Below are 288,358 nucleotides of genomic sequence, written 5' to 3' on the forward strand. Positions count from 1 at the left end.
TTTCTGATGTGCACCTAGACACTTAAAAAAGGTATTTTATGAAATTCTTACAATATTGCACATGATGATTTATTTTATATAATCAGCAATTAAGTAGGACTAAGGTAATGTTCCTTTCTCCTTAAAGTCACCATACAAACCCAGACTAGCTGCTACTGTTCATTGAAAATAAAACGTGCTATTAACTGTAAACTGTCAGCACTTTCAAATAAAGAAAGTCTTTAATTTAAAAATCCTAGATCCATGACCTCATCAAAACAAAAGCTTTAAAGCTTCTGGATAATTTCCTATCTGTGTCCTAATTTTAAATAACCAAGCCCTGCCTTTTAGATTAAGCTTTTTTCTAGTATGCTTTAATTTGAAATGGGTCAGAAGGTTACTGGAAGAAGCCCTCAGTGCTTTGTTGGTGACGGTGGTGAACACGAGTCTACGATTACATTCAGAACCAGAGATGATTGAGGCCATTAGATTCAACATTTTTTCCCTAAAGGCTGCGTGAGGATCAGGGAGCGAGACCAACAACGCATCAACTTCCAGCAGTGGAGATTGGGAGTTCAAGTCCTGCCTGGTTTCTCACAAAGTTTGGGTGCTGCACATTCCCATTGAGCCAGAGCCCAGTGTTCCTATCTGACATTTGGACAACTCTTAAGATTATAAATACTCAGTTTGATCTGTGGACAGCGAGTGTGCCAAGGTTGTGCTTTATGGGCACTACGACAAGACTAAAGAATTAGGTTAGAAAAACAGTTTATGTACTGTAGGTCTGTGTACTTGCTAAAATGTCCAGATCCAGATTTTCAGGCTCCTCAGCATTAGTCTTTAACTGTGTTGTACAAATAATCATTATTTAGTAAATACTATCTTTCAAAATGCAAAACCCTCCTCAAATGTTTTGCTCAGTGAATATTTGAAAATGCAACTACACAGTTTCTAAATGCATCAGTTAATGTATTAAGGCCTTAATAATATTCTAAGTGGCATAACCCTTGAACTTTTTGTTTTACATTTTCTCACTTTCCAGCCACACAATTCAGAGTATTTTTTACTACTTTATGTGATAGACCAACACAAAGAAGTGCATAACTGTCAAGTTAAAATCTGAAAAGTGTGGCATGCAATTGAATTGAACCCCCTTTTGCTCTGAAACCCCTTAATAAACCCAGGCGTAACCAATTGCCTGCAGAGTATTATAAACAGAGTCCTGTAGTTAGTATATACTAGTCACAAAACATTAGGGATATTTGGGTTTTGGGTGAAATGTATGGAAAGCGGGCTGCACGGTGGCGCAGTTGGTAGCACTGTTGCCTTGCAGCAAGAAGGTCCTGGGTTTGATTCCCGGCCGGGGGAGTTTGCATGTTCTCCCCGTGCATGTGTGGGTTTTCACCGGGTACTCCAGCTTCCTCCCACAGTCCAAAGACATGCCTGTTAGGTTAGCTGGTCTCTCTAAATTGCCCTTAGGTGTATGAATGAGTGTGTGTGTGGTTGTATGTGTGTTGCCCTGCGATGGACTGGCAACCTGTCCAGGGTGTACCCTGCCTCTCGCCCATAGACTGCTGGAGATAGACACCAGCTTCCCCGTGACCCACTATGGAATAAGCAGTAGAAAATGACTGACTGTATGGAAAGCATAAAACATTCATGCTCAGCGATATCATAAAAGTTGGGCATTTAAGTAGAAAACTCCAGCAGTGATTTCCTCATCTAACAAAAGCCAAAAACAGTGGTGGGTAAACCACAACAAAAAATGTTGATGTCTCAATGTGTCATGTGCCCTTGAGCATCAATTACAGCTTGACAACAACATCTCATGCTGTTCACAAGTTGACTTATTTTCTGCTGAGGCATGGCATCCCACTCTTCTTGAAGGGTGGCCTTTAGGTCATTGAGGTTCTGGGCTACAGAGTTATGAGCCTCTAGATGGCAACTCAGCTGTTCTGATTAGAGAACGGCTGCCAATCAACTGGAGCATTGTTGTCCATGAAGATGAAATTAGGCCTGTATTGTTCATGCAGGGGCACAATGATTGGAATAATGATGTTATTCGGGTAGTATGGGCTTAACACTGGACCATCCACAAAGTGTGGGGCAGTTCTGTATTGACATGACACACATGCCCACACTGCAGCACCATCCGTCAAGGATGTTGGAGGCCATAATTTCTATTCAACATGAATCGACTTTCATCAGAGAACAGCACTGAGACCCACTGGTCTCTCATCCAGCGTAAATGCTCTCTGGCCAATGCAAGAAGATGATGTCTGTGCCTGGTGGTGTGGTCAGGTACACTTGCAGGTTGTCCAGCATGCTGACCACGCTGATGTAAAAAGTTTCGAATGGTCTGAGATGACACTTGGGTGCCCCCCTAAATGTGCCTGAAATTGAGTGCCTTTTATCATCCGGTTCAGCAGGGCACCGTTTAAAATTCAGCAGTCATCAGTGTGGGATGTGGCCAAAGGACGTCCACATCTTTGCCTTTCTGTGACTCTTCCAGTCTCTCTGTATCTCTGTGGCAACCCACTGCTGAAACTCTGTAACACTTATTGCTCAGTGACTGTTTCCGTCTGATAACATCCTTTTTGAAGCCTTGCAAAGGTGAGGTACTGTTGATCAATTGTTTGGTCTCATGATGTCAAAATGTGAACAGCAGGATGAGGACGACTGTTTAAATACCAATTCTGATTGAAGCAGGAAATATATTGGTCGATTTATGAATCAAACACCTGTTGTGAATTATGCTGTTAAGCTCCTTATTAGAGAACATCAATTTGTGCAAAAAGTACCGAAACACTGAGTAGCTGGATGTGAACATTCAAAAGTTAGGGAAGGTCACATTAGTTTCACCTGTAAAAGTTATAGTGCATTTTAGGTTCATCCTGAAATTTCACCTGAAAGCCGAATATCCATAACTTTTACGAGTATTGTATATGCAGCTGTTCTCTGAAGGCCTCAGAGGTTTGTTAGAGAGCATTAGTGAACAAACAGCATCATGAAGACCACCAAATACAGCACACAGGTCAGGGAGAAAGTTATGGAGAAGTTTAAAGCAGGGTTGGGATATAAACCATTTACAAAGCATTAAAAACAGAAGCCTGTAAACACCTATGATAGCTCTGGGGGAGCTGCAGAGATCCAAGGCTCAGCTGGGAGAATCTGTCAACAGAAAAACTATTAGTCTCACATCCCACAAATCTGTCCTTTATAGAAAACTTTGTAGAAGAAAGCCATCGATGAAACAAAGCCACACGCAGTCCAGTTTAAAGTTTCCTATGAATTGTGCAGCCCAGCAAACATATGAAAGGAATTGCTTTTCTCAGATGAAACCAAAACGTTTTGCCTAAAAACTAACTACTATGTGTGAAGTACATGACTCTGAGCACAACATCCCCAGGGCGATCTGCAGTGGGGGCAGCATCATGCTGTGGCCATGCTTTCCCCCAGCATGGACAGGAAAGCTGGTGAGAGTTGATGGGAAGATGAATGAAGCTAATTACAGTCCTGGGTGCAAAGAAAATACATGTCACGTTTCAGGTTTGTATTTGAAAAGTAAATGTCCCATGTGCCATTTTCCTTCCACTTCACAATTATTTACTCCTATGTGTTGAGTCTATCCCATAAACATCAAACAAAACAGTTTGTAGTTGTAGTGTGACAGTATGAGGAAGTGCTCGATGGGTATGAAAACGTTAGTAAGACACTATCACCAACATGCTGATTCAAGATTTTAGCTTCTGCCTAAAAGCCATAAGACAGCAATTTTCCTTTTATTTCTTGGCTTGAATATTTGGCAGGAACATGTTTTTAATGGCTTGAGGTATTTTTAGATTTGGATCCCATTCCGGACTTATTTTCATCAGGGAAACCAGGTAGTGAAACAAGCTTCTGCATGCATGATGATTGGCTGCCGGAACGTGGTGCAAACCTTTGGGTGTGAAGAATACCTTCGCTCTGTGAGAACTGTGTATATAGGATGGGTATGAAGGAAATCATACTGTGCCCGGATGCAGGTACTGTACCTCTTGACGGCGTGGTGTCAGCAGGGGGAGCACCTAACAGCATTGTAGTAACAGCACAGAACCTCATGTTCCTTGACCAGAGGTATTACTCACTTTGAGCAGAAAAAGAGCACCCTCATGCTTCATTAGGTTAGATAGAATCTATCTATCTATCTATCTATCTATCTATCTATCTATCTATCTATCTATCTATCTATCTATCTATCTATCTATCTATCTATCTATCTATCTATCTATCTATCTATCTATCTATCTATCTATCTATCTATCTATCTATCTATCTATCTATCTATCTATCTATCTATCTATCTATCTATCTATCTATCTATCTATCTATCTATCTATCTAATTTACATGGGTTTATTTTAGATATACTGCTCTTATAATTTGTTTTAATGTGCCTGATAAATTGTACACTTAGTTTAAAAAAAATATAATGTCAGGTATGAATATATTTTTCACAATCTAAAAACAATCCTAGTTATATAGCGGTTTATGTATGAAATGTAGGTAAATTTCCCTCTGATGAATAATGCGATGTTCACTCAGTGACATACTAATAACAGTATTGATAATGCAGCCTTTTTCAATTTACCTCACTGTCTCTTAACTGTAACGTTTCCGCGGAATCCTGTAATAAACACGCGAAAAAAAGGGGGAAAAGTAGGCTTGGCTATTTCCCTAGAACTTAACTTATGTACACATCTACTCTTTCTCTTTTCCAGACCAAATTGATCAACCCCGGGCTTTACGGCAGTATTGATCACTTTGATAAAGCAAAAATAAAGAGCGATTGTCCGTTTAATATTGCGGACGAAGAGAAGGATTCACTTTGCTTTTTATAATTTTCATAGAAGCGGAAAAATATAGCTTACGCCCCCCCCCCCCTTTTTTTTTTGGTGCTAAAAAAGAAAACAAGCATGCTGGCAGACTTGTCAAACACATCTGTGGACTCTAGTATTGAGTACTTTTCTTAAAAAAAATAGAAAAAAAGTGGGACCGGTGATCGTAAACGTTGTTTAACGAGGGGAAATCCAGCCCACATATTTATTGCAGCCGCTGAAAAAAAATCTCCTCAATATCCCCCAAGATGGCCGCCGATGTAGGATCGATGTTTCAATATTGGAAGAAATTTGATCTACGGCGGCTTCAGGTTAGTGCTATTCCCACCTTTATCTGAGTATTTCTGCAGCGGTATGCCTTCTAACAGCACCCCGACGCGCGTTAACTGGATCCGGGTGAAAATAAGCGAAGAGTCGGCGCTGTTTGCATTGATAGTTATTAGAAATTGATCCCTGTTCTGCCTTTGTTCAGTTCAATCATTGATCAGCGGTGGAGAGACCGCGGAGCAGCACAGGCTCAGTGTTAGCCACACCGATCTGGGATCAGCACCGCGGACAGCACTGCTGTTTTACAAGCGTTATCCTTTCTGCTGTTTTTGCTCTTCATCATCCCCGACCAGCTCGGCCATACTTAGGTGTAGGGAAACTTTTAATGCGCCTCTGAATCGCTGTTCCTGGACGTAGCTGCAACTTTTCTCAGGCTTCGTGTTTTATGCGGCTTGTGTCGACGGCCGCTGCGTTGCTGCTCGCTTCTCTCAGCGAGCTACGGGGAATTAAGTTTTAATTGTTACGTTTTTGGACCGCGGAGAAAGTTTTTTATTTGTGAATTGGAAAGTTGTTTTTTTTTTTTTTTTTTGACATTAGTCGTAACGCTCGGACATTTTATTGGGGATGTATCTAGAATAAATGAATTTAGACCGCGTCATGGTCGCTGATAGTGTTTTAATTTGAGCCTTTTAGGTGTTTAGAGGCAGGGCCGCCGGACTGTGTTGTAGCGGCCAGCAGAATGTCTCTGAATAATGGCGTGGAGACTGAGGCAGGTGAGCAGTTTGTTTGTATCACAGCCTTCATTTAGGCTCCTCTGTGTTACAGCATCATGTCAGCCCCGTGTGTAGCCTGCTGTAACTGCAGCCACTCAGCTGAAAGTTGGATTTATAAACCACGGTGCTGACAGGATGGATGGTTGTATCCGCTGTTGTCAGGGTCCACCTCTCTTCTGTCCTCCAGCCGCATAGGGCTGCTCGGTCCGGGTAGGGTGGTGCTGGAGGTGGTTGGCGGTGGGGGCTGTGTAATTGTATTCCCCGCTAATGTTTGTAAATCAGCCTCAGCCGGCGCAAGGGCACCGTCTCTACCGGTTGATTGATGTTCTGTAACATGAGAAATGACAACAGCGCGGCAGTCCCGCCCGGCTCCCGCGGAAGAACCAGACCGTGGAGCAGAAATGAGACCCGGTGGCTCTCTGTCCTCGGTGGGTCGTGTTGTTGGCTGGACCTTCCTCTCCTCCGGCCTGAGATAGATCCACGGGGCCGGGGGCGGGGATGGAGGAGCTGCTATTGTTGCGATGTGCACCGATAAAACTAACTGTTAGAGATGAACCATTCAAATTTATGCAACAATTTGCGTATATTATATTTTAGAACATTTGACAATATTTCTGATTAGAATGTGTGTAACATTAACAGCTCAAAGGCATGCTGAAAACATTACTTACACTGATCAAATTTGAACAAATTACTAGGAATATTTGGGTTATCTGGTTTGTTCTCCCATATTAAAAAGAAACAACATAAGAAATAAGTCAAGATGAAGTCATGCAACACTAAACACTATAATGGTTAAATCTATTTTACCAAGGTGACATATAAACCGTTCCACTGATGAGGCATTATATTGCAACCAGTCGTTTTCAAGTGAGCTTAAATTTTTAGCAATAGTTGTTGCTAGAAAAAGATGGAAAGGAACTTAAACTGCAGGTCCAACAAAAAAACTTTCTCAACCTAAAGTATTATGACAAATCTCAACTTTTCCTATAGGTTGATAATGTTTATTCATATTACAACAGATATGAACATGTTAGCCTTACTGCCTCCTAACCACAAGGCTTGAACTAGAATAACAGATTGACTGAACGAACCTGTTCAGCTAAATTCTGACTAAAATATTTAGGTTAGATCTGTGATCAAAATGAAAATAATGTTAGAATTTAATCATTTACACACAAATATGCCTAAATAAAATTTCAATATTATAATAATGACTAATATTTAATACCCTCCAAAATTCCTTTTTATAGTGCCTCTCTGCTGGTTGTAATGTCTCTTTCACCTGACTTCACAGGACTGTGGTCCAGTCATGGGAGTTTAAAGATGTTAGTAAGATGAAATCTTCCTCAGCAGCCTTGGAGCTAGATCTAAACTACCGTTCCAAGAAATCTGAGCCAGTGTCATCAGCTGGATCATGGGAAAAGAAATAGTCCTAATACCTAGAGTTTGTTTTCAAAGCATTTACTGTAAATTCTGATTTAATAAATCATTTTAATATCAGTTAAAGAAGTAAACCTTTTCCTGATTGATGAATAGGCACAAGGTGGATAGCTATTTCTGGTTGATACTGATTTCCAGTTCTCTTTCAGGTCTAACTAGCCAATTTACATATTTTTTAAAGGACTAAAATGCATAGCAAAGAAAATGTCCTGCAGGTCATTTAATGGGGGAAGTAGTTTTGAATTTAACGGAAAATGAAGAAATTGCAAGATTATTCCAATCTATGCACTTAAGCCGGTGTCCCTAACTTTTATTTGATTGTTATTAAACTTACAAAAGTGCATCAAAGAATGTGCCGTTGGTTGATGTGTCTATAATCTGAAAATGGTGGGTTGATGCATCGAATGGATACAGGAAAAATATCAGATTTTTTTCATATTTGACCTAATGAGAGCTGGTCAGAGGAAAAATTGTCAGATTCAGATCTCTGGGCCATTAATTGCTGTGTCTCTAGTTTTTGGATTATAATTATGAAGCACTTAGCTGAAGGCAGATTGAAATCTTAATTAGTAAACTGCATATGTTTGGAAACAGGTGACTTGAAAGCAGAAGAATAGATTTAATGAAAGCTAATGTATAAAAACAGACTAAACACGTGCCTAAAAAAGATATGTTTTGTTCATCTAAATTGAAGCTATTTGTGCAATAGTTGGATGGTCTGGAACAAAGCTTGCTGTGTGTGTTTGGTGACTGTCTGATCTTTTATTTTAGAATTCCTGTTTTTGCCAGTAACTGATTATAGAGATTTATAGTATATGAATGCATCCACTCTTCATCTTTTCATATTGCATAGCTCATATCATGGTTTACAGAGTTATTCCTAACTCTAGTTTACGCCACTTCTTCTACACTAATCTATACTGGTCATCCTTCATGCTCACCACCTCAGTCACTGGATGTTTTCATATACCAAGCAGTTCGGGGTAGACTTTCTTCTTTCTGTTGACCCATTTTGATTTGGACACCAGGAAATAAGTCTGTCTAGTGGGGATAAAACAAAAAAAACAGTGGTTTCTGAGAGTCAGAACTGAGCTGGGAAAGACAGTAGGTGGGTTGCTGTCTCATGTGATGCCTGAAACAATCATCCATCTGAACTTTATCTGCAAACAAATCTATCCCTCAATATATTTAAAGCTATAAAGAAAACTCCAAAGTCTAGACTAACTGTGTACAAATGTTTCTGGGTATCTTTGGTGATGTATTGCACTACTGTGCTGTGTGATTTAACACTGTACCTTGTTGTATATATTTGAACTGTGCTTCTGTTACCTTGGTCAGGTCTCCCTTGCAAAAGAGACCTAAACGGGAGGTGTTGAACTGCAGTCATTGATAGCCAGTGTCCTGCACCTGCTAGATGTATCCAACACCTCTGAATCAAATGTCTGGATTACTTCCTCATGCACTCAAGTTCTACAGAGTCCTGCTAATGACTAAGTTATGTGATTCAGGTGCGCTGATGCAGAGAAGCGTCTGAAAGTTGCAAGACACCAGCCCTTGTGGACTGGAGTTTGACACCTGTAATCTAAGGAAATGTTGCACTGAAGCCTTTACCTTCTCTCTGCAACTCTTTTAAAAGTGAACTTGCAGGCTTCTGGTTGTAAGCATGCCTGTAGCTTAAATGTGACACCTTCTGCAACACGTGTCAGAAATCAATTAAAGCACTTATTTCTCATTCAGTCATGGTCGGAGCCAGTTGTCACCACACCTGTTTCACCCTCTCTGTCCATATTTTCAGCGGCATTCTCACTTTATCTGAGGCCATCTGTGAGCTATTTATTCTCGGAGTTCACACTGGAGCATTTATTTTCTCATTACAAGTTATTATATCAGCAAACTGAGTGTGCACTTTTTTAGCATTTGTTCAGTGGATTTGTGCCCCTGAGTTCCACAGGATGAATAATTCACCTGCAGGCTCAGGAAAAGAGGGCAGGGAAAGTGTGAAGCGCTGAGGTGGAGTGACCTTGGTTCCTGCTGGCTGCAGGTCACCCGGCCGTTGCTGTGGTAATCATTCACACCAGCCAGATGGCATTTCTGTGGGCGGGCATGAAAAGGACGGGTCAGGGTCTGTCCTGCCAGGTCCTGCCTGGCCCAGAGACAACTCACAGACCAGTGATGTACCTGGAGAGAGGTTAGAACTGCAGGAAGAGTTTGGACTGTGAGGTCATGACAAGGAGTGGTGAAAAAAAGTGTAAATAGTGTTTGATGTGTGTGCTTTACAGCAATTTACCCCTTTATAAAGTCGAACATCAAGGATGTTCAAGGATATTGTCAAAGGAGACTTGATTATTCCCTGTTAAAACTTTGGCTTGGTACTTTTACTGCAATTTCCTCTAATCCCTCTTTTGTTTTTGTCCATGTCGCAATGCTGCGCTCATATGGCGAAATAATGCTCCACTTGTTTGTTACCATCTTTTGCGCCCAGTTTCCAGCCTCTTTTTCATGAATCTCCGAGGCAGTGTGGGGTTTTTAGATCAGGAATAAAAGCTTGTGATTGTACTACATTTAGCATGACTCAGTTGCTCTGGTGTCAGCTCTAATCCACACACAGAGACAACAGTATTGCCAAACAGTGAAATTGCTTTGCAGCCTGTGAGCTTCGCTGCCTCCGCTGCCAGCCTGTTCTGTGTGCTGTTTGCCAGAATCTCCTACACACACACACACACACACACGCACACATGCACACACACACACACACACACACACACACACACAACAATGTTGTCAAATTGGCTGTGAAAATCGCTCTTTCTCTTTCATTCATGCTTTCATATTTGTTTGCTGATATTGTTAATGTCACATGCATCAGTCTAATCTCATTCTGCTGGAGAGCAAAGAAGTCCACAGTGTCTCAGATCTTGCTTTATTAATTCTAATAACTGTGTCATTTTATTTGTATGCTGTGATAGATTATTATAGAAAAGCTTTAAAGATGACCTGCATGTATTAGCTCATTATCTATTTGTTTTAGATATTTGTTGTTGGCTTCTTCAAATCCGACAAACCAGGGGATGGATTTAAGGTAGAAGCTACAATAAGAGTATGGAAACTTTACGATTTGATGCATTGCAACCATGAGCTTTGATGTATTTCAGGTGTAAGACCAAAGCAAAGTAGTGCATACTTGTGAATGGAAGTTGTTTTTTTTTTTTCATTTTTTACAAATAGAAATCTAAAATGTGTTTCTACCAGCTTTGCACATCCACAGACTGAAATTTGCAAAGGAGACTATCAGAATTGAAGCAAGGCATCCTCATATAATTATGCTGCCAGCACTACAATTCACTGTAGGGATGTGCTGTTAGTGTTCCTAGGCCAAACTGTAACAAAATGTGAGAAAGTTTAAGCAGTGTGAATAGTTTTGCAAGGCTCAAATCTAATCATTACGGTGGGGCATGTTACTCATGATTCCCTATTTGCTTAGTTTTCCCTTCTGCGATGGTGACAACTGAGCAAATAGAGAAAAAACAAGCTCTTGCTGGACTGTCTGAGGCAAATTGAGACGTGAAATCCAGGAGCTATAACATGGATGCATGAAACGGATGGAACATTAGAGAGTGAGAGGAGTGAAATAGAGTCGAGCATTAAGCTGTTTAACCTCTCTGTGTAGCATTAGTGGTAGAGACTTCAAAGCAGATGGTTTGGCGTTGGAAACAGAATGACAAATGGGTTTAGAGACAGCCACGGTGAGCATTCTCACAGGAAGACTAGGCCTGTCATTAATGTCAGCTTAATCACTTTGACCTTCCTTCAACTAGATTTCCATACCTATCCTATCGTTTTGCTGTGCTGTGCTCCTGGTTGGTGGCTACAGTATGCATTGCAGTTCGATAAGGCTGGGTGCGATGAAGCTACTGTTTATATCAGAGATCGTTGGTCCAACACATCCTTTAAAAGTTTTTAAAGTTTGATTCCTTCGTATCACAAAAGTTGATTTTCTTTTAACATACTTTTGATATGATCTGACTTCAGTTTGCTTTCAAGGGATTAAAAAAAGTTTCCAGCTTTAACAAATACCTCAACTGAAAACCACGACCTGTTGTTTACAATGTTTTAATAAAAAAAAAGTAAATTTCATTAACTGAACAGATGAGGCACATTTTTCATAAAAGACTGCTAATACTTGAAACTATAGAAACCAAAACGCAGTTTTTTAGCAGTACTCGGTAAAGACTCGTATCCAGAAATAGCAGTACTGAGTTCACCTCTAATCAAGCAAAAAAAGAAGCCTTGAGCTAATTTTGACTAAATTAACACAAAGTTTAAATTTGCCACATTTTGACCAAACCTACTTGTAACCTAAGAGCCTGGAGGCTTTTCTTTCAAAGGACTGTAGGAATCTTTCTTTTCTCTATTTCCTTCAAGCTTTAAAGCACAGAATACAGTCATATTCAAGAAATTAAGATATTATTGAGAAGTTTATTTATTTCAGTAAGTCAGTTCACTAAGTGAAACACATTATATAAATTAATTACCCAGACTGATGTTTTCAAGCCTTTATTTCTGTTAATTATGATGATTTTCTGCTCGCAGCTATTGAAATACACCATTTAAGATTAGAATATTACTTTAGAACATTTTTAATACAGAAATGGGGGCTTGAAAAGTATGTTTATTACCCACCTAAAAGTTATTTTCAAAAGGTACTTTTAATCTGAGAAACGAGCTTCATTGAAACACATTTTCCACATTTGACTAATATTACAGTCATTGACTCTGACTGTATTATTAGACAATTATTTTGTTGAATTTTAGGAACTATTTTCTTCTTAGTTGGGACTTTCACAGTGGGGTCAAAATATCTTCCCTGGAAGTTTTAGTTCCTGGTTCCTACTGGGGAAATAGAGGGGGTTCAGGAAGGGAATCCAGTGAAAGGTTTTCATTTTCTGAAAGAAACCAAACCAGTGACTGTGATGGATTAAACTTTTTCAGTTGGAATATTGTTTTTTGCTTTTAGATTTGCTTTCCCTCTTCAGAGCAAATTTGTTCTTTCCCAGTTTGCTCTACTGTCCACCTATCCGCTAAATGTGTCACGTTTGTCGTAACCTGAGAAGGAACTTCTGTGGATGTCCGTTCGATGTCCAGTTTTTTGTGACTGCGCTGACTGTGTGTACTGATAGCAGTAATACTCCCACTTAAGGAGTGGGACCAAGCAGGCAACGCTAAAAAAAAAAAAGTTAGTCTGATCAGAAGCAGAAGGAAAAAGGGCTATGCTTGATTTTAAGAAATGCAGCATGGGAAGAACGGTTTATCTCACAGGGACCTCAATGAAATTGCATTAAAGCTGCTTCCGTAATAAGAAACCACCTTAGTCTTTGAGTTCAGTTCTTTTCTTCTTCTCTTCTCTGCCCCCCCACCTTTGAGGCTGTTATGAAAACTGAACATCTCTGAGTGGAAGGCTGTTGTCAGCTATGTCAACATGTCAGCAAGGTCAGCAGTAGGATGTGGAGACCATCAAGCATGTTTTATTCACCTTAGTTATAAAAGAAGATGGGCTTCTTCATTGCATTGTGTCTTCATTGTAGATCTGGATCAATTCTTGAGAAAAACCCACAGTAATTTCATTGGAAAACAAATGGTGATTCTAGTAGAGAATCAGAATCAGTTTTATTGCCAAGTTTGTGCACACAAGCAATGAATTTAACTCTGGTACACTTCGCTCTCAGTGAAGATTTTTATTTGTTTTTATAAAATAATGGAAATAAAATATATCTTTATAAATGTAGATATATACACAATTGACTTTACGATAGAATATAATGTGAGATCAGCCCAAGTAGGAATGGCGTTCTTCTGAAACTCTGACTGTCAAGTGTTCATCAGAGAAACATCCTGGGGGAAGAAACTGTCTCTGTGGCGGCTGGTTTTAGTAGACAGTGCTCTGTAGCGCCAACCTGAAGGTAAAAGTCTAAACAGTTTGTGTTCAGGATGTGTGGTGTCTGCAGAGATTTTAGCTGCACTTTCCCTGATCCTAGACCTATATAAGTAGAGGTGAGTAAGAATCCAATACAGAAGAGCTGGAAATGTTGCCATGATTTGGACCAAAGTTTTTCTGAATATTGATCCCAGCCTGCTTTGGCTATGGATTACTAAAAATATTGTCAGTAACCTTTGTTATACTTCACATTAACACTCTAGCTCCTTCCATAATGTAGCTTTGTTGAGAAGGGGGGAAAAAGCTATGCTTTCCATGTTTTAACAGGCAACCCCCCCGATTGTTGACAGTGCTTCATAGCAAGAGATGCCACGTTTTTCATAATGTTGTGTTCTTCATCCTGCTGCCCCAAGGCTGGAGCCATTGCTTTGCAGGAGTAAATAACCGGCTTTAACAAAACTTCAGGGACACATTAGTGTGCTGGAGGATGGCTCCGTGGCGGCAGGGCAGCCTCTTCTACGCTCGCAGTGAGCCAGGCGGAGTTATCAGGAGGTGCGAGGTAATAGCTCTTTGGCATGGGTGTAAAGTTGTGTCCTTTCTCCCTGCTGACAGCCAGTCCCCTGCCCAGTAAGACCATATTGAGCTGCATTCTCCACCGTCTAAAGCCACAGCAGATATATTGAGCACACCGTTATTTTCTTGTTCAGTTTGCTAGTCTTATGAATTCTATAGTGTTCACTTGGATTTGGCACAGGTTCACTGTATTTTACTCAAATGTAGTTTTGTTCTTAATAATAAGGCTTTTTGGGAGGATAACAGTTCAGATTTTTGAGAAAAATGCAACCTCCATTTTTTGGTTTCTTTAAAATGACTTTTTGTCATCATACAGGGATTGTACAGTGGAATTTCAAATAATACATTTAGTGGTGCATTAAGGTAACATAAAAACATTAAAACATAATATAGAAGTAAAAGTAAAGGTTTCACAATTAAGTCAAAAATTGTTTTAAAAATCAGCACAGCGGTAATGAAGGGGCAAAACCGTCACCCATATTCAGAGGCTTCAGTCTTGCCCCTCTCTCGACTCCGTTCCGGTCTGCTTACTGTCTAAAAGATTAAGAAAAATAATGGCCACTAGTGGCACATAAAAACATATATATATATATATCTAGTCGGTCAGTCATTTTCTATCGCTTATTCCATAGTGGGTCGCGGGGAAGCTGGTGCCTATCTCCAGCAGTCTATGGGCGAGAGGCGGGGTACACCCTGGACAGGTCACCAGTCCATCGCAGGGCAACACACAAACAACCAAGCACACACTCATTCATACACCTAAGGTCAATTTAGAGTGACCAATTAACCTAACAGACATGTCTTTGGACTGTGGGAGGAAGCCGGAGTACCCGGTGAGAACCCACGCATGCACGGGGAGAACATGCAAACTCCATGCAGAAAGACCCCCGGATGGGAATCAAACCCAGGACCTTCTTGCTGCAATGCAACAGTGCTATCAACTGCGCCACCGTGCAGCCCTATATATATATCTATATATATAAAAACTGTAATTGGTGTAGAAAATTCTGTCCAGGTTTGAAAAGTCCCTGTTTTGCAGTTTGGCTTAGCCTACACTGGTTTTAATGCTAAAAAAGGAATAACATTGAAAATGCTTGTTGTGTTTTCATAAATATATTAAAAGCTTCACAAGAGCTTTTTCAGCCAAGTTGTTGAGCTATACTAGAGGTCTTTAATAGTCAACTCTATCGCCACAACAGGGCAAATTCAGTGTCGCCAACTCCTCAGTAAGGGAGGTAACTATTAACTAGGGGTGGGCGTATTGATCTAAATATTGGTAGTATCAATACCAAGGTATCGGATCAAAACTAGCGTGATGAGATTGATAGTTGCAGGTTTTCTTCTATGCAGGGGCATGTCTAGAATTTATTTCTCGGGGGGCAGGTAGGGGAACAGATTTTAGACCGGTGGCACACTGAAACTGTACTCTAAGATCTAAAGTGTAAGCTATTATGTCTTTGTTCTCTGTTTTCATTCGGTTATGTTTCTGTTTATCAATACAGGTTAAAAAAAAAAACTAAAAAAGTCCACAATCCAAAAGCTGTCAAAATTATATCTGATGGTAAAAACCTTTAACCCTGCAGCACCAAATAAATTTTAACCTAATAGTTGTTTTTGTTCATTGCATGTTGCAAGTTATTAATTAATATTACATTTTTGCATGTTCTCCCTGTGCATGCGTGGGTTCTCACCGGGTACTCCGGCTTCCTCCCACAGTCCAAAGACATGCCTGTTAGGTTAATTGGTCTCTCTAAATTGCCCTTAGGTGTATGAATGAGTGTGTGCATGGTTGTTTGTGTGTTGCCCTGCGATGGACTGGCGACCTGTCCAGGGTGTACCCCGCCTCTCGCCCATTGCCTGCTGGAGATAGGCACCAGCTCCCCCGCGACCCACTATGGAATAAGCGGTAGAAAATGACTGACTGACTGATTTTTCTGTATACAGTCTGTTTTGCTATGTTATGTTTTGTTCCTAATACAACTAAAAATATAATTCATACCATCACCAGAATAAACAAAAATTCTTTGAGTTAACCCAGAAATGAAAAAAGCGGGAAGACAAAGTTCAATGCAATTTTTAGTTATACATCTTTTTTTTTGGATCAAAGTGAATTAGGGGTCTAAAAATGCACTATATCTAGTGAAAAAAGTGCTAATTTGGCAACACTGATAACCTCTCTGCAAACTCCTATATAAAACCTGATGTGTTTTATCATAATCATGATCATAATCAACTAAAGGCAGAATAAGATAATTATTCAGTGATCATGACATTTCAAATAAAAGGTATTGGTATTGCCAATACCAGCCCTGGATTTATGTGGTATTGGATCGATACCAAAATTTCCAGTATCGCCCACCACTACTAGTAACTGTCCTGAGGCTGCGTTCGGTTGAGTTGTAGCTCAGAGCTAGAAATGACATCAACGTTGAGTTGAGAGGACTCTAGTTGCAAGTCGGAAAACAGTTGGATTTCCTATTGTGTTGGTGCTAAATATTTCTATTTATTTTGTTTAATGAGTTTAAACAAAAAAGCATGTTCACAAATAAACCTGGTACAAATGGTAAAGATTATTTTCCTTTGTTCTAGCAATGCTTCCTTGTAATAAATCTTCCGCTGCTTAACCCGCAAATGCATTTTCCCCTCAGATCTGGCACCATTTAAGTGGGAATAAACAGGGTTTCCAACGTTATAAGACTCATAGCAAAGGAGCATGGTTACCGGTATTATAAAAAAACTGTTTTGTTCCAATCGAGAACTCAGAAAACCCAACTTCAGAGTACAAATAGAACACACCACAAGAAGTAACTAAATGATGTTGTTGCCTAGTTTGCATGACTGGTCACATGCAGCTAATTGTAATGAATGCTGTAGGGGAGAGGAATAATGGTGTGGGAGAAATAAAAGGTGAGTATGAAAACACCATAAATATCTTTAGAACTACCAATAAAATTTCTTCAGTTGATTATTTTTTGTCACAATTACAAGCCCCCTACTTTATCTGGGCTTTGGACCTGCCGAAATGACCCAGTTTATTTATGTATTTATTTTTTTAGTTCGGTTTTCTTCAGTTTGATTTAATTTGCAATAATTTAACATTGTCTTCCACTTTTGTAAAAACACATACAGTATATATACATATTTACAAAAAAACATTTTATTTCCCAACATGTGTATTTAAAATGTCTTTACTGGGAGCAAAGTAGAACCGAAATCTGATTCTTTGTTTGTGTGCACAAGCTTGACAAATAAAGCTTATTCTGGTTCTGGTTTTTAACCTTACTGTCCACTATGGAGCATGCAACAACCCAGGCACTGGTCACTTTGCAAATTGTGACTGTGCTGCGCAAAGACTAGGCAGTCTGTGAGTGCTTTTGGACAGGGGAGGATCCCACAGCATCTCTTGCTGTCACTAGTTGCGTTTTCGAAAAAGAGTTGCCAGAGTCTGATTACTCTTATTAAATATAGCTAGAAAGTCATTCAGTGGACAACAAAGGACAAATCAAGAACCACCTCTGAGTCTGAAAAAAAGGGTGAGAAAAAACCTTCATAAAAATATCTTCTACCCATTTCATCAGACACTTCACTGTGACAAGGAATATTGTGGTGTTTAACTTCGTGAGATCTCATTCCACCACTAATATTTTTTCCTCCCTATTGTGCAGGTGCTAGGCTTTTGTAGACTGCATGTTCAGTTTCTGGTTGTCATGTGGGGTTAGCACGGCGTACAAGGTGCTCACGAGATCAATGCTTCACTAACCTTCTCCAGGTTGTCTTTGGGGATTTCCGCTGTTCTCATTATGTGCCTCTGCACAGAGTGTTTATCAGACAAGAGGAATATAGAAATCTTGTGCATGTCGCTGATTTGTAAGGCCCATTTGTCCTCATTTAAGGTGGATGAGGGAAGACTCCAGAAACTGGGCCTCTTGGTGGTCTTTTGAGTGTTAAACTAGCATTTGTTATTACAAAGCAGATACGCTCTTATTTATCAAAATAATACGAAAAGGTGGGTTATAGCAAAGGTAGATGGATCAGGGTTATTCCTTGTGCAGCTGCTACCCACACACACTCTTAATTACTCTCTTATTCATCCCCAACAATGGGAGGGGGTAGAATCTTGCTTCTTCACCAGGAAGATGCAGACTGCGAACCCTGAAGCAAGCAGAGTTCCTTCAAGAGGTACAGTTTATCATTTTTAATGGAGAGGTACAGGAAGTGGAGACATGAAGCTGGGCCCTGTGATTCATACATCGCTACAGTCGGGGGGAGATAAGAGCAAGTCTGTCTCGCTGTCCTCACCTCTGGTTTGCAGTAGTTCCTGCTCAAATCGTCCCCCCCACCTTTGAGTCTTCTGGGCTCATCTTGAACACCATGAAAATATACTTTACCTGACCCTCTCCAGGGAAATAAGGCAAATAATTTACCTAACCATCTTATTATATATAACAAAGGCCTGTTTATGTATTTAGTCTCCAATTACATATTTCTCCTGTTGTTGCTTTTCTATCACTGCTAGATGTTTCAGATCATTAGACAATTTAAATATCAGATAAAGATGATGCGAATAAATATTAAAAGCAGTTTTTAAATGTTTTCATTGACCAAAGGAAAAAGACTATCCAAACCAACCTGGCCCCATTTAAAAAAGCAACTGCCTCCTAAACCTAACAACTGGTTGTGCCAGCCCTGGTGGCAACAACTGCTGTCAGGCTTTTTTTTTTTTTTACATTGCTGTGACGAAAGTGCGGCCCACTCTGCTTTGTAGAAATGTTTTAATTCACGAACACTGGAGAGTTTTTGAGCATGAACACTGAATTGGACTTAAGTCCTAACTTTTACTAGGCCACTTTAATACATTAATTTAATGGGTGTTTGTTAGCTTTTCAGAGGTGGACTTGCTGGTGTGCTGTGGGTCATTGTTCTGCTGCATAACCCAATGACCAGACGTTCTGCTTTAGGAGATTCCAAGCAGAACATTCATGGTTAAAAGTTGTCCATGCGCTGAAGCAGCAAATAAGCCCCAGACCATCACACTACCGCCATCCTGTTTGTATGTGTATACGATGTATTTATTTTTGTTTTGAAAGCTGTTTTACGCCAGATGTAATCGGACTCCCACCTTACAAAAACTTTCACTTTTCTCTTATTGGTCGACAGAATATTTTCCCAAAATTCCAATGTGAGATGGGTCTAAGTGTTTCGGCCTTGGAACTCTCCCATCGATGCCATTTTTTGCCCAGTCTGTCTGTCTTATTGTTGAATCATGAAAAACTGATATTAAATGAGGCCAGTGGAGCCTGCAGTGCTTTTGATGTTGTTCTGGGTTCTATTTATGACCTTCTACATGAGTCGTCAACTTGTATTTTACTACCTTTTTTAGACTCTTTTAGCCTACATCATGTTGTCACACAGGTTCTACTTAAGTGATTTCTTGGTTTGTCAGGTCTACTAGTAATCAGGCCTGGGTGTGGCTGGCGAAACTTTCCAAAAAATATGGGTTATCACAGTGAATGTTATTTAACAAGGTGGGCAACTACTTTTTCACATATGGACAGATTGATTTGGATAGCTTTAATGAAATAATCATATTTATATAAATATAATAATCAAAGGTTTCTTTTTGTATTTAATGAGGTTATCTTTGTCTAATACCAAAATAGGTTTGATCTGAAACATTTGAGTTTGACATCAAGACAAACACTGAAGAAATCTGTAAGGGTGAAAATACAATTTCACAGCATATTCTAGCATATTGGACACCTAGTAAGCCTCTAAATCAGATGTAGTTTTCCATTGTCCCCTGGAGCCTAGTTTATTGTGCTCTGTTGTACACTGAAAAAAGCCCAGTGATGTCATGCCACCATTGTCACCTGTTCATTTACTTTCGTAAAGGAATCGGGGTATTGATCAGGATTTGCAACTGTGTTAACAGCTCGGCTGGTGTGTAAAATAGGCCTTGAGGCTATTCAGTTTTTTACGCTCAGCCTCCAGAGTGCTTTCCGGACCTTGTAATCGTAATTAAATATGCAAATTTTGATCGCATCAGGGTCACTATTTTTGAATTGAAATGTGGTCATGCTCACCCTATCTTGTCAGCTGAGAGCAGAGAGAGGCTTTTCAAACGTTAATGGGAGGGAAAAATACTGAAGAACAAAGAAGTAAATTGAGATCCTTCCTTTTTCAATTTCCCTTGTTAGGCTTCTGCTGCATTCCCTCCTATAGTTTTTTTTTCAGATGGGTTTTATGATATTTTTCTCCCCTCCCCACAGCATCTCTGCCTCTTTTCTTGCTCTCTCTCTCACTTCTCGGCAGTTTTCCCCAGACAGGTTCCACAGTGTTTTAGAGGGGATGGATTTAATTGCTCTGTGGGGATTGGTTGGCTGTGCTGGGCTCGGCTGTTTAATTAGTGTACCCTGCCGGGATTGGTTTAATGCTTCATGATCTTGAAATTGTCTGATTGTTCAGCCCTCTGGGGAATCTCACTGCCTACGTAGGACAGCAGGTTTAGCTAAACATTGCTCTAGGCTTTTGCTGTATGCAGCAGGAACAAGATATGCCTAAAGGAGTGGAATTTGGCTTACCTGGGGTGGGGGGGTCAACTAATATGACAAAACATTATTGTTCTCGGTTGCTTGACTGTATAAATTCTATAAAGACCTGGTATAGATGTGGGCATTTAAAATACTTGATCTTGCATAACTCTGACTGGAAATGATCAAACTGACTATTAATGCAGAGCCAATATTTGTAATATGCAAACACATGAGTTTTAGCTGCGGAATTTCCTTTTCATGTGGTTCTTGTATATTTTTCACATTTATTTTCTGAATGGTTGACATAGTTTTTTTGTTTTATGTAACTTTGCTGTCTTGTTTTACATTTCTTCTTCAACAAGACGTCCAGAATCCTCCGACATGGACCCTGGAATTTTGTTCTTGATCACTTTGTCTGAGTGTATAAGAGGAAATTACATTTTTGAACGGGTGCTGGGAGGGTCTATGTCCCTTCTCTACTCCTCTGCCAGGTGCCCTTGGTTTGGTACAATCAGGGCTGCTGCGTTGAACTTGGCAGGAAACGTGCTCAGCACAAGATCCTGTAAAAGGGAAACGCTTCTGTTGTAGCGGCGCAGCCTAGTACATGCAGCGTCAACTGAAGGCTAAACTCATTCCGCTTCATAAGGCTGATCAAGCCCACTCTGTCAAAGAACTCAACCTTGAAGCGCATAAATCTCTAGTGGAGGATAATAGGAATACCATTCCCTGCCTCTCTGCCTGGACTTGCTTGTCCTTACAGAGAATGATGACTAAGTGCTCCATTGCAGAAATTATTACTTTTTGTCTGAGAGCTTTCTCTATTAGGAATCCTCCAGGTAGATGGAACACAAATGTTGCACTCTGATGTTGTTGATCAGATTATCTTTGTAACACCTATGGATGGGGTTGGTGCTCTGTTTAGGACTGTGTTTACACCCTCTGAGTTACCAAGTGGATGCATATGATCATGAAGGTGACAGACCACATAGCAACAAAGTTACTCCCATATGAGAGTTGCACCCATTTGCTATCTCTCTGGGGGGTGATGCCCTGATTACTGAGTGACATAGTGCTGAGGTTGAGGGCCCTCTCCAGCTCTAAGTATTGTTTGTGTGGCGATGACTGGTTGAGAATAATGAGAGTTAGGTGATGCAGACACATTTTTAGAGATGCACTAATAAGAATTGTTTTCAGCCAAGATTTATGTTTGGTTTTTGAGGAGCTTTAACCTGCCAATACCGATTATAGGTGATTTTGATTTCTCTTCCAGGACTATTAGCTATTATTTTTAGTCTTTCTACCATAAATAGACTACAAGACTAGTTAATAGTTTGTATTGGCAGCAGAGGCGCTGTCATTCTGCTTATGTAAGACTATAGTTGGTATAAAATGGGGTTTTACGACATTTCAAACTTAGGCAAAATGATTACAGAACTGACATTTAAAATTTTCTTAAGCATCTTATGTTTGCGATTAGCACTGCCACATCATTAGCATCACAAAAACAGCAGTTTCAGTGTGCAATCCTTGGAAAATGTAGGTCCTTACCTAGAGTTGCCACCGTCCCTTGAAAAACGGAATCGTCCCGTATTTAGAATAAAAAGTACGCGTCCCGTATTGAGCTGAAACGGGACGCACATAGTCCCGTATTATTAGGTGGATCAAAAATCTTCACTAAAATGTCATTAGAATTAATAAATGATGGGGTGCTTCATATTTAACATTACGGTAAATTCATTACCAGCCATATCCTGCTCTGTGACCAATGAGCTGACATAATATTTCGGCTCATCTCATTGGCCAGCAGGTACCGTTGCTAAGGATAGATACAGGTGTTACGTTGATTCGCGTTTTCCCATCAGATACGGTTTCCCCAGTGTCTCCTCGCCGCTTATGCGACAAAAAAGGCCCGTGTTTGTTCAGCGCTCGTAACCAGCGCGCCGTGCTTCCACTGCAAGAGATCTACGGACACCGTGAAAGTTCAAACAACGTGTTTAGATAGATAGATAGATAGATAGATAGATAGATAGATAGGAACAGCAGAGAGGTAGATGCAAGTTCCTCAGGCAGCTGACATCCCCAACATCCAGGCTATTGTACCCTTTGTCCTCAGCATCCCTTCTTCTAGTGCGTTTGTGGAAAATATTTTCTCCATCATGAAAAATAAGTGGACTGATGTGAGGAACAAATGTTCTACAGAATTAATGAGAAGTGAGCTAATTGTCAGTCTAATTAATGAAATGTCCTGCTCAGAGTTTTACTCGGTAGTCCTGAAAAGCAAACAACTCCTTGCAGCAGCAAGAGCTCAAATGAAATATAAATGGAAAAAATAGGTTGTTTCCACATAATTCAGCACTGCAGTTTTTAGTTCACTAGTTAAATATTTTTTTCCCTACACCTGACTAACCGTAGTCATGGCCTTTAAGGCACAAGTGTTTATGTTTACAACTTTTCTACAGACTTTTTGTTTGCACTAAATGCACTATTACGAAAATGTTCTGCATTATACTGTTATGCTTTTTTATATTGTTTTAAGTTAAGCAGGACGGAGGTCTTTTCAATAGTGGTTTATTTATTTTAGAAGGATATTTGTTTTTGTCTAGTAATTTTATTTTGCAAAAAGAATAAATTATTTTATAAATTGCTGAATAATTATTTTTCCACGGATATTTGTATCAGTCGAAAACATGCATCGAATTAAACTTGGGTTCGAGTCCAATGTTTCCAAAGTCATTTCACACAAAGAAAAAGGGTGAAAAAAATCACCAGGCCGGTAGAGGTGCAGACAGTGGGGTTGGATAGCCCTACCAGGAGGTGTCCCTTATTTATTTATCAAGGGGTTGGCAACCCTATCCTTACCTTACCCATTTTCCAGAAGGGTTCCCAATGTTTCCAGATCCTGCATGTTCCATGACGGGTTGAAAGCTCAAAAGGATAAAATAGAAAAGTTATAAGCACACAGTCTGGCTCTCTTTCACTTTCTTGCAGCCTGAATAAATGGCAAACTTGTCTCAGCATGGCACAGAAAATGTAGTTTTCTTTCAAACTGACTTGGTTTTAAACACTTAGCTGACACTGAAAATAGCTATCCTTGAGTCTATTCTTTCTCTTCTTTTTAAAGCTGCTGTTCTGCTGTGTTGCTACATTTTGATCAGTAGAACTTGTGCATTTGATTTTTATTTTGCACCAGTATGAATGCTAAATGAAAATGACTTCTAGTTATATCTGTGGCTTTGGAGATGCTCAATGTTCTGTTTTTAAAGAGGGGGGAATCTCAGGCCAGCGGAGGATCATGGTCAAAGTCAACAATGCTGCTCTTATATAAATAAGCCCCAAGACTTAATATTGCAGGCTTGGCTCCCTTCAAAGATAAAAAAATATTATTGCATCTCAACTCCATCCCCCTCCGCCTTTTGGGCAGGGCGTGAGTTCAGCGTCCGTCTAGACGTGCAGCATCATTAACCCACCATGACCTCGGTCCCTGATGAATTCCCTCTAACATCCCCTGCACCCTGGCGTTAGCAGCCATTTTCCTGTCCACTGGGAGTCAGGGTTCCTCTGGACTGGCCATTAGAGCCACTAGCCTCTGCTGGCAGGCATTAATAGGCCAAGTGGCCGGAGCCTCTTTCAGACTGCTGAATAATTCAGACCGTCTGGGCTGCGTCCCAGGGTGCAGGGAAATGTGAACTGGGGATCGGGGTGCAGGGGGCTTCATGGAGGTGCAGGGGTTAATAAAAGGTCTGCCTCTGTATCAGCAGCTGCTGTCACCCCCCTTCCTCAAACCCGTAACAAACACGCCCGACCCCACCTCACATATGAAAGAATCCTATTCAGCTGATTAGATTTTTCAAAATGGATCAATTTTTAATCAGCGGAGCATCTGACAACGGTCAATAGCTCTGTCGCTGGGAAGACAGTTGCTGGACAGCCGTCTTTATTTACAGGAATGTTTATTTGTTTTTAAATGTATGCAGATGGGTAGGCAGTAAATGGCTAACTCAGGTCATTGCAGTGTCTGACTTATCCAGATAGAGTATTGCCCTTCTGATGTAAATCTGCAACAACACCATCCTGCCTTTGGATAAAGCAGCTGTGAATCTCTTCCTGCATTACTGTGGGCCTATCCAAAGAGATCCTTGTTAGCCATTTGATCTGGATGAGTAGGAGTGAGGAGTCGACTCACTGGATGTGATACTGCCATCAAAATTTCATTGGACTGTGGGGAGATCCTAACGTTAAATAATGAGGATCCCATAAACCTAATGTTGAGAACCTCTCTGGAACTGCTGACGGTGCCTAGTTATGATGTGGTATGTAGGCTGAATTATGAGGAGATAATCCTTCTTTGGAGTGCTCCTCACTGTAGCCCAGCTGGTTTTTAAACATCCAACTCTCAAATATTATTTGTGTGATAGCTTCAAGGACCTCTTGTTAAATTTACACGTTTACAATAGAAGGAATGTTTTCATGCTTTGGTTAAAATTTGAGATTTAGAAAAATAAGTTTACTTGCATGTTTTCTGGAACAATATTAAAGGCCTCTCAAAAGATTAAGCAGCGATGTTGCATTTCTCAAATAAAGTGCGTAGTGCCTTGCAATAGTATTTTAATGTTTTGTCATGTTATAGCCACAAGCTTCACTGCATTTTTAATGGGTTTTTATGAGATAGACAAACACAAATAGTGTATAATTGTGAAGTGGATGGTGAATAATACGTTGTTTGCACCATTTTCCTCTTTTTGTATGTTTTACAAATAGAGGATATCTCCCAGCTTTGCAAATGTACTGACTGAAATGACTGAAATCTCTAAAGGTTGGAATTGAGGTATTGGTCAGGGTTGAAGAAAAATATTGCCACAACATGATACTGCCACCATTGTGTTTAATAAGCAAGACCAGACAAGTTTATTTGTATAGCACATTTCAGCAACAAGACAATTCAAAGTGCTTTATCTGATGACAAAAAACATTTAAAAAAAGTACATTTCAGTGGCATGATAAAGGAAAGTAAAGAAAAGTTGGACTATAGACCTTAACTTACCCTCTGCAGAAAAACTTTAATCGTTAACAAATTTATTGAAAGTGGGAATAGTGTGTCCAGGGGTGTCGTGTAGTTTTCCTTTGCACATGGTGTATTGCATAAAGGCCAAAAAAGGTCAGTTTTAGTCTAATCTGACCAAATAACCTACTTCTACATGTTTGCTTGGTCCCCTACATGGCTAATTTCAACAATGGTCTTATTCTTGCCACTATTCTACAAAGCACAGATTGGTGGAGTGCACAAATTATAGTAATCATCATATTCCTTATCTGAGCTGTGTATCTCCGCAGCTGCTCCAGAATCACCAAGAACCTTTCAATTACTTCTTCAATGCTCTCCTTGTCCGGCCTGTTGGTTTATGTGGATGGGCATGTCTGTAGTAGGTTTACTGTTGTGTCATGCTATTTCTATTTTCAAAAGAAGGCTTAAATCATGCTCTGTGAGATGTTTGAAGCTTGAGATATTTAAACAACATAACCATGTTTTCAGTTGCTCCACAGCTTCCTTCCTGAGCTGCGTGCTATGTTCTTGGGTCTTGACGACACTGTTTGTTCTTGAATGTTCTCTAACAAATCTCTGAGGCCTCCGCAGAGCAGCTGAGAGCAAATTACATACAGGTTTATTTTAGGATATTTGAGTAAATGGGGTTTAATACAAATGCAAGCCACACTTTTCAGATTTTTATTAGTGAAAAATTTATAAATCCTTCTATCATTTTCCCTGCATTTCACAATTATGTGCTAGTCTTTGTTTGTATTACCTTAGGTACCACCATAAAATATATTGAAGTTTTGTGTTTGTAACAAAATGTGAGACATTTCAAGGGATATGAATGTGTTTGTACTGCACTGTATTTCATTTCTAAATTCCATTCATTTGAGTTATTATAGAGGTTGAAATGAAATCTTGCATAAAGGAAGTTGGCTTCATATGTACAGAAAACAGAATAGCTCTCACCGTGTTCCCCTTCCAACAGCAAAATGTTTTAGTAAACAAGGTCAAATGGTGCAATGTAGTCTAAAATCAATAAGCCTCTCTCCTGGTGCAGCCAAATCAATTTATCAAAGATAGAAAACATAGATTAATCAATGTTATGACAATACAAACACTTTTAAAAATATCAGTTTGTAATGTGCTTTGCTCTTTTCCATTTAAATGTTTCAGTAGTTTTTATAGGCCAAATACATTACACAAAAAAGAACAGCTGAAGATGAAAGCGGAGGTTTCATATAACTAAAATACAAAATGTCATTTTCTGTATTAGTTCATTTTCTAAAGGAGATTAAACTTTTACTTCATTGTTCTATACCTAATAGAGCAAATAAAAAAATCTATACTTGTGACATTAAAATGTTTTATGAAAAAAGTATATCTTATCCTATTAGTGTCAAATAAATCAGGGCACCAATTATGATATGTAGCATTTTGACATTCCAGAAGAACTCATACTAATAAAATACTTTACAAGTGTCACAAATGAATAATTTGTGTAACTGTGTGTATTTCATTCCTACAGGCACATTTAGAACTACATGATATATTACCCCAGGACTTCGCAGAACAGTTAAAAAATGCGGGAAGAGCAATCTGTTTCTATTCACTAATATTCTCTGTGCAGTATATTGTATATTGTCTTTACGTATTGACATAGTGACTTAATAACCTGACGTCATGCCTCACTTTCGTATTGATTTCACACCATATCAGCAAAATCGCATATTGACGTGGTGCTCTGATTAGACCTTGACATGCCATCCAATGCCATGATGTGAGCCATCAATTTGCGTTACAGTGCATTACGTTTAATATCACTGCAGGGACTTATTTATATACTGTTTCAGTCACCAAATGACATAGTGCTTTACTAACTTAATTATTGACATTTTTGGCTGTTGATTATAATAAGTATTATGTTATTTTGTATATATTAAATCACACAATGAAACTGAGTGTACTGATCAGTCAGTGTAACTATTTGATCAGCAATAATGTCCGTCCACCTGTCTCTGTTCAGTCTCCATGGTAACTGTTGTACTGGCTAATGGATGGTGGTAGTATCCACTACTTTTATTACCGCATCAGGTTCCAATTTAGACACTCTCCACAGCATCAGGATCTTACAGCACACCCACCTCTTTGAGGTCCGAGTGGAAATATGTTAGCTGCTAGCCTGGAAGTACATCCCGCTTCATTCAGAAACTTTGCTGTGGAGACAGTCAAAAACAAATGTCAGTGTTTTAGTGGTGGGATTACATTCAATGTGAGTACTTAAAGCTATAAATAAGAAATTCTTTTGAGCAGGTCAACTCTTTGCCATGTTCGCTAACAGCAAATATATCATCAAATCACATGCAAAGATATTTTGACATGTAGATCTAACAAATATAATAAAACCTTTTTGCTATATATTAATACATTAACAAGTATGGTAAATGATGCAATGCATGAAACAAAGTTGATTCAAACACATTGCAAATGACACAGATCACATGGTGTCATGTTTGCTCATTAACATGATGGAGTCAGTCAGTCTTATAAGGAATTGCTTGGTGCTAAAGCACAGACTTAATACTGGGATCCTGTTGCTTGAAGCCAGTGTCATTGTGCTTCCTTGTGTCAGCGCTTGCTGCTCATCTTCTATAAGATTTTAGAAGACATTCAGAGATTACTTCATTGCTGTGTTAAAGTACTGTTTTTTTATATTTTATACTGTCTATAGTGTTATACGAAATAATTCAGGACAGAGGCAGATCAACAGAAATCCATTAAAGTACACGTTTGTGTGCCTACAGGTCCTTCTCAAAATATTAGCATATTGTGATAAAGTTCATTATTTTCCATAATGTCATGATGAAAATTTAACATTCATATATTTTAGATTCATTGCACACTAACTGAAATATGTCAGGTCATTTATTGTCTTAATACGGATGATTTTGGCATACAGCTCATGAAAACCCAAAATTCCTATCTCACAAAATTAGCATATCATTAAAAGGGTCTCTAAACGAGCTATGAACCTAATCATCTGAATCAACGAGTTAACTCTAAACACCTGCAAAAGATTCCTGAGGCCTTTAAAACTCCCAGCCTGGTTCATCACTCAAAACCCCAATCATGGGTAAGACTGCCGACCTGACTGCTGTCCAGAAGGCCACTATTGACACCCTCAAGCAAGAGGGTAAGACACAGAAAGAAATTTCAGAACGAATAGGCTGTTCCCATTGTGCTGTATCAAGGCACCTCAGTGGGAAGTCTGTGGGAAGGAAAAAGTGTGGCAGAAAACGCTGCACAACGAGAAGAGGTGACCGGACCCTGAGGAAGATTGTGGAGAAGGGCCAATTCCAGACCTTGGGGAACCTGCGGAAGCAGTGGACTGAGTCTGGAGTAGAAACATCCAGAGCTACCGTGCACAGGCGTGTGCAGGAAATGGGCTACAGGTGCCACATTTTGGATGAAAGCAAATTCTGCATGTCATTCGGAAATCAAGGTGCCAGAGTCTGGAGGAAGACTAGGGAAAAGGAAATGCCAAAATGCCAGAAGTCCAGTGTCAAGTACCCAAAGTCAGTGATGGTCTGGGTTGCCGTGTCAGCTGCTGGTGTTGGTCCACTGTGTTTTATCAAGGGCAGGGTCAATGCAGCTAGCTATCAGGAGATTTTGGAGCACTTCATGCTTCCATCTGCTGAAAAGCTTTATGGAGATGAAGATTTCATTTTCAGCATGACCTGGCACCTGCTCACAGTGCCAAAACCACTGGTAAATGGTTTACTGACCATGGTATCACTGTGCTCAATTGGCCTGCCAACTCTCTTGACCTGAACCCCATAGAGAATCTGTGGGATATTGTGAAGAGAATGTTGAGAGACTCAAGACCCAACACTCTGGATGAGCTAAAGGCCGCTATCGAAGCACCCTGGGCCTCCATAAGACCTCAGCAGTGCCACAGGCTGATTGCCTCCATGCCACGCCGCATTGAAGCAGTCATTTCTGCAAAAGGATTCCCGACCAAGTATTGAGTGCATAACTGTACATGATTATTTGAAGGTTGACGTTTTTTGTATTAAAAACACTTTTCTTTTATTGGTCGGATGAAATATGCTAATTTTGTGAGATAGGAATTTTGGGTTTTCATGAGCTGTATGCCAAAATCATCCGTATTAAGACAATAAAATACCTGAAATATTTCAGTTAGTGTGCAATGAATCTAAAATATATGAATGTTAAATTTTCATCATGACATTATGGAAAATAATGAACTTTATCACAATATGCTAATATTTTGAGAAGGACCTGTATAGTTTAGATGCTCCAGTTTTTGACTATAGTTAAACATGAGAGAAATATCACTGGGATGGTGTAATTTATAAGTAAGACCTTGCACTCCATCTAATCTTCCCTCTTAACATCAAACTTATGCAAAAAGCAGCAATGCTTTCACTAAGAAGTCCTTTTTTTTTTTGTTCAGTAATGAAAATGTTTTTAATTTTTGCTTTGCCAATTGCGTTTTTCTCTTTTTACTCTCTGATAATAGAACTGTATAAACTGGGTGAGATGTTGAATTCTTGACTGACTGAGTGCCTGCAGCCGTGCACTTTCTTTGCCTTCCTTTACCTACATCTTCTGATGGCCTCTTCTTTCTGTTTCTGTAGAAATAAGGTTTGATTTATGCTTTTATGCAGACTTGATGCTGATATAAGTTGAAAAATGCATGGTGCAGTTACTGGTACCAAGATTTGTAAAAGCTAAGGTTTCAAAACTGTTTAAAGTCATCTGAGAAAGATCCCATAGAAGGTACAGGAGTGACCAGAAATTTACTTGGCTGTAGCACAGAATGGCACGTTGCTTTATTTTGGAAGTTTTCTCACGTATTGTATGTTTTGTGGATGAGGATGGTCTCTAAGACACTGTTTTATTAGGGTTTTTTGTACTATGATTATGCTTTTACACTTTGCCTTTACTGGTGCTTCTTAGCCAGCCCATTGTTGTAAAGGAGGATCTTCTCAATCCACTTACAAGGTTAAATGTAGATTAAATAAAGAAAACGCTAAAGAATAATCAGTCAGATCATGAACAGAAGTAAAAACAGCCACATTTGCCTTTACAAACACTTAACCTGATTGACACTGAAGTCTTAATCCACAGAGGGTTATTTATGTGAATTATTTTTTACCACTCTTCCAGAGGTGCATTTGTGAGGTCAGACACTGATGTTGGACAAGAAGGCTTAACTCTGAGTCTCTGCTCAAATCATCCCAATGATGTTTGTTCCTGGTCTGGTCTCTCTGCAAAGCCCAGACACCCCCTGATGGCCAGACAGAGAAGCATGATTCATCACTCTGGAAAACTCCATTGAGTGTCAGATGTGTAAAACTCTGCGCTGCACTTGGAGTTCCAAGGCTTAGATGCAGCTGGTCGGCCATGGAAACCATGTCCATGAAGTGCTCTGCATGCTGTTCTATAGCGAATCTGAAGGTTAGATGAAGTATATAGGACTGGAGCTATTAACTCTGTGGGCAGTTGGTGTCATGTGTGCACTAGGTCCATTTGTGATTTTACTTTTGGCCTACCTCTTTTAGGCTGAGTTGCTTTATGGTAACCACTAAAAGTTGACACTGAAAATTTTTATTTATTTTAACTTAAAATTTTAATAAAATTGAACTAATTGCAGAGATGGCATCCCATCACGGAACAACACTGGAATTCACTAAGCTGCTTAGAGTGACCCCTTCCTTGACAAATGTTCGTAGAAGCAGCCTGTATGCCGGGGTGTTGCACTTTGTACCTCTGTGACCAAAGAGGTGATTGGAACACCTGAAATGAATGATTTGCAGGGCTGCTCAGTCCTTTACCCAATAGACAGCAAAATAGCCAAAAGGTTTAATATTCTATGCAGTAAGGGCTTAAAAACTAGTACAAAATTAAGCAGATTATTAATCAAAATGTATGCTTCAGTAACTTTAAATGTCAGATAACAATAACTGTGGTAATCAATAAATCATCTAATTTTTAGAATGGCTATTATTACTGCTTTTTAAAATGAAAAGTTATAATTTTTAAGATTTTTGTCTTTATACTTTGATACTTAATGTAATCTTGTCTAGTATCAGCCTATGCCTAATCATCTGTAATACAATTATGTTTAATATGCTCCTGGTGAACTCGTCAAATCCCTTCTGTACATACAGTGTTATTAGAGTCCTCTGTTCCCCAGACCATCAACACTGCTGGTGTTCAGCTGATCTCTTGTCCTTCAACACTGTCCCTGTTGTCTGTTTGCCTGTTTAATATGCGAAGGCGGTCATTTAGGGAGTCATTTTGGACCAGTGTAAACAAGTTGGCAACAATGATTAGCTGGAGTTGCAGAGGAAGTGTCCATCATTGTGTTAGTGCATTTGGAGATCATCATTCCTCCCATAGGTCATCCTGCTTGAGTCTGGTGGAAGATGCATTCTGGAAAAACCCCCAAACAGCACCAGAGGAAATACACTGTAAGTGGAGTTACTTAATGGGAGATTTTGCATGGCTAATTGCAAGTATGGATTGAAGGTCCATTAAGAGACATCAGAGTCCAACATACAGTTTGAATAAACTCGAGATGGATTGATCCATTGACTTCCTGGCTTTTCTATCTGAAGAAGTAATTAGAAACAAGGAGCGAATACTGTTTTGAGCATGATGAAACAAAGCATTATCAATGTCCAGACATTCCTGATGCTGGACATTTTTGTTTGTGCAGCGTATGCAAGCATGTTTCAGGTTGGCACCATGGAGGTCCCGTGGGAAATATCAGCCTTATTTATTGGAGCCTTTTTAGCCCCAGCTCAATAGCGGTGGTCTGATGGCTTGGGTACAGAGGGACTATCTGGCAGAATGAGGAGGGTGGAGGAGGAGCTGGAGCCTGGCGTCAGCCCCACTGACAAGCTCTTATTTACTGTCCAGATCTATGACTCATTTTATGTACCTAATCGTAAAGCACTGAGATTTATCGGAGGTAACGGGACAGTGGGGAATACCCCAAGAGACTGGCAGATTCAGCCCAGACCTCCCCCCACCCCCTACCTCTCACTCATGCTTTTCTGGCTAGGCTTCAGGATCACTCTACCTGCCCCAGCACGGCAGCGTCTTCTGGGAAAACAGGGAGTGTTGCAGACCACATAAGGAAACCCATAATACAGTCAGATATAGACAGCTGATGGCTCATCAAATAAAGAACAGGGTCATAAACATTGGATAGCCTAATGGATGACTGTGAGGATCAAGAACAGCTTATTGGTCAGGTAGAGTGACCTCTGACCAGCTCCACATGCAGAGTAGCATCATGACCATCACCAATAAACAGAAGGCGGACGTTTGGGGAGTTAAAAGGCAACATAAGTAATTTGTGTTTTGGTTTACGAATCTTGGTTTGTGAATTGCAATCACTTTTTTCTGGGTTATTAATAATGCATGCAGGGGGTGAGAAAAAAATCTAAAGGTTGACATCTTTAATTAGCATCTTTTTTTTTTTTTTTCATCATGTCTGGCGATATAGTGCCGGCAAAGGGGAAGCAAGTACAAGAAGTTATTCTAAAGCTGTCTTTGTTCTTATGGGCGGCTGTTTTTGTATTCCTGCCGAAATGAAAATTAAACTTTCATTGTTGTGCATGCTGTTTAATCCAATAACGATCTGATGTAACAAACTGCTGCAATATCTGCCGCCATGCTTAATCGGAGCAGACTTAGCCCTGTCGCTTTATATTAACCTCTGCTGCAACAAGAGAAGGGCCTCGCTAATCTGCCATTGTGGGCTTTGGCAGGGTGTAGCTGGTGCAAAACAGATTTGGCAGCGAATGCGAAAGTAAAGGCTTTATAATGACAGCAGGGCCTCTCTGCTATTTGAGCTAATAATGTCAGAATCTAATAATGCTGTGGCCCTTGGAATTAGATGGGAGGTGAATGGCTGGGCGTAGTGTTGATGTAAAGGGTTTTAGGGAGGTGGTGGTGGTGGGTGGGGGCTCAGCCAAATCCACCTTCTCTCATTATGTCATTCACTTTTTAGAATGCAAATTGGCAAATAATTTAATCCCTAATAATCTTTAAATACCCCATCCAGGATCCAAGAATGTGCCCACACAAGACAAGCCAGCAGCCACTGGTTGTTTTTATGTTCTGTGAAAGATGTATAGATCTGCTGCATTTCATATTCCCTCTGGTTTAATAATTGTCCTAACTAGAGATTCACAGAGAAATTGATTGGTAAACAGAATCAGTATTTTCAGTTTTACTTATCCTGGGTGCTGACAACCTGGTCCCAAACTCAAAAATTCAATCTTCTTCCAATCCACTGAACCCACCATACCTGAAAGCAGATGCTGGAACTAAAACCACCCTCGCTGTGGAAGTTACTGAGGGAGGAAGATTGAAACTTACTTCTTTTCAATATCAATAAGGTGTTTGAAAACAAAGTCAGAAGACCACCAAAAGCAGTTAGACGCTACTAAAAATGAAACTGTATTTTCCATACCAGCATGTCAGCTGTTCATTTAGGCTGCTACAACAGAGAGCTGAACTTTGGCAGGTGCTGGTCATTTCGCTCCTTCGCCATTTTGGACTTGTTAAGTTTTCGTCATTTGATATCTGATTTTTCTTTCAGGAATTAAGAGAAGTCTGCCGCGGGATGTGAATTCCTACCCACCTTAGGGACATTTTGTTGATCTGGCAAGGAAGCGAGTTCACCCTGAGCTGATTACAGCGGATAACAGGAAGGCTGAACTTATAGTAAAGTTGCTCTGTTTTACATGATATAAGCTTTCTGTCTGAACATGTTGGATTTGAAAATGTTGCCAAAACACTGCCTTTCAGAGTTAAGGTGACGGTCTAATTCTCTTGAAAAAACACAGACTGTTTACACCTGATTGTGCTAAACACTCAAAGTGCTAAACCCAAATGTCACCTCAGTAATGGTTTTGTCTTTGTTTTAAAATGATAAAACCATAATTTGCAGCGGCTGCTCTCTCTCACACAAGCTACAACGTTTCCTCGGCCTCAATATAAATGACTACATGGCAGGAAGACACAAAGATTATATTTTGAACATTGGTAATTATAGTTCTTGAAGAGAAATCAGAATCGGCTGAAATGTGTTTCGGCACGTCAAAGCTTTACAGCATCCACCTGATTAAACTAATATTGGCATGCACAGTGTGAATGCATGTTCTATTTTCGCTGTCCATTTTTTGCATGCTTAAATATTTTAGCCTACCAAATATCGCATCAAAACTCATGATGACAGCTGTTCGATATATAATACAGCCTTAGAAATCGGCCACAAAACAGCAATTGGTGCATTATCTAGTTTGAACAGGATGTTTTTTTTTTTTTTTTTGCAACGGACAACAGTAGCTTAGAGTACCAGAGTGACCTCACACTCCACAGCAAGGCTCCATCTGCAGCGTCATCACTTGCCTCCTGCCTCCTCCCTTTAAGCAGCCTTGTAAATTAAAACAAAAATCTGATTGGCTACTTCCTCAGCCTCCCTTCATCCCCTCAGCTGTGAATGAGACCTCAGCACGGGAGTTAAAATAGCAGTTGTTTCTCATGTGCTATGCCATTTTGTCAGTTTGACTCTTCCACTTATTCAATGTTTTTTTTTCTTTTGACTCGCTGAGCTTGAGGGGATGAGGGTGCCATTTCGCAGCCAGATCTGACTTGTGTTGATTGAATTAGACAAAGTCGGGAGATAATTAAGAACCGCAAGGCGCTGCAAAACTGTCTGCTTCTAAACTGGCGAAAATGAGACGCTGCCACATCAATGAGCTTCCTGGCTCTGCTTGATGTCAGTGCTGGGTTATATCAGTTGACACCCTTACCTCCTAGTGCTGGAGCCCGTTTCCTCCTTTCCCTTTAATGTTTCTCCAAATATGATTAATCACAAGCCATAAAACCGTTGCATCTGACAGTTCTCCGCGTTTGCACAGCTTTGTTTGTTTCTTTCATGGTGGTAACATGATCCTCGCCTGCCAAGTTGAGTTTATGGCATTAACGCAACCCCAACAAAGTGTCTCTGAAACTCAGTTGGCCTGCAGCATCTCTCATAGCTACCTAACCTGTGATGTAGTACATCTGCAAGCTTGTTTGCATTTACCCAGCTGTCTTATGGAACAGGTTTCCCTTGTTGGTCAAAATGAACACTAACAGAAACATTGATTTTGGGAATTTCTTCTGTTGAAATTTTATCTGATAAACCCCTTTTCATGCACAACTGAAACAAAACCAATACATGGCTGTCCACCTAAACTAACAGGCTGGGTAAGAACAGTATTTATCAGAGAAGCAGCCACGAGGCCCATGGTAACTCTGGAGGAGCTGCAGAGATCTACAGCTCAGGTAGGAAAATCTGGCAACAGGGCAACTAATATTTGTTGACTCCACAAATCTGGATAAGTTAGAAGAAGAAGCAGTCCTGTTTGCGGTTAGCTACCATGTCGTGAGGAAGACACGGAAAACATTTGGAGGAATGTGTCATCTGAATGGGCCTGAGCTATTTTGCAAAGAAGGATGGGCAAAACCTTTAGCCTTTAGATGAGTCGAACTCCTAAAGCTGCTTTATCGTGAAAAAAATTGAAAAAGTTCAAGACGGAGAGAATGCTTCAGCAAGAGATTGTACATTCAGCTCTCTAATCGGTTTTCATCTTGCAGTGTTAACTTTGAATGTAAAAAGCAGTGGCTTCCAACATCTTGAGTACTGCTTCAACTTTTTTAAAAGTATTTTCTTTTATTCAATGGCAACTTTTGCAGAAAATTCTTTATAAAATAAGGTTTGAAAGTTCAGGAAGCTGCGTCCCTTGTGTGCATTCAGGCACCTCTCCACTTCGCTTTTCCCCCATTATATTTTTACCAGATTTTATGGTGCTCGCCAGGTTGCTGCTTCTCTTCCATTTCCATCCCTGAACTTTTGAAGTAGCTGCGAGGTTAATGTTGGGAATCGTATAGCTCGAGCATAATAAAACTCACAACCAGGGATGTGTGTTTATAGCTGCGACTAGCTGTGTGCCCCTTTTTTTTATTTGGCATGAAGCTGAATTTAGGAAAGGCTCTGGACTTGTTGGAGACCCCCTGCCCTATCAAAAAGGGGCTGGACTTCATTCTAGAAGGGTGGGAGCATAGTGGAACATGGGGTGTCAAAGGCTAATTTTCAAAGCCACTCACGGGCGCTCATCTCTCACTGTGAAGTGGCAAACGTGGCAAGTGGCTTGCTGGTTGTCATGGATACTAAAGCATGGGACCCCAGAGATGGGGAGCAGGGGATGAATTGCTGCCCTGTCTATAGGATTTCTGTCAGGTCTGGCCTGATAGATGGCATTGATGGATCATTTGTCATACTGTAATTGTTCTCAGCAAACACAGAAAACACACCAGTATAAACAGTAGTGTGCCGCAGGGCTAATAAAGCGGGGAAATGGAAGGGGATTCACTGATCCGCTGCCTCTTTCACTTTAAGAGACAATGGCTCTGTTGTCCAGGCAAGGCGGTCTGATTAGAGCGCTGAAGGCTGAGAAAAAGCAACGGCCGCAAGAATAACACAAGGCAATCATAAAGCAAACGGCAGTCACTTCTCTGTATCGATGTGGCTAGGCGGGGGTGAAGTCTGTGAGAAGTGTTGACAGCTGAGGGAACAACAGGAGTAGGTCTGAGAGTGATTCATTTTCTCCCCCCTCTCTATTTGGCTGGAGAAACGGTGAGGGAGAATGCTTGTCCAAGATAACAAATACAGCACAAGTGTGGATGCATTGCATGGACTTGGAGCTCTATCTCCACCGTACTCTAAGATAGCCATGTGCCTGAGCTGGGTATAAATTACTCTGGGTCCGAAGGTACCATTTGTTCAGCCTTGTTTTTGTACAGGCTGTTTGCTGTTACTGTTTGGGATTAACCTACTGCCATCTTCCTCCTTTGTGGTTTAGTCTTCTTTTAAGGCAGCTCAGGCACATGCAGCTGTCATGCGACGACCTGGGATTTTTTATATCAACATATATTACCTAAGGTCTAACTAAACTTGATTAGTTGTAATTTTAAAGGATGAAAAATTAAGTAAATCTTTCAAAGTAATAGACAAAAAGTTACAAATGGTAGAAAGTGAATGGACAGCATGGTTAAGGTAACGATTCTCTACATAATATACACAGAGGCTGTTTGAAGTTATCAATGCTAACTTTGCTAATTGATAATGTAAGTTTCTAAAGACAGTGTAAAGCGGCAGCTCTACAATCATGTTGTTTTGTTTTTAATCACTGAAATCCTGTTTTACATTGAAATCTCTCTGACACACGATGGGATGTCACCACTGCTCCTAATATGGATCATTAATGACGCTCATGGTAGCTAAGCTGGAAGAAGAGATTTTGAATGCTGTTGATCACAGTTCTGAAAGGGAATTTGGAATCAGCTGAAATTAATATCAGCAGGTCAAAGCTTTACAAAATATTGAAATTTGGAAATTACCCACAAATCCCTGATCTGTGCCTCTCTAAATAAAGGTTCTGGCAGAGAGCCAAGGCACCAGCTGGACGCAGTAGTCACAGAGCACAGAGTTTGACATCAGTCATCCTATCCTTCATTATTAGGATTTTGCTAAATTAGATCAAACTTGTCAGGTGCCCACACTGTTTTTCTCTCATCTGCTCACTCTATACTTGCCCCTGCTGCACGGCTTTGCTGTAAGCGTTTTTCTGCAAGAGGAGGTCAGTAGGTGGATGATGTGTTGACTAATATGCATGCTGGGGGGAGGCCCGTGTCTCTGTGTGGTGTGCTGAAGCGAGCGGTCCTGGCACTCCTCGTGGAGTACCTCGCCCCTCACTGACTGTACCTGACACGCTGTGACGCCTGGAGCACTTTAGGCTGACCCGGCTGCTCACCTCCCGCCTGATGGACAGATTAAAGGGCCATTAAACATAATTACTGTTTCAGTTGGAGAGGCCGACTCATCCCGTCTGAAATGGTTGCAAGTTACTGCACCTCTGCCCTCTGTTAAATTCAGAATTTCACTTTGAATGTCTACTTTCTCATTATCAACAAGTGAGGGCTTTGAAAATGGAAAAGTGTTTGGTCAGGACATTAAAAATACAAAACTGTCAAAAATGCAAATTAGACTTCATCGGGGGTCAGATTTTTTTAATTAAGTTTGGTTTTAAACAAGTTTATTTCACCTTTTGTCAATCAGTGGATTACGCATGGGCCAATGTGAGAATCTAGAGGAAAAATAACATGGTTTTACACACAGACGCACGCACGCACACACACACATATACACACACACCCATATAAAGCTTAATTGTACTGCACCTTGACCCAGGTAACTGGTACTTTTGTTCAGTGCATCGGAGCATTCAAATCAAATCTGATCTCTGGAGAGGAGCAATGTCAGTGTGTGGTCTGTGGCGCTGTCTGCGTGATTATGTAAAATCTGGTGAGGTGGTGTTACTCTGGCTGTCTGTTTTAGGGGGTTGCCAGCTTCAGAGCGGCCCATCGCCAGTTTTGCGACAGAATGTGTGACGTTGCCTCCCCCGTCTACCCATAGTTTAACCCATGCTGCAGCCTCGGGAAACGGGTCGATACCATCATCACAGCTGGAGACTGTGGCAGCAGACAGAATTTCCCCATTTTTACATCAACACTGGTGTTTATTTTGAAGTCTACTTTTATTCCTAACCTGGCCCGCTTTCGCCCCTTCTCTTTCTCATTTGGCCGCTTATTACACCCATGGCGAGAACAAACAGTTTCCCTGCTTAATAATTCACATCACTTTCATCTGATACTAAGTTACCATGGGCAATTTAGTAGTTGAATAATTTTGTGAAAAATTCATTTATTATCGCTGCGCATTATGAATCTGGAGAGATGGAGAGTGGAGTAGTAGAGGATTTTAAATTGTGCCCGCGGAGCGAGGGATCCGAGGGTAGGTAATGTGTTCTAATGTTCTCAGCCATATGCATTGTTTTCAGGGCTCATCGGTTTTACATCGATTCCCACTGAAGTGTTTAATTGCATCATGAATATGATCTAATTCTGTCCTTTTCACTGAAACTGGAGCACTCTCTGCAAATGATGTACGGTCTTGACAGCACCACATCAGGATGTATTTTATATGGAATGTAAATTATAATGTTAAATTAGCCTGGAAAGATAACTAGCTGGCACGGGGGAATGGACTTAACAGTTTAATTTAGTGTCAAAAGGCCGTGAAGGAATAAATCACCGCTCCCTCCCCTCTCTACTATTCCATATTAGGCCTTAATCTTTCTCCTTTTACTTGTAATATCATTTGTTTCTCACTTCTAGGACCTCTTGAGGACTTTACTCACAGCATCAGCAGCCTGGTTATAAATGTTTTGGTTGACGCATTTGAAAAAAGGTATTTTGCTGCAGTTAATTTGCCCTCGTACAGTTTTCTTCTTTTTTGCCCCAATCACATGTCTTTTACCATCTAACTGTCCAAGACAACCTTAATAAATATAAAAAACAGTTTCCAAATGATGATTTCATTTATCAAGGGAAGAAAAGCTGTCTAAAGAAATTTAAGGATAGATGAGATACACAAATCTGCAATTTTTCAGTCTGGAATTCGATATAGAGCAAATTTTAAGGGATTAGGACTCCGGCAAACCACGGTGAGAGGAATTATTCACAAATAGAGAAACATGGAACAGTGGTAAACCTTCCAAAGAGTGGCAGGTCTACCAAAATTACTTCAAGAGCGCATCGACAACTCATCCAGGAGGTCACAAAACAACTCACAACATCTAAAGCATTGCAGGCCTTATTTGTCTTAGTTAAGGTTAAAGTTCACAATTTAACAAGGAAGGGACAGGGCACAAATCATTGCAGCTTTGGCCAAAAAGTGCCTTGATGATCCCCAAGACTTTTGGGAACATATTCAGTGGTGTTTTTTTTTGTAAAACTAACGCAGCCTTTTCGAAGAAAGATCATCAGAATTACAGCACAACGTGGTGGTGGTGGTGGTGATCTGGGTCTGCTTTGTTACTTCATAATGTTGACAATTTGTCATAATTGACAGAACCTTGAATTCTGCTCTCTACGAGAAAGTCTGAAGAATGTCCAGCCATCATTTTTTAATCCTAAACTCAAGCCCACTGGCTTAAACAGCAGGACAGTGATCCTCAAAAAACAACATGGTATTGGAGTGGCATAGTATTAAAATCCAACTGAGATGCTGTGGCTTGGCATTAAACAGGATCTTCACACTCTTCATTCTCCAATATGGCTGAATTAAATAATTCTGCTAAGAAGAGTGGGACAAATTTTTCCACACAAGCAAAAAAATTAAAATAAATAAAATATCTTTTACATTTGTTTTGTTGCCCCTTAGGAAGGCCCAGCACTTTAGGCTTTTCAACACAGGACCAGGGTTGATTTAGGTATCTTTTTTTCCTTAAAATGAAATCATATGAAAACAGCATTGAGTATTGAGTGTGACTAAAAAGAAACACAGAAGATATCTGTAAGAGCGCAACCACTTTTTCGGACTCTGTAACCCTAATGTAACATTCCACTGTTAGAAAAAAGCAAGTGAAAATCACCTTGCTTTCTTATTACCAGCAGCAGCAGCATGTTCTATAATGGCAACTTTGTAAAAGGACATAAGCGTTTAAATGACTCTGCAGTACAGGTCATTATTGCAGAGACTGGTAGGTGGGGTAACCAATGAAAGACTTTAGGTAAAGTCTGGTTTAGAAGAAGGACCTCTCCATATTTCCTGTCCTCAAGGCTGGAGTGTTTGTCTGAGTGGCTCAGCCATTATACAGGGTGACCCAAGTAGGCTGCTGTGCCTGGGAGTAGTGCTCTCGCAGCCTGGCCTGTGCAGGATGATTGTGTATGAGAAGAAACCACCTGGCCAAAACCTGTTTGTCTTCATGTGAGAACGTACATAGCTTTGTGTTCCCAGGGTCCTCACTGTGAATTGCCATTCAGTCTGATTCACTTCTTGTCTTCTTGGTCTCATGGAGGGGGCATGGAAGAGCTGAGAGCCCAGATACCAGTAGGTGATGCAACCACCTTTAGCCTTTCTACAGTGTCATATACAGTGGAGGTGTGTAAAAAGCTTAAAAAATAAATGATCTTTTATTGCAGTGGCATTATCTCACAATGATAGAAAAAAAATCCAACCTTTAATTTAAGAACATGTATTTAGTTAGGGGAAAATCTGAAATTTAGAAATAATTGTTTTTGACAAAATCATCAGTTTGACCATTTTTGGCACCCCTAACATAACGGTATCTGTTCCATAAGTAAAACTTATATTAAGAACCAATGTTTATTTTCATCTTGTTACCATTTGTGTATGTTTTTCAGGTGGGGGGTTGGCCATTTGGTATTTGTTTGGGCATGTGACACTGATGCAGCACAGGATTGTGGGGTGTTTTACTGAAGCAGAGAAGCAATGTTAGCAATATTGTCGTTCTTTTTCAGGGTGTTGAAAGGGTAGAAAAATCTATATGATTATCAGTAAATACTGGTTATTGGCACAAATCTTCAGAATGGTGCATCCCTAATATAAACAGAGCAATTTTTGACTACCACTCTGGGCACAATAAGTCTAAATCAATGAACCATTTTTTGTGTTGATTTGGCCATATGTTCTGGATCATTATCCTGTTAAAAGAACCTATAATGACCCATTTTTGGTTTACTGGTGAAGTCCAGCAGTGGTATTTACGTTCATGATGACATTCTTCTAATAATTATTTTACAGACCTTGGAAAAGTCATGTCCAAATGGATTTTGAGTTTTAGAGTTCTCTGTTCTGGTTCTTTTATTTCGTAATTTTGTGTGTTCGATGTTTAGCTCTGTTTCCTTAGTGTTAATTTTTGCTTAGACGTAGTCCTGTGTTCTGTTGCTCAAGTATTTAAGTTATAATTAAGCTTGTAATCTTTGGTTCCTCCTTTCTGGTTTTTGTTTGTGTTCTTCAGATCTCTGTGCATTCATTCTGTGTTCACAGCTCCGCAGTTCATGCGTCGCCTTCTGTCGATAAGACTTACCAGTTCCAATGTTACCGCCCTCTCGTTTCTCAGCCTTTTTTGCTGTTTGCTGTCCTCCTGTAGCCATGCCTCATTTCTGTTGGTCGACCTGAATCTTTGTGGTTCCTCTATGTACTCCTTGTAGTCCAGACCCTCTTGCATCACCTTCCGTAGTTGTCTCTGTGGTTGTCTCTTTCTGCAGTAGATTATCTCCTCAAAATGATACTGCTAACTTCCTGTTTGCACTTGGGTCTAACTCAACAACATCATGACAGGAGCAAGCTCACACCTTCACACATCTTCCACTTTACATAAAAATGGCTTCGATCTTCTCTTTAAATGTTTACTATAGGAAAAACTTGATCTTAAAGAGCCCAGTTCCAGTTATTGTCCCAGTAGAGTTTCAGCGAACTCAACTATAACGTTTGTGAATGTAGTTTTTTTTCACAACTTGTTAACAGCCTAACAACCAGCTACTGCTTGGCATGTTGACGGATCCTATTGTTTATGGAGACATGGTGACCCCAAGATATGTCTCGTTTCAAGTGCTCTCTAACAGAGAACCTTTGAGATTTTTTTTTACTCTGTACAACCTAAAGAGCATATACAGGTCCTTCTCAAAATATTGGCATATTGTGATAAAGTTCATTATTTTCCATAATGTCATGATGAAAATCTAACATTCATATATTTTAGATTCATTGCACACTAACTGAAATATTTCAGGTCTTTTATTGTCTTAATACGGATGATTTTGGCATACAGCTAATGAAAACCAAAAATTCCTATCTCACAAAATTAGCATATCATTAAAAGGGTCTCTAAACGAGCTATGAACCTAATCATCTGAATCAACGAGTTAACTCTAAACACCTGCAAAAGATTCCTGAGGCCTTTAAAACTCCCAGCCTGGTTCATCACTCAAAACCCCAATCATGGGTAAGACTGCCGACCTGACTGCTGTCCAGAAGGCCACTATTGACACCCTCAAGCAAGAGGGTAAGACACAGAAAGAAATTTCTGAACGAATAGGCTGTTCCCAGAGTGCTGTATCAAGGCACCTCAGTGGGAAGTCTGTGGGAAGGAAAAAGTGTGGCAGAAAACGCTGCACAACGAGAAGAGGTGACCGGACCCTGAGGAAGATTGTGGAGAAGGGCCGATTCCAGACCTTGGGGGACCTGCGGAAGCAGTGGACTGAGTCTGGAGTAGAAACATCCAGAGCCACCGTGCACAGGTGTGTGCAGGAAATGGGCTACAGGTGCCGCATTCCCCAGGTCAAGCCACGTTTGAACCAGAAACAGCGGCAGAAGCGCCTGACCTGGGCTACAAAGAAGCAGCACTGGACTGTTGCTCAGTGGTCCAAAGTACTTTTTTCAGATGAAAGCAAATTTTGCATGTCATTCGGAAATCAAGGTACCAGAGTCTGGAGGAAGACTGGGGAGAAGGAAATGCCAAAATGCCAGAAGTCCAGTGTCAAGTACCCACAGTCAGTGATGGTCTGGGGTGCCGTGTCAGCTGCTGGTGTTGGTCCACTGTGTTTTATCAAGGGCAGGGTCAATGCAGCTAGCTATCAGGAGATTTTGGAGCACTTCATGCTTCCATCTGCTGAAAAGCTTTATGGAGATGAAGATTTCATTTTTCAGCACGACCTGGCACCTGCTTACAGTGCCAAAACCACTGGTAAATGGTTTACTGACCATGGTATCACTGTGCTCAATTGGCCTGCCAACTCTCCTGACCTGAACCCCATAGAGAATCTGTGGGATATTGTGAAGAGAACGTTGAGAGACTCAAGACCCAACACTCTGGATGAGCTAAAGGCCGCTATCGAAGCATCCTGGGCCTCCATAAGACCTCAGCAGTGCCACAGGCTGATTGCCTCCATGCCACGCCGCATTGAAGCAGTCATTTCTGCAAAAGGATTCCCGACCAAGTATTGAGTGCATAACTGTACATGATTATTTGAAAGTTGACGTTTTTTGTATTAAAAACACTTTTCTTTTATTGGTCGGATGAAATATGCAAATTTTGTGAAATAGGAATTTTGGGTTTTCATGAGCTGTATGCCAAAATCATCCGTATTAAGACAACAAAAGACCTGAAATATTTCAGTTAGTGTGCAATGAATCTAAAATATATGAATGTTAAATTTTTATCATGACATTATGGAAAATAATGAACTTTATCACAATATGCTAATATTTTGAGAAGGACCTGTATTGAAAAAGTGTTCTGATTACTAGAATTGTTTGGAGTACCAAAATTTTTTATTGTAGAGATTTTGTAAAAAAAAAACAGTATCTCTTCCATGGTATTTTTTCCACACTCCAATAAAGGAGTAGTTGATTTTTGTTTATTTTACATATCTTTACCACGAAGGAAGCAAATTTGTCCACCTTCTATGTTCCTGTGAAAACTAAACACTGTGGTTCTGATAATGAAAGGTCTCTGGAGAAAAAATCCCTTGAATCAAGTGGGGTTCCTGTTGTTTTGCCTGTTTTTATCTCCTATTATAAGTGACGGGTGAAGGGGGGCAGTGTGGGCTTTAAGGGGGGGATTGGTATGTTAAATGAGCTATGGGAGGTCTGCTTCGTTTTTTTCAGAACGGGGGAGTTCAGTCAGACGAGAATTGCTGCGTTGGGCGTTTGAGGCAGCTGTGTGAAGTCATTTTCCGGGAGTGCAAGCGGGAGAGAGGTGCGGATTAGGCAGCGCCTCTGAGCCGGAACAAGTCTGTCTGGGAAGGGATGAAGGGCTACAAACCATAGATCTAATTCCTGCTCACACTGCTAGACAGCCGCAGACACTTGCACATAGCCAGTGTGAATTAAGCCCATTTGCTCCTCTCAGTCTGAAGTGAGCGAAAACAGGAGCCGACAAGGAGAAGTTGACAGACTCCTCTCACCCTGCCCTCTTTCCCAGCTCCCTGCGAGGTTTCCAGCCCACCTCATTTTTTATTGTTTCTTCTGCTGCAGGTCTTTATTATTGCTGACATTAACATGAAAACGTGGAGAAACAAGCCCCCTTGTACTCATGTGAGGAAGGGCATTCCACTGGCAGTGCAGGAAATATTTGCACCTGTGGCCCCATTGATTGCATGCTTGAAACTCCAGTGCTCACAAGTTCATTTCTTTTTAATGTGTGTAATGCTTTGCCTCAGGTCATCGGATTGCCTTGAGGTTATGGAAGGTCCATAAGGAAATGTATGGTTGGGAGATTTGCCGACTCGCTGTGGTCTCTTTTTCCTTAAAGCGCCATTTTCCGCCATCTGCCTCAAAGAGCAGCCAACCATACCACGTTTCAGCACACAAAACCTGATCCCAGAACCACGCAGGGTAAGGACTAAGATCAGTACGGCTGAGCCCACATATACTATTCCCCCATTTATGTGCAATTAGACTGTTTGAGGATAAAGTCCACAATGGTAGCAGAGGCAGGATTGGAAGTTGCAAGCTAGAGTCAAACTGAGGTCCGAGTTTTGTCCATCATGTTAGAGATGTCCAGGATTTGTTGCCTCTGTATTAGTTTTACCCAAACAGCATTTTTGCTTTTCCTCTCTTTTCCACCACCATTATAACCCTTACTTTTTTCAACCTGCAAAAATCAATGGAATTGCTTTTGTTATTGAAGCTGGTTTTAGAGCACTGTTACTTGTAAAGAAAGATGGAGATGCTGGCATAAAGGGTCTCCCCCTTGTTCTCTCGCTACTGTACTTGTCTCTTTCCCATCACAGCCCTCTACACCCTGTGTGCCCAGTAATGAGCTGTATTACATGCTCTGTGGTAGGCATGTCTTGTGTTAGAGGGGCTGCATTCAATCTTTGCGCCGTGAGTGCAGGGGAAGGCTCTTTGTGTTTCTTTCAGATGCACTCGGTTGAAACGGTGTGCACCGAGTGAAGCTGATGAGGAAAGAGCGAGTCCTGAGAGGAGCATGTGGATGCCTGGCAGGCAGTGAACACTCTTCTATGCTTGTGTGCACTCATACACAGACATGCATCTTACTGCACTATAAAAAGGAGTTTTGGAGGAGATTAAATATTAGCTATTAAACTTTTTTTGCATATTAGTGTGTTATAGACATAGGCCAGTTACATGGATCAAAGTATAGAAAGAGTTTAAATAGATATGACTTTAAAGTTGCTAAAATCTTCCATCATATAATTTCCTTTGTTAAAAGGAAGCCAGAAAGTGCAGGAGGGATTTTTGTTTCTAATATCATAGTTCTATCCCATCTCATCCCAATGTTGCTGCACACTGCTGGTAAGCTGGCTGAAAGAGGGCTACTTTCTCTTGGACTTGCATGAAAGTCTAATTCAGCAATTAGGAAATTATCCTGTTTGTGAAAAGTACAGATTGTAATGACATGGAAGCTAAAGGGCTCACCTACTACTCTTAAGATGTCTTAAAACTACAACAAATGGGAAGCCCCCACTGTGGCTCCCTTCAGTCATTTCCATCAGAGAGTTGTGATTTCTGTTAAAGGCTTCCCCCAGCCAAATGTTAGCCTTCTCCCTGGGCAAGATACAGAATAAGATAAGATGTAACGATCACATCGTTAATGTGTGCAAAATGTAAGTACTTCAGTTGACTTGGTACGTTTTAAAATTTTGTTTGCAATTTAACTGATTTATTGAAGTATCTTTTATTTAAACTTGCATACTTTCTGCTAAGAAATTTAATTTAAAATCTATCCAAATAAAAGGCATGTTGTTACATTTACTTTTATTCTTGAATACATCAAAAAGAATGTTGTGGCCAATTTCCAGTCTACGTTTTGACCTACCAATAATGATTTTATCCCAATCTGATTTCTTCTTAATATGTAGATACAAGAACAGTATTTAAAATATTTTTTCCAGCCATTCTTCCAAGAGCAGTCATTAATGATAATACAAGCAATGCCCATGCTTACAGTGTGTGTTCCTGAAAAATCAGGCTTTGTTGATTTTAAAACAAAGACAAAAATAGTTTATATTTTTAACTATCTTTAGCATTTATTATAGTAATTAGTGTGGCTAGCAATGCTAGATAGCTTGTTGGCTGCTAGTATTAACTGGAGTCTTTGTGTTCATCCCCTAAAGAATGTACATCCTTACCTTAACCGCTGCCAACATTTCTAAAACCAGCATGTTTTATGGCAGACAGAGGTTGAAAGCTGAAAACAATAAAAAAGAGCAACTTTCTTGTAACACGATCAGCCTTCCTGTTATCTACTGGAAGTCTTGCTATCTCGCTCTCTCCCAGCCTGGATGAAATGCAGAACATACAGTTTCTTTTCTTTGGCTTATTGCATCTCTGTGCCTCCACTGACCTAATTTCATAGGTAACTTTGTGTGTTCTTCATTCACTAAGACACTTCAGGTTGTCGTGTGTCTACACAACCTGGTTGGACTTACTGATTGTGGACTCACTGTTTGGATTTTAGAGTTTCTGACATACAGGTTAACAATAAAGGCCAATCAAGCTAAAAATCGGATGAGCCCAGGAACAGCCAGTGTTGTGGTGCATCTCTAATTCCAACGGTTTGTTTTATCAGTGTGTGTCTGCATTTTTGAGGAAGCTGAGCTGGTTGAGAGTTGTATTAGCTTTAGTTATTTGGTTTACTCATTCCACAATTTCAAACAGCATTTCAAGAAGTACCCTAGCTTACATTATATGAATGGAGCTCTACTCCAGTGGGCTCATTCATCACTTGAGCCTCTCATTGTGACCTGTTCTGAGGACCGAGGAAGGACCTAGCTTTGGGCTAAGTGATTTTTATGAAGCAGCATCATGGGGCTCAGGTCTTATTCCTTTTCATGGGAATGCATTTTCTACTTAGGTGGCAACAAACTGCATTTGCACTTAAAACATATTCTGTAATCTTCTGTTATTTTACATACAAATTGCATCCAGGGCGATGCATTCATCATTGCTCATATTCAGCCCACTCTTAAATGAAAAATGTATCTGAGATGAATAATGGATCTCTCTGTAGTATAATTTTGTGTTTCTTGAATATGGTCGAGAGTTCCTCCTCGACTATATCCTCTAATAGTTTTTTTCCTTGCATGAATGAAGTTTTGTAAATGAAGAAAAATTACTTATTTACCCCTCTTATTGTATACCTGAAAGTTTCTACAAAACAAGCCACTTCAATGCCAATAATATGAGGAAAAATATGTGGCAAAAAGCACAGTGTCACTTTGGATGTTGGTGTTGTAACTTGGGGACACTTCATATTTGAGCCCTTGTCGATCATGATCATGTATTGTACCTTGTAGTGTGTTTAATCTGTGGTAGACCAGTTAGTTGGGAGATGAGTGGCTTGGAACAGGCTGGTATAAACAGGTGTCAATGTAGTGACCATGTTGTAGTGTTTCCTCGGGGATCTGTGTGGGCAGCCTTGTGTGAAACTGGAAGAATTGAGGTTGAGTAGCTGAGCCCTCTGTGTTTATCTCTAATTACATGGTGAGGCATGGGGAGATTGGGCAGAACTGTAAAGCCCCCGCACATAGCTCCAGGGCCGCCTGGCTGAATCACAGCAGGGTCTGAGGTTGTGAAGCAGAACCAGGTCTGTTGGGGCCTCTAATCCCAGCACAGATTTTCTCCCCAGGGAGCCCCCTGTGTTGTTTTTTCTTCACGTCAGCTTCCCAACCCACCGCCATGGGAGAAGCACGCCGAGCCTCCAAGCAGCCCACTCTGTCGTGCTCCACTTGCTCCTGTCGCTTTTCTGCCGTCCCCAAAGTTTTCCAGGCCGTCCTGGGAGACATCCTGACATGGAGTTGCAGATGGGCGGCATTGGACCGAAGCAGCTGGTGTCACAATGTGGATTGGAATTCACTGCTGGGATGAAATATGAAACAAATATGTCATTACACATATGTTTTCTGCAGTTTGTTCACCCAGCTGTTTCCTCCCTCTTTCTGTGTCATGAAAACCTTGCTAGGATGCCTAGTAATAATCCATAATATGTCCCGTTGTACCCCATTTTTCTTTGAGTGGGTGTTGCAGCTCATAAGCATTACCTTCAGTAGGTTTTGCTTCAGGATTGCAGTGTTTACGCTTTATTGTTTTGATGGAATGAGGCAATACCATCATAAGTCGGCAAAGGCGATACTCCCCTAAGAATAGAAGGTGAATTTCTCCCAGTCAGATAACTGTCCTTTTGATTCTTTTGCAAGTTTAATCTGCAGGAATCAATAGAAGGATGCACGTTGGGTTTGGGGAGTCAACAGGAGCTGTGTTTGATGGGTAAACAGACAACCGAATGGATGATGTGAGGGAGCATTCATCTTTCTTTAGGCAAATTGGGCTGCTACGGCCCGGCTAATTGATTGATTGCATGACTTGCTGATACAATCAAAGCCTGGCCTGATTTATGGCGATAAATCGATTGATTAATAAGGTTTTGTGTGATGAGGTTGATTCGTGGCGGCTGTGCAGAGTGGGGCGAAGACACCTCCAAATCGCACATCTGTCTAGGTGCAGCCAGCCTTGTTGGTTTAGTGCCGTAATAAGCGAGGCCTGGATCTCCCAGCTGACATTTACAAAGAGCCGAAGGGCTCCGACCTGCTTCCCAGATTAACCTCCACTTGTTCTCATAAGCGCCTCTGATATTAAAAAATGGGAAGCTGCATCAGACAAGAATAAAACTAAATATGGACTTCTGTCACTTTGCCATATGCATGTGGGGAAACTACAGAAATCAATTAGGTAATCCAGAATCCATAAACTAATGTCAGGGTCTTTGGATTACATTTGGTCGAATATTGAAATTCTGATTTACATCAAGATAGAGTCTGTTCCCTCTAGTCGCCTGCATGCCTGTCTGCTTGCCTGTTCGGAATATGAAATGGAAGTTAAACACTGTGAATCTCCAGTGTGAGGAGGAGGGCTCGGGACGTGTGGGCAGTGTAGCATCAAATAGATTGTGTTTCCTCCCGTGTAAATGTCTAATGTGTGCCGAGCGCTCTGACACAGATGAATGTAAGGAATTTGCTGTAAGGACTTTACGGCCCTTTTGAGAGACATGGCTAGAAACTGGTAGTGCTTTTTGCCCCCAAACCTATCCCCCACCCCTCTTGCCCCCCAATCCCATGTCTGCACACATGCACATACACACGTTCTGTCACAAATGCTTACACATGCACACATGTCAGGGAACACAGCCCTCTGAGGACAGCGACTGCATCAAGCTGGCGAGGCTTGTGCAGACATCAGGGAAACTTTTTATTTGCTTTGGGTCAGAAATGGGGGCGCTGATGATGTGATGAGAATCATCTTGCAGACCTACTCAACAACATGAGCTCTTTTATGGCAAGGAATAATCCCGGTGATCCTCTTCACCTGACTCGTCATTACATCTATGGGAGCACACTGCCTTCAGGTGCACAACAGGGCAGATTATAACAAAATTCATGTATAACTGATTCTACCGGTTGCTAGTTTGTGTTCACTGGCATTGAAATAAATCTTCTGGATCTTCAAGGCTTTTTAATGCCATTAAAAAAATTTTCTGAAAGGGATAATTCAGGATTTTCTAAGTGTGCCTATGTTAATTCAATTCAGTATTTTTATATAATGCCAATTCACAACAATTGTTGTGTCAAAGCCCTTAACAAACTGATCCAATTTATATACAGAAATATAAAGTTAACTCAATCATATAGACAAATTGAGTTACAAAGTCAGTTACTTATATTCCAATTCGACCCTGGTTATATGTTGTTAAGTTTGGTGTATTATTCCAATTCAGAAAGTTTTATTTTTAGAGAAACCAGACCAATTGCATCAAGTCTCTGACTTGCAGCAATCCCTCTTCTTGAATGAGGATGTAGCAACACCAGACAGTCGATTGCATCAAGACATTAACTAAGTAGCAATCCCTCATAATGAGCATGCATGTGGCAACAATGTAAATAAGAACTCCCCTTTAGCGGGAAGAAACCTTCAGCAGAACATGGGTCAGTGTGAGCAGCCATCTGCAGCGACTAACTGAGAGTTTAAGAAGAAAGAGCATACACACAAAAAAACACAGTACAAGTATTTGTACAGGAGTACTTCATATGTTAAAGAAAAAGTAGATAGTTAATAGCAACAGCAGTGGCTTCATCTAGGAGAGAAACACAGCTAAACATGTACGTCCTGAGTCAGTAGTAAAATCTTTTAAATGAAAAACAGACTACATATACTTAGTCACAGCAATCGCTCCATCAGTTGCATTGTCTAAGACAAAAGCTGTATTGAGAGAGAACATGAAATCGTTGGTAGCAATGTCTGCCAACAACGCCCTCCAGGAAAGTGTCGAAGCTATGCAAAAATGCTGGACCAGGTGTAACGTCTATGGTAAGAAAAAACAGAAAAAGGACATAAACTTAATGGGAGCGAAAACTGCACATAATGCATAATTGGAGACTAGTAGGAAAAAGTACACTAAAAATAATTGGATTTACTTAATTCAATTGTGGAGATTGGTTGCACACAAACCTTTTGCTTTGGCAGCAATCTCAAGTGTTGAGTGAACACAAATTTCGTGTGCTAAGTTAACTCAGATATTAAGTTCTGTTGCAAAATGATTAAAATTATTTTAAATAAAGTAAATTAAGCTCTGCAATCATTTCACTCCTGTGCAATTTGGTCACTTTTACTTCAACAGAACTCAATCCCTTTCCTCTAATTGGTTCCCATTTTGCTTTGAGAGACTCTAGGAACCACCAGTGAACCTGTAGTCTGAAAAAGAAGTGCAAAGTTGGGATTGTAAGGCACAATCAGATCACTGACATAGGAAGGAGCTTGATTATTAGAGGCTTTATATGTATAAGGGGAATTTTAATTCAATTGTGGATCTAGCAGGGAGCAGATGAAGGGACGCCAAAATTAGAGCAATAATTTAAATTCTCATCAGAGCTCACGCTGCAGCCCTGCAGCATCAGCTGAAAACTATGTACTAAATGTTTTTTTGACCTCCTTGGAGTAAAAAATTACTATAGTCCAGCCTTAATGCAAAAATATATAGGCTGGTCTGCATCACTCTTGGACAGGATAAAAGAGGTTATACACCATTAATATCTTACCTGCTGTTTCTTGACATATTCATTTAGTATAAATGCAGATTAGTTGGTCCTGCAGGCTGAAGATAATAGCTAGACCATGAGGGGCCAAAACCAAACTAGTCTTCTACTGTCTTTAAACAACTTCTAAGTGCAATGGCTAGAGCAGTCGCCCACACATCTGGGTGTCTTCCAAATAGCCTTCTGTCCCCATTCCTCTAAATCTAAACTGTCAAAGAAAGGCCACTAGTGCCTCAAAAATCCTAAAAATATTTGTTTGATAGTTAGGATTAGTTAGACTGTATGTACCTGAATTGAAAGCTGTATGATTTGCTTCAATTGACTTTGTAAAGTGTCGTGAGACGACATGTATTGTGAATTGGCGCTATATAAAGTAACTGAATTGAACTGAATTGAAACGAGTTTTAAAAACAGCAAGAGTATGGAGCCTGCCTGACTTCCAGAGGCAGCTCATTTCACATTTTAGGAGCTAAATCTGCAAAGGCTCTGTATACTCTGGATTTATAAAATGTCTTCAGGACAGTCAAGGCATCTGGTCAGACAATGTGAGAGCATGGTTTGGCACTTACGGGTGAAACTGTTTATTCAAATAAGAAGGGGCTAGACCATTAAGAGACTTAACCACAAATAAAAGAATTAAAGTTCTGTGCTCTCGTTTACTCGTACCAGTTAAAAATTGTGCCGCAGCATTTTGTATAAGCTGCAGACTGGAGAGGGAGGTTTGCCTAACTCCAATCAAAAGAGAGTTACAATAATAAATAAGATGATAAAAGCATGGATCACTGTTTCTAGGAGGTTTCTAGACAGGAGAGGACGATGTTTGACAGGCGCCTCAACCAAAAGAAAGAGGACTTTACCACAGCGCTGATATGCTGGTCAAATTTTAGGCTGGGATCCATGATGAGGTTGGAGTCGGTGTGCAACTAGCTAGCTTCCTCTTTGAAACATATTGGAACATGTAAAGTATTTGCAATGAGAGCAACTGTCTAATATAAAAGGAGTGGAAGACTACTTTGGTCTTGACCCGTCTTGAGCTAGCTTTTATCTTCAGCCTGCAAGACCAGCTAATCTGCAAATAAAACTAAATGAATATGTCAAGAGACAGCATGTAAGGTATTAACTGTTTATAAGCTCCTATATCTTGTCCAAAAGTGTTTCAGTATGGGCTATAGTAATTCTTTACTATCAGGCGTAAAATGCAAAAAATATTGACGTGGATTTAACTGAACATAATTTTATAGATCTTTCTTCAACCTTACTGTTTTTCAGGTAGTTACTCTGTCTGGAATTGCTTTACATGTTTCAATTTTTCAACGTATTTCACACAAAAGATTATTAGTGGCCGTTTCCTACCTCCATATTTTCGTTTAAATAATCATCAACTTCTGGGTTATTATCTATCAACTGCCAACCTAACAAATGGTTTAAAGGATCATAACATAGCCTTCATGTAAACTGGTGTTGTTTTAAGGCAATAGAAGTCTAATTTTAGTTTCATCGTTCGGGATCCACTAATCTGGATTTACCGGTGCATCTCTTTTAATAGACATGGAGAAGTTAATTTATTTTTATACTTCAATTAACCAAGTGAAACCTGTATATTATTTAAATTCACTACATAGTGTGATATATACAGCTCAACTGTTTCTGTTCATTTTAATGAATTTGTCATACTGTGCTGATTCTGGACTTGATAAAACACAATACAGCAGATACCATGGTCCCTGAACTCATCACTGAGTTTGTGAACTTCACACTGGACCTCAAACAGCCTTGATTTTATGCCTCTTTGCTCTTCCTACAGACTCCTTTTAATTTCCAAATTAAATCCAAGCTTTGTATTTATCTGAAAAGAGGACTTTGTACCACTAGACAACAGTCCAATATTTCTCTTTAGCCTGGGTAAGATACTTCTGATATCTCTGGTTTAGGATTTGTTTTAACAAGGAACGTGAGTGATGTAGACCATGTTTTGGTTACATTTGCATGTGGTAGTTGTTGAAGCCCTGACTCCAGCTGTCCTCCACACCCTTCGATTCTTTACAAACCGAATTTGTGCCTCAAGGCTGTGGTTTTCACTGTTGCTCATGAATCTTCTTTAACGCACTTTCTCCTTCAACTTAACTGCATGGGTAAAGCCCTCTGAACAGACATCAACCTTACCAATGACATTTGGCCTATCCTCCTTGTGGAGGGTCTCTATGACTCTAGTGGACTCTAGTGGACTGCTGTCCAGTCAGCAGTCTTCCCCATGATTGTGCCATAACATGGCCTTTAAAATGAAATTACTGTTTTACAAATACATTTTTCAATGATATTCTAATTTATTGAAATATACCTGAATATCAAATGAAAGTTATGTACTGCAGGTGAGACATTAACTATTAACAGAACCTCACTTGAAAAATCCTGAACTATCCCTTTAATGTAAGCAGTGGTTTTATTCCCTCTCTCCTCGCTCTATTTAGATTCATTTATTTTTGGTTCAAATGCTGTAAAATAAGAGTGTGGTGAGGAGAGGGAGGGTAAAAGAGCACTCTCTCTCTCAGACAGGTGGCCCCGGTTTATGTCGCCAGGCCCCCAGGGGCCCAGCAAAGTGAGCCTGAGCAAGAGGAGGGACCAGTTTGTGCGTGCTACACAGGTGGTGTGAAATGCAGTCCTCTCCCTGCACCTGAAATATTCAGATTCTTCCAGCGGCATCGCTTTGATCTCTCTGCAATCGACAAGGGAAATCGGGGAGCGTAGGGGGGAGTAAACAACAAAAACAAGAGGAAGAGCAGCGCACCTGAGAGCGAACAGATTGACATTTCTTAAGAGAGAATAAACAATCGCAGGTTAGCTGTGTTCAAGTGCTGCAGCTCATCGTTCCAGGTGAAAGTGGGCCATCACGGGGATGGCTGCATCTTTGGAGCCTTTCTCTCCTCCCACTAGCTGACCTCGATGGAGCTTCACAGGAAAATGTCCCCTGCAGTGCACTACTACCATTTTCCCCCCACTCTGATAGCTTTACAAAACAGGAAAACAAACCCCGTCTCCAATTTAGTATTTGTTCATCTTGACAGTGTTGCTGCTGTTTCAAATTTTAATGTGTCCCTTTGTAAAAAAAAATCACTTTGGAGACATGAATGTGTATTCCGACTAAAGTTAGCGTTTCTCCCAGGTTGTAATCCACCAGTCTGCTAATGAATCACAGGACTGTGTAATTAGTCACCCTGGATGTACCACACAGTGACAATAGACACCCTGATTGTAACCACAGTTTGAAAGCAGCAGAACAATGGTGGGACTTAATGATGATGTAAGGTGCTGTAATTGGGCTTCGTTTGGAGCATTCAGTCATAGATTGTAATTTGAAGATTTTAATGGGGGACATTAAAAGTTATTCATGGGATTCAGCATGGATACAGGATTGTTTCAAAGTGCCACAATAAGATGCTTTCCTGAGATCTCCTGATACTATTTAAAAAAGGAAAATTAAATTAGAGCCTCCCTGACCATACCAAGATGCGTTGGCATTGCATTTGTGAGAAGTAAAAAAAAAACGAAAAAAAAAAACGGCGTGTGCCCATGTCTTGAAGTGCTCATGTTAGAATTAAAGAGAGAGAAGTGTTGACAAGTAGGCTGTGCTCCAGTGCATCAGGCGCTAAAAACTCTCTGAATGAAGCAGGGTATGACGAATAATGGCTGACAACACCAGTCACACCTTTCGCTGATGATTTTAACGCTCACGCGCTTCTCCTTCCTTTTGTAAGATTTAGCATGCTGTTTGAAGACAGCCTGACTGACTGGGGATTAATTATTTTGGGTGATTTATCAAACTTTCAAGTCCAGAGTTTAGAAATGTGTCAAAATGAAATGTGATTTATTTCTTTTTGGCTTTGTCGGTAATTCCTGGTCTACATGGTGTCTACATGTTTCGGCGCATTGTAGCCAGCAGTAACTGTTATAGGGTGGACAGGTGCAGACTCTACAGTATATCTATCGGAAGACGTGGGGCAACAAATATTTGTGTCACAATGTAGAAAATATTTGTACCTTGATTTTTCTTTTTTGCTTTTGACATTTTTCAGTTTTTTTCTATTTAGCTTTTTCAATTTTGAATTGATGGCTGAGTCACTCAGAGTAGCAACACCAGTATGAGTGGTGTAGGGCTGATTTTTTTTTTTTCAGGTGGAGGGATGATTATTTGCACTTGGTTTACAGCCGCATGACGTGCACCCTAAATACTTGGTTTGACCATGATTTCACATTTTAAACTGGCTTTAGCTTCTCATGTTGGTGATTAGCACAGCAAGCATTGAGAAATTATCAGTTTCTGTGTGTTTATTCTTGAGAATGTGGATCCTCATCTTAACTGTAAGATTTTAAAGGTTGTCAACATTTCTAAATCCAGCTTGTTTCTTGGCATACAGAGCATGAAATCTCAAAAATATTAAACAAAGTGGCTTAACTGTTCTGTGGTCAGCCTTCCTTTTATCTGTTTTAACTCTTGCTCTCTTAATGCTAAACCACAGAGACAGACATGAATATAAAACATCCTTTGAAATGTGTTAAATATATATACTTTTTTATTTTATTGTTGAACACCTAACAGTTACAAAAATGACTGACTTTGAGTTTTCTTCACTCCATAACAGCCTCTAACTTGAAGTATTATTATCAGCTCAACTTTGTTGCAATTACATGTGGTACATTAACCAATTAAAAAAAAATGGGATATGTGAGTTTGGAATTAGCTGGTTACATATCAGGTCCATTGAAATTAAAAAGAATTAAATTAAAAGAATCTACAAAAGCAGCTTATGATCTCATGTAATACATTAGACCTGAATGTGCACTTTTTCCCCAATGACTGTATACATTGACATTATTGGCAATATGATGAAAATTCTCAACATGGTTTCCACAGAATGACACAGTGATCATAATGAATACATGTATTATGTTCTTTATCTGAGCAGTACCTAGCATCTTGGTGGTTGCTTTAGTGGTAAGACATTTCTGTATTCTTTCTCAGTGTTTCTGTGTGTCACAGTATTAGCTGAGCTCCATTCTTTTATGACTTGCAGCAATTTGAAGCAAAATCTTGGGATGATATGCACTCCGGATTTGACCTGCATGTGGTCTGACTGTATTATAATGCTGTTGTGAGTTGGAACAGCTTTCGCTAGTCTAATGGAGAGTAGAGAAGTGGCACTTTTTTGTAAACAGATGGAGAGAGATGCCAGGTGACTGCAGCCCCCCAAGAGTTTGCCTGTCAAAAGCCGCTTGCTCCGATTGAGTTCACAGTGCTGGGTCACACAGGTCAAAGGCTCCTCCCCCCCTTTTCTCTCCGGACGGTCCAATACACGCATGTGCCCACACACACACACACACACACACACACACACACACACACACACACACACACACACACACACACACACACACACACACACACACACATGCCATTGAAATAGTCTGTTTGTTGTGCCTTCAACGGCTGCTCAGTCGAAACAGGCCAGATAAGAATCCATTTTGGATCTTTACTATGGATAGACGCCAATATACGCCTTTCCTGCTCTCTCCCCCCTCTCCAAACCACTGCCAGTAATAATGTTGAGGCCAGACCAGACTGCAGTGATTGGGACTATTGATTGTGGTGCTTTGATTTATTGATCAGCGCACCCGCTCAAATGTGGTGTCTGAGATGTGGGGCTAATCTGAGGCAGCTATAGACAATCTTATGTCTTACAGAGAATGGGAGGCAATAAAGACTGTATGAAAGTAAGTACACTTATCTTAATCACAGAGCGGTCCCTGCTCTGCCTTGCTGCAGACCCCCAGCGTACAGATGTCAGAGCACATGTCTACCGAACCGCTCTTTTGTTGCGAGACCTAGCGTGCAAGACTGTGCGCTTTTGAATGGGTGTTCATGTGTGGTGGGGGGTTGTGAGGCAGTACAGTCACCAGGCAGAACAGAGTGGATCTATAAATTGATGGAATTCAAAGCCTCCAGCATCGATTACCATTATAACAAACAGCAGCACACAGAATGTCTGATTATTTTTAGACAAAGATTTTGTGCTCTCAGCAGCAATTTTGCTGATGCTGTCACACTTTCAGACATCTGCCTATGATTGCAATTAAATGGGATACAAAAAGAAAAATAATACCCCATCTGCATTTTCCCCTCTCTCCTCCTCTTTCCTGTGTTTTTCTTCTCTTTTAATTTGTGCTGTCCATGCCTATTCCACACAAAAGAGACTCACTCTACCTCATTTTTGCAGTACTTTGAAAGTTTTTTCCCCTCCAGTTGTCAACATTTTCCTCTATGGTTTGTCTTTGAGAAAGGCCAGAAAATAGCTTACGCGTAGAGATGTTATCAAGATGCATGAGGTTTAATGAATCAGTGTCAAATCTGCTCAGACACTATATGAGTTGCATTTAGCTAAAACCTAACTGCTCTTAGCACAGATTATCACATTATTTCTTAGAGAGATATAGTTTTGCTTCCATCAATGTAAAGTGTTTAAATGTCTCACATTTGTTGGTATTATATTTCTCTACATTTGTTGGCGATGTTGACATCTAAGTGTATAATGAATTTATTCAACACAGAAGATGAAAATATAAATGGCATTGGGTTCAAACAATGATCTTTTAGCAGTATTTTTGGGAAAACTGAAGAATCACAATTTCTGAAAAAGAAAGTGAATGTTTGACAAATAACTCAGTTTTATCAAATCTGCTATCAGTATGAATAATTCAGTCCACATCTCACTTGTCCATGGGTGCACTTTAGAGTTCAACTTTGGTTGATAGCATAAGGTCAGAACCTGTTTTTTTTAACAAAACCAAATAACTCACGGAGTAACAGCATATTCCTTCTGCTGCTGACATGTCATTCAGTTGCAAGTCCCATTTAGCCTGTTGGTCCTTTTAAAACCAATAAGATTGTTTTCTTGGTCTTTGTTTTCGAGTAAGAAGTCTCTAAAATTGCCATCCCCTGGCTTATTGACTCAAGCGCAACAGGACTGGTTCCATGCTCGTAATCTTTCGTTCCTGCCCCTCTAGTGCCTATGACAGCTCCACCCTCCCCAGAGGAAACTCATCAATTATGGCTGGATGTTTGACTGGCAGAGGCTTAATGACAGGCACTCTGTATTGACCAGACTGCCACACACTTAAAATCTGGTCCCAGTCTTTCTTCTTAAAACCTGTCAAATGATTTCTGAGAAGCCCCTTTTTGCACAGCAAGCTGTAACTCACCTCGTTTTGGAGTTGAGGAAAGCATCTGCACATTAATGAAGATTATTTCATGAAAGATGAAGCTCTCCATAATGAAGGCAGATAAGTGAATTATTTCAGAGGTCTCAAAGGTGCCCTAGTTGTAGGTTGAAATGGATCACATCTGATTAAGAGAAGGGGAAAAATCTTCTTTAGTACTTTTCCCTCCTGAGACGACAGTACTATTTCAGCAACACTATATTGCAGAGTTCCTCCCATCATCAGTCTGGAAAAGACAACCAAAGTAGCAAACAGTCTGTTCTGCCTCACTTCTTTCCAGAAGGACAGGCAGGAAGTTTCATTTGATGGGCTGTTGCCCAGGCTCCCCTCCCTCATAATGGTCTAGAAACTGTGGGGATGCTTTCAAAATAACCATGCTACAATGATTGCACTGTTTGACTTGCATACTGCATGAGTATCCAGCATTCTTATCATCCAAGCTGCAATAAAAGTGAACCCAGCTCTACACACAGGCCACAGAAGCACAAGCAGACTTAGAATCACCATACCGTTATATCTTAAGCAGTTTAAAAATCCACTCAACATCATTTCTAGAGGAATTTTCTATTGGCAAGATTAGCTGGTCTGGTGCCATTTGAATCTAACAGAGGTTGCCCACTTCTCTGAAAGCCCTCTCTAATCTCTAGCAAGGCTCATCCCAGATGGACTGTGAAAGGGAAAACAGAGATTTATAAAGTTCCGTCGCCTTATCCTGTACTGTAAAGTCCTTTTTCAGTGACAGCACTATTCACAAGGAATGCCACACTAGCCAACCCTATTCTAGATATTTGGATACTTTATTAGGAGTTTAATTAAATGATAGGGGTATGGAAACCAGCAATTTTGAACTTTTTTTTATTTCTAAAGAGAATAAGACCTGCGGTTTCTGAGGTAGTGAAGTTCAGTTTTGTGTTTTATGGACAAAGCAGTTTGCCTTCAGTTCCAGTATGAGAATCTATTAACATTTGTCAGAAGGGTTAAGCTTCTGGGATAGTTTCTTATCTTGCCACATTAGCTGGTATATGTTAAAACATGCATTACAGGAATCAATATGTGAAGAAATGAAGTGCATTTGGTGGAATATAAAATCCCGTTACATCTATGTGGTATGTGTGTCGCTATACAATACTGTTTTATATAGTGACTGTGAATTGGGTGGAAGGGTTAGGAATTCAGAGTTCTACTGCATCAGAATGGGGCATGTTACTTTTGTCATGACCTTACTGTCTTGTTATATATTTTTTTCCAAACATGGATCTGAAGATGAACATTCAATGCATTTTACACAGAAAATGAGTGCCTCCAACTGGTAAATAATTTTTAACTACATTATTCAGGTTATAGGCCAGGCTGTGGTCAGTTGGAGCTGCTCCGATCAGACATCAGTGCAGACAGTGGCTTCATAGTAAAGCATAGAATGAGGTTAAGTGAGGTTATTCTTGCATCATTGCTGCGTCACATGTACCATACATCTGGCATCTTGGAGGTGTTATGATTGTGCCACAAAATATTTCAACATGTCAAAAAAACTGTGGCAGCTTGGCTTAGATAGTGATAAAGATTTTTATGCTACAATATTCAATGCTTAAGAAAGCGATGCTGAAGCTTTATTTATGTAAGGCATCTTATCTTTCTACACCATCGAAATGCAGTGAAAAAATTGCAGTAGTGTGATGGAGTATTAGTCTCTGTGGTTAATTGGTAATACATCTGAGCATTTGGGATTTCCTGAGGATTGCAAGTATCGCATAATTTAGAGTTTCAGTTTCATGTTCCAGGCCATTAGTCAAATACAGTGGAAAGGCGAATGTAATGCCAAATTACCATGAGATGATATTTAAGTTGTTTTACGAACTTATTTTATTTTTTTGCATATGTAATCTAGCTGCATACAGTTGCAACCCATCCAAACAGTTCTTACTTTCAGTTCTCAGTATTATCATTTCATTCACACTTTTACAGTTTTATGGCAGAGAAACAGAATGCAACACATTAATCAAAGATGTTTTAACATATGTTAATATGTCAAAAATCTGTTCTGTTATGAGATAATTCAGGTAGTCAGGTATTCTTGATTTTTCTTATGTCAGTAAAATTAAGTGAAACCCAAATCCTTAGCTGACTGATCCTGTAGGTACCTATGTCATCCTGAATATCACTTCAGGAGCATCAAAAACTTTATAAGTGCCTGAATGCAATTACCTAAATTGTTGAACTACTCTTGTGAATTTTCTATTTCTGTATATGTCCAGTTCTAGCACTCAAATTGTTCAAACAATTTGAGTGCTAGATTTAGTGTTCAAATGCACTTTTGGTTTTGACGCGTTGAATACCAGGGAGGACATTTCTTTGTGGAGCTAGCCAATGGAACCACCATTATATTTTCTCAGCTCAGGTTGTGTGTTTTTGTTTTCTTTTTTTGTCTTGTGATGTACAGAAAAGATGAGAGCATAGGGAACAAAAAGGAAAGGTGAAGATTAAAGATATCCTATAAAGTGGGATTAGTGGCCTATTAGGACATAATGTCAGAGTTTTAGTGTCACATGTGGTTGGTATAAATCTTTTAATCAGGCTGGTACCTGGAACCATAGTACCTGATCCTTGATTAGGACTCTGATTGGATACTTGGACTTCAGTCAGGATGTAGAGGATTTATGGGTAGCAAAGATAAAGGGCACTGCTTGCTATCGCTTACTTGAGTTTAGGGTTAGTTTGAGTCAGTTAATATAAAAGCCTGGTTTTATTTAGCTTAATTTGCAGGATATCCAGCCAACTACCATCCTTTTGTTCCTTAATTTAACCAATCAAAGGCCACAACTAAATTTAAGTCTCAAGTGTTGTGTTCAAAATCTAAATCCTGATCTTTGTTAGTCCTCCTTGCCTAGGTCGTAAACACAAAAGGCCCATAAATATCTACCATTAACAAAAAAAGGTTGTAGAAAATTACCCAGTCTGTTGAAATGTGAAGAATAATTTTTTTGCATCTCTTACTTTTATCTCCTTACTCATCTCTACTTTAAGCGTCGTCTGTATCGCCTGTCCAGGGACCTGAACCAGCAGCCCTTCAATTAACAGCTGCTTCTCTGACCGACAGTCTTCCACCATCCCACGAGGCTGCCCCCGTTAAAGTTTCATCTTTCCATTTCCTTCTCTTGTCTTGCTTTGTGAGATGATTTATTAAACTGCCTTTAACTAAGACTGCAGATTAATTAAAACACAGTCAATTTAATTTCCCAGCGTCATATATGAATTTGCAGTGATAATTGAATCCCCTACTCTATTTTTTATATTTTAACCAAAAGAGGCTCCTCATCAATTACTGATAATCACAGTCAGAACGAAGTGGGGCCTAACAGCCAGTTGTCTATGCTAGTCCGGCTCAGCACAGAGAAGCAGAGTTGGAATCAGTTTTCCTTTTTTTTCTGTTTGCTGAAAGGGTTGGGAATTGGATGACTGATCAATAATATTGGATTTGTGGATGGCATGCAGAGCAGCTGAGTCCAGCATGAATGCAAGGTTCTAATGAAGCACATACTACGCAGACAACTTTGAATAGTGGATCAGACATGTTGCTGGGGAGGAACTTGGATTTGGCATAACATAGATATGTAAACAAGCAATGTGCAGCAGCATTAATGGAATAGCAATAGGGGCTGTTGCTGCGGCAGAAGGGTCATTTGGTTAAATCTATGAAGGCTGCTGTCGTGTATTGACAATCTATGCAGAATCAATATAAGGATTGGTACAGGTCGAAGGGATATGGATTGAAAAGAGGCTGAAAATAGATCAGAGCTGTGGTAATTACGGCAGAAAGCAAGGCCATTGTGTGCCAGAATCAGGTCTCGGCCAAGCTCATAAAACAACGCTTCATTTTAGAAGGAAGCTCTGTGTGTTGGTAAGAGTGTTTGTCAGGTTATTGGGTCTTTACACGTGACTCCTCCTCACCTCCTCCCCTCCTCCTCCTCACTCTCTCCATGTCTCTGCCCCCTTCCTCTCGTCCCACTTGCTCGCTGGTGCTCTATAGCTGTTGCAAGTGTATTGATTATTTCAAATACTGATTATCTAAAAGGCCTTCTGCTACTGTAGGCATTGGATTTATTTTGGCTTAATTATTTATGGGCCAGGGCTAGCTGTAAGTATTGCTGCTGTGAGATCATGAAGGATTAGATTGTTAATATTCAGCAGTGTATTTTTATTTATGTTCACTCGAAGCTATACCGGATGAGCTTTGGCAGGCCACATAAAAAGAAAAAAAACCTGTGTGCCTTTTCTTTACTCTCCCCACCCCCCCTTAACATTTCTCTCTCTTTCTCTCTTCCATTTTTGTGTTTTTGCAGAGGGAGCTAAACTCTGTTGCCTCTGAGCTGGCCGGTCGACAGGAGGAGAGCGAACATTCCCACAAGCACCTGGTAGAGCTAAGCAGGGAGTTCAAGAGAAATGTCCCAGAGGTGAGTCTAGCACCCTGCCCCCCATTATCTCAGCCGTATGTGTCATTTTCCTCATCTTCACCTCAGCAGGTACCGGCTGCCTAAAACAGTGGTGCAGCTTGAGCCCCCGTGTGTACTTATCAATGGGGAATTATATACAGCTTTTGGAAAATCTGCATCAAAGGACTGTTTGCTACAAGTTCAGGTACTTCATGAATAGTCACAGATAACTCCCCTCTGTTGTAGCTGAGTTAATATTTAAATGCTAAGGGATTGTATTAGCCTCTGGCTTGGACTGATGAGAGTCCAGGGGGCCCATTTACAAACACAAAGCCCAACTTTGAGAAAAAGTTACTTAGCTGTCTGAACTGGTAGCCATTTAGAAATTCCTGCAACAGGAACTAATATGAACCTGCGTTGAGAGGCACTCTTGAAACAAGCTATCCTGAATACAACTAAGGCTGAGTGCCCTTCTGCACTCACCATTGCACATATTACATTAAATTTCATCTTTTTGTTCTGTGCCTTAACATTGAGAAAAAATTTATACAACTGCTGTTATGAAAAGTAGTGTGTTTTTAGGCATTAAAAATTAATCAGTAACTCTGGTCAAGTTAAAACAAATAGGGCATTATTTTAAGAATTTGGCTAATTTCTGGAAGGAATAGAGATTTCAGTTAAACTTTTTATTTTTATTTTTCTGCCCATAAAAGATGCTATAGATTTGACTTCACTTACCCTTAATTCGCAAAAAATATGTTATTGAGGCTAGTGTGAGCAGACTTTTATTGTAAATGCTTATGTTATTAATATTGTACCTGTGGTACATGACATACAACTGTCTCCTCCTAGTCAACATTCTTTGTTTTCAGATTGAGCCTTACAAAAGAGGAATCTTGGCGGACATGAATTCTCTGCACAAATAAACTTGATTGTATGAATAAGGGCTGCACAATATATTGCAAAAGTATCTTTATCATAGTATCACCATATGCATTATCAATATAACAAAGAACTCCTTGGACAGCAATAAATATCATCTAATTAAATAAGTACCATACATTTAGGTTCTCTATAACAGTAATGTATTTGGTGATGATTATTGTTTAATGCAGCAGAAACTACAGCCAAGCTGCTTCAAAGCCAAAATTGCAGATGATGCAGATGTAACTTGTTCAATAAAACCATGTTGTTGACATTGAAATAATGAATTTCTTTGGAGAGAGTTATCTGTCTGGGCTCTATGTTTGTAATGTACCAAAAGTAGAAAGACATGCACATTAAGTATTTGTTTATCACAAGTCATTGTATAATTCCCAAACATTCACACATACCACATACCACTTGTTTACACAATATTGTTCTAGCTTATGAGGGCTGTAAGGATAAATCAAGCTTATGACAGAACCCTATATAAAATAGTCAGTTCACCAGAATAATTAGATTTTATGTATATTTGTAGAAAATGAAGACTCTGCTATAGGGATAGGCAGATCTCTAATGGCTTCCTGGACCTCCCTTTCCACCTCCACTCGGGACACAGACAACTTGACGGTTTCAGGAAGGATAAACTCCTCTTCACCCGCAGACTGAGATTCTTCAGGCTCTTGAATTCGGGATAGGGCATCAGGTTTGCCATTTTCATTCCTGGCCTGTAAGATAGGAAGAAATTAAAACGACCAAAAAACAAAGCCCACCTAACCTGTCTGGGGTTTAGCCATTTTGCTAATTTCAGGTACTCCAAGTTCTTATGGTCAGTCCACACCATAAACGGCTCCTTAGTCCCTTCCAGCCAATGTCTCCACTCAGTCAACGCCAATTTGACAGCCAATAATTCTGTCTCCCACGTCGTAATTCCGCTCAGTCTGTGACAGAGTCCTTGAAAAGAAGGCACATGGGTGAACACAATCATCCTCACCTCTTTGGCTTAATACAGCTCCGACCCCAGTGCTTGAGGCATCCACCTCCACGATAAACTGTCTCTCTGGGTCAGGAGACCGTAACACTGGAGCTGACGTGAAGAGTTCCTTTAACCTATTGAAGGCCTTCTCTGCATCCTTATTCCACAAAATGTCACCTTGGAAGAGGTAAGAGCGTTTAGGGGAGTAGCAACCAGGCTGTAATTTCTAATAAACCTCCTATAGAAATTAGCGAAGCCCAGAAATCTTTGAAGCTGCTTGAGATCAGTTGGAACAGGCCATTCCAATACGGCCTTAACCTTGGAGGGGTCGACAAGCACTTGATCTGGGGAAATGATGAAGCCCAAAAAGGAAGTGGTAGTTATGTGGAACTCACATTTCTCTGCCTTGACGAACAACTGGTTTTGGAGAAGACGCAGGAGAACAGCTCTGACATGTTTTCTGTGGGTTTCCAGATCTTGAGAATAAATCAGTATGTCATCAAGATAAACAAATACGAATTGACCCACCATGTCTCTTAGAACGTCATTGACCAATGACTGAAAAACTGCAGGAGTGTTAGTAAGTCCACATGGCATGACCTTGTATTCATAATGGCCCGTAGGCGTGTTGAAAAACATTTTCCACTCATCTCCTTCTCTGATTCGGACTAGATGATATGCATTCCTTAGATCCAGCTTGGAAAATATCTTGGGTCCCTGGATCTGATCAAAAGCTGTGTTCATGAGTGGTAAAGGGTATCTATTTTTAATTGTTATCTCATTAAGGCCATGGTCTCAATGAACCATCCTTCTTCCCAACAAAAAAGAAACTGGCTTTAATGCCTCATCAACATAACTCTTCATGGCCCTGTGCTCTGGACCAGACAATGAATAGGTTCTGCCTTTAGGGGGTGATGTGCCAGGAAGCAAATCAATAGCACAATCATAAGGTCTATGGGGTGGCAGAGCTGTGGCCTTGATTTTATTAAAAACCTCCTTTAAATCATGGTATTCTCGCGGTACCTTGGATAAATCCGGATAGGTCTCCTCAACCTCATTCTCCACACTGACCTCCGTAGCAGCAGACAAAAGACAGTCAGCGAAACATGACTCAGACCAACCCAAAACTTCTTTTTTCTTCCAGTCGATGTGAGGGTGTGTTTCTGCAACCAGGAGGCCCCTAGGACTACAGGAAGTTCAGGGGAATTAATGATCATGAAAGTTACTTTTTCTTGATGATTACCTCCAACTGTTAAGGTAATCTCTGTCCTGAGATGTGAACTGTTCATGGTTTGACTATCCAAAGCTAGCACGTTTCTTGTTTCTGCTGACTGAATAAGATTTATGCAGTTCTTATTTGCAAATGTTTCGTCCATGAATTCAGTATCTGCCCCTGAATCAATAAACATGGCCCCCTGGAGAGACAAAGAAGAGGTTTGAAAATGGGCAGGAAACAAGAAGGAGGAGGCAGGTAGTTGACTTCGGCTCAGTAGAGACCTCCCTTCCTCTGCTGAGCCTGTCCTCTTAGTGGACACCTGAGTGCTAAAAGTCCCTTGTCTCCACAATAAAAACAGAGCTTGAATCTTCTCCGACGATCTTTCTCCTCAGGGGTAATCTTGGTTCTGCCCAATTGCATGGGCTCACAATTATCATTTTCCTCAGTGAGAGGTGACCAACTCCTTCTCTCATACCGGTGTGCAGAAACCTGAGTTAATGATGAGCGACCCTTCTCATGGCGGTTCTCCTTCCTTCTCTCTGCCATCCGAATATCAATGCGAGCAGCCAAATCCTTGAGTTGTTTCAGGGAAGAAGGATAGTCACGGGTCGCTAGCTCATCCTTGATGTCTTCGTTTAATCCTTTCATGAATGTATCCATTTGTGCTGCCTCATTCCAACGGCTCTCTGCAGCCAACAAATGAAAGTCAATTATATAGGTCGAGACAGGTTGATCACCCTGTTTGAGGGACAATAATCCTCTTGCGGCCTCACGACTTGGAATTACCGGGTCAAAAACTCGAATGAGTTCCTTGGAAAAAGTTTCATAAAGATCACAAGATGCAGACCTGTTATGCCATTCAGCAGTTCACTGTTTTGCCTTTCCTGCCAGCAGAGATATAACAAACGCCACCTTGGAACGTTCAGTGGGAAAGGATGACGGCTGAAACTCAAAATGAATTTCACACTGAGTTAGAAAAGCTCGACATTGGTCTGAGTCTCCCCTGAACATCTCAGGCGGAGAGAGGCGTGGCTCCCTTATCTCTGCTGTAGTCCGTGTTACTTGGGCGTGGTTTCTTTGTGACGGTGGCGGCTCAGAGACAAGATTGCCAGAACGTAATGTGGAAATTATTTCCTCCATGCCGGAATCCAACCAGGAAAGGGTCTCATCAACGTGGGTACGCCACTGTTGTGCTGGCGATGGGTCCATTTTTGGCCAGATTTTTCTGCTATGAATCAGAAAAAGGCGGACCCAAGATTCAGCCAGACACAGTACTGAAAGTTTAAAAGGTTTACTCAGCCACAGGAAAACGTCACACTGGTAACACTCCTCACAGCTTCCAGAAATCACTGAGGCAGAAAGATGGATTAGTGACTTGTAGTCTCTCCAGATTTTGCAGGGATCAGAAAAGCCACTAACCTGCTTTTGTCTTGAGTGGAACTTGAAACCCAGAGGGGAAACCTCAGTGGGTGGCAGGCGGTGATCTCCACAGCACAGGTAAGAAGTGACTCCAGGCTGAATAATTCGAGGGCTAGGCTGGCTCAATAATCCAAGGACAGAAACAGGGTCAACGATCGGAACAAGAGGTGTCAGGCAAGGGGCAGGCAGAGGCATAAACCAGATGCAGGAAACAAGGTCGACAACCAACATCCAAATAGTCTGACAGGGAGCAGGCAGAGGCATAAATCCAAAAGGCAAGGCAAGGTCAAGAACAATGATCAGACAGGAAGGAACGCTGGATATCTACTCACACGGTGGCTTTCAAAAATCTGGCACCGTCTGCTTGTCAGAGTCAGTATATATCAGGGAAGACACAGGTGCTTGGCATTCCATAGATTGCACTACACTGCAGCAGCCACCAGGTGCATCTAATCTGCTGATTGCAGCCAGGGAGACAGGGTAGAGCAGACGTGCCAGAATCATAACAGACTCCCCGTGGTGTCACAAATTAAAACTTCAATCTGTAATCAGTGTAGAATTCCAATCCAGATCTACCTGGTTTATATATTTGGCTTCTTTCTAGGTATTTAAAAATGGTGGAGACTTCTCCAAAACATTTGTAACTGAGCCCAGATAGCTCAGTTAACCAGCTCTGTCAAAACAACATGGCATAACTAAAAATGTACTTTATTTCTTACTTCAAAATAAAAGTCTCAACCATAGATAAACCAGGGTGGCAAGCTTGAAGCAATCACCATTATACCCAGGGCTCATTTTAGCTTAGACCTACAGGAATGATAATGTCATATGCTGACAGCAAGTTCAGAAAGTTAAAATATCGTGATGTTCCATAAGATCTCATTCCACCGTTACTTGATACTGAAATTAAAGTTGTTTTGCATTTATTGACATCTTGTGGTCAAACTGAAGATAGCAAACCCCTTTCACTTCTATCTGGCAACGAATTTTACCAGTACTGGTAGTCTATACATGTTGAGGATAATGCAATAATCTTTATGCATAACTGATCAGAAAAAAATAGTAGGATTAGTTTTTTTTAATTTTTTTATTTCTCTTATCACATTTTAACTTTGCTTATTTGTGTTTTTGCTGTTTTGCTGCCCCATGTTTTTATTTGGGCCCCAAACCTAGGGGATCTAAATGGTTTGTTTGAAGTAAATAAAAAATAATTTTGGCTAAGGGATCATATACTGAATTGAGCATCTACAATTTGATGCTAGTAATGTTACTACACAGCTTTACTTTAAGCAGGAGGTTCTGTTAAACACTAAATTGCGTCAGACAGTTTTGTCCCTTTAAATCATAAGCTGGTAACCCATCTTACTGTAATGTCAGTTTGCATTAGGCAAACCAAAATGTCATTATTGTTTTGCATACAGTGCTAATACCTGCTGAGATGCCATCTGTGCATCACTGTGCGTCAACTTTTCTTTTCTTCTCCGTTACAGTAAGACTCTGTCCCTTTGCTCCATCTTACTTTTAAAGGTGGATTGAACTAAATGCAACAAGAGATAAATCTATGAAAGAAATAGATATGATTTTGTCCCTTTTTATAATTTTCTGTGATTTAGTCATCTATTGACTTTTGGCTGAAGTCAAAGAGAATATTTTTATGTTTTATAAATGAACCCTGAGGCTATTTGCTGTGCTGCCTCCCTATCTTAGTTGGAGTGTTTGGTGTCGTGCTGGAATCTTGTCAGCATAATGCAGGCGTTTAAGACAGGATCAGGCTGTCACCGCTGGCAGCACAATCCCCTTACCTGTAAATGGGAGAGCTTGCACAAGTCAGGTTTTCTGAGCTCTACAGCAAGCTATTGGAAAGCCCTATTTTCTAGCATCCCCACTCAAACCCTATGAATTTAATATCCTCGCCCTACAAAACTATAGACATCACTGGAACCTTAAAGATGTTTTAGTCGACTTTCTTCCAGAGTTGTTTGTGCCTCCCAGGGGCCAATCTGATTTGCTGAGCAGGTGTAGCATGTATGCAATAAAATATGCTGAGACAGATTACTTTTTTATGTGTGCATAGGAAGTCCGGGAGTTGGTGGCACCTGTTCTCAAGAGTTTCCAGGCGCAGGTGAGTCGCATGTATCTGCATCTTCTATCTTACAGGCTCTGCAGAGTCAGGAAACCACTAAATGCTTTTTATTGATGATTTCCTTTATTTCTATTCCACAAATATTACATAAAGCAGACTCTCCTGTTGGATACTATATGAACATTGACCAGAACAGATTGCTGTGCTTCTTGAATGAATGATTTGGTAGAGAAATCCATGGCGTACTTTTCGTGTTACTGCTCATCTAGTGCTTATTGACTGATGCCTTTTCTGTCAAAGGGAAGTAGCATCTATCTGCCATTAGATGATCAGATATCTTCTCATATTTTCTTGGCTGAGACAAGCCCTCATTTCCTGTTGTGATGGTACATTCACTGTGCCCTCTCTGACGTCGCCATATTGAAAAAGTCATCTGATACCTACAAAGATTCTGCTCCAGCCATTAAACCAAGGTCATAAATCACATTTGTGAGCTGCGTTATGGTCCGCAAAGCAAAGGCTTATGGAAATGATACCGCAAATATGTTTCCAGTCTTGTTCTCCCCCCCACTATACTCCCTCTCAGCACGAACCTGAAAGCCCTATCATCTGTAAACATGAGAACACTCAGCATGGATTGTTCAGATCTCTTGGAAGTGATTATTGGCAGCTCCATTTTAATGCTTTCTAATTGGCTATGCCAAAGCAGCCATGTTCCCGAGCAGGGGCTATTGTGCTCCGTGCTACACTCTCCAGTGTTCTGTGGTTGATTTCTATGCTAATTGAATTACTCCTACTGAAAAGTTGCAGAAATATCTGAATCACCCGTCCATATCTTTATTGTGTAAACAGGAACCCAAAGGATTAATTTAAACACCATTGATGTCTGACAACTGGGATTTGAAAGCTGCCTTATAGTAGATAAAATAGATGGCTGATAAAGAGTGATGATTTAAAAGAAAATCTCCATCTTCTTTTTAGCTGCAGGCCTCTCTGGGTACCTCCTGGTCTCTCTTGTGTAACTTGATAAGTGCACTTGCTGACTGAGGAAGCAGACTCATGTACAGATAAGAAGTTCCTGTACAAATATCATTGGGACTGATTAATGTCTGTTTTTAAACCTGCATTTAAAATGTTCTATTTTCATTGTAGACTGATAATAAAACATCAACAGTTTTTTAAAATAAGAATCGATTGCATAAGTTTGAATTTATGATGGATTTTCTTTTATTCACAAAGCATCAAAATCATACATTATGTTAAATGCCTATTAGCAAACTGCATTGAAACCACACACCACTTATAGTTAAAATTCTAGCAGGTTTGATTGAGGTAGAGGTAATCAAAATTCAGTGGTTTCCGGGCAGGACCCCACTTTAAAGTATCGTCCATACATTTTCAGTCTGGCCTAGCTCAGGCTTACGCTTGATGTAACCCAGCTATCTCCACCAGTACTGATGTGACTGGGATTACAGGTCCTTCTCAAAATATTAGCATATTGTGATAAAGTTCATTATTTTCCATAATGTCTTGATGAAAATTTAACATTCATATATTTTAGATTCATTGCACACTAACTGAAATATTTCAGGTCTTTTATTGTCTTAATACGGATGATTTTGGCATACAGCTCATGAAAACCCAAAATTCCTATCTCACAAAATTAGCATATCATTAAAAGGGTCTCTAAACGAGCTATAAACCTAATCATCTGAATCAACGAGTTAACTCTAAACACCTGCAAAAGATTCCTGAGGCCTTTAAAACTCCCAGCCTGGTTCATCACTCAAAACCCCAATCATGGGTAAGACTGCCGACCTGACTGCTGTCCAGAAGGCCACTATTGACACCCTCAAGCAAGAGGGTAAGACACAGAAAGACATTTCTGAACGAATAGGCTGTTCCCAGAGTGCTGTATCACGGCACCTCAGTGGGAAGTCTGTGGGAAGGAAAAAGTGTGGCAGAAAACGCTGCACAACGAGAAGAGGTGACCGGACCCTGAGGAAGATTGTGGAGAAGGGCCGATTCCAGACCTTGGGGGACCTGCGGAAGCAGTGGACTGAGTCTGGAGTAGAAACATCCAGAGCCACAGTGCACAGGCGTGTGCAGGAAATGGGCTACAGGTGCCGCATTCCCCAGGTCAAGCCACGTTTGAACCAGAAACAGCGGCAGAAGCGCCTGACCTGGGCTACAGAGAAGCAGCACTGGACTGTTGCTCAGTGGTCCAAAGTACTTTTTTCAGATGAAAGCAAATTTTGCATGTCATTCGGAAATCAAGGTGCCAGAGTCTGGAGGAAGACTGGGGAGAAGGAAATGCCAAAATGCCAGAAGTCCAGTGTCAAGTACCCACAGTCAGTGATGGTCTGGGGTGCCGTGTCAGCTGCTGGTGTTGGTCCACTGTGTTTTATCAAGGGCAGGGTCAATGCAGCTAGCTATCAGGAGATTTTGGAGCACTTCATGCTTCCATCTGCTGAAAAGCTTTATGGAGAGGAAGATTTCATTTTTCAGCACGACCTGGCACCTGCTCACAGTGCCAAAACCACTGGTAAATGGTTTACTGACCATGGTATCACTGTGCTCAATTGGCCTGCCAACTCTCCTGACCTGAACCCCATAGAGAATCTGTGGGATATTGTGAAGAGAACGTTGAGAGACTCAAGACCCAACACTCTGGATGAGCTAAAGGCCGCTATCGAAGCATCCTGGGCCTCCATAAGACACATAAAACACTTTTTTGTTTTTGGTCGGATGAAATATGCTAATTTTGTGAGATAGGAATTTTGGGTTTTCATGAGCTGTATGCCAAAATCATCCGTATTAAGACAATAAAAGACCTGAAATATTTCAGTTAGTGTGCAATGAATCTAAAATATATGAATGTTAAATTTTCATCAAGACATTATGGAAAATAATGAACTTTATCACAATATGCTAATATTTTGAGAAGGACCTGTATATTCCTGTTGCAACAACCGATTGTGTCCAAGTTTCAACCAACTAACTGTTGATTTGAGGTCAAGCTGAAGTATTTGAAGCTAGTTCTCCATCTGGATTTGTCCACCCAACTTGCACAATGCACCAGCACCCCTGGCAATGAAACAGAAGCTTGAAGCCACTGTTCAGCCATTCTCCAAATTGCTTCAAATGAACTACCATTTTTAATATGAAGAGTGAGCATATATCCAGCCAGAACTATGCCAGGACTTTGGTCATAACTATAGAAATCATGTAGTTTCTTAATATATTTAAGCCTGTATCTATAATGATGGCTATACGTAGATAATAGAAAATGCAGGATAAATTCAAAATTGTTCATCCAATTCTAGATGATGAAAATCATGGAAGTTGCTTGTTGTATATTCATCATTCCAAAATGGAGAAAGAACAGTTTTATGTGCAGATTTATTGACATTCATATCCATCAGTGTGTGAAAACTTCTCACTGACACTGTGTAGTTTTTCATTTTGGTTGGGGAGGTGAAGCGTGCAGCTCCGCGCAGCACAACACTGTAATCCTCTGGTGTTTTCTGATACACTTTGACCTTATTGGTAATGTCAAATAGCTTGCAGAGGCTCGTGAACTTTACCAGCAGTAGTCTGCACGACCTCAGCGTGAGATGTGGGACCTCGACCTGCTGCTGCTGTGGTGTTGTGGGGGGGTTTGGGGTTGTAAGTGTAAAGAGGAGGCTGGAGTTGGACAGGCTGTGTGGTTCGGATTAGACTAAGGCTTCCCTGCAGCTGTGCCGTACAGGTGGCAAATGACAGAGAAGACCTGCCATGTGTGTGTGTGTGTGTGTGTTTGTTTGGATACATACGTGTGAGAACAAACTGGGTCCTTGCTTCCCCATCAACCCCTCCCCCTCAACCTCAGTTCGGAGGCCCAGAGGAGTGCCTCGTGGTATTTGGACCCTCATCATGCCACTTCTAAAGGAGAAGTCGGCTCCTTTGAAGTGTTTGCAACATGACAGGTTCCCTTTCTTTTCTTTTTTCATTTCAGTGTTCCCCACCCACTTTCTCTCTCTTCTCCCGTTCAATCTTGCCTTCTAATTATCACTAACCAGGCGACTGATTAGAAACATGTTGCCGACCTAGTTTTTCTGCAGAGCTGGAGGAGGAGAAAGGGTTAATCCCAGAGCTGGTGGCTGTCATTGGTCGCTTCCCTCCTTCTTCTCCTCTTTTCGTTCCGCTCTCCTCTTTCGCTGGAAGTTTGCTAATGAGGTCCCGTCAGAGCTGAGGAGAGGTGTTAATTTGGCCTTGTGAAGTAGGAAGGAGATTAAGGACTGTGAGGAGTTGAGTTTACGGCTTAAAATACACCGCTGTCCTTATTAATCCACAGGGCCCCTGAGAGACCAGCGTTTTTGGTTTTATAATGAACACTGTCTTATAATGAAGGTAATTTTAATAAAAATTTACAGGGAGGAAGCAGACATGGTACATGTCTCTGTGGTCTTGGGCACACCTTTGGGGCTGAGGGATATGACGGTGATTTCTCAAATAACCGATCGCAGGAGAGTCGGGCCCATTGGACCTCGCTCTTCGCAGAACTTTCACTCAGACTTCTCTCTGCCCTCTGAACATACACTAAACAGTCTCACCAAGACTTTGTGGGCTTCTCAATGCAATTTACACCTCCCTTTCACTTTAGTGTGTAAACTCCCCTCAGGATAAACCTTTGTGAGGCAGAGAGAAGAGAAAGAAAGAACAGTGACTGATTTCTTTTGCATCTCTTCCAGAGAGGCAGATTCCTCCTAGCATCCGAAGCATCGGGCCAAAATTAACAAGTCATTCTATTTTTCTCCTCTCTTTTTGATGTCGTTTTGTGCTCTCAGAATAAGAAAACAGCAGTATGGTTCCCTAATTACTGAATCTTGCTTTACAATGATAATCCGTGGAGTAATTTAGCGTGCACAATGAGAGCTGTGGTGGTTGCGCAGATGGAGATTCTGATAAATAGTTTGTAACGTGTAATTAGCAGCTCTGCCGGTTACATACCATTAACCCCTCAAGCCCAGGAATCATTATTGGGCCTCATTATCAAGCAGCAAGGTACGATCGAGCTGACTAGACATCAAAAACATCAAACAGCTATTAAAGCACAGCGAACCGGGGGCCGGTGGACACCTGTTTATGAGTCTAACAGTGCCATTCCTTCCCCTGAGGTTCGAGAGGGATAGTGTGAGGTTAGACAATGTTTTTTATGCTGTTTATGTTTTTGCGGTTGTTGCTTGTTGTTTTTGAGCAGCTTTTGGGAGGTATTTTGAAGACACAGCAGTTTTCTTTCTCCTCAAAACTATTATTGGCGAATGGCTGCAGTTTTATCTGTGTTCCTAAGATTTCACACTCTAAAAAAAGTTATACTTGTATGATCTGTATGATGAATGACAGCAGCAATACAACAAATGCAATAAATAGAGATACACCAGTCATGAATTTGTTGCCAATTTGTGGTCTCTGACCTTTGGAAAGATTTGACTTGCTGATACCAACTTTAGCAGATTCTGAATTTTCTTTCAGAACTATCAATTTGATGGCCACTTTTTTAGATACACCAGGCTGCTACAAGGATGGAATAGATAAAAAAAAAATCTGTTGGAAGGACTCCTTAGAGATTTTGATTGCATCATGCAATTACTGCACATCCATGATGCAAATCTTCTGTTAAACTACTTTTCTAAGGAGCTCATTTGGACTAAAGTCGTGTGACTGGAAGCCGTTGGAGTAGAGTGAACGTGTTTTCATGTTCAAGAAACTAGTTGGAGATGATTTGAGCTTTATGACATTGTGCATTATCTTGCTGGAAATAACATTCAGAAGATGGGTAGATGGTTGGTCACAAAGGGAAAAACATCTATAATTAGTTAGGCTGCAGCATTTAGACAATGTTTAGTTGGTACTAAGGGGCCCAGAGTATACAGAAAATATATTTCCCACACCATTACACCAGCAGCAGCCTAAACCATTGATACAAGGCCAGTTGGATTCATGCTGTCAAGTTGCTAATGTCAAATCCTAATCCTATCATCTTGATGTTTCCTTTGACAAAGAGTTAATTTTTCTACCTCCAAGCTGGATAAACTTGAATGCTTAATGGATTCGAGGCATAGCAGGTGATGTGTATCTGTGTAATGAGGGAGGGTGTGGCCTATAGAGGTCAACACTCTGTGTCAAAGTGTGCATAATTATTAGGCAACTTCTTTTCTTTTGGCAAAATGGACCATAAAATATTTAGCTGTCTCTGAAAAGTCAAAAATTACCAAAAGTCTTTCAGAGGGATGCAGCACTCTTGAAATTGCTAAGATATTGGGGCATGATCACAGAACCATCAAATGTTTTGTTGCAAATAGTCAACAGGTTCGTAAGAAGTTCGCAAGAAAAAAGCTGCAAATTAATTAAGGATTTTAGAAGAATCTAGCGTAAAACTACCAGGAACCCATTCTCTTCCAGTACTGTCATATTCCATAACTGCAACCTACTTGGAGTGAAGGTGTTAAGGATGAAAAACATGGCCTGTTCAAGTGATCAGGCAAGGACAGAGGCCAGGTTTTTCATCCGTCTGAACAGTGTCTGGGAGGCTGTGGTTGCTGCTGTAGAAAAAGTTGATCATCAACAGATCAAGAAACTGACAGACTCCATGAATGGAAGGCTTACCACTGTCATTGAAAAGAAGGGTGGCTATATTGGTCACTGATTTTTTAATTTTTAATTTTATTTTATGTCACAAATGTTTATTAGAACATTTTTGAAGTTGTTTGTTTATTATTCTCACCTAAATAAATGACAATAAAAAAGTGAGACGGGAAATTTGTTCTTCATTTAGTTGCATAACAATTCTGCACAATAATAGTTGCCAGACACACGCAAACACCATGAGGGGGGGTTGTGCTTACGGGGCACAGCATGTTCCCCGGGCTTCTGCCATATTGGGTGGGGACTGGGTCGAGGGATTGCCATGGGGTCTCTGACGGCTGCAGGGGCTGCGCTGGGCTGTGGTGGGTGTTTCACCCTCTAGACCTCTCGGGGAATACAGTGTGCCCCTCCTACCTTCATCCCTCCGTGTTCTGGCTGCTGTGGTGCACTGGTGCTTGTCCAACATGTTGGGTGCTCTTGGGGCCACTACTTCTTGATGCCAGGCGGTCTTTATGCTGAGGCTTGCACATGATTATTCAAAATGGTTAAAGTTCATACATACATAGGTTACTAAAATATACCTACCTTGATGCTGGATTTAATTTGGAATTAATAGTTAATCAGGCAATTTAGGATAAAGATATTCTTTTTGTAGAGCAAAAGTGCCCTGGCACATGTAGGCAGCCATCTGCTTCATATGATATGCTTGAAACGGACACGTAAAAAAAAAGAAGACCAATGATGAAAATTATATCTGTACTGCTGAGTTTGTTTGTGGTGTGCTTACAATAAAATTGGGGACGTGGGGGGGCCCAACTAACACACTCTATGTATGATAACAAAACACATGTAACTTGACCCGCTTAACATATTACAATGTGCTGACAGAACATAAACACACAAAGAGATGGCCACACCGTCACTGAATATAATGGCTATCGTTACAGAAGCCAAGTGGATTATTCATTTAGTCACACGGGGAACAGTAACAGGTCTGAAATGCTGCATTTCCCTCCATGTGTCAGAGTCACTCAAACATGGGTCAAAAATCCCTGCATGGTCTAAGACATAACAGTAACATAGTTAAGCCGATAAACTGACAGTAGCGCAACCAAGCTAAGTTTTGACCGAAGTTAGCAGCCTATTTGTTATGTGGAAGTATGTGGAGTTATGTGGAAAACTTTAAGCCTACTATTAAATTTATCACAAGCAGATTCTCGAGTAACATTGTATGTATATGATAGATTAACAGGACTTATTGTAACTTACCTTTAAAAGAATATCAGTGTGGTGAGTCTTAATATTTGTGGTATTTTCCTATTTTCCTACCTAGTTTGTAGCATTTACCGCCTTCTCTCTCTGCAATATATTTGTTTTTTCTTTTGGATGGATCATATCTAAAGCCTTTCGTGGTTTTCTTTGCAAAATGTGTCGCGGTCGCCATGGTACATCATTAAATTAATAAACTGGGTGTGACCAGACAAGGCTAGAGTGGAGCAGCATTGCTGATAGTTTTTAGCTTTTGACTGACAGATTACATGCACAACAGGCAGGAAAGTCATGCATGTTGAACGTCTGACTGATCACCCACTAACATTTTCGTCAAGTCTCATCTAGTCAATGAAAACTCACACGTCTTGCCATGTTTTAGTCATCAAAAAGCCATGTTCAGCTTGTCATCGTCTCTCTATTGTCGTGAAATAAAGGGGAGTCTAAAAAATAATTTAATCATTGTCATTGTTGAAGAAAACAACACTGCCTGATAGCCCTTAGGTACGTTGCATTCACAGATTTATTCTTTTGTTTTTCAGCTGGTGTGTCACCGGTTAGGGTTTAGCAAAGTAAAAATCATCCAGTTATGGTTAGGAGCTGATCCCATGGTTCATCTCTTGCCAAATATTTATGTGCGTTTCTTCCTTAATTATCAGAGACAAATACAGAGCATTACAAACTTCTGTGAACCTTTTATAAAGAGGATCTGGCCGATGTGGAGGAGTTGATGTTGAAGTGCTAAAGATCTTTCTCACAGTGACTTACCCAAAGCTTGCCTTCCATGCTTCCAAGCAAGGAGGTAGACAAACTATTTTTGATGATCCATCGAGAGGCGAGAAGTTCTTCCTCCTTTTTGACTAATCCCTGAAGGAAATAATTTCTCTTGAATGTATGAATATGTTATGAATAGTTGAATGAATCAAAGAATCAAGGATGATAATTAATTACAGCGTGATGATAAAAGGCTGTGGGTGTTATGACGCAAGCTTCCTCTGTGACATTATGAGAGGCTCCGTAATTACCTTTCTGCACGAGCCAGCGCTCCTGGCAGTGCTGGTGGTGAGAGTGCCGCTCATTGAGTGAGTCTAACGGTCATAAAGCTTTTCCCTGCCTAATTGTCTGAGGGACTCTATGGCACTTTCATAGATGAGGGACTGCACCGTTAGGAAAAATGCTTGGCGACACTACAGCTTTTCCAGCTCAATGAAGACAGATCTTCATCACGGGCTAAACCTTGGGCTTATTAGGTACAGATTGCCTGAGCGGATGGCTAACTTGGGAAGGTGGTGTCAGAATGAGTGAGCAGCACTTTCATACAGTCTGATACAGTTTTAAAAGGCAGGCTAGTGCGGATTTCTGTGTACATCATATATTATGGACTCATAATTCTGTACCAGTAAACTAGATCCCTGCCTTCGAGTTGGCTCTGAATATACCCTTTGCGTTATTATTCATGCTCTACCTTATGTAAGGGGCATTTACGACACCGTCAACACTCTTACTCCCACTCTCCCATCTTCTCTCACCTGCCCCCTGGCTGTGACCAGACTGCTCCACACTGGGCTGACGAGGTTTCTCTAATGTCTGTCTGCTGCTTGACTGTCAGGCTCATTGAGCAGCGGTCTAGGTCCAGGATCTCAAGGCCATTACCAATTCACAGCACGTCTGGGTCTCCAGCCTATTGTGGGGGGAACATAATGGGCTCTGGGGCCATGTAAACCACTGGCTTTCTGCTCCAAGTTTATCACTTGTGTCCTCTTCATACTAAGAGCAGTGAATGAAGGTGGGAGGCAGGAAGGTAGAAGTGAGGAGCGGGAAAGAGAGAGAAAGGCATAGCTGAGGGGGAGAGATGTAAGGGGTTTGTAGGAGTGCAAGTGAATATTAGATAATACCTTCCTGAAGTCTCCTGTGTCTCCTGCCACTCTAGAGGTTTTTCACTTCAGTGCAGCAACGTTCACCCATACTTAAAGCACTTCTTTTTATATACTGTTTACATACCTTTATTACTTTAAGGTTTATAATCTATTCATTAACATTAATCAAATATAATATTCAGCATATACTGGACCAAGTTGTTTCCATCTTCCCACTGCATCATGAAGCCTAGGCTCATAGGATGCAAATGAATAAACTGCAAGACATTTCAGTCTGTTTTCTTAATAGCAGTCTAGTTTACACACACACACACACACACACACACACACACACACACACACACACACACACACACACACACACACACACACACACACACACACACACACACATATATGTTGTTCCATCAGGGATTGATCCACACAAGGTTAGACGGACATGTGCACAAACATGCGCATATTCACTTTACATCCACGGACCGTTCTGAGGATGGTTTTCAGTTAGCTTCTGTTTTTCTATTAAAGTTAAATAAAAAATGTTAGCTACTGTGGACTTAGTTGTTACCATTTCAAATTCCAAGTAACAATAAATACTTAAAAGAAAATTAAAGTAAGTTATTAATAACTAAAAAGTTATTTAATTTATAGTTACAGGTCCTTCTCAAAATATTAGCATATTGTGATAAAGTTCATTATTTTCCATAATGTCATGATGAAAATTTAACATTCATATATTTTAGATTCATTGCACACTAACTGAAATATTTCAGGTCTTTTATTGTCTTAATACGGATGATTGTGGCATACAGCTCATGAAAACCCCAAATTCCTATCTCACAAAATTAGCATATCATTAAAAGGGTCTCTAAACGAGCTATGAACCTAATCATCTGAATCAACGAGTTAACTCTAAACACCTGCAAAAGATTCCTGAGGCCTTTAAAACTCCCAGCCTGGTTCATCACTCAAAACCCCAATCATGGGTAAGACTGCCGACCTGACTGCTGTCCAGAAGGCCACTATTGACACCCTCAAGCAAGAGGGTAAGACACAGAAAGACATTTCTGAACGAATAGGCTGTTCCCAGAGTGCTGTATCACGGCACCTCAGTGGGAAGTCTGTGGGAAGGAAAAAGTGTGGCAGAAAACACTGCACAACAAGAAGAGGTGACCGGACCCTGAGGAAGATTGTGGAAAAGGGCCGATTCCAGACCTTGGGGGACCTGCGGAAGCAGTGGACTGAGTCTGGAGTAGAAACATCCAGAGCCACCGTGCACAGGCGTGTGCAGGAAATGGGCTACAGGTGCCGCATTCCCCAGGTCAAGCCACTTTTGAACCAGAAACAGCGGCAGAAGCGCCTGACCTGGGCTACAGAGAAGCAGCACTGGACTGTTGCTCAGTGGTCCAAAGTATTTTTTTCGGATGAAAGCAAATTCTGCATGTCATTCGGAAATCAAGGTGCCAGAATCTGGAGGAAGACTGGGGAGAAGGAAATGCCAAAATGCCAGAAGTCCAGTGTCAAGTACCCACAATCAGTGATGGTCTGGGGTGCCGTGTCAGCTGCTGGTGTTGGTCCACTGTGTTTTATCAAGGGCAGGGTCAATGCAGCTAGCTATCAGGAGATTTTGGAGCACTTCATGCTTCCATCTGCTGAAAAGGTTTATGGAGATGAAGATTTCATTTTTCAGCACAACCTGGCACCTGCTCACAGTGCCAAAACCACTGGTAAATGGTTTACTGACCATGGTATCACTGTGCTCAATTGGCCTGCCAACTCTCCTGACCTGAACCCCATAGAGAATCTGTGGGATATTGTGAAGAGAACGTTGAGAGACTCAAGACCCAACACTCTGGATGAGCTAAAGGCCGCTATCGAAGCATCCTGGGCCTCCATAAGACCTCAGCAGTGCCACAGGCTGATTGCCTCCATGCCACGCCGCATTGAAGCAGTAATTTCTGCCAAAGGATTCCCGACCAAGTATTGAGTGCATAACTGTACATGATTATTTGAAGGTTGACGTTTTTTGTATTAAAAACACTTTTCTTTTATTGGTCGGATGAAATATGCTAATATTGTGAGATAGGGATTTTGGGTTTTCATGAGCTGTATGCCAAAATCATCCGTATTAAGACAATAAAAGACCTGAAATATTTCAGTTAGTGTGCAATGAATCTAAAATATATGAATGTTAAATTTTCATCATGACATTATGGAAAATAATGAACTTTATCACAATATGCTAATATTTTGAGAAGGACCTGTATTTAATTTCCTCTGTTGGGAAAATACTCATAAAGTAGTGTCTTTGCACCGTGCAGGTAACCAGTGCTTTTCACATCTCTTAATACTTAAGCAGTTGCCCAACAAATGAATGTACTTCCATGGTGAGCGATTATGTCTGTCCACCTGTCCATGTTTAGTCACCATGGTAACCAACTGTTGTACCACCTAGTGGGTGGTGGTAGTCTCCACTATTTCCATTCCTGTATTAAGGCTTAATTCTGATATTCACCACAGCATCAGGCCCTTCAAGTTGTTGCCTGGATGGAAGGATGTTGCTGTAATCCTTTCTGATCAGAACCAGGCCTGTTTATTGGAAAAGGAAAACTGTTTTGTAGATTTTTCCTAGGGATCTGCTCTAAGCTGTGCTTATCTATAATGTCTGCTGCTCAGCCTCTGTTTCAAGCACACCACATTCCATGTGTTCTCACTCACTGGACCCCCTAAGCCAACTGCTGAGGGGGCACACTGTTTGTCTAAACCACACTGTTTGTCTAAATAAAGCAATTCTTAGTGTTTTCTGAGAATGATCATCTGTAATCAATGATTTACAGGTCAAATACCAAAAACGCTTCATTCCTTTTTCCCTGTGCATTTAGTGCATCAAAACTGGAAACTACATTTGGTCTTTAAATAATCATAAAAACAGCATGATCTTCTAAACTGTTTGATAGTGCTTAGAAAAAAATGGAAATTGGCAGGTCAGATCTCAAATACATCCAGAAATCAGAACGAGGCAATAAAAGCCTCATAGGTGAATCTTTATCTATTTTATTACCTGAGGTACTTGAACTGAACTCGGCTGACTGGTTCCATTTAACATAATTCTACTTCCCAGTTAACATCAAAACTCCATTTACACTCATCTTCCTTCTGTTGTTCAAAAGTTTTTTTCCCCTTGACAAGTGTACATGTAAATATAAACACATCACTTCTACAAAAAAAAATACAATTTTAGTAACTGTGTGCACAAAATGACCAAGATTTTAAAAATAACTCTTTAATAGTAAAATTTTCAGTATGAATTAGTAGTGTTCTTTTGCCTTCTGATAACAACAGCAACAGAAATGTGTAAATGAGAGTAGCTTTATTATAAATTTGTCAATAATAACTGTATAAAACAAATGTCTAAGTAAACTCACTGATGTTACTTTCCAAAATGAACAACTTCATGTGGAGGTCTATATCTAAAACAAATAAAAATGAATTAACAGAATATGAGTTAATTAGTAGTTAATTATGAACACCATCTCAATTAGGAACTTCTTTTTTGTTCCCGTGTCATTGAAGATGAGACATGTATACCAAGGATCAATAACGGGTCACGGTCCCTCTACCCTATCTCAATATTAACTCGCTCATCATTAATGTTCTGAGTGCTGGGGCGGGCCTATATATTTTCTTTACAGTGACATTTTTGGTTCAACAGGAAAAACAAATACCCAGTTTGCACCTGTGTGACAAGTGCTAAGCTAACATTAGCATGTTTCCTCTCAATTTTGATAAGTCTTGTTGATACTTCAACTTGTAATATATTTCAGTGCGGCTCCAGTTCATTATGATGTCCCAGTTAAGAATGTGTTAATCACAAACAAAATTAGCAGAAACATGTGTTCTCCTGCCTTAAACATGTGTCCCTGTGCCTTGAACATGATTAGAAGTTTAGTAGTGTTTCAGCTGTGCAAAGCAGGGCTCATGACCTAGACAGGTTAGGAGTTTCAGCAGCCAATACAGACTCTTTTTCACTGGAGAGTCATTGTAAAAGTTAAGGAAAACCTTGACATAATAGAATAGAACAAAATAAACTGCGTGGTGTAAGACACAGTTTTGCAAGCTCTGCACATGGAAATAGGCTGTGACTTTTAATGGGTGGCAAAGCAAATTACTGCCGCTTGGCGGAGGGTGCAGCAGACAAAAAACATACAAAGTACATCTACAGCAAGAATCCAGAGTTGATTGTAGTCAAAGATTCTAAGAACCATAATTTAGCAAGGCTTTGATCGGGACCTCTGTCTCACGCTTTGCTTTGGTTTTAGTGTTTTAGGAGCTTGACTTGGAACTTGTTCTTGTAAAGGGTGAACTTGCAAAAAACTTTCTGTCTATTCAGTGAAAATAAGTCAAAACATATTTTCTTCTTTCTCTTTCACAAACAGATTTAGCTTTTTTGCACCTGCAGTATTTGAATGCTTCCTAACAGTACAAAATATGACCTAAGAATTTCTGGAAAAAGCCATTAGTCATTTTTATGTAGGCTCTCCTGGTAAAAAAAATAAAATGCCATAAATTCAGTAAATGACAGCATAAACAAACTTAGAAGATGGGTGGCAGTGTTTTACCAGTGGGGCTCCATATTTCAGCTCCATGTTGGGCCTTTTGTAAAAGTTGAATCTATCTGACTGCTCCTGTTTGTTTCCTGTGAGGTGACTGATGGCTGCGATCCTACTGTGTGCTTTTATGGCGAGACGCCTCAACCCGTCCATCAGCCTTCTCTGTGTCGGTCTTATCCCTCCTCTGCTGTGCACTGATCTGATGGCGCGTGTGCGTGTTTGTTTTCCTGTCCTGACTGATGCCCTGTCGGAACATCCCGGGCGGGCGTATTCATCATTACGGATGCATGTTTAGAGCCAGGGATGTGCACCAGGTAAAGACGAAGAAGGGGGGTGGTGTGTGTTATAAATAGGCACTTGGCTCTCTAGCCATGTGGAATTGATGAGTTTCAGCATATTCTGCTCTGCAATGCCAGGTTTAATTTCTACTGCCCTGACAGCACAAACCTCAGAGCCCAGAGACGTCAAGCCTGACCTCCACTGCTGTGCAAATGTTAGCCATGTTTGAGGATGGACACATGCATTGCACTGCCTGCCCTGGTGCTGTTGGACATCTGACTAAATGTAGACCCCCTTCTTTTAGCCCCCTGGCACTATAAGAGACAAGCAATCAGATTCACCCCCTAACCTCTGACCAGACAGCGTTTTCGAAGACGTTTTTAGGACCTAGTCATACTTCCCCTGGTACCCTTTAGTCTGAGAACAGCAACATTAGCAGAGAGGCTGTAGCACCATCTCCGAAATTCTCCAACCCCTGGCTCAGTCTGAGCTGCTGGCAAGAGCACAGTCAAATTAGCCAATAAAAATGTGTGAAATCGGTGGCTCTGTGCCAGCGTGGACATGCCAGGAGAAATAAACATCAGCCCTCGCTCAACCAGCAAAAGCTTGTGTGAGGAGGAAAAGGCAGAACGAGGGGGGCCGCCTCACCGTGATTCTCTGATTTCAGGCGCGGAATCGGAACTGAGCGCAGAAACGGCTTTGCAGAGAGTAAAACTGTTCCTCTGCTCCACTGAACACAGAGACGCAGCCTCCGATCAAGACAGTGGCAGCACGAGTCGAAGGAACATGAGCTTCTGTCAGAGGCTACACAGCCCTCACATGCTGAACTGATTTAATTCCCTCTGTTCATCTGCAGTGTGTTTCCCCCCTGCTGCTGGCCTGGGAATACCAGTCTTCATTTCACTTGATGCTTGGCTGTGAAGTTTAATTCCAGCAAAATCTAAACACACTAATTAAATATCATAACTTTCCTAAGAAGGCTGTGGTAAAGGTACCTGAAATTTTAATTTAGACTTCAAAAGAGCGAAGACTTTAAAGCAAATCTATTGTTTTTCATTTAGACTTGCAATTTTCTTTTCTCTGCAGTACCACAGTACGTAGGTTATGATTGATCTGGTAATTAAAATATGCAGAGAGTGGAAAAATATTAGCTGCTCCCTTTTTTTACGCTTTCTTTTTGTTTTAGAAAACAGCCGACACATTTTCCTTCTCTTTCCAGCGCAGATAATTAAATTTTGCACATTGATGTTCTTTACACAGCATTCATGGGCCTCATTATTTTTCCATTTTCATCTTTCTGCCGAGAGATCGATAGATTGATAAAATGATGGAGCCTATCTTAAATAATGCAAGCCAGAGAAAAGTTACACTCGTTTTGCTGCTGGCTAAGTGTTTGAACTTTTATTCTTTCAAATTGTTTTTAATATCCCATGAAGGTAGATCTTGCAGTATTACTTGCTGGTATAAAACATTCATTCCCATTTTTTTTGCTGTCCCTCTGCAAAAAAAAAAAAAAAAAGCTCATCTCCACTTTTAGTGCGTCTGCACTATATGGGATGATGCTTGTCAAGGCTAATATCCCAAATGATAAAGAAAGTGGCAATTCAAAGAAAGACAGCATAAAGTAGGCCAATTAGTACCTAGGGAACATTTTGCTAGAAGAGATAGCAGCTCGAAATGTCACATGCACGAACATTAGGACCGATTGTTTATAATATGACCTGACAGTTTGGGTCTCTTTAATATGGGATTAACTACAATACTAATTAACATGTGGCTCTATTAAAGCAAGCGGCTGCAAGGGAAGGAACTCTGCTGCCTGAGAGAGAAGCGACTCTTCTGATGTCCACCCCGCATTAAAGGGCTGCTTCTTCTTCCCAACAAATCAAATGTTTTCACACATGTAAGAGACCTATTTGTTTTATTCGTGTTATTTTAGAGATGTGACATTTGTGAACCCCCCTTCAACCCTATTAAAGCCCCTAGATCAGAGTGTTCTTCTCCTTTGTCACACACAGAAATATGTTTTGAAGGCCCTCTGCAAGGGCTCGCTGTTTCATCAGACTCGTAATGTGGCCACAGTGGCCCCTGGAGAGTGTTAAACACATCCTCAATTAAAGCAAAGTAACTTTGCATCTTCTTGTGATTTTGCCCACAGTCACTGTAATTGGGTCTCTGTGGATTTAGAGGGAGAGCTGTGGCTCTTGTTTTGGAGTGGGGGGCCCAGCCTGAAGAGGGGTTAAGGGGCAGATCAGTGTGGAGATGGTGGCTGGGTGGGTGGTTGTCTGAGCGGTGAGCTGTCTGGTGAGGGTGGGGAATTTCAGCTTCTGGGAAGAAGCAGTAAAAGCTGGCTGTGGTCGAACAGGAATACAGGTGAGGGAGCTCAATAGTGTTTCACCCAGAAGGTGTGGACTTGGTTGAACTCACATTAGTAGCTGAACGTAGCTAAGGTTTTAACCTGACAATATTGATTAAAGCCAATGCCCATTATTTCCCTCTAAGTACTGTAATTAACAGTATTCGTAATTTTGTTTTTCTTTTTATATAATTGCGTATTGACGTTTTTTTGTGTGCAATATTTGTGTTCTTTTTTTAGTTCGCATGACACCAATATAAACATACTAGAATATGTATATATTATTTCCAATCTTTCTTTGTTCCCCATATATGTGTATTTTTGTTTGCATGCTTTCTTTGTCTGTTTCCCGTATTTGACACAATCTGTTCTGATTGGTTTGTGTGTTTGTTATTGAAAATGAATAAAATATAATTTCAAATTTATTTTTTTCTAGCCTTCATTCACATTTATATTAAAAGCAGAGGCATCAGTCAAGGAGAGCAATCACTGTAAAACAAAGTTTTACGATTTTAAAACAAGAACAGTGATAACAGCATTAGCAATCTGCCCAGTTAGCATTACTAACTGCAATCATAAGCCTCTGTCTCTGGAGAAACTGTTAAATTAACCCTAGTTTTATCAACTAAGTGTATTGCAGCAGGTTTGATGTAATACACCCAGCTTTTCTTTGTATATGCTAAAATGGCTTTAGATCAATTTGTCCCCATACTCATTTGATAAAATTTTATCAACCTGGGTATGAATTGATGTGCCGCAGCTTCTTTCCATAGTCAACAATGTTTGATACGACATGACCAAAACCTGTAAAAGTACAAAATAGCATCGTGGCAAAATGAGCAGCAGCTGCTGAAGTCTAGCGATCCATTTTAGCTGCCTAAATTAACAGCCTCCTTATAGGAGGCAGTTTTAGAGTTTTTGTGTGTTTACTGATGGGAAAAGATTAATTGGATTTTGGAATTTGCATCCAATCTGTCAAGTGAAGTCTGAGGGCACCATTAACTACATCTACTGGCACAGTAGATCCTTTAGGTACTGCGTGAGCCAGGTCTTACTGTAAATGCCATCAAACTAATTAAACTGGATCTGGGGAGTTTGAAGACCTCGGATCCCTTGTTAAAAGTTGCAAAGTACCTTGCGGTGTTAGCACAACTTCTATTATATTCTATTTAAGGTTCGTCACTTGTGGTTTGTCAAAGACACTGTTCTAATATACAGTTAGCAGGTTTTAATATTACCTGTAAGTCATTCTGTGTGCTTCGTAAACAAATCAGTAGCTGTAGAGAAAGAAAACCGTACATACTATGGAGTACTTTAATAACTTTAGGCTGAGTGTCTCATATAGTTCTGTGGGACCAGTGAAGAAAGGAGCTTTGAAGTTTTTTCTTAAAATCTCATAAGCCCGGCACACACTGTGCAATTTTGAAAATTGTACTGGGCTAGAACCTGTCACAGTGTAGCTCGATGTGACAGTAACTCCTATCAAACTGCACCATGGAAGATGACAGACTGCACGACTTGTTGCTGCAGCAGAATCTCATCAAACGGGTCCGACAGGCTCAGGCCATCAGCAAACAAAAAGCAAGGTACAGGTGTTTAATGTGCTTATTGGTAAAGAGGGATGCTGAAAAGAGGGAGAGGAAAAGGAGGGAAAGGAGACAGCAGTCACAGCGCTTATAGCTAGGTTAAAGAGGACAAAAACAGTCTAGGTCATCTTTGGTCTAGAGAGAGCTATATCAAATATCCAGTTGAATGACCACAGACAACTGATTCAAGCTCACAACTTCGATTTACATATTTTACCCCAACAGCAGATTATCTTCATGTGTGTCCAGTTTGCTGATGGACAACTGATTCACTGGCAAACATTTTCTTAGAAATTAGTTTACCCGCACCCGCTCTGCTCAGGCTCACCTGAACAGAGCGGGTGCTGCACAGGCTGGCTGGCTTCCACACTAGAGGAATGCTTTATCCATTCTTGCCAGTTTATTTTTTTATCTCTTCTATTATGTATTTCCTGTGTCTTAGATTATTTCAGATTACTTCCTTTATGTTTTGACATTTTCTTTGCTTTACTCGGATACTTTCCGATTTTCTTTATACTGTTTAGACCGAGCTCTTTGAGAACAACCAACGTTGTTCCACCATAAATGCAGAATTACTTTCTGTCAGTCAGATTCAACAGCTTGATACGGTCTGCAGACACTTATTTGCTGAAGTCTTATTTACATATTTAGACGTATGCAGCTGTGTTTTAGAAATGTAAATTACAAGGTCCTTCTGATTTTCTTTTCTGCAATTTTGAAAGAATCTTGTGAAGGCGATAATGGCGAGCGGTTAAAATATATGCTTATTGTTTTATTTAAAAAATAAATTAATATATAAAGATTGTTTTTTGTCGAATAATCAAACCTTTATAAACCTTCAGAGATATGGACACACACACACCCACAGTCACTGGAACTGTGTGTGTCAGCATGTGTGAGTATGTTTGCCAGCATGTGTCTTCTCGCGGCAAGACATGTGAAGGACAGCCGAAGGTGCGGAGAGATCCAGTGATGGGCCTGTTTTATTACATCTCATATTGAGACCAATCTTTGTCCATTCACCTGAAGGACAGCCAGCTATTCCCTAACAAAATTAGTCCGCAGCTGTGGTGTGAGAGGGCCTCCACAGGCATGCACAACCACTCTCTGAAACAGAGATGCATGCAGTCACAGAGGCAGACACAGGCAGACATCCAATAATGTGCAGTTTTTTTTCCCACCCCATCTTGTTCCATCCAAAAAATTCAGACAGATATTTTAAATTGTGTGTTCTGTCACTCACTTAAACTTATACACACAATTCTCCTCACACATTCCCCTGTTGGGGCCAGTGGATGAGGGGAAATTGCAGTCATCTAGGGAGGTTGTGTGTATCCCTGTCAACAAGGACCCCAAACCGCCTCATTTTGGTACCATGTGGCACAGATCACGGTATTGTAGCAAACCTGGTTATCACAAGTGCACCTCCGCGATAGATCTGCCCTTAATGTAGCAAATGTTTTAGCTTAGTCTGCACAATTGCTGAGAGACAGAACATTCTCTTTGTGCTTTTTCTTCCCTAATGAAATGTCTTTTGTACACCCTGTTATATATATATTTTTTTGTTCACTCACTGTGGATGTTCTAATGAGGCAAAGCCTGAAATAGCGGTGGGCCTAACACTGCAGAACTATGAGATCCCATGTGAGAACTTGCCCAAATCACAGTGGCTGCAGCCGTGCGTCAGGTACTTTATTTATAACCCACACTGAATTGTCCTACACTCTGAGCATATGGAGGCTTATGTAACTCAGCATTCAGTAGGTAACTGCTAAAGTCAGAACCTATATGCTTATATAAATCTTGCTGAGGACTTGTTTTGAGGCTGCACAAGATCGATTTATCACTCCTGAATGTCTGCTTTACAGAGATTGTGTTTTTTTTGCTGCCTCTCTTGCAATAATGTAAAAAAAAGGGTTATTTTAAAGTACGAAACCAAATGACTGTGTGAACTGAAAGAAGAACTGCAGTGATTTTGCAGCATCTCTTTCAAGGTGCTTAGAACACGTAAGTCTGTCAAGTGCATTAACAAGTGTACTGAGAAGATCTGCGACTGCTTTTAAAGGGCGAGCTGGGGAACATCAAGGCTGATTTCATTGGAGCTTTTAACTCTGTACTTGGTGTGACATTGAGTGATTCAGATCAAAACTATTTGTCTCTATTTTTCGCAGCATTTCAAAAAACATCTTTATTAAAGTCTAAAGCTTTTTCAAAGCGTTTAAGAAATGTCTGCCTCTTTCCTGCATGGGAAAGATTTAGTGGATAGTAGTCATATTAATCAAAAGTTACAAAACGTTTAGCTGTTGTTTTATTTAAAATTGGTATCAAATACATGCCTAATACATATGCATGGCTCACAAAATTATAATAAGTACAAATCGTCAAACCATGTATCAGTTTTTTTTCATTTTACAATCTAGCACTACTTTGTTGGTCTAATATCCCATTGCGACCTACTGAATTTTGTGGTTGTAACATGACAGAATGTGAAAAATTCCTAGGTTTCTGAATATTTTTGTAAGGTTTTAAAGGTTAAAATTAAACGCACTGATTTCATCAGTTGTTGCCAGGATATGCATTTGAAAAACAACATCGGTGCCACTGCTATTAGAATTGTCTTCTAATTAGGCCTCATTCAGTCAAATTGAAATGCCACCTCGTGCCTGTCACATTGTATATGAGTGATCAGGCTGAAAGCTGGTCATTACAATCATGACATCAAATGCCTGGCAGCAGAGGTCAATTAGTGTACATTAACCAAACAGAGCTCATTTGTTTTACAGCTTTTAGTGGCGTGTTGGCTCTTGCGTACATGAGCTTTAGGCTGGCATCCAGCGGGCACGGGTGGGCCTCCCAGCAGAGCAGGAGCAGAAGCAGGATGGGTCTTGGCCAGCCCTCTAACACGCAAATGTGAAGGAGACAGAGCGGGGGATGTATGTGTGCCCCCCTTACCCCAACTCTTCAAGCACTCTGCTGATTTATGTGAGCAGAATGAACTCCTTCACACCGGACATTCATAAAAACCTAAATGGTGTAAAAACGATCGTCAGGTCACCGTCAGAAAGGTGCCCTATCTTTGTCCGTCCTCTTTTTAACTTTCTCCTTTTGAAGCCAACACTTTTTAATCTCTGGATGCTGGAAATGACACTGCACTGATGCATTAGTGTGGCTTGGTTTAATGGCAAATCCACACACACCTGGCCTACAGATCCCTCTTAACCCTCACCTGGTCCTAATTATAACCGCTGAAGCCATATTTTAGTGGCACGCTGGTGATCCGTCATCGACAGGCCCACTCCAGCCTGGCTGGGAGTGATATCTCTCTGTAAAATATGTATGACATCAAAAAGCCTTAAAGGTTATTACAAATTAATAATGAGTAGTGGGGCTGAGAGTAGTAAAAAATAGCCTTCCCTTGGTGTCATGTTTAAATGTTTAATTTAACATGCCCTACTATAAATGTGGACTGCCTCCCAGCAATGTCTACATGGGCCCTGGGGCCCCAGCAGGCTGGTAGCTGTGTGAAGCATACAAACCCTAACCACCAAGCTCACTGGTATTAAGATCGACATTTAGATTAGACTGTTTCATGCAGACGTGAATGATCATGTCTGGAGATGCTGCATATTCTCTTTTTAAAAAGGCGCCTCTCCAGCTCCACGTCTCTTAACAGCACACAGACACACAGAATTATAAAGAAAAAAAAAAACACTAAAGGAGGCAGTTTTACTTGCATCAAGCTCAAATTCTCTGTAGACTCTGAGACATAGAAAAGCTCTCTCTGAGCTCTTCTCTGAAGTGAGTCGAATTATTGGCCCTGAACCTCTCTCACAGTAATGTCAGAAGACACTGTACAAAATTGCCTTATTTATGCCTGTAATGTAAGCTGTCTGTTCTAGTGTCGCTCATTCTCCGTGGAACCAACGACGGTGGCAGCCGAGTCTGAAGTGAATTTGCTGGGCGACTACCTGGGAAACATCAACAGTCATTAATTATGTAAAACCCTTGTCACAGTGGGAGCAGAAAGAGCTGCATAGAGCTGCAGCGCCCGCTCCTATTAGACTCAATGTACTCTACAATGAGCCCCCACTGCCTGGGGGCGTGGAGGGATTAGCAGCCTACCGCCACGACCCCCCATAGGAAGACACACACACTGCAATATACAGTAAGCACGCACACACACGCTTACACATTAAATGTGACGTTCTATTAAGTTCTGCATCAATGTATGCATGTGTTAGGCTGAGAGGAAGAATAACACAAATCTGTGCTGTCTCTCCTCACCAGTCACCCCATCATTCACTTCTCTACTTCACAGGTTCTGTTTCTTTCTCCCTGGCAATTGTGTGTTGTTCCGGCTTCCCTGCTGCAATAAGTGAAATTGGCAAATCTGACGGGTCGAATGATATGCTGTGTTTGTCAGGAATGCCGGCGAAAGGTTTGGTTGTAGATGGTGCTGGTACAAACATCACAGCAGTGTGTCCTGGTTGGAGTGATATATACTCACTGGGCACTTTATTAGATACACCTGTTCAATTGGTTCTTAACACAAACAGCAGCACATGGCAGCAAGTTCTTGCATTTAGACATATAGACGTGATGAAAATCACTTGCTGAAGTTCAAACCAAGCATCAGAATAGAGAAGAATGGAGATTTGAGTGACTTTGAATGCTGTATGGTCATATTACACTACTCTACATTGCCAAAAAGATTTGCTCATCTGTGTAAATACAGGCACACTTTTCTTAATCTATAGGATATAATATGATGTCGGCTCAACCTTTGCACCTAGACACACTTTAACTTTTCAGGAAAGCTTTCCACAAGGTTTTGAAGTGTTTTAAGGGAATTCTTGTCCATACCTACAAAATCACATTTGTGAGGTCAGACACTAATGTTTGATGAGAAAGCCTGTACACTGTTGGACTGTTTGAACAGAAAGACTCCATCTCCAGTCAGTCAGTCAAAAACAAAAACATAGAAATAACCAAAAGACACAAACACCAACAATACCACAAATAATCAAGAAGAAAAGAACAGCAAAATACAGTAAAACTGTAAATAAAACAAAACATAAGACAAATAATTTAAAAATCAGCCGGATATTTTTGCTCAACTGAAATTAAAACCAAAGTTAAAAAGATGGTTTTTTAAAAGGGACTTAAAATCATTTAAGGTATTAGCCATCCTTACAGCAAGAGGAAGATTGTCTCCAAATTGCTCCTGCAAAGTTGTCTTGGTATGGTGAAACATTAAGAGTTTCTGTCATTACAACTAATGGATGAGGTTCATCTCCTAAAAAATCAGCTCACAATGCAGCCAGGCAAATGTGCTCTGTTGACGACTACCAACCCATGACTGATGCATTGGACAGAGAAGCATGATTCAGCTCTCCAGAGGACATGGCTCCACTGCTCTAGAGTTCAGTGGTGCTTTACACTACTGCATCTGACACCCTACATTGCACCTTAAGATTTAAGGTTTGGATGCTCCTGTTTGGTCATGGAAACCCATTCAATGAAGCTCTCTAGGCAGTGTTCTTGAGCTAAGCTGAAGGCTATATGAGGTTTGGAGGCCTCTAGCTATCTACTCTACAGAAAGTTGGTGACCCATGCGCACTTTGCTATCCAGTCTGTGATTTTACGTGGCCTCCTACTTCATGGCTAAGTTGCTTTCATTCCTAATCGCACAAAAAACACAGAAGAACTGGTTCTTTTCATGTTACAGAAAAAGTAAGTTAATGCTAACAGTGTCTCTTTAAGTGGCTTCGGCTGGGAGAGAAACACAGCTAAACAGGCTTGGAGCCTTAAATAAAAGTAAAAGAAGAATATGGGCTAAAGCAGTGGAAGACATTGCTGGGTACCACTCCTGTCACCTTAGAATAACAACTGAGGCTCCAATTCAGAAAGGCTCACCAAAATAGCTAATTGCAAAATGTCCATCCTTCCTTGTATTAATATATTAATGTATTAATATTCAGACTGCTGGTGATGGAGATATGGTATGGGGCATATTTTCTGAGCTCTTGTGGCTCTTAGTGTCAACCTGCTTCTACCAACTTTCAGTTTTTTTTAATATTTTTTTTCTGGCACTAGTCGCCTTTATCATTTGCACTTTTAGAAAGTTGGCAGACAGGCAGCGGGATTCTAGAGAGAGGGTGAGGACATACAGAACAGGCTTGCAGACTGGGGATGACACTTGAACCCGGGACAGCTGCATCGCGGTGCTGAGGAATCCGTATATGGGTCGCACGCTCTACCCCCATGCGCTTCGCCCCTGTTTCTACCAATTTTCCTGACATGACAACGAGTTCATTGCACTCCAAAGGCCTCCAAAATCCTAAAGTCTCAATCAAACAAAGCGCCTTTGGAATGTCATAGAACGGGAGATTCTATGACAGCGGGAGGTGCAGGTGACAAACCAGCAGCAACTACGTCATGCTATCATGTCAACATGAACCAAAATCTCTGAGGAGAGTTTACGACACCTTGCTGACTCTATGCCAAGAAAAATTAAAGAGGTTCTGAAGGCAAAAGGAGGTCAAACATGATACTAGCATGGTGTACCTAATAAAGTGTCAGGTGAGTGTGCAATGCCTTCCTGAGATGCTCCTGCACACACTGGCACTGACAATGTCAGATTCATCAGGCAAATATTGGAGCTAATTTCTAGACCATGTGTTTTCAAACCATCTTCTGTTCACAACAAGACTATTGGGCAGACTTCGACTCATGTCCACGACATTCATTCCTCTATCAGCTGCGCACCTCCAGCCGGTGTGCAGGGATCGTTGATCATTGCTGTTCTTTTTGGCGGATGCAGCTATGGCATGATGTTCCTCCATGCTTAAACAAAGGCAGCGTTGACACCTGTAATTAATTAGGCTATTATGCATTCTGCAATGATAATTGCCTCACTGGAAAGTCACCAGCCTTCTAAGAGGGAGAGAGAATAGAAGTGGATAGAGAGCACTATCCATCATAGCGGAGTGCTCTCTCTGCCTCTTTCACTCGTCTCTCTTCCCCCAGTGTCACGCTGTCTCACCTTGACTAGTGCGGGCAGGACTTGAGAAATGCTGTCAACATGTGTCTGAGGGTGAGATATGCAGCTGTGGTTCTCCAGTGCCAGAACCGCTCCAACAGCAGCCTCCCAGGGTCTGTCCACTCCAGGGCTTTGGCTCACATTGGCACAGTTACCCATAACACCCCATCTGTTGTGGCTTTGTTCACTCTTGCAATACAGCACTGAGATAATGGGGGCGCTTCATTTTTATAATTAGTCCTTACCTGCACTTCTCCCCTCCTCTCACCTCTTATCAGCCCTCCCAGCTCTGAAATCTGGACCAGGAGCACTCAGTACTGCTTTTCACAGCCTTCTCTTTCAACACGTCAAGCTTGTGCCTTCATCTCGTTCTTAGCACGCCTGCACTCCTTCCCATCAAGCGCTGATAGATCAATTTTCAACAGGCACACTTTCCTCAAGGCTTAGGTCATTCGCTGCATGAAAGGTTTGAAAAAGCAAGCTGAAAGAAAATGACAACTCCTGTCTTTTGAAGTACAAAGACACTGAGAAAAGATTTGTTTTCTTCTTTGCGTCTGTCTCTCGACTTTGACTTTGCGGTGACTTTGAGGCTGGTGCTTTGTGAATTTTATTGAGAGAGCTGGTAACACAGTGGTTCTGCCGCCTGTCGATGGAGAGGAGGACCCAGAAGCCACCTGCTGCGTGCTGGAGACAGCGGGCCCTTTGATCTCAGTTTAATGTAGTGCCATGTTCTGCCTCTCAGGCAGCTCCGTATGCCATGTCCTCTGGGATTACGTCAGCTCCACCTTGATCTGCCATCTTTCCAAGCCTGGGTCATTGTCATCATTCTCCTAAGGATGTTGACCCAAAGTTTCTATAGTACCTTATATCAAATATCCTAATGTCTTACAGCTGTGGGTATGGAAATGTCAGTCGGCCTCTTTACACTTTGATCCAAACTGAAATATTTTTATGGGCTGCACTAGTGGAGAGGGGTTGGTCCAAAGGTCTGTAAAAGAGGAGCATAAAATCTAGCTCTCCATGTCAAATAGAACCTAATGAAATGTTCAAAAAAGATGCAGTGAGGGCACATCAGATGCAACCCAAGAGGATTCGCTGGATATTCAGCTCTCAGGCACGGCTCTACATACAGGTCCTTCTCAAAATATTAGCATATTGTGATAAAGTTCATTATTTTCCATAATGTCATGATGAAAATTTAACATTCATATATTTTAGATTCATTGCACACTAACTGAAATATTTCAGGTTTTTATTGTCTTAATACGGATGATTTTGGCATACAGTTCATGAAAACCCAAAATTCCTATCTCACAAAATTAGCATATCATTAAAAGGGTCTCTAAACGAGCTATGAACCTAATCATCTGAATCAACGAGTTAACTCTAAACACCTGCAAAAGATTCCTGAGGCCTTTAAAACTCCCAGCCTGGTTCATCACTCAAACCCCAATCATGGGTAAGACTGCCGACCTGACTGCTGTCCAGAAGGCCACTATTGACACCCTCAAGCAAGAGGGTAAGACACAGAAAGAAATTTCTGAACGAATAGGTTGTTCCCAGAGTGCTGTATCACGGCACCTCAGTGGCAAGTCTGTGGGGAGGAAAAAGTGTGGCAGAAAACGCTGCACAACGAGAAGAGGTGACCGGACCCTGAGGAAGATTGTGGAGAAGGGCCGATTCCAGACCTTGGGGGACCTGCGGAAGCAGTGGACTGAGTCTGGAGTAGAAACATCCAGAACCACCGTGCACAGGCGTGTGCAGGAAATGGGCTACAGGTGCCGCATTCCCCAGGTCAAGCCACTTTTGAACCAGAAACAGCGGCAGAAGCGCCTGACCTGGGCTACAGAGAAGCAGCACTGGACTGTTGCTCAGTGGTCCAAAGTACTTTTTTCGGATGAAAGCAAATTCTGCATGTCATTCGGAAATCAAGGTGCCAGAGTCTGGAGGAAGACTGGGGAGAAGGAAATGCCCAAATGCCAGAAGTCCAGTGTCAAGTACCCACAGTCAGTGATGGTCTGGGGTGCCGTGTCAGCTGCTGGTGTTGGTCCACTGTGTTTTATCAAGGGCAGGGTCAATGCAGCTAGCTATCAGGAGATTTTGGAGCACTTCATGCTTCCATCTGCTGAAAAGCTTTATGGAGATGAAGATTTCATTTTTCAGCACGACCTGGCACCTGCTCACAGTGCCAAAACCACTGGTAAATGGTTTACTGACCATGGTATCACTGTGCTCAATTGGCCTGCCAACTCTCCTGACCTGAACCCCATAGAGAATCTGTGGGATATTGTGAAGAGAACGTTGAGAGACTCAAGACCCAACACTCTAGATGAGCTAAAGGCCGCTATCGAAGCATCCTGGGCCTCCATAAGACCTCAGCAGTGCCACAGGCTGATTGCCTCCATGCCACGCCGCATTGAAGCAGTCATTTCTGCAAAAGGATTCCCGACCAAGTATTGAGTGCATAACTGTACATGATTATTTGAAGGTTGATGTTTTTTGTATTAAAAACACTTTTCTTTTATTGGTCGGATGAAATATGCTAATTTTGTGAGATAGGAATTTTGGGTTTTCATGAGCTGTATGCCAAAATCATCCGTATTAAGACAATAAAAGACCTGAAATATTTCAGTTAGTGTGCAATGAATCTAAAATATATGAATGTTAAATTTTCATCATGACATTATGGAAAATAATGAACTTTATCACAATATGCTAATATTTTGAGAAGGACCTGTATAGCCAGAGTTTAAATGCATTTTATGTGTTACATTGATTATGTTGTCATTATTATGAAAATACGGTTCTGGTCAGAAGTGTTCATCCACTTATCATTGGCATGAATGCTATATTAATTTTCAGCTTTTATAGTTTTATTTGAACGGTTCTTTTTTAGGCAATGTCGATAATGCAACATACAATTTAAATTATTTTTTTTCTTTAATTTGGTTCTGAAGTTTGAATTCATTGTGGAATTATTTGGATATGTGACCTCTCTCCTTATCAGAAATGGCAGGGGTAGTTTAAAAGTGTTGGATTATTTGCTGGCAAGAGTTTAAGCATAGTGCGTGGTTTCAAAAGTTTCACCCCTATTGAATACCCCCATCCCTTATCATATTGCAGAGGGTTTAGACCAGAGAAATTCCAGAATCTTAATATGTCCAAAACTAGTTCTGATCCCAGGTGTGTTTCGAATCATTGTGTTGTTGGAACATCCTATTCAGGTTTACCTGGCTGACTGGTGACTTGAAATGAATGAATTGAAGAATTCGGAAGAATTTCTCTGTCATCATTATTTTACCAAGTTTGTGTGATCTGCCAGTAACACCAGCAGTAAAACAGGACCTCAGCATGATGCTTTCTCCACCTTGCTGGACAGTTGGTGTTTTTAGGATTGAAAGCCTAACTCTGATTCCTAACATTCTTCTTGTCTTTGTGGCCCACCAGTTCAATATTTCACTTCTGCATATAAAACATTTTGTCCAGAAGGCATTTGGCTTGTCCATGTGGACAGCTGCAAATTTTAGTCAAGCTTAAAGGTTTTGACTTTGGAGCAGGATCTTCTTATTTCCATTATGTTGATGCTAAACTTGAGCAGTATCACTGGCATTCCAGTGTGCCTGTGTCTGACAGACATTAGTTGTGTCAGGCGTTTAGAAGTCAGTTTGGTCAGTTTTGTGTTTTATGTACAATTTTAACCCCAATACTTTTTGTAGGGTTGTTCTATTGAGGCTAAATAACAGCAAATCCCCAAACCTGCTTAGTAATCAAAGCTTTTTTTCTCTGTGCTTATTGCATTCTGGCAGATTTTATTCAAATTCTGAACATGGTCACCCTAAATAACTCTTGATCGTGTTTGTCAATGGTGGTCAGGTTTTGTACATAAATATCTTTCAGACCTTTGAACTGCACTGCTCAGTGGATCTTAAAAGCTTGTTAAATTCTACACTCTATAAGCCTTAGCTTCACGATATCACGGTACCTTGAAGATAGTCATACTCCCTGAACGTTTCACACATTTTGTCATGTTACAACCAAAGATCATGCATTTTATTTGGATTATATGTGACCAAATCAAAGTAATCAATAACTGTCAAGCAGAAGGAAAATGATACATTGTTTAAAGGCTTTAACAAATTAAAATCTGAAAAATACACCTTGCATTTGTATTCACCCCACCCTGACTCGGTACTTTGTTGAGACAGTCTTTTGTTGAGAAAGTCCATTGCGCTATGTATCCACAAGCATTACACAGCCATAAACTAAATGATTCGCTCATTCTTCTTTGGGGAATAGCTCAATTTGTCATGAACATCAATTCTCAAGTCAGGCCACAGATTCTTAGTTGGATTTAGGGCTTGACCATTACTGGGGTAATTTAAGATATGAAAATGATTTTATCTAAACCATTCCGTTGTAGCTCTGGCTGTAGGTTTAGGGTCGTTTTCCGGTTGTAAGATGAACCTTCGCCCTAGACTCCAGTCTTCTGCAGCCTCTAGCAGGGTTTCTTCCACAATTGACCAGTAATTAGCTCCATCAGTCTTCCCATCAACTCTGACCAGCTTCCCTGTCCCTGCTCCTCATTCCCCACAGCATGATGCTGCTGCCACCATGTTTTACAGTAAGAAAGGTCAGTTCAGGGTGATGTGGAATGTTAGCCTGCAGCCACACATGGTGGTTTGCAATTAGGCCACAAAGTTAAGTTTTGGTTTTTGTTGGCCCACATGTTTGCTGTGTCTTCCTGCATGGCTTGTAACAAACTGCAAGTGGGATGTCTTATGTCAACATTGGTTCCTTCTTGCCTCTCTGCCAGAAAGACTACATTTGTGGAGTTCACTACTCATAGTTGCCTTATTAACAGATCCTCACACCTGAGCTGTGGATCTCTGTGGCTCCTCCAGACTATGGGCCTAGACATTTGTGATATATATATATTTTTCATTAATAAGTTCATTAATGTTTTCTAACAATCCTCAGTCTTCACAGAATAGTGTGATGTAGACCTAAATTACTCACAGGTGGGCTACTAATTAGAGGTATTTGGGCAATTAGTTGCCCTGAATTTTATTCAGGGGTGTTGTGGGAAAGGGGTGTGAATACAAAGGCAGGTGACATATTTATGATTTTTATATGAAAGATATTTTGAAAATCATGCATCATTGCCCTTCTACTTGACTGTTAATGTGTGACCTTGTGTTGCTCTATCTTATAAAATACCACTAAAATCCATAGAATTTGCAGTTGTAACTAAAACACATGATAGCGTTTAAGGATAATGAGTCCTTTCTTAAGGCTCTGTAATTTTACTACATTTCAGTATGTAGACACATGAAGATAACTTGTTGCAAACAAATATCAGCGTGGTCAGCATCAGCCATCTTTGTTGGCTGAGCCGGCAGCTCAATGAAGACAGAGCGGCTGCGGCGTCAGTGTGCTTTGACTGACAGGCACCACTGATTGGAATTGACAGGGCGACGAGACGTGTGTCAGTGCTCTGACTGCTCATCTCATCGGGCATCCAAAGATGGCCGCAGCCACCGCCATGCTGCCACCACAGCTCCGAGACGGGTGTCACCATGATTAAATCTGCCCTCAAACACACGCAGTGTGCAGGGTACGTGTGTGCGACAACAATTTGCTGTGTGTGTTTGCATGCCTCCAAGTTCAAGTGTGTGTGTGTATATGTGTCTGGGTGTGGGTGTATGCAGGTCTCTCACCAGTTCTAGACTGTATTGCAATAGTGTTTACCTCTGCCCCTCTCCTCCATCCACTCATCAGTCACTCCTCACCAACTCATCTCTCTGCTCCCGCCTCTTCTATGAACCTACACTCAAAGCAGGAACAAAATAAAAAATTGCTGGCAGAAGTGCTGGGTGGCAGAACCAATATATGATCTTTTCCCTTCTTCTGGATTGAAAATTACTGTTGTGCATTTTTTTACTAAAAGAAGTTGTTTATTTTAACATGACACAATTGTGGTGACCACATTTTGACTTGTTTTCTCAGCCAGCTTGCCAGTGGATTACTTTAGAGGGACTGATTTTGAATGGTGGTGTGGTGGTGGGCTTTCTCATGGTTTTGTTCTAATAAGCATGGAGGGCGCCTGGGTTGTTGTGACATCCTGTCAGCCTGTGGGCTGGACTGCTGTTCAACGAACAGCTCTGTAGGATGGAGTCCCTATGATTGTGCACTGACCTTTGCATCATGAGGAAGATGACAGGTAATTTAGAGGCCTCAGGGACTGTGAAACCATACATTTGCTGTCCCCAAGCCATGCACAACGCCAACCACATTCACTATAAAATGGAAGTAACGCATCCATTAGCACTGCATATGCACACACACACACACACACACACACACACACACACACACACACACACACACACACACACACACACACACACACACACACACAAAGACACACACTCTCTTGTACAAGGAAAAAGTGAAGAATTAAAGTACTGTGTTCAGGATTCATAGACTGCCCTAAAAGGTATGGAATTTGATTTGAATATGTTCCAGGTCTGCATACAGAAAAAGAAAATCTACAATGGGAAATATAGTTTCTAGATTTTCCTTAGATTTTCCTGTCCCATTGTGTTAAAGTCATCCATCCATCCATCCATCCATCCATCCGTCCATCCATCCATCCATCCATTATCCATCCATCACTACAGCTAGAACTATAATGCTCTGCTTGATATTTATGAAAAACCTTTTATTAGAAACTGCTTTGTGATTATTTCAATTGCAATGGACACAGAGACTGAAACAAAAAGGGTTAAAAAAGGGGCAAGAAAGAGAGAGAGGTTGGGCAAAAAGGAAAAAGGGAGAGAAGAAGAAAAGAATATAGAGAAAAAATGATGAGAGAATACAAGATAACACCCTAGAAGACTGCTTCTACACCTGCTAAAACATATATAACAACACCAATGTTACCAAAAACTGCACGGTACTAATGAATGCAAGATGTATTTAGTGGTAACTGCCGCTCAATATAAAACATTTGTGTATCTGTTAACACCTTAATCCAAACACCTGTGAGTGTAAGTGGGAGTGCACTTGTGTATAAAAGGTTTCTCTATAAAAACATGCAATAGCGAGTGTTAGACCTGCCACCTTGGACACAAGACAGATACGGAGGAGATCTGAGCCACAGACATCTAAAGCCCCCTCCAGAGCAAGAGAACCCTAGAAGAACCACCGCCGGACTGCCACAACCCCGCCCAGAGAAGAGCAGAGGAGAGCCTTAGGGGAACCACGCAGCAGCCATGCAGAAGCCCCAGGGAGGTGCAGCAACGAGCCCACAGGCCATGCTGGCAGCCGTCTATGCCGGAGCAGATCCATCCATTGACCCAGGGACCAAGACCCACCGCACCCCCCAAGCAGAGGCCTGACAGAGCCAGGGGGCCCAGGCCTGGCAAGCAGTCACCAGGAGTAAGCTGGCACACACTAAAGCACCCAGCCCTGGATACCAAGAACCATCAATACACCAGGCAGTGACAAATGAGGGGTCTACCTGGTCCAAATGAACCCGCCAACCAGAGCCATCCCAGGATGAAACGGTCCCAGCCCCTCAATAAATTCCGATCTCAACCCCATGAGCCCTCCACCCCCGATGAACCCCAACATGAATTTTCCCAAAGGGCCACTCAGACAGGGCCCAGAGCCACAAAAGGAATCATTGGCGGGTTCCATACTTAAAACCTGAACCCTGTAGAACTATCTGCAAAAAAATTATAGTGAACTTTTGTTCTTTTTTAAGATGGTCTAATAAAGGACTGTGAAAGTTGGTTCTGGAGAGGTCTGGAATTTTATTGTAGATCTCTTCGACCCCTCTGTGTTTAGACACAAGCAAGCACAGATGCACATGCAGGCATGCTTCAAGCATTCACGATTTTATTTGCACACACGCAGTGCAACCTCAACACGCTCCCAACACCCCAGTCATTGTCACATACTCTAATCACCTACATCGTCACAACTCGTCCTCAAACAACCAAATCACAAGGGGTGGCAAACTGGTAATGCAGAGGGGGGAAAACGATGATTTAGAGTGATAATTGCATAATCACCAGTTGTGATAATTGTAATTGATGACTGCATAATTGCTAATTGCGCTCTTTATGGGAGCCTCTCTTTTCCGTTGTCTCTTGTCTCTCTCTGCACGTCGCTTTGTAGCCCTCGACTCTCCTCCCTCTTATTCACTACAGATTTGTTCTCCCTTCCTTCATTTGTTTTGCACTCCCCTTGTTCAAATACACACACGGACACACTCACTAGTAGGTACAGTAAGTATTCTCAAAGGCTTATCAGTAAGTATTTCCCAGCAGCCCTGTCCCAGAGGCTGTGCTCTGCCCACTCTTTCTGCCTGAAGAGTTATGGAAGAGCCCTAACAGGTTTCCTTTGTGTCTCTTTTGCTGCTGTGCCCCAGGCTTTACTCCTGCTTGTAAAATCATCCCGAGGCCAAGCCCATTCCCTTGATAGCCATATCCTTTTATCCCAAACGGGTGAAAACAAAGAAAGCACTGTAAGCCAGAGCAAGAGAAACAGTCATATTTTCCAGCCAAGGAGGAGAGGAGATTTCCCAGTCATAGTCCTACATCAAGCTGCAACTCTTTGTGCAACAGACCTGTCTGTCATGACATAGGAGCTCAAAAATGCCAGCTGTTTTACTAGTGGTGACTTATGCTGGATGTGACAATGACTCTCAATCAGCCTTTTTTATGCATGACAACTGTGATTGCTTTGATGATAGCAAAGGCACAGTTGTGTTGGTGGTGGTGGGCTGGGGGGCTGGGGTGGGGACGTTGGTCATATGTGTACTCATAGTAGGACCAACATTAGAAGGCATCAGGCAGGTATGTGATTGATGTCTTTGCTAGCATCTGTGGGCAGGTTAATGGTGTGATTTTGGAGGTGTTCTCTCGTTAAAAGATGATGGAGGACCAGCATGTCTCTAGAAAATGGAGTCCTAGTTGCTGTCTCTGCAGGACTTCTAGTTTATTCGTGTATTTCTTTAAATATGGAACTGGGGACCCTATTTGATGAATATGCTTCAGGGGAAGAATGAGAAGTCGGCCAGCCAACTGTCAGTGAAAGTCTGATTACCAAGGGCTGGTGCAACCACTCCGCTGCAGTGGTCATGTATTTCAGGTGTAATCTGAGATTGGAAGTAGTTTGTCTTGGTGTCACAAAGTGCTCTTGATGGTTAATGTGCTGTTGCACTGAGGAGCTGGCTAGAATTCAAACGTGATCCTGGGCTGCACAAAATAAAAAGAGTTTGAATACTGGTGGGAATCTTTGCCTAAACAATTCAGTTTGTTTATGTGCTCTACTGTGAAAAATGTCCCAGTTTCTGTTATCAAATCACAATAAATCCCAGTGAAATACATTGAATTTTAGGGTTTTAATGTGACAAAATGTTAAAATGTTTAAGGCAAAGCACTGGTTGCATCTCCCAGCACATGAAGTTGGAAAAGGTATTTTTAATAGTTACATGATTTATGAACCTTTTCTGTTTATTGCCACCACATAGTTTCATGAAGTCCTGCCGGGATGAAAGGTGATGGGAGGCAGATGAGGGCAGGTGTGTGGGTGGTGGAAGGTTAAACTGGGGTATGGCTTAGTGAAACAACAGCCCTGTGTATCAGGGAGCCTAAGAGCTGCAGACTATTGCATCTGTATTGATTAGGCTCCAGCCTTTTCCATTTTCCATGAACTCCTCTGAGTTGCTACGAGTGGGAGTGATGGGGGGAGAGATTTGCTTGATCTTTATGACATTTCTTTAAACATGATGCTGTTGTTATGCCTCCCTGGGGAATGCGCCAGCCATTTCCAGTAAATCAAAGGCTTTCCGTCTCATGCTATTTTCCACACACCTTATTTATAACCCCACTAAACAGCTCCAGCGCACTGCCACCATTCTCATAAGTGTTTTCAGCTTTTTCGAAATGAATGCTTTTTTTAAGTGCAGTTATGCTACCCAGGAGCAGCCCAGCTCCCACATGCCGCCCACTTGGCCCTTTGCTGGCCCCACTGAACTGATGAGACTGGGGCTGTAATCAACAGTGACAGAAAGGACATGGACAATAGATGACAATAATTTGAATCCAGCCGGTTCTTGCTGAGCTGTGGGTCATTCAGAAGAGCCTGGTCTGGTTTTACTGTTGTAGAGTGGAAGGGCATCAAGAAGAAGGTACTGCATGTCCTCTTATTCACAAACAGACCTGAAGTCTTAGTGTGAGCTGAGAGCGGCTAACCCACATACCCACTAGTGCAGGTGCCCTCTCCATGGGGCCAGGTGGTGGCTAATTTGCTTTCTTTGTCCCTCCTAATGAATCGTTAATTGGTTTGCGTCACCCGCCGAGTGGCGGATAGTAGGTGCTGAGTGCTGCTGGTGATGGAGGCCACTGGCGAGTGTCCTCGCACATACCGGCACCTACATTTACCAGGCCAAATGTCACCTCGCAACATGCAACAGCTTGGGAGTTAAACAGGAGAAATATTGCCACAGTTTCTCAAGATGTCACTGATTACTGTTGAAAACTCTGCCCTCTGCAGTCTTTCTCATTGAAGTGACATTAGAAAAGATCACTATTTATATTGTGTTCCTATGTAAATCTTTCCATGGCAACACCTAAGCTGGTAATGATCAGTGAATTTATAGTAGGGCTGCGCAATATATTGAATAACAATTGTCTTTGCAAATCATTGTGTGCAGTCAGCATTGAAGACAACTGCTTGGGTGCAACATTTATAGAGTCTTACATTTCAAGTGCCATGCATTCATTCTTTACATGCTAATAATTTTTGACGTCAATATGCAAAGGTTCAGAGTGATGGGAAGATCGTGGTGATAACACAGAACACAAAGAGGGAGCAAAATCCGGGTTAATAGCGAGAAAAATGTGCACTGTTATTTTCAGTAATACTAGTGCAATTAGAAATTTTATTTTAGTTACAACTATTGTGCATATCTAAATGTGAGTTAGATGAATGCAGAGTTTTGGCAACTCTGGCAAAGTTTTCATTATGGTGTAACTAAAGTGAAAAGATGAAAGAAGGCCCAGCAGAGACTGTACGTCCTGAGGCAACTCAAGAAGTTCAACCTTCCACAGGAGCTGCTGGTCATCTTCTACACTGCCATCATTCAGTCTGTCCTGTCTTCATCCATCTCAGTGTGGTTTGGTTCATCCACAAAACAGGACAGGTCCAGACTGCAACGAATAATCAGGAATGCAGAGAGAATAATCAGAGCTGACCTTCGCTCCATCCAGGACTTATACAGGTCTAGGGTCAAGAAAAGAGCTGCTAAAATCTCTGCAGACCCCACACACCCTGCACATAAACTGTTTAGAGTTTTACCTTCAGGCCGCCACTACAGAGCACTGTTCACTAAAACCAGCCGCCACAGAGACAGTTTCTTCCCCCAGAATGTTTCTCTGATGAACATTCAATAGAGTACAGAACAACAGCATACAGATGTTGCAAATGCACCTTTTTTATTAGATATGTGTATATTGAACATTGTAAATTGTAAATTTGTATATTCTGTAATGCAAAAACAGAACAAAAGAGCAAAGTGTACTGGAGGCAAATTCCTTGTTTGTATGTACGAACTTGGCAATAAAGCTGATTCTGATTCTGATTCTGAGTATTCAGTACATGTCTTTATTTCGATTTTAGTACAGTTACCATTGAAATTCCTTCACTTGGGCTTCAAAGTGACCAAATGGGAAAGAGTTCACCCCCCCCCCCCCCCCCATTCTTTTTATTTGAAATATCTTTTCCCATTCTTTATAAAATGCTTATTGCAAAAACTGTTGGGTTCTCTTGAAGGAGTAGCTGCTGAAATGAGAGGTAACTTTTCCTGCTGCAGCAGCTATCCATGTTTGAAATTAGTCCTTTAAGACATTTTGTTATTCAAATTTTATTCATAATAATAATTCATAGGAAACTGGCTGCAGCTTGAACCTTTGATTATGATCACTCCTTCATTCCTTTCAGCTTTTATTTCTAATGACATCGTGTTTCATAAATCTTCTGGAGCATTTTTGCACATAAGCAGGAATTTGTGAAAATCTTTTATTTTGTTTTCAGACTTCATCTAACGTATAGAAATAAATTAAAAAAAGATGTTCGACCTAAATGAAAAGTAAAACTAAGATAATATGATGGCACATTAAATGCAACACACGAGGCAGCATTTCAAATTTAGATGGATGGGAGACATAAAGGCATCATTGTATTTTGTGTGCCTCATATAATAACATACTGTATGTTGTGGTTAGTATAAACTATACACAGTTTTGTCCTGTCCCAGCATGTATGCAGGGGGTTACTATTAGACCAGATGTGTTTGATAGTTTCACAGCTTGCTTCATCAGACACCAATCTTCAAGAACATCACTGAACATAAACAGGGATTTGTGGAAACGGTTTTTTTTTGTCTTTTAGATCCCAGCTGTAATTTAAACATATCTGAACTACATTATAGGAGTTATCAATAATGTTCAATCTTACACGTGATGTTCTTGGGAGATCAGATAATCTTCACTTCACTTAATAATTCATACCGCCAAAAATGTACTCTGTACCTCGGTTATGCAAGTCCATGTTTACCTTAATGGCATCTTCTTCCTTGCAGGTGGTAGCTCTGAACAAGCGCAGTAAGGAGGCAGAGTCTGCATTCTTGGGAATCTACAAACAGCTTATTGAGGCCCCAGGTGAGTCTCCCACTAAGACCAGAGAAGTGCATCTTCACAAACAACACCACTACACTCGACATCATTACTTCTAGAATTACCTTTCTGCCTTTGAAGATCAATCTCTAAAGATCAATTCCCTGTCAAATGTTACATCTATGTGTGGACCAGTTTTCTCTGCGTTCTTGCAGAGACGTTTCACATTAAGAATCGCCCGCGCAAACCAAAAAGTAATTTTCTCACCATGGATACGGTGGATATGGTGCAGTAACACATGGATATAAGATACATAAAACCCTATACCCTGTGGCTCTTATCTATTTTTCAAAGTCTATGCTCTAAGAGTGGTTTCCAAAACTCTGCATGAAGCCACTTCAAAACCCAGCACTGGTCCTTGAGTGTAGCCTGACTGAGGAGCAAACACGTTCTTAAGGAGCTTTGCTGTTGATTGTGGAGGACCAATTAAAATACCAACTGAAGGTTTGTGTTGAACCTGATGAGGCCAAAGGGGGAAAAGGGATAGTGGTGCAAAAGGCAGAAAATTAGGGTGAAGGAAAAGCAGATTCTGTGTTTATTCAGTTTTTTTTTTCAGTGCCAGGGAACATGTAGTTTATTGCTCTCTGTTGCAGGAGACAGCAGCAGGATGCAGCCCAATCTCAGTCTAGATCAGAGAAGCACTTGTGACAGGGCTAGAGAATGCTGTTTACAGATTCAATGAATACAAGATAAAAGCCCACGTCAGAGAAATAGCGGCGGTGGCAACTGACTTTTAAAGGTCTCCATTTTTCCTTGAAGTCCCCTGCTTGATATTGCGCCACCACCCACCCAGCCACGCTAACCCTCACACACAGACACACATAAACATAATCCGACTTTGAATGGACTTATTTGCTTGATAAGAAATACCTTTCTTTAAATATGTATTTAGTTTGATTTATCTACCCTGTACCTTTTGCATTATGACCTTAATTCCACCTCCAGATTTCAAAACTGACCTTTCTTATGGAGGAATTTAACTGTTCTGTGGAAGATGACAATTGTTTTAATAAAAAAAGCAGAGGAAGCTTTTATTCCACGTCAGATTTTACATTTAAGAATAATACCGGAGTATTCTCCCCTTTATTATTGTATTGCAAAGTATTTATTCCAACATGTTCTTTTTGTAACCATTGTATTGACTTGAAGGGCATAGGATATCATGTACCTGGTTACATCAGGCAATGTTGCTCAGCCCATCTCCATTTGACCTTATAATTAGCAAAGGGAGGGGTCCTGTTTCCTTATTCATGCCACAAATATATTAGTATATTTTAAATATGCAGTGCTTCGCAAAAGTATCCATATAATGTGAACTTCTCCATTTGTCACAGTAGAACAAACTTCACTGTGTTTGACTGGCATTTTATGTGATAGAGCAACACAAAGTACGGTAGTTTATTATTATAAAGCAGAGGAAAAACAATTTCATAGTTCAGGCACCCTGGGTCAATACGTAGTGAGTGTGGTGCCATAGAGGGGGAGAAATTAGGACAATTCCAAGGGTCCCCGAGTCACAGGGGCTTGTCCTGTCAGTCATGACAGCTGCAAGCGGTGCTGCACCCCGCTTAGTAAAAGCACCTTTCACTGCAAGTCTTTGAGAGTATGTCTCTGCCAGCTTTGCTCATCTAGATGCAGAAATGTATTTTTTGTAAAATAGCTCCAGCACAGCTAGTAAGGTCTTGCATCAGATTCTCCATTGGATTTAGGTGTGGGCTTTCATAGGGTCATGCTTACTGGCTGTGTGTTTAGAGTTCCTGTCCTGCTAGAACAGTGGTGTCCAAAGTCACTCCTCAAAGGTCGGTGACGTGAATGTTTTAGATGGTGCGCTGATTCAATAGAGCTGAATGAAATGAATGGTTCATTGGCAGGCCTCTGCAGAGCTAGGTGATATGCTGATGAAGTGGCTCAGTCATTTAAATCAGCTGTGTAGGATCATAGACACATCTAAACCCTTGCAGGGCCCTGGCCTTTGGGGACCGAAGCTGGACCACCCTGTGCCTAGAAGGTGCACCTCTACCCCAGCCTCAAGTCTTTTGCAGCCTCCTACAGGTTAGGATTTTCCTGTACTTAGCTCCCTCTGTTAAACAACTGCACATCACGACTTCCCTTAAAGTAAAACTCAAACAGTTACCTCTATCAATGTGACATTCATTTTACTAGCAGACAGGTTTTTTTTTATGTATCTCTTTCTTTGTAATTGTTCTGAGGTGTGTGCTAACACCCAGTAGTTACACTTGTCCATATGGTTTTACATTGCATTAGGATCAGCTTGTTAGTTATATCAAATACATCTATCCGTCTCAAGGGACACCTTAACTTGTTGAAAAACATGGTTGCTGCTTACTAATACTGTCTTGTCAAATTGGAAGATACAGGGATATTTAATAAATTAGGATATACGTTCTGATAAACCTTGTTTGCCAGATTAAAAGTACCTTTTGAAACATAGGAAATACATGAACTTTTCAATATTATTCTGATTTTTTTGAATATGACTGTATACGGGTGCATCTCAATAATTTAGAGTATTATTGACAAGTTAATTTCTTTCAGTATTTCAATTCACTAAGTGAAACATTTATACATATTAATTACCCTCAGTCTGATGTTTTCAAGTTTTTCTTTGTGTTAATTATGACTGTCTGCTTACATCAAATGAAAACACAACATTTACGATTGAAATATTACATTAGACCAATAAAAATACATTTATAATACAAAATTGTTGGATTAATAAAAAGTGTGTTTAATACCTGCTTAAAGGTTGTTATTTTTAAAAGGTACTTTTAATCTGACAAATAAGCCTCATCGGAGCATATATATTTCAATTTGCTGAGATGTACCTGTAGTATGCGGGTGTTACCAGTGGTGCTCTATGTTTGCTTCCACCTCCTACAGGCTGTTAACCAGCTGATCCTGTGTAGTTGTGGGGGTATCACTCATTCATTCTTGTGATCAGCCTCACTTCATCAGACAAGATTTCACCTGAAGCTCTAGACTGAGGGCAATTCATGGTCATTTAGTATTCCGTCCAATATTTGAATGATTACACTATCAGTTGTCATCTTGCAGCCTATTCTAGGTATTTGGTGCTGGGGCAGTTAGAGTTGAAAAAATTCTGTGGAAAGATGTGCTTCATACACAAACAGGGGTCAATCAACCAATCAATTGGTGAGCCACATTTGTACCTGCAGGAGGCAGAGGTCTGGCTGTGTTATGGCTTACGAAATAGGACCCCAGAATGCAGACGAGCAGGCAGCGTAATGGTAAGTGAAAAAAAGATTTAATCAACAGAAATTCACTCACAGATGAGGCAGGAACAAAACAGAAACAGGCTGGCTAGACAGGCATGGCATGGTCCAAAAAGCAAGACATGATTTGAGAAATGATTCCGAGATGAATAACTGAACAGGTGTGTATTTATGGAGCGTGACCAGGTGAAACAAGAAGACAGATTAATAGGTGCAGGTGATCTGAATAAACTTAATTGACAGAAGAACAAAACGTGGCTGGAGCAAAACAGAGACTCTTGAACACAAGCTAACAGAAACTAGAAAAACATGAAACAAAAGCATAACCAGATCCGAAAACAAAACTTCAAACAAAAACAAAGTTCAGGCGGGCGACCAGGAGGTCATCCCGAGCAGGCGCAGAGTTCAGGTGGTCGATAGCGAAGGTGTGGAGACCTAGGCGACCGACGGCGAAGACCCGGTGAACCCTCAGATGCTGGAGCGGAGCCAGGCAAACCCTCAGAAGCTGAAGCGGAGCCAGGCGAACCTCGGCTCTGGGTTCAGAGGCCAGAACGAGGACAAACTGTTCCTTGAACCCCTCGTGAACAAGGTCCGGGGGCGCTTCCTCCTCGAACCCCTCGTCTCTGGGTTCAGAGGCCGGAACGAGGACAAACTGTTCCTTGAACCCCTCATGAACAAGGTCCGGGGGCGCTTCCTCCTCGAACCCCTCGTCTCTGGGTTCAGAGGCCGGAACGAGGACAAACTGTTTCTTGAACCCCTCATGAACAAGGTCCGGGGGCGCTTCCTCCTCGAACCCCTCGTCTCTGGGTTCAGAGGCCGGAACGAGGACAAACTGTTCCTTGAACCCCTCATGAACAAGGTCCGGGGGCGCTTCCTCCTCGAACCCCTCGTCTCTGGGTTCAGAGGCCGGAACGAGGACAAACTGTTCCTTGAACCCCTCATGAACAAGGTCCGGGGGCGCTTCCTCCTCGAACCCCTCGTCTCTGGGTTCAGAGGCCGGAACGAGGACAAACTGTTCCTTGAACCCCTCATGAACAAGGTCCGGCGGCGCTTCCTCCTCGAACCCCTCGTCTCTGGGTTCAGAGGCCGGAACGAGGACAAACTGTTCCTTGAACCCCTCATGAACAAGGTCCGGCGGCGCTTCCTCCTCAAACCCCTCGTCTCTGGGTTCAGAGGCCGGAACGAGGACAAACTGTTCCTTGAACCCCTCATGAACAAGGTCCGGCGGCGCTTCCTCCTCGAACCCCTCGTGTCTGGGTTCAGAAGCCAGAACGAGGACAAAACCCTCAGTGACGTGAACAGAAGCTGAGGTGACGCCGGGACCCCCGATGCCTTGAGCCAGGGTGTCCCTCTTACGACGTCATCTGCGACATGTGGGGGAGGTTGAGGTAGACTTAGGGTCAGTCAGGTCCTAAGTCAGGCTGTGGAGTGTAAGGCTGTGGACCTGACATGGGCTGCTCTGCAGCAGCGCTCTGGAGACCTGACATGGGCTGCTCTGCAGCAGCGCTCTGGAGACCTGACATGGGCTGCTCTGCAGCAGCGCTCTGGAGACCTGACATGGGCTGCTCTGCAGCAGCGCTCTGGAGACCTGATGTGGGCTGCTCTGCAGCAGCGCTCTGGAGACCTGACATGGGCTGCTCTGCAGCAGCGCTCTGGAGACCTGACATGGGCTGCTCTGCAGCAGCGCTCTGGAGACCTGACGTGGGCTGCTCTGCAGCAGCGCTCTGGAGACCTGATGTGGGCTGCTCTGCAGCAGCGCTCTGGAGACCTGACGTGGGCTGCTCTGCAGCAGCGCTCTGGAGACCTGACGTGGGCTGCTCTAGCGACCTGGCGTGGGCTGCTCTCAGGAGCAGTTTGGAGACATGATGTGGGCTGAGCTGCAGCATTGTCCTGCAGGCAAAGGTGGGTGGCAGTAAAACTGCCTTACTGCAGTCTCATAATCCCTCTCCATCTGCTCAGGAGAGGAATACATGATGCTGGTTGTCCTGAAGCTCTTTATTTGGCATGCATAGAACCTCAAACGCTGCTCCAGCTCGTCAGGTGTGGCCTCAGAACACCGGGCTGGAGCAAGCAAAGACGGCATGGGCGGAGCTGCAGCGAGCCTAGGAAACTTTGCAGTGGCAGATGAAGATGCGGGTTTACTTGCTGCAGCCCTCACGTTGGCTGGCAGGGAAACCACCTCCTCGCCAGCCAAACCACAGGGAGGTGCTCCACGCCGACGTTTGTTGCGGCGGGAGGAGGACATGCGCTTCACTGCCGGATGAAGGGGAGGAGAAGAAGAACGGCGACGCAGGGGACCTGTCTTCAGACATGGAATCGCCAACCTGGATCCGTCAAAAGCCGACTGCGGCACTGACAACCCTGCAGAACGGCGCAGTGTCTTCTCCGCCTCCCGAGACAGGAAAGTAAAGAGGTCCATGGAGCTAGCCTGATGCTCATCCGCGAGGTCCATCGTTGGCGGAATCATTCTGTTATAGCTTACGAAATAGGACCCCAGAATGCAGACGAGCAGGCAGCGTAATGGTAAGTGAAAAAAAGATTTAATCAACAGAAATTCACTCACAGATGAGGCAGGAACAAAACAGAAACAGGCTGGCTAGACAGGCATGGCATGGTCCAAAAAGCAAGACATGATCTGTAAACAAGACATGATTTGAGAAATGATTCCGAGATGAATAACTGAACAGGTGTGTATTTATGGAGCGTGACCAGGTGAAACAAGAAGACAGATTAATAGGTGCAGGTGATCTGAATAAACTTAATTGACATAAGAACAAAACGTGGCTGGAGCAAAACAGAGACTCTTGAACACAAACGAACAGAAACTAGAAAAACATGAAACAAAAGCATAACCAGATCCGAAAACCAAACTTGACAAAACATGAACAAGACTACAAAACTAAAGCATGACCAGAAAAACAAACAGAAACATGATTCAAAAATCTAACAATAATAATAATAATAATAAACATAAGAACGATTCAAAATCTTGACTGTGAAAAACATAAAGAAAAAACTCGAAACCAAAAAACCAAACAAACCCAAATCATAACAGGCTGTGGTGTGGGTGAATGAAATACCTTTTAGCTTCAGATTTAAAATAATATTTTGCTTACTGCTTGTTTTTGTGTTATAAGGGAAAATGTGTACCCTTACAAATAAAATCATAAATATATAGATGGTAAATCCGTTTTTGTTTTGTATGAGGATTATCAGGCTAAACCTGAAAAATAAATGAAAATTTATTTTAAATTGGTGTAACTTAAGTTCTTTCAGTGTGGAAGGTTTGGTATTGGTGTTACCTACCTGGTAAGTTACCTTCACCTTATTGCTGTGGTTGCTGCCAGATCAGAGGCAGAGCTTCAGTGTGTTGGGGCCCTCTCAGTATGTATCATCTGTAAGGAGGGCTCACTGTATTCTGTCCCTGTTTGTCACTGTCCTGCCTGCTGCTGGTGTCCAAGGTCACACAACACCCCACCCACCACCCCCCTCGGACCACCTCTCGCCAGAATGGATGACTCCAGGTACACGGGAGGACACTCATTTGGCTGTGGCCCCACTTCATTTCTCTCTGCCCCTCAAACACAACAGCTAGCATTCCCACCATTCCCTTCAACAAAAGCCACAGCTCATGTATTTTTAATCTTTCGACAGATGCAATTATTCTTTACACGCCATGCTCGTTAATCTTAATGCAGTTATTACTATTCATGGCATGGCGTTTTTCCCCTCCTATTATTTCATTTGAAAGTGCCTGTCCCTCCGTATGTGTGTGTGTGTGTGTGTGCATGCCCAGAAAGGCTGGGGGTCCAATCAGAGCAGGCCAAAAGCAAAGTTAATAAATGCAGGAGGGGCTCAGGGGACAGAGGGGGAGCTGCTCAATATGTGACCTGTTGTATCTGGATGCTGTTAACACCTGGTCACATATCTGTTATCCACTTTACTTTACTTACTGTTGAAAACAAGTAACAAAGCCGTCACACATGTGAGAGTTCATTATGACATGTTAATGCTTTGTTACTAACTGTATACAACTAGAATGCAACAGTAAACTCTGAGCAAAAAAAGTGAAAGTTTTGATGTGAGTGATTGAAGTATTTTTTTAATCTCATTTCTTGGGGCCCCGAAGCCAACATGTCAATCCACCAGAGTGTTTCATTAGCGTGCTATATTTTGATTTGCCTGTGACACTTCCCCATGCTGTGCGCTGGAATGCTGACGCTTGAAAGAGGCCTGTTAACAGTGTTTCCCTAACAATGTTTATATCACCTCCGCACGGTTTTGATCAGCGCACATAAACACATCCTGATCACTAAACGCTCAAAAACAGTGGCAGCCTCTGCCCACATTCTCCTTCGCCTTCCCAGAGATGCACCGAACCTTTCCTCCTCGTCTGCCTCATTCTGCTTATCTCTCCTGGAGTTTACGTGTATGTGTGTGTGTGTGTATGTGTGTGTGTGAGTGTGCGTGCATGCTGGGGGCTTTTGAACGCCTGCGTTTGTTGCCACCTCTGTGAGAGCAGCGAGGCCCTGTCGCCAGGGGCGTAGCCCTGAGACTGACACTCCAGGTGTTTGCTCTTCCTCGCCTCCTCACAGTACACACACTCATCCCCCAGGATCTGCCCTGCTCCCCCTCTCCTTTTTAGAACACATCTCCTTTTATCTGAGCAGAAAGCTCATGGAGAGTTTGTGAAGATTGTGATCTAAATACACCCCTCTTAAGTGTGTGTGCGTATGTACACGTGTGTGTTGTCGGGGCCTACAGCATGTCTGAGGAGTGTGTATGTCTATATGATGTGTGTGTTGGTGGAAGTGCTAGGGCAAGAGTGCTTGCTAGTGGTGACCATTGGTACTGCGGGTAGAAGTTAGTATTTGTCTTTTTTTGTTTAAAGGCACCATACAAATGCAACTTAATGAATGAGGATATCATTAAAAAGTTAATTTATGTTTTTTTTCTATGATTAAGTAAAACAAATGCAACTCTTGTTACTTAGATTCACTACAAACATTTCAAGGATGAATTCAGTTATTCAGAAAGGTAGAATATTACACACGAAAAATAAAAAATGACCTTTAATTTAAAACTGTAGGGTGGGATTTTAGCTGCTTTTTAAAAAACCCAAGGATCCTAAGACCTCAAACTCAAGGCGAGAGTTTACCAGAGTCCTGGTGCTGCTGCTGAGAAGGCTCTGTCACCTTTAGTTTTCAACCCTATACATGGCACATCCAGCTGGCCATGGTCACAGAATCTTAGGGACCTGCTATGTATGTGTTTGTGTGTGTGTGAGTTTTAAGTGCTGAGATGTATGCCAGTGCTTGTCCATTCAAAGCCGTGTACCCAAGATCTTGTAATGTATTCTAAAGTGAATGGGGAGCAAGTGTAGCTGGATTAGGACTAGAGTGTTACAATAAACTTTGTTTATTTGGTCAAAAGCCTGGCAGCAGTGTTTTATACAAGATGCAGATGATTGAAGAGTGCTTTGTTCTGGCAGGTAAAACATGAGTTACAATAATTGAATCTCTAACAAATAAAAGCATAAAAACTATTTCCACTTCTGACTGGGAGACTATAAACCTTAATTTATCAATATTTCTTAAGTGAATAAAAACATAAGCAAACCAAAGACTGGACATGGACATGGAAAGTAAAACCAGATTCAAAATCTAGCCCAAGGTTTCTGACAGAATACTTGGCAAGGGGACCAATAGTTTCCATTACTAGAGGTACATGTTTTTCTGGAGTACAAGCAAGGATTTCTTTTTATTTGTTAATAATCTGGAGAAAAATTTAGCCATGCAACTTTTTATACAGTCTAAGCACTTTTGAAAGTGCAGTTTAGAGACCTCGGGAGGCTTAAAGGGGACACATCATGCTTTTAAATTAGTCCTTTTCACACTTAAATCATTCAATTGTGGTCTATGTAAAATGGAACTGGAGTGCTTTGGTCTGAATTCCTTGTTATTGCAGCTCCACAGGCCCCTCTTTTACCCCTGTTCTGAGGTGCATCTGAGAGCAACTCGTTTTGGTGTGGTCTCTTTAAATACTACCGAGCCACTTCACACCCCGCCCCCCTCCAGGTCAAGGAGCCCTGCACTTTAACCCGTTTGGCCATTTTTGGAGTTCGATAACACATATCTAGTGCCGCAGAAACAAGACAAAAATGGCAAAACAATGTAAAACTGTTTATGTAGTAATACTATTTAAAAAAGTTGAATTTAGTCCTTGAGGACATACGGTTATGTCCTCAAGCAGCTAAAAGCAGCACCCAGCACTAACGTAAGCAGAAGGCACGATGCTGCGGCTATCAAAACAATGGCCAGGACTTCATGTCAAGACACAATAAATTCATGTCTAAAATAAAGTTGTTATTTGCAGATTACTGCTTTGCTGCGTCTGTTGTTTCTATAGACAGAAGGAACTGACCCCTTAATCAGATGAAGTCTTTCAGCAAATTCTTCTTGATACTGCCGGAGGTTGCTAAAGGCACTCATGCTTGAAGTGGGGGAAAGAGTAATTTCCCCACTAATGTGGGAACATTTCCATGAAAAATAAAATGCCGGGGGATGGTGTAATAAATTGTGTGGGTTAATACACCCAACAACTGAATCGAACTTATTCTCTTTCAGCGTAGGCATATTTGAGCTTGGACTACAAAGTCGCAGCGAGAAATAATATGCCGGATACGCCAAATTGATCAGGCGGAAGTCCTTGACCTTATTTAATTGTTCTGTGGCAAAAACTAAGATGTAACAGTTGGAAATAACGTAACAGATGATAAAGAAAACTGAAAGGACTGAAAAATTTGACCCAAACAGAATGTAATGATATCCACGCAGCACCTGGAGAGACAAAATTCAACTTTTTTGCATTCCTACAGACTCCAAGTACACAACAAAATGTATTTAAAGGCTAAAAAAGTTGATTTTGCATGATATGTCCCCTTTAAGACATGTATAGCGGAATATCATCTGCATAGCAGTGACATGAGACATCTTTGAAAGTGCTCAAAATGTGCCAAACAAGGGGCATGTAAACCAGAAATAACAAGGACCCAAAAACAGAACTCTGAGGTACACCACAATGAAGTGGACATTAGGAAGACATCTGATTTGAAGCAACCACTGTAAGGCAGGTCCTGATACATCAGCCCAATATGTCAGCTTATCAACCAAGATCAGGCAATCAACTGTAAAGGCTGAGATTAGGTCCAGTATAAATCGGGCAGAACAGTTTCCTGTGTCACTTTGCCAAGATGGTCTGGCTTTTAAAGCAACCTGTGGTTCCTTAATACCTCAACAGAGCTACAAGCTGAACACCTCCATGGCACATCATGTTGACGCAGGAATTCACTTTTCAGTAGGACAATACTGCTTTGTTAAAAATAATTTATTATTGGTCTTATGTAATATTCATATTTTGTGAGAAACTGGGTTTGGGGTTTTCATTATCTTTAAGCCATAAATCATCAAAATGAATTATTATAAATTCTTGAAATATATCACTTTGTATGGAATGAATCTATGATATGAGTTTCACTTTTTGATATTATAATTTATTGATCATCATCTGGTTTATGTCTTGTTACAGCATGGTTAGAGCAGGATCCTGTGCTGCCTTAAAAAGCGCAGAAAAGTCTGGAATTGGCTTTGATCAATTTGTTAGGTCAGGATATGTAGGGATAATGGGAAAGTGAGTGTGCAGTTAATAGACTTTAATGGAATATTTCATGGTAAATTTATTTATTTATTACATTAATTTATTTCATGGGACATTCACATTTATTTAATTCATATTTATTTATATAATGTTGTCCCTTTTGGCCCTCCATACACCTCAGCAGTCACATCACGGTGATTTTGAAAATCATCTGGTGATCCCCCTCCCCACTTGGTTTTTCGCGATCTCCCAGGGGGTCCCAATCCCCACTTGCTTTATACCCCTGCTTTATACCACTTTAATTCAGGGTATTAAACTGGACCTGGGGAACTTAAACTAGGCTTGGCTTCAATGCTTAACTAATGCTTTGGGTCGCTTCATAAACAAAGTCTTTTTACAAGGAGATTTGAGTGTCATCGATCCCAAGCTTGGCTTTAAGGAATCTGTATTTAGTTTAAGATAATTCAGTCCTGATTTAAGTAGTCTGTGTTTATTACTTTGAATCAGAAGACATTGTGTTGATTTAAAATATGTGGAAAATACTGATAAAATAAGTTGTAATCTGACATTTAGACTCTAGAGTGTAAGATATACAGCCAGAAAAATGTAGAAGTTTGAGTCTGGAATGGTGTTGATTTTTGAAAACCCTGTTAGTAAGTGCCGTACCTATTCACAACAGAGGCTGGCTTCGGCTTTCCTATGAACAGGAGGCTCTGACCTCAGTGATTCGTTGTGATTCATATACACAAAGAGCAGTAGTCCTTCCTCAGCTGTCCCATAGACAAATGCAAGCACCAGAAAGCGAGGCCTGCGAGGCATGGCTAGATCGTTTTATTGTAATTGTGTTGCTGAGTACCTAGAGTTGGGGTGAGTCTGTTGGAAAATAAGGGCATATAAAAGCTGACGGAAAATGAAAGCTCTCTGGGCGGGACGAGATTATGCACAAGTGATTAATAAGAGCAGTAATAAACAAAGGCCCAGGAGATGTTTGAGGTGCTTAATAATGCATAATGTTCATAAAAGAGCCAGGCCTCTCCAACTCATCCCTGTGGAGTTGGAGACCCCAGAGGGACCAGGAGAAAGTGTGCTCTCAAAAGTCAGCAGCTGTGTGTGTAGGAATGTGTGTTTTTTTGCTGGGATGCAGAGATAAAAAGAACATAGAATTTAATGCTGTTAATTCATTAAGAATTGGATTTAATAAATCAAAAATAGATAGTTTAAATTTTTTTTCTTCCTGTATTCTTTCCAGTTCAGTTTGGTTTGGATGTCACAGGAGCTTCTTTCTTCATGGCAGCATCTTGTGTTAATTTTAAACGCTGCATAGCTCCCCTCTTTGTTACCTTTACACCCCCCTTTGTTCGGAGCTTTAAAATGCCTCGGTTTTGATGTTGTTCCGTCTTCGTCCTCCAGTTTGTCAAAGAAACACGCCGAGCCGCAATAAAAAAGCACAGGTTAAAAAGTTTTCTCTCTCGGCTTTGTTTTGCTTCCGCAGAAAAAGCTGCCGCTTCCCACAATTGCACCTTCTTTCCCTTTTGTTTTCATTTCACGGATCTTTATATTTGACTATTTTTTCCCTCCATCTGCCACATCAAGGGAAGAAGGAGTCTTCGCTCTGCCATCTGAGTGTCGAATGCTTGATAGTTTGAAATATGCCACAAACAGAAGATGGCTCTGAATTTGTCGCAAGCAGTTTGTGTTTCTTTATTCAAAATTGTTCCTTGACAGGCTGAAGACAAGAGGCACATTTTTTTACATTGTATATCTCTTCACATTGTGTGTGAAGGTGAAAGTGAAAGTGCTCCGTCAACCCAGTTTTAGTCCTTGACAACAATATTACGACAGTGTTGCTGTTTGTTGCAGCAGCAGCAGCGGAGCACGTTTGTGGACCTTGAAGTCCACTCGCTGAGCGAGGAAGAAAAAAAACAAGTCTGTTTTGAATGAAAAGAAAAAAACCTTGGAGCACAGCCTTGTAAATTAATTTGTTCGTGTTGTATGATGGGAACACAGCTGGCCTCATTAACATGCGCGCAACAAATAATTATAGCTTTTTTTTCCTCTTTCCCCCTCTCTCTTCAGCCAATGCTTGGCTAATGGGCTTGCTGGGTTAATTATGTCAGAGCGTAATTACACAGAGCCCAGGGAGACATAATGGTGCACCCTACTGCGCCCACACCGCCTAATGATGGTGTATCGCTGACAGGGCCAAGACGGACCGCCCTGACACACCTGCTTGTCTTGGCTCGCACTCCCCACCCACGTAAACCTGCGCCCCCCTCTTCTCGACAGAGCCACCCGCAGCATTCTGAGCCGTCCAGCTTCTAAAGCTGTAGCCACCTCCTTTCAGATGTGCAATATGATGGTGACCACAAGCAGGCAGCTTCAGGGTGGTAACCTCATTACTGCTCAGCCAAAATGATGAAACTCTGTATCAATCCACCTAAAACTAAAAAGTCCTGCAAACTTGCAGATTGCTTGATATTGAAAGATCATTACATTATTCTTGTTTGTGCAGAGTTTGGCATGCCCTATTTTGCTTTAATTGCACCGAAATTTATAACCAAAACAAGTTCTAAGTGACAAAAAGTTTCAATCAGCATAGAAATCGAAATTGATTTTCCTACTAAGCTTGTGAAATAGCTGAAACGTGCCTTGCAAAAATACTTATGCAACTTAAATTGTTGGCATTTTGTCACATTAAAACCACAAACTTCAATGGATTTTTCATAGACTAGAACCCTGGTTTATTTCAGAGCTGCGTACTTTAAAGCACAATGTTAGAAAATTGGAGAGAAAATGGCACTCTACACACCTAGAGGATTCCTACTTAATCTGGAAAACTAGCCTACTGTTGTATAAAAAGACACTTCACCAAGCTAGAACAGCTTGTTTCTCATCATTAATAGAAGAGAATAAGAATATTCATGGATTTCCCTTTTTAGTACAGTTGCTAAACTTACACAAAGTCATAGCTCTGTTGAGCCACCCATTCCCTTAGCTCTCAGCTGTATTGACTTCTATTAAAAATATAAATCATAGGCATACTTCCGAACATGATTATTTCATCCCCAGTAAGCGAGACAACATTGTAAGTAATTGTAGAAACTGGTCTGTTTGGACTGTTTTCATCCAGTGGAGCTTCCTGAGTTATCAGAAATATTAGCTTCATCTAGCTTCAACTTGTATGGTAGACCCAATCCCAACCAAATTATTTAAGGAAGTGTTCCCTCTGATTACCAGCCCTATTTTAGATATGATTAATTTATCCTTAGTAAACGGATATGTACCACAGGCTTTTAAGGTAACTGTAATTTGCTTAAGGAACCTTCGCTTGATCAAGATGATTTAATAAATTACAGACCTATGTCCAATCTTCTGTTTTTATCTAAAATTCTTGAGAAATTAGTTGCTAATCAAATGTGTGAGCATTTATACAGCAATGACCTGTTTGAAGAGTTTCAGTCAGGTTTCAGAGCTCATCATAGCACTGAAACAGCTCTGCTGAAAGTCACTAATGATATTCTTATGGCCTCAGATAATGGACTTATGTCTGTTCTGGTTCTGTTAGATCTCAGTGCTGCATTTGATACAGTCGATCACAAAATTCTCTTAGAAAGGCTGGAATATGCTGTAGGGATCAGGGGAACAGCGCTAGGCTTGTTTAAATCTTATCTGTCTGACAGATTCCAGTTTGTTCATGTAAATGATAAATCATCTTTAAACTCCAGGGTTAATTGTGGAGTACCACAGGGTTCAGTACTTGGGCCAATTCTCTTTACTATATATATGCTTCCAATAGGTAAAATGATCAGGCAGCATGGGATAAATGTTCACTGTTATGCTGATGATACTCAGCTTTAGTTATCCACAAACCCCAAATAGTTAGATAGACTACAGGCATGTCTTGAAGACCTAAAAATTGTATGACTTTAAATTTTCTGCTTCTAAATTCAGACTAGACAGACGTTTTCGTGTTTGGACCGGAGTCTTTGAAAAATAAACTGCATAGTCAATCAATTAATGTGGATGGCATTAAATTGACAGGCAGATCCTTTAGTTATCAAGCTCCTCTCCTGTGGAACCAGCTCCCAGTTTTTGTCAGTGAGGCAGACACCTTGTCTACTTTTAAGGCTAGGCTTAAAACTTTCCTTTTTGATAAAGCTTATAGTTAGGCTTAGGTTATCCTGAGCTATCTCTGTAGTTATGCTGCTATAGGCTTAGACTGCTGGAGGACATAATGACCACTTTCACTCTCCTCTCTAGTACATTCTCATATTACTCTCTAATTTTCTGTTATTTACTGTTATTTCAGCTTTTAACTCTATGTTCTCTCTCTGTTTTTCCTTCCTTGAAGCTACATCTAGCCTGGCTCTGTGTCTACCTGTGAACAACAACTTAATGCTCACCTTATACAGATGATACACTTGGCCCTGTCTTTCAGTGTTTAACCCTGTCTCTCCTAGACATAGCTACTGGCTGAGTTTCTACTGTGACTAACTGCATGTGATCTCTTTCATACTCTAGACTTGAAAACTGGCTCAGAGTCCATCTGCTTAGCTGTCTTTCTTTCCTAGATGAAGCCTGTAAAGGAGCTATAACCATTAATGTTTCACTTTTCCTTCCCATAGAAAGTACTCCTGTATAGGGCTTCTGCTGGAGGTTTCTTCCTGTTAAAAGGGAGTTTTTCCTCTCCACTGTCGCTACATGCATGCTCAGTATGAGGGATTGCTCCAAAGTCAACCCCAGTGACTGTCCACTGTCTCTACATGCTCATCTGGGAGGAGAGAATGCTGCAAGTCACTGACTGCATGCAATCTGCTGGGTTTCCTTAGATAGAAAAACGTTTTAACCAATTTGAATGATAAACTGAATCCGACTGCACTGTTTGATAGTTAGGAACAGTTGCAATGTATGGACACGACTTGAAATCTGTATGATTTGATTGAACTAACTTTATAAAGTGCCTTGAGATGACGTGTTGTGAATTGGCACTATAAAAATAAAACTGAACTGAATTGAATTTTATTTAGGGTTTATGATAAGCAAACACCAAGTGAAAGAAAAAGGATGGATGGTCTTCAGTATATATTTTTGCAAGTACTAATCTGGACAGTATGGGATATATTCAAATGTAGAACCACATTTCACTCTTTACGGATGCAGATTTGTTTTGCGGAACGTCTCTACCATATTCTTATCTAGCACAACTCTGTTTTATACTTCTCCACAACTTTATCCCTGACCTGACTTCTGTGTTTCATGGTCTTCATGATGCTATTTGTTCGCTGATGTTAACTAAGGCAACCAAATTGTATTTAGTGTGATCTATGTAAAAAAGGGGCTGAATACAAAAGTAGGGCACACTTTTTTAGATTTTATTTTCTGTACTTTGTGTTTATCTATGACATCAAATCCCAATAAAATACATTGAATTTTGTAGTATGACAAAATATGTTAAGGTGCAAGGAATATGAATGTCTTTTTCATGCCATTGGATGCAGCCCAAAAGAGGAAGAAATAATGTTAGGACTGCTGTCTGTAAGGTGTTCATATGATCTAGTGTTGGCAGATTTCATTAAATTTCTCAGTGGGTCTGGCAGGCTGTGTCAAAGAAAGGTTTTAATTCTTGCTTCTGTCACCATGTATCCCTTTTTTGGCAATGGACCCTAAATATTGACAGCAACCGCAAAGATATCAAAAATGTTTTGAAAGCTGTACCCCAAAAATCAAAAAGTGGGTGTAGTCAAAACACATGTCTTAAAGAAAGAGGAGACAGCTGATCCCACTCATAGGAAGGGTCCTTGGAGAATCGGACCTTTTAAAAGTGTTTGACATTAACCTGAAAGGATCATTTCCCATTCTGATGGAGTACCACCAGTCTGAATGGGTTGGGATGAATGTACACATCCATGAGCTCAGATTAGTTCGTTTATTATTAAAGGTAAAAATAGTAAGCTATAAAATTATGGAAATAAAATGGCATCCTGGATAACTATGTTTAGAAGACAACCTGGACAATAAGGTTGTGCTGATTCTAATATAGCTACCAATTTGAATATTCTTAAAAGTACAGACTTCAAGCATATTTTGTTTCTTTTAATGGTTTGAAAAAGATGGCATTATTCTGAGAAAATTTTTTGATCCCCTTTCTTCGTTGTTTAATAGTTGGAATGATGCATAAACAGGGAGACAAAAGGGCAAAGTTCCCAAAATGAAGATACACCTCATTGCAGAGAATAGGAAACTCTAAAACAACTGAATTTGGCTTTACAAGATCCAGTTAAAGGAGGGGAAAAATGACAATGTACTGAGATTTAATGATTTCTTTGTCTGCATGAATAAGAGGGTTCAGGTATTACTTGTTATAATGGGTGAGATTCTGGACCCAAGTGCAAGCTCAGAGACAACGGCAGACAGACAAGTGAATGTTAGCAATAGTTTAATAACAAGAGTAACTTCTAGTTGAATGATTGCCAGGGTCTTGGTGTGTGTTGGGACAAATACTGCAGTGGAGGATGCTTGAATCAGTTGGAAAGTCTAGGGTGGAGCAATCTTACTGTGATGACAGACAAGTTGATCTTGCAAAATTGACACAATTCTAGAATTGACTTTATTGAAATCTAGCTGCCAGTGTACTACTGATAAAGAACTGACAAACTGGCGAGGTGTGGCTGGAGGCACCGGGCTTCTAAGTGGGAGCTTGATCACGTTTGATGGGCAGCAGGGGCTTCTTGTCAGCATGAAGGGCACACCGACCGCTCCACCTCACACCACATGTGAACATGACAACACACAGAAGGGAAAGGAAAAAATCCACACTGGGAAGACAATGGGGGGAAATAACCTGATTCCCTAACATTACCAGCTCATGAAGGGAAATCAAAGACTAGTTGACCAAGATTATTTCAGATTGTTTTTTGTTTTTTTGCTGGAAGTTCTTTTGATTATTTTTTTCTATAATTGTTCTACAGTCTAGAAAAACAGCTTACTGAGATGGTGAGAAAACTCATAATAATCAGAAAGGCTATTTACTTTTATAATGGTGTTCACTTTTGACTTTTAGCTTATTTTCTGTGTAATTTATATAATTATACAAGCAAAAAATAAATCTTATGAATCTACTATTTAAGATATTGTGACAAAGTTAGCTTATGATCTGATCTGAACTTACTAAATATAAATGATCAGAGGTACATTCATTTTAAAATGTAGCTTTTATATTTTTTCTACTTTGCATTCAGTTCTTTCTTAGAAAAATCCATTCAAAGATCTCATTCTTGTGACGATGTCACTACGAAAGGTCACGCAGATTAACAGTGAGCAGTCGGTCAGTTGTACATGTTGCAAAGAACTAGATTCAGATTGGTCACGACTCCCTTTCATCTGTACCTGTTTTGGCCAAGGAGAACGATATATTACATATTATGTGATTAAATGGCTCTAAGCAGTTGCTGTTACTGTAACTTGAGATCTAAGATCCCCTCACTCCTAATTAAGATAAAATGTAACCATATAGTACCAACCACATTTGTTTGCATTCCTGATTTAAAAAAAATAAATAAATAATGTAAAAAAAAAAAACCTACAGTAAATTCACCTTTTATTGTAGTCGCATAATTTCACAATGGAAAGTTTACTAAAATGTTTCATGGGAAATTAAATTTTTTTTAACATCACCAGTGAAAAGCTTTTATTTTTATTTAGCTGCTACTTCGGAGTCCATAATGACAAGGTTTCCAAGGCCTTTGGACCGGACAGGCCCACAGCATCACAGATCCTGCAACTTACTTTAGAGTGAGCACAAGGTGCATTTCTACAGATTCATCATATTTGTTGGTGAAGAGCTTAACTGTCCTCATTTGAACAAGCCACTCAGTTCTACTTTTGTAATGGTAGGACAAAAAAAGGCTTTCTCCTGGCACAACTTCAGAAACTGATTGGCATATAGAGAGTGCCTAATGCTTCCTTGGAGATTTGGGGAACCTAAGAAGTCAGCTTTTAGGATTTTCTTTTGCCCTCATTAACATCCTCTTCAGTGTAGGTAGCAGCTAGATGTATATGGGTCCTTATCCAGCCTGGAGTCCAGTAGTTTAAAGAAAAAATTTGAATGTGAGATTATGCTACAACAAAAAAAGATGAATTTATTTGAAGGATTCTTACTCATTTTTGTGCTTGTGTTTGTAATAATTAGCAGTGGACCAGAACACGAGCTGGTTAGAGTAGAATTTCTCCTCCAGGTTATGCATTGTGGATTTACTGTTGGTGCTGTTTCAAAGAAGGGGCTCTGGTGCATTTTATTAGCTCCATCAATTAGTGGCTGCATTTTCCAAAGTTAGAAGCAGCCTTCCTGGGCACCGTCAGTAACTATAGATCCCGGGCCCTTGGAGAAAATCCCTACTGCTTGACTTTGATGGGGGTTAATTTTGTATACAGACTTAAGTTATATCCCTTCACTTTAAATTTGACTTTACTTCCTTCCCCTGCCACTGATTGATAATCCTGGCTTGTTCGTACGTGAGAGATCCCTTAACATAATCTCTGTCCTTTGATCATTAAAAGTTGAAAGGATATATGGGAAAGAGGCTGATAAAGTGATTTCTGTGACAGAGTGTCGATGATATAGCAGTGCTTTAAGTCATCCTGTTTGTCTTAGATGGGCTGTGCTCTTAATAGTGATGTCCCTTGTGACTGATGCAATAGCTTCACAGTTGGTGTAACAATGAATGCAGACAATGTTTGACTGTAAACGGTCCTGGGAAAAAAAATGGTTCATCAATTAAATTGTCCAAATGTATTGTCTGATGAAAATGCAGATATGGTGCGCTGCAATGCATGACCAGGATTTCAACAAATTGCACGCGGCAGAGCTTCTGCCTCTCTAAAGAAAATCTTTCTCCGTAGCCAGCCAGCCAGCCTCAGAGTTTGGATTCTCTCTGTTGCATCTGGCAAAGTTTAAACGTCTGTGGCTCCAACTTCTTATAAAACGTCACTTCAGTCGGTGCCCGTACTGAAGAAGGGATCCAATTGGGTTCCATACAGAAGTCTTAAGATGAGCGGATGAAAGCTGTGGCAGAAAAGTTTGTGCAGCAAAGCAGCGATTTTCCTCCTCTTTTAGAGTTTTGAAGGGCTGCGGTGTGCCTGTGTGTTTTAGTGCACGTCTGTCTGTGCGTGTGGCTCCACATCTTGCCAGCCTCCCCTTGTCAAGGAGCTCCCCTGAGCTTCCTTCTCTGTGCTTTGGCACTAGAAGTCACCTCCTTTGGTGTTCGGCAGGCAGGTACACAACAGGAGCAGCTCTCTCTCTCTGAGCTGTTGAACTTTTCGGGAGGGGAAGAAAGGGAAGGGGAAGATTAAAAACAGCCCTGTGATGTGGAGTGCCGAGCTGCCTCTTGAGAATTCCTGGCATAATAATTTAAATGATCAAATGATACAGAGGAGACTTGTTAGCTGAGAAACAGCCTCCTAGTTGGCCCCATGGGCCCCGTGCTGCTGCGCATGCATTGCAAAACAGCTCTTCTGTTGTGCTAAAGAATCCCTCTTTTTTTTTTTTAACCCCCTTTTCAGGAGCAGACTTTTTCCACACTTTACCTAGGTGTATATTTGGCACTTAAGCCTCTGTCTCATATTTTTTGTAATCTTTTTGTCAACTTTGCCATTCATCAGTGTGGTAAAATGCTCATTAGATTTCATCTTTTAGCTCATGTGGGTAACTCTTGTGTCATTAGGTCCAGCCTGTGAGATTTTCAAAAGCAACTGACTGAGGAAAGTCTAAGAGTCACTCTTTGGAAACAAGTCTCTGTGGAATAGTCTGCTGGAGTTGAAACTGTGGAGCAGAAAACTCTGTAATGTGCTTTACAGGAAGCGTATGCCGTAAAACAGCTTTTTAGCTTTTTTTTTTTTAAAAGCACATTGTGTGTCTATGTGAGTCTCAGTACTTCTTTTGCAGTGATTTGTTTTTGTCTTTTTTTTTTTTTACAGATCCAGTTCCTGCGCTGGAGGCCTCCCACTCCCTGGAGGAAAGGCTGCAGCAGCTTCAGAGTTCGGCCCCGGACAGTGAGGCCCTGGTGCGAGAGATCAGCGGGCACTGGAAGAAACACCTGGAGTGCCTTGAAAAGACAGGTCAGTCCAAAATTATCCCCATGAAGGAACAATCAGATAGATCCTTCAGAACATGTCTGCAAGAGAGGCTGCAGGTCTAAGGTTATACTGAAATATCTGGAAATGTTTGAAAAATAATTATCTTTTGAAGACTGTATGTTTTTCAAAATGGAAGTGCTGACTTGATAGACTAATGGAAGCTTTCTATACTCCTGCAGAGCCCTCAGAGGACGGAGCAGCAGCTGCACCTGCATCAGAGGCCTCAGAATCCACCTCTCCAGTTTCCCTGATGACCCCAAACAGCACACCGGCCCCTGAGGCCCCAGCATCTCCACAGCAGAACCACCAGGACCAAACTGAGGTCCAACGGTGAGATTAAAAAAAAACTTCTGTTTTTGTTACTGTGTATTTATACCTACTAATTTCTAAGTAGTTTATTGGGATTTTGTGTGATAGAATAACACAAAGTGCATAATTGTGAAGTGGAAGTAACATCATCAATGGTTTTGAAATAGTTTTTTTCAACAAAAATTTGGAAAAGTGTGGCATGCAGATGTTTTCAGCCTCCTGAGTCAATACTTCGAAGCAGTCTTTGCTGGAATTGCAGCTACAAGTCTTTTGTTGTATTTCTCTACATGCTTTGCACATCTGGAGGACAGTTACCCAGCCTTCTTTGCAAAATTGCTCGGTCCACAGTTTGTCAATTAGATTTAGGTATGAACTTTAACTAAGGCGTTCTAACACACAGATATACTTTTTTCTGTTCTGTCCTGCTGCAAGGTGAATCTCTTCAGCCTTCTGCAGTCTCTTACTGGGGCTTTTTTCCAGGATTGTCTTGTATTTAGCTCCCTCTATGTTCCCATCAACTGACTAGTGTCCTCTTCCCTGCCAAAGAAACACATTCCCCCATTATGATGCTGCCACCATGATATTTTACAATGGGGATGGTGTGTTCAGGTTGATGTGGAGTGTTAGTTTTTCGCTACATAAAGTGTTTTGCATGGTGGCTGTTTTCCCTGTATGGCTTGTGGCAAACAGCAAATGTGGGTCCTGATGGCTTTCTTTTAACCATAGCCTATTTATTGGCACGCCATAAAGCACAAGTTTTTAGAATCCATGATTATCTGGTTTCCTGTCCATCTCCAGTTTATCTGGACTACCATATTTTGGGAGACTTACAGTTGTCCCATACTCTTTCCATTTTCAGATGGTGGATTGAACAGAGCTCTGTGAGATGTTCAAAGCCTGGAATATTGTTTTCTCTACTTTAACATCTCCAAAACCTTCTCTCTAACCTGTCTGCTGTGTTCTTTGGTCTTTGTGATGCTGTTTGCTCGCTAATGTTCTCTCACACACCTATGAGGCCTTCACACAACAGCTGCATTTGCACTGAGTTAAAATTACACACAGTCGTTCTACATTTACTAATTAGGTTACTTCTGAATGCAGTTGGTAGCACTGAGTTTATTTAGCAGTATCAGGGTAAAGGGGGCTGAATACAGACACACACCACACTTTTCTAATATCATTTGTAAACAATTTTTTTAATCCTCATTTTTTATCATTTTGCTTTTCACTTTACAATTATGTGCTACTTTGTGTTGGTCTGTCACAAAACATTTTAATAAATAAAAGGAATGGCAAAATTCCAGTAATATATTGACGTTTGTGTGTGCAACATGACAACATGTGAAAAGTGCAAATGGTGTGAACACTTGTAAAATGGTGACATCAGTCACCATTCATGGATGTTCATTTAGCTATTTGATATTGTAAAAAAAACACAAAATATCTTAGATGCAATATATATGAGTTTCCTTGTAACAACTGAAAGGTCTGACTTTGTAAAACATGCAGGAGAAAGTTGAACACAATTGTGTTTTAGGATTGTAGTCAATAACACTTCAAATGTGGCTCCAAGAGCTTCTGAAACACACAGATTTCATTTTTATTGTGTCTCTCTTTGTTGTGAACTCCACCACACATGCCCTCGCTAAGTGGGAGGAGGTTGGCATTTACATATTTTCTTTTTCAGCCCCGAGCCCTTTATTGTAGCTTTAAATGTGTGCCCGTGATATAGTGAAGGAACTGTCAGTTTGTTCTCGTAGGGAGGAGGAGGAGGAGGGCGCTCATGTTAGTTTGGTTGACAGACTATCAGAGGCCGAGGAGAAGATCAAAGTTCTGCATTCATGTAAGTAGTTTAAACACTGGCATGTACTGTAGCTGCTGGATTTAATTTCAGTTTATTAAAAAGACACTTCATTTTGAATTGCAGTTTGGTGCCCCCTGCTGAAATCCCCTGTCCCACTGGAGTTACTTACATTAATGACTTAAAATAGGCTTTATTTTTAAAGGCAGGGGATTGAATTTCTCACTAGGTAACAGCATAATCTCATCTGTAGATTCTTTGACTGTGGCAGGACTCTTTATGTTACAGTTTACAGAAAATGACCTCAAATTAGACTAGTAAATCGATCTGTCATGTAGTTTTAAGGTCAAAGTTCATGTGTTTTTTGAGTTAATATCTCACATCCTGTGGTTTCTTTCCCAGCTTTGAATACTGCACAGACAGAGCTGCTGGATCTACGGTGCAAATACAACCAGGAGATGGCAAACAAGTAGGAATCTCTCTTGTTGTGACATTTGTCCTGAAACCTTCCGACATTGTTGCCCCTCCCACCCCCCCACCTCTTGCAATCACGATGCCATTAAACCCTCCTCCCCTCACTGGTGTTTAATGCAGCATTTCAAGTCTTTTTTGCCTGCATAAAGTCATGTCCAGTGTAAAGCTGAGGAATGCCATTGTAAAGGCAGTGACTCAGCGGCTAATGCAGGTCGATGAGAGAGGTCTGTGTTTGCCTTCTCTGGCAGCTGGGCCTTGACAGCCCTCAAGAAGAATTGCTCCATTTAAAGATTGCTTCAGAAAACACTCTACCTTGTCCTCGTCTTCGAGCTCAATGTATCCAACGCACGCCTGAAATGAATCTGAGCTTGTATGAAAGATGTCAATAGACATTCAAAGTAAACAGTTCTTTGTTTGGGTTGTGCTCCAGTGCACAGTCAGCCGCTGCTAATGGATTTTCTCCCAGGCTTAATCCATGATGCAACTGAAATGATGTTTCTAGAGCCACTGCCATCTGTTTAGATGGACTAGACACATTTTCAGTTTGACGCTCCGCCTTGGCGAGGAGAAGGAGTTTGAAAGACCGTTTCCGTAATGTGGTGTGTCACATGGTGGTGGTGGTGTTCGCTGATCACATTCCTATGGGCTGAAACCAGCTTCCCTGACCCCACAGCTCCATTCATTCATCCTTTCATGACACAGAGCTTCTTAACGCAGAGCAGGCATCTATTATTCTTAATGGCAGCTCCCTCTTTGTTGATGAAAAGGACTATTTCTCTGCTTCACTTTGAGTGACTGAGCTGCCACTCCATAAAAAATATTTTTGTCAACCACAAGCTCCTTTAGACCTGTTAGTGTCTTAGTGTCACCTGTTAGGGCTGTGAAAGTAATCTGATTTTTATTTCAGTTGTGATTTCTGCTTGAAGTGATCACACTAACAATGCAATCAACAAAAATATTTTGCACTGAACAGTAAAATATAAATATACAAAATGTATATACAGGTCCTTCTCAAAATATTAGCATAATGTGATGAAGTTCATTATTTTCCATAATGTCATGATGAAAATTTAACATTCATATATTTTAGATTCATTGCACACTAACTGAAATATTTCAGGTCTTTTATTGTCTTAATACGGATGATTTTGGCATACAGCTCATGAAAACCCAAAATTCCTATCTCACAAAATTAGCATATTTCATCCGACCAATAAAAGAAAAGTGTTTTTAATACAAAAACGTCAACCTTCAAATAATCATGTACAGTTATGCACTCAATACTTGGTCGGGAATCCTTTTGCAGAAATGACTGCTTCAATGCGGCGTGGCATTGAGGCAATCAGCCTGTGGCACTGCTGAGGTCTTATGGAGGCCCAGGATGCTTCGATAGCGGCCTTTAGCTCATCCAGAGTGTTGGGTCTTGAGTCTCTCAAAGTTCTCTTCACAATATCCCACAGATTCTCTATGGGGTTCAGGTCAGGAGAGTTGGCAAGCCAATTGAGCACAGTGATACCATGGTCAGTAAACCCTTTACCAGTGGTTTTTGCACTGTGAGCAGGTGCCAGGTCGTGCTGAAAAATGAAATCTTCATCTCCATAAAGCTTTTCAGCAGATGGAAGCATGAAGTGCTCCAAAAGCTCCTGATAGCTAGCTGCATTGACCCTGCCCTTGATAAAACACAGTGGACCAACACCAGCAGCTGACACGGCACCCCAGACCATCACTGACTGTGGGTATTTGACACTGGACTTCAGGCATTTTGGCATTTCCTTCTCCCCAGTCTTCCTCCAGACTCTGGCACCTTGATTTCCGAATGACATGCAGAATTTGCTTTCATCCGAAAAAAGTACTTTGGACCACTGAGCAACAGTCCAGTGCTGCTTCTCTGTAGCCCAGGTCAGGCGCTTCTGACGCTGTTTCTGGTTCAAAAGTGGCTTGACCTGGGGAATGCGGCACCTGTAGCCCATTTCCTGCACACCGCCTGTGCACGGTGGTTCTGGATGTTTCTACTCCAGACTCGGTCCACTGCTTCCGCAGGTCCCCCAAGGTCTGGAATCGGCCCTTCTCCACAATCTTCCTCAGGGTCCGGTCACCTCTTCTCGTTGTGCAGCGTTTTCTGCCACACTTTTTCCTTCCCACAGACTTCCCACTGAGGTGCCTTGATACAGCACTCTGGGAACAGCCTATTCGTTCAGAAATGTCTTTCTGTGTCTTACCCTCTTGCTTGAGGGTGTCAATAGTGGCCTTCTGGACAGCAGTCAGGTCGACAGTCTTACCCATGATTGGGGTTTTGAGTGATGAACCAGGCTGGGAGTTTTAAAGGCCTCAGGAATCTTTTGCAGGTGTTTAGAGTTAACTCGTTGATTCAGATGATTAGGTTCATAGCTCGTTTAGAGACCCTTTTAATGATATGCTAATTTTGTGAGATAGGAATTTTGGGTTTTCATGAGCTGTATGCCAAAATCATCCGTATTAAGACAATAAAAGACCTAAAATATTTCAGTTAGTGTGCAATGAATCTAAAATATATGAATGTTAAATTTTCATCATGACATTATGGAAAATAATGAACACAATATGCTAATATTTTGAGAAGGACCTGTAGTACACATTTGGATGAGTATTAACACAGAAAAGATGAATACAGTGCAGTAAAAATATCTTAACAGGTTTTTGATAACAAAATGTAGTTTCACTGTCAGCCATATAAATTCAAGAAATCATTTCAGCAGAACCTGTCTGACAACATGAAGCAGGCTAAAATATCTCAGATGAGAAACAAAGTCACCAATATCTATTAGTCTTTAAATAGCTTTAGGACTCCAGAGAACAACAGTGAGGACCAAGATGTCTACAAATAGAGAAAACACGGAACAGCGGTGAAGTTTCCTAAGATAGGTCGTCACTCCAAGAGTGCATTAATGACTCGCCCAGGAGGTCATAAAAGAATCAAGAACATTATCTAAAGTGCTGGTTCTCAATCAAGGTCCTTGGGGCCAACTTTATGTCATATTTTAGATGTGTCTCAATTTCAGCACACCTTATTCAAGTGATTGTAGCACTTCCTCAGCATGTAATCAAATGCTTCAGAAGCCTGTTAATCCCCAATTCATCTAAGTCAGGTGTATGGCACAGGGAAATACTTAAGACATGTAGGACAGTGGGTCCTGAGGACCAGGGCTGAGAACCACTAATCTAAAGCACTGCAGGCCTCGTTTGCTTCAGTTAAGGTCAATGATGATGATTCAACCATAAAGTAGAGACTGGGAAAATGGCTTCAATGTGTGAGTTCCAAGGCCAAAGCACTGATGACCAAAAACAACTCAAAGGCCCATTTCACATTTGCTAAAAAAACATATTGAATTTCCCTAAAACCCTTGGTAATAAGTTTAATTTGAACTGACCAGACAAGACCTTTTCGAAGGTGTGAGTTCTGTTACATGTGATATAAATCTAACACAGAATTTCCAAACAAGAACATCATAGCTTGAATCAAACATGGTGTTGGTAGCGTGATGATCTGGAGCTGCTTTGCTGCCTCAGGTCCTGGACAGCTTAACATGGGTTATGGAGTCATATATTCGGATTTCTACCAGAAAATCCTGAAGCTTTATTCCCTTAATAAATCAGGGAGGTTGTCCGCCCTTTACCGTAACATTCCCAATAAAAGAACGATGACAGAGAGAGACTGTATTCGTTGCTGCAGGTCTATTTCTGTGATGTGACCTGCTCAGCTAAGGCTCCGGTCTCACCCGCACAGCCATGTGTGGTAGAGACTGAAGCAGAGGGTAGCTGAAACACAAACTGAAGCATTTACCGCTTTACTTAGGTTACGCTCTCCAAGTTATGCACAACGTTTTAAAGCACACTTAATGTCAAACAAAAGGATTTTGTGTATTTTAGCACCCTTACTCTTTATGCAGCACAAGCTTTAGAGATGGTTAAGAGAATAAAGGGGTTGGCATTGAAAACAAGATCTTTCCTGTGTTTTAAAGAGGTTTGTGTTATGCCTTAATGTATGAAAAGTACCCTATAAATACAGCTTGACTGATTGATTGAGCTAAGCTGGAAACAGACAAAGAAAATCTTAGAAGACAAAAATAAACTGGTGTTTAATCTTGAGAAGACTGTTTAGGATGAACCTCGTTACTGGCTTGTAAACTGTATCAAATACATGTAGGCATTGTAAGAATGCATGTATGTTGCATCTCCTTTACCCAGCGCAGTCATAAAAGTAGGAGCAACTAGTCTTACTGAAGTGCAAGAAATGACAGATCATTAAAAAAAATCATAAATACTGACAATGCTAGACTGGCTAAACACTAAAATAAGCCGTCATTTATGGTCTGCTATTAGGCTTTCGTTGCAGATTTGAAAACTACAGTAAATACTAGCTGGCATTTAGCACAAGTCTAAAATTAAATAAAGTATTTTGAACAGTGTAAAAAAGAAGGCTTGTTGAAGAAAACTGGGGAATCAGGTGTAGTAGGTTGTAGTTGTACAGCATAATCAACATAAACTAAAATGTTGCAACTTTTGTGATCAATCATTATTTGGCAGTTAAGTTGAAAGTGTACATAAACCTTCAATTTAGATCCTTTGAAAGATCAGCGTTGAGAGTGGTGCTAGGCTCAAGGTACTGAAACACTAGTAAAGAGACCAAACTGCATATATCTGCAAATGTATTTACAGTATAACAGTATAGATGTAAAGTGGCATTTCTACACAGAATCCCACTTTCATGAATAATTACAATATTTAAATAATTAATATCAACTGTATGAGTAAACCGGTACCTGAGTGCTAATCAATGTGCTAGAAAGGTTGATAGTGCGTTGTTGTTCTTTTTGCATTTAATTTCTCTTAGTCTTAAGTGAATTCTTCACTCAATGTTCAAGGTTTTTGGTGCAAAACTCTTCTGTTTTTCTAAATAATGCATGAGGACGCTAGAAATGTGATTTGCTCTGAGATTTTTACATCTCCTGAGCCATGAACAACTATTGTCAAGCATTGGATTTGCTCCTTGAAGGGTTTTAAAATGTTTTTTAAAATGTAAAAAAACAAAAAAAAAACAATATTGGTTCTGTGAATGCTTTCTGTTCAGTGGAAATATGTTCCTTTAATCCACTTGTTCTGTGTCTGGTGTGTTTGTATGTGTTCCAGGAAAGCTGAAGTCAATGCCATCATGGCGAATCTAGAGAAAGCGAACCAGGCGAGTACAGTCTCTCTGTGTACATTTCTCTGATTGAGAAGCTTCTTCGTTAAGATAATCACTCCTGTAATCAAGCCCTGGCTTTAATTAGACACACTCTGTCCCCATCCTCCCCCTCCACTCTTCCTCCCCTTCCCTGAGTGTGTGATTAGTGAGTGTAAACTGGAGCGCCTGTTGGTGGGCACACCATGGCAGTGCTCTGCAGAGAACGGGAGACCTGCAAATGCGATTGATGCCACACAGCTGAACACTAGGGTTCTTGGTTATCTCATTCCCTTGATTGCTTACATCCCAGTGATACTTCTTTCTTTTCTCCACTCTCTTGCTCTCTCTCACTCTGCTGCTCTCTGCCAGCAGCTCCCAGATAAATGTTCTCAAAATGAATCATTAATTAGCAGGCCGGGTGTGACAGAGCAGGTAAACAGTTTGGGGAATAAAGTGGGCTGACTAAACAGCCCCCTCAGCAGAATAAACCCATGGCTGCACTCGTCTGCTCTGGCCCCGTGCTCATGTTTTCAGTCGGCTCTAAATTTCCAAGCAGGGGCGCCTCCTTTGATTTATGTATGCACGCTCGCCTTGATCCTGTCATTAGCCAATTGATGTGGCAGGCGTGTAAAAACACTGATACTATTTCTGTACACAGAGAGCAGAAATGGCTCAAAGGGAAGTGGAGCGGCTAAAGGAGCAGTTAGCCAGTGGGCCGACTGCAACAACAGGAAGCTGCCATCCAGCAGAGGGCGCCACTAGGGTAAGAATGATTCTTAATGATAGCTCCAGGGCTTTTACAGCTTAAAGAATCAAAAAACCTCTGGAGTGATAAAAACGTACTCAAATCTATCTTACAGATGGCCACCGTGTTGGTAAACATCTAGCCAGAATTGTTCCTGCTTTCAGGATACCTTTAAGTTTCATACTTTTATATTTATTATGATTTCTGTGTACTTACTAGTTGGACTTCAGGATTTTAGGTCATGCCTGCTATTTTCAAATCATGCTATATCGTTTTTATTAAGACGTAACACTTGCTATGTCTTGCATTAAGTATAAAGTCCTTGAATTCCAATAAAAAACATTTTATGCACTTTTATTAACAGAGCCATTGTTACTTTGTTTTTTAATGGTTTCAATTAAGGGTGTTCTGATGACGATTTTTTTGTATCCTATAACAATCCAAGTCTTTGAAGAATCAATACCAAGTCCCTATGTTTCACTGAAGTTAATGAAAGCAATGCCTTGAAAACCTAACAGCTTTAAAGTCCAGTTAAATAACATACTACATTTCAGCACTATTCCACTTACCAATGACATTTAGGAAGCTGAAGTCTCTCCTATCCATTTTCTTGACAGTGACAGATATTGTGACCCAAGAGCAGTTTCTGCAGAATAACTCTAATATGCTCCTCCAACACCGGTTAGTTTTAGTTAAAAAACTAATATATTGTTAGCATATAACAATTAGTGGTGGTACGTGATAGAAAAAATATGTATCTGATTTGAGGCTTTGTAATTAAACAATCCCCACTAATTTCATTGTTACCAAATATCAATATTTGACACAGTAATCAAAGGTTTTTCAACTATAATACGTTTTTGTTTATTACTGAATCCATACATTGTAAAAACACAATTTGTATTATGCTGATTTACAGTAATATCTACCTTGATTGAGTGGAAACTGGAATGATTTGTTTTTATGCTGTGGTTCATCCGGCATTTCTGCCGTGTAGTTCTATTTCCAGAAGTGTTCAAACTCTCTCTGTGTCAATCCTAAAGTCTCACACACGCCTTGTACGGCAAAACTAAAAGGTTATGCTGCTGCTCTGTCAAGGACGTAATCCTTCATTGTTAGAGATCTTTGTGCTCCAGTATATCTACCTGCTGGCCCTGAAAAGATAAACATAACTAAGCTGGTTAAAAATACTCCAAATAGGAAACATTGTGAATGAAGAGCTTTGCATGTACAGTCATTACAGTCATCACTGAATCTTTGTGGAAATGTGACTTTATATCCTCTACATGAAATTCATTTTTAACATGCCTTTCCACCCTGTCTAAATTCTGTATATAATTAACTGAAAGGCAGAAATCATGTAAAATAGAAATAAAAATTAAAACATTTGTGGTTATAAAGTTTACATGTTTATCATAATAATTATGTAAGAGGTTCACTCTCAAAACCATTATTCTTATACTTATGTTATTCCGTGGTGTTTTAATCATATAACAACTTATTAAATGGGGATGCTCCCTGCGACCAGGCAAAAAGGAAAGAATGACTCTTCAATGATGCATTCACTTGCACTCTGACATCTGATATTTGCTCATTTAAACATTATTTCAGGGAGCCTGTTTGTTAACATTCGCCAGTACGTTGTATTTTTTACTTATTTTTTTCTGTAATTAATCTAAATTAACATTTTTAACTCACAATGCATCATCTAAAACTCACATATCTTTATCATTGTTTCTAAACATATTTTTCTGACTGAACATATAAAGTTACTCTCTTTAAGAACACCCCATCTTGCTAGGTGTTTTGTATGTGCATTTGCTTTCGTGTTAGACTAACATTAGTACGTTATTTCACTGTTTTGATGTGACTCATTGATAAGTCGGCTCATTTTTCCTGTTAATCGTTTTAAGGAAAAACTTATGGTTAGTGCTTCAGTTGCTCCCTCTCACCCACACAGGGGGCTATCTGAACCTAACTTCAGCACGCAGGACAGATCACATAACTTTCCACATTTTATTCCTTGAGTGCACCTGAAGAACCCAACTATATCGTGCTGTTTGTAAAATTAAACAGTCAAATGTTGATAGCAATATTTTTGAGTTATTTAGCCAGTCATAAGAGAAAAAATGGGGGTTACATTTTTAAGTCATATTTTCACCATGTCATTCACACATTTATAAATGTCACAGTTCCAAACAGCAAGTTAAATATTCCGTTTATGCACAAAATATTTAGTTAGCAAGCTAAACACACTGCTCAAAAAAATAAAGGGAACACTTAAACAACACAATATAACTCCAAGTAAATCAAACTTCTGTGAAATCAAACTGTCCACTTAGGAAGCAACACTGATTAACAATCAATTTCACAGCTGTTGTGCAAATGGAATAGACAACAGGGGAAAATCTTTGGCGATTAGCAAGACACACTCAATAAAGGAGTGGTTCTGCAGGTGGGGACCACAGACCACTTTTCAGTACCTATGCTTTCTGACTGATGTTTTGGTCACTTTTGAATGTTGGTGGTGCTTTCACACTCGTGGTAGCATGAGACGGACTCTACAACCCACACAAGTGGCTCAGGTAGTGCAGCTCATCCAGGATGGCACATCAATGCGAGCTGTAGCAAGAAGGTTTGCTGTGTCTGTCAGCGTAGTGTCCAGAGCCTGGAGGCGCTACCAGGAGACAGGCCAGTACACCAGGAGACGTGGAGGAGGCCGTAGGAGGGCAACAACCCAGCAGCAGGACCACTACCTCCACCTTTGTGCAAGGAGGAACAGGAGGAGCACTGCCAGAGCCCTGCAAAATGGTTAGAAACGGTTAGAAACCGACTCCATGAGGATGGTATGAGGACCCGACATCCACAAATGGGGGTTGTGCTCACAGCCCAACACCGTGCAGGACGCTTGGCATTTGCCAGAGAACACCAGGATTGGCAAATTTGGCACTGGCGCCCTGTGCTCTTCACAGATGAAAGCAGGTTCACACTGAGCACATGTGACAGACGTGACAGAGTCTGGAGACACCGTGGAGAACGATCTGCTGCCTGCAACATCCTTCAGCATGATCGGTTTGGCAGTGGGTCAGTAATGGTGTGGGGTGGCATTTCTTTGGAGGGCCGCATGGCCGTCCATGTGCTTGCCAGAGGTAGCCTGACTGCCATTAGGTACCGAGATGAGATCCTCAGACCCCTTGTGAGACCATATGCTGGTGCGGTTGGCCCGGGGTTCCTCCTAATGCAGGACAATGGTAGACCTCATGTGGCTGGAGTGTGTCAGCAGTTCCTGCAAGATGAAAACATTGAAGCTATGGACTGGCCCGCCCGTTCCCCAGACCTGAATCCGATTGAGCACATCTGGGACATCATGTCTCGCTCCATCCACCAACGTCACGTTGCACCACAGACTGTCCAGGAGTTGGTGGATGCTTTAGTCCAGGTCTGGGAGAAGATCCCTCAGGAGACCATCCGCTGTCTCATCAGGAGCATGCCCAGGTGTTGTAGGGAGGTCATACAGGCACATGGAGGCCACACACAATACTGAGCTTTGTTGGGATTATGATTATTGATTAATTAATATTTATCAATAATTATAATTGAAAATCATAATTTGACAAAATTAATTTCTTAACCAAAAATCCTTATTTATGAATCGAAATCAGAGATGTCCTCTGGGATTGTAATTGTGGCTCAAAGCCCTTAATAATTACAATTATTAAATGCCACTGTTTAATCAACCGTTTCTGCCAAAACATGGGGAACTTTGACCTCATTCTGACTGACAAATCACTCTTGCACAAAATAAACACAAACGGTTTCTCCTTATCTATGTGAATATTTATTAAATCAACAGCCATGATCCAATTCGCTCTTCTGATTCAATAATCTTCAGCTAATCAAACATGCAAACACTACTAACAAGGGTAAAATATCTAACTAAACAAAACAAAGCAAACAGCAGTATGGAATCAAACCAGCAGTTATGGCAGTTATGGCAAAATTACAAAAGAAATATGGTTGAGCGAAGCTCGGGGAGGCCACTCCCCAAAGTGTAGCTCAGCGGGACACAGGCAGTCATAAACGTCCTCCAAGCAAAGTTGTAAACCCAGAGGACAAAGGATAATAAAACTTTTGACGGCAAGCTAGTAAAGCACGAAGTTGAAGACAAAGAAAATGGTTGATTTTCACCATAAGGATATTATAGCAGTCCAGTTTCACTGCGCACCTGCGCTCAGGTGTTCGCACAGTAAAATCACAACTTGCGAGACTCGGCGGCCTCCGAAATTCAACAGCAGTCAAGTTTGAAAAAACGGTTGCATGCACATACAATTCAGAACACATTAGACTATAAGTGGCGACTCTAAATCACACTAAAACCTACTCTATCCTGCGCAAGCTATTTCTAATAAAGAAATAAAAATAAAAGGATGGATTTTACTTGAGGTTGTCCCTCTGAGCAGAGGGAGAGAGAAGGGGGGGGGGGGGGGGCAGAGTTCCACGCGTCCGTGGATACTCAGCAGTCCGTTTTACGTCCTTGTGACCTCCTTGGCAGAAAGGTGACAAATATGATGGACCGTCACTAGTTGACTAGAACAAAAAAAAAACAGGGAGGAAAAATTGCGTCTGCTTGGTTTTTTGGTTACATGTTAAACCCACGTCTTCGATCGGTAAAGTTGAAAACTTACAAGCCTTCTTATTCCTGTGAGCTTAATTCGCTTAGTTTTCTCGTTGGCCAACGGGGAGAATGAATGAAAGTCCACGCGGGATTCCTTCTCCAGAATTGATTCTCCAGTTGCGTGAGAACCCCGTCTCCGTTTCAGTTTGAAAGCAATGGTGGGCCGTCTCATACTCTGTTATATAGTTGACTGTGGCATCAGAGCTGCGACACCCCCGTCCTATTAGCCGCGGTGGCCGCTGGGATTTGTAGTAGCGAACTGTCCTGGGATACAAATGGCCGATTATGCCGGAAGGCATCCTGGTGTCCAGCAACTTACAAATGGTCCAATATTAAGCAAAACATGGTCCAACAGCCTCACTTTGACTTGTTTTAAGGACATTACATCAAAGTTGGATCAGCCTGTAGTGTGTTTTTCCACTTTAATTTTGTGTGTGACTCCAAATCCAGGCCTCCATTGGTTAATAAATTTGATTTCCATTGATGATTTTTGTGTGATTTTGTTGTCAGCACATTCAACGTTGTACAGAACAAAGTATTCAATGAGAATATTTCATTCATTCAGATCTAGGATGTGTTATTTGAGTGTTCCCTTTATTTTCTGAGCAGTGTATTTAGTTTAGTTGGTAGCACTGTTGCCTAGCAGCAAAAAGGTCCTGGGTTCGACTCCTGGCAGGGGTTCTTTCTGCATAGAGTTTGCATGTGCTCCGCGTGCATTCGTGGGTTCTCTCTGGGTACTCTGGCTTCCTCCCACAGTCCAAAAACGTGACTGTTAGGTTAATTGATCACTCTAAATTGCCCTTAGGTGTGAATGTTTGTGTGCGTGGTTGTGTGTCCTGTGTGTCTCTGTGTTGCCCTGCGACGGACTGGCGACCTGTCCAGGGTGTACCTCGCCTCCCGCCCATAGACTGCTGGAGTTAGACACCAGCTTCCCCGCGACCCACTATGGAGGGGCGGTAGAAAATGACTGACTTTGCAAATGGCACCCTATACCCAACCATACTTTTTGTTACTCAGCTTGAATTTCTTTTTGTTTCCTTGTCGCAACAATGCCAGAGCTTAAACAATACTTGACAACATTTTATGAAACCTTTCTTCTACAGGTCCACTTCTAACTTTAAAAAGCGATGATTTAACATGCATTTGCTCCAAACAAATAGATCAGAAATCTCCATACGCAAAGATGTTGGATTGCGTTTATCAGTTCTTTTGCTTTAGTCTGTTTTCTTTGTCATCATACCTACCCCTACCCTCACCCTAAAAGGACAAGAATGAGAAGAGCGACGTGTTGTCAGCCCAGGTGGAGGCTGCCTTGCTGGCTAAAGACCGCGAAATCCTCCGCCTTCTTGAAAACATTCAGCGGCTGCAGTTCACACTACAGGAAGTTCAGGAGACTTCATCTAATCAGATCCTTCAGTTGGAGCGCCAGTTGGCATGTAAGAAGGAGGCTATTGAGGTGAGAAGTGACAGAACATACTGCACACTGTTTTTATGGCTTGATAATAAGTCACGTCTAATTAAGTTAAACATGTTTGTTTTTTTGTTTTAGAGATTAGAGGCTAAAATACAGTCCCAGATGGACTATGAGGAGATTAAAACTGAGCTCAGGTAAAAAGTGGTGCAGTGTGAATCTGTCAAGAACTCATAAAGCTCATATAGATCCAATTAAAATCATTGTTCTCTGTCTCTAGTATTCTAAAGGTTATGAAGCTGGCTTCAGCAAATGGTAACTCGTCCCAGGTATGTAAGCTCCAGCTCACAAAGCACTTTATACATTAAAAGTCCTCCATTTGCCAAATTAGATGGCTGTTAATCATCTATTGGTGTATGGGAAAAGAAAATAGCCACTGCAGTGCTATTGAATGCTTCATTGATCCATCACCCATAATAAGGATATCGACAGCCACTGCCATTGACTAATCAGAAATTAACAGTGTGTGTGTGTGTTTGTGTGTGTGTGTTTGTGTGTGTTTATAGGATTCTGCCAAGGCTGCAGAGGTTCTTTTGTTAGACAAAGAGGTCTTTCTTCCATCTCACAAGTACATGGGAGATAAAAACAGAATATTGCACAGTAATGGTAAGCTTCAATTCTTGTCAGTTTCTATAACTCAAACAATGCTGTGAAAAGGTATCTACCCTCTTACAGATTTCTTCCCTTTTTGCTTTTTGTCAAACTTTATGCAAAAGTACAAAAAAATTATATCAGACAAAAAGGTGTTTTTAAATGAGGATTGGATTTACTAAGTGGAAAAAGGCTATAAAAACCAACCTGGACCTATGTGGGAAAAGTAATTGCCCCTAAATCTAATAAGTGGGTGTGCCTCCTTATACAGCAACAGCTACCATCAGGCATTTGAGATAGCAGCAATTGTTGTTTTTGAGCCATTCAGAGGTGAACTTGCCAGGGTACTTTGCCTTTCCGGGTGCCTGGGGTTAAGGTCACAAACTGATGGCTGGATATTCTCCTTTAGGATTTTCTGATATAGAGCAGAATATAGAGCAGAATTCCTGTCTTGAAATTGTCTAGGTCCTGAAGCATCAAAGCAGCTCCGCCATTACATCATGTTAGACTGTCTGTATGGGTTTTCTTTTTTTCTCAGTGCTATACTAGTTTTACACCAGATGTAACAGGATACAAACCTTCCAAAAAGTTCCACGTTTTGGATCGCCAAGATGTTTTTGGCAAACGTGAGATAGGTCTTTGTGTACTGTTTGCTCAGCAAGATGTTTTCACAGTGATTGTTCCTGGCTCTTTTGTGTCCTGCTAGACTAATCAGCAATGTGCTCTTTTTCAAAATGATGGATGCCAATAAATTTGTTTCTTATCTGTTCTTACTTTAGATCCAGGCATGATGTGTTGCTTTTTGAGATCTTTTAGCTTACTTCGTGTTGTCAGACAAGTTCTACTTAAGCAATTTCTTGATTTCACAGGTGAGGCAATAATCAGGCTTATAAAATTGATAACAAATTGTGGGTAATCAGTCAATTCATGATTTAATAATAACTTGTTAACACCAGGCCAGGTGGATCTGGATAGCTTTTTGAATGAATGAACTCATTAGAGAATGGCTTTCTCTATTTGTCAGGTTATCTTTCTCTGATTTTCAATTAAATCAGCACAAACAGAAAAAAATCTCCCAGTGGTAAATACTTTAAACCCCACTATCTTTTATTCAGTTTAGTTCGAAACACTGTGAACATTCGAGAATTTTGACGCCATCTTTTAACATCTTGTGTATTTTACCAAGAGGTGGTCAGGCTCCACTAATTATATAGTCACAGTTTTTTTTAGAATCAATTTATTTGCATAAAGTAAGCATGCAAGATGCAGTCTGAATTTGCAAGACAAGAAGGCAAGTCATTTATATCTTTTACCATCGGTAATCTTATAGAGAGCAACAAAACAGCAGCATGAATGAGACTTTGTTTTTTCATTGATCAGATGATAACCACTCTGAGGATGCGGGCAGGGAGACGAGCAGGCCGCCTGGCTCCCATTCTTCTTCCTCTCAGGCAGAGAGTCGTGCCTCCTCCAGTCCAGTTCCCCCCACCTTGGATGGTTCCTCCTCCAGCCACGACCTCCCCCGTCCTTTCTCTGTGTCGCCGTCTTCTGGAGACAGAATGTCGGGAGACCACATTCTTCACAAGCAGCTTCTCTCTCCACACTTTAAAAAGGAAGGCCTCATGGCTTTCCCCACCGCCCTCTATGCAGCAAAAGTTGCACTCATGTCAGCCTCTCAAGGGTCTGTAGGGGCCGGCAGCATTGATGCCGGCCTGCCCAGCGACCAGTCGGAAAGCGGCAGTTCAACCGCAGGAGATGAGGACCAGTTGGACACAGCGGAGATCGCCTTTCAGGTGAAAGAGCAGCTGCTGAAGCACAATATTGGCCAACGAGTGTTTGGCCACTATGTGCTGGGCCTCTCCCAGGGCTCAGTCAGTGAAATTCTGGCAAGACCCAAACCCTGGAGGAAGCTGACTGTGAAAGGCAAAGAGCCTTTTATAAAAATGAAACAGTTTCTCTCTGATGAACAGAACATCCTGGCTCTCAGGACTATTCAGGTCCGGCAGAGAGGTAAGTAGGAAACACTGCAGCAGAAATCTGTATAAATAGAAAACATACTGTGCCTTCCAAAAGTATTGCGACACCCTGTTTATCTTTTGTGCCAATTCACAAAAAATAATAAGACACATGATAACCGCAGACCTGAAAGTATTTTATTATAATTTTAATTGATATGTCAACACAAAGGTTGACCTATCACAGCTAAGTGTGAATGGGAAGGAAAAGAAAATCATGATGATGAACATTGTTTTTACAAATTTTAAATCTGAAAACTGTAATATGCATTTTCATTCAGCTCCTTAAATCGATACTTTGTAGAATCAAATTTCACTCCATTTACAGCTTCTAGTCTTTTGGGGTAAAGATATGCACATTTTTGTTTATTCTTCTTTGCAAAATGGCTCAAGTTCAGTCACATTGGATGTAGAGCATCTGTTGAGATCAATTTTCTACTCTTACCGTAGATTCCTAATTGGATTTAGGTCTGGCTTTGTTTCAACCATTGTAACAGAAAAATATTTTGATCCAAACCATTCCACTACAGCCCCTGGCTCTATGTTTAGTGTTGTGGTCTTGGAAGGTGAACCTCCACCCCAGTCTCGGGTCTTTTGCAGCTTCTAACAGATTTTGTAACAGGATTGACGTGTATTTAGCTCCATCCATTTTTCCTTATTCTCTGAGCAGCCTCTGTGTCCCTGCTGAAGAAAAGCGCCCCCTCTGCACGATGCAGTCACCACCATGGTTCATCATGTTGATGTTGTGTTCAGGGTGATGTACAGTTTTAATTTTCCACCATACATCATTATGTATGTAGACAACGATGTAATTTATTCAGAGCACCTTCCCCACGTGGCTGTTTTCCAACAAACCTCTGAAGGATTCCCAGCTGCATTTATATTGAGAAAAAAACCATGAGCCACATATTTCAGATTTTTATCTTCACAGCATTTTGAAAACCATTTTTCATTTTCCTTCCACTTCAAAGTTAAGCACTACTTCGTGTTAAGTGATCACATAATGTCCCAATAAACATTATGGTGGTGCTTAGGATGTGACAGAAGGTAAAAAAGCTGAAGGGGTGGGAAACCCTTTGCTAGGCACTGTACAGTAATGAAAAAATCTATTTCTACCACATTGATCTAAGCAGCCAAAGGTGTTGGAAAAAATGTATTTAGGAGCTTTTAGAGAATTTTAAACCTATTTAGCTCCAAGTTTGTTTTTTTATACAGATGTAATTGTGTCATTTTGTTTTCTGGACCTGTGTATGTGTAAACCTTCTTAATCCACTTGGAACACATCCTTGACTTCGTCACCACTGCCTTGTGCCATGTTTATAGTGTTACTTCTAAACTTTGTTTTCTCCCTAGATTTACAGCTTTTGAAAGTTGAGCTTCCCGTATACTGCAACCTCAGACAGCACGCGCTCAAAGGCAGCCATTGATCTACCAGTCAAAAGCAAAGCCTTGGAACTGCTCTCTGATCAACCATCCCACTCACCCCTCCCCTCTCTCTCTCTCTTTCTGTTACCCTCTGTGGCAGGGAGCATCACTCCACGCATCCGAACTCCTGAAACTGGGTCAGACGACGCCATTAGGAATATCTTGGAGCAGGCCAAGAAGGAGATCCAGTCACAGAGAAGTGGTAAGGATAAAGGCTACAAACTATAAGTCACAGTTATAAGCTAAATTGATTAGTGTCTATTTTCAAATTGACATAGTTTTTGCATTTATTTTGATCACTACTTAAATAGATCTGAGTTGGAGAGGTGAATCAAGGGTGCATCAGTGTCAGTATGTGCGTTTTTCTTCTTCAGGTGATGGCAAGTCATCTCTGAACAGCTCATCTGGCAGAATCAGTAATGGAGCAGGCAGCAGCTCTGATGAAACTATAAAGAACATCCTTGAGCAGGCCAGGAGGGAGATGGAGGCTCAGCAGCAGGCCCTAATGGAGATGGAGGCTTGTGGAAGGTCCTCCACTGCCAGTTCAGGGGTTCAGGTTGAATGCCTCGGGCCCCCTGAGCGCTCCAGGGTCCTTCCTTTGCCCATCTCTATCAAACAGGAGGAGGGGGGATGTGTCGCAGTATGCATGGCCAACTCCATCAGCAGCCCCCAGACACCACTCAGTGTTCTCTCCCCAGCTGCCTTTGTTCAGAACATCATTCGCAAAGTCAAAACCGAAATTGGTGAAGCAGGCACTTACTTTGATCAGCACTGGTCCCAGGAACGGGGAGCTGTGATACTTGGTGGCGGCGTTAGCTCCCGACCCTTTAGTTCAGTCTCACCCTCCTTGTCTTCCTCCTCCTCGGGGCCCCCTACCCTGCCCCGCCCCTGGCCTCGCCTGGAGAACTGTGACGGCCTTGCTAATAGCGAGGAGGCCTCAAATGCAGATGATGAGCTGGGTGTGGGCCGGCCGGTGGAGGTGAAGGTGGAGTCTGACACCTCAGTGAGTGGCGAGTCCCCAGGATCAGGTCCAGGCCGCCTTTCTTACTATCCAGCATACATTCCACGTGCCCTGAAGCCCACCGTGCCCCCTCTGACTCCAGAGCAGTATGAGATGTACATGTATCGAGAGGTGGACACCATTGAGCTGACCAGGCAGGTGAAAGAGAAGCTGGCAAAGAATGGCATCTGTCAGAGAATCTTTGGAGAAAAGGTGCAAAGTTACTCATTAACATCTGCAATTCCTAAAAAATGTCTTTCTGTATCCAGACCAAACTATCATAATTAACTAATCAGTGTCATAAGTTATGGTATATATTGAATTTTATCTAAATTGTGTTAGTCTATGATGCTAATAAATTAAAATTAAAAGGATAATTTATCATTTTGAGGTGAGGTCATGCTATAAGGTTATAAGTAGTTAATATTTTACCTGCTGTGAATAACTCTATTGGTGTCTTCATTTAGTATACATCCAAAATTAGTTAGCCTGGGAGGTTAAAGCTAACCACTTGTCAGACCAGTCAAAACCAGTGCAAACCTTGACCGTCATAAATCATTTCAGATCTCAAAAACATAGTAGTTTGTGCAGACACTCTTCAATAGACTTTTAAATCACTGTAACATTGGATTTTTTTACATAGAAGCCGATGATTAAATACATGGGAAATGGAAATAAGAGAACCGTGTGAAACATGTACCAAATTTGATACATTCCGTTTTGAAAGTGGTACAAAAAGCATATACAGGTCCTTCTCAAAATATTAGCATATTGTGATAAAGTTCATTATTTTCCATAATGTCATGATGAAAATTTAACATTCATATATTTTAGATTCATTGCACACTAACTGAAATATTTCAGGTCTTTTATTGTCTTAATATGGATGATTTTGGCATACAGCTCATGAAAACCCAAAATTCCTATCTCACAAAATTAGCATATTTCATCCGACCAATAAAAGAAAAGTGTTTTTAATACAAAAACGTCAACCTTCAAATAATCATGTACAGTTATGCACTCAATACTTGGTCGGGAATCCTTTGGCAGAAATGACTGCTTCAATGTGGCGTGGCATGGAGGCAATCAGCCTGTGGCACTGCTGAGGTCTTATGGAGGCCCAGGATGCTTCGATAGCGGCCTTTAGCTCATCCAGAGTGTTGGGTCTTGAGTCTCTCAACGTTCTCTTCACAATATCCCACAGATTCTCTATGGGGTTCAGGTCAGGAGAGTTGGCAGGCCAATTGAGCACAGTGATACCATGGTCAGTAAACCACTTACCAGTGGTTTTGGCACTGTGAGCAGGTGCCAGGTCGTGCTGAAAAATGAAATCTTCATCTCCATAAAGCTTTTCAGCAGATGGAAGCATGAAGTGCTCCAAAATCTCCTGATAGCTAGCTGCATTGACCCTGCCCTTGATAAAACACAGTGGACCAACACCAGCAGCTGACACAGCACCCCAGACCATCACTGACTGTGGGTACTTCACACTGGACTTCTGGCATTTTCTTCTCCCCAGTCTTCCTCCAGACTCTGGCACCTTGATTTCCGAATGACATGCAGAATTTGCTTTCATCCGAAAAAAGTACTTTGGACCACTGAGCAACAGTCCAGTGCTGCTTCTCTGTAGCCCAGGTCAGGCGCTTCTGCCGCTGTTTCTGGTTCAAAAGTGGCTTGACCTGGGGAATGCGGCACCTGTAGCCCATTTCCTGCACACGCCTGTGCACGGTGGCTCTGGATGTTTCTACTCCAGACTCAGTCCACTGCTTCCGCAGGTCCCCCAAGGTCTGGAATCGGCCCTTCTCCACAATCTTCCTCAGGGTCCGGTCACCTCTTCTCGTTGTGCAGCGTTTTCTGCCACACTTTTTCCTTCCCACAGACTTCCCACTGAGGTGCCTTGATACAGCACTCTGGGAACAGCCTATTCGTTCAGAAATGTCTTTCTGTGTCTTACCCTCTTGCTTGAGGGTGTCAATAGTGGCCTTCTGGACAGCAGTCAGGTCGGCAGTCTTACCCATGATTGGGGTTTTGAGTGATGAACCAGGCTGGGAGTTTTAAAGGCCTCAGGAATCTTTTGCAGGTGTTTAAAGTTAACTCGTTGATTCAGATGATTAGGTTCATAGCTTGTTTAGAGACCCTTTTAATGATATGCTAATTTTGTGAGATAGGAATTTTGGGTTTTCATGAGCTGTATGCCAAAATCATCCGTATTAAGACAATAAAAACCTGAAATATTTCAGTTAGTGTGCAATGAATCTAAAATATATGAATGTTAAATTTTCATCATGACATTATGGAAAATAATGAACTTTATCACAATATGCTAATATTTTGAGAAGGACCTGTATATATTACAGTGGTTTACGTAAACAGCATTCTATAGATTCTTACACTGCCAGTTACACCTTACATCTTTTGTGTTTCACATAGAGGATTATTGGTGGTTTAGGACCTCCAATCCCCAATAATATCCATCTTTTTTGTAAATAACCACCCAAACCAAACATGATGACATCTTTGAAGTTCATAAAATGACATTCAAGAAATTGCCAAACCAAACCAAAAGAAAACATAAGTCTTGAATCATGAATTGAAAAAGGTGGGTCTAAGATTTTCTGTAGAATGTTGTTCTAAACACTGCAGTGAAAATGGTAGTTGGTTTTCTTTTCTGCAGTGGATCAAATAAGAAAAGACATTTTAGTGTAACAACCATAATTTTTTGTTCTCCGAGTTTTACCTTCAAGAGGTGTTAAACAGAACGATGTCAGTGTTGTAAAATATTATATTAGTGAAGTCCCATGTAGGCTGGAACTGTTCTATAATCATCTATACTGAGGTTTCAAAAACAAGGAAAATTTTCGTTTTAGGTTATTCAAAACACATATTTGTTGCCCTGAAAAAACCTCCCTAATCATACGGATTACACTATATTGCCAAACGTATTTGTCTGTCTACTTTTGCATGGATGTGCATAAACTTTTATGACATCTTATTCTTAAAAAAGAGCCAGTTTGTTGATGGAGCCTGTAAAAGTCTTCCACAAGGTTTGGGAGTTGTTTTATAGTTAGATCAGGACCAGAATTGCAGCCTCAGCTCTAATTCCTCCCAAAGGTGTTCTAGAAGGCTGAGGTCAGGACGCTGTGCAGGCTAGTCAGGTCTCTTCACTCCAACAATTTATACACCTGCAGCCATGGAAGTGATTAAAGCACCGGAATCCATTGATTTGGTGGTTAGACTTTATACTATTGGCAATATAGTGTATAACAATTTCAAAATAAACAAATTATTTGTGGTAGGCTGTCTCCCTCTTGTGGTAGCTTACTAAAAGTTGCCAAATTCTTACATTTAAAAAGCACCAAGATTTCCTTCTGCTTTTAAAGTAACAGATGCACCAGTCAGTCAGCCAGCGATCAGAATAGGCTTCTCTTCCAACAGTCGACACTGACTGGTGATCAACAGGTCAAATGGTGAACATTGTTTTTTTTCTGTTCATTAAATTTAACAAAACGGAAAATTTCCACAATAATCAGCATTAACACCATTTGCCACCACCTTCTATAAAGGCATTAGCCAACAACATGAACTATAATGCATTTTTTGAGTGTGATAAAAACCAGATAAAGGTTCATCACATTTACGTCAATGGATAAATAGGAATAAATTAAAAATTCCTTCATGTTTCCTATTTTGTGCATTATAGTCCTGAGAATAAAAAAAATCTGAATTGCTCAAAATCAGCAGGTCATACCTCAAAGATAAGCCTAATCGGTATATCTCCAGTTAAAATAATAAAACAGTTAATCTACACTATTTTATAATTAGAGTTAGAGTCTGATGTGCCACAAACCATGATTTTTAGTCCATTTGCATTGAACAGGTGCTTGGCCTATCTCAAGGCAGTGTCAGTGACATGCTGTCACGTCCCAAACCCTGGAGCAAGCTGACCCAAAAAGGCAGGGAGCCCTTTATCCGCATGCAGCTGTGGTTACTGGATCAGCTTGGCCAAAGCCTCAACCAACCTCCGAACCAGGGCCATACTCAGGGTGAGGATGCATGCATGTTCACTTCTATATAAACCAACATGAAAACCTATCGGAACCACTTTATATGCTGTCTGATGAAGCCTTTTGATATTAATATGCAGTTGCCTTGCAGAGGGACACATACTAATGACACCTTATGAAATGTTCTTAATTCCAGATAAAAGTCCGGTAACAACCCAGTCATCTCCCTCCCCACCTCCTAGTCCAGCAGAGAGTCACCCGAGTCCACTGGTTGAGCCTGTCAGTCTGTCACTAGAGAGCAGCAAAGAGAACCAGCAGCCTGAAAGCCTTGGTTTGGGGTTGCCGAGCAATCCAGAAGGTGGGAAATCCACTTCTAGTCTCATGGGTCTGCATCACCCTACAACCCCATTAGGAATCCAGGAGCTGGTCGCTGTGTCTCCAGAGCTAGACACATATGTTATAACCAAAAAGGTCAAGGAGGTGCTAACAGACAACAACCTAGGTTAGTTTGATTTAACAGTGGCAAACTTTGGTGGGGGCAACATCATGCTGTGGGGATCAAGCTGACATTCCCTGTGAGGGCATGCACCATTCTGATGTCACACTTACTTCTTGTCTTTTTGCAGGCCAGCGTCTTTTTGGGGAGACCATCTTGGGTCTGACTCAAGGTTCCGTGTCTGACCTGCTGTCCAGGCCCAAACCATGGCACAAACTGAGTCTTAAAGGCAGGGAACCATTTGTCCGAATGCAGCTGTGGCTCAATGATCCTCACAATGTGGATAAGTTGAGAGTCATGAAAAAGATGGAGAAAAAAGGTTGGGGACTAAAGATCTACACACGCTTATAAGTTTAAGTGCTGTATGTGTAGCCTAATCTTGGTGGACATTTCTGTTTGCTCACTAGCTTATCTGAAGAGGCGATATGGGCTGCTGAGCACTGGCTCTGACAGTGACTCACCCAGCACTCGCTCTGAGTGTGTGAGTCCTGCCCTGGCCTCATTGGATCTGTGTCCCTTCAGCCAAGTAAAGAAGCCTCGGGTGGTGCTGGGAGCCGAGGAGAAAGAAGCCCTGAGGAAGGCTTACCTGCAGGAGCCCTACCCCTCTCAGAACACTATAGAGATGCTGGCATCGCAGCTCAACCTCAAAACCAACACTGTTATCAACTGGTTTCACAACTACAGGTCCATCCAATGCCCTTTGTAAAAAGCAAAAATGACTGCATTTATTCGGTTAAATATCTAAAGTGTCATTTGGAAACATACAGTGCGTTTCAAAAGTATTCATTTTGAATGAACTTTGGCATTGTGTGACCTTACAATCTCATACTTCAGTATATTTGTTGGCGGATTTTATGTAGTAGACCAACACAAAATTGTGAAGTTATTGTGAAGAAAAGGGAAAATAAAACATAGATTTTTTTTTTTATAAATACAAATCTGGAATGTCTGCTATCCATATGTATAGAGCCAATTGAGTAAATACTTTGTAGAACCACCTTTCACTGCAATTACTGCTGCGTTTTCTTTGGGGTATGTTTCTACTAGCTTTGCACATTTAGAGGCTGAACATTTTTCATTCTACTTTACAGAATTGCTCAGGTTCAGTTGGATTTGATGTAGAGCATTTGTAAATATAAATTTTTATATCTTGCCACAGATTTTCCATTTGATTTAGGTCTGGACTTTGACTGGGCCATTCTAACACATGAATACGCTTTGAGCATTCCCTTGTAGCTCTGGCTATCCTGCTGGGAGGTTGTCCAGGTTCTACTGAAGAAACCCATTGTCACAACATGATGCTGCCACCTCCCTATTTTGTGGGTGGGGATGTGTGTTAGGGGGATGTTCCTCATTTTGTCCCTAACCCATGTGCTGGGTGGTCTTCATGATGCCTCTGATACCCCTGAGGCAGAGTAAGGGGTGGTTGCATGATGCACTTTTCAGATTTTATTGGTAAAAAAGCTTAAAATCATGTATTATTTCCTTTCCACTGTATAAAGATTAGTTACTCTGTGTTGGTCTATTACATACAATTCCAATAAGACACATCAAAGTCTGTGGATGTAATTTGACAAAATGGAAAAAAAATTAAAGGGACATGGATATTTTTGCAAGACAATGTAAACTTCAACATTTCTGTCTTTCCATTAAGAGACTTTCTAACCAAAATGTTTCTGTGCAGGTCCAGGATGAGGCGTGAAGTGCTGATGGGGAGTCTACCGGATAATGACACAGATGCTGACCCCAACAGCTACTCCCCCTCTGTAACACAGAGCCCCAACTCTGATGGCGAGGACAGGAGGCTGCTGCCCCCCTCAGGACAAATCCATTCCAGCCTTCCTCTTAGCACTAATGCTGCACTTCCTCATGTTAAACAGGAGGCAACATACAGGGAAGAGGATGATGTGGATGGAAGAGAAGCCTCACAGAAAGAAGTAGGAGTACAATGTTTTCCCACAGCTGTAGCATTGTCTCCTTTGAAAAGTGAGCACGAAGACTCCATCTCTGGTTGTCATGAGCCTCACCTGGCTAGCCAGAGCCTGATGCAGGATGAAGGTGCGAGCAGCCAGATTCAGGGACTCCACCTTTGTACAGCCTCCACAGATGGTCCTCAGCGATCTAACAAGTCCAGGTATGATGGAGAAGAATCAGGGAAGTCCCCCGTTGATCCAGTCAGCTTCAAGGCATCATCGGAGCCCTGTCGCAGCAGCCTCGAGGTATCCCTCAATTCTCCTTCTGCCGCATCATCTCCCGGCCTCATGATGTCAGTGTCTCCAGTTCCCTCTTCCTCTGCTCCCATATCACCCTCGCTGCCCAATCAGGCAACAAGCACCAACCACAGCATGGATGCTAACCCGCTCCCTCCGTTCCAAAGCCCCAAACTCAACAGAAGCACTCAGAGACGCAACGAGAAAATGGCCAACCTCAATAACATCATCCACAGGCTAGAGAGAGCAGCGAATCGGGAAGAAACACTGGAATGGGAGTTTTAAAGCCTCCTTTGCTGTATCTCATCCAGAAGACTCTTGCTGCACACAGGAAGGTTGGATGGAAGCTTCCTGCAGACCTGAATGGAGCTTGGCTCCTCAAGGCCTGTCGTCTTGGACTGGAAACAGGAATGCAGAGGAGAACATGAAGCTGAATTTCCTACAATAATTTAAGAGTTAAAAAATTTATAAAAGTGTATTTGTTTTTGTTTTTTTTCTTCTTTTGATAACGCATACTACTTTGAAATGTATGTGACAGCACTAGCTGTTGTTTTACCTTATTGGACTTGACATGAAGACTTTTGCAGCTATGGTGTCATAAAATGTACACTGAAGTTCTGTAGATTGCCACTGGGTGAGATTAAAAAAAAGACCTCTGTCTTAAGCCATTAAAAGCACTATAACTATTTGAAAAAAGACACTGACCAAATTTGCTACTTTTTGAATAGCAGTTTTTCAAATTTTGTCTGTCAGACTGGACAGTTTAAGTCGAGTAACATGAATTCCAATTACTGACTGAGGGATAGTCCTTTAAGACTCTAAATATACAACATCTTGTATGTACTTAGTTTCTTGGTGATATGTTTTGAAACATTTGTAACTCACACTTATAAAATGTGGTTGTACATGTTGTAGAACTGTCTGCAATAGCCTTCTCTAAATCTGATGTAGCATGGTACTCACCTGACCCTGTTATCCTCTGTAGTTAGTCACCTGTGATTATACTTGAGCGAAAACAAACAAAAAAAAAAAAGAGGTTAAACAACAAATAGTTGAAAAACCTGCAAAAAAGGAAAAAAGTTCATGTCAAACAAAGAAATCCTTTAAGTGTTTTTTTTTTTTTTTTTTTTTCTCTTTTTTTAATAATACTTGAGGTTTACAGTTTAGGACCCGTGTGCTTTTTGGTACACACAGTTTCTTTCAGATTTACGTCTCCGACTCTCTAAGGCACTGCTTCTCAGATCGTAATGGGCCACGATGCCTGATGCTTGGTTTACCTCAGATTAGGTTCACGCACATCATGCTATGATTATGCACTTCATAAACAGAAACACGAACCAACCAAACATGAGTCAGGAAAGGAGATGTGCTCTGCATCTGCTATGGGTCAGTTCGCCCCTCCACTAATTTCTACCCATGTACTTAAACCATTCATCTTTATAGTTATTAGGCACTGGCTGCTTATTGGGTACTAGTGTATAACACAAGTTTAAAAATGCTTATGGTTTTCCAAATCCATAAACAGTTTTCCTTCCAACAGTTTAAAGTCCATTTATAAACATGTCAGACAAAGTACGGAAGTGACAACAGTGTTGCTCTGGTTGAATGGAGCAGGGCTGCCTCTCCTCTAGGTGTTGCTGCACACTGCCAGTCAGCTGGCTAAAATGAGACACCTATGGTTTTTTTTTTTCATGCTGACAGAAAAATTGTTAAATTAAAAAGACAGTGGTGGTGCAGAAACTAATCACCTATAACCTAAGGTAATTCAGTTTTACAACTATAGCTGGCAACCTTTTCTAAATAAAAGAATTGTGTAATATAAAACATTTTTATTTGAAATATGTCTTAATATTGTCAACCATGTTATTTTTACTAAAGGTTATACCATGAAAATCTTATACTGGCCAATGCCTAAAAAAAAATGTTTTCATGAACAAGTAGATAGGTAACCAGAAAAAATGCTCAAATCTCATGTGTAATTTAATTCTACAGTTAAACTATTCATACGCCTGGCAGATTTAGATTTAAATTTGTTTTCATTGAATCAAGAAGTTTTTTTTCTGTCAGGAAATGAGACTGGCATTGCTCAAGAGATAAGACTATCTCTTAAAATACTAGGGATAACGTTTTTTTGGGGAAAAATTTGTTTATTTATATTTAAACAAAAAAATGGCATGTCAAAAATGATTTATACCCTTCTCAATAAGCAGTGGATTTAATGCCTTTATTGGCATTACAATAATGAAACCCTTTTTATAACTGATGGCTTTTTGCCTGTTTATCTTTGTTGATGAGGTCCAAGTCTTTAAGGTTGGAAGGTATCCTAACCATCACCCTAAACCTTTGCTTCCTCCACAGATCCTCTGTTGGATTCTGGTCAGAACTCTGGACTGACCGGTCTAAAACAATATTACTTTCACTTAGAAGAAACATGGTGTTAAAATTAAAATATGAGCGTTAAATCTAAATCTACCAGCTGTATGAAAACATTTGGGGTCAACTATGTATTCTTTTCAGAAGACACCATATTTCTATTTATTTCTTCTGATTCCCATTTGACTCAATTGGTTTGTGAAACATGACAGATATCGACTTCAAATTGATGCAATGTCAGTATGACGTCTCCTGTGGTAGATGGCTCAGTTTCATACCTGAAAAGGTTGAGTATGCAATGACCAAAACTGCAAAGGTACAAAATAGTGTTGGGGCGAAATGAGCACTACTTTGTGCATCATGGCTCACATGAGAGTTAACTTCTCAGAGAACCAACATGAAGCAGGGTGCATGGTAACTTTTTCTTTGTATGTGTACAGATGCTCCTCACTGGTAACTCCTGACTGAGTTCACATTCTCAGAACGGGTCTTTTACAGTTGTTGGAATAAATAACACTTTCAAGGAACAGCTACCGAGAACTAAAACATGGTTTAGCTGGGCATTCGGTAGCACTGATGAGTTGTGCATTGATCTACTTTGGGGCTAAAGCTCAGTATACCTGAACCTGAAACACTTCAGTCTGTAAGTACAATATATTAAAAGAGCACCCCTTCATATTATCTTTGACCACTTGTGTATTGTGTCTGTAGCTGTTTCTTTGTCATGCTTGCAGGATGTTCTTTATGTATTTTGCCTCTATTTTATACTGTGAACACTTACCTAGATATCCAATACCTCCTGTATGAAGTACTTACAGCACTTAGATTTTTGATAATTGTGAGAACTCCAAGAAATTTTCAAATATGAACATTATCCTTACTTAGCGTCCACAGGTCTTTGCCTTTACTGTATTGTTGGATTTGGTAGTAAACACTTGCACATGACATAGTTCAGAGGACTTGGATTGTATTATGTAGAGCTATATATTACACAATTATTAAAAATAACCCTACATCCTGGGTACAAAATGTGCTGAATATATTGAGATATAATGTACAGATTTAATAAATCAAACCCAGTCAAGCCAGTTCTTATCTGGCAAGCTTGCCCACATTTTAGACCTTCTCTCAGGGTAGTCTTGCTTTTTAAAGCTTTACTGAAATGGATTCTCTCATCGGTGATGGTGATTATGATAAACATGTGGTGTAGAGAATGACTCTGTTATGATCATGTGGCACTTGTATGGTTATTGGAGTTTGAGCTATCACATAAAATTGTGGTTTGCTTGGAGGATTGACGCAGTTTTGTAATTCATTACACCGATGTGTCAAAGTACAGTACAGACTGGAAATACTAGGAAGAGGCTTAAGGGTTGCTTATCTGAGATCAGTAGATTTGCTCTCTAAAAACACCATTTTCTTTTCTTCTTGGAGCTGGAAAAGCTTCTGTGCTGCTTTTCTAACATCCATATTCTGTGCATAGTATACTCTGATTAGATTTGACTAGATTTTCTTATGAGAAAACTTCATTGTTTTTCATATTAACATGGTCACACGAAAAGATATGTATTTACCTTGACCATCATCTTCTCATGTAAACATCTAATTGTTTTGCATGCAATTAATTCTGGTCACATGACAAGGGGATAGACTCTTTTTGTGTAATTCTTCTTACACAGGAATGGTAAATCAGTACTTAAGATCCTTTTTACATTAGTAATGTCCATGCATGGTGCTGCTGATTGAAATGACTCTTGCAAAATCATTACGGTTCTGTTGAAAGTTGGAACTCAAGAATCAGCTTACTTCTAGGTTAATATTTAAATTAAGGTTGTTTTGTGCCATATCATATGCTTCATGCATTTTCCTTACAGAGAAATTTCTTGTGTGGAGGCTGTTTGTAACCCAGTTCAGAAAGAAAGCCAAGCTTGGTTTTTAATTATGAACTTTAAATTTAATTGTTTTATTTTATAATTGACATTAGTCACTAAAAAGAAAATAGCTGGTAAGCAGAAAGTAGATAATTATGATCCAAGGTAATATAAAAATTTTGGTTTCAGCTGTGGCACTGAGGGTTTGTCCCAAAGACAATTTGTTTAAAGGTTGGCTGTGATTCTGTAGGGAAGGCTTAAAAAAAGTTTGAAAAGAACTTTGTAAGGCCTAACATGTCAGTCTATCAAATGTTGAAGAATGGTCAATGGTATGCCAATTTACTTGGAAAATAAACTGCATATGTAAGGCATCAGTCAATACATTTTTAAGACCTGTTGTGTTGTGTATTTATTTTCTGTGAGGAAGAAACTTTATGGGTTTTCAGAAATGAAATGCAAAGATATACATGTTTTTGGCAATGGAACTCAATAAATATGTATTCTAAGACGGGACGGTATTTTATTAACTAGACCTATATGCTGTGCGCCGAACCAGCAAATGTATGCTTCGCCACTATAAAGTATTTTGGCAGTAATTTGGCAATGATACAGTGTTTACATGATTGTACCGCGTGGTGTTTCTGAGCCACACCCCCTGACGTCGGATCGCTCTAACGTGATGACGTCGCCGGCACGTATGCTGTCGGGCTGGAGATTTCGCGGCGATGGCGACGGAGGTTCGGCGCTAGAAGGGGACGCATTGATAGCTGGGCTTTGGCTTGGATATGACGGATGCGTATTTGTTGGAGATTGCTTTGCTCTTCAGTTTTTCCATTGGCTTCGGATAAATCCTCGGCCGCGGACTTTTCAACACTCCTTTGACTGGTGAGTCAAGTGGCTGTAGCGTCGTCCTCGGTGTGTTTTGACAGAGGCCTCCGTCCCGGGGTCCGCCCTCCATCTCATAACAAAAACACTCGCACGGAGCGGCTAGCGCACGCAGCTACAGGGTTGCTAGTGAACTTGCTGGCTGCTCAGTGGTACAACCAGCGCCAGGACATTGCAACATAACAGTGCAGTGGCAAAATCATTAGAGCTACTTGTATTTCTTATATGACCACTATGGAGTATGCTTTAGTTTACTGTTTAGCTAAGATTGTCAGACGCTAGCTAGCTAACTGTTGATGTTAACGTTAGTTAGCTTACCCAGAGAGAAGGAAGAGTAGTCGTAATTTTACCGTTTTCTTCGTAACGACTTTAGTACGTTGACGTAAAAAGGTAGCGTTAGCGGCTAGTAGCCTGCCATTAAATCATTTCTCTGAAGTTTTGTTTCGAAGCTCTAAAAATAAGATGACTGTAGTTAAATTTCCTTTTCCAGCCTGACGCTTTTTCCATAAAAAGCGCCGAGGGCAACAGTATCGTATTAAATAGCGTTTGTCTGAATTGCTGTCATGAGAGGTACATTTTATCCATTCGATCAATATTTTTTGGCGCTGTCCAGCCGTAAACGCCCGGTTTTCAGTGCACTTCACCGAGCTGGTTGTCAGTTTGGACTTTTAAACTAGCTAAACGCATGGAGGCTGGGTGATGCTGCGGCTCTGTCACGGGACAGGAGTAACGTTAAGGCTCTAACGGAGCTTATCGTTCAGTGTGTGGTTCTGAGTGAAGCCAGCCAGACTCGGCTCATAAGCCTTCTGCTGTAAACAGACCCGTGCGTCGGCCAGATATGCTTTATCAGGTAGCACCAGCAGTAAAAGCACTAAAGTAATGACCTCATTCGGCCGCTTCTTCCGAGACGAGGCCCCGTTTTAGGGGCTCATCTGTTACTGGATTTTCCCCCAACTTTTCCCTTATCCCTTTCCTTTTGCCTGGACATCTTAAATGTTCATGAAGTAGGTGTGATGTGCTCCTGAGCTGCATATTCACTGGCCCTCTTAGATCAGATTTCAGTCTCTGCAGCAGGAGCTGACCTTTTCAGCTATTTGTTTGGCAGTTTGCTGAGATATCCCTAACAGGTTGCCTTTTCAGAAGCAATATGTTTGGTACGTTTTTGTGTATTAGTTCTGTATAGAAAACTTAACAGTATAAAACAACACACAGTTATTACATTTATTATTGGAATGTGTTACCGTTCTTGATGAATGTCATTTGCACCACCCTTGGCATGAAATAATACCATTCACCCTTACTAATGCAGGATGCTTCACACTGCTTGACAAACTTTCTGGGCATTTAACCCAGCGTTTGGTCTTCCATGCCATTTGTCAGTTTATTTTAATCTGAAGAAGTAGTTGCATTAGCTTAAAGATGCTGTCAATGGTGTATGTTTTGCCCTCTGACAATGGATCCACAGCTGGGTAATGAAGTATGGATTTTTACTGCATGATTTTTCTAAATGCAACTTTAAAAAAAAAAGAAAAAAAAAGAGCAAATTCTGTCCCGTATGCCTTTGGGGGAATGACATAAGAGCCAGAAGAACGATTGTGATCACCTGGGATGAATAAACATTATGTCGGAAAATTTAGCTTTTGTGAGATTTCAACATGTGTTTGTGCCAGAGTATGACGCTGATGTCATCAGATCCATGTGAAGTGGAAGTTTGCTTTTGGGATGATAGACTTTTTTCTAGATTAAATAATAATTTACAAGAAACTGATCAACTAAAATCTGACCATGCCTTATTGTTCTGTAGATGACAAACTATGTTTGCAATCAGTTACATTTTTCTAGAAATCTCTGGCTTGTTGCTTTAAAACATATTCTGTGTAGATTTAGGTTTCATGTGATCAAAACTCATAGCTTGCTAGACTGTGGACTTGGTGCTTAAGGCACCAGTTGGCATTTTGTTCAGTTCACATCTGAGTTTAATTGGTATCTGAAAGCTCACATGCATCCCACTGTGACCAATAGTTCATCATGTTTGCCAAGAATCAAAAGGGCTTCTGTAGTTTGTAAAGCAGCCTTCTGTTAGTGAAATATAAGGACATTTAAAAAGTAAAAAAAACAAAACAAATGTCTCACAATTCCTGTTAATTTTCACAGATTTCCATGTCTTGCTTGTGAGAATTTCCGAACAGATTTTCCAGGACAGCAAATTGTTCATTGCCAAGTTTCTGCGGTAAGTTTTAGGAGATGTCTCCCACTAGTTCATGAGTCATAATCCTAATCTGTGATCACTGACTACAGATTGTTTTTTTCTCATTTTAAAACTATGTTGGTCTGATCATAGGTTTCAGAAACCAGAGTTGTAACATCGAATCGCATTAATGGAACATGAATGCGTTTTTGACCCAATAGTTGAAAGATTCCTTGAAGTAAAGTATTTATAATCAAAGCCTATTTGTCTTTCTGTGTTGTTCATGGACAGACACGACTGAGTCGGAGTTCCTTGTTGGGAGACCCACACTCCTTCACAGGGGCCATGGTAACGTATTTTCACCTTTTACTGCGTTGAATAATAATTGCTGTCTCCCTTGTCCTGCAAGCCATCTACAAAATGGGAACTCTCCATTGATTATCACTTTCAGTCAGCTCTGGTTATCAGGAGGCAGACAGTTGTGTCCGCTCTAAAAGTGTCAAAGGTCCTCTGAGGACAACTTTCAGTTTCCACTACAGAAATATTTGATTGTTACTTTGTGATGTAAGCAGCTGAATGGATGTGCATTTCTCATTTGAGCTGGTTCTGTTTTATTATTTTTAATTCTTTTAGTTTTGGCTGGATTTAGTGTTATGCTACAGCAGTGGCGATTGGTTAACAGCTATGGTTATGCTGAGCCAGCATCACACAGGATGTTTTACTACTGTCTGATATGGTCTGTGTCCTTCTTACCACCATGATCTGTTTTTGTGTTGCGTTTAGTCTAAACTCCCGAGCAAACACGTGACATTACAACCTCAGGATCTGCCAACCCAGGACTTTCATTTACCCTTAAATAAAAATCCCAAACTCTGCTTTCATAAGTCATGCTTTGCATTTCTTATAAAATGCTTTCTCTGTGAATCTTGTTTTTTTTTTTTTTTTTTCTTTCTGAATTTCCTATTTTGGGAGTTCTGTATGTTGCCTTTGTTGCTCATACCATGGTTTGTTGTACAAGGGCTGATTATTCTGAATCGTCAGGGTTGCACAATACGCTGTGGGTGAAAAAGAAGAAGACAGTCCTGACATTTTGACCATTTCCTAATAATTTAAAACACAACCAGATAGTTTTTGTGGCCTTGCATGGCGGGAGGGCTGAAATAAGGCTTGGAGGGGAGATAAGCAAGAGCAAAGGAAATACTCAGCTAACCACGTCCTGTCACATGTTTCTAAATTAAATTAAATTAAAACTTAAGATAAATATGATCGTGTTAGAAAGTTGTGGTTGTGAAAGCTGATGCTAGTTTGTTCTCAAATAAACATGCATATTCTCTACGCAGGAGGAGGAGGGGCAGCAGAGCCTGGAGTGTATTCAGGCCAATCAGATCTTCCCCAAGAAGTCCCCAGTGCTGGAGGAGGAAAACATGCAGGTGAGCCACCTGATGTCCTCACTGATCATCTTAAGCTGCAAAACACTTGATTTCTACTCTGTAATGAATTGCCATGATAAGTCAATAAAAGCTTACCTTCAGTTTATCCATAAAATAAATGAAAGAAAGGAGAACGAGCACCATTGTGATCTTGCAGCAGCAGTTTGTTTAGGTTACTAGACAACATATCCTTTTTTATTTTACTTTTGCTTACGCTTTTTTAGCTGATTGCTATTTTCCTTTACAAACTGCAGCACAAGAAGTTATAAGAAAAACATTTTCATATCATTATTTATTTTCGATCAGACAACACTGCTCTGCAAGCGAGCGGTTGCTTTAAGTTAAGGTTTTACCAATATTTCAAACCAAGAAAATAATCAGAGTTGCCTTTTAAACTGTCTTCAGCATATTGTATTTTTGGTTAGCGTGGCCAGAATTCATAAAACAGCAGTCTCTGTCTGCATTCCCCAGATAATAACTTTACTCTGAGGTTTCCAAAAGGCCACCAACATCTCCAGATCTAGCATGTTTTATGACAGGCAGAGGTTTTAGAACTCCGAAGTACTGAAAAAAGAGCGAGAATGCTGCACTTTGGTTAGGCTTCTTGCTCTTTCTCGCTCCCTGGCATGCAGAATGAGCCACAGATAGGTCTTGACATGTTCCAACTCTCTGCTTCCTGGTTTCATTTTAAGATACTAAAATGATCTAACTTTGACTCTTTACTTGATAACAACTCTCACAGTGAAGAGAGCACAACCTGGCAGCTTTTTAGTTTCTGGTTGGCCCGTCAGTGGTCAGGTTCGATCAGGTTGAACACCAGACCAGATGTATTTGCTCGTCAGTTGAATCAGACTGCTCGCTCCAGCAGAACTGTCCAAAAGTTCCTTCGGTTTCACCTACCTTTAAAGCACCTTTAACCTAGAATGAAGGAGAGAAAAGTAAGGTAGCAGGTGAAATGTTTGTTCTGAGAGACTGCATTTGCACCATTATTTTCTCCATTATTTTCCCAGCAATTTCTTCGTAAAGCAGAGAGGAACAACAGACTTTTATTGTGGCCTTGTGTAATGGCAGACTGCCTCAACTATAACAGATTGATGAGCTGCTGTTCATAAAACATGTCTGAAAAGGCTGTTCTGCAGGTAGTCTTTATATGCAGAACAGGTAGGTTTATTATAAAATTCCTACTAATTGCTAAAATTGTCATGACGTTTTTTAAAATCATCACAATAAAGAAATTTAGTGACATTGAATGTTCCACTTTACATATGTATTATCTGATCTGTGTGGCTTTGCAGTTCATGTCAGATTTTTATCTCCTGCTGTTGCTAGGTGCCCTTTCCTGAGCTGCATGGGGAGTTCACGGAGTATGTAGGGAGAGCAGAGGACGCCATCATCGCAATGTCCAACTACCGCCTACACATAAAGTTCAAAGAATCCGTTGTCAATGTAAGTGTGTCTTAAAAGTTTCCATTGAGCTTTAAAGTTGCAAATCCGATCAGTTATTTGTTGGAAAAAACTGCAGAATGAAGTGCACTGTGTGTATTGGAGGCTGTGTGGAAGTGTGTAGTTTTGTTTAGTGAATGGACAGAGCTAGCCTGTCGAGCAGTGCTGCACAACTCCTCTCCACCTCTGTTTCTGCACTCGCCTCCCTCTCCCCTTTCTCTCTGGGCTTGGCGTTGCCATGGTTGCAGCTGCTCCAGAGGGGATGCACAACAGTCAGGCCCTCTATTTGGCTCTGCCAACCCCTTTTCACCATATGAAGAGACAGACTGGTTTGTTGTCATCATATACACCTACAAAGAGGTTTAAATTTGAAATTTGTTTGCGTTTATCTTAATATAAATCATGGGATCTGCAGTTTTATTACAATGGGAAGCTAAAGGGCTTACAAATAATTTGCTACATTTTTACATGTTTCATAACAAGCTTCTTGCCCTGTGCAACATTGTGGTTTCTTCTTACCCAGAAAAAAACTGTCATGATGATTTGAACAGTGCATTTTCTCTCCACTCTCTTACATGAAGTTATTCCAAATTGTTTTGCTACCAAGTTAAATATTTACCAAAAATCATCTTAATTCCTTAGATTGCTCAAGAAAATCTGAGTTTTGTTGAGATGAACTGGCATGCAAAGACTGATACTGATACAGTACTGATTTAAGCAATTTCCATTCCTCCTTAAGAACCAAAGTTAATTCAGAATATACTTTCTAACATGCCTTCTTTGAGCAGTTATTATATCAGGAGCAGAGCCAATATCCCACCATATGTAAAGGAGCAGTTGCTGGAAACATAGTTTTACTATTTTAAAACGGCAACAAAATGATTTGGTATCGGTATCTTAACTGTTAGAGATTAAAGGTTTTAAATCTGTAACTGTGAACAGCAGTGTATGTATTCCCTGGAGAAAGTAGAATCGTATCTTAACTCTGAGACTCCCGAAAGCCTTCCCACATTTCAAAATCTAGTACGTTCCAGGACAGACAGAGCTCGGAAGCTCAAATGGATAAAACATGGCAACTTTGCTGTAAGGCTGTGGGTCAGTTTGCTTTTTCTGCAGTTTTTGAAAACATCCCCAAGGCAGGAACAAATTAACCTCCTGCAGACATCTTCTTTTCGTACCTGCAAAGACACAGAATGACCAGACCTGCTGAAGTCCAGTGCTTTATTGTAGCAACTTGGATAAAGAGCCAATTGGGCTCCTGCAGTAAATGCAGTTTCATTTTAAATCTCCTCTCACAATCTCCTCTTGGCGCTTCCTGTGGCTTTATTTGTAAAAAATTGATACTGGTCACCATTGAGGGCCACCCAATCGTGCCCTGTTATTCACAAACTGGTTTCCCATATCGTCTATACCGACCAACACAGACATTCTAGTTGAAAAATATCAAATCAATGTGCTGAAGTAAACGTTCCTGGAATGTTCACACTAAAGCTTTTTTAGTGTGGTCTGTATGAATGGGCTTGGTGCTGATCCACAACCACACAAAGGAATGGCTGGATCAATGCTTTATTTGTTTTGCTGCTTTCATTGCATGTGCTGACTGTACAAAATGTCGAATATTGTTTTAATGATAATTAATTTAAGTAGGCCCCATGGCAATTTGTGGCGTTTGCGGTCATTATTCTGTGTCAGTTAAGGATGTATTTTAAAGGTGGCCAGAAATAACAGCAATGTTAATGCAATTTAGGTTTCATTTTGAAGCTTCCCACAAATGTCCTCTTGGATGCGGAACCCTCTGATTTAAATTGTTTTACTGAAACATAAATTTGTCAAAAAACAAAAAAACATTAGAAATGACATTCAATAAAAAGCCAGAGTTAACATTTAAAGCCGACAATAATCAGGACACATCAGCTTTGTATGAGGGAAAAATAATAAAAACAAAACACAACAGAAAATTAACTGGGTTAGTTCAAAAAGTGAAGGAATATATTTGTTATTATGCTGCGTGAAGGAATGTTTTTGAGTTTCCTGTTGCTGTTTGCTGCCCTTACGTATTCCAATCGGAGTTTTAATGACCCTCTGTTTAATGGCTTACATTTGTAAGAGCCAGAGTTCCCCTCACACATACCAGGTTTAGCTGACGAGGCATCTGTGCCACATGGCTTCACTGTCGGAACCTAGAAAACAGAAGTGAAAAGTGCTGGAAGAGGGCGAGCGAGAGAAGTGGTTAAAAAGCGCTTCAGGAATTTTCATGATGGCCAGATTAGGGATGCAGATTGGAGAGCAGGAATTAAATTGCGACAGCAGGATGTGGAAACATCCGGAATATGCAGTGATAGCAGCCCTGCACTCACATTAAAAAGTTAAAACAAATGGACATTCATCTGTTTCATGACTGTTGTCTTTGTTTTTCTTTTCTTTTTTGGGTTTAGAGTTGTTGTTGTGAGGTTTCAGTAAGTACCCTGCAGAACTGCATGGAGTGGAGTGGTTGAATTTTAACTGCAGAGTTTAGTGTGTGCTTGCCCGCTAACTAGCTGGTGCCTCGGGGGGTGGAACCTTTATTGTTCAACACCAAATGTTTGTTTTAGGTAGTTCCTGTCCAATAAAAAAAAAAAAAAAAGATTTTATGTTCATGCAAAATATTAAGGCTACCAGCCTCCAATCCATCAACAAAACTGTAACCTGCCTTTGTGTTCTTGTAATGGGAACTGACTTGTGCATTGGCTGACTGGCATCCATGCATGATCACAGACTCAGCTTCAACTTTAAAAAAAGAAAAAGGAAGCACACCACTATAAAGTGCTCTTAACTCATTGCCAAAGTTTAGTCAAAAGTAGAAGAACTGACTCCCTGCACTGTTCAGGTTTTATTTAGGCTTATATGCATTTTGCTTATGCATTAGTTTTGCCTATAACTGATAGGATGACATCCTGTGTCAAGTTGAACATACAGATACAAGCAAGCTCTTCATAGTCTGTAGTTGTTTTGTGCTGCCACTCACAGAGCTCAGGGGCAGCTGTGCTGTGTTCATACCTTAATCAAATACAGCCTGACAGAATGGTTTGTGTAACCTGACAATCGTATGCATGATGGTGGAGGATGACGATGTTGTTTAGTAATGATGTACATTTAAAGTCAACGTCATGCTGCGGCACATGGCGGTTAATTCCTGACCCTAATCTTTTACTGTGGTGATCCTGACTAATTTGCCAAAGGAATTTTCAGTTAGCTATGACCCCACGTCCTATACCGACTGCATGAGCATGATTGGTACATGTGTTTGATACTCTGCAGGGGATCCAAAACAGTGTTGTATATGTCATATCTCACATTTTGTCTGTGCAGGAACTGCAGATTTACAGCAATTCTTTACCTTTACGTTTCGTCACGTTACAGCCATAAGCTGAAAAATGTGAGGTGCATTTCTATCCCCCCACCCCTTCCTACTTTATCACTGGCTTTTTGTGTTGCAAGTCTTTTGTAGCCTCTAACAGGTTTTCTCCAAGAATTGTCGGATGTCGTTTTACTTTTCATTGTGGTGCACAGCGTGAGTTTTCTCCCATACTTGTTGGCCAAAAAGTCTAAGTTTAATTTAATCATACATGACATGTTTGTTGAGTCCCCTATATACCTTGTGATGAACTGGAAACAAGATCTCTTATGACTTTAAGTGATGGCTTCCTTCCTGCCACTCTTCCATAAACCTAGATTTGTGGAGTGAATAATTAATAGTTGTCCTGTTGACAGATTCTCCCACCTGAGCGGTGGATCTCTGCAGCTCCTCCAGAGTTACAAAGGGTCTCTTGGCTGCTTTTCTGATTACTTCTCTCTTTGGCCAAGCTGTCGGTTTAAGTATTCAGTGTTAACGTTCAATGTTTGGGATACTGTTTAGAACCTAACCCTGCTTTAAAACAATCTCCGCGACCTTCTTCCTGACCTGTCTGCTGTACTCCTTGGTCTCCATTATGCTGTTTGTTCACTGTTGTTCTCTAACAAACCTCTGAGGCCTTCACAGAACCGCTGCATTTCTACACTAAGATTAAGCATTACACACCGGAAGGACTTTAATTAGGGAACTCCGGGAGGCAATTCATAGACGTGATTTTTTTTTTTTTTTTTGGAGTATTATACTAAAGGGGGCTGAATACAAATGCACGGCATACTTTTCAGTCTTTTATTAGTAAAAGATGTTAAAAACCTTGTCCCATGTTGCTTTCACTTTACTATAATGTGCTACTTGTTAAGTCTGGTTGTGACGTGACAGAAAAATGGAAAAGGTTTAAGTAGTGTGAAAAACTTTGTCAGGCATTTTAAATGTACCCATCAGTTTAAGGTAATGCTTTTCCCCTCCTGTTCCCAGGTCCCCCTCCAGCTGATTGAATGTGTGGAATGTCGGGATATGTTCCAGCTTCATGTCACCTGTAAGGACTGCAAGGTTGTCAGGTAAAACCCAACTCATCCTTTGTTGTTATATGTGCAGAAAGAAGGCATTTTCCTATTTCTAATTACAGGGAAACAAACTTCAGCTGTTCTTTTAGCACCATGATGAAGCAGTTTAACTAGTTTTATCACTGGCTTTTTGTGCGATCTGTGTATGGTTCTGAGAGCTCCTCCGGGCTTTGCAGCAAACCGGACCGGATACAGGTTTACAGTAAACACGGCACTGAGTGAAACAACCGGAGGCGACGTGAGCAGCATGAAGCAGCAGCAGACACAAGAGATGATTTAAGATCTGAAGACACTACCTGGTGTCTTTTTGTTTTACTTTATATTAAAATCTTTAGAGAAACATTTATTAAAATCTTATTTTAATAATAATTTCAGATTATTGTTATTATTAATAAAATAATTTCGTTAATTTTTAATTATTAACAATAACTGCTGATATCTAAATGTACTTTTGTGACAAGTTAATGTTCCTACCTGCTGAGCCTCAATCCGTTTAGCAACAGCAACAACAACCTTTTCTTTGGCACTCTTTTCCCATCAGATGCTCTGAACATCAAGGCTATAGCATCTGCTTCAACTTTCTCCTTCATCTGTCAGGTATCCTGACCTCTGACATAATTTCTCTTGTGAATTCAGAGGTTTCTTGTTTGAAGCAGTTTGCTGAGAAGCCCTCCAATCACAGCAGGATGTGCTTGGTGGGACGAGCCCCTCTGTCCATCCTCAGTTTTCCAGCTCTGATCCAGGCAGCTCTGATCCTCTTCGCTGCAGGAAAGTAGTGCAGACTAACGGCTGCTGTCATAGTATTGCTGCCACCACCAGCAATGCATCGTTTTACCATATTAACGCTGTTTTTATCGCAACTTGGCTTCTACCTGAACCATTTATTACTGACTTTCACACAATGAATGACCGGAGACTTCCCTTTTGACGTCATTTCCGTCATGTCAGTTACTGCCCAATTCCTTCAATATATAGATTTTTCTTTTAATTTCTGCATTTGTGTGAAAAGTGTCTCACAAGCACTTTAAATGTTACTTGTGTTTAACAATTTTCAGATGATCTGATATTCATTGATTAAATGAGGCCATTAAATGTGAATGGCAGGTCTTCACCCACATCCTGATTGGATATGGGTGTTTAATTCCTTCCTTAAAGTGTTGCTGAGAGATGTTCTGCTGCTTCATCAGTCAATGGTGTTGGATGTTAAGAGTTGATCTTTAGGTCCATCAAGCCTGATTACTGTAGCAATGTCTTCTATAAATCTATAGTGATTTTTCTTTTCTTTTGAAACTTAAAATGGCCTTTAAAGTACTCAAGCCTGGAAGATTTAGTCAAGAAACCTGTGAATTTATAATATAAAAAATGTATAGAAACCCTTCTGTTAGCATTGGTGCGTCGCTTTTAGGTTGAAAAATAGTTTCCAAATGAGACAGAGAGGTTTTAATCTAGAGCCCTTATTAAGAATGCAGGTTGGCTTGATCCTGGAGATATCAGCCGGCTCAGGGCTTTTCTACGTCAGCCACTATTTGTTTTCAGCTGATGATAACAATAGGGGCCATGTTTGCCTGTCTGCAACACTGCCATTTGGAATGAAGACGGCACTCTTTCATCACCCAAAAGGGCCAAGTTCCTTTTTCATAACTATAATGTACCTCTCAACTGTCCTAAACTACGGAAAATAAAAATAAGATGGGAAAGAGATGGCATGTAAACTATTGCACACCGTAATTCCAGAAAGCAAAGATGTCCAACTAGAGACAGCTGGAGTTCAGGATCAGTGGGTGTGCACTAGATCTATTCTGTGGACATCCCCAAAACATTTAGACTTTCTTATAACCGAGTTCATATTTAATGGGCAACATAGTGGATCTTTTTTTTTTAAATAAAAATTCAACTATGTCCAAAATGTGAATAGAGCAAAATTTGGAAACTTTACAAATCTGAGAGTTTAAAGCCTGCTTGGTTATTTTCATTTTGCCAGTAAATCCCATGTTGGAGTCCAATGCCTTCTGCCTTGTTTTGTGAGTTTTCTAAACTCAAATCAAGTTACTGATCAGGAAACAATTGGTATTTCTTCTTTTAGGTGATGTGGCTGCATTCCCTCCCTAATACCCCAACTAGATCGACCCCTACTGACTTTATTACAGCAAAATTGACCGGACTGTTATTACCCTGTGTGAAACAGGGTCAGGATCTAATATTGATAAAATATCTTTTGTTCCCTTTTATACAAATGTGATGGTTGATCTGCTGTCCCATTGAATTTCCAGGTGTCAGTTCTCCACCTTTGAGCAGTGTCAGGAGTGGCTCAAACGTTTGAACGCTGTAGTTCGACCGCCATCTCGCTTAGAAGACCTCTTCTCCTTCGCCTTCCACGCCTGGTGCATGGAGGTGTACGCTGGTGAGAAGGAGCAGCACGGCGAGCTGTGCCGGCCAGGTTTGCTGCCTTCTTCCACGTTTCCTCCCATTACTCCACAGAGAGGTGTACTTCAACCCCGGTCTTATCGGACATCATTACTTGTTTTTCTGCAGGAGAACATGTGACCTCGTGGTTTAAGAATGAGGTGGAGAGGATGGGCTTTGACACTCAGAATGCCTGGAGGATATCGGACATCAACAGCAAGTTCAGGTAAAAAAAAAAAGGCTCTCATTTTAGATTCTGCTGCTGTGTTGATGTTCTTCCCTCGCAACCAGAAGACAGTCCTGTCCTTTGCTGTCACTGGCCAACAACACAACTCTGTGTAGGTGTCGGACACAGGGCGGCTGTGTTATTGTACTCTGCCGCTGCTGGGCGCCTGGAGAGATAAGGGTCCAAACCAGGATTATGTGTCTGTAGACAGAGACTTTTGTTGAGCCGTCAGAACCCTTCGGGGCTCCATCCTCCTTGTTTAACTTTGTTCTCGCTGGCTCTCCGTCCTGCCAGGCTTTGCCCCAGCTATCCTCAGCAGCTGCTGGTGCCAGCCTGGATCACTGACAAGGAGCTGGAAAATGTGGCTGCTTTCCGCTCCTGGAAGAGGTTTCCTGCTGTAGTTTACAGGTCGGTGTATTTTTTTTCTTTCACACCATATTTGTTTAATTTATTTTCTGCTGCACAGAAACAAGACATGTCTTTAGGAAAGAGCTGATGCAGTTGTCTGATTAAATCTTTATGGTTTTATATCAGACTTCAGGCCAGACTTTATCTTAGCATCACACAGAAATGAAAAGCTTCTTTAGGTGGATGAAAATTAGCTATTGAGAGATAGAGTCTTTATGGCTGTTTATCATTGCCCAATGGCCTGATGACTTTAAAGTGCTTAGCTCATGCTATAGACAGAAAACTGTGAAACTCATGATTAGAAATGTCTCCGTGCTGCTCTGTGTCTCAATAGTGACACCAATGTCGTATATAGCTGTGTGGCCTGTTTATAGCAGTAAATGCAGTTTTCTTGATAAAAGGATTGAATCTCAGTTAAAAAGCTGTCTCACTGAGAGGAGCTGGCTGTGGCTTATCATCTTTGTCTTGTTGCTTCCCCAATACAGGCTTCAGAGCACAGGAGCTGTGATTGCCCGCTGTGGCCAGCCAGAAGTCAGTTGGTGGGGATGGAGAAACGCCGACGACGAGCACTTGGTCCAGTCCATCGCCAAGGCCTGCGCCGTGGACAGCAGCAATCGCAAACATCTTCCAAATGGCAGCTACACCAATGGCTCAGACCTGCCTGATACTGATTTTGGTGAGAGCTCTGAGGAGCTATGCTGCACATACCCTCACAGAATCACACACTGCTCCTGAAGGCAGACACACACACACACACATGCAGGCACGCATTCACTACAGTCAGAGGTCTTGCTATCTGCAGAATTTAGATTAGACTCTGTTGTGCAACCCTACCTGTTGGAGCTTGCATGTAGCAGCTGACTGGCACAAACACACATTACATTACATCATACTGAAGCTACGTAAAGGCATCTAGTATGCGAATTCCAGAACTCTGCTAAAGTTTTTATACCCCTTAAACATTTTCACATTTTGTTTGTATAACCCCAAACTTCAGTTGATTTTTATGTAAAAGTAGTGGATGGTTGTGGAGTTAAAGGAAGATGATACAAAGCTCTTGCATAACGTTTGCAAATAAAGATATGAAAAGTGTGTTGTGCATTTGTATGTATTCAGTGATATCACAAAATAAAACCAATTGTATCTGGCTGCTTGTTGAGGTCAACTTAGGAATAAACTTGTGATGAAGTTTAAAGCAGCATTAGGTTATAAAACAATATTGTTAGCATTGAACATCTCACATAGTTCTGTTCAAGCCATCAGCCATAAATAGAAGAAGTGTAGCACAACTGCAAACCTCCAAAAGAAAAAAGGTTGTGCACCTAAACTGACAGGCCTGGCAAGGAGAGCATTACTCAGGTAAGCAGTCAAGAGGCTCACTGTAACTCTGGACAAGCAAACCATTGTTTAAAAGAAAGCCATCAGAAAACCTGATGCATTTTGCTTCAAACCAGGGGACACTGCAAACAGTAATGAGGTTCTCTGGTCAAATGACACCAACATTGAACTCTTTGGTCTACATATTAATATCAGTTTTCAAAATGGTTGAGACTGGGGAGGAGGTTCACCTTCCTGCAGGAAATCACCCCTAAAGAGCTCGGATGGAAAGGTTCAAAGTCCACACCTAAATCTGATTATGAAAATAGTGCAAGACTTTAATAATTTCATGATTCATTCATTCATCTTTTATACCGCTTATTCCATAGGGGGAGCTGGTGCCTATCTCCTGCAGTCTACGGGCGAGAGGCGGGGTACATGCTTGAGCTATTTTACAAAGAAGAACGGGCAAAACAATACTTTCTAGATGATCAAAGGCTGTGAATGATCATATTCTCGTCACTTTACACTCTGCATGAACTACTTTGTCTTTGTTTACCACATAAAATGTTGATACAAAACAATGAAGTTTGTGGTTATAATGTAATAAAATGGGAGAACTTTTAAGCATATTTTGGTAGAGCAGTTGTCTTAGCGACATTCTAAATATTTCTATTTAATCTGAAAGACAGTAAATACCTCCTTTGTTTCAGAATCCTCCATTACCAACAGCTCAGAAGTGGAGACTCTGGCCATCCAGCCCCACAAGCTGCTGATCCTGGATGCTAGGTCGTACGCTGCAGCTGTAGCTAACAGGGCTAAGGGGGGAGGCTGTGAATGCCCAGGTAGGCTTTGTGTCTCGGTTTAAGGTTTCAAGGAGATTTAGGTCAATGCATGCTGCAGAATCAGAAGCTCACTTAGCCACAAATGCAATTGTTCTTTGTGCTAAAATTAAACAGGTTTAGTTTTTTGGGGTTTTTTTTTTCTTCTTTTTCAGAGTACTATCCCAACTGTGAGGTTGTATTCATGGGAATGGCCAACATTCACTCCATCCGCAAGAGTTTCCAGTCACTGCGTTTTCTCTGCACTCAGATGCCTGATCCAGCCAAGTATGGTTTTTCTGGGTTTTTTTTTTTTAATTATAGTACCCTCCAGCAATGCTTTTAGATTCCTCTAGTCACAACATTATGACCATGCAGGCTGAGATTACAACTACAGCAAAGCTTTGCTTGCTGGAGGTACCTAGTAATCACTGTTGTGTTAGGGCCTTGCTCAGACATCTGTGCCTGATTTAGAGCCTGGCTCCGTCCCAGGTAGAGGATCTCCTTCTATTTGAACACTCCAGGTTACTTCCTGGTTGATGTATAATTAAACTCCCTTGCTTTAGGAGAATGCTGTTGAATTTAGTCAGACGGTCAAATGTGGATACTATTTGAGCGTTATAATTTATGTACCAGTGTGGGATGTGTATATTTTGAGGAAACTAAAGGACTGCACGTTTGTTACTATTCTTGCAAAACTTATATTTGTTTGTATTTGTACCATTTTGAACAGTTATACTTTGTATGGTTGGACAAAATAAAGCACTGGGCTAACAGAGTAACTGGTAAATGGCCTGTACTTGTATAGTGCTTTATCAAGTCCGAGGACCCGAAAGCGCTTCACACTATGATCAGTCATCCACCCATTCATCCACACATTCACACACTGATGGTGGTGAGCCACATTGTAGCCACAGCTGCACAGAAGGAACGCTCAGATTTATAAATCCTAGTCTTTGTAAGACACTAAAGGTTTATCAATAATCACACAGTGCTGGCACTCAGAACCCCCAGAAGTAAAACATTTACTTATATTTGAAGTAGACCGTAGTTTAATGATCTCTTTTTCTATGATAATATAACCAGTTGCTAAACAGTAATTTACCCACCATTTTAGTGCATCCAGATTTAATGAACCTGTCTTTATATGTCGAGTTGTTTTTTAAAATCTGATCTCAGACTTGTTATGTGCTTAAAAAAAGGCTTTTATTGTTTGTTTTTTGTCTAGTACGCACACTTCAGCTGCAAAGTTAAATCAGAAACATTGTCAAATCAAATTGTGAAAAACATTCTATTTTTTTTTTCATATAAAAAAGGAGGGTGCCCATGTTAGTTTGTACTGTTTTGTCCCAATATGTTAGCCTTTTAAACACATGATTTAAGGAATTGATTGAAGTGCTGGACTGATATGTGCTCTGTGACTATCCTTGTAAAATGTATGAGAGGTAAAAGCAGCGGTTGAAACTTTTCCTCTTGCTGTGTCTTCACAGCTGGCTTTCTGCACTGGAGAGCACCAAGTGGCTGCAGCACCTGTCTCTGCTGCTGAAGGCGGCCCTGCTGGTGGTCAACGCAGTGGACCGAGACCACAGACCTGTGTTAGTGCATTGCTCCGATGGCTGGGACCGCACACCGCAGATTGTTGCTCTGTCCAAGCTGCTTTTGGACCCTTACTATCGCACCATCGAGGTATTGATGTTTGCTTTCTTTACATTTCTAAAACTGGTTGAAGTTGGAAGTTGGAGACATACAGTAGTACCTCTGACCTGCCGATTCTAATTTTAGTCTGTTCAGATTTTACTTTCTAAACAATAGTATGAGAACATGTAAGAACGGCATTCAAAGTGTCTCCACATGTTATTGGTGCGTTTCTTTTTAAATACCGTCTTACATCTCTGGGCTTCCTGGGCTGATTTCTCCGAGCATCTCTAACACGTATTACTGTGAATACAACACAAGTCTGAACTGAAGCCCTCACAGTAACAGATACACACAGCAGCAGTGGAAATCCAGCATATTTTATCAATGAATCAACAAAACAGCTGCCAAAATATCCTCCATTCTTTTGTTTGCAGCAACTTGTTTTAGCATCAGAAGCAAAAAAAAAAAAAAAAACCCCATGGTGTTGAACCTGTGGCATTGGTCGGACTCTCCTTCCTATCTCCATTTCAGAGAATTTGTATTAGCTTATTGGGAATTGCAACGCTAAGGGGAAAAAAAGATACTTGAAAACTAACTTGAAACTTTGGGATTGCAACAATCCTTCAGAGCCTAAATTTACAGACAAGTGAGATTTTTAACTGTTTTCGTCCACCAGTGTAAAAGACAAACACTGTCCTGTGGCTTCCTCATATTACAGCCATGTAAACTAATTAGGACATGGTTTAAAAATCTGTGTTTCTCTATCGTATTTAAACATATGGATATTTAGTTTTAAGTTCAGCAACTCAAAATTCAATTTCAAAATTCAAGAAAACATGTTCTGTACACTTAAATACAAACTACATTATTCTGGTAAGGAACAAATTAGGATGCCTCCACATTTATTCCCGCTTGAAATTCCCAGTTAAAATCACACTCAGGTTTATCACACAAAGTGCACATGATGAGGAAATCATTTAAATTGAATGTGCTCCAAACAAAGAGCTGCCTGAGGCTTTCTAAAAGAAGATTGAAGCAGATTAAGAGTCTGGTTACAGATTTAAAGAGGTCTCAGGAGAATTTGAAAGCAACCAATCCACTGTTTGGAAAACAGTCTACATAGGGAGGACATTCAAAACATTGGCCCAGTTCTGGCCATCCAAAAAGCAGACCACAAGATGCTAAAACGTCTCAAGAGAACCCTGAAATGTCATCACAGGACATACAGCAGGCTCTTACTCCTGTTGATATGAATGTGCGTACCTGTACAGTCAGAAAGAGTAACAAAGTTTACTTTTCATAGATGTGCAAACAGGCTGTAGATGCAGCAACCCCTCAAACATCCCAGATCTAGATGTGAAGAGTGCAGCACATCAGACTGATTTCAGAGACTGGTAGATGTGTCTCACTTTTATTTCAGCCAAAGGGGGTAATACTAACTTTTAAGGCATACTTTTCGAGTTAAAAAAAAGTCTGAAATCAGCGAAAGTTTATTAATGTGTATTTAGGGATTAGACCAATGGGGCCTTCACTGTGCTGTTGGTTAAAACATGTGAAAGCTTCATATTTGTATAAAGCATTACTTATTTATCTCTTTTAACACCTGAGACTTAATGACAGCAGACCAAAAAAGCTTACTTTCTGCATGAAATGAATATTATGACACTAAGAGGGGGAGATATTTTGTTTCCTAAAAGTGAAAACATGTGATATCTTTGTGCAGGGCTTCCAGGTTTTAGTGGAAACAGAGTGGCTTGACTTTGGTCACAAGTTTGCGGACCGCTGTGGTCATGGGGAGAACTCTGAGGACCTGAACGAGCGCTGCCCCGTTTTTCTGCAGTGGTTGGACTGTGTTCATCAGCTACAGAGGCAATTCCCATGCTCCTTTGAGTTCAACGAGGCCTTCCTGGTACGTGTTCATCACTCAGTTGCATTTCCCAACTCTGAATATTTTCATGTCTAAAAGTGAGGATGGCATTTGTCTAATTATCGCATATCTGCACATCTCTCAGCTCCCTTCAGTTGTTAATAATACAGAGAACTTCTTTTGATCTGTGCACTTGTCGCTCCTCGGATTTGTATACAAGCCTCTGCATGTCAGTTTGTGTGTGTACCTTTAGGTGAAGCTGGTGCAGCACACCTACTCCTGTCTGTTCGGCACCTTCCTGTGTAACAGCGGCAAGGAGAGGGAGGATCGGCACGTTCAGGAGAGAACCTGCTCCGTGTGGTCACTGCTCCGACCAGCCAACCGCATGCTGAGAAACATGCTGTACTCCTCCCACTCTGAAACCGTATGTCTACCCTTTCATCTCCTTTAGCTGCTTTGTCCTTCTTTCACTATGCATTTCTAAGGAGGAGACGTTCAGGCTTTATCACATTCACGGAAAGTTGAGCCTAACAAGACAAAGCATGAGAATAAGTCTATTCTGAGAAATGTTTGACTGTGGAGTCTAAACAATACTCATATTCACTACAGACAGGATGAAACCATAAAATTGTCTTTCAGCGTTATAGATTTATTGCCAGTTGTTATGCTCTCAGACTTGATTTAAAGCCTGTTTCAAAGTGCTGCATTGTTGTGGTTCCTGTTGTTTTTCCTTGCTGTTATTGTAGGCAGTTAGCAAGTTTGAAAACAACTTTCTGACAACTTGTCTGCACTCAGATGTTCTTGTTCAGACTTCCATCTTAGAGTTTATATCTGTGTGATCTGTGTGTTTGTTCTCCGTGCAGGTTCTCCACCCTGTGTGTCATGTGCGGAACCTGATGCTGTGGACAGCGGTTTACCTGCCCAGCTCCTCCCCCACGACCCCCTCCGATGACTCCTGTGCCCCCTATCCTGAACCCGGTGCCAACTCGGAGGATGTGCCCCTGGGCAGGTGAGCCTGGCGTGTTGGCCCCCCCCCCCCCACTTCCTGCTTCATGTAAGATAAACACAAACTGAGGACTCCCCACAGCCAGAGGGTCCCAGCTAAACAACCATACAGCTTCTTTAAGTTGCTCTTACAAGGCCTCACTGCAGGTTTATCTTCTGTCATCCAGCAGTCAAACAGTGCCTTGAAAGGTTTTTAAATTTATCGACTGCATTCAACACGTTTCAGTTTTTTTATTTGTGAGAAATATTTCAAAATTAATTATTAGCTGCTCTGTGTTGGTTTATCGCAAAAAAAAGTAAGTAGAATTTTTATGGCTGTAACATACCAAGGTGTTTTAAAGGTTACGTATGAATATTTTTGCAAGGCGCTGTAGCGTCATGAAAAACAGTAAAAGGTTCTGTTAAAACAGTTTAGCCACAGGTGGATTAAAAAGACTTTGTTCATTTTGGAATTTCGTGCTTTTTTTACCTGTTTTAATGAGGCTGATTTGTTAACAAAATATTTAGTCTGATCACATGTAAATCTTTAGAACAGCTGAGACAGTTTAATGGTGTTTTCGCTGCTAAATTGTTTCTTTTGTTCCCTGTCTAGACGTACAAAAACTCGCTCTTTTGACAACTTGCCCAGTGCATGTGAGCTAGGAAGCGCACTGGCTCCCAACCGTCGCTCCAGTGACCCGAGCCTCAATGAGAAGTGGCAGGACCACCGGCGCTCTCTGGAGCTCAACATGGCAGTGGGTTCCGAGGGAGGGGGTTATCAAGAGATACAGCCCAACGGAGAAGGGCCATGTACTGATGGACAGCACTCAGAATTAGGTGAGAGCCAGCAGTCCCAGGAATCCCGGACTGTGCTCCGACAGGACATCCCCGTAAGCCCAGCTGGAGAGGAGGTAGAGAAGGCGGAGCTCTCTGTAGTGGTCGGTGTGGCTGAGGGACAAATGGAGAATATCCTTCAGGAAGCCAGAGAGGAAGCAGGAGCAGATATACATGGACAGAGACCTGCTGCTGTCATTAAGGGCATTACTGCTGCTGACACAGAAGTGAAAAGTGAGGGGGAGAATCTGATGATTGTTAATGGAACTGAGATGCACAGAGATATGTTTGCAAATGGTCACCATCCTAAAAACATTGTGGCGGAGGCTGAGGAAGATGGTGATTCTGCTCCTCTGCCTTTACAGAAGGAAGAGAGGCTCGATCAGCACCCAGGTGACAACACTCAAACACCAGAGGGCGATGTTGAGCAGGGTGTCAAGTACGCTTCTGTTAAAGAGGAGCCCCTCTCAGGAGAGCAGCAGCCATCTGCAGCCCATAGAACTGTCACTAATGGCTTTGTGGACAGGTCACCTGAGGAACAGGATGTAGATGAAACCTGTCCTGTCTCTGAACCTGAGCACGGTGTCTCAGAACTGGGGGAGCAGGTGGATAAGAGGGTGTCCCTCATGGAAAGCTCCACAGAGACTTTAACTGAAGAAGCCTGTGGCAAACTGGAGCCTCCTGGACAACAAAGTGTTTTACTGAACCGTCAGCTGCAATGTGATGGCAGGAGCCAACATCCTTGCTTCCGGAAGGACAAGGAGACAGCTGAGCATGGCTTTAACAGGACTTTAAATGGGAGCATCAAACATGCCTCAGTCAGTGCCTTTCAGTCTGCCAGTGCTGAGCTAAGCAGGGAAGGGCTATGTAATGGAGACTGCACCGATGGAGACCCCTACATTGGACCTCATTGGTCCAAAGGGAACGGGGAACGAGCCCCTCTGAGTCGACAAGTGTCTATTGCAAGCTGCAACTCCCTGATCCTCTATCCTCGAGGCAGTTGCTCCCAGCACCGCTGGTGCCATGCTGTGCTGACCCGGGCCACTATTAGCCCGGAGCAACCCTCCCGCAGCCACCTGGATGATGATGGGCTGACCCTGCACACAGACGCCATCCAGCAGAGGCTGAGGCAGATCGAGGCGGGACACCAGATGGAGGTGGAGACTCTGAAGAAGCAGGTGCAGGAGCTGTGGAGTCGCCTGGAGAATCAGCAACATGCTGGCTATCACAGGATCAATGGAGATATGGGAGATGAAGTGGTGAGATGCTGATGCAGAGCAACCCGACTGTTCTCCCTTCTCTTTTACCTTTTATATGGAATCAGCTGTAGCAAATACATTTTTGAGCATTTAAGTATTCCCATGCTGGTTAAAGCTGGCTTATAATGACTGCCTCCTTCTATGCAGACCTCAGTGACCGACTCCGAGTACAACTTGGACCCAAACTGTTTGTCACGCTGCAGCACAGAGCTCTTCTCAGAGGCCAGCTGGGAGCAGGTGGACAAGCAAGACACTGAGGTGGGCAGATACGTCGATAAGGATAATAACCAAGAATGGAGGGACCAGAGGACATTCCCATAGACTGTTTTCATCTATTCACATTGGAAAAGAGAAGATTTATTGGTGAACTACCAATGGCTTTGTATGCCTTATGCAGGTCACTCGCTGGTACCCTGATCATTTGGCTGCCCAGTGTTACGGCTGTGAGAGCAGGTTCTGGCTGGCTGCGAGGAAGCATCATTGCAGGTGAGTTCTGAGGCGTGTCACTCGTCTCTGATTCCCACTGAGCTTTTTATATTCTGCAGGGGCTACTCTATCTAATCAACACTGCTGGAATTTTTAGTAACATTGCTTTCCTTTGATAGCTCTAAACAAAATGGTGCTGATGCTGATGGTGTAGGGGTTAAGCGCGCGACCATATGCAGAGGCTGCTGTCCCGGGTTCGAGTCCCGGACCCGGTGACATTTGCCGCATGTCTCCCCCTCTGTCTACCTCTCTTTCCTGTCTGCCTACTGTCAAAAAAAAAAAAAAAAAAAAAAAAAGGCCACTAGTGCTGAAAAAATATCTTTAAAAAAAAAATGTATGTGAGATGGAGAACTGACATCGCGCATCACTCTGAACACACCATCCTCATGCTGAAACATGGTGGTGGCAGCATCATGCTATGGGGCTGCTTTTCTTCAGCAGGAACTGCAGAGGTTTTCAGTCAATGGGAAGATGGATGGAGGTAAATACTGAGCAATACTGGGAGCAAACCTTCTAGACTGTAAAATACCTTCATATAGGGTCTTACCTTCCAGCAGAACAACAACTCTTAACATACAGCCAGCGCTACAATGGAATGGTTTTGATAGTGTTAGATTGGCCTAGTCAAAGTCCAGACCTGAATCCATTTTAAACTCTGCAGCAAGACCTAAGCATTTTTATTTTCTATGTTCTGAGCTGGAGATAAACGTTTTTATATGCAATGCTGTTAGAGACATGCTCCAAAATACTTGCACCAGTGTTTGCAGCGAAATGTGTTTCAACATATTGACTGAGTGGGGTTTAATGAAAAGGCATGCCACTCTTATTTTTTCAGTTAACATTTGCACTAATTTCTGTTGGTATATCACATAAAAGTCCCAGAAAGTGCACATGGTTGTAATGTGACAAATTGTGTAAAGGTTTCAATACTTTTCCAAATATTTCCTCTAACTACTAAAGATGGAAGTTTTTACTAGCGGTAGCACATCTGTCTGTTGTAGTTAAATGGTTTGTTCCCATGGTGAGTGGTTGAGTTGAACTTTGTTGTTGTCTGATGAAGGTAAAGGTGCTGACATATTCTGGATGAGATGATTGTAGTGGATGTTTAGCCCTCTGCTTCACTGTTTGTTTCTCTCATTTTACTGTGGTAGTTTAACTGTATTCATTTTAACGAGAGATATCTAGGAAGACGTTTTTTTTTTGTGGGTAAAATAAATCTGTGGTTGGTCGGGCTGTGGATTCGAATTCAGTTGGCGTCGTCAGTCCTAACACAAATGTTGAGCAGGAAGTCTGTTGATGTGTGTTCATATTTTCTCCTATGCTCAGACATTTCTTGTCCATTGTCTGCCCCTTTTCCTCCTCTACAGTTGCAGAGAGGCTGTCCAGGAGGTCTGGTGAGCTCCCACTCCCAAGTCCCACCCCACCCCAGTCCTGCCTCAGCTGCACCCTCCTCCTAACCCTAATCCAACCCCTTCCTCTCCTCACCTGCTGTATTTGTATTCATTTTACTGATCAGTAGCTTCACAGGGACATGTTGATTTCTGCTAGATGAGTTTTCTTCCTGCAGCTGCTGTGTGGTTCCACTGAGCGTTGTTTTAATTGGCTGTCATGGTGCGGTCAACAGGCCAGCTGTGATAGGTCGAAGGCTGATTCTAAGTTCATCAGACAAATTGATTTGGTAACCAGAAGAGAAGTGGACTGCCTCAGCCTCAACCCACCATAGCGGCACATCGGCTTCCTTGCACCTACCCGGCGGCAGACACCCTGGCAGCATGCTGCCCCAAACCAGCCCCCTGCATCTCACCCCCCAGCACCAGAGCATGGCATCAAAAGCTACTCGGTTCACTTGGTTGAAAAAGCTGGAGACTTAGAAAACGTTTTGTTTATTTGCTGGAGTTCAGTACCGGACAGGAGGAGTGCACCACTGTATGTGTGCGCATGGCCTTACATCTGAATGTGAGCATGGGGATCTAAGTTTTAGCTTCTGTTTTGCTGAATGATGAATAAAAGTTTACTTTGTTCAGAGATACACTGATCACAATTTTGCATCTGATCTCCAGATTTTGTAAATGTTTAACTTGTCGACACTGATTTTAAATGATTTTCTCTTTAAGAACAAGAGGATGAAGAAGTTAAAAGAACAGCAACACAAAAATGATTTGTTCTAGCCTTTTTACAGATAGTGATCAATAATTATTTATAGTAGGAGCAAAAGGTAACATCGCATTGTGAGTGAGAGCTGGCACTATAAAACCAGGTTGTAAAATTTAAAAACAAAGTAAAAATGACTACAGAATAGACACTTTAAACTGGTGTTGGCATCTTAAATTAGCAATTAGCACAAGTAATGCAGCTGGCATTACAAAAACATCAGTCTCCATGTGTATTCTCTAGAGAATGTAGATCCTTGCTATCACTGTGATTTGACAAAAGCCTGCCAGCCTTTTCAAATCCAGCATGTTCCATGAAAGACAGAGGTTACGAGCTCAGAAGGATAAAACTGAGCTTAAAATCATACCTTAGCTAAAGTTCAGTTCACACTAAAGAGTTTGGTTTTTTTGTGCGACCCAGGAGCAGTTTAGCTACGGTACGTTGACGGTTCAGAAAAAGACCTTTGAATTTCTGACTGGCAAGTCGTTGATCAGTGACAATTAAGCAGAAAGTGAGCTGAGTCAGGTCACCAACTGTTAGCTCACCTCAGCACACATGCATGAAGCAATATTTCACTACAGAGGTAAACACATAAGTGGTACTTGTGTGTGCCTTTTTTTCTTGCCGTGTGTTTGCGGGTGGTTAAAATGAACAATTATGAGAGCTGTTGATCATTCAAATCAACCATATATTGCATTTAATGTAAGAGGTGTATGGTTCATATTGGAGCAAAAGAAATGCCTGGTAGCTGAGGATGTAAAGTTCCCCGCTGACCTTTTTGTCTCCCTCTGCAGGAACTGCGGTAATGTATTCTGTGCCAGCTGTTGTGACCAAAAGATCCCAGTGCCAAGCCAGCAGCTGTTTGAGCCCTGTCGTGTCTGTAAGAACTGCTACAGCAGCCTTCAGCTTACCTCAGCTCCTCTTGACCACGAGCTCGAGAAACCCATCACGGCGAGCTCCAACTGACGGATGACTGACAAGAACTCAGAGGAGCTGGGTCGAGCCACCAGCCGCTGACACAAGCGCACTGCTCAGGAGCACAGGAGCTACGCAGATTGTCCCACATACCATGTGTGTGGGTGTTTCAGATCTGGAATTTCAAGTGTGTATATATTTAGGATGACATGCTGGCAAAGCAACAAAACTCTGAATGTTGGTGTGTGTGTGTGTGTGTGTGTGTGTGTGTGAGACAGAATTTCTCACACACATCAGTGGCAGTGATGAAACTGCACTTCAAGGAGCGAGAATGGACCTCCTGGTGCCTTGGCCCAGAAATGCTGAGAGAAGCATGTATCACTGTGTTCGCTGATACCAGGAGGAGCACTTTAGCTGATTGTTGCAGTATCTCCCTACCCATCAAGAGCCCTCCCCAGACTGATGAGTTACATCATTTCTTAGGTTACATCTAGATTTTTGTCTGGACAGCGGAAAAGCAAAAGAAACATCCTGGCAGTAAACAGAGAATCTCCTCGTATTGGAAATATTCACACAAATGGTGTAAAGACAAGAACTTGAGAGGTCACCGCAGAGATCTCAGCACTTAGGTTGTTGGCACCATTTGGGCTGCTACTGCTACTTTCTTTATTTGCTGGTTAGCACATCATGCTGTCTTAACAGTTCTGTTGTCCCAAGTAAAATCTCAGACATCAGGCAGGTGTGAACTTAAAGAGTAGTAAACCAGGTTAAATGTTTTTGTTTAATAACAGGACAAAAAGAGCAGAATTTTTAAACATGAAAGCATCTTGAACCAGAGTTGCGGTTTTGCGTTTTCTTGGTTATTCTTATTTTTTAGTGATGCTATTACTCTTTCAGAAAGTTGGATTCCACATTTCTCATAAAACCAGTTGTCCAAATCAGAATGTAAAAATCCTCACCATCTTTCTGTCTGATTTCGTGGTCTTCATTTTGACTCATTTTTGCTCTGGAGGATTTTTGAAAGGCTGTCAATATTTCTAAATCCAGCCTTTTCCAGGGCAGGCAGAGATTAAAATTTAAAACAAAAAACTGCAACTTTGATGTACTTCAGTCAGCTTTCCTGTCATCAGCAAGAAAGCGTCACGTTCTTGCTTAGACACAGCCTGATTGAACAGCACCCATTTCAACATGTTATAGAAAATAATTTTCCCCAAAGCAAGCTTCAACATCTCAGTCCTTTGGCTTCAGTTTAAACACATAGTTGAACCTCAGCTAAGTTTGAGTCTTCTTCCCTCAGTAGCAGTGTCATTGCAGAAGTACTTAGATACTAAGTAGTCCTGTTCACTAGTCAAGAAAAGATTGACGCTGACTGGTGAAAGTAATCAGATTCCACGATTTCCCCACGCATCTCCACCGTCGACCTTGAGAGTAACTTGGAGCTCTACCCCAGTGAATGTTATCACCCATCTGGTTTGAGAGTTTGTGTAAGACTGCAGATGAGCTGGAGCTGGTTTAGCCTGATGTGGACTGAACTTCTACTCCAAGCCTCTGTGCCTTTACTACCAGCAGCTCCCTAGTGTTCCCTCTGCTGATGAAAAGGCAGGTTTCAAAGTCAGTTTAAGCATGGTGTTACTAATCAATGGCACTTTTAGGGAGACTGGTCTCACTGATTTGGAGACATGGAAGAGGGCAGCAGCAGTAGTAGAAAGAGCTCTTTGTGAGATTGCTCAACAGAACTTCTCTGCTGCACACCTATTCAATGACCTCCTTGTGCACACACACACAAACAGACACATTTTTTTGTAAAATAAATGAATGAAATAATATATTCAGATACCTATATAGCATTTGAGAAAACTATAGAATTATTGAATAGTGGCTCATTTAATTAGTCACATTCCTTTTTATTTCTTTGTTCTCTTTTGTTAATATTACAGAAAAATACTTATATTTTGCATCCTGTTGGATTCAAAAGCAGGTTGTCCTGTTTTGATGCTGCAGTGACTTTCTCCTTTAAATGCAATTATTATTTGGAGTTTATTTATTAAAGAGTTGTTAAATTCCTGTTAAGAATCCTGATAATTCATTGCTGCAGGATAATCAGTCTCTGAGATAGGGGATGAGAGATGGTTTGGAACTACAATAGGCTTGTCCTTTTAGGGCTGTTTGCATTGTTCAATCACAGCAAGAGGACAGGTTGTCAATAAGTCCTGTAATGGCGCGGGGGGGTGCCATCCTGAGTAAAAGTGAGGGAGAGAGAGGGTTCGTAGCAGCTAGAGTCATCTATGCACTGAGAAAACAGTGGTCCAAAAACAAACAGCCTGAACCCAAAATCAAAACACCTCACCTTTGCTCAGACACATGACTCCATTAGCAACATCTCCAGACACTACCTCTACTTTGTAATCTTTCATATACACGCACACCTGACGTCTATTTGCTGAGTGATTTTGGTCATTCACATCTTCAAATAAAGCCTTGGTTTTTGTCAATGTAAAAAAAATTCTCTTTTTTGTTGATTAAAATAAAACGTTACAAGCTTCACAGCATAGATTAGCATCCTTATGATTATTTTTGGTTAGACGTCCAGTGTTTTAAGTTCCTCATCCAGCTTGTCAAGAAGCAGCATGGTAATTTTGATCAGCTGAAGTATACAAATGTAACGGGATCTACATCTAAGCGAGCGTGTGTCCTGAACGCCACGTGTTGTATTTGTGTGTGTAAACGAGTGCCGTGTGCAGTGGAGCTCCTGCTAGCAGTGAGTTGGTTTTCCTGCCGCCCTGCTGTTGGAGGGCCCCTGCCCCCCAGTGATGAGATGGCATCTTTTCAGTGAATTGAATATTAAAACATCTGAAGAAGCCTGCGCTTGGGAAACGAGACGAAGCCCGTAACAGTCTACGCATTAGGTCCTGTTTTGGAGGAGCAATCTTTCTTTAATGTTCATTTGTTTGAGATAATCAGACACCCTCATTCCAAACTATTTCGCCTATCAAAACAATGTGTTCACTATTTAACAGATGTTCTTTTTTTTAATACTCTTTTTAAAGCAATCTAAGTTAGAAAACAAAGATGTACATAGCATCAGCGGCAGCGTCCAGTTTCCTCCCCACTGCACCCATACAGTACAAGCCAGCAAGCTGATCTTCAACAATCCATGAATGTGAATGGTCTATATTAATTAATTTTGCACGACATTAAGTAAACACTGTCACAGATCAGCTGTGAGTGAAAAAATTCTGGGGTTTTCAGTATTTTAAAGAGTATGATGAGAGCTGGTTCTGTGTGTGTGTGGGGGGGGGCGGGCATTTTTTCTCCTCCCATCTCAAGACGTTTTCTTGATCTGCAGATGTTTATCCTTCTCAGCTTACACCGACATTTTCTGTCAGACGCTTCACTGCAGCGGCCCATTAATCACTGGACGCGTGTGTGTGTCAGGCATTGCTGTGAGTGAGACTCTGGTGGAGACTGGTGCCAAGCAGTTTATTACGGGTCTCTCACAAAGGGATCAGTCATGTTTTGGTTGGGTTTTCTTCTTATTTTTCCTTTTCTGTGTTTAATAAGCACTTTGAACCTTCTGTCTGTCAGAGGAGTGTGTAGCTGTACATAGCAATTTCCTGTAACAACAAGTGCTTCTTGTTCAATCTGGATATTTGGTTTTGTTGGATTTATATTACAGAGGATTACATTGTTGTAGAATTAAAATGAAAAATAAACTAGCTGAACGTATGGTGGGTTTTCTCTGATTCCTACTTTCACCGACGTGCTGACATGTGGTGGGACACAGGGTTCCTACACAGTCTGAGAATGTCTGATTTAAGGCTTTTCCAGGTCTGGCTAAGTATGAAAATATCTGCGTTTCATTCCAGTGTTCCAGTGTCTAAATGTTGTATCTACCTGTTTTATCTATCCATCCATTCAGCCAGCCATCCATCCCTCTATCCATGTTTCTCTTTCCACCTACAGGGGTTGGACAATGAAACTGAAACTTTTTTAGTGTGGGAGGTTTCATGGCTAAATAGGACCAGCCTGGTAGCCAGTCTTCATTGATTACACATTGCACCAGTAAGCGCAGAGTGTGAAGGTTCAATTAGCAGGATAAATGCACAGTTTTGCTCAAAATATTGAAATGCACACAACATTATGGGTGACATACCAGAGTTCAAAAGAGGACAAATTGTTGGTGCACGTCTTGCTGGCGCATCTGTGACCAAGACAGCAAGTCTTTGTGATGTATCAAGAGCCACGGTATCCAGGGTAATGTCAGCATACCATCAAGAAGGACGAACCACATCCAACAGGATTAACTGTGGACGCAGGAGGAAGCTGAAAGGGATGTTCGGGTGCTAACCCGGATTGTATCCAAAAAACATAAAACCACGGCTGCCCAAATCACGGCAGAATTAATTGTGCACCTCAACTCTCCTGTTTCCACCAGAACTGTCCGTCAGGAGCTCCACAGGGTCAATATACACGGCCGGGCTGCAATAGCCAAACCTTTGGTCACTCATGCCAATGCCAAACGTCGGTTTCAATGGTGCAAGGACCGCAAATCTTGGGCTGTGGACAATGTGAAACATGTATTGTTCTCTGATGAGTCCACCTTTACAGTTTTCCCCACATCCGGGAGAGTTACGGTGTGGAGAAGCCCCAAAGAAGCGTACCACCCAGACTGCTGCATGCCCAGAGTGAAGCATGGGGGTGGATCAGTGATGGTTTGGGCTGCCATATCATGGCATTCCCTTGGCCCAATACTTGTGTTAGATGGGCGCGTCACTGCCAAGGACTACCGAACCATTCTTGAGGACCATGTGCATCCAATGGTTCAAACATAGTATCCTGAAGGCGGTGCCGTGTATCAGGATGACAATGCACCAATACACACAGCAAGACTGGTGAAAGATTGGTTTGATGAACAGGAAAGTGAAGTTGAACATCTCCCATGGCCTGCACAGTCACCAGATCTAAATATTATTGAGCCACTTTGGGGTGTTTTGGAGGAGCGAGTCAGGAAACGTATTTCTCCACCAGTATCACGTAGTGACCTGGCCACTATCCTGCAAGAAGAATGGCTTAAAATCCCTCTGACCACTGTGCAGGACTTGTATATGTCATTCCCAAGACGAATTGATGCTGTATTGGCCGCAAAAGGAGGCCCTACACCATACTAATAAATTATTGTGGTCTAAAACCAGGTGTTTCAGTTTCATTGTCCAACCCCTGTATGTTTGTCTGTTCATCTATTTGATTGCCCATCATCCATCCTTCAATTTCATTTGTCCACCTTCCTGTCCTTTCATAATTGTCAGTTTGTCCATCCCTCCCATTGTTTATTCCTTTATCTACCCAACTGTTTGTCCATCTGTTGATTCATCAATTTCTCAGATTTCATTCTGAAACCCCTTTGCTGGAACATCTTCAGGAACTCTACAGTGAACTTGTGCATTTATAGTTTAAAATAAGCCACAAAATGGACTCATAAGTATGGGGATGTTACCTAAAAATGTGTAGGAACCCTGGAAACATCTGCTGGTAAAACAAACGACAACAGACACTTTGATCATGTTTAATGTATGTTCTCTTATACATGTTTAGAAACCAAGAAAATCTTAAGTTACCAACATCAATGTGTACTTATTGAATGCAAAGTCAAGTGATTACATGACAGAAGAGAACAACCAAGAAAAAGAATCAAGATCCAAAAGCAACTAATGCTTGATTAAGTAAGTCATGCTTACTGATGTAAAGAGTTCAGGTGTTCTTACTGGCCCAAAGAAACAACACGGGGAGGTGATAACCCCTGACAGTTACTAGACTTCATATCACTGCACGGAAACAGGACATCTCTACCACAATCAGCAGCGGCAGACTAAGAGCAAGCTGAGGCGGCCAGAACCTGCCTGACTGCGCAACATCCGGCATCAGAGGCAGAGCTGCATGTTTCTTTTTCATAGTTTTGCTAAAAACACCACAAAGAACACTTGGAGCAAATCATTGCTTGTTTTACAAAGTGAGGCTGGACAACAACGGTCAATAAAGCAATCGTATGCATTGAAATATCAAAGGCTAGTTAGTGAAGAGGACCGTTTATTTGATCTGAAGTAAGAAGATGGGCCATGTGACAAGAACAAGTCTGTAACTTCTGTTCAAACCCAATCTCTAGTGCAAAGATTTGCCGTCTGGAGTGCAGTCTCTACATGAGTCATGTAGGTGCCTAAAATTTGGTCTCATTCTCTGAGCAGAGAAAAGAAACCATAAAGTGATATTTCATGAGAGGATGATACACTGCTCAAAAAATAAAGGGAACACTCAAATAACACATTTTAGATCTGAATGAATGAAATATTCTCATTAGATACTTTGTTCTGTACAAAGTTGAATGTGCTGACAATATCACACAAAAACATAATTGGATTCAGGTCTGGGGAACGGGCGGTCCTGTCCATATTTCACAGAAGTTTGATTTACTTGGAGTTATATTGTGTTGTTTAAGTGTTCCCTTTATTGTTTTGAGCAGTGTGTTATATTGTATTTCTTAGCTAACAACATTACGAACCTCCCTGCAACATCTTTAGAAACTCTTTTAAAAAAAATAGACATGGCTTCACCAGCCGATTGTTCCCTTTATAAAAACTCACACATATATGTACAGCTGAGAATTTAAGAAAAGAGTCTCACTGCCTGGAGAACAGCGCAGCCTCCCTGCCAACCAAATCTACTGCTGGGTAATTTCCATGAAAGCATATGTTGGAACAAGGATTGTCACAGGAGACTCGAGCCTCTGCAGTGTTGCTGGACCAGAACCTCAGGCTGCAGTATGTACAGGCGATGGGGCTGACAGCCGGCCTCAGACATGGATTGGTGTGCTTAAACTCAAGGTGGATTAAGGGCTTCCTGTGTGTTCTTTTTCCTTAGCTTCAGTCATTAGCAGCATGGGGGACTCACACTGATGACTGATCCCAGACCTGCAAATCAACAACATCGATTAAAGTATGACACCAAAGCTCAATGGAACATAGAGGAAACAGTTGGGAGAATCCTGACATGCCCTGAAAAAGCACTGTGTCCACATGTGTGGACTGCAGTTTTATTCAAACAGGAATAATTACTGCCTCATGGTGAACTGTTTTCAGGACTGGTTAAATGCAGGTCTAACAAAAAAAGAATAAGAGAAATGTTGCCCAGTTTAACATCAGGAGGTTTCTTCACTCCAGCAGTCGGTTGGGATATAGGGTTAAATTACTGTAACAAACGTTTTCATGTCCCTTCAACCTTTATATATTTTATCACTTTAAAACCTTCGATCTTCAATGTATTTCTTAAGTGATTGACAAAGTTCTAAGTAATGAAATTGATGGATGGTTTTCAACATTTTTCTAAAAAAAGAAATAGAAATCTGAAAGTTTGATGTGCATCTGTATTCAGGTCCCTTTACTTTCATACCTCTCAATGCAATCCAGTGCAACCAACTCTCTTCTGAGTCTACCTGTAGGCAATTAAATCTTAGTCACACACACACACATATATATATGCATATATGCACTATATATATATATATATATAGTGGGTCGTGGGGGAGCTGGTGCCTATCTCCAGCAGTCTATGGGTGAGAGGCAGGGTACACCCTGGACAGGTCAACAAGTCATATAGTGAAAACAATCAAATATAAAGTAAGGTGCTGTGATCAGATAAGACTATATCTGGAATTGTTGGTCTTCATGCAAAAGTAACACTGCACATCTCCCTGAACTTCCATGGTAAAACATGGTGGTGGCAGCATCATGCTGTGTGAATATGTTTCTTCAGCAAAGACAGGGAAGCTAGTAAGAGTCAATAGGAAGACAAATGGAGCTTAAAACAGCCTAATGAGAGTGTGGTGAAGGTTCACCTGTCAACAGGACAATGTCTCATACCTTGCAATTATACATTTTATATAACATTCCATTAAGATACTCTGACATTTGTGGTTGTAATGTTACAAAATGTGAAATGATTCAAGGAGTATTTTCCTTTAGCTATTTTCAGTATGTTTCACTGCTGTTATTTGCTGCTGGCACTTCATTTTACACATGAGACAACAAAGTACTTATTCAGAATCATTGGGACCATCGCCTTGTACGGACCTTGTTAACAGGGGCAAGCTGTGTTCGGACAGACCCAGCATGGAGTCGTGTGCTGTCCCCAAATCTCCCAGGAGACCTCTCCCTACGACTGTCCAGCACCCTGCCGGGAGACTTCTCTCTGTCCAGGGGTCGAGCAGGGGATTTGTCTCTTCTGAACTCCGTGCGACCCTCTCGGTAACGGTGCGGGGTGCTCGGTTCCCGGTGCAAACCGTCATGGCTGCCAGGGCCTGAAGTTAAGCGCTTGGTAATGTGCTCCGTGTAGGTGGGGGGGCATCGCTTACTGGGACTACTGCACACAACATAGAAGAGAGAAGCAACTCACATCAGTGCATGACCCTAAACCTAACATACCAAACAGCACGTCACTGTCAACCAACCTTCTAACCACAAAACTGTTGGTGATCAAAACACACCTAAATTCAAGAGTTGTTTTTTTAAACATGTCCTGTCCAGCAGAGTAGCACTCATAATTGTTGTCTGAGTGCCAAAAAAAAGCCCAACAGATTCACAAGTGTGTCATAAGTGGAGTCTTACAGCTAATGCTATAATGCTCCGCTTGATATATATATATATGAAAATTAGAAACTGGCTTGGGATTATTTCAATTGCAATGGACAGGGAGATGGAAATGAAAAGCAAAAAAAAAAGAAGCAAGAAAGAGAGAGAGGTCGGGCAAAAAAGAAAAATGGAATGAAGGAGAAAAGAATAGAGGAGAGAAAGAAGGATGAAGAGAAAACAACATAACACCGTAGAAAACTGCTTCTACACCTGCAGAAACGCATATATAACAACAGCAATGTTTCTGAAACGTGCATGCTACCAATGAATGCAAGATGTATTTAGTGGTAACTGCGGCTCAATATAGAACATTTGTGTATCTGTTAACACCTGAATCCAAACACCTGCAAGTGTAAGTGTAAGCTCGCTTGTGTATATGAGGTTTCTACATAAAAATATGCAATAGTGAGTGTGAGGAGCCACAGACCTGCCCCCCTGGACCCGGGACAGACACAGAGGAGATCTAAGCCACAGACATCCAAATGCCCCCCAGAGCAGAGAACCCTGGGAGATCCACTGCCGTGACAACCACAATCCCCCCAGAGAAGAGTAGAGGAGAGCCCCAGGGGAACCACCCAGCAGCCTCATTGCAGAAGCCCCTGGCAGCCATCTATGCCGGAGCAGATCCAGCCATGGACCCAGAGGGCACACAGTCACAATCACACATTTCCACCCTCATGCATACACATAAACCGAACCCAAATGCTATGAACCCCATTCCCGCAGGGGCATACCCCCACAGATGAGCTACATCCCCGAAAAGCCAATGAAGACACCTCCATACAGCGCAAGCTCTACACACAGCCCCACTCCAAGAACCCCAGCCGCATCGCACTGTCCACCACACAGTCACTGCAACGGACCCACGCAAAGCCACCTCAGCCTCCGCCCACAAGTGCAACAGAGCAGACACCACAGAGCACCGTACTCACAACGGACCCCCCCGATCCCACTCCTAGATGGGACACACTCACCCGGCAAGCAGTTCCCGCCTGCCAGCATGCACCCAGGGCCAACGCCCTCCAGCCTGCCCCAGCAACCACACAAACACATCACAGCCGTTGCAAAGACAGCCCAGATAAAGACACCAACCGGCTCATCTCCATCGTCACCGCTCAGCCGATCCAAATGCCAGTGAACACACATTCAAAGAGAGCACACAACCCCCCACCCCACATGCTGAAACCCCTTCACACCACCATTCAGGCACCAATCGGCCCCCAAGACCAGACTCCCAACCCCAGCGCAGACCCCAGCCAGAAAGCTCCCTCCCTTCTTCTGGCCTTCAACCCCAGATGGCAAACAGTGAACGGGGGTGTGGAAAGACCACAGCCTGCACCCCAAACAGGCTGCACCACAACCCTCCTGACGCAGAACCACCAACATCCAGGCCAGCCAAGCTGCAGCTCCCCCTGAGCCAACGGCACAGAAACAGCGACACGGTGAGAACCACCAACCCCAAGTACACACCACCCACCAGGAACCACCCAGCAGATGGTAAACCCCACTCCAATACAAAGCAGAGAAGTCAAATGCAACCGCTAAGCTCAAGGACGCCCACCCCGCAGCACCCACACACAATGGCCAGAGCCACACTGCACCACCACCCTATCACCACGGCACACCATACAGCAGAGGACAGAACGCAGCAAAGAACGCCCAAAACAAAAGCAGTGCACAAAGCCCACACTGGTCAAATGCGTCCTCACCAGCCTCCCAAAAATGTAGCTCCCCCGCGAAAGTGCACCTGTGCGAAAAGAAGACCCACAGCTTTTAAACCCAAGAACACATGCCTGACACCCATACACCAGACAGAAGCAGCCCCACGAGAAAACACACAACCAAGCCCACAAAAGGCAGAGAGCCCACAGAGTCAAAACCAAAACCAGTCGAGACCCCTCCATCCCGAGAACAACTCTGGCCAGCCCACCTGCCCACACCATGCAGACCCCCCCCGATCCCTCCCCCAGACATAATAGGAACCTAGAACCATCAGGAACTAAAACCAGGACAAGAAACCAGAGTCCGAACCGAAACCCCGGCGACAAACCCACCAGGATCCAAGCCCCCAGACCCGGCTAGGACTCCAGCCTCGGGGTGACATGCCCCAGGAACCCCAAGCCCCTGAGCCCACCCTAGACATACCCAGGAGCCGCACAGCCACCAGACCAGTAACTATGTCTGCCGGCACAGGCCGCCCAAAAGCTTCGCATGCAGCCTCTAGATGCCAAACCCAAGAGCCACCAAAGCCCCACCCCGGTGGAGGCCACAGCCTCTGCTGCCAGACCCACCAGCAACACCAACTCAGGCACAACAAAGATGCCCCAAACCCAGACACCCCCCCGCATCAGCAACAACGCCCCACAGGACAAAGCCAAAGGTCCGCCATCCCCACTATGTGATGTGGCCAAAGGAGCCCAGAGAGATTGATCTGATGTGGAGACAGAGGCCATCTCCAGACTTATGTAATCCAACAAAAGGTTTCTATACTGGTTAATACTAAGAACATTGTTATTGTTTCCAGTTCACGAGGATAGTTTTCTTAGCATGTTTTTGAAATCTATGTGAACTGAATATGTCTCCATGGTGGCATCTAAGTTGCCCAACAAGCAAACTGAGGGGGAAAGTGAAATATTACATCTCAGACACTTTGATAAGTCTTCACATATCCGGCACCCGAACCTCTGAACAGGTGTACATAACCATAGTGCATAGATGTAATTGTCAGCTATATTGCCTGTGCACTGTAAACAAGTATTAGACAGGGCAAAACCCATCCTGAACATCTGTCGACCTGTATACTCTATGAAGGATTTTATATTGTGGGGTGATGGTGGCTCACTAGGAAGAGTAGTCATCTTACAATCAGAAGGTTGTGGGTTCAATTCCAGCTTCCTCCTGCCATATGTTGATGTGCCCCTGGGCAAGGCACTTAACCTCAAGTTGTCTACCCATCTGTGTATGAATGTGTGAGTGTGATTGGGTGAATGTGGCTCTAGTGTAAAGTGCTTTGAGTAGTCTGTATGACCACTCTATATAAGTTCAGTCCATTTACCATATTGTATTAACTGTAAACTGGGGTTACTAGTCATTTTAAAAAGTTCTTAAACATATCTGAGATCAGAATGTTTGGTCAAAGTTGACTGAGAAATCCACCTAACATTTCGTAATAGGAACGGATACTGATTAATCTTTATTAGACTGTAGTGTCCTGTATATTTTAGAAAGTAATTTGGGGGAGTTGAGATTAAGGACTTCTAATACACTTCATGTCGTTTGTAGCCCAATGTTATTGAGCCTAAATGTATTTTTTATTATAGATTTAATTTGTTGATATTCTAAAAATGTATTCTTGTCCATCCTATATTGTGTAATTAATCTATTAAATGGGATGAACTGAATTCCTTCAAATATATTTTCCAGGTATTCAATTCCTTCCAATCTGGAAAGTTTATCATATTATTTGTTTGTAGGATGTCAGGGTTGTTCCAGATGGGTGTACATCTGCATAGGTTTGGTGAAGACTCTGCCATTTTTAGATGGTCCCACGATGCTGTCAGAGAAGAGCTGATATTGAGGCTTTTATAGCATACATGTTGTTTTATATTTGAGCTAATAAATGGTAGGTCTGACCTCCTAATAATATTACATAATGTCTGTTCTACATCTAGCCAGGCTTCATCCAGAGCACTGTGTTTAAACCATTTTGAGATGTATTGTAGCATATTGGCAAAGAAATAATGGTAAAAGTTAGGTAGATCAGAAAGGCTTTTTAATGTCACCTAAAGCTTTCCCCAAGTTATCAATTCAATTAAGGCCAACAAAGTTTTGACCAATATACCACAGTGCCTGTTCCCCATTTATCCTTCTGAGGCCTGGTGTGGATTACAGATGCATTCCTCTTGGGGGGGTTCGCTTCCGGGGGCTTGTGTGGGTGCCTAGCTACCAGTGTGACTAAGTGCACGCTTGACCTGCTCTGGGGAACGTGGAGATCGGGTTGGGGAGGGGGATTTGGTACAATGCATCTCTCCCTGTCCCTCTATGGGCCGCGGCCTATTGCTCCCTGGCTTCACTACCAACCTGCCTCTCTGTCGGGTGTGTCCGGTGTCTATCTGCCTGGGGTTGCCTTCTCGAGTCAAGCCTACCTGCCCTTTGCTACTCTTGAGCCCTGAGGTCTTCTATACACACCTATTGAATGGGTCCTAAATTCTTTAGGGAGTCTTCGTGGTTTTGTTTTGGGCCTTCAAAATAAAGCTTATAAATAATCTTCAAAGTCTTGTTCTTTCATCCATCTATCAATTGCCTATACTCCTTTATACTTGCAGGGTCGCAGGCTCCTGGTGCCTGTCTCCAGGGCAAACAACCACTCATGCACACACCCACTCCTTAGGGCGATTTACAGAGACCAACTAACAGGAGTACCATGACATCAGGTCAGGTTACTTACCCAGGACCTTTTGGCTGCAAGGCAACAGTACTACCTACTGCACCACTGTACAGCACTTGTTCTTTCGTGGGCCAATTAATTCAGAGAGTTGTTTCAAAACTTCATATGGCTGGAGCCATGGTGATCTATGTTTGCTCAGCTTTGATTCAGTGGAGCATGTCATGATTTAGAGGAAATGACTCAATCATCATTGTAAAATGGTGGATGGGATGATATCACCGACCCCCTCCTGGACCCCCTGCAGTTTGCCTACAGAGCCAACAGGTCTGTAGATGATGCAGTCAACCTAGCCCTTCACTTCATCCTCCGGCACCTGGACTCCACAGGAACCTATGCCAGGATCCTGTTTGTGGATTTCAGCTCTGCCTTCAACACCATCGTCCCAGTTCTGCTACAGGAGAAGCCCCCCCAGCTGAGTGTGCCTGACTCCACCTGCAGGTGGATCACTGACTTCCTGTCTGACAGGAAGCAGCGTGTGAGGCTGGGGAAGCACGTCTCTGACTCCCTGACCATCAGCACCGGTTCCCCCCAAGGCTTTGTTCTCTCTCCTCTGCTCTTCTCCCTGTACACCAACAGCTGCACCTCCAGTCACCAGTCTGTCAAGCTTCTGAAGTTTGCGGACGACACCACCCTGATCGGACTCATCTCTGATGGTGACGAGTCCGCGTACAGATGGGAGGTGGACCATCTGTTGGACTGGTGCAGCCAGAACAACCTTGAGCTCAACGCTCTAAAGACAGTGGAGATGGTTGTGGACTTCAGGCAGAACCCAGCCCCACTTGCCCCCATCACCCTCTGTGACTCCACAATTGACACTGTGGAATCTTTCCGCTTCCTGGGAACCATCATCTCCCAGGATCTCAAGTGGGAGCCAAACATCAGCTCCCTCATCAAGAAAGCCCAGCAGAGGATGTTCTTCCTGCGGCAGCTGAAGAAATTCAACCTGCCAAAGACTATGATGGTGCACTTCTACACAGCCATCATTGAGTCCATCCTCACCTCCTCCATCACCATCTGGTACGCCGCTGCTACAGCCAAGGATAAGGGCAGGCTGCAGCGTGTCATTCGGTCTGTTGAGAAGGTGATTGGCTGCAGTCTACTGTCGCTCCAGGAACTGTACACCTCCAGGACCCTGAAGCGGGCAGGGAAGATTCTGGCTGATCCCTCCCACCCCGGTCACAGACTCTTTGAGACTCTCCCCTCTGGCAGGAGACTGCGGTCCATCCGGACCAAAACCTCACGCCACAAGAACAGTTTTTTCCCATCTGCCACCAGCCTTGTTAACAAAGCCCGGAAACCACACTGAGCAGTATAAGATGCTCTTGCATCTTATACTGCTCTATACTTACTCTCACTCACTTAAAACTGTGCACATATATTTATATTATATTGTAGATATGTTTAGACTGTTTAATTTGTATTGTATTGCACTGACTACGCCAAAACAAATTCCTTGTATGTCCAAAAACGTACTTGGCAATAAAGCTTTTCTGATTCTGATTCTGATTCTGACGCACTTGGCAGAAATTTGTTCAGGACGTTTTTCTACACTAGAGTAAAAATATGGTATTTGGTGATAGTTATGTGTTTTGTACCCAAGTGCTATTATTCTCTTAGCCTACCCTCTGCTGGAGCCGGTCCTCTGGAGCTCTCCGGACTCTCTGATCAGGCTTCCCTTACAGCAGATGACCCGTAGTTTACTCTGATAGGAAGAGGCGAGGTAAATGGCTCCAGAGGAGATGGCTGGGCCCAGGTAACGAGGATTTGGAATGTCTAGGTGGGCCAGCACTGCGGGACTAAAAACAAGAACAGCAAAGTTGTAAGGGCTTCTAACTGCTAAGCACAAAGAGTTTTAGATTTGTTTTAAAGTGACTCAATTATCTCACCCCACTGCTGCGTGTCCTTGAACTTCAATGACATCCAGGGAGTTGAAGTAGGTGACAAACAGGTACGGCTCTCTATAGGCTGCATCAAAGGACAGACAAAAACTTGAAGCAGCAAGCTTGAAAAAAGAGAAAGCTCAGTGAAAAATCAATTAAATTATTTAAGACAGATTTTAATTAAAAACTCTGCATTTACCAAAAGACAGAGGCACACGGCTCCACTTGATTTCATCAGTCCGACTTCTTCGTCCATACGAATCCACAAAGAAACCAAATTCTGTCACACAAACATTTTCTTCAGATCCCTTGTTACAGAATTATACTAGCCACAAGACAAAAAAAGATGAGGACTGGAAGCACCAGTGCAGACAATAAACTCAGTTTAACAGTTTACTGGAGAAGTGTTGAAACACATGCAAAGCTGAAGATTTTTACCAGGCCTTCGCCAGCATATCCTCATGTTATAAAAATGTTGAGTAAAAAAAAACCTGCATCACAGTATTTGCACAAACATTTAAAATAAAATGCATAACATGATCCATTTGACTATGGAATTAGAATACTTTTTCATTTCATTGTGTACACGTACAGTACAGCAGAATTTGTTTAAAGCAGTTACAGCAGTTGTTTACAACATTAAAGCGCCAATTATTACAACAAATGTAAAAATACCAGTGTATTACTGAGGCATTATTATTAACATTTTAAAATTAAAACATCGTCCAACTTTAGTGATAAATGTTCTTACAGAATATTGTTTTTTTTGTGCAGTTTTAAAACAAGCCATGACTTTCTGTGTTTCCTGGACCTAAAATATTCCCAAACTGCCGAAAATGTTTTTCTTAAAAGCAAGGGAAAAGTGTAGGAGCCTTATTTCAGCCAGCTTTCCAGCAGTTAGCAGCTCCATACACTTGAACGCTTTCCCTGACATCGTCTTCAAAGAACTTTAAACAATATGAATAATAAGATGTTACATTTTTGTGGTTTTAGAACCTTCACTCTTTAAAATTTTGGTATTCTTTGATGTTGTTATGTGACACATGTCTGCTCCTTACAAATAATTTTCCTAGAAGTTATCTTCATGCCATGGACCATTGCTATGACTCTCAAACTGTGACATAAGGAGCAAGGGAAGATGAAAAACCAAACAAATTTTTACATCTCATTTCATGGCTAAATGTTTTGAGGCTTCAACATTTTTAGATTTTTTCATTCATCTTTTCTGTTCCTCAGATCAATCAACATTTCATGACTTTGAATTCATTCTACTGGCAAGTACATAAAATTAATGGGACTATTTGAAGTTTCAACCCCTTTTACAAAGCGTCACATCCTGATACTCTAACCATTCCTGACTTATTGTATTGATCACACTTTGTAGTAGTGCTGCAGTATTTGGACCTTTAAGTCCTCCCTCGATGTTTTTGTGTGACAGAAGCAGCTTCTTTGCCGTCCTGGTTTAAAGAACCGGTTTAAACGTCTCTGCCTCACTGTGGATGCAGATGCACTGAAATCTACTTGCTGCCAATATTAAGATCTGCACTCGTGGGACTGGTAGACATCGATGGACACTTTTGAACTTCCATCTGCAATGTTCTAAGCAACCTTTTTTCTGAATGTGAATTTCTTTTCATGCAAAGTGATTGTTGGAGTCACCCGTTGCTAAAATAAGGAGAAAACATATCAAGCACATCTGCTCCTGTTTCGTAACGTTCAGTTTGTTTATTAGATGGGCACAGTCACTTCTGCTGGACTCTTTTACAGCCCTCTCTGTATTTATTAGATGACAATACAGAAATAAAGTTAGTTAACCATTAATAAATGAGCATATATAGTAAATAAATAAAATGTGGATGTCATCTCTCTGTGCAATCACCAAAAACAACAACTTGTAACCACACAAGCTGAAGCTGCAAAGTTTGCAAATCACAATATTTGTGTCACAGCACAAACTTTTGGCCATGAGTTTATGAGTCTGCCTTCCGGTGTCAGGGTTAATTTGTTTCAAACACGTCCACATTGCCCCTGTTTTTTTCAGTTCCTGATGATAACAATACAGTTGATGTGTTAACTCACCATGAAAACAGAGTAGGTATTCCTCCTTCTGCAGGCTGCTGGCCACCTGCATGATGGCGATGGGGAAACTGTGAGAAGAGGCTGCGAACACGGCTGAGGCCAGCGATACATCATTCTTGTCCAGGAACTCTGCAAAAGACGAACCAGAAGGATACAGTGTTACCCTGCAATCTCCTGAAAAGAAAACACACACATACTTTATTTACATTCTTACCCTCGAGCACATACTGCTTCATCTCAATTTCATAGAACTTGTTGGTGCCGATGATGATGCTGTAGCTGGTCAGATGAATGCAGCTGCAGGGCTCCAGAGTTTCAATTTCCTGTCAGTCACAAAATATGGAGGCACACAAAGAGGGAAAAGTGAAATGAGAAAGTGAGAGTGCGTGATCAGTTGAGGCCAGACAATAAAATGGAAACACTTATTGGAGTCAGATGAAAGGATTCTAATGTCTGGGAACAATTTTCATCATTCAGCTTAAACCTTTTCACATTTTGGTACATTACGAACTTGAAGGTATTTTATTTGGGTTGAACACAAAGATGAACACAAAGTAGGGCAGAGTTTTAAAGAAGAATGAAAATGATCAAAATTTACAGGAAAAATCTAATAAGTGTGGTAACGCAGTCCCGCTGAGTTAAAGCTTCGTAGAACGGCAGTTTCTACTAATTGTAGCTATAATTTAGCTGCAGGTCTTTTGAAGTATGTTTCTAGTGGTTTTGCCAATCTAGAAACAGATTTTTTTGTCCATTCATCTCTGCAATATAGTTCAAGCTTAGTCAAAAGAATGAAAAACATCAAAACATGGCATATTTTTAACCAACCTTTGCAACAGCTTCTCAGTTTGATATGGTATTTCTATGTTACATATGCTTTCATCTACTTCATCTCACCTGGATTAAATTATTAGGTTACTCTTTAGACTCTTTAGAACTTGATCAGATGTGGAGGATGTCATTTTTGTGTTTGTAGCGGGGAGACGCTGAGCCCCAGAATAAACTAGCTTGTATAGTGATGAGCAATCAAGCTGTCTGAAACAATCTTAGTTTGTTTCACATATAGTTTCTTCTTGCCACTCTGCCATTCTCCTGTCAACATATTCTCACACCTGAGCTGGTAATCTCTGCAGCTTCTTCAGAGTTATTATGGCCCCTTTTCTTTTTGATGGATTGAACGGATCTCTGAGAGATGTTCAAAGCTTGCAATATTGTTTTAGAACCTAACCCTGCTTTAAACATAATCCCAACTTCATCCCTGAACTGTCCGCTGTGTTCCTTGGTCTCCATGATGCTGTTTGTTCCCTGATGTTCTCTGACAAACCTCTGAGGCCACAAACAACTGCTGGATTTATACTGTGCTTAAAATTACAGACTCTATTTAATTGGAGGTTTTCTGAAGGCAGCTAGTTTCACTGGATTGTCTTACAAGGTATCAGAGGAGCTACACACTTTAAAATGTTTTATTTGTAAAATCAAATAGAAAACCATGTATTATTTTCATTCCACTTTACAATTATGCACTACAGATTCTAACCCAATTAACTGAGGCTAATGAGTCAAAATGTGTAAAAATTCAAGGTGTGTGAATTTGTTTGCAAAGCACCGTATGTTCCTCACCGGGTTTTCCATTTACCATAAAAATTGTGTCTTCAGTATTTATGTTATATTTATACCAAAAAAATCAGTGTTTGGAGTTTCATATATTGTAAAACATTTAAATTTGACTGTAACCTTAATACAAAATTTTCATCTCTGATATTTCCCCATGTAATGGAAGCAGCAGTGAATATGACTTTATCTGCTCACTACATTTTATGTAGTACCTTTTACCTGTGGATAATAATTAAGGAATAGTAATTATGATCCACAAAATGTATTTATTCTATATTTGATTTTTGAATGTATCCAATGAGTGAGAAAATTATGAGAGTTTAGTTTTAGATTTTTTGCACCTCCAGTAATTTGCTAAACTGTTTAACCGTATTCAAAGCAAAATACAAGGAGGGTTGGAGCAATAGTAATATATCTATTAAGTCAGTTATTTATTAATTTAATTCTGCATTAATAAACAAAATCTGATTATTTTGAAGTATGCAACACATACATGAGTCTTAATATGTAAGGTAAAAACCTTTAGTTAGAATATGGGAACAACTACCAAGTACGTCTGCAAAGAAAATTGGAAAACCTGTGCAGGGTAATTTTTCTGTTCTGTAATATTGAACGCCTTGCCCTTTTCATATAAACATTTGAAATATTATCCCTCATTGCTCTTACTGTAACAACTAATTAAAACTTATTTAGATCTGATGGTAACTTAAACTAGTTACATGAGTTATTTATCCACAAATCATCAGTTAAAACTAAAACAAAAATAAAATCTAATCTGTACATGAACGCATTCTGAGCTTTTCCTGCAGCAGATTCACTCCACACAATAAATCTCTTTTCTGCTTTACCGATACTAATGAATTCAAGAATTTATTCCTATTTCAGTTTGTGTCCACCCTTGTTTTGTCTTTTTTTTAAAACATTTCATGTTTCTCCACCAAACAGTCAAGCTTACTTTGCGGATGCAGTATTTGTTGAGATTGTCATTATAGCGCAATATGGTTATCTTGTTTGGCATCGCAGCACATATACAAGGCCCGTTGTCAACCTGGAAGCAGAACATTTACATGTCAGCTGTTTTAGTGACCTTTTCCATCACCACGCCATCGATTCTGCATAAATACACTCAACCTGGTTTATCTTGAGCTTCACAGAGAAGAGCAGGACTTACTCTCCCAGCAGCAAACAGATGGCAGCCTTTCACAGTCTCAAAGATGTAGGGAGCCAGTTCAGTTTGGCTGGGCAGGTGGGACTGGGCCAGGGACTGCTTCACTCTCTTAATCTCCACCAGACACAAGGCCCGCTCATCCCCTACAGCACACAAAAACACATGTTACCAACACACAGGTTAAGGTATGCACTGGTCCTTGTTTTCTAGGTAGTTTCCTGTCATTTATGATAAAAAGAATGCACCCACATCTTAAAATGAGATAGACAGTGCCTTAGATTACCAAAAGTATGCACTGTATTGTATTACACTGTATAAGCATTTATTCAGTCAACCTCATAATTAGCTTGAAAAATCAGTTTTAGCAACTGTATATTGAAGTAGTGGGAGAATGTCTTCTGTTTCATAAAAGCAAAGCTAAGCGGGGTTATGCACTGCAGGTAAGATCTTCTAAAATCTTTTGTTTGTTGTCTTCCTTTCTTAGAAATTTGCTGTTGTTCGTCAAAAGTCGGTCCAAGTTCAACCTGTCTGGGAATTAATTTGACCATTGACTCTAGAATAGTTAGTAATTCAGAGGGGTTTGTGGTCAAATCGGTGACTTTAAGGTGCCCAGCCCATGAGGCTCCAAAACAAACCCAAATATTCAACCATCCAACCAAAAGTATGTATTTTTCTGACAACTCTTCTAGATGAGTTTAGTGTGTTACTGAGAACAACTTTAACAATAATTATGCTAAGGGATGCTTGTTCAGTCTGAGATGCTTTTCCTGTGTTTTTTTTGTTGTTTCCATCAACATCTCATGGTCCAGCATGCTGGTAAACGTGCTTGGACTTTGCTTCTCGTACAACAAGCGACTCTCCAGATTATTCTCACCTGTGAATGATCTCGCATGATGATAAACTCTAATTTATTTAGGAACAGCCTCTCATTATTTCAGTGAATTCATTCTGATGTTAGCACAAAAATCTCTTTTTCATTTTGAAAAACACTTCTGACCTGAACTACACCATCAACATGTGGACACAAATTCTCCAGCCGAGCTTGCCTAACCATTAACAGCTAATACCAAAGTTGGACATGTTACCAACAATCATCAACAGTTTCTCCTGCTCTTTGATGATCTGTATCTGAAAAACTGATCCTAGGCCAGGGATGTGAGTCAGGGAGTTCTTTATGACATTCAGAGCATACAGTCCCTCTTCAGATCCCACCAGAACAATCTGCACAAGAGACACAAGACAGACAGAACTTACTCAGGTAATTGTCCAAGGAACAGCAACACATAGTGAATCTTGGTGGAGTCTTGCTCTCACTAATTCTCATTAATCTGCTTTTCAATCTAACTGCTGTTGGAATTCTCTTAAATGCATACTAAAGCTGCTCATGTAAATTGTAAAGTAAAATGTGCTTTAAAAACTACTTTTGTTCTTTATTCAATGTCAATATCAGGTGTTTGGTACCTGATCAGTTAGAGGAAGTGTGCAGTTAATATCCAGTCTATCATCCCCCTCCAGTTTCAGCAGAGAATTTCCAAGTAGCTTCTGTAAGAGCAAACAGAAACAGGCGATCAACTGGAGCCCAGCTTCAGCCACACTGTCCTCAGGGGGAGGCAGCAGAGGGACGGGCTGGAGGGGGCAGGAGAGGGTTTATAGGGTCAGAGGAGGGATCAAGTCACAAATCAGCCTTGTTCCAATGAAACTCATGTAAAAAAAATGTGTCTGTATAACACTTACAAAGAGATTTCAGAGGAAAAGAAGAAAAGAAAACCATACAGTGATCTAGGAAAATACTCAAATTTTAGCCTGATTCCTGTGTTTTAACAAAGGTTTGTACAGAACTCAGTGGGGTCGGTCTAAGCAGAGGATAACCCCACTGCCACAGATATGCTGATCTATAATTTATGGTAACTTGAACTGGAAAAAAAATCAAGAAGAGTTACGGAGAAATTTTGCGTTAATCATAAAGTAAAACAAGTTTCCGTTAAAATGTTTTGCAGAATATATCCAGTAATGCTTTTTTGGAAAAGATTTCAATTTAAATATTGATTGTTTGTGATTTTTAGGGTTTAAGCAAAGAACAGTTATTTCATATTTTATTTCACCTGTAGATATCAGAACTAAACAGCAAACAGGGTTTTATTCTAAAATTATTTTTTGTAATTCTTTGGGAATAATTCAGCTCACAGCAGTGTCCTTTACATCAACTCTATATTATTTGGCAAGTTCCATATACGCTAGATGTAATGATCAAACAAAAAAGTTTTTCTAAAGATTATATAAAAAAACAGGCAAAAACCCAAACTCAGAATAATGTAAATTTACAATCCAACTTCTAGTTTAGGTTTCAACATAATGATGGCGCAGTTGGTAGCACTGTTCCCTTGCAGCAAGAAGGTCCTGGGTTTGACTCCCGGCCGGGGTTCTTTCTGCATGGAGTTTGCATCTCAAAGCCCAAAGACATTCCTGTTAGGTTAATTGGTCTCTCTAAATTAATAAGTGCGTGCATGGTTGTTTGTGTGTTGCCCTATGATGGACTGGAGACCTGTCCAGGGTGTACCCTGCCTCCACCTGTAGACTGCTGGAGATAGGCATCAGCTCCACCTGTGACCCACTATGGAATAAGTGTTATAGAAAATGACTGATTGATGTTCCATTAAGGGCAGTATGAGTCATTTTGACATCCAACCTTTCAACAAATGTTAATAAAAACAACTACTTTTTTTCTTAAAAATTAGTACTCCTTTAACATTGTTTTATTATCTTTTGAGAGTTGCTTGTCTTTTTTCCATTCAGAAACACACTTCTCGGTTTAATGAAAATCATCCTAAATCTAAGTCTGTGGAGGTGTGAATACTATTTGTCCTAACTATATACAGGTCCTTCTCAAAATATTAGCATATTGTGATAAAGTTCATTATTTTCCATAATGTCATGATGAAAATTTAACATTCATATATTTTAGATTCATTGCACACTAACTGAAATATTTCAGGTCTTTTATTGTCTTAATACGGATGATTTTGGCATACAGCTCATGGAAACCCAAAATTCCTATCTCACAAAATTAGCATATCATTAAAAGGGTCTCTAAACGAGCTATGGACCTAATCATCTGAATCAACGAGTTAACTCTAAACACCTGCAAAAGATTCCTGAGGCCTTTAAAACTCCCAGCCTGGTTCATCACTCAAAACCCCAATCATGGGTAAGACTGCCGACCGGACTGCTGTCCAGAAGGCCACTATTGACACCCTCAAGCAAGAGGGTAAGACACAGAAAGAAATTTCTGAACCAATAGGCTGTTCCCAGAGTGCTGTATCAAGGCACCTCAGTGGGAAGTCTGTGGGAAGGAAAAAGTGTGGCAGAAAACGCTGCACAACGAGAAGAGGTGACCGGACCCTGAGGAAGATTGTGGAGAAGGGCCGATTCCAGACCTTGGGGGACCTGCGGAAGCAGTGGACTGAGTCTGGAGTAGAAACATCCAGAGCCACCGTGCACAGGCGTGTGCAGGAAATGGTCTACAGGTGCCGCATTCCCCAGGTCAAGCCACTTTTGAACCAGAAACAGCGGCAGAATCGCCTGACCTGGGCTACACAGAAGCAGCACTGGACTGTTGCTCAGTGGTCCAAAGTACGTTTTTCGGATGAAAGCAAATTCTGCATGTCATTCGGAAATCAAGGTGCCAGAGTCTGGAGGAAGACTGGGGAGAAGGAAATGCCAAAATGTCAGAAGTCCAGTGTCAAGTACCCACAGTCAGTGATGGTCTGGGGTGCCGTGTCAGCTGCTGGTGTTGGTCCACTGTGTTTTATCAAGGGCAGGGTCAATGCAGCTAGCTATCAGGAGATTTTGGAGCACTTCATGCTTCCATCTGCTGAAAAGCTTTATGGAGATGAAGATTTCATTTTTCAGCACGACCTGGCACCTGCTCACAGTGCCAAAACCACTGGTAAATGGTTTACTGACCATGGTATCACTGTGCTCAATTGGCCTGCCAACTCTCCTGACCTGAACCCCATAGAGAATCTGTGGGATATTGTGAAGAGAACGTTGAGAGACTCAAGACCCAACACTCTGGATGAGCTAAAGGCTGCTATCGAAGCATCCTGGGCCTCCATAAGACCTCAGCAGTGCCACAGGCTGATTGCCTCCATGCCACGCCACATTGAAGCAGTCATTTCTGCAAAGGATTCCCAACCAAGTATTGAGTGCATAACTGTACATGATTATTTGAAGGTTGACGTTTTTTGTATTAACAACACTTTTCTTTTATTGGTCGGATGAAATATGCTAATTTTGTGAGATAGGAATTTTGGGTTTTCATGAGCTGTATGCCAAAATCATCCGTATTAAGACAATAAAAGACCTGAAATATTTCAGTTAGTGTGCAATGAATCTAAAATATATGAATGTTAAATTTTCATCATGACATTATGGAAAATAATGAACTTTATCACAATATGCTAATATTTTGAGAAGGACCTGTAGGTCCTATTTTTTTCAATAAATTTAAAAACAGGGTTTGGTCTTAGAAAGTTAATCTAAAATACTAAAAGAGAAATGAAATAAAATAAAATGAATGTTGCATTGGAGATCCTAGAGAATAGTGGTAGGGTAATGTACAGCTCACTTCCACAAATGTATAAATTGATAACTTAAAAACATGACAGTTGTATCAAATGAAGGATTTTAAACATTTACTTATATAATTCCTTCTTTGGGTAAAAGCTCCTGGACAGCAGACAGTGGCACCCAAAAGACTGTTATCAGTTGTTGTCCAGAGCTACTACAAGAGTTAAGTACAAGACGTTACTTATCTACAACTAGAACGTCCAAAAAACTGGTCTGTGAGTTTACGTCTCCCTTTGAGACTTTTCAGAAACCATTTGGGGTTTTGGCATAACTATGAGTCACAATAACAGACTGATACTCAAGTCCTAATAAAACAAAGTAAGTTAGGAGAATCCAGAAATGTTTGTCTGTATGGCAGATGTTTTCAGAGAAGGGACCCACAGTCAGACAGACTGCTGACAAATGAAGGACTGGTTGCTACCTTCATCCGGGAGTTATTGGAAACACCACAGGCCTCACTCACATCGGCTAATGGTAATGTTCATGAGTCCACTAAGATGAGATCAATAAATACAACAGGGCGATGCATTGGTGGATGGCACCAACAGATAGTTCTCAGTGGTTTGCTAATGTACCAGGAGGCTGCTGAATCAGTGCGCCTTTGGATTAAGCAACATGTGCTATTTGTGAGGAAAGGAAATCACTGTACTCTAAAACAAGACTCTTTTCAGTCTGATTGACATGGTGGTGGCAGCAGGGATTGACGCTGCTTTACCGCTTCCTGGCCTCTACCTTTACTCATGGACCAAAGAGGAACTCCAGCAAAATGATCATCAATAGAAAGTACTTTTAAATGAAACGTTTAATTTGCGTGAGGACAACTAAAGACAAACAAGTCTTTGAAGGTAAATGGAGTAAGCAGTTTATTGACTTTAGTAAAACCATCATAAAGATCTATAATTGTACTGGAAACGCTGCACACACCGCATACTAAAGTCACATGTTTATTTACTTTAGCCTCTAATGGGTTTGCTTTTCTAAATAAGTCTCTGTTGTTTATCGAGATTCTCTTTATTTACATTCTGACCAGATTGGAAACACTTCATGCTCTTTTTACTGTACACCGATATATGAAATATTCTAATGATACTATTTCTAATACAGTATGACATTATTAAACTGTGTTCTCTGTTAACGTTTATCGGAGATCAAAGAACCACAATAACCCTTGAGAGTTGGGTTTTAAAGGTGTGTTTCACTGAAATGTTTTTCAGAGTGATATATTCAAATCATGAGATCTTAACCAATAATAAGCTTGCTGATTAATAAGATGATAAATCTATAAATCATTTTAGGTATTAAACAGATTCAGCTTATTTGCCTAATAGTGATTTAAGAACATATCAACTCTGGCCCTCTAGTTTATGCAAGCCAGTGTGTGAGTTGTTTCTTTCTACTAGTTTAAACCAGAGTGACTTATGTTCTGTTATGAAAGGAAAGTGCAGAGATCCAACACAGTAAACACATGAGAACATAAGCAGGTAAACCCTTGCCTTCTGATTCTTGGTCCTCTGAATGAGACATCAACAGTGGACCCAAAGATAACAGGATGCAGTACCTTGCAAAGTATTCATGCCCAATTTCACATTTTGTTACAACCAGAAACACAAACTGTATTATACTGTGATTCTATTTAATAAACCAACATAATGTAGTGCACAATTTGTAGTGGAAAGAAAATGATACATAGTTTTAAAAATCTTTTGAAAAAATAATTTGAAAAGCATTGCAGGGGACAGTGGCATTTGAATTCAGTCAACCACAGTCAACAGTTTTCTCTAACTGCTTTGCACCTAGAGAGGACACTGTGTGTGTCCATTGTTCTTATACACTGCTCAAAAAATAAAGGGAACACTCAAACAACACAATATAACTAAAAGTAAATCAAACTTCTGTGAAATCAAACTGTCCACTTAGGAAGCAACACTGATTGACAATCAATTTCACATGATGTTGTTCAAATGGAATAGACAACAGGAGGAAATCTTTGGCGATTAGCAAGACACACTCAATAAAGGAGTGGTTCTGCAGGTGGGGACCATAGACCACTTCTCAGTACCTTTGCTTTCTGGCTGATGTTTTGGTCACTTTTGAATGTTGGTGGTGCTTTCACACTCGTGGTAGCATGAGACGGACTCTACAACCCACACAAGTGGCTCAGGTAGTGCAGCTCATCCTGGATGGTACATCAATGCGAGCTGTGGCGCGGTTTGCTGTGTCTGTCAGCGTAGTGTCCAGAGCCTGGAGGCGCTACCAGGAGACCGGCCAGTACACCAGGAGACTTGGAGGAGGCCGTAGGAGGGCAACAACCCAGCAGCAGGACCGATACCTCCGCCTTTGTGCAAGGAGGAACAGGAGGAGCACTGCTAGAGCCCTGCATAAATGAACTCCAGCAGGCCACAAATGTGCATGTGTCTGCACAAACGGTTAGAAACCGACTCCATGAGGATGGTATGAGGGCCTGACGTCCACAAATGAAGGTTGTGCTCACAGCCCAACACCGTGCAGGACGCTTGGCATTTGCCGGAGAACACCAAGATTGGCAAATTCGCCACTGGCGCCCTGTGCTCTTCACAGATGAAAGCAGGTTCACATTGAGCACAGGTGACAGACGTGACAGAGTCTGGAGTCACCGTGGAGAACAATCTGCTGCCTGCAACATCCTTCAGCGTGATCGGTTTGGCAGTGGGTCAGTAATGGTGTGGGATGGCATTTCTTTGGAGGGCTGCATGGTCCTCCATGTGCTCACTAGAGGTAGCCTGACTGCCATTAGGTACCGAGATGAGATCCTCAGACCCCTTGTGAGACCATATGCTGGTGCGGTTGGCCCTGGGTTCCTCCTGATGCAGGACAATGGTAGACCTCATGTGGCTGGAGTGTGTCAGCTGTTCCTGCAAGATGAAGACTTTGAAGCTATGGACTGGCCCGTCCGTTCCCCAGACTTGAATCCGATTGAGCACATCTGGGACATCAGGTCTCGCTCCATCCACCAACGTCACGTTGCACCACAGACTGTCCATGAGTTGGTGGATTCTTTAGTCCAGGTCTGGGAGGAGATCCCTCAGGAGACCATCCGCCGTCTCATCAGGAGCATGCCCAGACGTTGTAGGGAGGTCATATAGACACGTGGAGGCCACACACAATACTGAGCCTCATTTTGACTTGTTTTAAAGGACATTACATCAAAGTTGGATCAGCCTGTAGTGGGTTTTTCCACTTTAATTTTGTGTGTGACTCTAAATCCAGGCCTCCATTGGTTAATAAATTTGATATCCAATGATGACTTTTGTGTGATTTTGTTGTCCGCACATTCAACTTTGTACAGAACAAAGTATTCAAGGATGTGTTATTTGAGTGTTCCCTTTATTTTTTTGAGCAGTGTAATAGCTCAGGTCAGATTGGTCGGAGAGTATCTGTGAAGATAGGTTTTCAAGTCTTGTCACAGATGCTCAAATTAATTTAGGTCTGGACTTTGATTGGGCCATTCTAACGAATGAACATGTTTAATTATTATTCCTATTGAAGCTCTGCCTGTATGTTTGGGACTATTGTCCTGCTGGAGACTTCCGCACTAGACTCAAGCCCTTTTGCAGCCTTTAACAGGTTTGTTTCCAGGATTGCTCTGTATTTAGCTCCATTCATCTTCCAAGCAATTTTGACCAGCTTTCCTCCCCCTACTAAAGGAAAACATCCCCACAGCATGATATAGCCACTACCATGTTTCCTGGTGTGTTCATGCTGTTAGTCTTCTGCCACACACAACGTTTTGCATGCAGACCAAAATATTCGGTTTTGGTCTCATCACACCAGAGTACCTTATTCCCACTGTTTGCTGTGTTCCCTGCATGTCTTGTGGCAGACATCAAACATGACTTCCCAGGATTTTCTTTCAACAGCTGTTTTCTTTATACCACTTTTCCATAAAGACCAGATGTCCTGACTAATAGAAGTCCTGTCAACAGATTCTTCTACCTGATCTTCACAACTCCTCCAGATTTACCATGAGTCTCATTGCTGCGTCTCTGATTAATGCTCTCCTAGGCCAGCCTGTTAGTTTGTTCGCTAATGTTCTCTAACAAATCTCTAAGGCCTTCAGAGAACAGCTGGATTTTTACAGAGATTAAATTACACACAGATGATTTTTTTGTTACAGTTAGGAGAGTTCTGATTGAGCAACTGGTTGCACTGAATTGTATTTAGGGTTATTAGAATATATATATTATCAGAATACATATGCAGGCTACATTTTTCAAATGAATATATGCAAACAGTTTTAAAAATATATGTTTCATTTTGCTTTTACTTTCTGTTGGACTATCACATAAAACCACTGCAGTTTGAGTTTGTAACATGACAAAAACTAAACATTCTCAAGGGGTGTAAATACTTTTGCAAGGCATTGTGTCTTGGTGAGAAAAATTCAGTTTTATCACTCAGAGTGTGTACAGGGTGAGGTAAAAGATAGGAAGGGGTGGTGAGGAAAAGTAGCAGCGAATGAGGTGAAAGCAGGAGGACCAAGCAACACAATGAAAGGCACATGCACTACAGTGTGCCCCAGGAGGAATGTGCAGATTATGTGTACAAACCTGTGCTCCTTTATCTCTGTAACTCTTTACATGAACCAGAGGAGACAGAACCATTTGTCTTTTGCACACAGTGGCCTATATGTGTAAAGAAAGCCCAGCGTATCAGAACAACAAAGCAAATCAACAAAACAAGCCCATATTTCGGACATACAGTATGGCATGATGAAAATGCAACTAACAGGAATGAAAGAGACAAAGAGAAAAGAAAAAGTAGAGATAAAAGGGGAACAATTAACGACATATGTAAGGGAAATCAGAAGGCTCTATTAAAATGTTAAACTTAATCCTTAAAATGACTGCAGTACCAATGTGTTAACGAGTAGTCCCTCATGTGTAAACATGTGAACATGAAGGATCCAAGGAGGTCAATTATCCCAAGCTGTGTTCTGCAGAAATACTCACTGCGTCAGCCTCTGCCTTCTCTCGAGCGGCTCGTCCCCCGGCCACCACAGACTCCATCACAGCCACCCATCGCTGTTTGTCTGGGAAACTGGGGGCCATGAAATAAATGGCCTGACCAGGCCAGCAGGGGGCATGGCAACGGGACTCGAGCTTCAGGATGTAGGGAACATCTGACACATGGGAAATTATGCAAAGGCCAAACAGTTCACCATTCATTTAATCTCATTAAAGGAATGACAAAGTGTGATAATAACATCTAGACAAATGGGATAAAAACTTAAAAATAAACAAAAACCATTCACCAGGGATTTGTTAGTGGCAATGATGGCAATATTTGAAGATAAAGACAAAGTGTGTCTACCAGATTTGGCAGTGTTTGGTAGCTCAGATGCTCCAACAGCTCCATGAATCATCACCTCTCCCTCTGACAGACACAGGTCAAACTCCTCCAGTGGCTTCACAGACTCTGAAAGCAAAGTGAACAGAAACTAGAGGTAGGTATATAACAGCACTTGTATTTCCAAGTATCGAATAATTATTCCCTCATGTTAAAGTGTAACCTTCTCTTGGCTCAATCTCATAGATGGAAACTTTAGTGCCATCCAGGACGACATATTTTCTCTCCCAGCCCTGACCCCGTTTTCCATTCCTGCCAACACATTGAAAAAGAATATTACTGCATTGTCTATACAGTGCCTTGCAAAAGTATTCCCACCCCTTGAACCTTTCCATTCTCACATTCCATTTGTCACATTACACATTACATTCCAACTGCAATGTATTTCATTTGGATTTATGTGATAGACCAAAACAAACTATGGTCTATCACATAAAATGATACATACAGTAGTTTTCCAATTTTTACTAACAAAAATCTGAGAAATTTAGAGTGCATTTGCACTTAGCCCAGTTTTTTCTTATACAAATGAATAAAGTCCAGTGCAGTCGCTTCCCTTCAGAAGTCACCTAACTAGAAAATAGAGCCTGTCTGTAATTTAATATGCATGTAAATCCAGCTGTTCTGTGAAGGCAACGGAGGTTTGTTAGAGAAAATTAGTGAACAAAGAGCATCTTGAAGACCAAGGAACACAGCAGATAGGTCAGGGAGGGACATGGTTGTCCACTGAAACTATGAGGTCAAGCAAAGATAGTATTAGCCAGAGAAGCAGCCAAGAAGCCCATGATAACTCTGGAGAAGCTGCAGAGATAAACAGCTCAGGTATTAGTCTTGCACTCCAATGGGTATTACAAAAGTCATGGCTGAACCAAACAATTAGAGGCCCTATTTGTAGTTTGCCAGAAGCTGCGTATGAGACATATTTATTTTATCAATACTTTTTATTTATCTATAAAGCCCTTTACAAACCAAAAGGCAACCAAAATGCTGAATAAAATTCATTTTTAAAAGAGAATAATTTAAAGTTCCAGCAGACCTCACAGAAAGAGGGAGACTGTTCCAGAGCTTAGGAGCTGCAGCTGAAAAAGCTCTGTCTCCCCTGGTCACAAGCCGAGTCCTGGAAACAACTTAGAACTTCTGGTCCTGAAATCTTAGAGATCTACTGGGGATGTGTGGATATAAAAGATCGTTAAGGTAAAGAGGTACCAGACCATTTAGACATTTAACCAGAAAAGCAAAATCTTAAAATGGGCAGCCAGTGGAGGGAATACAAAATTAGGGTCATATGTTCATTTGTTCTTGTCCCCTTTAGCAGATGGGCAGCATACTTTTGAATCAGCTGAAGATGACAAAGAAGAGACTGGTCATTCCCACTAGAGAGGGAGTTGCAGTAGTCCAGTCTAGAAATATTAAAAACATCTCAAGGGTATCGTGAGGAAGATAATCTTTGACTTTACTAATAAGCCTTCGATGATAAAAGCTAGACTGAACTGACCTGTTTATTGAATTTAAAATCTTAGTCAAGGATCACCCCATAATTCCTATCAAACACACAGCCATGCCAGAGTCGAGTGATCCAACAGCACTGCTGCATCCTGTCAGCAGGTCAGATTTACCAAATAAAACGACCTCTGTCTTTTTATCATTTAAATAAAAAAAATCAGCTCCATCCATGCTCTCACACCGCTGACTGGGATCACCTAAAGTTTAATGGAAGATACATCTGAATGTAATTTGCATAAAAAGAAAATGACAGATAATATTTCTGGAAAATGGACCCCAGAGGGACAAAGAGAATAAAAAGGGACCTAAAATGGAGCCTTGAGGTACTCCATTTTTAAAAAGAGCTAAAGAGGATGAAAATTATCCCCGCTGGACAGAGAAACTTCTATTGGATAAAAACAACCCAAACCATTCTATGGCCGTGCCTTTAATACCAACAGGCTGCTCCAGGCCTGATTTTAAAATATCATGATCTGTGGTCCATGAGGTTGGTCCAACATCAGGCTCGACAGATGGCGAGTCGCACGGTCTTGTGGCATTCAGGCATACCAGACATAAGGAAGAAGGTGTTCCGAGTCAGATAAGATCTTTTTTCTTAACATGCAAAGTGCCGTGTTTGGAAGACTAATCTACCTAATGTAAACCGATCTTTAACACCATCTACAAAAATTGTGAAACACGCAGGGGCAGCATCAGGCTGTGGGGTGTTTATTCAGGTAAGTTGATGGGAAGATGAATGGAGCTAAATATGATCTAGTAGAGGCTGCCATAGACTTCAGACTGGGGCAGAGGCTCACATTCCAGTAGGACAGTGACCATAAATGTACAGCAACAATAGAGTAGTTTTGATCAAAACATATCTGTGTTAGAATGGGTGTAATGTTACTCATAAATCAAAATTCCGTGCAGATTTGTGGTTTGAAGGTATAGTTCGGTACAGTTTCAGTATCCTTCAAACAAGAAAAAATAAATTCAAATAGTTGATTTTATGTTTTTAGTCACTGGGCTCACTGGATGCTATAGGTAGCTGGCTTGGACGTCAGCTGATGTTTCCCCAGTATCTCTGATGTTTACATTCAACTTGATGTTGTTTTAAGTGAATATTTCAGTTAAGTGCAGAGCAACTGTCAATAGTTGAAAAGGTATATTCACTGACTCCCAATTTGACTCGAGTTGACCCGATTTGCAAAGAGACAAGTTGCCCAAAAATGATCTCTAAATGTGTAAACCTGTTTAAGACATACTACAAAATTACGGATGTAATTCAGAAAAAGGTGGTTCTACAACACAGATGCTGAATGCAAAAGCCCACTGCACTTCTCAGACTTTGTCTCTGTACAATTTTTCTTCCACAATTATGCACCAATTGGTCTTGGTGTTTAACATAAAATCCCAATGAAATACATTAAAGTCTGTGGTTGGAAAAATGTAAGACCAAATACCTGTGCGAGGAACAGTAACTGAAATGTCCGGTTACTTTTTATCACATATACTAGAAACACTTCTTTCTGAGCAGTTTTTATCCAAACTGTGTGATGGAGATTAATAAATGATGTCTGTGTTATGCTCTATCAGGAGATGTGTTTTTGGTAGATGGGAAGCTGGAGTCATGCACTGTATGATTAGCTCCAAAAGAATATTACTGTCAAGGAACAATGAAAGATACATTTTTCCAAAAGGCTTTGACAGGCCTGTGTTAGCCTGCCAACAGCTGACCTGGGCTGCTTCATCCAACCCTCCAGATGCATGTGCCCACCGGCCTCTTTGATCTGTTGGCCTGGAGAACTGCCTTTGTCTCGACACAGGCCCTCAGAGAGATGCAGCGAGCAGTCACTCGACATGCCACAGGTGGCGGGAAGGCAGGCTGAGCACTTTGGATGGCACAGAGCATGACATTCTGCAGAGAAAGACACAAACACTCAATGCCAGGGCATGTGTGCAGAATATAAATTCTAACATATCAAACTTTGAAATGTTACATTTAACTCAGTTTTACTCATGTTATTTAAATCTTTATTTTATCTAATTGAAGATAGTGTAAATATGTATATACAGTACAGACCGAAAGTTTGGACACACCTTCTCATTCAAAGAGTTTTCTTTATTTTCATGACTATGAATATTGTAGCTTCACACTGAAGGCATCAAAACTATGAATTAACACATGTGGAATTATATACTGAACAAAAAAGTGTGAAACAACTGAAAATATGTCTTATATTCTAGGTTCTTCAAAGTAGCCACCTTTTGCTTTGATTACTGCTCCACACACTCTTGGCATTCTGTTGATGAGCTTCAAGAGGTAGTCACCTGAAATAGTTTTTCAACAGCCTTGAAGGACTTCCCAGAGATGCTTAGCACTTGTTGGCCCTTTTGCCTTCACTCTGCAGTCCAGCTCACCCCAAACCATCTCGATTGGGTTCAGGTCCGGTGACTGTGGAGGCCAGGTCATCTGGCGCAGCACCCCATCACTCTCCTTCTTGGTCAAATAGCCCTTACACAGCCTGGAGGTGTGTTTGGGGTCATTGTCCTGTTGAAAAATAAATGATGGTCCAACTAAACGCAAACCGGATGGAATAGCATGCCGCTGCAAGATGCTGTGGTAGCCATGCTGGTTCAGTATGCCTTCAATTTTGAATAAATCCCCAACAGTGTCACCAGTAAAGCACCCCCACACCATCACACCTCCTCCTCCATGCTTCACGGTGGGAACCAGGCATGTAGAGTCCATCCATTAATCTGAGCTGCTGCTGACCTGCGATTTCTGAGGCTGGTGACTCGCAGCAGAGGTGACTCTTGGTCTTCCTTTCCTGGGGCGGTCCTCCTGTGAGCCAGTTTCTTTGTAGCGCTTGATGGTTTTTGCGACTGCACTTGGGGACACTTTCAAAGTTTTCCCAATTGTTCGGACTGGCTGACCTTAATTTCTTAAAGTAATGATGGCCACTCGTTTTTCTTTACTTAGCTGCTGCTTTTTTCTTGCCATAATACAAATTCTAACAGTCTATTCAGTAGGACTATCAGCTGTGTACTGTATCCACCTCCTGCACAACACAACCCCATTTATTATGCTTGAAATCCCACTTATTAAACCTGACAGGGCACACCTGTGAAGTGAAAACCATTTCAGGTAACTACCTCTTGAAGCTCATCAACAGAATGCCAAGAGTGTGTGGAGCAGTAATCAAAGCAAAGGGTGGCTACTTTGAAGAACCTAGAATATAAGACATATTTTCGGTTGGTCACACTTTTTTGTTCAGTATATAATTCCACATGTGTCGTCTGTGGCTCACCAAGACACGTTGCTGCTTGGCGACCAAAGTGAACGGTATCCAGGCACACAGTACACTTGGCGGCTCTCATGTTGAGTCCCACTGTGAATCGGTGAGGAGTGTTGTGGTGGAGCACCCGCTCTCGCTCCCTCTCTCGGTCTCTCTGACTGTCCTTCAAACGACGGCTGTATTCTGAATACACACAGGAAAAACAGTGAGGCCACACAAGTCCAGTGTATTTTACCCAGGTACATCCAAAACCTTAAAGCCCCATGCTGCAAAAGGAACTGGAAGATGTTGAGCAAAATGCATATGCAAATAAACGCTGAAGACAAAACGCATGAAAAGTTTAATTAATTTGATCATTGTGTTTGGCCAGTGCTCACTTCGCAGAATTTTAAAGAGATTATCCAGTCAGTATGAAGTATTTTCATTGTGTAAAAAAGGTTTATAAAAGTCTACTGAGTGCTATGCAGTCATGCTCTGCATGCCAATAATGTACAGAATCCAACACATTTACTGGCACCCATTTTTGTACTGTTGCAACTAAATAATCCAACTTTAAAAGGTTGTGGAAATCTAACTTTTAATTTGACAGAATTTATTCAGTTTAAGTGTGTGTGTGTGGGAGGGGGGTTAAATAATTGTTTTTATTGAGCAATCCATCCATTGCCTATACCCACTTATCCATGCAGGGTCACAGGGGGACTGGTGCCTATCACCAGCTGTCATTGGATGAGAGGCACCCACACTCCTACCTAAGAGTAATTTAGAGAGACCAATTAACCTAGCAGTCATGTTTTTGGACTGTGGGAGGAAGCTGGAGAACACTGAGAGATCCCACACATGCACATTGAAAACATGCAAACTCCATCTGAAAAAATTGGGATTGAACCCAGGACTGTCACACTGCTAGGCAACAGTGCTAACAGCTGTGCCACTGTGCAGCCCTTCCATACCTTTACTTTTTTAAGTTAAGAGTTTCTAGGAAAGTCTACTTAGTAATCATCAATTTCCTGTTTACTTGATGTGACACAGAGGTGCATTTATTTTACACACTAGGCTGAACAATAACTCATATTTATCTTAACATCATGCACAGTGAGCAGGATATTAAGGGATGTAAAAAATAAAATCTGTGAAGTTCACTGTTAAAGAATTGCTGTAAAGAGTGGCATCTTAGGGTCACCAAGTCTCCATAACAACCATTAGATGCTATGTACCTGCCTGTTTTTTGGGAGTCAAACCTGGAAAAAAGGCATTTTTTCCCCTACATCACCTGTGAACCTGTGGAGTTTATGAATCTGTAACAAAACCTTAATGGGAACTGTGTTCTTTGTTCAATGAGAGACTAACAGCTATTTAGAAACAAACACCTCAGGTAGGTTTGATGTGAAACTATGAATGAATATGGCCATGAGCACTTAGGTTCTTTGAAATAGAGGGAGATTTTAAATAAAAATCTGATGTGCTCTTGTGGAAACTGAAAATGGGTTGTGACTGGAACTTTCAGCTGCATGATTCATATCACATGACTAAATCAACACAGAAAGGCTTAAATCCTACAGGAAACTTGTAGACTGAGCCGAAAAGACTAGTGCAATGTAAAGGACCAAGGATTCTGGACAATCTAAAGGGAAACTGTCAAAGATTCCTCCCTGTGTGCTCCAGCCTTGTATTATGTTAGAGGAGAGGACTACTTGCTGCACTGTTCGCAAAATGAGGTTGTAAGAAGTAACAACAGCAGACCTACCAACAATTGTACCACTGATGACTTCATGGGATTTTTCGTCACTAAAAGCATGTTGTCCAATTAAAGGTATTGATTAACTAAATCTTTCAGTCTCAGATTATGTTACAGCAAAGGTTTATTTGAAGGGTTTTTACACATTTTTATTAGGGGTGCCAATAAGTGTGGCCGGCAGAGTATTAAGTCGGTCGAATGGATTCTAACTGCTCCAGCTTTCCACAGTAATTAGGTGATGAAGGCTAAGATCAAGGGTCGGCAACCTTTACAATCCAAAGTGCCATTTTTGGTTAGGGTTTTCAGTTTAGCTACTTAAAATCATTTAGAGTGGCAAAAGTTACATGACCTTTTGAAAAAAAGACAACTTTAAATTTTTAATAAATATCTGTTGTGGAAATCTTTTTTTTTTTTTTTTTTTAAGAACCACTGTTTTATTTGTATTTTTTGGTTTTAAAATAAAGAAAAACAAAACTTTTACAAAAAGAGGATGGATAAATTTTATTCTGTGCGATGCTGATATTTGTGGAAAATTATATAATAAACAGCACATAGTTTCCAAACTAATGAGAAGAAAAATAGATCTAAAGACACAGTACCATTACTTTTAGTGTCATTCAGTTGTGAAAATTCAATGCAATTATTCCATGAAATAAAAACTGAAAAAGTTCTAAAACATGCAGTTACAGTGGCTTGTAAAAGTATTCATTCCCCTTGAACGTTTCCACATATTGTCACATTACACCACAAACATTAATATATTTTATTGGAAATTTATGTGAAAAACCAACATAAAGTAGTATACAAGTGCAAAGTGGAACGAAAATTGTTCATAATTTCAAAACATTTTTTACAAATAAAAAACTGAAACGTGCATTGTGCAAAAGTATTCGGCCCCCTTTACTTTGAGTGCAACCAATTGCCTTCAGAAGTTGACTGATGATTGCTAATGACTAAATAGAGTCCACATGTGTGTAATCTAATTTCAGTACAAATACAGCTGCTCTGTGAAGGCCTCAGCGGTTGGTTAAGAGGAAATTGGGGAGCAAACAGCATCATGAAGTCTAAGGAACACACCAGACAGGTCAGGGATAAAGTTGTGGAGATGTTTGAAGCATGATTAGGCTATAAAAAGATTTCCCAAGCTTTGAACATCTCACGGAGCATTGTTCAATCCATCATCTGGAAATGGAAAGAGTATGGTACAACTGTAAACCTACCAAGACAAGGTCGTCCACCTAAACTTACAGGCCGAACAAGGAGAGCACTGATCAGAGATGCAGCCAAGAGGCCCATGGTGACTCTGGAGGAACTGCAGAGATCCACAGCTCAGGTGGGGGAAACTGTCCACAGGACAACTATTAGCCGTGCTCTGCACAAATGTGGTCTTTATGGAAGAGTGGCAAGAAGAAAGCCAAGGAAACCATAAGAAGTTCCAATGTCAGTTTGTCAGAAGCCATGTTGGGGACACAGCAAACATGTGGAAGAAGGTGCTTTGGTCAGATGAGACCAAAATTTAACTTTTTGGCCAGAATGCCAAACTCTGTGTGGCGGAGAACTAACACCGCACATCACTCTGAACACACCATCCCCACTGTCAAAGATGGTGGTGGCAGTATCATGCTGTGGAGGTGCTTCTCTTCAGCAGGGACAGGGAACGTGGTCAGGGTTGATGGGAAGATGGATAGAGCCAAATACAGGGCAATCCTGGAAGAAAACCTGTTGGAGTCTGCAAAAGACTTGAGACTGGGGCGGAGGTTCACCTTCCAGCAGGACAACGACACCATGGCTACAATGGAATGGTTTAAAGCAAAACATATTATTGTGTTAGAATAGCCCAGTCAAAGTCCAGACCTAAACCCAATCAAGAATCTGTGGCAAGATCTGAAAACTGCTGTTCACAAATGCTCTCATCTAATCTGACTGAGCTTGAACTGTTTTGCAAAGAAGAATGGGCAAAAATTTCAGTCACTGGATGTGCAAAGCTAGTAGAGATATACCCTAAAAGACTTGCAGCTGTAATTGCAGCACAAGGTGGTTCAGTAAGTATTGACTCAGGGGGCTGAATACCTTTGCACAATGCACTTCTCAGTTTTTTATTTGTAAAATTTAAAAAACTCGATCCACTTCACAATTGTATACCATTTTGAGTTGGTCTCACATAAAATGTCAATACAATATATTTATGTTTGTTGTTATAATGTGACAATATGTGGAAAGGTTTAAGGGGTATGATTACTTTTACAAGCCACTATCTATCTATCTATTTTTAAAAACATTTGTTTTTTCTGTCATATTATACAAAGTTATTAAGAACCATTGTGGAAGATCCAAAGAACCACTTGTAGCTCCAGAGCCGCAGGTTGCAGACCCCTGTCTTAGATGATAAAGCTGATGGAGAGAGTGTTGCAAGTATGATGACAGCAAAGAGGAGTGAGCAAAATGTGGGTTTATTGAACCTGACTGATATTGTCATGTTGAGTTACATATTTCCTCATTTCTTGCACCTTGCTTTCTACCTATCAAAAGAAGCTGCAAATGATACAATAACTACAATGATCATAACACAAAGGTTTATCATGCATAGTAAACTGTTCTTTCCACAACTGGATATAACTATGACAGGTACAAACCGCAGAGCTAAATTTGATGTTTGTTTGAAAAACTGAAAAAAACTATTTAATGGCACAAGCATTGACTTGACTCCAAAGTAACAGGATCCCAATCAAACAATAGGATGTGATGAAAAAAATAAACAGGACCACCAAAATAGTCACAGGTGGTTTTATTGTTCTGATTTTATTTAAGTAACTCTTGGATTCCACAGTAAAAACTTGGGGGCTGATTAGCTGTAATGCAATATGGTTGCAGGTTTATGTGGTGCTGCTTATAATGATAAACAAAAAAGCAAAAACATAACAGTATGCTGTATGTGAAATCTGTTCAAACCTTTCTGTATTGTTAAGCATTGTCATTATGAATTCATGGACAATCTAACAGTCAGGTACATTTCTGAGCTGACAGCTCCTGTGTGGGTGTGAGATGAGAGGTTAGCCTTCTCATCAGTCCCCCCCCCCCATGTAAATACCAACACCAACACAGACAGCTGAGCACAAAGAGAAAAAGACAGAGTCAAAATTCACATTCCACAGTCACCGCACCATTAAGTCTACTATTATATTCACCAAAGATTTATCCATCAAAGACTCCAAGTCTCTTTCTTTCAAAAACTGCCAAATATTTTCTGAGTGAAACAAAATTGAATTAACATTAGCTAGAAGATTTGCTCCAATGGGAAGTGCCCTGCAGATAGGGAAAATTGATAGATTTATGCAAACACAATAAAATAGGAAAGGCCAACCTTTTGGGCCTTTTACTCTTGTAAAAGTAAATAAAATCTAAAAGACAAAATCAGTGACAAAAAAGCATCCATGATAATTTAGGTATCGCAATCCTTTAGCAGTCCAAAGCCCAGTTTTCTTGTGCCTAGGTCCATTTCCTATGGAAACGAGCATGATCATTGCATTCAGGGAATAGGTTATTTTACATTACCTATAAATGTACTTTGCTAATCTGTCTAGTAACCATCTTCAAGTCCTTTCTAAGCTAATGGCATGCAAAATACATTCATATTTATTTAGCTGTTTTTCACTATCCTCACCTTGAAACATGGTGGTAGTTGCATCGTGCTGTGAAGATACCTTTCTTTAGCAGGGACAGATCATGTTTATTAGGTATTTGTTTGTAACCCAGATTATCATGCATTTCTAAATTATCGACACCATGTTCATTTTTGTATTCCTTTGTCTAATAAGCATGAAAAAAAATTATGACTGGATAATACCTTTAGCTCAAAATGTAATTTCAAATCAAATGATTTGTGCATTGCAGAGTTTATCAGCATGGTGAATTTCAGTGTATGGTGTGAGGTTTAGGTGGGACTGTAGTCGGCTAAATAACAGAGAAAGGTTCTGAGGATGAGACTGAAAAGCAGGAACTGGAATAAAAAGTGCTATAGATTTCTAAAGCTTTGCACTGAAGCTTTTCAGCCTCCTCTAACAAACATGATGCGACGTCACATTTCAAATAGTGCAGAGCTTTTAAAATCTTGCCAAAACAGGGAAAAGAGATCAAACTGCAGAAACCATGACTTAGTACAACTTACTTTCAAATGTGACCCTCCTTCCCTCTGAAAAGTGTGTAAGAAAGGATAGCAAAAACTTTGTAAATCATTCTTTCAAATGTTAAGAATATTAGCTTGTAATCATATGGCATTTGTGCTGGGTCAACATGTGTCAGATTTTAAAGTTTTAGGCTGCATTTAAGTGTCCTGTGTGACAAACGTTGAATTATGGTAAAGTTTGTCCTTCACTCACCTTCAGGTGTTGGAGTATCCTTCCTGCGTCCTGAGTTGGAGGGTGCCAGGCTAGTCGGGCCCTGCTGATGCTCAGGAGACTTCACCATAGCAGACATAATTATCTGCTGCCTTGCTGTGCCTGGGTTTGTAGTGCTGCCATGATCCTTACACTGGAGAGCTGAGTGCAAAGTCATTAGATAAACTCTCATTGCAATAAAATCTTCATCTCTGTTACACAGCTGACTGTTTCAGAAGTTTGAAAACTGATACAATTTTAAGTTTTGGTCAAACAAAAATCAAATAACTCCTTCCAAATTAAATATGTTTAGGGCTGCAGTAGGTAACTTTTGTAAAAATGTATTTTTTACATTTTTGTTAAAACTGTTCCTGTGTCCTGATAGTATAACATGACACAGATAATCTGTGAAACATTCAAGCTCCTCTGGCTCCTCCCAGTGGTCCTACTGCCATATGCAGAAATATACCACAACCGGTCAGAAACAACCAATCAGAGCCAGGAGGAATGTTTTGGCCCCCTTCCCCCGCACATCACATTGGTTAAGCTCAAGATTCCCGGTGTGCTGCAGATGTGCTAACAGGACCAAGTTTATAGTCAAAGTATGGGCAGGACATAGTCAATGTAAAGCATATCTGTGATGTTTTGTCCCTACCAGTGAATGCACCATACCTGCGCGTTTACGGCAGGCTCTGTTGTGGAGGGAGAGCTGTAGCACAGCAAAGAGCAAGTGGCAGGGACCTGTAAGTTGTGCTTGTTCAAATTGTCAGGTTTTCTCAGAACTCCCTAGTGCAGTTTTAATTGAAGAGCTTAAGACCCTTGAAAATTGCCCACATCTTATGTTTAAGATTCATTTTGATATTAAATTCATTACTTTTTTCCAATTTATTCATTAATTCTATCAGTGTGCACATGCACTGCCAGCCACACTTGTGGCACCCATTTTAAAGATATATAAAAAGCTTCAGAATTAATGCAACTTTTATTGCAGCAGCAAAACCTCATACCGGGGAAATTTATAAACATCCAGTTTTTAATTTGAGCACATTTCTTCATTTGAGGGATAAATCAGAGGCCAGGAAACAACTGTTTTAAAGAAAATAAGAAGTCGCACAGCATTTCCCCCTGTGAATGTATGGGTTCTTTCTGGGTACTGCAGCTTCCTCCAACAGTCCAAACACATGACTTTTAGGTTAATTTACCTCTCTAAATTGCCCTTTGGTATTATTATGTGCATGCAAAGACATGTCCAGGTTGTACCCCGCCTCTTCTTTTAATGATCCTGTAGATAGGCACCAGCCCTCCTGCTACCCTGCAAGGATAAGCTGGCATTGACCAAAGATGGATGCTGTTAATACTTTGTATAAGCCCCTTTGGCCAATAGGACAGCATGTAATCTTCTCCTACAACATTTCAGAATGTTGGATCATCTTTGATGACCTGTTTTCACCTATTGGTCCACAGTATTTTATTCAAAATAACCTGATATTTGAAATAATTTATGATGCCATGCACTCTAAGGAGATTCCCAGTTGAAAAAGAAGAAGGCCCACAACATCACAGATCCTCCACCATACCTGACATTGGACATTAGGGTGTTTTTCCACATTCTTTGTCTCAAGTCAAACCCACCTAGTGTGTATGTCCATGAACAGCTCAAACTTTGTCTCATTTGACCGAAGTATATGGTACCGATTAAAATTCCACTAGAGTTTAGCGACTCAACATGTTTATGTTTGTGCTGTTTGACAGAAAATGATTTTCTTTCTGGCATCACTCCCAAACAGCTGGCAGGAATTTAGACATATGGTTGTTCTGGAGACTTGGTGACCTCAAGATATTACTCTGGGCTGCTTTGGAGATTTTTTTTTCTACCATCCTGCTCATTGCGTAAGGTGGCAAGATAGATGTGGGCCCTCATCCAGCCTAGTGGCAAGCAACCAAAAGAAATGGACCTCTCTGCTACCTCAGATTTATACCCCAGGGAGACCGAAAATCATGGGCTACTACTTAGAAGTTAATAGAACAAAAGCCACAAATTTAAAAAAATGCTTCAGGTACATTTATTTTAAATGGATTTTTAGAGGTACCAAAAATTGAGCCAACAGTGATTTAAATAGAGATAATCGTTCTTTGACATGGTAGTTTTTCCCACTGAAGATAGAGTATGTGGTCAAATTAAAGGTTAGAACATTCTTAACTGTTCAGTTTAAATTACTACTACTGAGGTAAGATGAATTCATGTTAAGGCTATTAAACATATTTAGCAGGAGGATCAGCAGATATGTTCCCATTTGTATGTCTTTTGTTCAGAGTTTGTAAATAGAGTAAAATTTATATACACTAACTTGGGTACTCAGACATTTAGGTTATAGTTCAGTTAAAGCACCTTGTGGCATCACTGGTTAACTTTGAACTCAAAGATGTTATCACATGAGCATCAGAGGTCTGATGTTATCTTTGAGCTCACTTGTAAGATTCCAACGCAGAACCTTATTTTGGTTTACCACCAAGAGGTAGATCACAAAAAAACATGAACTGCATTTTGAATTTTCAAACACAAACATATTGTAAACTTCAAACATTGTAGACACCGCCTATGTGATGAGTTTGTAAATGTGGGGAGAAAATCCATTTATCTCAAATCTGCTTTGACATTTTGCCTGAAAATGTGTGGGGCATACAGGAGATTACTGAATGTAAGCTAGTGTAGGTCAATCCCACCTTCTTCTCTCAGAGATCGCAGCTCTGCTCTCATTTTCTGTAGAGCATCTTCCAGCTCAGAGCAACGAGCACGCTCTTTGTCCAGAGCTGCCTTCATGTCACTGTACTGCAAAGGCACTGGCTGAACGGGGGGCACTGGGGACACCTGACCTTGACCCTGACTCTGACCCTGCGCCTGGGCCTGAGCAGCCATGGCAGCTAAGAGGTCCTCTCGCCTACGCCCAAAAAGACCCTGAAATACAAACGAAACAGGGAGAAGCACACAGTGGAGAATGGGTCTGAGGTTATTAGCTGGCAGGCTGCAGGCATCTTTGCTTATATTTAATAAAAATAAAGCATGATTTGATATGTGAATCCATCATACTTTTTTCTTCTTGGAGCCACCATGGGCCTGAGCCTGAAGAAAGTCTATAAGCTTGGTCTGCTGGGTGATGGTTCCCTCCATTTTCACCTTCTCATGAGAGTATACAGCCTGCAGGTGGAGCTAAGTGAACATCACTACTGCCATGAATTTCTCCTCAAGTACTTCACTTCACACAGAGGGTGACAGAGAGACATGGAGATGGGTGGGGAAAAAGGGGGCTGTGTGCCGTGTTTGAAGAGGGGCTTATGTAATACTGTGGATCAGAACAGTGGGGGGAGGAGATTGATAATGACACACAGATTTTTTACTAACTTCAGCATCTACATACATGTGTCAATGTTAATTGGGGGTTCTCATATCTTTTATGTATATGTGTTGATTATTTCCCCCCTACATACTAGCTGCTGTGCATTCACATGCCAAGCAGAAGCACCTGGATGTTCTCCAGCTGGTATTCCAAGTCAGTCCTCTCTGTTTTCAGTAAATCTGTCTGGTCCAAAGCATCCTGCAGTCCCTGGGTCAGGTGGAATATATGAGTCTTCTGGGCATCCAGCTGCTGCTGCAGCTTCTCCTGCTGTGGAGAAAAAAAACAGCTGTTCACATCATTATCCGGATACTGTTTAGTAATCATTTACTTGATGCAGGGGTTCGGTATTAATAGTAAGGGTAACACATGAAGAAGAAATAGAACAACAAGACAAACCAAAAAGTGTAAAAAAAATATCTGCATGTGATTTAAAAATACGAGCAGAGGAATTCAGAGAAAGTGCTGTACTTCTTCCAGCAGTCTTTGCTTCACATCCCTCTCAGTCTCCAGCTTCTGCTGCAAACTGCGGGCATTCATCTCCAGCATGGAATGCTTCTTCTCCAAATCATTTAACTGAGGAACACAAGAAATAAGGTTTTGTTTTGAAATTTGCAAAAAAACAACAAGGTAAAATTGTTACAATGCAGAAATGCATACAGTGTCTGCAAGGCTCTCAGCTTTGAGTTTCTGGTCTTTAAGAGCTTGTTGCAGGGCCAGGATCTCAGCTTTGTGCTCTTTAACGGCTTGTTCCACAGCCTGACGAGACTCAGTACAACGCTGCTCCGTGCGAAGCCTGAAACACAGTGGAAAACCTTTGCTGACACGTTGTTTCGAGCCTTTGAGGACATAATTTTTGAGGTCATCCATTATTTTTATTAGCTAATCTGTTTGAGTAAGGGCTTGGGTTAAATAGAACAGACCAATGGAGCATGTTTTAATGTACTTTTACTGCAGATAAGTTCTCTTCTCTGCCTATAAAAACAGAGAAAATAATTTAGTATTTTTTCCAAAAATAAATTCAAACAGACCCAGGAGAATACACCCAAAGCTTTTTGATTTCTTTGTGTGTAGGTGGAACTAGAACTAATAACTAATTCAACCGACATATAAACAGCAAAAAATGTTTTCTTTTTCTAGAAATTTAAGCACTTCTCTTAAAATATAGTCTTATTGCTAAAAAAAAAAAAAATCCTTCCTGTACCACAGTATACACACCATTGATTAATAACATATAAAATAATTTTGTCTATATCAGTGTATTGTGATCACCTGTTCTGTTTCTCAGTATCCAGCAGCCTCTGGACCTCCCTGGTTCTCCTCTCGGCCTGGTTCTTCTCCTCTTCTAGTGTTGACCTCCAGGCTTCCCATTGTCTCTCCTTCTCCAGCAGTTCATCATTCAGGCTCTCTAGCTCAACAACTTGTTCTTCCAGCATGGTGCACGTGGTCTTCAGAGTCTCAAGGTTCTATTCACATCAGAAGTTGTATTATATTATATTATATTATATTATATTATGAAAACACAAACAATGAATGCACAATTAACAAACAATTATTGTAATAAAATTACTCTTGACTTGAATTTCAGTGGAGGCATTAATAAAAAAAGACATTTTATCTTAATAAATCTGACAGACTTCCTGCAATGCAGGATACCAATAGTTTCCTGAAAGATTTAGACAGCTACAATCTAGGACTGGTAATGAGGTACAAAAATGCTATTTCCAGCTATGGGACAGATAGAATGCATGTATGCATGCATATATGGATGACATATATGCCTCCATACATTTATGTGTGTCTATTTATCTAAAAGAAAAGATGTTCATATACATAGAACTTCTGAAACTCAAAAAGTGAAGTGCTCATTTAAATGCCATATAAAACTTTTCTTGTCTGGTAAGAAACCCAGGGGGAAAGTGTACTCTGGTAAGTTGAACTAGTTTTCTAAGTGTCATTTGAAGAAATAAACTCACCAAAATTAGCATTAAGAGTTTAGAGCAATATTGTAGCAATATTCTTTTTACTCCTTTAAGAAAATATTATTTCCAGCAAAATCAATGGATGACATCCATAGCCCACATTTTTGAAACATTATAAAGGCATCACTGGGAAAGATGCTATGACTGGTACAGAACTGTTTCCTCCAAACATTTGTCCTTGGTAGAAGGTTTAGAGATTTAAGTGATAAAAATCATAGTTTATAATGTGTTTGCAGGAAAGTGATACCATGAGAGCTAAAACCATTCATCTCTTGGTATCCCCAAAGTCACAGCTTGTTAAATATTGTAAAAAGAAATAGCAGAATCACAAAGTGGTAAAAACTTTCTCAGCGTGAAAGTTTAAATAATAAAGTTAAAATACATTTATGAATATTTTCATTTTCAATCATTTGTTTGTTTCAAACTTTAAACAAGCAAACTGACAACACCCTGAAGCTCTAAACTGCATCTTCAACAACAGACTTAAAAAGTGACAAATAATGTGTAGATTAAAGTCTGCCCTCACTTTAAATAATGACCCAAAACTGTGCAACTGCACAGCTTGTTTGCATCAGTAATCTTATAGATGTGTGAATGCAGCATACGTTTGATGGGGCTTGCAAAAACCTGTGTTCATGTCTTTCGGGGCATCACTTTAGACAAAGAGTTTGAAGACAAATATAGGCTCTGCCGGTGCAGCAGCAACACCACGGCCCTCTGAAGTCCAACGCTTCCACAGCTGACACGACCTGGGAGTGATGGGGATGACACATCCCTCCCACACACCACCCCGTCCCTCGTCTATGACTTCCATCACTGGTTACACAACCAGCAGGGCTGAGAGCGCAGCTGGACACCCACACACATATCCTCCCACAGGGACAGCGCTCAGATTGCACTGCCTCCTCTCTCTTTCTCTCTCTCTTTCTTGCTGCTGCCAGAATAAAACATATACCGATACAAAAATAACGTTAGACTTTCAGAGGCCTGATTTACACTTAACCGCGCAAGAGACGCTAAATGTTGAGGTCACCTGTGGATACTGTGACTGTGGATAAAGTGAAAACCTGTGACTAGCTGTGAACGTGAAGTCCAGAGGAAACATGAACCAGGGGACAGACTGTGGCAGTCCCAAGACAGCACTCTAAACACAGACAATAATTTTTTTGACATTTATTACAGAAATTAATCTAAACCTATATTCAAGTATTTTTTGCAAAACAGTACATTCACTGACTGGGCAGAGAAAGTTGCTGTTTGTGTTTACTTACTAAAAGACTCACACATCCCAGTTGTTACAAAAAATGAAGGAAAACTGTTGTTTTCTTGTCTGGTTTTGATCCATGGCAACATTTTACAAGGTTTGTTTTTCCTTTTTTTCATGTCCTTATGCTGCTTCTCCTGCCATTAGACTCAGTTTTCATTTAGTTGAACAGAGTCTTGCTTGTACAGTCACACTGTTCCTGTTTACTTGTACTAGCATAATCTCTGACAGCATGTGCTACTGCTACCTGCTTCTTACACAACACGTTTGCTTTTCCCAACAGTCTCCCAGCAACAGGTTGTACTTTCTCTTCAGTTTGTAAATCAGCCTAACCTAAACCCTGCTTTACAGTGCAATGCACAGTCATTCATAAGCCCTGGTCTTTTTCAAACTTTGTCATTTCACAACTGTAAAACTTCAATGTATTTTATTGGGATTTTGTATGATAGATCAACACAAAGTAGGGCATCATTCTAAAGTTTAAGGAAAGTCCCCTTTCTTCCGCAAGCCCTGGTGAAATCCAGTGGAAGATCTAGTTCAGGGGTGTCCAACTTCAGTCCTGAAGAGCTACTGTCCTGCAAATGTGCATTCCTGCTTCAACAAACCAGAGTCAAATGAGTGAAACACCTCCTCACCAAATCATAAATGTTCTGCAGAGGCCTGGTAAGGAGCAATTCATTTGATTTAGGTGGGTTGAAGCAGGGATGCATCTAAAAGTTGCATGACACATTAGCTCTCCAGAACTGGAGTTGGAGACCCCTGATCTAGTTAGTAAACAAGCTGTGGAGAAATTTAAAGCAGGATTAAGTTCTAAAAAAATCATAAACTTTGATCATCTCACAGGGGAATGTTCAATCCAGTATCTGAAAATAGAAAAAATATGGGAAAACTGCAAACTTAACAAGACAAGCCAATCAATAGGAAGCATTAATCAGAGACACAGTGAATAGGCCCATGGTAACTGGAGGAGCAGCAAAGATCCAAAGCTCAGGTTGAAGAATCTGTCAGCAAAACAAATAATAGCTCAGTCAGACAGCTCATGTAATTTTTTTAACATATCCTTATTAGCCAATATGGTATAAGAAATTGGCCTCTAGTGCTCCGATCTCATAACTCCACAGCCATGTGGCTCAACATGACATGACATAAACACATCTCTACCCCTTGAACAGGTCTTCGGCATGTGAGCAAGTAATGAGTGGAACTTTGACCTTAGAGCCCAAAGGTGGTGCTGAGGTGCTGGAGGTGTTCTGGTCCATGACACCAAAATGTAACATTTTGACTTACATCGAAAATGCTTTCTGTGGCTAAAAACTAACACTGCATATCCCCATGAACACACCAGAATCAGAATCATTATCACCATGTTGAAATTTGAGGGTGGCAGCAGTGGGGATGCTTATCCCCTGCAGGGATAGAGAAGTTGGTCAAAGATAGGGGGATAACAGATGGAGGCAAACTGGAAGGGTTTAAAGGCTGCAAAAGACTTGATACTGGGGCAGAGATTCACCTTCTAGCAGGACAAAAACCTTCTACCTACAGTCAGAATTACAAGAAATTGGTTTAGATCAAATTATATTTATGTGTTAGAATAGCCCAGACAAAGTTTAGATCTAAATCTCACTGGAAATCGGAGTGAATTGCAAGAATTGGCAAGATGTTCAGTCTCTAGTTGTACATAAATTGCAGAGACATACCCTAAAAGAGTCACAGATCTATTTGTATTAAAAGGTAGTTCTAAAAATTATTGACTTTGGGGCTGAATATAACTTTTCACTCTTTTATTTGTAAACAGTTGTCAATACCATATAGTATCAGTTTCATTCATGCTTCACAATTACGGACAACTTTCCCCATAAAACATGTTCAGAGCAATGAATTGTATTTTCAAGGCACAGTAAAAATAAAGCTTGCTGGACGGTCCAATCTGTCCTTAAATTGCAAAGATTTCCTTAAAGCAATAGTTTAATTGAAAATGTTGCCTGAAGAAATAAAATTGCTGGCAGGCAACATACTTGCTTCTGGTTGTTGAGGTGCATTTCACGGTCAGCAACCTCATGTCGCAGCCTGTCAACATCCTGGCTGAGGTGCAGCCGATCCTCCCTCTCATCAGAGGCCTCGTCCAGCTGCTTGGACAGGTAAAAGTTCTGGCGGTTCAGCTCAGCATTCTCCTGAGTCAGTGTGGTTAGCTGCTCCTCAAGATCAGTGATCACCTGCAGAGGGATGGAAGAACTTTTTAAAACCAACATACACAAAAGCATTAGAAATTCCAGCTTTTTTTCATTTTACAGATTCCATAAAAAGAAGGGGAGTTTTCCTCTGAACTATTGTTGTGTTGACTTTAACAAGGTTTTGTTGTTCCACTGGTCCAAACGAACAGCTAATGTGTCAAGAGTAGCTTTTTTCCCACTTATTTTAGTGCAGGTTTGCAGGAAAATTATGGTAAATAATGTGACACATTTGATGTCAAGGGTGATTGGCCCCAGCTGTAATAGGTTTAGGGGCCCCTGCAGGTATTGCAAGGGTCCCTAAACGCGTTTAAGGTTTTGCAGGCCTTGCAATTCCATGAATGCGTCCAGGCACTGTGGTTTGTTTATATGGATGATGATTTGTGAGTGATAAACTAGTATTTTAAAGAAAGAGCAGCAATTCAGGAACCCAAACAGCAGGGCGTTCACCATGTCGCTGAGCCAAGAGGTTGGCAGAACATGCAATACCAGGCCAAATCTGTGAGCCACGCTTTATTTCTTAAGTCTTTGTTTCCAAGGAGCCAAACGTTCATGTATTTCTTTAAAGGTGAGCAATATTTTTAGTCTGTGTGAAGTTCTTTCACTGTTTTGCTTTGGACATTGGCTCCTTTTATATCTATTTTCAATCCACTTATTGACAATTTTTTAAAACAATGTTTGTTAAGACTACACTGATTCCAGAATAAAACACAAGTGATAAAATAGTTTTATGTCGACACATACAGAACAGCCTAAAGGTTGGAAGTGGGATTAAATTTGTAAAATAAAAGATCAGTGGTATAGTTTAAAATGAAGATGATTAGGGAACAAACAATAACTTAACAACAACAAAAAAAAATGGCTCTATGTTCCCATACATGTATATACTGTTCCTTTATCCCTATTTATTTCCTCTAATGTGTATATATTCATAGCTAATGTTAGCACACTGTAAGCACTGGAAACTGAAGTGAAGTTCCAATAAAGCTAAATCTGATCACTATAACTATCATTTATTTAGAATATATTTATTTCTGCACAAGGCTTCAGTCTCGACCCCGGCGACCCCTGCTGCATGTCTTCTTCCTCTCCCGACCCCACCTTCTGTCTATCTACTTTCAAATGACAAAAATAAAGGCCACTAGTGGCTCAAAAAAGCTTTGTAAAAAAGCTTTTATGATAACATGGCTTACAGTATGCAAACTGTGAACTGCTTTGTAGGCCCTTCTTTTCTTTTAACATTTATTCCGCAATTGTTGGGTAACATCAATTACATCTAACAGTAAACCAAGGAAAATCCCGGGAACATCCCAAAATCCATAAAATTCCTAGATTTGAAGAAACATATTTTGAAGACCTGAAGGCCTTGAATCAAACTGGCCTTTAGTGTAACAGACAACTTAGGAAAGAATACATTCTGAATTATTTTTTGGCATATTTATTACTTACTTAAGGTTAGGTTATTTAACTGCATTTATAACAAAAAACAAAGATAACACCAACTGAAACAAATAGCAGTTTTAACACCAACAAAGTGATTTCAATTAGATGAAAACCTGGCATATAATAGATGCATCTCTCACATTCTCTGTCAGGTCTTTGCTGAATTTTTTCATGTGCTGTAAATGTCTTCTTTCTGCTTTACTTGTCCACTTTTCCACTTTTAGAAACATTGTAGAATATACTGAAATGCCTAATTATTTGATCCCCTGATGATTTTCAAAGTGTCTCACTCACAAACAAAATTACAGTATCCTACTTTTAAGGTAGAAATAATGTGGACAGACAGAATATTAACTAAATATTTGAATAAATGCACTGCATAAAAGGTTAAATAACTGGTTAAATCTAGTGAACAGAGAACTATGCCGACTAACAACACAATCTACCACCAAATCCACAACGTTCCAGACTTCTTAACAGCATGACAGAAGGTAGCCCATACTAGCAGCTCCTTTTCAGAGCCAGAAAGGCAGCCATAATGAGACTCAGCTCCTACTTTACATTTCCAGCTGCATGTTGAGGGGGAAAAGACAATACAGCGATCAAGGAATGTAAAAAAGAAAGATGGAAATAAATGGACTCAGGAAAATCTTTAGGGAAAAAAATGACAGGGATATTTTGGAAGAGAAAATATATCAGTGTTTAAGAAATAAAAGAACAGTAAAATAATTTTTAAAATTATTATATTTTTGCAGCACTGTTGCCTTGCAACAGGAAGGTCCTGGGTTCGATTGCCAGCCGGGGGTCTTTCTGCATGGAGTTTGCATGTTCTCCCCGTGCATGCGTGGGTTCTCACCGGGAACTCCGACTTCCTCCCACAGTCCAAAGACATGCCTGTTAGGTTAATTGGTCTCTCTAAAATGCCCTTAGGTGTGTGAATGAGTGTGTGCATGGTTGTTTGTGTGTTGCCCTGCGATGGACTGGCGACCTGTCCTTGGTGTATCCTGGGGAAGCTGGAGATAGGCACCAGCTTCCCCGCGACCCACTATGGAAGAAGCGGTAGAAAATGACTGACTGACTGAATTTATTTTTGAGTAAAAAACTATGTTTTAAATGTATTGGAGTGACCAAGGAGGTCATGCCAAGGAGGCACAGAGTTCTGGCAGCCGGCGGCAGCCGGTGACAGTGGCGATGACGAGGATCTGGAGGCCAGCAACGAAGGAGCAGGGACTTAGGAGGCCTGCGACAAAGGAGCAAGAGCCTAGGAGGCCGGCGGTGGCTGAGAAGGAGATCTGGAGGTTGGCTGTGGTGGTAGTGCATGGGGAACCCACGAAAATCCCAGTTTGGCGACTGGCTGTGGCAGAGGCGCAGGAACCTTGAAGGTCGATGGCGGCTGAGAAGGTGCCTTGGAGGTCTTGGCAAGGCCTTTGGTCGTTGACCAGAGGACCCTCTGGGAACCCTGAGAGGGCTGAGAGGACCAGGAGATCAAACAACGAACCCCATCAGGTGATTGACTGAAAGGGAGGGATGGAGACATGAGCCCATGGAGGAGCTCGGGAGATTTGAAGCCACGGAGGAGCTCGTGAGACTTGGGGAACACCGGGAGCTCGAGAGCTTTAGGGAACACCGGCAGAAGTCTTGGCAAAGCCCTGAAGAGCGGTGTAGAAACTGCTGGAACCCTCAGCAAAGCTCTGGTGATTGGCAGAAGTGTAGAGGGCATCAATGAAGACAGGTCAGGGGATGATGATGAGTTCAGACCTGCTGCAGGAAGCTGTACAGGGGTTGAAGAAAATTATTGTAGTTGAAGGCCACTGGAGGGCACTGAAGGACCATTGGAGGGTGGCTTGGGTAGGCTGAGCAGAGAGCTGGGACATGGAGCCTGCTGGGCAACAAGAAGCCGGAAACGAGGTCGGAGATGCTGTGCAGAGGAGGAAGGTGTCTACCAGACCCTCCGGAAAAGGTGAGATGGCAACCAGCTGACCCTTGGACACGGGGAAGAAGATCTCCTCCATTGCTCTCTGACGCTCAGGCTGGACATTCTCTGGCAGTTTGTTAATATTTACCTGAGGGAAAAACTCCACCATTCCTCTGCCCAGTTTCTTAGCTGATTTAGAACCTGCAATCTTTGCCATGGTGAGCTGGAGGAGTTAAGGGGTTGCTGATAAAGCCCCTAATAACTTTGCTAACTTTCCTAATATCCTCTCCTTATTTGGTCTAAAAACTTGGCTGTCTAACTGATCTGGGTGTGGACCAGAAGGCTTTACTGTTGCTGACGTGGGAGGCTCATTGGCTGCTGCAGGCATGGAGAGCTCACCGGCTGCTGCAGGAGTCAAGGGCTGGCGATGTTGGCGTGTACGGCGCGAGAAGGAAGCAGCAGCAGGCCAGCAGGAAACGTCAGCTGGATCTATAAACACAGGTGCTGAGGCAGGAGATGGCGGAGGTGGAGACGAGCAATTTTGGCCTGGTCCATACCTCTATGGTGCCAGTACCAGCTTGGAACCTTGAAGGTTTTCTCCATCTCCTCCAACAACAGGGGAGTAGGCAGGGTCTCCTCTTCTTCTCCATACAGGGCCACTCCTCCTGTTTCTCCCCCGCGCAGTATAAACTCCAGCGCTGTATTATCAGATATCTGGGTTAATGATATAATGCATTCGTTTTGGCAAGATGTCTTGCTTGACCCTGGCTGTATTCCAAGGGAGAAGCAGGGCCAGTCATTTAATTAGCATCAGTCCATTTTTTCTGATCAGTCATGACTGCTGGGTGCACAGTTGGAGAAATAAGGGTTGGAGTCTGATAAAGCCTGATGTTAAAAAAAAAAACAGGGGACTGACAATGCAAATGAATTCAAAAGGTGGAGCCAGAAATAATCTGTGTAAGGAATGCAGTGGTGAACTATCATGCATCTATAGTTACTCTACTTAATTGCTAATCAAATCAATTGAGGATCTTGAAGAACTGAAGTAAATCACATTGGGGCATTTACTTCCTCAACTCTGCTGAATAAAAAATAGCTCAATCCTATTTGTGGAACCTGGTGGGTGTCAGTTTTCTGGATTCTAATTAACATTTACTGTGAATTGATGCTGCAAAATGCAGATAGATCTTCACTGTTTACTGAATATGGCCAACTAGGGAATTGCTAACTAATCTTATTCAAACTGAAAATAAAGTCCTAAATTGTCCTAAACTGATTAGGATTGTCAGGTTTGCTGTATATGACCAGAAAATGCCCTTTCAAACATATACAGATGTTTCCCAAACTCCACCTTCTTCTTTCACCTTTGCAAAATTTTACGAGTGGGAAAGAAAATCTGGTCCCTGCACTTCCTACCTTTCAGGTTATTTTTATTCCTTAATTGTTATGATTTGGGGTTGTTTGGTTATTGGTTTCTGGGTTTTTCTTATATTTGTCTCACAGTTTTTGAATCATGCTTCTGTTTATTATTTTTCTGGTCATGTTTTAGTCTTGTTCATGTTTTGTCAAGTTTGGTTTTTGGTTCTGGTCATGCTTTAGTTTTTGTTTGTATTCAAGAGTCTCTGTTCTTGCTCCAGCCACGTTCTGTTCTGTCTGTTAATTATCTTTATCCGGTTCACCTGCTCCAAACTAATCTGTCTCCTAGCTCCACCTGGTTTACTCTCCATATATACACTCCTGTTCAGTTGTTTATTGCGGAAACATTATTCAAATATTGCTCTTGTCCTGTAGTCACGCCACGCCTGTCTCGACAAGTCTGGCCAAATCTGTTTTTTGCCTGTTCTGCCTGCCCGTTCGTTGTTTTGTTCCTGCCTCTTTTTAGAGTGAGTTTTTGTTTTTTGTTAAATTTGTTTTTTTTTTTCACTTACCATCACGCTGCCTGCTCGTCTGCATTCTGGGGTTCTATCTCGCAAACTATAACATTAATATCATGGTTCTAAAAATGTTTATCCGAACATTTTTAACTGATCCCAAATGTGAGAAATCTGAGTAGAGTAGGGTTGCCACACAACCCTTAAAATACATAATCATCCTTTATTTGATGAATAAATTGTGCTATTTTAGATCAACACTGAATGAATTTTGTCCCAAATTTCTGAGCTATCTTGAGCACATCATTTTGTCACAACTTTGATGAAAACATAGATGGATTCATTTGTTTTAGACTTAACATGTCTTAAGTTATGAACTGTTCTCTTAGTAACTTTAGACTACAGTACATCATAATGTGATGTGTCCATTAAAATTATTAATGTTAAACTCAGACAAATGAGCACTTTTTAACAAATAAATGAAAAATATATCAGAATGAGAAGCAAACAAACAATGATATTATTATGTAATTATATATATATTGTATAATATAATAATGAGTTAACAGAAGGCAATACCTCCTTTCAGCAGCTGCTCCTGAGTTTTTCTCTTTTAAAATCAATTTTTGTAGAGGTGTTGTGTGTTTCTTTTTCAGTTTTATTCCAGTTTTGGTTTTTCTTGTGCACACAATGGAGCTGACCATTTTGTGGACAACTCTGTTTTAATAGACTTTTGTTACGGCACTTGTGTTAAGACAATGTGTGTGCAGCACGCTTCCATTGTTTACACCAGAGATCAGATGTTAGCTCTTAGTAGCTCCAGTGTGCCCCCTCGTTCCCCATTATTCCCCTCAAAATCAGCATCGGGTATTACAGCCAGAGGAGAAGGTACAGACTCGTCATCCCGTCCATCATGATGGGAAATGTGAGATCCCTTCCCAACAATTTGGATAAATTGGCGGCTTTTAACCCAGCATCATCGGGCTTATCTGGAGAACAGCTTGGTTATGCTAACTGAAACGTTGCTAACAGCACTATCTTCAGACACACAAATAAACATGGATGGCTTTCAATTAATCTGATGGAAATAAAAAGATTGGTAAGAAGAGAGGAGGGAGTCTTGCTGTGTTTGTGAATGTCTGGGCATTTAGCAGTTAAAGAGATGCTCTGCAGCAAAGACATTACGTTTATTTCATAAAGGGACAGCGCATATTAATTAACATGAGCACATTAGACTGTAATGTAAATATGGCAGATTTAGCCACAAGGGCTAATTTCCATCTGTAGTCCCGTGGCAGGTTGATGGTAAAAAACATAAATGACAAGCACATAGACACACATTTACAACAGGACATAACATTTACCAAATATGACAAGGTTACTTAATATTGACAGGTTGGCGATTATAAGAACACTCTATAAAAATTATACATAAAAAAACATCCACATAACCAACACAGATAAAAACTTAGATATAATACTTGTTATTCATAAAACATGTTAATTTAGATCATACACATTGAGCTGCAAGCTGTTAGCACAAGACCATATTATCTACCGTGGGAGTTTTACATGTTATCGCGATAACGGTGTACATCCTCCCTTTGATAATGCCACAGCAGCCTTTAATGTCCTCCACACTGTTTCCATCAGACTCCAATCACAGGATCCCCAGGCCCTTTTCCTGATATGCAGGGATTTTAATCATACCTACCTATCCTCTACTCTCCACACATTCACTCTGTATGTTACCTGCTGCACCAGAGACAATAAAACACTGGACTACTTGCAGGCCAACACCAAAGCTCATCAGCTGGTTCATCTCTCTTTGTGTAATACACTGTGCCCCTCTTGAAGGTATCGTGTTTCTCCAATACCAAGCCCAGGATCAATGCTGAAATAATGGCTTTCCTCAAGACGAAGCACACAGTCTTTACACCAGGAAACAAGAAGGAGCTGGGAAATATGCAGAAGGAACTGAGAAGGAAGAGCAGGGATGGGAAAAAAAACATCTACGATAAGGAGGTGGAGGTCCAGCTTTTGCAGAACGACATCCGTGAGGTTGGGAAAGGCCTGAAAACAAACTAATGGTGTAGGAGATTTAGGGTGGGTGCCTGCCTGCTTTTCTTACCAGAACTTCACACCTCTCAACTCTTAGCTATCAGCCATCACCCACATCCTCTGTTTCAGAAGACTCCATCTTACAGCCCCCCTTCCTTTCCCCCACCACCATCCTGTCCTTTTCAACACTTTAAGTGAAGAACAAGCTTTGAAAAATTAAGATACGAAAGCCGGAAGGTCCGGATGGCATCAGCTCCAAGCTACTGAGGTGCTGACCAGATCACCTGTGTGGCATCATGGGATACATGTTCAATGTGAGCCTGAAGCTGGGGAAAGTATCACAGCTGTGGAAGAGCTTCTTTGTGAAGGCTAAAGTAAGGGGTGGCCAACAGTTCACCTTTGACTTGAAAAGTTGATATGTCTTAGTAAATCAAACTCCCATAAATTGTATATATTTAGACAAAGGTATAATTTCTTTATGGAAGGAAAAATGGTCTTAAAGAAGTGAGAATGGTTGGAGCTGCCTCAAATTAAAGTCACTGGTATAAAAATCTGTTCTAATAAATCAAACTGTGTTTGAAGTAAAAATCCAATATTTGTAAAGGAGCTTGGGCACAGATTTTTACTGTACTGTGCGTTGGAAGATTTTAATTTCCCTTGAACTAATCCTTGATACAAAATAGTCCATAATTGAAAAAAAAAGAAGTAAAAACTTGAGTGAATGGATTTAGGTTTGGTCATTCTAAGACATGAATTTGCTTTGATCCAAATATTCTTTTGTAGCTATGGCTGCTGGTTTTGGATAATTGTCCTGCCAGAATTTGAACCTCCACACTAGTCTCTAATCTGTTGCACTTTTATGGTTCCTTAAGCAGAATTTGATTAGGGGTCACTCTTCCTGTTAGGAACATCTCCACCACCACCATGAGATTTGCCAGAATCTGGAGAGGCATAGGTTAACTGACTGAGGTTAAAAGCTATAAAGAGATGTATTTGTGAACAAACTGAGCTCAAGCACAAAGAAAAGATTAAAGTCGGAGCATCAGATTGTAACTATGTTAATACAATAATCAAATAATGAAAAATATTCTTTGCACTTCTACAAAGTGAACTTGTCAGTTTGTTTAAAGATTTAAAGGAACTTCCCAACAAACTGAACTAAAGTTTGTAGTTGTAATATGACAAAATATGAAACATTTCAAGGAATATGAATGCTTTATTGCAAGGCACTGTTTGTATGCTGAAGCAACTGTAATAAAAATCTTCAGAAAAAACAGGAAAAGTGGTATTTTGCATAATCAACCAAGCAGATAATCAATTGATTACAAAAACCTGGTACAGTTAATAATTTTATAGACTCTTTTTTTATTTATGACATTGACTTTTTTCAATTCTGGTGTACAAATACATATTTACAAAAAATCTATTTTCATTTCCCTTTTTATATATCTATATTTTAAATCTATTCATTGAAAGCAAAGTGGAACCAAAGCCACATTCCTTGTTTGTGTCCACAAATTTGTCATATAAAGCTGATTCTGAATCTGTTTTAAAATGGGCCACAGACAAAGTAACTTTCAGACTAACATTATACAATATTACAGGTCAAAAAACAGCGAGGCACTCAAGCTCTTCTTGTTGCTAAACTTGGCGGTGTAGCCTGATTGCTGGCCAGCTGAATCTATGAACATTGCATTATAAACAGTTTGTTAGTGGGAGGATCTCAAAAGTAGGGCAATGGGATAAAAAACTGACTGAGATGCTGTTGGTATTAGTATATGAATCTGTAGCCCTTTAAACGACATATTTTGAGTAGCAAGTTGGCTTCACCGTTTTTAATCATGACAAACCCTAAAAGTAGTGTTTCACAGGACAGAATTTTATGGTGGAGTATTAGGGCCATTGTAGATAAAAGGAAAAAAGTATGTGGCAACAGAGGGATACATTTCTGCCAAAAACTTTCTAGATTAATTTAAAATATTTATGAGAAAAGACTTGGATATTCTCTAATGTCAAAAAGTCATACATTTGCAAAAGAAAAAACAAATTCTCCATGATTGATCATTTGATATTAAAACTAGGATGTTCTCTATTATTGTGAAAACTCAGTTTACTTGGATTTTAAAGTTAGCTATTTGCAACAAAAAATGGCAGAAGTCATCTAAAATTGAAGGGGTACATTTATGAGAATATCAAAGTTTTAAGGTTGTAAATGTATGCCTTTATTCATGGACAATTATCATTTACTGCAAATTTTACACCTTTTCAACATCAGAGAAGTTATTGATTGTACAGATGTGAAATTAATCTGAAATGTTTGAGGTTTTTTTTAGAAATTCATTTCTCTGTGGCCACATTATTTATTATTTTATCTATTAATCAGTTGTAGGAAACAGGTCAAACCTAAAAATGTCCTTTTATTAATTCAATAAAGTGTAAACTCATTTTCTGCTAGCCTAACCACAGTAGCAGCAGGTAATGTACCCAACACTGTAAAAACGATAAACAGTCACATAAATAACAATAAGAGAATTGGAAAAATAATAACAAAAATAAACCATTCTTTCCCTGACCTCCTCTAATGGCAGCCCAGAAGAGATGGATTGAGATATTGGCTGAAATCAGACAACTTTCAGCATTACTGACCTGACTGAAAATCACATCAGTGATAGAGACATACCTAAAAGCTAACAGGCCGTACTAACAAAATAACTTTCCTGTGGAGTTGCTACTGAAGGAAGAATATTCAAAGTTAGTTTTTTTCAGTGAGATGTTTAAAAGTGAAGTCAGCAAAAGGCTTAAGAACAGAGCTGCTGAGAGTGTAACACCGTAAGCTCAAAGGACAGTTTGGATGCAATATTCGGTAGCATATCATCTTTCAAGTCAAATGTATTCCAACAATATATTTGGCCTGTTGGATAGACTTCATAGCCCTTGATGCATGCTGGTTGTATGTTTTTAGTACCTAAGATGCAAAAATAGTGGTGGGGATATTCACAAGTAATATTGAAAGAGACTTTTTCCTGAGATCATGCAGACCAATGTAAGAAGTTTCTTAAAAGAAAACTGTTTCCAAAGATGTGTTCGAGATGTACATCTGGTAGAGGTATTTTTGAGGGATAGGGAGGCAAGGAAAGCTACTCTGTTTTATGGTTTTGAGGTTTCAGCCTTTGTCTGTCGTGAAAAGTTCTGGATTTAGAAATGTTGGCAACCTTTCGGAAATTTCAGAGAAAAGGTAAGATGTATATTCCTATGGAATGCGCACAGAGACTTTATAGTTAGTTCACACTTAATAAAGGTAATCACGCCAATTACTAGAATAATAGTCTTAAAACAGTTTTAAATGTCAACTCTGTGATCATGTTTTGATATTAATAGTTAAACCCTGTTTTACACTCAGAAACATAGTGTGACCTAGCTTCTGCTCCTAATATTAAAAACTGATAACTGCTTACGTCAGGAATGCTGCAAAAAAAAAAAAAGAATCTTAAAGAGAAATCCGAATTGGCTAAAATTGGTATATGCAGGTCAAAGCTTTAAAAAAACTGAGAACGGGAATTAATCACAAAACACTCATCAGCGCATCTCTATCATTCCTTTAGTTAATCTTGTTATTATAATCAATAATTCCATTGAAACAAATAATAAACATGAGAGTTAATCTACCTCCTCTTTTAAAATAGTATTTGAAATAACAATTAACAAATTACCAAAGCCTCAAAGTTTTTGTTTTACCCTGAAGAATGTAGATCCCTGTGTATTCAATATGATTAAAATTTTTGGTCTTAACTTTATTGCTCTCAAAAGGGTTCATAGAGGAAAAACAGTATCTTATGAAGAAAAGAGCAAAACGTGCGCAAGAGCTGCTGTGACACCCAGCCAGAAACATGACTATTTAGGTTGTGATGATTGAGCTGGTGCTCAGGGGCAGAAAGCTGTCAATTACCAGAAACAATGAAACAGCAGAAGAAATAAAAAAGGAGCAACTTACAGCACAGCTGTCTCTCAAGGCATCATACTTGCGCTGTATCTCATCTCGGTGTGCCTACAAGACATGGCAAGAGAGACGGAGACATCACTGCCAAAATGACATTACACCAAAGAGTGTAAAAAATGCTTCTTTACCTTTCCTCATTTCTTACCCTGAGAACTGTGATCTCCTCCTCAGCCTCTGCTGTGGTCTCCTCCAGCTCAGTCTTGGCCTGCTGTAGTTGGTTTTCCAGAGCACGGCGAGCTGCCTGAAAGTTGCTAATTTGAGCTTCGCGCTCTTGCAGCGACAGGGTCAACTCTGTCACCTGACGCTTAATTTCCAGCTTCTGCTCCTCATGCTCCAGTCCAATCTACACAGGAAGACAGGAAAGGGCCATTTATGAGAAGGAGGAACACGCAGAATCCCCTCGTTTCATGGTGCAGTCAGAAGCATGTTGCCCTGACAAAGCTTACCACAGTGATGAGACAGCAGTACAACTGGCTATTTAAGAAAACTACCTTTCTTCAATTCATTAACAGCTCTTTACTGTTACAAGTGTTTCAAATATGACTGAAAAGTTAGAGGTGCACCAAAATGGTGACTGGAATTAACACATGTTAAGCTTGACTGGCCCTGATCAGTAATGGCCAATAGGAGAGTCAGAAATCTGATATTTTTTACAGTCTTGAACACACCAATACGTTTTGCTGACAACACTTGGATTCAGAAGTTACTAAGGGAACACTTAAAGTTAACTATTTAGTATCAGCAAAGCAGTTTGAAAATGAAGTCTGGGGAAGAACATCTGGATTTTCAACAGATACTAAATGTTGGGGGTACTTTGACACTGCTACAGGGACTTAGACATCAGCAGTTAGCTGGAAGGCTGCACATATTACAGCAGTAAATTGCTCAGTCTTATTCTTTGGACTGAATTTGGAAGTGTAGGAATTATCTTGGAAATTTCAGAGTTTAGGAAAGAATCTCTATTTTCCAGAAACTCAACACAGAGCCTGACGTCTTAGTAATGCTAGCTGTGCTAACTACTAATAAAAGATGCCAAAGACAGTTAAAATTCCATGATTATGTTTGTCTCTGTGATGCTCTGCTTGTGAAAGTAAATCTGTTGGGCAATTTCTTGGCACTCAGACAACAATTCTGAGCGATATTCTGCCGGACAGGACAAGGTAAAAAAAAAAATAATAACAATAATAATAATAATTATGTCTTAGCTTTAAAATAATAGTAAAACCCCAATGTACTCTATAAATGACATGACTCTGCTCTTAATATAAATAAGTAATGATCAGTAGTTAATAATAAAAGAAAATCTGATTTGGCTAAAATGGGTATTGGCAAGTTAGAGCTTTATATAACCAGTGATCAGATATGAGCCACAAAGTCAGATTGGTGCATCTCTAAAATATTTTCCTTTTGGCCTTGCTCCAACATTGTAAAGACCATAAGAGGACCAAAACTGGAAACTGTGAAAATATTTTTAATGATTTTTTGCTAATTGAGCTCATTTCCTGAATTACTACAAACCAGCTCTCATGGGCTCTTTTCATGGGTTAAATTTACTGCAACAGCTGTACACCAGATGCTTAATAGCACCTAGTATGAAACTGTAAATTGTATAAGGTAGAAATAAATAAATGATAAGCCTGAAAGAAACAGAGAGAAAGTTGAACCCTACATCTACTTTTTAACAGAAAAAAGTCTGCTTCACATTTTACTCCCCCTGAATATCTTCTCACCTCTCTGAGCCGAGTTTCCAGCTCCAGCACGCGGCTCTTATTGCTTTGCTCCTGCTGACTCATTTTCTCAAGATGCTCTTCCAGTTTGGCATTCTGGGCTTCCAACTTTCCAGCCTGAGACTCCAGGTAAAACTTCTGCTGGCGAAGCTCAGAGATCATCTCTTCTTGAGCTTTCCTGAACAGATCATACATAGATCTGAGCAACGGCCTCAACAGAAGGGTATGCAGCAGTGGGTCAATCTAAATTTGTTACAGTACCTTCTAGAAATTATTTATAAATGATTGTGCACAAGCATTCTTCACGCTTCACATAAAAATTGCATGAAAAGCTATGGCCCACACTTTGATAAAAGAAGATATTGAAGATAGTTAATAGTTTAAGTGAAAGCCATGTTTTTTATGAAAGTTCTTACATGTTCTTCTGAGTGTAGATACTGCTGTTAGCTGCCAGTTTATTAGCCTCTGACAGCTCTGCAATTCTCTGCTCCAGGCTGTTCATCTTTGAGTCCATTGCATTAATGGTCTGAACAAAACGACAGGACACAGTTACATTGTTACTAAATAGATAATAGATATTTAGTAAGTCCTCCACATGTTGCATTTAGGTCTGATTTGACTGAGGCTTCTTTTTGTGCTTAACAAGAAGATTTTTCCAAATGTAAAATCTGTCTCAGTATGATCAATGCCTGAGAACAGTGTCGTTGCCAAGCTGGTCAGTTCTTACCGCCTTCTGTTCACTGATGATGGTGCACTTCTCCCGCACCTCCTCCTCATATTTGCTCTGACTGGACTCCAGTATCTCCTTATCTGCCATGTCCGCCTTCATTTGAGCCTCCAGAACCTGTTCAATGCCAGCCAGCCCACAGAACCACAACCAGGATGTCACTTAACGGGACAGAGAATGGTGTGAAGATGACATAGTGTAGATTTGTCAAGCATAAAGCATACCCACAGCTGACCGAGCCAAAACATGGACACCAAATATACAGTGCCAGTGAGAGGTTTGCATACATTCATCATTGCCATGATTTGAACTGTTCAGTTATTATTTTGTAATTTTTAAAAACTAAAATAGGGTCAATAAGTTGTGAAATTTGCTGTGAATTTTCTCTAATGCATGGATTCCAAATTATATTACTAGGCCCAACTATGCACAAAGATCCTTACCAATATCAAGACCATCAGCATTCTTCCTGCATAATTCTAGCTGATCTTATGAGAAATGGTATAGTCTGTGAACATTGTTTGCTCTCCTGGCACCGACACCTTTAAGCACAGTCCATACACTTATTATAAGCCTGGTGTTGGGGCCATTCCAAAAGCCTAATGTTAGGCAGATTGATCTACTCCAAAACCAGTTCTGATGTTTGTTTGGGATCATTATCCTGTTGGAATGCCCAATATGTCCAAGTATCAACTACAGTATATGACCCAAAGTGTCACCCTCAGATGAAAGAACAATTGTTAGGTTGTTCAAAAAAACTCAGGAACCACCAAGGCTCAAGTCTATCATAAACTGGAACATTCGGGAGCACCACTGTCACTGTCTGCATTGAAGCCAGTTTTACACTAACCTGGACTGAGAGTGGCCTGAACAAAAAAGAAGCCCCTGTTCCAAAATCCACAACTTTTAACCTCTATCTTTAAGCTCTCTGTTTATTATTTCCTTCATAGAAGGTAAGGTAAGGTAAGTTTATTTATATAGCGCCTTTCAGCAACAAGACACTCAAAGCGCTGAAGCTATATCAGGCCTGATATTCCGTTTAGCTGTGATTGGCTGATCTAGTGTTTCCAATACTGTCTTTCAGTGTTTAACACTGTCTATCTCCTAGGCATAGCTATTGATTAGCTTTACTGTGACTAATCAGAGGAAACATTAAACAGGTGTGGACCAGGCTGCAGGGAACTGAGGGAATATGTTACTATGGAAACGGGAACTAGAGAACGCAGAGACAGGAGGGGAAAACTAAACTAAACTAAAGACAACTCTAGGGAAAGGAAACCTAAACATAAAACACAAGGCTAAATATGGAAGGAACACTAACTAGACAAAGCAGGGACAAGAGGAACTATACTAAAGAGCAAGGCTGGGAAAGAACAACTAATCTTAAAGGTAACAAGCAACTGGGTAAATAACAGCAAAAAGGGTCTAAGGCCAGAGGGGACAAAGAAACTAATAAACTAGAGTAATGCAGCAAGAATAAATAACCTAACAGTAAACAAGCACAGAAACACTAAGCAAGAAACTAAACTAGAAAACCCAGAGAAGCAAGGACAACTGTACTAATAATAACCAGAGGAGAAAACCATCCTAAGTAATAAATAAACGAGAAAGCAACCATCAAGGGAACTATAGGTGAGGGGAGAAAGAACTACTAAAACTAGGAGGCAAGAGAGAGAACAAAACTATCAGGATGACAGAAGGAATAAACAAACATAACTACTAAACCCAAAGGAAAAGAAGCACCTAACTGAGAAAGTAAACAAACACAAAACCCAAAATGGCAGATCCTGACACCAGCAGGAGTAAATGTTATTTGAATGATGACTGTTGATATTTAGAAGGTAACATGTTTTAAATGAGGTGATTGGTTTTGCCAATAAAATATAACAAGAAAAAAAAAACCTTTTACTTTGTTTTAAATTTCTTATGTATTGTACAGGTTTTAATGATGTATTTTTTAGTTTTTAGTTTTTTATTCATTTTTATTATTTCCTTATTTCTTTTTTCTTTTTTTTTTTACACTCCAAGGGCAGAAGATAGATTTGGGCACTTGGGGATACAATGGCCCTAAATGGTCAAGAGTATGCTTCATGAATCCTTGATTGAGTTAAGAACACATAGGAATACCTAAGAATCAATTCGGAATTGGTTAAGATAACTAAGAATGAACTAGGAACTGAGATTGTTTTGGATTTGGGAGTTCTGCACCAACAGCTCAAAATGTTTGCCACAATTTCCAGGACGCTCAGGAATTGCAAGAACTGACTAAGAATAAATGCAAATCACTTACAAATTCAGAAACCTGTTACGATACAACTAAGAATCCTAAAATTCAGTAATTCTTGCTGATTTGTATTATTTGTGGGCTGTGTGGAATAGTGGTATTAGCTGTGCTTCTCTCTTAGATGAAATCAGTAAAGGAGCTACTACTGCTGTTATCTTTTTAACTTTATTTAACATGCAATCCTCTCCCGAATCAGTGGTTTTGTGTATCTTTTTTTCTGAGTATGCTCTGTTTTTATAAAACCTCCAGTCGGCCATGACAGATGGCCTCTCACTGTGAGCCTGTTTCTGTTGGAGGTTTCTTCCTGTTAAGGGGGAGTTCCTCTCCACCGTTGCTACATGCATGCTCAGGAAGAGTGAATGCTGCAAGTCAGAGACTCAATGCAACCTGCTGGGTTTCGTTAAATAGAAAATTATTTAACCGATATGAATAATAAACTGAACTTGACTGCATTGTTTGATGACTAGACTCAATTTGGAATGTATTTACTTGACTTGAAATCTTTCTGTATGATTGAATTAAATTAACTGCTTTTGTGCCTGCAGATGACATTTATTGTGAATTGGTGCTATATAAATAAACTAAATTGAATTGAATTAATAAAATCTGCAGCTGCCTAAATGTACAGGCCAAATGCTTTCTAGAGAAAGGTTAAGTGATCAGATGAGACAATGATTGAGCAATTTGCCACACGGATGGGAAATGTGTCTGAAGAAGCAAAGGTGAGGCTTTCAAATCTAAGAAAATTGTACTAGCTGTTAAGCATGGTGTTGGTAGCATCATGCCATGGGTATGTTTTATTGCCAGTGGCACTGATGCATTGTACAAAGAGGGTGGACTAATGAAATGCAGGAGTACCTCCAAATGCTTCAACAATAGCTCATATGAATAGCTAGAAAGTTGAATCTATGACAACTGGATATTTCAGAAGGACAAACAATTACAAAACTAAACTGGTTCTGGTTATGGATAAAGAAGACTGTACTTCTAGAAATCAGCCAGTGTCAACACCACTGAAAATTTATGGACCACGCTTGAAAGCCAGGTCTGTGCAAGGATAGCAACCAGTGCAACAAATGAACTCTACCAATTCCGCTAAACAAAACTGTCAAATATCCTGTCAGGATTAAACTAGGTCTCTGCTCTTATTAACAGAAGCATGTGTTTTTTGTACATCTAAATAAAGGACCCTTTTAAAAATATTGATGAATCTGTGTGTAGAATTATGATTCTGTAAGGATCAGAGGAAATGCAAAATAAATTCAAACTTTTCCATGCAATTGTGCTTTTTATGATGTATGATCATTCCACATAGAGGTAGGTGACATGAACTACAATTTCGTCAAGCTATTTTGTGGTGTATATTGTGATAACAATAAAAGTGACAGTAAAAAAGTATCTATAACATCTTTTCTGTCTTTTTTAAGCTACTGTTTGGCTGTGACTGCATGTCACTGCAGTTATTGTCACATTAGGCTGGGGTTTTGTAGGACCAACATGCAAACAGGAGTGTTGGAGCCACATGGTGACTAAAGTCTATAATATCTGAACTGATAATTTACAGAGGAGTGAATCAGGACACGGAGCAAAAACGATGAGATGAGGACGGATCGGGCAGTCAAAACAGACAGGCTGGGCATGATAAACAGTGTCATCTAGACAATGGACATGGAGCAAGTACCCAAAAATGATCCAGTAGCAAGCAACGAAAACTAGAGAATGTAAATACAGAGGTATAGTGGAGAAATGACCAATAAACAAGAGATAATCAGATGAAACGTAGAGCTGAGCTGGTGGCACGAAGATTGCAGAGCAACTGAAGGGACGCTAAATGACAGAGATGAGCGGGAACACAGAGAAGTCTAGGGAAGTAACAGAAATATCTAAGAACAAAAATGAACCATGAACCTAATCTATAATGAATGAACTAAAATAGAGACTAAAAAGAACATAAACAGGGAGCTGCAGCGAAACAGACAAGGAAACTCAAAAACCTAACACAGGCAAATCATGACAGTCATAGCCCACAAACACAAATTCTGCTATTAAAAATGTGTCCGTTTTGAAAAAGGCTTCTTCAGGACACCAGGGACATAATAACGTGTGATTTTAGCACTGAACTTCACACAGTAAATGCATTTAATTACATTTACAAATTTATTGATATTTATTGATGCCAATAGTGGAAAAGTGGAGAAAATAGTCAAAAATAACCATTGCGACAACACAGCCAGTTTTTGAAGTTTTTCAAACATCATTAATGGGAATTTATCATTGTTTGGATAAATCCAAAGTCTTATCATGATATCAAATTTTTCACAATGATGCCTAATTCCTATAAAAACATCTCAAATGCATCATTAAAAGGCCAAAATAATATTACATGATAATGCTGATACTGAGTAAACTTCTCGCTGGCCCTTTGACACCCTTAGCACATCTCAAAAGTCAGTTATGATACACCTATGGGATATTATTTGTGTGTATTTGGTAACCAAACCTTTATTTTGTCTTCGTAGAGCTTTTCCTTCTGTTTCAGATGGGTTTCTAGCCGTTGGGCTGTTGACTGGGTCTCTCGCAGATTCTCCTCCAACTCCTAAACAAAAATACAAACAAGTGGTGATCAGAGGCCGTGCCTTTTACAGCCACATACAGACTGTTTAATTGAGGCAGCTTTTAATTGTTGTTGGAAATATTCTGTAAACTGAAATGTGATTATAGTAAAAAAAATCTTTAGCCCTACCTGTGTTGTGAATGTATTATGAATTTGGGGATCTGTAGGAGATCATCTTTCAAAAAGAACATGTACAGTTGTTTGTGCAATGCCTTTGACACCAGCTTTCATAAAGCATTATTGACAGGAGGTGGTATTGTTCATAACTGTATGGCGGAAAAAGCAGGAGTCTCAGTTTGTCACAGGAGAGAATGGAGGAAGTTCATAAAACATATCTTCATCAAAATGGACTTCAACCCTTTATCTTTTCTTTTTCAGGGATTCCTTATTGGACTTATGAAGAACACAGATGGACTTACTGTAGCTAGAGATGTACTGAGAAATCAAAATCCGAAAATTTTATTATTGACTAGCCCTGATCAGGTTTAAACTACTAATCCGATCTTTTTTCTTGATCAGTGAATGCACCATAACGAAGTGCTAACAGGTTGCTAACACAAAAACTGTAAGACGCTTCAAGAAAGAAAACCCACAATCAAGGTTAGGGTTTACTTCTTATACAGGAAATGTACACAGAGACTGTTGCTTACAGCTTGTTAACCAGGCTAATTAGGTTAATCTAACTATTTGAATGCTGCTAAATGTTAAAATGCCCACTCTTTATTAATTTGTCTCTGTTTAAAAATCTTAATAAAATACTGTTAAACTGCAGAGATGTGTTACACAAACTGCTCTCTCTCACAGACAGATGATTTAAAAAATAATAACCAACTAATAACTGCTACAAGAAAGGGTGCTTAAGGCTCCTGCAAAGCTTTAATAAATAAAAGGATAATTTAACAATCTAATACTTGACAGTAAATGAGAACTTCCTTTAAATAATTTTTTAATATCTTAAATTTTTAGGTGTGCATAGAAAAAAGAAGAAAAAGCAAGAGCATTTATCGGTCTTGTAAAGCAGTAAATGAGATGCACTGTGATTTGTTTTTGTTGAGTTTTAATCAAAGACTGCACCAAGAAGCTGCGGGATTTTTACTGTATTTGAAGGTTTTCAGTCATGCAGAGAAAACAACTCTATAACCTCAGGCTTTTCTCGGGTAATGTGTTTTATGTTACTATAAACATTTTATTGTTAAGACAACATGCCGAGAGTAGAACGTTTTGTATGTTTCTTATAATTTCTAAGTAGAAATTACAAATAGACTAAAATTTTCAGGTTAGAGCTTTACAAAATCTTTTATCTAAATTCTGCCACAAAATCGGTGGCTTTAAATGTGGCAACCAAACCCATTACATACTACTGCAAATGCCAGTTTTGATATGTTCTCTTTACTCAAATTGTTAAGTAACCGCCTCTGATCAGCTTTATTTCTCTTGTGGCTTTTCTGACTCCTCTAGAAGTACACAAGAGATTACAGGTGGGTTACCAGAATCTTTTCTGCCATCTGCTGAATCTGCTGAGCCTTGCTCTGAAGCTCATCTTTTAGTTTAGTCTCCCGGCGCTCAACAATCTCCAGCCTTTTCACTTGGTTCTCAAGAGTTTTCCTTCCATCCTAAGAGACAGAAAAAATAAATAAAGAAAAACTTAATCGAATGTTTTACTTAACTGGTAGAAACACAACCCTATTTTAAAGAAATGAATGGGGCAAAAAATAACTTTTAGTTTTTTGCTTATCCTCATGCAGGTGCAGTGAAAGGCATTTTGTGGCAAGATACCCACTTCAAGGATTGCGTGACTTCAGCGCTGGTGTCTTCTTGCCTTATGAGGGACACACCAAAGCAGCACCACTAATATCTCGTTATACTAAGTTTCTCAGAGTGTCTTCATCGAGCTCATTTGCAGGTGATCTTAGATATTAAAAGAGAACCTAAAGGTTCTGTTAATATGAACTTGTTATTACATTTATCCATCGACTCTTCCATTGACCTCTGTTATTTACTGAAGGGCCCTTTAGACAGGGAGAGACACGGGCAGTGCTTGCAGCTGGAGACAGGAAGCAGAGGGGGAAATAAGAGGGGACGCATATAAACTGCGAAAAAGTTCAGTCTTGGTTGCTGGGAGAACCAGAGTTATTCCAGGAAGAAGCTGTTTATCCCAGCTGCAGCTTGAATTCAGCATGTGAAAAAAACCTCAAGCATTGCATTCACTGAGGGGAGAGAGGAGAAGAAACAAGCCACACATAGCAGTAAGTGGGTCCATAATGTTCTTGAAGTTTTGAGAGTTTAGATGCATTCAGCAGCTCCCTCTTTTTATCATTTACTTCACACTGTACACAGAGCATTATGACAGCCTCCTGAGCTTTTTGAGAAGTGTCACAATGAGACTAATAAGCAGAAAAAACTATTTCAGGCTGCAAAACCTCAGAGTGACCAGCTCACATAGATCTGTGGACACACAAAAACCAAAAACTCCAACATGAGTGAGATCCATTTTAATTGGATGTCCTGGGACATTGTCATGGAGCCCTGTGCCTGAGCGTTTCAAATGATCTTAACAGTGTGTTGATGTCATGATGATTATTATATATATATTCTAGGTTTCTACAGCTTTCCCATTTCTAAATTCCATAATTTTCCAGACTTAGGCTTCATCTACACTTACAAATATCTTTCCAAAATGTACTTTTCTGCAGCATTTTTACTGCTGTTCCAATCTAACACAGTTTTGCTAAGAAAAACACATTTAAAAATACTTTTTAAAGTGGATATGTTTGCAAGTTCTGTTTATGCTGTATCAAACAAAGATTTTCTAAGAAACGTTCTCCTCTTGCATGGGCTCCAAATAACCTGACATGACTGCCCTTGCCCTTGGGGGTGTGCATGGGTGTTTGTCCTGCATGCCTCCGGGTTGCGCTGTGGTGGACTAGCCCAGTGACCACTGGAGATGGGCATCCGCCCTCCTGTACATCCAGAGTAGTGTGGTTAGAGGCTCAGTTACCTTTTTGGGTCCTATCGAACATCCAAACTAAAGTATTTACTGTACATTTTTGACATATTTGTGCAGTGTTTCTGCTGTTTCTGAATGTTCCACAGCTCATTAAAAAACCAAACAGTTTCCATAAAACCCAATCCCTCACTTGAGGAGCAACTCTTTTGGGTTATCAGTATACCAGAAACTGATAGCTAAAACTGTAATCCTAGTTAGTCTAAAACACACACCGAGATATAAAAAAAAAACACTTCATGAGTGGAAAATTACAGTTTCAAAATGTCTCAGCCACAATTCAGAACTGCTTTTGACAATAAATCGATGATCTGACCTGAAGAAACTTTTGGATTTGTGATAACTTCACAGCCTGATAGTTTTGGGAAAGCTTTTTGCTAGGTACAGCAGACAAATATTGCCAAGTCAAGATAGACTCCTGCCAGAGAAGACTGAATGCTGCTATTGATCAGAGGATGATCTTATTCAGTATTAGTTTAAGGGTGTTTTGCACACTGCAACCATGTTATTGCAAGTTTTTTTTTTGTGTAGTTTGTTCTTGACAGTCAAATTGTAAAGGATTAATGTGACATTAAGTGTGAAAAAAAGTGTGTGTGGTGTGTGTGTGTGTGTGGGGGGGGTGGATTCAAGTGGGGGAGATTAAAATGATTAGGCCACCATGTTGATTTACCATTTGATCGTTTGACTATAAAATGGTTCAGCTAATTGGGTCCACTGATGAGGAATTACAAACACTTGTTCAAACACAAAGAGACTTTTGACATGCTACCCTGTAGTCACAGCACAAATGTTCCTCAGGGGGGTGCTTCTTGGGACCATATGGCCTCTTTGTGCTTTGCAGCATCTTCCAGCAGATTTGTTTATGCAACACCTTTAGAGTTTCTTTTTACTGCTGTAAAGTAATAAATGATTCCATCATAAATCCAGACAGAAAAGTGCAGCAGAGATGTACCTCAGTCTCACGGAGACGTCTGCGCAGGCTGTCACTGGAGTCCTCCTTATTCTGCAACCTGTCTAGGTCCCGCTCCAGGCGCTCTTTGGCCATTTTCATACCCTGAAGATGGTCTGTCGCCTCAGCACTGGCCTTTGATGTCTGAAAAAGTAAAAAACCACCAACTATTGTCTCTAGATTGGCCATTTTGAATACTAACTTTAGATTATATGTTTACCTACTTTGATTACATTCTAACTTGTTTAGCTTATAAGGTCCATAAAAAACTACTAAGATGACATTTCAGTGTGTTTCCACCTATTTACCAACTTTACATCCACGACTGACATAAAGTCATTACACAAGTGAACTGTCATATGCTGATTATTTAATAAGCCTCTTTGTCCTGAGTCAGATCTACAGTACTATACAAAAGTATTCAGACCCCTTAAACATTTTTATACTTTGTGACATGACAGCCTCAAACTTCAGTGTATTTTATTGGGGTTTTAGGTGACATATGAATTTGATTTGATCTAAACCATTCCAAAGTAGCTCTAAATGTATGTCTAAGGTTGTTGCATCTAGGTGTATCTATCTTCCCCTTGAACTCTGACCAACTTTCCTGTTCCTCTGAAGACAAGGCACTTACACACCATGATGCTGACACCACCATGGGTCAGCATTGGGATGATGTGTTTAGGGTGATGCAAAATGTTGATTTTCCACCACACAATGCTTGCCTATAGCCAAAATGTTCCATTTTGGTCTCATGTGACCAGAGCATCTTCCTTCTCACATTTGCTGTGTCTCCCTCATGACTTATCACAAACTACAAGCAAGACTTTCTTTCAACAAATCGCTTTCATGTTACCTCTCTTCCACAAAGGTTAGATTTGTGGAGAGCACACCTAATAGTTGTCCTCTCAACAGATTCTCCCAACTTAGCTGACATCTCTGCAACTCCTTCAGAGTAATCATGAACCTCTTCATTAAAGCTCTCCTTGGTCTCCTTCATTAGTTTAAGTGGACAGGCATGTTTTGGTAGGTTTGCAGTTGCGTCATACTCTTTCCATTTTTAGATGATTGATCGAACCTGTTCTCTACTAGATGTTCAAAGCTTGGGAGAATGTTTTAAAACCCAACCTGATTTAAACGTTTCCATAACCTTCTCCCTGACCTTCTCTTCTGTGTTCCTTGGTTTTAATGATACTGTTTGTTCTCTAATGTTCTCTGACAAACATCTGAGACCTTCACAGAACAGCTGGAGTGCTTATTCTGAGATTAAGTGAGACACTAGTGGACTCTGTTTACTAATTAGGTGATTTCTGAAGGCAATTAGTTGCACTGGATTGTCTTTAGGCATATATGAAAAAAGTAATAATACTTTGTATGTATCCTCAATGTGAACACAGTCAGCTTCTCCTGTAGCAAAGCATCTTTTATTTTTAACAAAATGAGAGACATTTTTAAATATTAATTTCTAAATAAAAGGCAGTATGGATGAAAGGATCTAATTTGGCACATTTAAAGAGGACCTTGCTATTCTGTAATTTGGGAAAGACAACTTAATTGTTCTCGGAGCAGACACTGAATAAGAAACAGGTTCCAGGAGAGACAGCCCAAGAATGAATGAGGTCAGGAAAGGTGAAGAGCAAATATAATGTCCAGTGGTGATTGCTCCAAGACTGCAAGGGAAGCTCAGCTTCCCCTAAAATGTCAAAAAATATGTGATCAAATATATATTGTTGTGTGTACATGTCATTGACTAAATATGCGCTACAACGCGCTCAACTTTTGTTCAGAATCAGCTTCTTGTCACTGGTAACGACGAGGCTTTCCTCTCACTCATTCCCGCAGCTTCACAGTGCTTTAAACAGTGAGTTCAATAGCGAAGCAAAAATGCTGGGCTTTGTCCCGCCCATCGGACGCTCAGCGTCTCTGGGGTCTATGGGGCAGTGGGCTGGCCTCGGCTGGCCCGGACGCTCAGCTTCTGCATGATGATTGGATGATCTGTCTGAGGCTGAATCTCATTTTGATTGACAGCAAAATGAGCGAATCAGCGATCTTGAAATTGAGCTTCCCCTCCTTGAAAGACCAGTATCCGCCACTGATAATGACCCGTCTGAAATTGTAAAATGTCTGTCTCCTGCATTTGGAATGACAGGCTCATATAAATTATTCATTTTTCCTTTAAGCAAAATGTTCTACCTTTGCAAGCTTCTCTTGTAGGTCCTGGATCTTCACCTGCTGCTCAGCACCAGCCTAAGACAAAAGCAGACATTTGTCAGAGAAAAGATTCTCTTATCCTTCATAAAGCCTCTATAGAGGAAATTGTTAGTATTTACCAAATACAACAGATAGTTTTATCACAACTGTAGCAACTTCTTCATCTACCTTTTCCAGTTTGGTGACCATCTCCTCTACCTCTGCTTTTCCCTGCTCTTTGGCCTGTGATGATAGAGGAAGGGTTATGATAGGTGCTAAAATAAAAATGACCACAATTATATCTCATTGCAATTTCCATTAATTATAATATTTTCCCATTCTACATGTCAAAAAGCCTGCAACCTCTGTTTCCACTTCTGAATCACTAACAGCTTTAGGAATGGTGAAGACCTTCTGAATCCTGTGCTGATAGTCTGCAGCCTTCCTCTTCAGCTCCTCATTGGCTTGTCGAGACTCCTTCAGCTCAGCTTCATACAGATCGCTGCGGCGACGGGCAGCAGACAGGTCCTCTTCCAGCTGTCTAATGGAAACTCGCATCTCCTCTAGTTGAGCATGGTACTCCTGAGCAACAGAAACAACAAATAAGTCATGCTATGAGAGACGACAGAAGATATTTGAGCACAAAAGGAATGAACTAATTTTCCATTCAAAGACGTTTTCTGTATTTTGCTCTGAGATTATTTGTTTTGATTTGGCATAATAAAATATAAGCACTAAACGAAAGGGAAAAGGGAATTGTAATCTAAAATTTTATCCAAGTAACTTTAACATTAAGTCTTTGTAGACAAAAAAAAAAAAGGTTTTACTTTAAACTTTCAGTTATAGTGAACAAAACAACATGTCAAAAAACATTTTATGTAGGATTTTTGGCAAGAACACTTTGCACAATAATAAAGTACCTGTGCACCTATTCCTCTTTAATGCTTTAGAAAAATTGACTTGGCGCAGAGCTGATGGTGTAGGGGTTAAGCGCGCGACCCTATAAAGAGGCTACAGTCCTCAAAGTGGCCATCCCGGGTTCGAGTTCCGGACCTGGCGACATTTGCCAAATGTCTACCCCTCTTTCCTGTCTGCCTACTGTCAAAAACTAAAAATAAAGGCCACTAGTGCTGAAAAAATATCTACAAAAACAAAACTTTACATGCTAAAAACACGGCAGTAAAGGTGAGAAATGATCAAAGCCAAATGATGGTTGTCACCAGCAGAAAATTAGGGATAAATGAACCTGATTTTCAATTTGATACACAATTTCAAACTTGTGAGCTTTCCTTTATTGCAAAGACCGTGAAGAGAATCAACTTCTTTTTTTTCTTCTAGTAAACAAAAGTAATTATGTCAAAATAAATGTATTGTGGTTCGCTCAAAAAAAGGTTTTGCGGCTTTATAATCTATCATGCAACTTTATTTAGGACCTACACTTCCTTACAAAGGTATATTTACCAATTGAACACATTTTGTCACAATAAAACCACAAATATTATATCTATTATATTATATATTTTATATATTCAGATGTTTGTTAGAGACCTTTAGTAAACAGACAGGTCCTTAAACCCCATCATGAAGACCAAGGAACACAGCTGACAGGTCAGGGAGAAGATTGCGGAGGAGTCTAAAGCAGGGTTATGTTTTAAAACAAATTCCTTATGCTTTGACATCTCATAGAGCTCTATTCAACCATGTGGAAATGCAAAGAGTAAAACACACCAGAGACACTGGTGTATTGTATAAGGAGAAAGGTAAAATGTTTGAATGAAATTCAGAAAAACACTAATGTTAAGACCACACATAGTAAAGATAATTTACAATACAATCTAGAAAAGGTAAAGAAAAAAAACTATATTTTTAAACCTATTATAATACTTGCAAATGATTATTAAAGCTTAAAAACCAATAAAAAATAAAACATAATTAAATATATTTAAAGTTATAAAAGCAAAAATAAACTAATACACTATAAGACATAAAAAAGCTTTAAAATTCAACTAAAAGCCAGGCTGAATAGTAGGGTTTGCTTTTAAAAATTTTTTAAATCTCCTAACAGCAGCCGATAGGCCCACAGGTACTCTGGAGGAACTGCTAAGATTTACAACTCAGGGAGACAATCTTTTAACTTTTAATTGTGCCCTTCACAGCTCAAGCAACTAGAAGGCTGTTATTGAAAGAAAGCTATAATAACTCTTGGTTGCAGTTTGCCACGAGTCATGTAGGGGACACAGCAAACATATCCTATACTTGGTGGATAACCAGCAAAACACATCACACTGAGCACACCATCCCCACTGTTAAAACATGGTGGTGGCAGCATAATGCTGTGTGGATGCTTTTTTCAACAGAGCAGCTGGTCAGAGTTGATGTGAAGATGAATGTAGCTAAATACAGGGTAATCCTGTGAGAGGTGGCATCAGGCCTGAGATTACGGCGGACGTTCACCTTCCAACAGATGAATGAGCTGAAACCAGAGCTGCAACGTAACAGTTAAGATTAAAGCATATTAATGTGTTAGAATGGCTCAGGCGAAGTCCAGACCAACTTCCAAGTGGGAATCTACAAACTTAAAAACGTATGTTCATACTGCAGATGCTCTCCATCCAATCTGGCTGAGCTTGAGCTATTAAAAAAAGAAGAATGGGGGAATTTTAAATTTACATCCAATTTTATGACGGTAGCTGTATAAAGCTGGAAGAGACATACCTCATAAGACTTGCAGCTACAATTGCAACACAAGGAGAGGAGGCAAGTAAAAGAGGCAAAACAAAAATGCAGGAATACTACTCCTCAGATTTTCATTTGTAAAACATTTTTAAAACCATGTATCCCTTTTCCATCACTTTAGAATTATTCACTACTTTGTGTTGCTCTATTACATAACATCCCCAAAACAAAAAATAAATAAATTTAAAAAAACAGCAACCTGACAAAATCGTAGCTGTTGTTTAATTAATGTTCTTTCAGCAGAAAACAAATCTGAAAGCTGGCTCTCCCCAGTAAATAGAAATTTTGAAAACACATTCTTCTCCTACCCTTCAGTCGTTGATAAAGTGTTGGCTAAAGCTCTTACTGTAATACCTCCGTTCTGAGTATCCACATGAACATGAAAATCCATAGGTGTGCAACATATGCATTTGGCTAAATAAAAGTCACAGGTTCTAAACCTTTCTTGATTAAAGTGTATCACATCTCGTATGTGACGTTTTTCCAGTGTAAATGTTTACAAGTCTTAAATGCTTTACCACAAGGTCTGTAACGGTCTCTGAAAATGAATCTGCCTCTAATCTTCACACTTTGTTGATCCAACAGCGAATGACTTCTGAATAAAAATGATAAACACTGCAGTCATATGACGGAGCGTGGGAGACAGATAGATTTTAAGATGAAATGCTAGATTTAGCTGCTGTTGAGCACCCTGCAGAAAGGCACCAAAGGAAACTCAGGGCAATATAATAAACATGAGCAACAAATATGTCATCATAAAACTGAAGAAACAGACAGACTCTTCCTGTTAAAACATGCTGCATAGTGCTGGCTTCATGCCACAGTTGTTTAATTTACTGTTATGGATTTGCTCCAATATGGTGAGGTCTTTTTTGTAATTTATCAACCATGAAGCTGCTTTAACTAAAACCATTGGAAATTGAGGTTTTAGTAATTAGTAATGACCTCCAGACAGATGAACATACAGTAAAACTGCAATCCTTTGGAATTACCCCTTTATATTAAATTAAAAACTTCGGTGTTAAATTTGATTCAAGCCTTGTTTTTGTCATTTAGATTTAAAATGTTACCAAGAACACATTCTATCACCTAAAGAACAATGCCAGAATTTGATCGTTACTCTCAGTCGAGTGCAGAAAGTTTGTGTTACATGCTTTATCATTTGCCCGATGGATTACCATGATCCTCTGCTTTCTGTAGTATAGCCCCATTACAGTTACTCCAAAATTAGCTCACATAATAAGTCTCTTCACTAGCTACCTGTAGATTTTAAAACAAATTTTATGGTGCTTTTAATTACCTACAAAATCATTATAGGTGTTATACAGCATATTCATCAGATTAACATTTTTGTTGAGCCATCAAAATCCCTCAGGTCTTCTGAAAAAAGACATCTGATAACACACAGAGAAAGAAATTAAGGTCCTGGTGAGGGATCATTTTCTTGTTGGTAGAACAGCCTTCCTGAGGACCTGAATGCAACAGAGTTCATTAAAAAATAAACTAAGACACACTGGCTTTTAGAAAATTAAGACATATTTCAAATTTTACTCCTAATTTGACCAAATTGTATTTACCAGTCATTAATTTGTTTTATTGCTGTAGTTTTTAAACGTTTATACCAGTTGTTTGAATTAAATGTGAATTTGAGCTTCGTTTAACCTTTTTACCTACCTGATCTTGGTTTAAACACTTACAATTATAGAATCCAATCCCCTAAGTATTTGTTGTGTGTCTTTAGTGTTTTCACACTATCATTAACTCAAATACCAACATCATTCCAACAAAGCAACATAATCTCTGTTAATGACAGTGTTGACATTTATTGTCCTTTGGTTTTTATTGCCTCCAGCTTCCATGTACAACACTTTTTTTTGCCTTTGAGTTTTTTGGTAAAAGTACCCCATAAATAAAGACTGACGGATAGATAGATTTTTTTTGATACACAAAGCAACAAACTGGGCAGCCATCCTGGTTAAAAAAAGGTAACTTGCGTTAAATTCTTTATATAGCTTGCAGACAGTGCATAGAAATTAGATGCAACAACCGGCCCCCGAGCAGTCAGAATCTCTTCCTGTTAGCTTCTCTAAAGACATTAGTGATTGTCTTTGACCTTGTCTTTCTAGGGTTGCAGATTAGATTAAAATGGTACTTTATATTCCATGTAGGGAAGTTTAGCTTGGGTTCTAAAATGATAGGTACTGCAGAATTATGTCTTGCAAAAAAATAAAAGGGCTTCCTATGGACATGCTAGGAATAAAGGTGGGGCTTATTTTGTATGTTACTACAGGATATGATATGCCATACCTGACCCAAATGATAGAGATGAGTATGATGATATAACAGTCCTAATATAAGTGATCAATTCTTGGACACTACACCCTGATGTCTGCCTAATAACATATACACTATAGGATTTTCTCTTTGGTTGCTGCTTTTTCTGAATTCAGTTCATCAGTCAGTGTACAACCAAATAAATAAAAATTAAAGCTGTGAAAACTACAACAGTCAGCACTAGACAATAAGGTGTTTTTCTTAGGTTTAATAAACCTCAAGATTCATAAACCTTCATGAATGTCAAATAAAGTTGTTTTCCCTTTAAAGATCAGTGTATGTAAACAAAGAGATATTAAGAAAGCTTCCAAATGTAGGAAGCGTGCTGTGATTCTCTTTCAGAAATCCATGTTTTTATTCGTGGGGAAAACAAAATGACCAAATATTTGTCCCTCAGACAGTGTGAGCAAAAGGCCTCGGCACCCTATCTCAACAGCCTGCCCACTGCATCATTTTGCTCCCTATTCTAGGTATATGGCTCTCATCACCATGGCAACCAGAGCACAATGTATTCAGCGCTTGGTAACGAGCATGAGTGTAGGCAGAGAAAAACAGGTTGCTTTAATGTTAGCTTTTTTTCAAACAGATAAATACAAAAAGAACTGTACAGGGTTGGACAATGAAACTGAAACACCTGGTTTTAGACCACAATAATTTATTAGTATAGTGTAGGGCCTCCTTTTGCGGCCAATACAGCGTCAGTTCAATTTGGGATTGACAAATACAAGTCCTGCACAATGGTCAGAGGGATTTTAAGCCATTCTTCTTGCAGGATAGTGGTCAGGTCACTACGTGATACTGGTGGAGGAAAACGTTTCCTAACTCGCTCCTCCAAAACACCCCAAAGTGGCTCAATAATATTTAGATCTGGTGACTGTGCAGGCCATGGGAGATGTTCAACTTCACTTTCATGTTCATCAAACCAATCTTTCACCAGTCTTGCTGTGTGTATTGGTGCATTATCATCCTGATACACGGCACCGCCTTCAGGATACAATGTTTGAACCATTGGATGCACATGGTCCTCCAGAATGGTTCGGTAGTCCTTGACAGTGACGCGCCCATCTAGCACAAGTATTGGGCCAAGGGAATGCCATGATATGGCAGCCCAAACCATCACTGATCCACCCCCATGCTTCACTCTGGGCATGCAACAGTCTGGGTGGTACGCTTCTTTGGGGCTTCTCCACACCGTAACTCCCCAGGATGTGGGGAAAACAGTAAAGGTGGACTCATCAGAGAACAATACATGTTTCACATTGTCCACAGCCCAAGATTTGTGCTCCTTGCACCATTTAAACCGACGTTTGGCATTGGCATGAGTGACCAAAGGTTTGGCTATAGCAGCCCGGCCGTGTATATTGACCCTGTGGAGCTCCCGACGGACTGTTCTGGTGGAAACAGGAGAGTTGAGGTGCACATTTAATTCTGCTGTGATTTGGGCAGCCGTGGTTTTATGTTTTTTGGATACAATCCGGGTTAGCACCCGAACATCCCTTTCAGACAGCTTCCTCTTGCGTCCACAGTTAATCCTGTTGGATGTGGTTCGTCCTTCTTGGTGGAAGGCTGACATTACCCTGGATACCGTGGCTCTTGATACATTACAAAGACTTGCTGTCTTGGTCACAAATGCGCCAGCAAGACGTGCACCAACAATTTGTCCTCTTTTGAACTCTGGTATGTCACCCATAATGTTGTGTGCATTTCAATATTTTGAGCAAAACTGTGCTCTTACCCTGCTAATTGAACCTTCACACTCTGCTCTTACTGGTGCAATGTGCAATCAATGAAGACTGGCTACCAGGCTGGTCCAATTTAGCCATGAAACCTCCCACACTAAAATGACAGGTGTTTCAGTTTCATTGTCCAATCCCTGTATTTTCATGCTCTTTATGAAATGAGCAATCAGGTTATCAGCTTAATTCTTACACCCGCACTGTCATGTTGTGCAGCTGTGTGTTTACATAAATATATTCATTAAGTTAGGACAACTCGGGCTGAACTTTAAAAAAAAACTAAACAGCAGACATGAATAACATGAGATATAGCTTTCCTTCCCAAACCTCAATGAATGCACATGAGGTTATAAGATAAAAAAAGAATATGACAATAACAGTAATTTACATAAAGAGGCTATGCAACAGAAGACATTTCTCCACATGTCTAAAGTGTTTAATGTTAACACACTGTATCGCTAAAGAGAGTGGTGGGCTTTGAACATCTTGTGCATGTTTAATTAGCACTGACAGCCCCCACACACGACCTTGGTCACTTGACCTGCCATGTACATGTGACTGCCAAGAGAAGATACTCCTAATCTGTTTTGTTGAGAGGATATGGACAGAGACATTTTACTCTGCTTACATTTTGTTATGTCACAGACGCAACTGACTAAGTTACTGATTATATTGTAGAAGGAAAATAAAACACGGTTTTCATTTTTTTATTACACATGAAAATCTAAAAAGAGTACCATGCATTTATACTAACCCCCAGAGTTGATATTTTTGTAAATCCACCTCCCACTGTAGTTCCTGCTGGAAGTCTATTTAGGAAAATCTTCACCAGTTTTGCACATCCGGACACTGAAATACTTGTACATTTCCTTTTTAAAATACTTAAGCCTAGTCTTTTTTGGATGAAGAGCATATTTAAACATCACTTTTTAAATATTGCCACTGTTGGCAATGTCTGAACTTTGGAAAAATTAAATTTGCATTAATCTAAACCACTGTAGCTCTGGATGTAGATTTTAGGTCATTGTGCTGCCTGAAAGTGACCCTCTGCCCTAGATTCTAGTTTTCTGAGCTTCTAAATAGCTTCCCTGTCCCTGCAGAACAAAGGCATACCCATAGCATAATGGTGCCACCACCATGTTTCTTGCCATCCTTTATAAGCCAGTCAGTTGAAGCATTTCTTGGCAGGTTTGCAGTTGCACTGCTGTCTCAAATGTCTTCAAATAATAGATTGAACAAAGCTTTTTGAGGTGTTCAAGGTTAGGATATTGTTTTACAACCTAACTATTTTTACGCTTTCCCATAACTTTATCCACGATCTGCATGCTGTGCTCCTTGGTCTTCATGATGCTGTTTGGTCACTAATATTCCAAAACAAAACTTTAAAGCCATCACAGAACAGCTAGATTTCGACTGATGTTAACTGATATTAAGTACTAGTGAAAAAAATCGTTGGTGGCACAAAGAGATCTGTTCTTTAGAATGAGGACTTGACAATGCTTCGGGAACTGTTAAACTGGATTAATTCCAACATTAAATGTTATAAACATCTCAGCCTACTGACCTATGTGTTTGACGCTTAAAGTCCTACCTGCTCTTTGATCTCCTGAAGCTTGTTGCTTTGCTCTCGGATGCCATGTAGCAGCTGGAGTGCTTTATCATCTTCTTGGGTCACTTCCAAACGTGCTTGTTCTAAACTGCGCTTCAAACTCTAAAAATTATTGCACACATCAGTCAGATGGCTTTGTTTAGCGTACCCGGCTAAACACAAAACAAAAAATAATAGAAAACTCTTGAGACATGTGGTTACTATTTGGGTTTCCTTTACGTGTCAATTTCACTTCATAATCATTTTGAAAGTTACTGTGTATCGTGTATAAATGATACCAAATTGTTTTCCAATTCAATAAAAAGCATACAATAAACAAGGAACAGATTTTAAATGGCATCTGTTTTTTAACTACACAGCCACTCACACTGCATTCTGTGATGTACGTTGCCAAGTCCTGTTCCAGAATTGTCCTCTGAGTCTCTGATGCCTTCAGTTCGATGTCCTTCTGCTGGAGAACTGACTCAAGGTCAGACATCTTTCTCTGGACCGGTGAGATCTCTTGTTCAACCTGGATAGTACAGTACAACATACAGTAGACCACTAAAATTACAGAAGCATCTAATGAATTTCCTTCATGGAGTTTGACATTATTTCCTTTGACATATAACATTGTCAGCAAACTTCAATGCCAAAAGATTTCTATGTCAATGACAACCAAATAGCAAAACTATAAGATTTGTTGGTCTGCAAAATTTGAAATGATATCTTTCAGATTTTATTTTAAAAGTGTAAGTGCCAGCAAGTGGAAATATCTCCAGCGAATGTTTTGATGACAGTGTTAAACAGATGAAAACATAATTTACTGTAAATGTGTTGAATGACTCAATGGTGCCAGCTGATTTCATTAGTGTGCACATGTCCAAATGTTTGGGAATGGGTAAGCAGGAGTTCCCAGCAGCCTCTCCTGCTCCAGGAAGTCGGTTTATTTTTTGTGTTCCATCATCTAAGATGGAGATAAAGATGCCCTTTAATGATGTATGGAAAATGAAAGAATGCTTGTTGTGGAGGAGAGGATGCATGGCAATCTGCAGAGGGGCAGACGCACTGGCTGAGCTGACCCAGTGAGAAGACATGGAGTGTGGTTTGTTTGGAATCAGGCAGCACAACCGTTAGCTAAGCATGCCTTAAAGACTGACCTGCATCAAACAACTACAACACTGCTTTCCCTTGCTGTTTGTCTGCTGGATAATAGAACAGCTGCAAGTACACACTCAGCATGTAAATCTGCAAGTAAGAAACTGCTGGTTGTTTGTTTTGACCGGTTTCATAGTGATATCTCTCAATCCAACAAGACTTTTTACCCACTGGCAACCAGACTAACCCTCCAAAACAGCAAAGAAGTGCTGGGTTTGCTAGGTGATATCCTGATGCTGGGGTGAATATCTGATTTAAACCATGATGATGATGTACTGACAATAGTGGAGATTACTACCGCACATTGGCCAGTATAACAGATGGTTACCATGGTGAATGAATGTGGACTGGTAGACAGACATTGCTGCTGGGCAAAGAGTTACACTCCTGCTACTTGGACGTCAAGAGATGTGACCGGTGCTGCTCCCCTCCAAAATGCTGTTTGATTTCCTACATCTGAAGGAAGACCCTTCTTCATCAATATTCTCCCAGACAAGAGACCTTTAAAATACAGGACAGATAGACTGAAAAACAGATTTACCCATGGGCCATTAGGGTCCTAAATGCTGCAAAATAACAATATCAGAGATGGCTATTCTGTGGAACACCCTTGCACTGGACTACACTTTGTTTGTCCTGCTTTTTATCAAATTTTTTGAATGGTACATTGGGAGGTGGGGGATATGTGTTTTTAATATGTGCTTTTATTGTAGGCACTTCACAGGAGCTAGGATCATACTTTCATTGTGTTTTTATAAAACAATGATAATAAACAGCATTCTGATTCATTCTGATTCTAACAAGAGACAAACTATTTTGGTTCATCATATGTTTCAGATACATGTGAAATGACAATCCATTACTTTACGATTCTGTTATATTAATTAAAAAAGAGAAACCAGAACCAAAAGAGAAGAGACTCCCAGAGCTTCATTGGTTGAACATCTAAATACACTGGAATATGTGTGCATGTCAGTGTATCTATTTGCTGTGTCCCATATGCCACTGGGATTAGTGGGAGATTTGCTGTTATAGCAGTGCATAACCTGAATAGATCTGTGGACTGGAGAAACAGCAGGGATCACAGCACAGTCACAGATAATCACAGTAGTCAGCATGCAGTATGGCTGATCTAACACAAAGTAAAAATGAGAACAGAATATGTCCTCACAAACACATGCAGTCACAATGTGGCGTTTTCAGACACAAAAACCAAAGAGTCATCACAGCAATGGAAATAGGTCTTAGCAAACATTCACAGCACATTATTTAAAAAAGAAAAACAATCAGCCATCTCCAACTCTTTTGATGGAAGGTTTAAAGACCTACAACCTTGTTTCAGTACTGCAACAAGGTTGGGATGTTTTAGAGCATGACAGAGGCCATAGGTACAGTACAATGTCATATGTTACAGATTTTACTTTCTCTTAAGGATAATATTGTTGGATTATAACTCTTATAAATTAGAGCGTAACAAGATTTCATGGCATAAATCTCACAATATTAAAACACCATGATATTTTTTATCGCAATGAAGGCTGTCCCTCAACGCTACCTCACATGCTTCGAGCATATGATGTCATCTAGTAAGGCAAGAATACTGTAAACTATTATTACAGGCCCCAGATATTAAGATGAATGCTTTAAGCTTAATACATAGTGTCTTATGTTTGACATTTTTATTTTAAAGTAAGACAGAAAGTTGTTGTTAAGGTCACAGTCAGTCATGTGTAACCTACTGACCCAGACTGACAGACCATTTAGAGGCTCCTAAAACCTTTGCAGCTGTCTTGAGTTAATTAGCTGATTAAGGTTTAACACCATAAGTTTCCAATATTTAACTCATTCAAACTTTCTAAAACACAGAATTTTGGGTTTTCATTATTTGTAAGTCTGATTTTTGAGATGTACCTGTATATAAAATGAAATCGGAATAAAATATGATGACAGAATGAAACAATATAGATGTTCTGCTTTAATGATCACCTAGAAATATTTTTTACTTGCACATACTTTTGCATGCTGTCTTATTCAAGCAGTTATCCATTAGACGTTGTTTGTGGATAGCAAAAGATGTTAATGTTAGAAATTTATGTTAAATATAAATATACCTGAGCAATCCAACATGGGGAAAGTGAAGCCACAAGCTTAACTGATAACTGGGGAATTAAACTATCAAACCGACAGTGATGTTGATCGCTCTCGAAACAAGTTCTTCCCATCAGAAATAAGACTCACTCACATACCTGTGACATTTGCCTGGTTTTCTCGACTACTTTGAGTGTGAGAGTAGTTTGTTTTTTCCAGAGAGATGATCCTAATTTGAGAGCTGATGACTGAAGTCGGTAATCTAGAAGAAGAGAGAATAAATGTTTAATATAGAAAAGGAAGAGAAACATGACAGACAATGGTAAGCCTTTCTTGACAACTAAAAGGCTTGATCAATGCTCTTGATGAAACACTTGCCTTTTACAGACATTACTATGTTTCATTAAGCCAAGAATATATATGAATATTAATGTTATCTTTAAAAAGAACAATAGCACTTCCCAAAGCCATGACATTTTCAAGAGAAAAAAACAGACTGCTGTCATTTCAGAATACTGACACATCAGATTTTAAGACTTATTATATTTTACACCAATGACAAGCACATAAGGTACAGTGTTCACAGTTGAAATCTTTAGCAGGGAATAATGAAGAGTTGCATATTTTTCTGACTAAAAGTGTGATCATTTTGTATCTCAGCAGAGACTATGAATAGACTCCTCGTGTTCACACAACAGCCTCTCTTACCACCACTGGATATATTTGGCAGCTTTTGTGATCAAGTAGCAGGCAGAAGAATGAACGACAGAAAATGTCTATTAAAAGCACAGGCTCACCTCCCACTCCTCCTTACAGTAACATGCTCAACTCAGGCTCAGCTATGTATTTTTGCTGCTGCAAGACTATATTTGGTATAAAAATCATACCATTTATTCTATATTGTATTTCAGCATTTTTGACTGTGTTGTGTTATGAAACATTCCTTCTAAGACTGGCAATAAGTGCTGCTTAGAACATGACACGCAGAGAGAGATTATTATGTTTATTAATATTCGCCCAGAAATGTGAATGATGAAGTCATTATGCTTTAGGGATGAGAAGTTGGGATGTTTAGTAACAGAAAAAAGCACACAGCATGTTCCCAAGCAGTATCACGGTGCTGCCTGGAGTTCCACTTTCATTGGCATGACATGATGGAGGAGCAGCTGGCTTGCAATGACTGATAAAACATGAACAAAGTATAAGACAGGATTAGCATGCTTACGCCTATGCTGATCTTCAGATTCTCTAAAAACATAAGTTTAGTGGTGCATATTCCTGCAGGAATGCCTGTGTGCCTCAATGGTCAGGTCATCAGTGAAGCATGTGACTCTCACCACATTTTAGCTTGTGTTTATTTGGTTTATACCCACCTTCCTGGAGGGGTACATCGGCCAAGCTGCTGCTGCCAACAACTTAATGCTCACCTTATACAGATGATTCACTTTGCCCTGTCTTTCAGTCTTTAACACTGTCTCTCCTACACATAGCTACTGGCTGACCTTCTATAGGACTAACCTTATGTCATCTCTTTCATACTCTAGACTTGAAAACTGGGTCAGAGTTCATCTACTTAGCTGTTTTTCTTTCCTAGATGAAGCCACTAAAGAAGCTACAACCATTAATGTTTCACTTTTCTTTCTCATAGAAAGTACTCCTGGATCAGTGCTTCTGTGTTCTTTTTGTGTCTCTGCTCTGTTCTCTCAAACCCTCAGTCAGTCGTGGCAGACGTATGGGAAGGAACTGAATTTGAATTGCACAGACTGAATCTGTATTTGTGTAATTTGTAATTAAATGCATTGGTTTGAAAATGAATTTCACTAAACTGAAACTGAATATAATGGTTTAGAACTGAATTTATTTGCTTTGAAAATTGCTTTGCTTGTATTGAAAACTCAGTTTGACTACTTTCACTTTCAGGTCTGAAATTCAATTTCAGTTCCAAAATTCAGTTTTTTGTCTCACACATCCGGGTTCTTTAAGCCACAGATTAATCAAACACAGATTTACTGATTCACAGATGTCATTCACTATTGCTGTGTCCAAATTCAGGACTGCATCCTTTGAAGGATTGTAGACGAATAACGTCCTGGATGAGGCAACAAATGCTGTCCAATCTCCAAGGTTCCAACAAATGCGTCCTTCTCATCCCTAGATTTGAAGGATGGGTCCGGTGTATCCTCCGTGTCTCTTTAACGATTTCTGCAGCTCCTACAGAGTTACCATTTGCGTTTTTGCTGCTACTCAGAGTATTGTTCTTACCTGGATGGTCAGTTTAGGTGGACTGTTATGTTTTAGATTAATAGATGATGGATTGAATAGATCTCCATGAGATGTACACATATTAGGATATAGGTTTTATAACCTAACCCTGGTCACAACTTTTCAACTTTCTCCCTGATCTGTCTGATGTGATATCTATGATAGTTTTTGTTTATGAATGTCTACCAACAAACCTTGTAGGAACAGTTAGATTTGTACTGAGATTAAATCACACAAAGGTAGACTAATCAAGCGACTTCCACTGGATAATATTAATAAAATTTATTTAAAAGCGCCTTTCATATCACTCAAGGACACTGTACAAGATAAGTCAAAAATAGCAAAACAAGGGACAATAAACCCACAGAGAATTTAAGTACACCCTTTCATCAAACTTTTTGACAGGTGGGTGGGACTTCCGGTGAGGGCGGGATTTCCGGTGGGGGGCATATGGGCGCCATGTGGTTGCCACGTGGGCAGGAGGTCACGTGGTCAAGCAGGTGGTGTGTCCAAGGGGGGGCGTAACAGTGGATGCTGATTGGTTGTCGTCATTAGGGGCAATACCTTAAATGAGTCAATTAAAACACAGGGGTGTGTTTGTTATAAATAGAACAAGACAAATATGGTATTATCGGAAACTGTTTGGCATCAGCACCAATTAAAAATAGAGGGGGGTGTGTTTGTAAGCATCGTTAAACCTTGAATAACCCAATGAAAACAATAGGGCGTGCCTTAGTGTTTACTTTAAATACAGAGATAAAACTCTGCACTTTACATGCAGCATTCGTTGGAAAAAAAAAGGACACCCGTTCAACAATGGCTAGAGTTAAGAGAGTTTATCGTCAAGCGGAGGAGAAACGCAACGCGTGCCAAGATGATGATGATGAACAAGCAACTGCATCATATACTTCCTCAACGGAGATACCTATCGGAATTCCCGTCGTGACATACTCTACCGATGATGAGGATCCAAAATCAACTTCAACAACCATGGTTGAAAATCAGACCTCGGTTCGGCCAAGAGGTATGTCAGTTCTGTGCGAAACCCCAGTGACCGTCTACCAGTATTCATCCCGTGAATTGAATGCTCCTAAGAAATCAACATACTACATCTGCAGGGTACAAAGACCCCCGTTCAAGACTCTGCAGGAAGAATGGTCTTTGGAGCCATATGGCCTGGTTGGCAGCTGGGGTTATATTTTCATGTATGAAATAGGAGAGCTTTGCCTGTATCAATTGGATCAAGACGAGGTATTTAATGGATCACTGGCTCTGTGTACACTCACCCACAGCGACTGGGCTGTGTTAAAGCTTGCAATCCCGCACCTTAATGATAGCCCTGAAACAGTCTCAAGGCAGGAGAGGGAGAAAGAAGAAGAAGAAGAAGAAGAAAATGAACTGTCTCCTCGACCTGTAAAACGGGCGAGAATGTTTCATATACCATCCGATGTTGAAATAGCTGAGAGAGAACCTCTCTTTAGCGCAGTGTGGGGGTCAAAAACCACAGCAAATGGCCGCTGGTCTTTTCGGGCAAGCAGACGCAGGAACAACCGGACGAGTCCCTCAGATCTGTTTGTGTTGGAGGCTTTCAATCAGGACTGCGGCGTATTCAAGACAATGCTGGCTCTGCCGTTTGAAGCTTGGGCAGAGAAGATGAGTGAAATTGGACATCGTCTTTCCGACCTTTTCCAAAAGTCACGAAGTTGGATCGATGTCATGTCAGTGAAAAAAACGCTGACGTTTCCTGTTTTACGTTTAGAACGAACCCTCTTCTGAGGACACGCCCCTTCCTATGATATATATACGGGGGGATAACTGCAAGCTCACAGACACTGAGAATCGTATCATGAGAATGAGTGGACCGACACCATACAGGGATCTCTACAACCACCGAGCAGAGATCCACTTCTCTCCTGAGCACGATGAAAGCTTCAACATTGGACCATATCATCCGCCTTCCCCTGACCTCTTCTCACCATCCACCTCAACATCCTCATTCTCAGAAAACCACTACAGTCCTGCATCACCTACAGGATACAACATGAAATATCCACCGCTTTCTCCAGACCTCTGCTCACCATCACCGCTATTCATGGCTGAGTCTGTAGACGCGAATGTCCTGCCTGAAGACATGAAGGTGGTCGTGGAGGAGGAGGTAGCCACCGGCTACTCACCCTCTACCGAAGCCCCTACACAAACCCTGGAACCGATGGAGGACCCTCAGCCTTCAGCAGAGGATGAGAGTAACCAGGAGGACGAAATTGACGGTTGGTTCTCAACCACCCTCATCAATACGGTGAAAACAGCGATACTTCATTTATTCAACATAACCTCTTTGAACTATCTCAGAGAAACCTGCTATGGATGTATAACGAACCACCCAAGCCAGCGTCAACACCATTGCCTGGAGGTACTGGGGGAGGATTATTACCAAGTCAACTTTCAACGCATCGTACGACGACTCGTAACCCCCAAACTCATTCCTGCTATTCAGAATCTTCTGGTACTTCGAAGCATACAAGCGGATGACTTCAGAGTTAAGACGATTGCCAAGACGGTTTTATATGAACTGAAATCGGTACAAGGCATCCACAGTGCAATAGCGCACGTTTATGATCGCATGGTCGATGAGAAACATCTCAAACAACTTAACTCTGTTTCAGAGTGCTATGGACTGACAAACTGATCTCACATGTTTGATGACTTGTTGTTGTATCATTTTTTTTTTTTAGTATTCCAGTACTTTAGTTAATCTGCATTATATGATTTTTCTTCTTTTTTCTTTTTTACTATTAAATACAATTAAAGTAGGAACATAGTAACCTTTCCCAAAAAGTGTTGTTTAAAAAAAAAGCTAGTAGTGTTTGAATTCATCTGCATTTTATCTGATTTTGTTTTCTGGTTGTTTTTTGTTTATATTAAATAAAAAATAAAAATAAAAATAAGGATAAATCTACCCTCCTGTGTGTTTTTTTCTCATTATTTAACAAGTAATCGGCAGAGATGGCAGGAAGACGGCTGATGAAGAAAGTATATTATAGCCCTTCAAATCCGGGAAGTTTTGGGGGTGTAGATAGGCTGAGGAGGGTTATGCAAGATGAAACGGGAAAGAAGGTTGCGGTTGAAAAAGTTAAAGATTTTTTATCAGGAGAAGATACCTATACTCTACATAAACCTGCAAGAATAAAGTTCCCGAGAAACAGAGTTTTTGTCACCAGACCATTGAGGCAGTTCCAGGCTGATCTCTGTGACATGCAAGCTCTGGCCATGGAAAATGATGGTTATAATTATTTATTAACAGTCATTGACATCTTTTCAAAAAGGGCGTATGTACGAGTTTTGAAGAGGAAAACAGCCGCTGAGGTGGTAAAGGCATTTGAATCAGTTTTTACAGAAAGCCAGATTCCCAAAAAACTTCAGACTGATGCCGGTAAAGAATTTTTTAACAAGAAATTTAAAGTTTTAATGGAGAAACACGGTATTGAACATTTTGCCACAGCGAGTGAAGCAAAAGCTTCAGTGATCGAGAGATTTAACCGCACATTAAAAACAAGGATGTGGAGATATTTTACAGCTAACAATACCCGGCGGTACGTCGATGTACTGCAAAACCTAGCTAGAAGCTACAACCATTCCTACCACTCCAGCATTAAAATGAGCCCTATGGAAGTGACCCCAGAAAATGCCTTTCAAGTGTTTCAGAATCTGTATGATGTCAAGTCCAACAGATATTGCAAGGACTCAGTGACAACGTTTAAACAAGGGGATCTTGTCAGAATATCCAAGGTCCGTGGAGTGTTTGACAAAAAATACGAACAGAGTTTTACGGATGAAGTGTTTACAGTCTATGACCGGATACCCCGTTCTCCTCCTGTATACAAACTCAAAGATTTGGATGGAGAACCTATCGAGGGTTCCTTTTACGCTGAGGAACTTCAAAAAGTAAAAATATTTAACGACAAGATGTATCAAGTGGAAAAAATATTAAAACGACGTACGGTCAAGGGAGTCAAACAGGTTTTTGTAAGCTGGAAAAACTGGCCTGAGAAATTCAACAGTTGGATCAAGTTTGATGAACTTCGAAACGTATAAAAAAGGTTTGCACTAAACCTCACAGTTGACACAGCATCATGAACCGTCAGGTAGAGGATGATGGCTTTTACGTTACTCTTCCATCTAATGCTAGCATGGAAGTGTTTAAAAATAATACCAGTTCAAGTTTCCGTGTAAATTTAGCTCAACATATTGATTTAGAAGGCCAATGGATGGTTGCATTAGCCGAGATTTCATACCCTCATACATGGCATAATTTACCGGATTATGATGCCTACTTTGAATGGAGGAAGGTTGGTGATGTGGAGATCAATACGCAAAGGATCAGAAGTGGCTACTATAACAGCGTTGTTCAACTCGAGACAGAGATGGACATGTTTTTCGAAAAATTGAAATCGGGTTTACGCATTAAATTCAGCAAAGTTCAAAAGAGATTTGCATTTCAAGCAAATAGTCCGTATGAAATACGCTTCTTCAGCACTCTAGCTTATATGATTGGCGTGAAACCAGGGGAATGGATTCATGTTTCTGAACCAAAACTGGCTCCTTTTCCGGCGGATATAAAGGCTGGTTTCTATCACCTATACTGTTACAGCGACGTGGTCAGCCCACAAATAGTAGGCGACACTTTTGCACCTTTACTGCGGACCGTCAAAGTACAAGGCACATTCAGTGATATGGTTACTCAGACGTTTAACCCCGCCCACTACCTTCCAGTCTCCAGAAGACATATTGAAAATATCAATATAGAAATTAAATCGGACCAAAACGTTCCTGTAAATTTCGTCTATGGAAAGACCGTCATAAGACTACACTTCAGACCGGTGATATCACAACATAGCCTGAGATAAATTTTATTTGTATAAACTATTCCAGAGATATGTATATAACCTCTAAGATTGATTGGTTATCATTCATATTACGCTGGTCATTCAACACTGCATCAAGCAGGCAAGAGAGAACATGGCACATCTAAGTCTGAGACGTGATCCAAATCGCTTTGTAAATTACTATGTAAGTCAATCAGGCGGTAATCTGCCAGGGTTTTATGGGGCCCCGGTCATGTACGGACGCGGAATTGGATCATTATTTTCAAAATTATTCCGCTTCGTATCCCCTCTGGTTAAAAAAGGATTTGCAATTGCAAAACCCCATCTTAAAACGGCTGCATCAAATATCGCTTCGGATGTCATCGGTAGAGCCGTGAGTAAAATGAGTGGTTCTGCACACATCGACGGTCAAGAAGGTTCAGGAATTATGGTTTTATCCAAAAGACCCAGAACAAGACCCCCTGGTGATCGTTTAAGGACGGTTAAAAAACAACGACAAACGCGAAAAAGGAGATCAGTCGCAGCTGACAAACGAAGAGGAAGGAAGTCATCCGCAAGTTTTGATATATTTAAATAATGGCTCTTTTACATAACAAATCATCAGAGTGCACGCTGGCAGAGTTGGACTTATTTTCTGCCCCGATGACGCAGCTATCGATCGAAGATAAAATTTACACCGAGATCCAGCCTTTATCAGCAATCACTGATGGAGGCCCGATCGAGTTTTTCATTCCGGGAGACGGAGAAAAGTATCTGGATCTCAACGATACGCTGTTGCATCTCAGAGTGAAAATTACTAACGAGAATGGAACAAACCTGCCAGATGATGCACCTGTAGGGCTCATCAACTACCCGTTAAACACCATCTTCAGTCAGTGTGACGTCACTCTCGGAGATCGAATGATTTCACAATCCAGCGCTACACATCCATATAGAGCCATGATTGAGACATTGTTAAACTTTTCTGAGGATTCTTTAAAAACCCAGTTTAGCTCCGGTCTTTTTTATAAAGACACTGCAGGTGCTCTGAACTCTATTGTTACAACTAACGGCCCTAACCAAGGTCTTAACAGCAGAGCAGGCTTTACGGCAAATTCCAGGGAGGTACATCTCCTAGGCCCCCTGCATGCCGACATATTTTTCTGCGAGAGACTTCTTTTAAACTCTGTTGACCTTAAAATTAAACTTACAAGAGCCAACGATGCCTTTTGTCTCATGGCCGCAAGAGACTCCACTTACAAACTCAGGATATTAGGAGCATCTCTTTTTATCAAAAAAGTTACTGTCTCTCCAGCTGTACGACTGGGGCACGCTTCAGCTTTAATGAAAGCAAATGCTCTGTATCCACTTTCACGTGTGAATGTAAAAACATATTCCATCCCTGAAAATTCAAGGGTATGCAACCAAGAGAATCTTTTCTTAGGCATCTTTCCCAAGTATGTGGTGATTGCGTTACTGGATCATGACGCTTTTACAGGAACACGCAATCTCAATCCGTTTGACTTTAATCATTTTGATATGGAATATTTAGCTTTGTGTAAGGATGGCAGACAAATTCCTGCTAAAGCCTTCCAGCCAAATTTTGACCAAGGTCATTCAGTGAGAGAGTATTACAACTTGTTTACGGCTACAGGACGACATCTAAAAGATCTTCCACTGAGTATATCACGTCAGGAATTTAATCAAGGATACTCTCTATTCACATTTAATCTTAACCCGGGCGAGGACACAGATGCTCTATCTCCAGTTTCCAGTGGGAATTTAAGATTGGAAATGCGCTTCAGAAACCCGTTGCCATATACCACCACGCTGATCATCTACGCTTGTTATGATTCTATTTTAGAGATTGATTCAAAGAGGCGTGTGCTGGTGGATTATTATTAATCTAATCAGGCATGAATAATCATGAAATTGAGAGCCTGATGCGTCATCTGCTGGGAGATTTGTTTTGCGGTGTGTGGCCGTGCGACCAGCTGCCGCTGCTAGCTGACAAATTCCCAGGGCCGGCCTACTTTATCGTGAATACACATCCTTCACACATGCCGGGGGAACACTGGCTAGCTCTGACATTGGATGAGAATGGTCAATCCAGCTTTTTTGACTCTTATGGATTCTCTCCGGATTTCGAGTTCTACCCGTCAAGCATCGTAACATTTTTAGAAGACAGATCCTCAAAAATATTGTATCATAATAATCAGCTTCAAAACACTCTGTCCACTGTGTGCGGTCACCATTGCATTTTTTATCTATGTCATAGAGCGTGCGGATTATCAATGCAGCAAGTGTTGTCGAAATACACCGGAGATGTGATTAAGAATGATTTAATGGTATCTAACTTTGTGAAAAAATATCAGAAATGTGTCATTAATCAAAGTTGTACATTTTATACTCACGGAACATGCTCTTTGGAGATGTTTCTGGATTGTTATGGAATTTAAAATGTCTTATTTTTTTTTTCATTGTTTGTTTTTTTTTTTCTTCTTATGATTTAATATTTGTGTAATGATATCATATGTTAGTGTGTGAAGTAGAGAACGAAGTTAGACTTGAAAAATATAATCAATAAATATTTTATTGAATAAAAAGAAATAGGCTACATGTTTCATTTTTCTTATAACGGTTTATGGTGAAAATGTAATCCATCGGGGTGGTAGTGTCGTCTTACGAAGAGACCTTTTTGATCTCCCATCAGCATTTTTTGGATCTTCCAGCTCAGATCTCGACCAGTAGGGAGAATGAGTTATCTGCCTTCTTCTTCTTCTTTTTCTACTCTGCTTAACGCTGGTGGGTGTACCCCCATTTTCAATCGATGTACCCTCTGTTTTGAAACGTCTATATTCTTCACGAGCATAAGGGTTAATGACTGAAGATATAGGGATGTTTACTTCTGACATGGAGTGTAGAAAATCAGACCATCCTCGGGTTTGTGATGCTCCAGATTTTTTAAACGGAAGCATGAGATTTTTCAACAAATCAATCATGTGGGACCCCTTTATAATATTTCCGTTAAATACAAATTCACCTCGCGAAGTCCAACTCTCACTTCTTTCGGATAATTTCTTCAAAATGTACTCGGCATTTTTACGATTGTGTTTAGGAAGGCTTTTCAGTACTTCCGTAAGAACCTGATCCTTAGGGGCCTCGTCCTGCCCTGGGCCTTGTTTTTCTTGGGACCGCTCATGTTCAGGAACCTCTGTGTCACGCTGCAGCGTTAAACTGACTCGCTGTTTTTCTTCTTTGACACCTTGCTTAAGTAAAGTCAGATACCTCTGGAGAAGAGCATCGTATCTCTTGATTTTTTCATAAGAAGTCAAACCCGGCTCGTTTAATATCGCTCTCATTTCAGCATCCAAATTCTCCTCCGCCGTCTGTCTGATGGACGTGTCTGACTGGGTCAGACGCTTGAATTGATGAGGGGAAATGAGAAACATCTTCTGCGATGTTCTGAGAGACATTATCTCCTGATGATTCCACCCACTAGATCACCGATCAAGGGTGCAAGAGCCGTTAAGATGGGCAGAATAAAACCACCTCGTTGCTTTTTGAGAGCCAACTGTTTAGTTTTTATCCCGGTTCTTTTATCACCCAACAATCTGATGATTTTTCTTTGTTTCTTCAATTGTCGGTGTTGAGAGGGGGATAGTTTAATGTTACCTTTTAGGATATTCAGTGCAATCTCGCACAGAGCCTGAATAAAGTCGGGAGAGCAGTGTGCGAGAATATCTTTACGTTTCTGTGGACAGGCCTGGTACAATGCTCTGAATAATGGTAAATTCCTTTTTATACGCGCTGACATGATGACTTACTTTGTTCTGGGTACGTACACAGCAGGCCACTGCTGAGGAAGTATCCCCGTCCTCAGTCTGAAATGTTCTGGGCAGGTAGGCGTAAAATCGATGATTAAATATCCATGAGCTTCTCTCGTTGCGTCTTCAAAACTCTCCAAGAAGAGACCCTTTTGAGATGGAAACATTTGGCGGGCTAGTATATTCAGCTGCAGCTTATCTCTCGGGTTCTTAAACAACACCATATAATTACAGTTCAAACTAATAGTGCGACTGAACTTTCCCTGATGAAATACATTCTGAGTCAACATCATAACACTCATATTACGATGGTGACGAAACTGGGTAAAGACCTTCATCACGTTTTCATCATCTGAGGCTTGAGCAATAACATCGTCTAGAATAATCAGATGATTCTGATCAGGAGGAAACAGGTTTTCATCTTCAAAAGAATGAGGCAATCCTTCCACAAAGGTAATATTTTTATTCATCTTCTGCAATTCAGCATACATGGGTTGAAAAGATGTGTAAATCCATACAATATTTTCTGGAACAATATCCATGACATGATTACAGTTTTGTAAAATACTTTTTACAAAGAAAGTTTTCCCGCAGCCGCTGGGTCCAACTATCATACATGAAAAAGGGACTCTAAATCTAGGATCAAAATCAATCTCCTGTAAATCCATGTGACTTTTTATTTTATTTCTTCCTCAACTCTAATAACCGAAAGGCAGAGTTGTCCCGTCAGAAAAAAGACGTCTCTTATCATACACCAGTCGAAACTTTTTAAGAAATGTCGCGTTTGTCAAACGGAATCTCTTTTTATCCCTCCTGATCGTGTGCTGAGGGATTTCAATGACACCCTCACTTGACCCCTGTAAGTAGCCCTCGACCAGCCCTTTGATGCTGTCAAAATTGACCCTCTCGCTGCATTCATGCGTCTGAGTGATGCCTTTAGCACGTATCATTACATTTTTACGGTTTTTGGTCTGGTATGCATAACTCTTGGGTCCTGTCGATGCAAACTCCGAAATGCTGTCACCATCTAACTCGTCAGTAAGATCACCCAGATAATTCCCCAATTCCAGAGGAGTTTCACCACTTTTTGTCACATAAATCAAACTGTCCGTGTCAATATAAATCAATCTGTCCTGTAACTTCTCCATGCTGCTGAGAAGTTTTAAACGTGCATAAGCGGTGGTGAATGCTGCTATAAACACATTATTTGTCTTACTTGGTGGATATATGACATGTTTATTGAAATTCCACTGCACTACACACATTTCAGGGTTGAAAAAATGAAAATAGTTAACCCTGTATTTACTCGAGAACATGAAGCTGAAAAAGTCTTCAGGGTTAGTGATGACTGTGGTCTGAGACAGATCACTTCTTTGCGCAAATTTCCCCCAAAAACTGTTTAAACACAATTTTGCAACCTGCCTTTTGGCAGGATTCATCTCGATTTTCTCAGGGTCTAATTGGATGCCCTGATGCTGTTTGTAGTCGCTTATATACTTTGACTTACTCTCCTGATCCACTGCTTCAGACGGATAGCCTGAAGCCTCCTGCTTACCCTTTAAAAAGCAATGAATGTAACCTTTAAAAATTGTATCACTTCTCTTTTCAAAATGCCACACCTCTGTGATTTTAGCAAGACGATAACTACACTCCAACGCTTTACAGAGTTCTACACTCGCCCAAACTCCCGTCAGAGCTCTGTCCTGATCATTATGCATGCAGGGACCTGACTGGTTATTTAATTCAGCGCATGAGCGGCAGAGAGTGAACACAAGTTTACCTTGGGATGTTCTGTAAGGTAAAACAGGGAACAACAGGTTACGTGGTGGGTAGACCACAGCTTTGATTATACCGAAGTAGCTGCTGGGGTCATCAAAATCTTTGTAAATGATGGTGGGGTGTCCGAGGGGAAAAACGCAGTTGGCGTTTACATAAGGGTACAGAGATGTGTAATCCACATAGTGTACAGTTTCATCCGGTTCCGCTGTGTACCTCAACTTCATAGGACAGGTGCGTCCACCATACAGCGCATCCCGGGGGGATAGCGGTTCGGGTGCATTAACTTTCTCAAGAAAGCTGATCACCCCTGGGTCTGATTTTTTCATTTCAATCCACTCATGCTCCCATATGACTTCGAGATGAAGGCCGTACACAGTTTGTAACACCTTGCTTCTCTCAACAGTGGCTGCGTAACACTGTTCAAATGCGACCCCTCTCAACGGACACTTGTCATGAGGCATGTAACACTTTTTACAGCCGTGGAAAAAACAGCCATAAAATTCAAACGCAACTTTGACACCGTTAATCTCTGCATACCCATCCACTGAATATGGCCCGATTTTCTTTTCACCCCTATTTAATGCATGCTCGATAAATATGGCTCTGCTGTCTGCAATCCAGCCGAGCCATTGAATGGACGCGCTAGAGAACGTTTTACTGCTACGTCTGTAGTCCAGAGGTGATGGAATGGCTAAGGTTTGAGGAGGAAGGAAATTGGTTACAAAAACCTTCATGCAGGCTGATGCTATTGTGATACTTTTAAACGGATCCACACTTGTCTCCTTAAAGAACTCGTCTCTGAATTTTAAGCATCCTTGAAAAAGAATTTCAACGTCATTTTTACAATAACGAATAGCTTCTTTCTTAAAGTCAAAGACCTCTTTGCTCGCTTCTCTGTACCAGCTGCTAAACACCTGTTGTTCTTGAAGACTCATGCGTTCTACAGCGTAGCAGGATGGAGGAGGAAAAGCCCCCACATACTGGAGACGTTGTTCAGAGGAAAATAGGCGGGGAAAAAAAACCTTGCTTTGATCGGTAAAGCCTAACGCTTTCGGCATGGCACTAAGCTTCATGCACATGAAGGACAGGCTATCAATGTATTTTAACCTGTAATCAGGGTCGGTTAAACAGAGAACTTTACTTCCTACCATGACGAGATGAGGTTTAATGCCTAACTGCAGCATTGCTGTGAGAATCAGGTAACCATCATACCCCCGCGCATTGTGCGCTATTAAGGTGTAACCTTTGTACTTCGGCCTCCTGAAATGCAGGAGAAATTTTTGGGTGCAATTCAGTCCATAAGCGTACCATTCATCACCTTTCAACGTTTTAGCACAGACCAGAAAGGGGGTATGCACGCCGCTCTCATTGACGAGGCATTCGAAATCATAAAAAATCAGTTTATCATCAAGCTGATTAATTGCACTGCAAGGCAGAATGTAACACTTATGATCATCGCATGTAATGTCTAGGCTGGGGGGTACATTTTCACCGCAAATACTGCATTTTACATTACACACGTGTGGTTTATTTGGTTTACTGATTGGAATAACGTATATCCGTTTGCATACTTTACACAGTTTTACCAACTCACAGTCACTCATAGGTCTGTCAGCACTATTTCTGATGCGCAGTTCCCTGTGTCTGCTGAAACATGAGGAATTACGACAGATTCTTTGACAGCCTGCACAGCTTACAGGATTGCTAATCTCTTGCATACATTTATATGTTCGACACACTGGACAATAACCTTCACAATGGTGTTTATTTGCATTATCATAGCTGGCGTAACAGTAATTACAAATATATCTGCACCCCAAAAAACCTTTGAGATTTTTTATCCCATAGTAATGACCTTGAAATAACAGCAAAAACAGAGGGTTTGAACGATCGGGGAAACTGGTCTCAAATTTACACAGAGCAGTAGAGCCCGTGGTTCTGTGAAACACTACAATTTTTCTCTTCAGAATGGTTTCAAATTTACCAATATCACTAAAAGTAACTGCTGTTTGCTCGTCGAGGCCTGCCTGATGCTGCCATCTCCTCCCCAGTTCTACAGCACGGTGATCCGTGAGCTCAGGGTCAGAGACGTGTGCGAGGCTGATTGCAAAACATAACTGATTACCGGTATTGTTTATAATATACAAAGGACGCATTTTCTTATTAAACAGTTCACAGTCTAACGTTCCTGCAGCTTTACGCTTAGAACCTCCTGCTGGGTCATTAACAACCTGAAGAACAAATTCCATGTTATTATCTACAGGTATATTTGCATTCGATTGTACTAAATCGTCGAGGAAGTTTTCGAAAGCAGGCGGGATCATATTTCCATCATCTGTAACAGTAAATGTGATGTGACGATTGAGATTTTCACCCACTAATTCCAGCTGCACAACGTCGTTACGTCTGGTTAACGATCTCGCAGCGTCGGCTAATTCAATGATAATACGCATGATGTCTGTATAGAATGCTGCTAAATCTGGAACGTTACTTGGACAGGGCGGCGGTATAGTAAAAGGTCTCCTTATTTCATGGTTATTAAAATGTTCACGTTCAACCACGGCTGGAGGGTATCGTCCTATTTGATCAGAACTAACTGCTACGTCCGTATTGAAATGACCCCCGTGCTGATCTGCGGCGTGTGACGTAGAAGGATTCTGATGAGTGTCAGGTGGATCATTTTGCTCAATACTGAGTGGACAAAATGCTCTATTTAAATCATCAAGAGCCTGATTGATTACGTTTAAAACGTCACCGTGCTGATGTTCATTTATTACATTTTCACTGTTAGCAGGAGATGCATTTAAAACGATGTTATCTGCTACTTCTGCATTAACGGGAATTTTGTTAAGTTCATTAACTAAATTTCTTATTTCATCCAGGGCAAGTCTGATTCGGTTATCCATTTCTATGAACATAAGAAAAAAAAAATAAAACTAACCTACAGAAAAAAAACGAAAAAAAAACACAGTGATCAGTTCAGTTT

At 40.8% G+C, this 288,358-nt stretch overlaps 3 protein-coding genes and 1 long non-coding RNA gene across 8 annotated transcripts in view; 3 read left to right on the top strand and 1 right to left on the bottom strand.

The window, feature by feature from the left end:
- The first annotated feature begins 4,953 nt into the window (after window positions 1-4,953).
- On the top strand, window positions 4,954-161,278 carry cux2b (cut-like homeobox 2b). Of its 2 annotated transcripts, none has more exons than XM_047381835.1 (22): window positions 4,954-5,166; window positions 64,084-64,194; window positions 70,783-70,830; window positions 109,087-109,165; window positions 130,063-130,203; window positions 130,401-130,551; window positions 132,291-132,373; window positions 132,734-132,800; window positions 137,972-138,020; window positions 138,664-138,768; window positions 144,690-144,881; window positions 144,975-145,033; window positions 145,117-145,165; window positions 145,403-145,502; window positions 146,868-147,497; window positions 149,028-149,129; window positions 149,302-150,140; window positions 153,805-153,970; window positions 154,128-154,433; window positions 154,558-154,746; window positions 154,835-155,111; window positions 156,112-161,278. In XM_047381835.1, the coding sequence occupies exons 1-22, from the start codon at window positions 5,104-5,106 to the stop codon at window positions 156,920-156,922; spliced, it is 4,617 nt and encodes a 1,538-aa protein (XP_047237791.1). In that variant the 5' UTR covers window positions 4,954-5,103; the 3' UTR covers window positions 156,923-161,278. The 2 variants fall into 2 exon arrangements, with proteins under 2 accessions (XP_047237791.1, XP_047237792.1); XM_047381836.1 differs by lacking the exon at window positions 4,954-5,166 and adding an exon at window positions 5,383-5,895.
- Window positions 161,279-161,592: 314 nt separating this feature from the next.
- mtmr3 (myotubularin related protein 3) lies at window positions 161,593-190,314 on the top strand. Of its 4 annotated transcripts, none has more exons than XM_047381837.1 (21): window positions 161,593-161,766; window positions 163,921-163,996; window positions 164,246-164,302; window positions 165,295-165,384; window positions 166,714-166,830; window positions 171,191-171,273; window positions 173,550-173,716; window positions 173,812-173,908; window positions 174,203-174,316; window positions 174,802-174,992; window positions 176,347-176,478; window positions 176,631-176,742; window positions 177,945-178,140; window positions 179,816-180,001; window positions 180,213-180,383; window positions 180,823-180,968; window positions 181,557-183,036; window positions 183,184-183,294; window positions 183,434-183,522; window positions 184,890-184,916; window positions 186,468-190,314. In XM_047381837.1, the coding sequence occupies exons 3-21, from the start codon at window positions 164,300-164,302 to the stop codon at window positions 186,637-186,639; spliced, it is 3,684 nt and encodes a 1,227-aa protein (XP_047237793.1). In that variant the 5' UTR covers window positions 161,593-161,766; window positions 163,921-163,996; window positions 164,246-164,299; the 3' UTR covers window positions 186,640-190,314. The 4 variants fall into 4 exon arrangements, with proteins under 4 accessions (XP_047237793.1, XP_047237797.1, XP_047237796.1 ...); XM_047381841.1 differs by lacking the exon at window positions 186,468-190,314 and adding an exon at window positions 185,147-186,461; XM_047381840.1 differs by lacking the exon at window positions 184,890-184,916.
- Window positions 190,315-192,135: 1,821 nt separating this feature from the next.
- The window catches only part of LOC124878458 (citron Rho-interacting kinase), a 103,797-nt gene continuing 7,574 nt past the window's right edge, over window positions 192,136-288,358 (bottom strand). The window contains exons 2-40 of the mRNA XM_047382409.1: window positions 272,801-272,904; window positions 269,785-269,928; window positions 269,400-269,519; window positions 261,414-261,584; window positions 261,192-261,245; window positions 261,006-261,059; window positions 258,816-258,956; window positions 256,347-256,472; window positions 254,746-254,841; window positions 249,962-250,078; window positions 249,651-249,760; window positions 249,238-249,412; window positions 247,653-247,850; window positions 247,502-247,555; window positions 236,008-236,205; window positions 232,019-232,212; window positions 231,407-231,542; window positions 231,218-231,322; window positions 230,876-231,016; window positions 230,443-230,550; window positions 230,079-230,310; window positions 227,358-227,516; window positions 227,147-227,170; window positions 221,259-221,429; window positions 219,685-219,865; window positions 216,629-216,717; window positions 216,430-216,534; window positions 216,069-216,238; window positions 207,913-207,993; window positions 207,537-207,672; window positions 206,455-206,594; window positions 206,239-206,331; window positions 203,887-203,995; window positions 203,673-203,801; window positions 201,793-201,873; window positions 201,600-201,678; window positions 201,336-201,509; window positions 194,709-194,997; window positions 192,136-193,550 (exon numbers count right to left, since the gene is read on the bottom strand). Of these exons, the coding sequence (XP_047238365.1) occupies window positions 193,527-193,550; window positions 194,709-194,997; window positions 201,336-201,509; window positions 201,600-201,678; window positions 201,793-201,873; window positions 203,673-203,801; window positions 203,887-203,995; window positions 206,239-206,331; window positions 206,455-206,594; window positions 207,537-207,672; window positions 207,913-207,993; window positions 216,069-216,238; window positions 216,430-216,534; window positions 216,629-216,717; window positions 219,685-219,865; window positions 221,259-221,429; window positions 227,147-227,170; window positions 227,358-227,516; window positions 230,079-230,310; window positions 230,443-230,550; window positions 230,876-231,016; window positions 231,218-231,322; window positions 231,407-231,542; window positions 232,019-232,212; window positions 236,008-236,205; window positions 247,502-247,555; window positions 247,653-247,850; window positions 249,238-249,412; window positions 249,651-249,760; window positions 249,962-250,078; window positions 254,746-254,841; window positions 256,347-256,472; window positions 258,816-258,956; window positions 261,006-261,059; window positions 261,192-261,245; window positions 261,414-261,584; window positions 269,400-269,519; window positions 269,785-269,928; window positions 272,801-272,809 (4,917 nt within the window). The 5' untranslated portion in view covers window positions 272,810-272,904 and the 3' untranslated portion in view covers window positions 192,136-193,526. The remainder of the gene's footprint in view (window positions 193,551-194,708; window positions 194,998-201,335; window positions 201,510-201,599; window positions 201,679-201,792; window positions 201,874-203,672; window positions 203,802-203,886; window positions 203,996-206,238; window positions 206,332-206,454; window positions 206,595-207,536; window positions 207,673-207,912; window positions 207,994-216,068; window positions 216,239-216,429; window positions 216,535-216,628; window positions 216,718-219,684; window positions 219,866-221,258; window positions 221,430-227,146; window positions 227,171-227,357; window positions 227,517-230,078; window positions 230,311-230,442; window positions 230,551-230,875; window positions 231,017-231,217; window positions 231,323-231,406; window positions 231,543-232,018; window positions 232,213-236,007; window positions 236,206-247,501; window positions 247,556-247,652; window positions 247,851-249,237; window positions 249,413-249,650; window positions 249,761-249,961; window positions 250,079-254,745; window positions 254,842-256,346; window positions 256,473-258,815; window positions 258,957-261,005; window positions 261,060-261,191; window positions 261,246-261,413; window positions 261,585-269,399; window positions 269,520-269,784; window positions 269,929-272,800; window positions 272,905-288,358) is intronic.
- LOC124878459 lies at window positions 251,040-256,931 on the top strand. The gene is made up of 3 exons (XR_007040780.1): window positions 251,040-251,350; window positions 256,605-256,762; window positions 256,865-256,931. It is a non-coding gene; the product is annotated as an uncharacterized LOC124878459 (long non-coding RNA).

This window comes from Girardinichthys multiradiatus, chromosome 12 (assembly GCF_021462225.1).
Source record: "Girardinichthys multiradiatus isolate DD_20200921_A chromosome 12, DD_fGirMul_XY1, whole genome shotgun sequence".
Taxonomy (NCBI): domain Eukaryota; kingdom Metazoa; phylum Chordata; class Actinopteri; order Cyprinodontiformes; family Goodeidae; genus Girardinichthys; species Girardinichthys multiradiatus.

What these genes read in the sequence shown, in the direction of transcription:
- cux2b (XM_047381835.1), top strand. Translation starts at nt 5,104, where the DNA reads ATGGCCGCCGATGTAGGATCGATGTTTCAATATTGGAAGAAATTTGAT. An exon ending in GCTAACAGACAACAACCTAG is followed by an intron (nt 154,434 to 154,557) that starts GTTAGTTTGATT and finishes GTCTTTTTGCAG; the next exon opens with GCCAGCGTCTTTTTGGGGAG. An exon ending in AACTGGTTTCACAACTACAG is followed by an intron (nt 155,112 to 156,111) that starts GTCCATCCAATG and finishes GTTTCTGTGCAG; the next exon opens with GTCCAGGATGAGGCGTGAAG.
- mtmr3 (XM_047381837.1), top strand. An exon ending in TCAAAGAATCCGTTGTCAAT is followed by an intron (nt 166,831 to 171,190) that starts GTAAGTGTGTCT and finishes TCCTGTTCCCAG; the next exon opens with GTCCCCCTCCAGCTGATTGA. An exon ending in TTTCCTGCTGTAGTTTACAG is followed by an intron (nt 174,317 to 174,801) that starts GTCGGTGTATTT and finishes TCCCCAATACAG; the next exon opens with GCTTCAGAGCACAGGAGCTG.